This window comes from Convolutriloba macropyga, chromosome 10 (assembly GCF_964194025.1).
Source record: "Convolutriloba macropyga chromosome 10, txConMacr16.3, whole genome shotgun sequence".
NCBI classification, from domain to species: Eukaryota; Metazoa; Xenacoelomorpha; order Acoela; family Convolutidae; genus Convolutriloba; species Convolutriloba macropyga.
The window spans coordinates 26,353,931-26,642,288 of NC_134477.1; the positions used below are offsets into that span (position 1 = coordinate 26,353,931).

At 36.5% G+C, this 288,358-nt stretch overlaps 2 protein-coding genes across 4 annotated transcripts; both read left to right on the forward strand.

The window, feature by feature from the left end:
• The first annotated feature begins 21,569 nt into the window (after positions 1–21,569).
• Positions 21,570–196,711, forward strand: LOC142348847 (intraflagellar transport protein 140 homolog). Of its 3 annotated transcripts, XM_075400388.1 has the most exons (29): positions 21,570–21,776; positions 23,632–23,874; positions 24,233–24,360; positions 43,672–43,996; positions 48,335–48,614; positions 56,492–56,781; positions 57,051–57,164; positions 57,386–57,412; positions 80,310–80,480; positions 80,690–80,941; positions 81,218–81,409; positions 85,568–85,753; positions 86,096–86,305; positions 93,161–93,178; positions 121,481–121,650; positions 121,914–122,094; positions 132,685–132,833; positions 133,098–133,226; positions 140,402–140,497; positions 140,784–140,916; positions 146,036–146,260; positions 152,503–152,736; positions 170,634–170,801; positions 171,150–171,416; positions 171,584–171,760; positions 183,177–183,334; positions 195,431–195,572; positions 195,815–195,998; positions 196,372–196,711. In XM_075400388.1, exons 1-29 carry the CDS (start codon positions 21,609–21,611, stop codon positions 196,491–196,493), a joined length of 5,139 nt encoding a protein of 1,712 aa, XP_075256503.1. In that variant the 5' UTR covers positions 21,570–21,608; the 3' UTR covers positions 196,494–196,711. The 3 variants fall into 3 exon arrangements, with proteins under 3 accessions (XP_075256503.1, XP_075256504.1, XP_075256505.1); XM_075400389.1 differs by lacking the exon at positions 93,161–93,178; XM_075400390.1 differs by lacking the exon at positions 57,386–57,412.
• Positions 196,712–207,716: 11,005 nt separating this feature from the next.
• On the forward strand, positions 207,717–242,158 carry LOC142348848 (uncharacterized). The gene is made up of 14 exons (XM_075400391.1): positions 207,717–208,226; positions 213,214–213,347; positions 213,690–213,795; positions 215,412–215,508; positions 216,161–216,354; positions 216,721–216,906; positions 222,249–226,227; positions 227,092–227,382; positions 228,170–228,354; positions 231,102–231,281; positions 233,532–233,706; positions 238,621–238,881; positions 240,523–240,717; positions 241,786–242,158. Exons 1-14 carry the CDS (start codon positions 207,807–207,809, stop codon positions 242,094–242,096), a joined length of 6,714 nt encoding a protein of 2,237 aa, XP_075256506.1. The 5' UTR covers positions 207,717–207,806; the 3' UTR covers positions 242,097–242,158.
• The last annotated feature ends 46,200 nt before the right edge of the window (positions 242,159–288,358 follow it).

Consider the following 288,358-nt stretch of genomic DNA (forward strand, 5'->3'; position numbering starts at 1 on the left):
GCCTCCTCGTGTTGGCTTTTGCGGAAAACTACAGTTTTCTCATTACAATTTTATCTTAAAGTTTTTGTAGTCTCATCATAGATGTTCCTAGTGCCCTCCAATAGTGTATGATATAAATCAATAACCGACTTTGTAGCCTTTTTGCAAATCATCAACTTCGGTTTTGGGGCCGTTTTCTGTTTCTTTTCTGTGCCACTTTTGAGGTCGTGACAAGAGCTGCAAGTGCTAACATAACTTTCGAAATCTTTTGTTATCGTAAAAGACTCTGGTAACAGCGTTTTTGAAGAGTGCCGCGTCATCGGTGTTAATGTAAAAGTTATTATTCAAATCACTTCAATAAATCTCTTCGAAACCATTGCTGATTTTTTAACACACTAGCTCAACAGCTTTTAAACAATATTTGACACTGTGTTTCTTTGTTAAAAGAATTAATAATAAATCGATGTTTAATTGTATATTTGAAGTCAGATTATGTCAAATTCTTATATGGATGAGTTTGAAAGTTTTTTCACTCTCGAAAAAACATTTACAGTCCAATATAAATAATTCGAAATATTAGGTAGTACTCACTTGGAAGTTCGAAGATGGCAATTTTTCTTATCGAATCTTAACACCATTTTGCAAATCTTTTTGTGGGTAGCGATGTTAAGACGTCAAACTTGAGTTAAAGATCGGTGTGTGAACAAAAAATTGATTTCTTGTGCGCAATACTGCAGATCTTCAGTTAACTGAGCATGGTACTTGCTTAAAAAACAAAATTAGAATTTAGATTAGCAAAAAAGTTTAAATAGAAGAAAATTTTGCTTATATTAATGAAGGTTCAACGGAGTGGTTAGCTTTGATGGCAATTTTGGTGTGCAATGAATGAATTTAATCCTCACTTTGGTCTGTACCCAATATCGGTTCTATCATCGTGGTAAACTAAACAACTCAAAAATGACATGTCAATTTTCTTGCTTTTGCTCGAAGCCCGAGTTTTTTCGAATCAATTATCTTTTTTTCCGACACCTCTAACTTTGTGTCAGCCATAAATCAGGCAATAAATTAACTTTCAAACAAAATATTTGACCTTGAAACCCAAGGTCTTTTTAACATACGTGTGATGCTCACACTGCCCCCTCCTAATAAGAGTAAAGTGTACCACTCAGTAAAAATTCAAACAAAAAATTCATTCACAGTTCTTGTTATTCGAACCGGTCATTATACGAAAGTTTTCGTTTGCAACGATTTGGACGAGTTTTCGTTTGCAACGTTTGCTTATTCAAAACAATTCTTGCATGCCATAGATGCATGATTCAGCTGACAGCAACGGTGTCATTTTTCTTTCAGAAACTCACCGCTGTTTTTGACTGCTGGGCACAAATTTGGTGCGACAGACCTGGGCTTCTTATCTCGCCTCCTCGTGTTGGCGATTGCATTCCACTATCCTAATTGATTCGTCTTTATCAGCTCCGCTTATGGTATAGCTATTATATTTTGTATTTCTATCTCATACTTCTCTCGAAACTTGCTCAGTTCGGCGCAAAAAATTTTTGGACCCTGCTTCCTATAATAAAAAATTCTTATTATTCTGCCTGCTGTTAGATTGAATAGTCTGCAATGTTTCCACTAATTCATTGGTGGAATTATCTTGTTGAGAATATTCATTCGACTGGATGGCAAAAAAAGACGCGACTCATTGTCCTGCTCCTCAATTCTTGTGACTATTTCAAATTGTAGTGCTCTTTATAAAGCTTTGTCTAAAATTATATCCGTGTCATCCAAATTCTTTCTGAGGTCAAGTCGCACATAATTTTTTCTATGAGATCAAAGAATACGCTCAAAATCAGATGATCTCATCTCAGTAGGCAATTGGGGGTAAGATTACAGGGCTAAAGTTTGCAAATCACCGACAAAATTTGTTTAATTTTTACCCGGCTGTTGAACTCTCCTGGCTAGCCTACCCGGAAAACTACAGTTTTTTCATAATAATGTTGTCTACAAGTTTCTGCAGTCTCATCATAGATGTTTCTAGTTTACTCCAAAAATGTTTAATAGGAATCAATAGCCCACTTTTGTAGCTTTTTTTACAAATCATTAAATTCGGTTTTGGGGCCGTTTTCTGCTACTTTTTTTGCAACTTTCGAAGTCGTGACAACAGTTGAAAGTGTGTAACATAACTTTCAAAGTTATTTGGTTCGCTAAAAGTCTCCAGTAACAGCATTTTTGAGGAATGCCGCGCCCTCCGTGTTTAATATAAATGTTATCTTATTCAGTTCATTTCAATAAACCTTTTCGAAACCCGAGCTGATTTTTAACACTCTACAGCTTTTAAATATTATCACAGCTGATTTTAACACTCTAGTTCAACAGCTTTTAAATATTATTTAACACTGTCTTTCTTTGTTGAAAAATTAAAAATAAGGTGATGTTTAATGGTATATTAGAAGTCAGATCATGTCAAATTCATATATGGATGAGTTTGAAAGCTTTTTTATTCTCGAAAAAAGATGTACGCCCCAAAATAAACAATTCGAAATATGAGGTAGTACTCACTTGGAAAATCGAAGTTGGCAACTTTTCTTACGAATCTCAACACCATTTCGCAAATCTTCTTGCGGGTAGTGATGTTAAGAATTCAAACTTGAGTAAAAGATTGGTCTTTGAACAGAAAATAGATTTCTTGTGCGCAATATTTTAGATTTTCATTTAATTGAGCATGATACTTTTTTAAAGAACAAAATTAGAGACTAAATTAACAAATATATTTATATACAGTAAAATTTGTTTTATATAAATAAAAAATCAATAGAGTGGTTTGCTTTGATGGCAGGTTCTGTGTGCAATGAATGAAAATAATCCTCAATTTTGTCTGTACCCAATATCAGCTCTATCATCGTGGATAGTTAACCAACTCAAAGATGACATGTCAATTTTATTGATTTTGCTCAACACCCGGGCTTTGTCTAATCAAATGTCTCTTTTTTCCGACACCTGTAAGTTTTGTATTAGCCAAAAATCAGGTAATAAGTTAACTTTCAAACAAAATATTTGACCGTGAAAGCCAAGGTCATTTTAACATACGTGTGGAGCTCACACTGCCCCCTCTTAATAAGAGTAGAGTGCACCACTCACTCAAACGGCAAACAGAGTTTTCATTGACAACTCTTGTTATTTGAACTGATCAATAGACGAAAGTTTTCGTTTGCAATGATTCGGTCTGGCACATTCAAGACAATTCTTGCATTCCATAGATGCATTTTTTAGTAGATCGCAACGGCGTCATTTTTCTTTCAGAAACTCACTGACCGTTGTTTTTGACTGCTTGGCACAACTTTGGTGGGGCAGACCTGGGCTTCTGTTCTCGCCTCCTCGTGTTGGCGATTGCGCTCTACTATTGCATTTGGTTCGTCTTTTATCAGCTCCGCTCACGGTTTAGCTTTTATATTTTGTAGTTCTATCTCCAATTTTTCTTGAAATTTGCTCAATTTTGTGCAAAAAATTTTTGAGAGTTGCTTCCTATAATAAAGAGTTATGATTATCTTGCCTGCTGTTAGATTGATTAGTTTGTGATGTTTGCACTAAATCATTAGTTGAATTATCTTGTTGAAAATATTCATTCGACTGGATGGCAAAAACACGCGATTCATTGTCCTGCTCCTCGATTCTTGCGACTGCTTCAATTTGTAGTGCTCTTTCTCAAGCTTTGTCTAAAATTGTATCCGTGTCACCCAAATTTTTTCTGGGGTCAAGTCGCACATAATCTTTTCTGTTATTTTGAGGAGTACGCCCGAAATCAGATGATCTCATCTCAGTAGGCAATTGGGGGTAAGATTACAGGGCTAAAGTTTGCAAATCACCGACAAAATTTGTTTAATGTTTACCCGGCTGTTGAACTCTCCTAGCTAGCCTACCAGGAAAACTACAGTTTTTTTCATAATAATGTTTTCTACAAATTTTTGCAATCTCATCATAGCTGTTTCTAGTTTTCTCCAAAAATGTTTAATAGGAATCAATAGTTCACTTTTGTAGCTTTTTTACAAATCATCAATTTCGGTTTTGGGGCCGTTTTCTGCTTCTTTTTTTGTAACTTTCGAAGTCGTGACAACAGCTGAAAGTGTGTAACATAACTTTCAAAGTCATTTGATTCGGTAAAAGTCTCCAGTAACAGCATTTTTGAGGAATGCCGCGCCCTCCGTGTTAAATATAAATGTTATCTTATTCAGTTCATTTCAATAAATCTTTTCGAAACCCGAGCTGATTTTTAACACTCTACAGCTTTTAAATATTATCACAGCTGATTTTAACACTCTAGTTCAACAGCTTTTAAATATGATTTGACACTGTCTTTCTTTGTTGAAAAATCTAAAAATAATGAGATGTTTAATGGTATATTTGAAGTCAGATCATGTCAAATTCATTTATGGATGAGTTTGAAAGATTTTTATTCTCGAAAAACTTGTACGACCCAATATAAACAATTCGAAATATTAGGTAGTACTCACTTGGAATTTTGAAGCTGGCAACTTTTCTTATCGAATCCCAACACCATTTTGCAAATCTTCTTACGGGTAGTGATGTTAAGAACTCAAACTTGAGTTAAAGATTAGTCTTTGAACAAAAAATAGATTTCTTGTGCGGAATATTTTAAATCTTCATTTAATTGAGCATGATACTTGTTTAAAGAACAAAATTAGAGACTAAATTAACAAATATATTTATATACAGTAAAATTTGTTTTATATAAATAAAAAGTCAATAGAGTGGTTAGCTTTGATGGCAGGTTCTGTGTGCAATGAATGAAAATAATCCTCAATTGTGTCTGTACCCAATATCGGCTCTATCATCGTGGATAGTTAACCAACTCAAAGATGACATGTCAATTTTATTGATTTTGCTCAACGCCCGGGCTTTGTCTAATCAAATGTCTCTTTTTTCCGACACCTTTAAGTTTTGTATCAGCCATAAATCAGGTAATAAATTAACTTTCAATTAAAATAGTTGACCTTGAAAGCCAAGGTCATTTTAACATACGTGTGAAGCTCACACTGCCCCCTCTTAATAAGAGTAGAGTGCACCACTCACTCAAACGGCAAACAGAGTTTTCATTCACAACTCTTGTTATTTGAACTGATCAATAGACGAAAGTTTTCGTTTGCAATGATTTGGTCTGGCACATTCAAGACAATTCTTGCATTCCATAGATGCATTATTTAGTAGATCGCAACGGCGTTATTTTTATTTCAGAAACTCACCGACCGTTGTTTTTGACTGCTTGGCACAACTTTGGTGGGCAGACCTGGGCTTCTGTTCTCGCCTCCTCATGTTGGCAATTGCGCTCTACTATTGTATTTGGTTCGTCTTTTATCAGCTCCGCTCACGGTATAGCTTTTATACTTCGTAGTTCTATCTTCAATTTTTCTTGAAATTTGCTCAATTCTGTGCAAAAAATTTTTGAGAGTTGCTTCCTATAATAAAGAGTTATGATTATCTTGCCTGCTGTTAGATTGATTAGTCTGTGATGTTTCCACTAAATCATTAGTTGAATTATCTTGTTGAGAATATTCATTCAACTGGATGGCAAAAACACGGGATTCATTGTCCTGCTCCTCGATTCTTACGACTGCTTCAATTTGTAGTGCTCTTTCTCAAGCTTTGTCTAAAATTGTATCCGTGTCACCCAAATTCTTTCTGGGGTCAAGTCGCACATAATTTTTTCTATAATTTTGAGGAGTACGCCCGAAATCAGATGATCTCATCTCAGTAGGCAATTGGGGGTAAGATTACAGGGCTAAAGTTTGCAAATCACCAACAAAATTTGTTTAATTTTTACCCGGCTGTTGAACTCTCCTCGCTAGCCTACCCGGAAAACTACAGTTTTTTCATAATAATGTTGTCTACAAATTTTTGCAATCTCATCATAGTTGTTTCTAGTTTATTCCAAAAATGTTTAAAAGGAATCAATAGTCCAATTTTGTAGCTTTTTTAAAAATCATCAATTTCGGTTTTGGGGCCGTTTTCTGCTTCTTTTTTTGCAACTTTCGAAGTCGTGACAACAGCTGAAAGTGTGTAACATAACTTTCAAAGTCATTTGATTCGGTAAAAGTCTCCAGTAACAGCATTTTTGAGGAATGCCGCGCCCTCCGTGTTTAATATAAATGTTATCTTATTCAGTTCATTTCATTAAATCTTTTCGAAACCCGAGCTGATTTTTAACACTCTACAGCTTTTAAAGATTATCACAGCTGATTTTAACACTCTAGTTCAACAGCTTTTAAAAATTATTTGACACTGTCTTTCTTTGTTGAAAAATTTAAAAATAATGAGATGTTTAATGGTATATTTGAAGTCAGATCATGTCAAATTCATATAGGGATGAGTTTGAGAGCTTTTTTATTCTCGAAAAAACATGTACGCCCCAATATAAACAATTCGAAATACTAGGTAGTACTCACTTGGAAGTTCGAAGCTGACAACTTTTCTTATTGAATCCCAACACCCTTTCGCAAACCTTCTTGCGGGTAGTGATGTTAAGAAGTCAAACTTGAGTTAAAGATTGGTCTTTGAACAAAAAATAGATTTCTTGTGAGCAATATTTTACATCTTCATTTAATTGAGCATGATACTTGTTTGAAGAACAAAATTAGAAGTTAAATTAACAAATATATTTATATACAGTAAAATTAGCTTTGATGACAGTTTTGATGACAGTTTCTGAAGAGTGGTTAGCTTTGATGACAGTTTCTGTGTGCAATGAATGAAATCAATCCTCAATTTGGTCTGTACCCAATATTGGCTCTATCATCGTGGTAAGTTAACCAAGTCAAATATGACATGTCAATTTTATTGTTTTTGCTCAACGCCCGGGCTTTGTCTAATCAAATGTCTCTTTTTTCCGACACCTGTAAATTTTGTATCAGCCATAAATCAAGTAATAAATTAACTTTCAAACAAAATATTTGACCGTGAAAGCCAAGGTCATTTTAACATACGTGTGGAGCTCACACTGCCCCCTCTTAATAAGAGTAGAGTGCACCACTCACTCAAACGGCAAACAGAGTTTCCATTCACAACTCTTGTTATTTGAACGGATCAATAGACGAATGTTTTCGTTTGCAATGATTTGGTCTGGCACATTCAAGTCAATTCTTGCATTCCATAGATGCATTATTTAGTAGGTCGCAGCGGTGTCAATTTTCTTTCAGAAACTCACCGACCGTTGCTTTCGACTGCTTGGCACAACTTTGCTGGGACAGACCTGGGCTTCCGTTCTCGCTTCCTCGTGTTGGCGATTGCGCTCTACCATTGTATTTGGTTCGTTTTTTATCAGCTCCGCTTACGGTATAGCTTATATACTTTGTAGTTCTATCTCCAATTTTTCTTGAAATTTGCGGAATTCTGTGCAAAAAAATTTTGAGAGTTGCTTCCTATAATAAAGAGTTATGATTATCTTGCCTGCTGTTAGATTGATTAGTCTGCGATGTTTGCACTAAATCATTAGTTGAATTATCTTGTTGAGAATATTCATTCGACTGGATGGCAAAAAGACACGATTTATTGTCCTGCTCCTCAATTCTTGTGACTGCTTCAATTTGTAGTGCTCTTTATAAAGCTTTGTCTAAAATTATATCCGTGTCACCCAATTCTTTCTGAGGTCAAGTCGCACATAATTTTTTCTATAATTTTGAGGAGTACGCCCGAAATCAGATGATCTCATCTCAGTAGGCAATTGGGGGTAAGATTACAGGGCTAAAGTTTGCAAATCACCGACAAAATTTGTTTAATTTTTACCCGGCTGTTGAACTCTCCTGGCTAGCCTACCCGGAAAACTACAGTTTTTTCATAATAATGTTGTCTACAAGTTTCAGCAGTCTCGTCATAGCTGTTTCTAGTTTACTCCAAAAATGTTTGATAGAAATCAATAGCCCACTTTTGTAGCTTTTTTTTGCAATTCATCAGTTTCGGTTTTGAGGCCGTTTTCTGTTTCTTTTCTTGCAAGTTTTGAAGTTGTGACAAGAGTTGAAAGTGTGTAACATAACGTTCAAAGTCAAGTGATTCGATAAGAGTCTCCAGTAACAGCATTTTAGAGGAAAGCCACGCCATCCGTGTTTAATATACAGTTTATCTTATTCAATTCATTTCTATAAATCTTTTTGAAACCCGAGCGAAAAACAGATGTCTTGTGCGCAATATTTTAAATCTTCATTTAATTGAGCGTGGTACTTGTTTAGAGAACAAAATTAGAAATTAAATTAACAAATATAATTATATAGAAAAAAAATTGCTTTCTAAAAGGTTCAATAGAGTGGTTAGCTTTGATGGCAGGTTCGGTGTGCAATAAATGAAACTAATCCTCAATTTGGTCTGTATTAATATTGCTTCTATCATCGTTGTAAATTAACCAAGTCAAAAATGACAGGTCAATTCTTTGTTTTTTCTCAACGCCCGAGCTTTGTCTAATCAAATGTCTTTTTTTCGACACCTGTAAGGTTTTTGTCAGCCATAAATCGGGTAATAAACTAACTTTTCAACTAAATATTAGATCTTGAAACCCAAGGACTTTCTTACATACGTTTGACGCTCACACTGCCCCCTCTTATTAAGAGCAGAGTGTACCACTCACAAACATCTGAAACAATGTTTTCGTTTAAAGCTCTTGTTGTTTGAATGGATAACTATACAAAAAGTTTGTACTTCCATATGAAAAGTTAAATATCAGTTTTAATCATTCGTTTTTGTCTTTGCCTCGTCAAGCCCACATTTTTCAGATTTTTGTATGCCCGAGGGTTGGTCTTAAAGAACTCTTTGTCTCCACGATCGTGTATTTCAATAAATATCTTGGGCAGCGTCCAACCCAAGATTCCAATGCGTTCAACATTGCTCCTCTTTTAGAACCAAACTCAAAATTTTTGGCTCTGTTAATGAAATTATAACATATGTTTACGTAATGGACCTGAGTTTGTCAATGAATGAATATGATTAAAACATTACTATTACGTTGAGATTAATCCTGATCAATAGCTGTGGACAGATATCATTAGATTGTTTTTCGTAAATATGCTGGCTTTTTCTTCACCTGCCATTCCTCATCCTCATTTTTTTCTGAATTACTCAAAATCGTTATTTCTCAGAGCCGTTTGAGGCCACCCGAATTCATATTAGTGGGCCATTCAAACCTTGTATAAAACTTTTCTCCTTGTCACTAGCCTCAGCAGGCCCCATTTTACTTTAAAGGATTTTTAGGTTGGTTATTTGAAAGTTATTATTCCAAAATAATGCCTTTATTAGGTAATCAGCAACCTGCATGAGAGCAAGAAGTCGGGTTACACTAATGATAGAATACTGAGACGGTTTATTTATCTTGGCAACAAATCTGCTTTTTATCTGCTTCCTTTAGTTTTATCGAATGTCGGTTCCTTCATTATGATTAATTAATCAATTCAACAATGATATGTCATTTTTTTTATTTTGCTAGAAGCCCGAGCTTTGTATAATCAAATGTCTATTTTCTTTTCTGACACCTGTCAACCTTGAGTCAGACATAAATCAGGTAATGAAATAACTTTAACAACATAACTTTGACGTTAAAACCCAAAGTTTTCAGTACATATCTTGTTTATATTCGTTTGAAAGTCACATATTCCTCCTACAATGACAAATATTGTAAGTTTTCTATCTTCCCGCTAAACGTGACCCATGCATTCTTCCAACTGAAGACATGGTAAACGAATATGAAAGATCTATTTGGAAATGAGAGCCGTTACAGAATCATAACGCTTTGGATGGGGACTTATATCAGGAAAAATAATAATGGAAAAAAAACCAATTCTCTAGATTTGACAAGGAAAAATGAGCATCGTGATGGGTAACCGTAATTCCATTGCAAAGATTTTGTTTTGATTTAACCAAAAGGGGAGTTTAAAACTGGAATTGGCCTTAGATATGAATGGGATACCGTAATACTGCCATCAACAAGGGTTTGTGAAGAAATTTTCAATTTAACATATGCTCTTTGTTGACCAAAGTTGGCTATACGCACATCAGACACAGTAACATTCGTGATTCTTTTGCCAACCTGTTAAATGGGTCTGCGATGATGTCGAAGTAGAGCCCTGTCTTCTGACTTTGCAAGGTAAAACCTTCGCAAAAAGAAGCACCACCACTGATGACGATGCTCGACTAGATATCAAGGCTAATGGCCTCTCCGATTCACGTTTCAGCAGAATGTTGTTTGATGTGAAAGTATTTAACCCATATGCTGAAAATTGCCCAGGAAGCATACCGTTTTCTACAAGTGCATCAAGAAGCTGGAATACGAGCAAAGGCTAAAAGAAATCAAGAAATCAAGAAAACCACCCTCTGTTAATCTCCCATCTGCAAGAGGAGCTCGAGGGTCAGCATCAGAAGCCATATAGAGGTTGGCATCCAAGATCAGTGGTAGGAAAAAAATTCTTATTCGGATGTGATCACGTACATGAGGACAAAATTAAGTTGCGAGCATTTGCCTAGCTCCGTTCTGCGCCTCCGTGGCGCGCGCTTCATGCGCCTGCGCTTTGCAGTAGAAGCAACAGTAGGAACCATTGTAGAGGAAAGGAGGTTGTTGTCCTAAAGATTTCCATCTTTTTCTGATCCTGATTCGAAGTCTTTATACACTACTGTTGCTACTTTTCATATGCATCTTGATTAATTGCTCTCAAACGAAGTAGATATAATAATCCTGTCGGTCTTTTTCTAATGTTGGTTTTTCGCTTGACCAATTTTTTGTCAGACGATTTTGATTTTTCGTCCCGAAAAACGGGAAAAAAGGGATTGCCCATTGCCCATTAACTGGCTCATGGAGCTTTTCAGCTCTATTTAAGCTCAAGCTGTTTTGAAGACAAACTTATTGTGTGAAGGGCGGTTCTTAGAGGTTGAAGACCCCTCGACTGTTGACCATTTATACTGATTTGCACAGTTTTTCCCAATTTTTTTGATAACTTTTGAAATATTTTGATTTTTTAGCCTTACCTGTCAAGGAACCTCCTCTAGGTTATAATAATAGGTTACTACAAATTTCCTAGTGGTAATGGAATGGTTTTAACACATTAACGTCACGAATTTTAGTGTTTTTTGGACAAAGTTTTTGACATTCATTTCTCTTATTCAGGGAACAGAAAACCTCCTAAGTGCTGAAAACTTAATTTTTTAAAATTTTGTGTCAGTTTTTGGGTTTTCAGCCTCAAGAGACAAGGAGCCTGCTGTACGGTTCAAAAATAGTTTACTGTAAAAATTATAGATGTAATTGAATGTCTTACCTGATTTTAACGTTAAAATTTTAGCTTTTTTATACCATATTTGCTATTTTTTTTAAATATTAGAACTTTAGTCCTTTTTCAGGTTTTTTGAGCATCAAGGTTCAGAAAACGTCCGTTAGGGTTTGATATTAAGATACCGGAAAACTTTAGTTGGCCATGCATTCATTTTCAACTTTTTATTATCACAAATTTTAGCAATTTTTTTAAGGTTTATCTAGCCTCAAGAGCCACGGAACTTCCTATAGGGTTTCACAATATGTTACTGCATAGTTTAAAGATGTAATGGAATGTTTTCCATCATTTTAATATCACGAAGTTAAGCAATTTACTTTTTTTCAAGTTTTTGAAATTTTTCCGGCACCAGGGGCCCTTGGACCTCCTCCAATGTTTGATAATAAGCTGCTGCATTGTTTCATGAGTTATTGGAATGGTGTTCAATGTTTTTTAAGACTCCCTTTTGTTTTTTTTGGATGAAATTTAAACTTTTTTTGCAATTTTCTGTCATGTTCTTTCAAAATGTTTTGTCATGTTTCAAGTGTATGGATCTTTATGAGCTAGTAAATTTTTTTCAACTTTGAAGCAGGGATGCTCGATAGTCTCTTGAGACAATGAAAAGGTTCTTGAGATAATAATATTTTCAATTTTAGTAAAATTTTGTTTAAATTTGCATTTGTTTCTAAAACTTTTAATAATATTTTTTGACTCTTTCTGAGTTAAACGACCCTTACTGGCCAGCGAAACTTTTTAGGTCTTGCAGATGGGTTACTTGACAGAACATTCGAGACAAAAAATATTTTTGAACTTTTTTTACTGCAAAGTCTGAAACTCTTGCTTTTAATTTTGCTTTTTCCAGTTTTTTAGATGATTTATTCATTAACAAGGCTAGAAAACTAGAAGTTCCAGGGTCAAAGTCCATCAAAGAAAGTATTCCTATCTCTTTTTCACTCTCTCTTGGTTGGGGTTTCTTTCCTTCTTATTCTCGTTCACGTTTCAGCTCTCTTTCTCTCTCACTCTGTCTCTCTCTCTTTTTGTTGATGCCTCACTTCAGCTGCTGTTTTGTGGCGCAATGTCATCTCTGCTCCTCATTAACAATGAATTACAATAGAAATGTTTCAAATTATAAATGACTTTTAACATGCTTTTTGGAAAATCATTGTTTATTGTGTTGTAACCCTTAAGAACAGAAAGTGTGGCATGCTTGTAAATTACAAATTGCAGACATCATTTGAAATTTTAACAATTGATATTAAGCAACAGAAACATATTGTAATCAAGAATCCAGCGGATTTTAACAGAAAAATCAAAAGCGTCATTGACGGCAATAATAACGGATACGTCAGGTATTGTTTGTTCTTGACGGCATTTGTCAAGTAGGTAAACCTGTTATCGGTTAGTTTACATAACAGGGACACATACGGATAAAAATAACCATAAGAAAATCCCAAAACGTTTAGAGGAAATAATAAAAAATAAAACATGATAAATTAACCGTTGATATGGCCACAACAAACCACCATAAGTGAAACCTCAACTCATTTAATCAATTGCTTTTCTCCAGGAAATAAAACTTGTTATTCGTCTGTGTGACAACATTTCTCATAAATTTTTTTCTCGAAAACTTTAACTGTGTAACTTTATTTCTGTATCTTTTCAATTTGTAACATTTTTTCCATTTTTCTAATTCTTAAATTAGTTAAAATCTTTGTATTTAAACTTTTTCCTTACACCAGAGAAGTAAATTTCTTTAGAAACCCCCCAACCAAAACAGTAATCGACCTAATGTGCACGGATATTGTACTGGAGACAGAGGTTTAAAATAACTAACAATTATAAAATTTTTAACAAATTTTTGGTAGAAAGACAAACACAAAAAAGGGCTCAGATATTGTAATTGCTCTCAAAAACAATTTGTAGCAAACATATTAATCCTGTATTGCCTTCGTGAAATTTTTCGCTCGGCCGATTTTTCGCCTGAACCATTTGACTTTCATCCTCAGAAATGAGAAAAAGAGGTAGCGCCCAGTTTGCACAAAGTTAGAGCCGTTCAACCCACTTGTCTTCAAGTATGCAATTAACAGGAACTTTTTTGGATACTTATACTCATGGTGTGAAGGACGGTTCTTGGAAACTGATCCCAAAACCCCAGCCACCTAGCGTCCACACATGAGTCCCACAAGTCAGCTTTTGAAACCCCGCTGCGGTGCCACTCCGCTGCATTCACCTTACGCCTTCCCTTCAATTACTCTAAATCTAGCCTCACTAAACCGTTGCAGCTACTGACAAAGCCAACCACTCGGCGGTCGTTTGAGAGCCATTCGCTTGAAGTTAGCCGGTTTTGTTTACATTGTTCATACTTTACTTTCTCCATCTTTTACATTTGACTAATGTGAGGATTTGTAATATACACAGGAGTTGACTTGCTGCGGTAATCACAATAGGCATTTGGAGTAATTGTTGTGATAAATTTATTAAAAAGATGTGCTACGATTTACACGAGGAGGTTTCCCAACACTTGACAATCACACCTGGATCTGTGAACATGAGCATTGCAAAACCCTGCTTATCGTTGAGAAGTTGTATTGTTGATGACTTTCATGAAAAACTAAATTGAATTGGTATTTTCAATCAAAGCCGAAATTGATTACTTATGGTTAAAAATTTTAATTTGTTGTTTCGTTCTGCCACTTTTCTCTGCTTAGTTGGATGCCAAGTTGCTCTGAGAGTAGTGTCCGGGGGCCGACACGAACAAGGTACTTTGATACCAGAATCGTGCAGTCTAGTGTTCACTCCTACAGAGGTGCCACAGTAAAAAAATTGTTTAAACTCATCTCGCAATAACTCTCAAAAAAATCAAAAGAGTTGTTATCAATGCCGGGTTTAATGATGATCGAAGTACTTCCCAATAGTTCGCTAATGATTGGCAGTGTCCTTTAGATATAGTATGTATAAAATTCAATTCCTCAATTGCAATGGAGCCGAAAACCATTGTTTCGGTTAATATACCCCATATCAGTAAGAAATTATTTGCTCTAATAAATGCTCTGCAAATTGTGCTTTTAATTTATTTCCGTGTGTAGTCATCGTTTGTTTTGCTAACGCAGTTGTAAATTTGTAAACCTTTTTGAGGAGTGCAAGCGTTTGCTGTAATGTTTGCGGTTCGCTTCACGTAAGGTGATGTTGTTTGAAACGTTTCGCTGACCGCCTTCCAGGGTTACATATGCACAACGTGTTTCAAAAGCATTTCATGATTATAGCAACGTCCCCATTACAGCCCTGTCCACTAAACTCCATACCAGATACCAAAACCATATCACCTCTTTTGCGTCAACAGAAGACCATGTTGTTGCTGTTGATGCCAATGATGGACCATAGTCGCAACGGGTTCCCAAAACGTAGTGGAAAAGAAAAAAATAATTACGAAACGTTCTGGCATACACTACCAGGGAAACTCCGATAAGATTGACGGAATTCGTAAAGAGATCTACCACTGGCGGGCAAGGTACATAACAATGAACGAAAACAAAGCAGGGCAAAAATTCGTTGAATGCCTGATTGAAATGTTGAAAGAGTTAGCAAAAATGAAGCGTCTATGAAGAGCTTTCATTAAAGGTTACCGCTATCTTCCCACCTGGTTCTCCCTAGCGTAAAATCAATCAACGACGGGTCAGTTACCAAGAACATCGACGGACGCCTACAGTTAGGTTGCCAAGCACGCCTCAACGAGCTTCTACTGGATGCTAGAGCTCTGCAATATAATTTTTGTAAGACTAAGAAAATCGGCAAAATTGATGAAGTGAAACAATTCAACAAATTGATGGCAACCGGAAAATATTTCATTTGTTTCAAAAAAAGTTTCTGCAAACATAGCAACCATTGGCTGTCAATTGAAAAATTATATGAAAAGTGTCTCGAAGCGTACAGCTCATGCAGACTAACCCACTTAAACAATGAAGCCGGTGTTCGACCTATTGGCATGGGAGAATTTCTTTGTCTCATCAGAAGCAAATGCACTATCAAGCGTATCGAAAACAAGCTACACTTGTTGGGTGCTAACAAACACCTTTGCCTAGGCTACAAATGCGGAATTGAGCACGTAATTCACTCTCGGCGCTCCCAATATGAAAAACTTGAAAATGAAGCTGTTCTACTATTAGACGCAAAGAACGCCTTCAACTGCCTCAACTGTAACATGGCAGTTGAAAACGTCAAAAGAATTTACACCGCCCTGAGTTTTGTTGTTCGGCTCGGTCGGTTTTATATGTGGCATGTAAAACCATGCAATCTTTAGAGAACACATTTCAAGGGGACACCATTGCTATGATTGTGTAAGGAGTAGCCACCCTCCCTTGTTCTGTCTGGTCCAGAATACGCTGGTGTCGCAAAAAAGGTACGCAGATGAAGGCAGCTCAGAATGACGTTTGGAGGACCTGATTTTCTTCTTCAATTAACTCACTGAACATGATAGCATCTTTGGCTACAGCGTGAACGCCCGGAAGTTTTAATTAATTGTAAAAGAAGCGCCATAGATCAAAGCTCATTATTTTGGTTTTTTTGAGGCGAAGGCAACTGAAATTGTTGACGGCTGCCGCTTTCCAGGATCTGTATCAGGCAATGAGAATGCCCATGAGAACTTTATTGTAACCACAGCTAAAAAGTATTCCAATTTATTGGAAAAAAATGGGGCAGGTAGCAAAAACATCCCATCAGAACGCTTACGCATGCTTGATGAGAGACGTGCCATAAAAATCAAATTTAGTGTCCCGGACACAGCCATATTCTTGGAATATCTTCACAGACGCAGAAGACAACAACCAAACACATGTCCTACCGTCGTTCTTCGGCTCTTCGGTGTCTCAATCCGCACCGTGATTGTATTCGCTATCAACCCGGGAGGGCAGATCTAACATCAAGAAGCCAACAGATTACGAAACTGAGAAAACTGCTTCGCTGACTACATGCGATCTTCTTGAAGACGAGGATCGAGCAAATGCTCTTCTGACCCAAGAAGGCATAACGCACGACCAATAAGCCGCTTCCCTAAATATTTTTCGATCGCGTTAGGAGGATCTTATGGAAAGCCTTCAGACCGAGCAAGGCTACGTAAAGAAACCGATCTGGAAAAAAGAGCCTCGAGCTGGCTCACAGCTCTATCGCTTAAACGTCACAATTTTACACTAACAAAGTCAAAATTTAGAGATGGGCTGTGCATTAGATGTAACATCGAGGCCAAAAAGACGCCCATTTATTGTCCATCCGTTGAAAAGTTTACCCTATCACATGCTCTCCACTGTGCGAAGCGGGGTATGCGCAAATGAGGCACAACGAGATGAAAGACTCCTTTGCTGAAGTCATGCATGATTTTTGCTATGATGGCGAAGTTGAGCCGACTCTTCAGTTGCATCAAAGCGAGTCCCTTATGCACATAACAACTAGCACTGATGGAATCGCACGCTAGACATTAAAGCGAATGGCCTATGGGGGTTCAGGTTCAGCCGTTATTTCTTCGACTTAAAGATCTTTAACCCATTTGCCAAGGCATGTCCAAAAAACTCCGTGGAAGCAAACAATTATCATGAGTCGTTGAAGTGGCTGAAGTTTGCGCAATGATTACTTAACGTCGCAGAAAATTATTTCGTTCCGCTCATGTTTTCCTGCATGGGGGCAAAGGAACGTCCGCAACGCGCACTAAAACAACTAGCTAGCATTTGCTGGAAAAAAAGACGAATCAAAGTCCGACGCAATAACGTACATACACTCGGGAATGAGTTTTGCACTTCTGTGCAGTGTCATCTAGATAATAATAACAAAAACACAAGATTTAGGGAATAACCAAGGGAAGTTTTTAAGTTCCTAAATCAAATTTAACAGTCCTTCAGTTCAAAATTTTTTATGTTTCTACAATCAGCGCAATTTTATATTAATTGCTAGGAACACATGTCCATCCGGTTGAAACTGCGGTGGAAATAGCTCAGATACACCGTTGAAAGTTTCATCCTGTAATTTTAAAGGTCGGCAACATCCACACCGAAATATTGTCCAAAGAGGTTAGCCAAAGTCGTGGCTCGCAGCCAAAAGTCACCTTTTTGCTTGCTCCTCTTAATTTTAATCTCGAGCACTTGTATTGTACTGATGATCTTCTGTTATCAATCTTTAGAACTTCAACTTTGGATTTACACTCTAGCCAAAACTTGTCGTTGACCAATGGAAGAAAGGTTAATAGAACATGTAGCTCTTGAGAGGGCGAAACAGGAAGTAGTTTCAATTTCTGGAGTCTTTTTTTATAGCCAATGGGACATTATCTTAAATTCCATTTCGAGGTTTCCTTTTCTACACTCGTAAAAGTTTTCAGGCCGTTTTTCGAAGCTTTCCTCAAAATTGCTCCATAGGACAAAATCGGTACGATGTAGCCCTTGTAGAGATTCAAACTTGCCTCAGTGGGTGCCGTGGTTGCAAACGGCCGACCGACATTGAGAGTTCTTGCAGTGCCATTGGCGCAGTTCTAAAAGAGTTGTAGTGCCTTTTCTTCAAAACTATGTACGATGCAGTGATGTTTATGTTTATATTTCTTATGACGCAGCTCTAAAGAGCTATAGTGCCTTGTCTTTGAAATTATACACAATGCAGTGATCACTACTCATCTATTGGATTGTCCTACCCGGCTTAAGAGCAAACCCCCTTTTCTTTTTGTATCTTTGGCTGGTGATTTTTGTACTTCCGCACAAAGAATGGAGTCTTATACTGTTACCCCGCAACTCCCCAATGCAGTGAGTTGTAAAATAATTGTGCGATAATTTGAAGCATTGTTGCACTGTTTCATTTTAAGTCAAACATGAGGGGAAGCAGCTCAATTTACTTCGACTGCCCCATTTGTTCTACACATAGTGGTAAAATAGAAGCTTTTGAGTTTCACCCCAGTCTCCAATACTGGCCATATCGCTTACAAAAGAAAGTGCAGGGGAAGAATCAAAAGGAATTATCTCAATTTACAATCATAGCGTGAGTTGTTTTATTATGCTTGCGAAACAAAAGTTAACAACCCGCCCCTATGAATGCCAAGAACTTTTGAAAAGAATCAAAGCTGATAGACTTTTAATTGTTTTTTTTGTTTTCACGACACGAAATAAGCTGGAAGTACTATTTGTTCAGGCCGTGTGCTGCTGAACACGACTGAACACAAAGAAAAGATAAAAACTCAAATGAAAAGGGAGAAATTTGACAATTTGAACAATTTTTTTTGAGAAAAAACGTTGATTGGCCCTTAAATTCTGTATCATCATTTTGCTGGTTATAAAAATATTTTAGTTGTTCAAAAAAACTCAAAAAACTTTTCACGAATTCACAAAAAACAGGGAATGTAGAGCCCTCAAGAAGTCATTTACACTCGCCGGTTTTTCTGTGTCTGCATTTGTTTAAGAAAAAAGGCTGCACGGTTCATAATTCACTCGCCTATAATTCTATGTTTTCCTATTTTACTTGTCTAACTCCAATTCGTTTAACCAATTTTTCTAGACAATGCTAAAAGCAGCTATTTGATTCAGCTTAGGTCAATGACCTTCGTTATAAATCCATCGTGTTTACCTTCTGTTTGATAATGCAATCACCAAATACTTGAATTCTTAAATCTTCTGATGCTTCATTGTTTCTAAATTCATTTTTCTACTAAAAAAACATTTCTTTTAGCCAGGGCTCCTAAAAGATTTACCTACCGACGCTTGACCTTAGAAAAAAGACACCTACTAATTTTCAAACCAAACTTTTCTAATGGTGTGATTGCAATCATTAATGATCTGCAAGGCTGCAGTTGAGGCCTCTAATATTCAGCTCTAACTTGTTATGCTGCTTGTTCCTGGCGTAGTAGTACGTTTGGAGGACTTACTCTTGTTCTTCAATTAACTCACTGAACATTGTAGCTATTTTGGCTACAACGTTAACGCCCTGAAGTTATAAATAATTGTAAAAGAGGCGTAAAACATCAAAGCTCTTAATTATAGGTTGTTTGAGGGGAAGGCAATTGAAAAGGTTAACGGCTGGCGCTTTCTAGGACCTGTAGTAGGCAATGAGAAGGTCTATGAGAACTTTAATGTAAAACAATTGAAAATAATTCCAATTTTTTGATAAAATTGGGGCAGACAGCAAAAACATTCCCTCAGAACGCTTACGCATGCCTCATGAGAGTTGTGCAACAAAAAGTTTCTCGGAAAACGTCAAATTCACAAAATATCTTGACAGACGCAGAAGACAACGTCCAAACACATGTCCTACCGTCGTTCTTCGACTCTCCGGTGTCTCAATCCGCACTGTGATTGTATTCGCTAGCAACCCGGGAGGGCAGACCTAACATCAAGAAGCCAACAGATTACGAAACGGAGAAAACTGCTTCGCTGACCACATGCGATTGTCTTGAAGATGAGGATCTAGCAAATGCTCTTCTGTCCCAAGAAGGCATAACGCACGACCAACAAACCGCTTGCGTAAATATTTTTCGATCGCGTTAGGAGGATCTTATAGAAAGCCTTCAGACCGAGCAATGCTACGTAAAGAAACCGATCCGGAAAAAAGAGCTTCGAGCTGGCTCACAGCTCTATCGCTTAAACTTCACGGTTTTACACTAACGAAGTCAAAATTTAGAGACGGCCTGTGCATTAGATGTAACATCGAGGCCAAAAAAACGCCCATTTATTTTCCATCTGTTGAAAAGTTTACCCTATCTTATGCTCTCCACTGTGCGAAGCGGGGTATGCACAAATGAGACACAACGAGATCCAAGACTTTTTTTGCTGAAATCATGCATGATGTTTGCTTTAATGGCGAAGTTGAGGCGACTCTTCAGTTGCTTCAAAGCGAGTCCCTTATACACAAAACTACTAGCGCTGATGGAATTGCGCGTTAGACATTAAAGCGAATGGCCTATGGGGGTTCAGTTTCAGCCGTTATTTCTTCGAGTTGAAGATTTTTAACCCATTTGCCAAGGCATGTCCGAAAAACTCCGTGAAAGCGCACAAGTATCATGAGTTGTTGAAGTGGCTGAAGTATGAGCCATGATTACTTAACGTCGAGAAGAGTAACTTCGTTCCTCTCATGTTTTCCTGCATGGGGGCGCAGGATAAACCGCAACGCGCACTAAAACAACTAGCTAGCATTTGCTGAAAAGAAAGACGAATCATCCTCCGACGCAATAACGTACATACACTCGAGAATAAGTTTTGCTCTTCTGCGCAGCGCCATCATATATAATAATAAACATAATAACAAGATTTAGGGAATGACCAAGGGAAGTTTTTAGATTCCTAAATCAAATTTAACAGTCATTCAGTTCGAGTTTTTTTTGTTTCTACAATCAGCGCAGTTGCATGTCAATCGCTAGGAACACATATCCATACCGTTGAAACTGCGGTTGAAATAGCTCAGATACGCCGTCGAAAGTTTGGTCTTGTAATCGCAAAGCTTGGCAACATCCACACCGAATTACTGTCCAAAGAGTTTAGCCAAAGTCGTGGCTCGCAGCCAAAAGTCTCCTTCTGGCTTGTTCCTCTTAATTTTTATTTCGTGCGTTTGTATTGTACTGATGACCTTCTCTTATCAATCTTTACAATTTCAACTTTGGATTTACTGTCTAGCCAAAACCTGTCGTTGACAAATGGAATAAAGGTTAGTAGAACATGTAGCTCTTGAGAGAGCGACTTTGGAAGTAGCTTCAATTTCTGGGGAGTCTTTATAGCCAATGGGACAGTATCTTAAATTCCATTTCGAGGTTTTCTTTTGTATACTCTCAATAGTTTTCAGGTCGTTTTTCGAAGCTTTCCACAATATTGCTCCATAGGACAAAATCGGTACGATGTAGCCCTTGTAGAGATTCAAACTTGCCTCAGTGGGTGCCGTGGTTGCAAACGGCCGACCGACATTGATAGTTCTTGAAGTGCCATTGTGCGGGAGGGGAGACCGGATTCATAACAAATTAGCTTATTTAGAGATTCAATTCTTTTGGCGCAGTTCTAAAAGAGTTGTAGTGCCTTTTCTTTAAAATTATATACGATGCAGTGATGTTTATGTTTATATTTCTATGTTTATATATCATGACGCAGCTCTTAAAAGAGCTATAGTGCCTTGTCTTTGAAATTATATACGATGCAGTGATCACTACTCATCCATTGGATTGTCCTACCCGGCTTAAGAGCAAACCCCCTTTATTTTTGTATCTTTGGCTGGTGATTTTTGTACTTCCGCACAAAGAACGGAGTCTTATACTGCTACCATGCAACTCCCCAATGCAGTGATTTGTGAAATAATTGTGCGATAAATTGAAGCATTGTTGCACTGTTTCATTTTCAGTCGAACATGAGTGGAAGCAGCTCAATTTACTTCGACTGCCCAGTTCGTTCTACACATAGTGGTACAATAGAAGCTTTTGAGTTTCACCCCCAGTTTCCATTACTGGCCATATCGCTTACAAAAGAAAGTGCAGGGGAGGAACCAAAAGGAATTATCTCAATTTACGATCAAAGCGTGAGTTGTTTTATTATGCTTGCGAAACAAAAGTAAACACCCCCCCCCCCCCCCCCCTCCCCATGGATGATATGAAATTTAAAAAGAATCAAAGGTTATAAGGATTTTAAATTGTTTTTTTGTTTCTACGACACGAAATAGGCTATGGTTGCACGAGGTTCAGGCGGTGTGCTGCTGAACCCAACTGAACACAAAGAAAAGATCAAAACTCAAAAGAAAAGGGAGAAATTTGACGATCTGAAGCAAATTTTATTGAGAAACCACATTGATCGGCCCTAAAGTTCTGTATCATCAATTCGTTAGTATTTTAGGTGTTCAAAAAAGTTCACAAAAAAACATTTCACGAATTCACAAAAAAACAGGGAATGTAGAGCCCTCAAGAAGTCATTTACACTCGCCGGTTTTTCTGTGTCTGCATTTGTTGAAGAAGAAAGGCTCCACGGTTCATAATTCACTCGCCTCTAATTCTTTGTTTTCCTATTTTACTTGTCTACCTCCGATTCGTTTAACTGATTCTACTAGAGAATGCTAAAAGCAGCTATTTGATTCAGCTTAGGTCAATGACCTTCGCTATAATTCCATTGTGTTTACTTTCTGTTTGACGATGCTATGAGCAAATACTTGATTTCTTAAATCTTCTGATGCTTCATTGTTTCTTAATTTACTTTTTCTACTTAAAAAAAACATTTCTTTTAGCCAGGGCTCCTAAAGGATTTTCCTACCTGCGCTTGACCTTAGAAATAGGGCACCTACTAATTATTATACCACACTTTTTTAATAGTGTGATTGCAATTGTTAATGATCTGCAAGGGTGCAGTTGTGGCCTCTAAAATTTCGCTGTAATCTGTTATGGTATTTTTTCCTGGAGCTTTGGCAATAACATTATTGCGGTCCCGGGCCTCAAGCTACATTCGGAAGCCGAGCGAAACTCAATGTGGTACAGCATCGTCTAGGTGAAGTCCCGATTGTTGAAACAGTTATTTTGTGGCACGATGTTATTAACAACTTGATCTCTCTGCTCTCGCCTCAAAGTTTTTGTCGATTGACCTAGATGTAAAAATCAGTAATCACTATCCTGATATTGTTGTGCCTCAAAAAGCTGTTTCCAATTGCTCTCATCTTCAATATAACTTCTACAGCAAGCGAGCTTTTGATAGCTTCCGCGACTATTGGGGACTCTTCTATTTTTCCAATCATCCTGTTAGTACTGTGGATGAATTTTGTTCTCACCTTCGTAATGCAATTGTCTCTTCCCTTTTAGAAGGAGCAATCAAAACGTGTCCTGCTTCCGTACTACTACACTTCACACAATGTGCATCCTGTTAATAGGCTTGGAACGCTCAAACGTGTCTGCACGCGAAATCCAAATAACAATAACCTTACCTTTTTATAGGAAAGAACAATTAAACTTCGATGAATCCGTAGAATTGGGCAGAATAACTCTACTCAATGGTGCCTCAACTAGTTTGATCTCAGAAAGCTTCAAATTATCTCACTCCCTCTCTAATCAAACTCCCCTCCTAAAAATTTTTGTCAGGGCAACACGTTCAGCACAATATCCGACATTGCAACTCAATTCAATAAATTCTTTGTCAAAAATTTCAATCAACATATGTATGCTGAAATATCCTCCTCGACCGACTTAACTCTCCATCTTGATGCAGTACTTGATACCAGTTCTGGGCTAGAAATTTCAAAACTCATCTGTAATCTGAGTACTGCAACCTACCTGGCTCATGATAATTTTCCCACACCTTTATTGAAGCTTCTCTATTCTATTTTGAAATTCGTGTTACAATTTCGTTGATTTTTCAATTTCACCATTGTAAACATACAATAATCTATGTTGTTATAGGGCTACCCTCTACCTGGATCAGATGTGACTCTAGAAGAAACAACATGTGATGTATTAGCCTGGCATCCGAGTAAGCGCTTCGTGGCCATCGGATGGAAGAATGGAAGCATTTCAGTGAGAAGTGAAGATCAGCAATCGGCAACGCACACAGTGGATAAGCAGCACACCACAGCCATAACGGCACTGATCTGGGTTGAAGTTGCCCCGGGTGCTGTCATTTCAAGACTGATCACTGCTGATAAAGTAATTGAACTATTTGGATCTCTTCCGTTTGTGCCCCCCCCCCCCCCCCCCCAGTACGTTATGCACGCCCAGCTACAGAGCACGTGCCATTACATGCTAAAAACATGGCATGCTAAAATTACGAGCTAAAAACATGGCACGTGCGTCTGGGGGTTGCAAATAATATGCACCCATTAAGCGGGGGGGGGGGAACAAACGGAAAAGATCCAAAAATATTTTGGGGACAAATGAGTGCGTTTCAAATATTTGGAAGATGTTCGTGGTGTCATTTTTGTTGGATGGTTGCTTTAATTTGCTAAATACCGATATTAAATCAACTTTTAACTCAGTTTATACAAGATTAAAATTTTCGTTTTAGAATGGACAAGTGATGATTTGGAAGTATGATATCCGATCCAAAACTCCTCCCTCTGTTATGTGTCATTGCAATGCCAAAGATTTTGGAGCCATCAATTGCTCTATTCTACGAACTATCCAGCAACCTGTGTAAGTGAAGTCTGTCATTTCAGCCTTTTATGAGAGATCAGTTCAGTTGCATGAATTCCATCTTGCACATGAAGAATGGTTCTCATGTCTGTAAAGCATCTTTTTGCGCCTTTTTTTCATCCAATTTGTGTTTGCACTTCGTTTACACCATACTGTTCTTCTATTGCGGGGCCATATGAGTGATCCTCTGACTTTTCGATCTTTTGCGTGATCTGAATTTTCCTATTGGTCAGAATTTAGAGCATCCAATTCCCGATAGTTCAACTGTTTCGCCCAAGTCGCTGTTGCTTTTTAAATCTTAGTTGGGGTCTATAAGAGTATCTGGTAACATCATTTCAAGTACTTTTTGGCATGTGTACTGAAGTGGGCTACACTCAGTAACACTGTTTGATAATCTTAGTGCTATTTTGAGAATTTACGTTATAGTGCGTGAAGCACAAACTTGATTTGGACATGGTCCAATTTAACATGCGAACAAATTGCTAAGTAGTTTTAAATAAACTACTTCATTAATGTTGCAAAAACTGACTGAGTCTTTGCAAACACACTTTGTCCACAACCTGGAAAATTTTTACCCATATTCATGGTGAATCAAAAGAATCACCCAATACAGATAGTTAGAGGAATAATAGGTTATGCTATGTGTGACATAAGACAAAACCATACAAAAATACAATATCAACAACTGCGCTGAATTCACAAGCTCAATACTAAACGAAAGTGAGGACTATAACAGTTGCTTTATTCTGAATACAGTAGTAAATAATTCACAAGAAGGACAGCAAATCCAGAGTAAATCTTGTATTAGATACGTCGATATCCGTACCCAATCTATCTCTGATTCTAATATGCCTATAGCACACACAATATCAGATGCATAGATGAGAAAGGGCTTTGCCAATACAATATCAAAACGAATAACTTTATTAAGGGATTACTGTAAAAGTAGAAACTGCAATACAGGTGACATGATAACTTACATAGCAGATAATAACTTATTATATAATCTGATCACTAAAGCTAATCACTATGAGAAGCCAACAACTGATACAATCAAAACAACGCTACTTGCTATGAGAGATCACGCACTAGGACTAAATCTGCGCTGTATAGCAGTGCCAAAAATAACTTGTTCTAGACCGAATGGACTGGAGAGAGATATCTTCCCTAATTGAACAAACATTCAAAATTCAGGAATAACTATATATGTGTATACAAGCAAAGATTATATTGACACGCTACAAAAAGTCGAAACTAATACACTAGAACAGGTAGACGTACTCGAAATTCTTGAAAGTTAGTTAATAGAAAAATGCAAAGAAGATGAAAGAGAATTAGGCATAGACTTCTCAATCAACCGAAGCCAAAGAATTATGTAGACCTAAAGGCAATGACCAGGATCCTAACTTTAGAGATAAACTACAAAGCAACTGAATCATAAATAAAGAAATTAGTGACTTTGCAATAGAGCAAAGTGGAAATTTAGTTCAAGACATAGAGTATCTAGAAAAGTTGTTGGTTAATTTTGGTTTCACACAAAGCGATTTGACAGACGATGAATTGTTTGAGTTCATAGAAATTTTACTTGAGAATACTGATGTTTATTAACATATTACGTATGATATTGGCAGAACTAAACATAAGTTTCATTTACCCTTAAAGAAAGACGCTACCTTTAAAAAGCAACGACCTAGCAAAATACCCATTCATCTCAGAGATAAATTAGAAAAGCTAATGGATTAACTAATCCAAACAGGAATAATAGAATTCAATGAAAACGACGATATGAATAGTTGGTTTGTTTATCACGTTTTCATATTACCTGAGAAGGACTAATTAAAACTAGTCATTGATGCTAGATACCTAAACTCTATAACTGATACAAGTACCTCTAGTTGGCCACTTGAACCCTTAAACGTTTCAATGCCAAGAATATCCGGAACTATTTTTACAAGTAGTGATTTATCATCAGCTTATAATCAGTTACCACTAACTGAAGATGCACAAAAAGTTGTAGGTCTTATTGTAGGATGTAGACAGTACACTTATTAAGTAGGATTTTATGGTCTTCAGCCATTACCCGTTTTCTTCAGCAAATTTATGCGTTATGCATTTGGACCCCTAATGAAACGGAAACAAGCCATAACATGCATAGACGACACTCTATAACAAGCCAAAAAATAAACGAGAAATGTTCACAATAGTAAGAGAGTATCACTCATTGCTTCGAAAGGCAAACCTAAAAGCAGCCCCTGATAAAACAATGTTTCGTTTTTCTTACAAAAAGTGAAATTTCTAAGACATGTTATATCTAAAGACGGATTCTCTCCTATTGCGCCACGCATAGATGATATTAGAAGTATGAAAACGCCAGAATTTAAAACAGAAGTTTTAAGAGTTTTAGGAATGATGGGTTTCTAGCGCACCTATATTTTAAACTTTCACATAGATGCAAAACCTTAATATGAACTAACTTAAGATACAACACTATTCAAGTTGTCGCAGCGCACGAAAAAGTTTTCACGGACCTTAAAGAAAGATTCTGTCACGACATTTCTAAAGCATTTCATTCTACTGACTAACCTTTTCATATACATGCTGATTCATCTAACTTAGGAAAGGGTTTTGTTCTTATAAAAGATTTCCCTGATAGAAAATGTATGGTTTCAGCAAACTTGAGGGTATTTGATGAGAGGACATAGAGAACTATGCGGAATAATAACTCTATTTCAAACATATGAATTTTGTTATTGGCTCCACATTTCCAATCTATCTCTATTTTGATCACAGACTAATTCTATTTCTTTGGGCACGACGAGGACAAATGTGACACCGTTTCTTTAAGTATCAATTTGTTATAACTAAATTTCGAAACTTACAAATTATATAACTTATGGGAAAAACTTAGCGTTCCCTGATATTCTTAGCCGAAATATTTCCTTAGCAGATGCTAAACTCTACCAACTAGAACACAGAGTATACCTAAAGATATAAAGTTTCATATTAACGGAAAAGAAGTTAAGTACTCTGTATTACATCAAGACGATAAGGATGCAACAGCTAACGACTGTAATCCGATTATTGCTCAAGTCAACGGCGAAAGAAGGAAGCTCATGAAAATAAATGATGAAGGTGACTTTAGCGTAGATGGTGCACCAGACTACATAGATGAGCACTGTAATGCTATACACAATTTTTCTGATTGTTTTCGCTACGACACAAAAATAAATCAAATAAAGAAATTAACTTCAGAACTAACTAGTTAGTATGATAATCACTACTACTCCGAGATAGAAATAGCTGAAATAAGTGATGACCGAGAAGTTTATGATGACCAAGATTAGTTAGACCTTGTAGAAGGTAAAATCGAAAACTCACTCATAGAACATTAGAATCTGCTAAAGCCGATTATATTAGAAGTACAAAAATTAAAATTATAGAACCAGACGCCTTTAGAAACATCTGAGAAAAGGACGCCCACACAGAGACATTAGATTTAAAAGCTAAAATTAGATTTTGCAAAAAATGCTAATTTTTACTTTGATACTATTCTTGAAGAACAAGTAAACGACTACATGATAGATAAAGTTAGAGAGTGGTTGAAAGTAGCAAAGCTCCAGAAAAGGACTACACAATTAAACAATGTAAAGAATTGCAAGCTAATAGAAATAATTTCAGCTTGTTATTATTAGGGAGTCAATATGATCTACTTTGTTATTCCGAACCTTGTGAAGATGGCTTATTTGATGTTAGGATATGTGCAGCAGTCTCACTATTTTTAAAGATATTTGAGGTTGCACATACGCATGAACTTAGTGGTCACAGAGCAGAAAGCACAAATTATAATTGAGTTAAGCGATATTTCTATTGGCTCGGTATGTTTAAATGGATTGAAATATTAATATTTGATTTCTCGAATTGCCAAACTAATAAATCAGCACCGAAAGACTTAAACGAAGCACCCTTAGAACCATGGGGACAATTAGGAGCTATACCCCTACATACACTACATATTGATCATAAAGGTCCACTAAGACCACTTAGTAAAGGAAATAGATTTTGTCTTGTAATAGTTGATGCTTTTTCTAGATTTATACATGTATATCCCAGCAAGAATGCGGAAACCCACGAAACAGTGAACCAGTTAGAGAAATTTATGACTACCTTGGTATACCGCAACAAATAGTACATCATAACGGCAAAGCCTTTATCATGTACTATTTGTGTAGTGAACGATAAAGCCTTTATCGTTCACTACACAAACGAAATGGGAATAACACTATGCCCCCGAACTGCATATTCAACGTGGACTAACGGTAAAATAGAAGTACAAAATCAACATTTGACTAATTACCCAAGACATTTTATTAGCCAAAGTAGATCTAATTGGTCCGACTACACTAGTAAGTTTGCATTTTCACAGAATACTGCAGTAAACTACTGTACTAGGTATACCCCTTAGGAAATATTATTCGGAACATAAACTCAAATACCTTTATCACCAAAGTTAGGACTACTACGAGATATTCAAAAGAATTGCACATCTGAATATTGTAGTAATTTACCAGCACACTCACATAGTGAAGAAACTTGTAATTACAAAAAGGTAGAGAAATTTTTACAAAACAGGCTATCTAACGAAATACTAAAGCGAGAGGATACATTTGAAACTATATACTCGAATACCTACACTAAATGTAGACAAACTACTATTAAAGCACACAAATATAGAAATAGATTCAAACTCGGAAAGCCTATGCCTGAAGGAAGAAAAGTACTATTAGAGAATCACTCTAAAGGACTGTTAAAATCTAAGAATCTAGAAGAGCTACGCTCAGGACCTTATGCAGTGCTGCGAATGTTAACTAATACTACATATGAAATACAGCATGATAAAACAAATGAAAAGAAAACCGCGCATAGAAACCCTATAGTACCTTATTTACCGAAAGATAGGGAGAATACAAGAACCAGAAAGAGAAAATACAGTCAGTTGAGAACTATGTAATTCCGGACGACACTGATGATTATTTTACTCATTACAATAAGCATGATATAGCCAAATCTAACGTTCATAGCGGCGCAAAACACATTGTTATTTCACAGTGGCCCTTAGTTGGAACACAACACACTTCAAATCCTAATATTACACTGCAGCCAGCTTATAACGTTGAGACTACACCTACAAAAGACTCAGGCTCAGAATTGCTACAAACACGAATAGATAGTAATAGTACACATATACAGGGGACAAGCTCTTTTTATTTTCTCCCCCCATGTATTTCAACCCCTACCCTATACAAAATATGTATTCATATAATAGCCGGCAGCGAGAAAATTTCTCTACCCCACGAGATAATGCTGGTAAATTTAAAGCTACACGTAATTTATTCCCACAAGCAACACATAATAGTCCTATATCATAACCTTATAATTCTACACCTCAGCATCACCTAATTTATCTAATTTACCAGACGCAAATGAAGTATTGAGCAGTGCTCAGCGTAATAAAAAACCACCTAAATACTTTGGTGAACCTCTTTCTTCTGACTTGATACATAAACTCAATAAGAAATAAGAGAAATAAAATCTCTTAAATAATATCCTTTATAAAAGCGTCCCCACGCACAAAAACTGCTATAAAAATGATAAAATCGACTATTTACAATATAAAAAAACGAAATGAAAATATAAATATTCGAGTCCCTCTAGTAAAATAAGCCAATACTTTTTTATTACGCTACCTTCAGCACCAGTTCCCTCATCACTGTTCACATTAGACTCGAGTTTTTGAAAATAAGGCAGCCCCGATGATTCCACGCAATAAGCTGTATCATTCTTGGAACACTGGCCCCTTTTTTGGGGTCCCACCATGTCTCCACAAGATTGTAGAGCTCGTCCTCCACATCAATTAACATCTTCCAATATTCATCATTCCTGTCCTCTGGTTTTTGTAAAGTTTCTCGAAAAACTGAAACATTTTATTAATCAATAATAAGATATGACCCTTACCCAGCACCCTCTGCCACCTTCACTTTATAAAAATTCATGTCCTTCTCATGCTATTTCCCGGTTGGAAGCCTTAACATAGCCAGAAATTGTTACTCACATCTCTCCCTAGAAAATTTGATCATATCAACGGTCTCTTCAAAGACACACTGGGTTTTCCGCCGTTCGCACGGGCGATTGCTCCCTATGGCTCTGATAATACCCTCAAACTCGTCGTCAGATAAGACGAGGTGAGGAAACTTGTGGCTCGCAGAAAAGAAATTTACAAACTGCGTCGCAGATAAACCTGCGGTGTCCTGGTAGATAAAGTGCAAATACTGGGTTCTCCGCTTTCGATTCTGGAGTAAGCTCAGAGGTTTTAAACTGACCCCTTCTGTCTCTAGCCGCCACCTAGCATAACCCAAGTGCTCGCTAGCCAACTCCGATTCTCGTAATTAAATAATTGTATACCAGTTCATGATTAGAATGTAGAAACGAAAATTAGAAACGGAAATTCTATGTTAAAATAGGGATTGAAGGGATTGAGATTAAGAAGGAAAGTTAAGAAGGTAAAATTGGAAAAACTAAAGATGGAAATTAAAGGTCGAAGGAGAAATGAAGTTTGAAGTTAACTAGGCAAAGGGTCAACTTTAGTGAACAAACGTTAAAGGCAAAAAGCAAATAGTCCCGTCAACACATCTAACACAAGTACACGATTAATCACAACTGCAGGCTGTTTCACACATGTAACTTCTCTACATGTTCAACCATTATACAATTTCAATATTTACGCATACCTTTTATTGCAAACTAACGCTGAAAACACTTTTTAACCAAACCAAAGCAAAATAGAAACTAGTCCCCATGAGCAAATACCCTATCTAAGTTAAATATCTAACGTACAAAAATTTGTCCCTTACAAACTGTTTAATCACAATAATTCGCAATTCGTCAGGAAACGCACATATAAGCAAAATTTGTAGTCAACAAATAGAGCTAACTTTTTGAGCATAAGGACCCAAGGAATGTTTAAAATAAACGTTAGAACACTTATGAACAAATATCTAACCGCTTTTTTTAAATTCTCCACGCAAGAATTATGTCACCTAGGTGCAAACCCTTAACAACTGTCAGAAGGAGCTATAACTTGATAAATATATCCGCCCAACAACCCATACCACATCTAGTTCAAATGCATGCTTGAAGAATATAAGCTTGGAACGGATATATATATATATTTATTTTCAAATTTTACACTAAAAGTACAACTTTTGCAGTTTCTAAGCGTTCTTGCAATATCCACACAAAAGTAATTGACAAAAATTATAGTTCGTGAAGACTGTATCAATTTACAACCAAATATCTTAAAAACAATTTTGAGTTTTGCTCCACACAAAGAGAATTAAACAGATTTCGTGAGAAATATACGTCTAAATAAAATTATCATTCTTTGTCTGTATGATTTATTCTCTACAACTTATCACAGACGCACAAATTTTCAGCCAAATATGTTTAGCCCAAAACAAAAACCCAATGTTTAAAATGGCGGAAACATAATTTTAATATTGCCAATCAGTAGTTAATTATAGTCCCTACAACACCTCAGAGAATTAAAAATGCAAATTAGGTTCCGTTGGTCTAAGACTGAATTAGGAAGCCAAAACAGATACTCCTATACACAACATCATCGTTTAGCCAAGAGCCACACCAAGAGACTTTTGGTTCAAGTTTTTTGAATGTTCTACTTCGTAGTTTTTATCGAAAAACTTCCGATTTTGAGCTGATAAGATTTTTTTGTTTGCTCCCAAAAATTTAGCTAACTTTGTCATGAAAATTTATTTATTCTTGTCTGACTAATTACAATTGAAATAACTCTGTAATTTTTTGCTACCCATGAAATTGGAGAAATGCAACGAAAGACATTATCTTTGCCCATGGTCTCATATAGTGATATAATTATATAAATAGAAAACTTGACGTGACATTTTAGTCATATCACCAGTTTAGCACCATGATACATGGCACCAGTCAAGGCTAGTGATCAGCCAATCAGATTTGAGCATACAATTTTTGGTAACTTAACCCTGAGAACCACTGTAGGTAAGAGCTTTACCAAAATGCAAAATCACTTTTCTCAGTTATCTTCTGAAATCACGCACTTCTTTCGCTCTCCAACTCAGCTCTAACCTTACCATTTCTCTTTCTTTCTCTCTGTCCCATTTTTTCTATCATATTTTGCCCCTCGCAACAAATAACTAAGAAAGTTTAGAAAAGTTTTCAAACATTACAAATTGTGACCACTTGCAAATAATTGTCACAACACGTCTTCACAACACATATACCAGGTGTTTTAGTTCACTACTAATTTAACCTTCACTTCTCAGTTATCAACTATAGAATGAGTATATAACTCTTGAGACTGAACATAGTACAAGACTGACAATTCAGAAAGTTTCTAGTTCATTAAATCCCAACCAACACAAGTCATATTGAAAACCTTCATCACCAGTTAACCTCTCAGACAACAAAATTAGAACCCCCTTCAGATTGATCAACCCTAATTTCTGACCTAAGTCTCATTTGACAAAAGCAGAATGCTTAATTATATTAACTTAACAGTCTATTAATTCAAACTCATTCTTCTAGCTTAGTTGACTGAGACATTTTAAATGTCCCGTGTTTGGTTTTAAAAACCACCAACTGATCAATGAATTTTCCTCTAAACGATAATTGGATTATAGCGTCAAGAACCACTTCCTCAATTTTTTTTTACGAGACTCGAATGAATTCAAACAGCACATACAATCATAAAAAAGAGATCTATATACAATTACCACAAGTCAAGGATTAAAATACTATAAGTGGTATTTGAGCACAGAGTTGAGTTCAGAATTTTCACCGCGGTCAATATGAGTCATCCGCGAGGGTTCTGAGCCACACGTCATGTATCGCCAAGGGTAATTCTACTGTATGTGCTTCGTCGCCACTGCTGCCAGGTGTGAACACTTCCTTCCAGGCATCTGACCACAGGGAATTTGATCCCGCCAACAGGGACGCCCAGATCCCTCAACACTTTGGCGGTCTTCGGTGCCAGTGCTCCCCGCCTGTTGAGAATCACTCCAGTGTATCTCACATCATGCGCCCCTGTCAGTGCCATGATCCCTGTCGTCACCTCAGGGTCGTCAGAGTAGTTGGCCTTGGCATCGACCTGAGCATCCAGATCTGCCACATCACTTGTCACCATGCCGTCTATGACCCAGGAGACCCCGTCTTTGGTTGCGACTAGATCAGGCTTACTGACTCCCTTCTTCGTCTTGATGATGGGTTCTGTCAGTGTTGTGTGGCCCTTCTTCTCCAGCTGTTTCCTGACCAGATCCACAACCCTGTCATGCCTCTTGATCCTTGCGCCCCAGCTCCTAGGGCACACTTGCAGGATGTGTCCCAATGTCTCACGTCTGCCACACGCGTCACAAGTGGTGTCTTGCATCTTGTGTCATCTAGCTTCCCCCGCCTTTGTCGTCATGAGGTTCCCCCTGATCCGCATCGCCTGTATGTACATTCCACCCGTCATGAGTGTGGTGCCATTCATCAACACGTCTTGCCTCCACACTGCCCCATGGATGCCAGTCCTCTTCCGTCTACCGTCTGATGGAGTGCCTCTGTATTCTCCTCACTCTGTCCTACCGCATCTGAGGATGCAGCTTTCGTCATCTGAGATTTGGTTGCCAGTATCGGATACTCCAGGGGGAGGCTGCAAACCTATTCCCAGAGGCACCACACCTTCACAGGTTTGGTGCGGCTCGTTAGACCCATAGTGTTCGCTACCACACCCGACCCGCGCCCAGAGACATTCGGCCGTAGCTAAGTCCCTGGGAACTGACCAGTTGTGATAGTGCTTTGTTTCTTATGGTTCCTATAACATCCCGCATAAAATCCTGAAATATAACAAGTCAGCCACAATTGATCGATCATATATTTCATACAAATAAAACGTTGTTATTGTCTTTGTTAAAGACCAATTTGTAAACTTAAAAAAATTGTTTGTTGGACCACTAATAAACCGGAATATATTGAACGCTTCCACTTTCACTTCAACAATAGAGAGGAATTAAACCTCGATATCATTGGAGCTCCCTTTACTGTAGACCCCTAATCTATGTTACCACTTTCCCTTGAAACACAAGTTCTTACTGCTCTTGCATACGACCCACTATCTTATATTAGAGTATTCCTTCTACAGAAGGCATTGAAATTCGGATATAAAGCTAACACTTGATAAGTGCTTTGTTTCTAATCAATAGAAAAAAGTTGCATTCTCTGTAACATCAGAAAACAAAGCGAAGTTTGCCATATTTTGGGCACTGTATAATCCCTTTCACGTTTACGAGCTAAAATATCGGATTACTTTCACTGATAATATTAACTTGAATTTGTTAGAGGCACCTTCAGTCTTCGTTTATTAAATGGAGGACGGAGAAATCAAAAAGTCACCAGCTATAGACGAAGTAATAAACGTAAGTTACAAGATGTCTCTAATCATGTTCCTTTGTTTAGCCATGTTCCCAACTGTTGCAACTGATACTGAATATGAAATTGCTCAATGTATTGCAAGATTAGAATTGTTCTTTGAATATCACGATTTTTACCCACACTTCAAAGAATATGTCAAATATAAAAACAATTTTTACCTGAAGAAATTCGTACCTTGAGTTTTTACAGCCTCCTGAAAAGCTATCAATTTCCGAAATATGGTCAATACTCAACAATCATTCAACACTCTCACGCAATATAGACCGCTTCCTTGAAGAAAAAATCAACAGATAAGTAAGCTCTTCCTTCAAAAGTATACTTTATGACCTACCTAGGAAACCAGTTTCTTAAACTCATTGCTATAATACCTCTTGCTCTTCTCTGTGTAATAACTGCTTGCTATGCAAAATGTTTGATATTTATTTTATTCCTTGCATTACTACTCTTAACGTCTCTCACTGACGACAGACATATTAAAAAGCTGAGTTTTTATAAAAATACAGCTCCTAATCTTCATGTTAACCACTTTGTTTGCTCAAAATGGTCTCAAATTAGATTAATTCTCTAAACAAAGTGGCACCCTGCAAAATTTGCCCTAATAAAATTAGCACTAATCAAGCACGAGTCACTCTCTAACCAAAGAAATAAGGTTATGTTAGAAGCAACTATGTGTGAAGCAACCCAACAACAATTACGTTGGTTTTCCGACTCTTTTGACTCCAGTGGCATAGATGCCAGACAGAATACTATTACTACTTCAGTGAAACTAGATGCTCAAAAATGCAAACTTGCAAAGGAAAGAAAAAAGATAAAGCTTTATCCTTCCAGTTCAGTAGATTTTGATTTTGACAAATCCTTGTTCACAAACTTTAACTCAGTCGATGTTGGAACTGGCAACAATGAATGAAACCCCGAGGATGGTATACGCACTACACATATGAAACTTATATGCAAAATGTTAGCCTGAATGTGAACCTTAGAGATGGCACAGTTAATAACTGGCAAAATATATCTCTAAATTGTCCTTTATCGATCAGAGACTGCGATTCTACATCTACTGATCCATTTGCATACACTTGGGTTGAACACAATATTTGTCTTTTTACTACGATTTGTACCTTTGACGCTCAATTGATTAAAGGTAATGACAAAAACTATGTAAATAGAGGATCCTAAACTTAACTCAGATCAGTCAGATTTTGATTTACAAAGCTTTTTGTTACAAGTTTATAATAAACCACAGTCTTTATAAACCATAGTCATCAACAAATAGTGTACCCTACGCCATGTGATTCTCTATACATTAGTCTTCGTGACGGTTTCGATATGAACACTGGAAAACCTATTCACAAATTTAAATCTGATACCGGTGCTATCACTTTAAAAATCAAATACTATTCTGGTGACACAACGGTTGATAAGAACATTTTCAAATTTATGAAAATATCGACTTCGAAGCACTTGCTGGAACAAAATTTGACAACTTGCACTTTAATAATCTTCGGCAACTTCAAACTTCTACTCTAGAACTATTAAGAAATGACTGTGAATTAGAGCGCTCAACTGTTCTCAACACTTTAATGATTTCTAATGAAAATCTGCGTTTAGCTGGATATACCTTAACCAGAAACATATCAATGCTTCTCAAAACAAACGGCAATGTTGCCTGGCTATATAATTGACCTGAATTTCATTCACCCTTACAACTTCTTAAGTTCTATAACTGAATACCAATTCTTTATGAAGATGAAATAAGTTTCGTTGATCCTATTTCTAGACAAACTTTCACTGAAGCCGAAGAACAATTGTGCTCTGAAAAACATTCAAGCTTGTTTCAACTAGATGTTGATGATGATAATTCATGAGTTGAATTAACCCCGCAGATACAAAAAATTCGAGAACCTGCACTCTTTAAACCACGCATAGTCATTCAGCAAATTGCAAACATAATCACTGCAAGCATTCATGCTTCTATCCACACATAAAGAAATGATGGCTTGCTGGAATTCAATAAATTTCAACTCCAAGATCAAAGGAGTTCTCAAACACTTTAAGTCATTATTAGGTAACAGAGAATCTTTTTCAAATACTTCAGGAACAAATTATTATAATTCTAGAACAATTCATCTCTAATCATTCATTTCACCGGACTTCTGTAATAATCAGTTTGTTGAAACTTTTGGAAATGTACAATATGTAAGTGAGCGATGCGGAATATTCTGTGCCACTTTCTTATTTATTAAGCTACTCATCGACATAAATCTATGCCTACTTCGAGCAATGCAAATTATTAAGATTAAAGATGCATCTATGAACTTTGGTAAAGCACTCTTTGCTGGCGCATTTGATTTAATGTCAGTTCCAATTTTGTCTTCTATCTATCAAATAACTAATTCGGAGAATAATAACACTGATGAAATTAGAAAACGAACAAGACAAAGTCCAAAATCTGAGAATTCTACTATCAGAGAACGAGTTATCCAAATTCCACCTTATAAAGAGAATATTTGTTCACAAGCTATGAACTTTGAGAATAGAAGTGTCTGTCCAAATCTAAATGATGAGAATAATAGAGACGAAAACAGAAACGATAATAACGTTCCTATGTCTCCAGTATAGGATTAACTCCTATCACTTTTAATATCATCAAACTATATGATGATACAGACTGACTTCATATGTACTACTGATTGACTTTTAAACAGATTACAAAAAAATGAGAAAAGAATACTTGCAAAATGAACTTCAAAGATTATACTCTTAGAATAGAATAGAGATAGAATAGAATAGAGTAGGGAGTACTTGTTATTTCAGGAACTTTCTTCAATCCCTAACGAACTGATCCCAGTCTTTCAGTGGGAACCTTCAAGTGGTTGGCCCAATTACAATACACAATCCACTTCTAAACCTGAATCTGGAGTTGAAGCACTTGACGGACTAGTACAGCCCACAACCCACATTACCCCATCTACAACTTCCCCTCAGCTATCAAGATTTCAGCAGCAAAAACTCAAACAACTAGTGCAAATTCATCAACAACAGTTAAATCATTTGAAAGGAGAACTAAAACCGCAAAGAAACAACCACGTAAAAAATTCACTAAAGAAGAGACTTTCAGCCCAGTGACACCATTAGAAATAAATAAACCCAAAACAAACAGTACAGTACCTAACGTCTTAGTAACCACTACAACTACTCAGTCATCACGACCAATTTTTATCCTCAACATTACACAACTACCCCCCTGCAAGACCGCCCACAGAAACAACATCAAGCTGAGATACAAGCAAAAACACCCGGTTTTAGTGGACACCCGAACTACGATTCGAATTTAATCTACCAGTTGCAACCCAACAACAATAGATTCAATCTCATTGGTTACTTGTCAAAGAAGAAACCCTATCTACTAACTAATCACACTGAAAAAGAAAAAAACGTTTAAAGTCCAATTTAACAATATTACAGCACATGTCACTCCTCAGCTCGATACATTTACTTATCAGATACAGCAAAACTTTCTAACAGATCAAGGGATTACTGAGCTGCAACTAGAGATCGCAAATCTGAAGCATCAACTCCGCATCCTCCGCTCATCACGTTGAGCTCTCACGGAACGGAATAGATAATTTTGTGGTTGTTGATGTTCAGTACTTCCTTCATTACTTTTTTCTCCGGCAGTAAGGAACATTATTCGTTTTACTGCCTAATTTTTAGAGTCAATTCGATTAATTCTCCGATCACTTCGCCAGTTCCTTTACCTGCAATTTACAGTGAACAATGAGTCCATTCTTATCATCAATTTACTGATTTCGTTCTCAATGAATTTACTATTTTATCTTCGCCGATTGCCCTGCTTATAACTTAGAGTTAACAAGAAGTTGGTTTTTGTTCAACTGTTCCATCGAATTCCATCTCAATCTATTTACTGTCTTACAATTTCAGTAGACGTTAAGTACTTTAAAACCTATTCTGATCTTGCTGATTTTTTGCAAGATAAATCTAATGATATTAGTTTACTTTCATCGGATTCCTGAGTACGATTTATTCGAAATGCTCAAGCCTATTCATACAGAAGAAATTCTTAATATCAATAATTTAAACTTTCGACCGCTCTTATTTCAATTAAGTAATTTCGTTATTCGCCTTATTAGATCTTGTTATGTTCCCTTCTGAATTATTCAGCGCCAAATTCTTCGACACCTATTGAAACACTTCTTATCACATCTTATTAGGCAAATTTGCCAGATTTAAGCTAACTCGTTTCAACGACTCCAATAAACTTAGCACTGATTTATAGTTCTCTCTACAAGAACTCGAAATAATTATATTCGCTAGAGATAATCAAACTAATGAAATTGTTATTCATATTAACGTCCCAACTATTAATGATGTTAATATACTTCTTCAACATTTTGCTGATGACCGAAGTACGGATCTAGAAATCTTTACATACACTGCTAAAACATTTCTTGATCTCCATCCGCTATATATAGTTTTAGTACTGTTTGATTTTTCCTATCAATTCCCTTCAAGGATTAATTTGTCTTCATTCTCCCCATTGCATTGACACAAAATTTGAATTACTTCATTCTCCTAAAATGAACACATACTTTGAAGGAGGTGTTGATATCGAATGTTTTAGAGAATATTGCCAACTTTCTGAACATATTGAATCTTTGCGGATAAACTTATCTAAACAGGTTATTTTCAACATTCAAGTTTACAAAATCTCTAGGCTATATTACTCCGAATTCCAAGGCGAAGTTATTCTATTCCTTTAAGATTTTGAACAAAAAGATATTGTTATCTATTTTGAGTGAATGACAAAAGGCAAAATAAATCACTTCATGAAGACAATTCAAAGCGATCAACAAAGTTTGAACATTAATTCTCTTATCTATAGCTTTAAAGCTTACTTCGATGAATTCATTATTTAGCAGGACTCAAATTAAGGTGAATTACGAAACCGAATTCTCTATTTGCGGAGTTTTTTCCTCAAGACTAACCCTTATGGTGTTGTGCGCCTTCATTTTAATTTCATTATTCATTTACATTGCTTGTCATAATAGACAATTAAGTTAATAAGTATATTCTTCAATCTACATTATCTTCTTTACTCGCCTTCAGATGTATTAACAGCACGAACTTTTTTAGAAAAACTACAAACGGTCTACTATAACGGCCACCCAAAAAATTGGACATACTATTTTGTACAGCTATATATCTCACATCATCATCAACCCTTCTTCAAGAGAAAAACTCAGTAACAAGAAATTACGATGAATTTTAACCAAGTAATCAACCTCACAAACATTTAATGCTTTATTATTATAAAGATGAGCTAAATAATTTATTCATCAATGTAAAATTTGATGTTCTGATTTAATTCCTATGGACCGGTATGGGATGTCTGAAGTGTGCTACACTCAGTAACACTGCTTGATAATCTTAGTGCTATTTTGAGAATTTACGTTATAGTGCGTGAAGGACGAACTTGATTTGGACATGGTCCAATTTAACATGTGAACAAATTGCTAAGTAGTTTTGAATAAACTACTATTTTAAGATCACTAACTCAAACAGAATACCATGACGTGATATTGTCGCGCCACTTTGAGAACACCAACTTAACCTTGATAATTCTGTCGACACTGCTATCTCTATCCAATAGGATACTAGAAAGACACGTGTCCACAAATATTAAAAGAGCTTGCACGCTCAACCATCACGCACTATCGCACAATTTGGTCCCCGATAACTTCAGATTTAAATCATACTGCCGTATTGCTCCCTTGCTTAAATCTGAACTTATTTGAGATAATGTTTCAACTTAGAATGTTTTGTGACTATTTCTTAACTAAAAACTCTCTAAGTCAGAAGATATCAACTTATTACAATTTTGGAAATCAGATAAGTTCAACTTAACTTCTCTAAGTTACAAGTTAACATCTCTTGAATTCTATCTAAGTTAAAAGTTTACCATAGAATAAATCAACCTGTGCTAACCAGTGCTATCTAAATCTAAATAAGCTATTCTATCCCTTCTTGCTCGGTACATATCTGATGCTGCTTATCATTACTTATTAAGTCATATTTGCATTTAACTTTCTTTAATACTTAACTATATACCAAGAGAAGAACTAGGGGTTGAACTCTCAAGTTATACATGAAGTCCCGCGATTAACCCCGTCGTTTAAGTATCTTATGTACGGACCAGCAATATACATGGTTTCCCGTTGTGTAATTTAGTGTAGAATTGATCCCTGCTGTTGTTTCATAAGCATTTGTCTGATCTCAGATTGTTCTGTTTACACTCGTTATTGTTAGTTTAAATGGCGTTTGCCTGATTTTTTTTTAAAGAAGACTACCTGAGACTCCTATGACTTTCTCAATCTCCCGCTTAATTCTGAGCAGAGAGTTCAATCCTGTTCATGAATTTTACGATTTAAGCTAGGCCACAGTTTCACATTCTTTGGAGATATTATTTTTTCCTTAAAAATCTTTGCATTTTAACAAGATTATTTTTGGTGAGTGTGTGGGGCATGGTTTTGAAAATGTCGTTTAGTCTGTATTAGTTTCAGTATTAATTGCTTTCAAACGTAGATTGTGGCAATTATATTAGTAACTTTTTCCTAACCATTTGACTTCTCGTCCGCAAAAACGGAATTAAGACGCTAAGCAGTTTGGGTCGTGCGCTTTCTTTAAGTACGATTCAACAAAACTGTTGAGGTGATATTAACTTGTGGTGTGAAGGGTAGATCACCCCCGATACATACACTCCACCCTTACTCCCACTTGGCTGCTCCCTCCCCCGAAGCCCCACACGCTCGACCACATCTCCCCTCTCAATTAGCTAGTTTCCCAAAGCCGCAGGAAGCTACTGATGAAGCGAATTGCTCGTCGGTTGTTTGAGAGCAATTCACAGTTTTCATTGGCATTTTGAAACTATAAGTTTTCGCAACTATTTTCTGGCAATCTGCTATTTTTATTTCTGGTTTTTAGGTAAATGAAACTTCGAAGTTAAGTTTGAACGATAGTTCTTGCCATAAGTTTACATCCCTTTTAAGATCTCGAATTTTTTTAGCTCAGCAATGTCTCAGGGATTGATTAATAGCTCTCAAACAATGTTTGAAGCAATTATTTTAGTTATGCTGTTGTCTTTTTATGCGATTTTATTCTTGCGCTTTATACTTCATTAAAATGGAATTAACAAATAACGCCTGGTGTGCATTAAGTCAGCGAGCTGCTCTCTTAGAGTTCTAGTGGTTGCGAGGTGCAGAATTCACCGAAGGTGCTGAGAAGACGAAATCATGGTGCAAAGTTCTCTAACTCACCTCCAATTCATTTCCCCGCATCAGACCCATCCTAATGCACCCCCTGCTGTTAGCATTCCTATGATCACGCTGTTTCGCCGGAGCCAAAACTTGTCGGTCGTTTGAGAGCAATTCGCCTGACGTTAGCTAGTTATTAATTGCTCTCGTAGAGAAGCAATTATTGTAAACGTGTGTCTTTTTATGCAAAATTTTCGCTTGACCGTTTTGACTTTTCGAGTGACTTTTAAGCCCTTGACTTTTTGCGTTTTGCGTGATCTAAAAGTCTCTCTCAATCACAGTTTCAAGCATCTGAACTCAATTGGCGGCAATTTAATACTAAAAGTCAAATGAAAAGTGCGCCGAAACTGGTGCCGTTTTTCACTTTAATCTTAGTGGTATATATTAACTAACCTCAAATGTGGTTAATTGAAGCCGACTATTGAATTTTTTAGTCCCATTTAGGCTCACCCCCCCCCCCCCGACTCAAGCAGGCTGCAATTGATTAGAGCTCCCACTAGTCGTACGAGAGCATTTCCTCCGACGTTTAGTCCGTTATGTTTAATAGCCGCCCTCATCTTCTCAGCCGGCTATTATAGCGCTCCTATTTTTTTTTACTTCGTCGAACTTTTTTTTCGCTTTACCCATTTTGCCGCTTTTTCGACATTTTGGGTGAAATCTATTTGACTTCTGTAGGCTAGTTTCACTCTTTTGTCATTCTTCTCAAAGTCCTTTTAAACAGCAGCTGCTCAGCAAAGCAATTCAAAATGAAGAGAGTCAGTATAAAAAATCAAAGTCAGAAATAGAAACGGGATAAACTCATAAAGCCCATTTTTAGATGCCTGGTACTTGAACTTCGTTCTCATAAGTTTTAATTACCATCTATAATGCTTATTGGTATTGATACTAGACCCTGTAGCCTCACTGAGAGACAGGAGTATGTTCAATTACGAAATGACATCAAACTAAATCGCACTTGAAAATGTTTTTATACAAAAATCAATTTTTGTTGATATTTTCTTCAACTCTATTGCTTGTGATTCTAAGAATATGCAGGAGATTACGCTTGTACTTCAAGCCGTCGAAATTTTTTAAACCTCAGCTCCCTTTAGAATCCCGGACAAATAATTTCAACCAGTCTTGACATGTTTCAATTGACATATTCCGCTTATTTTTCTATTCCGCTAATTTTGCTCTATGGAAATACAATTGATAGCAAATTTTAATAGGCAGTGGAGATCGCTTTCAGAAATGTATTTAGGACTGAGATAATTATAGTTGACAAAGTTGACATAATTGACCAAGTAAATTTGTAAAATTTTAAGACGCTTTGAATTGGTTTTTAACAACTTAGAAATACGCTTTGTTTTATATTCCGTTATTTGCCATGTAACGCTTTTTAGAAGAGCGCCTCTTTATGTAGTTTTTATGTATATATACGAATTAATCATGGTAATTATTCTTTAGTCTTGATGCTGTTTAGGCACGATATGGCTACACTTGCAAGGGCAGCAGCGGAAGGCGATGAAAGAGCACTGGAACTGCTAGTCTCAGGTCGAATCAAAAACCAGCGTGGCAACACTCCAGATGCTATCAGCTGTTTCCTGGGAAGCGAGAATGGCCAGGTGTTCCACTTGGATGAAAAAGGCAACTATGTAGTGCTCTTCGACTCGAATCATTACGGAGCAGGGGGTGTTAGGCGGCTGTTAATTGGACCAACACAGAAGGTTCTTGTGGCAGTTACGTCTTCTTTGACCATTTATGCATTTGCTTTGGAATCTCAGACGTCCATGAAAGAACTGGGATCGGTGAGTGAGGCATGAAGAGTCCCCCCATGTGTGATTACTTAGCTTTAGCTTAGAGTTTGTGCGAATTTAGGTTGATTTTTCATGTGAGCGATTGTCATCATTTTGATAACTTATGAACCGATACAATACGGTGTGCTGTGTTGATGTTGAATGATTATAGCTGCAAAGCTGTAAGCTGAGCGAAGCTATATTGCGGTGCTCTTGGTTTTTTACAATTCAAAGAATTTGAATTGTATTGGGGCGCTGTCTTTTTACGACTCGAAGAGGAGTATTGGAGAAAACCTTTTTTTAATCAATTTTATTGGAGTGATGTTTGAAGCGGGAAATGAAACGCGTGAAAAAATTTGGAGTGATTTTGAGACTGAACAAAAGTTAAGAGCGGAGCGAAAAGAGAGTGCTTTTTGTTCATACCGCTGATTTTGAGAGAGCGAGAAAATGAAGTGTAAAAAAATTTTCTCTAAGCGAGCGAAATTTTTTTTGTTCACGTGCGGCTTTTAAAAGCAGTTTTTTGCAACTTTTGATGGTTATGAGGTTTGATTATGATATTGTATTAGTTTTGGCTTGTTTTGATAGGAATTGAAAGTAGTTAATTCTGAGTTTAATGCTAATTTGGAGGGTTTTGATCAGTTTTGCTGATTTTTAGACGAAATTTAAATTTTTTGCCTGTTTTTTTTTGTATTGATGCTTTAAGTTGGGTTTGAATACAAGCTTGTTACTTAAGGAATATTCAGCTACCAATTGACTAAAGTTTTATTGGTGTAAATCATTCTTTTCTTCGGAAAATTGACAGAAAAATTGAGAAATTTTAAACCATTTTTCTTTTGCAGTTTTTCTTTTCTAGTCTTAGACAATTTTCTTAGCCTATTATGACTTGTCCATTGTTTTGCGAGCTTTCCATTGCCCTAATTTGAAAGGAATTTTACTCGGCTTTAAGTTTTCTTGTACTAGTTTTTTTATTCAATTTGTTTTTGAATGCCGTTTCTATTCTTCCTTCAATTTTTTATGGCGTTTTTGGAGATTCGGGGTTTACAATAGTATTTCTAGTTGTGTAGTCAAAAGTATGGGCATTTTTCTCCTTCGAGTCGTTTCCGTAATTCTTCCGGCTATGTTTTTATTTTATCATTTTTATGATTTTTGAAGTCAAATTGGAGTAGTGATTTTGGTCACGCAGAAACAGGAAATGGAGGGAAAAAGCGAGTGGTTTTGCGGCGTGAAATTTTTTCGCTCTAGTTTTAAAGTAGAGTGAGAAAACGGTGTTTAAACAGAAATTCGCTTTCTCGCTAGTGGTTTTTTTGTTCACATGCGGCAATTTCACTTTGGTTTTTAATGTTTTTTCGATTTTTTGGATCGGATTTTTTTCAAAATGGTTTTCCCAATCCATTCATAGTCCGTTCTAGGTCTAGTTTTCTGTTTAGTCAATGAAAATTCTTTGAATTGTACGTCAGGACTTGTCCTGCTATGTTTTTTGCTTCGTCGTCTGACGCTCTTTTTTCGTTTTACATTTGTTCACACAGCAAAGCTGAAAAAGTCAAATTTTCTGAATGACTTCTTCCTCTCACTAACGGCATTTGCGCGCGTGACGTCATTTCTCACTCGCTTTAGCGAAAGTTTTTAGGTTATTTGCGTGATTAGGTTTTGATCATACGTGACTTACCTCACTCAATAAAATGACTTTTGCACTTTAAAACTTAAGTTTAATTTGAATTTGCTTAAGGTCAAAGGAACGAACTCATTTGTGAAGTAAAGGTCCCTAATAGGAGGCTTCTGCGGAATGAATTTTAACAAGCTTTATTATTTTATCGCAGAATGTTTTTTACCTAGTTTTTTTGAGCGGCGTCGATTTTTTTTTCAATTTAGATCTGTATCTGTTTCTATCTCTATTATATGGCACGCAGGTCTGTTCTTTCGCAGCTATTCCGGCAATCTGCCGGCTTTGTTTTTTTGAACAAATGAATTCAGTTCAACACTGGATGTGAGCCTTGATATGAGTTTTGGAGAAGCCGAAGAAGATTAGTGAATTGGTTATTAATAGCCGCGAAGCAATAGCGGCTATTATTGGGGACATCTTGCTTTTTTACAATCCAAAGAATTCGGAATGTGTTGGTGTGCTGTTTTTTAAGATGTTTTCACATATTTTTCAATGACTTTGATTTTTCAAAACGGGATAAACAGGTAAAGCCCCGTGGAGCCTCAATGGCCAGGGAATCTCCTGTAAGGTTTGATAGTAGAGCACTGCATAATTTCTAATAACAATGGAATGGTTCAACATTTTAATGTCTCGAGTTTTAGCATTTTTTAAGTTTTCCTAAAATTTTTGTCAGTTTTTGATTTTGTCCATTCTCAAGGGCCAGAAAACCTATTCCACGGTCTGATATAAAGTTACTTCATGGTTGTTAGTGTCAATGGAATTGTTTCCAACAATTCAACATTTCGAATATAGAAATTTTCTGATAAAAGTTGCATTTTTTAAAATTTTTAATAGCCGCACAGCAATAGCTGGGGCTATTATTGGCTTTCTCTTGGTTTTTTTTATTATTTCGTCCTGATTTTTGTTACGACCATATGACGTCACAATTACTTCAAATCTGCTTTTTGTTCATTCATTCATGCAATTTCAACTGAAGTGCGTGTGTGACGTCATTTTTTGCTCTTAGTGGAGCAAGTTTTTTTTGTTCATTCGCTTGGTTAAATTTTTGGTCACGCTTGACTTACCTCACTCTCAAAAATGACTTCCTCACTTTGAAGTTGACTTTTATTTACTTCAATTCAAAGAAATAAGGTCAAATGGGTGCGTGCCACTCTATATGATGGTTATTTGAGAGCAGCTAATGGAGGCAGCAAAAACTTATACAGGTTTTAAATAAAAGTATAACATATCGGACTTCAATGAAAAGACGAATTTTTTTGGTCTTTTTTTTCTGTTTTTTGAGACTGCAGATCTACAAAGCTATTGCGGCTATTTTCTGGCAATCTGCCATCTATGTTGTTTTTCTTGCCTCATTAGCCAGGTAACCTCCTCCAAGTTTTGATAGTATGTTATTACATAGCTTCTAGGGGCAATGGAATGGTTTTCAGCATTTTACTAAAACGAAATTCTACTTTCTGTTCAAATTTGAAATTTATTGTTTTTTTAGTTTAGTGATCTTAATTAGCCAATGACTTTTTAAAGGCTTGGAATTGGGTTGCTGGATATCCTCTAGAGACACAGAAATGGTTGTGAAGATATTGATATCACAATTTTCAGCAACTCTTCATTGAAATTTGCAATTGATTTCAATTTGAATTTTTCTCTCATTTGCTGAGTTAGCCGATCTTCAAAGACCAATAAATTTTCTTCATGTCTTGCAGATATAATAATGGACCGATTTATGAGACAAAAATTTGGGGTTGAACGTCTTTTTGAAATAGGTATATTTAAAGTGATCAAATTTTGCCTTCAGGGTAAAGGCTTCAAGAGTTTTAGCAATGAGTATATTTTTGTTTAAGTTGTTTGATTGTTTATTTCTAAACTTTTTGAGATGGTTTTGTTTGTGCTTTGCCTGGCATTGTTCAATTGATCTGCTGGTCAGGTGGAGTACTTCTAAGTTTTTCGTTCAATTTTTAGGATTGTATTTCGGGACTTTGTCCTGCTATGTTTTTTTAATTCGTCCCCATCGATGATTCTTGCGTCCATTGACTTTTTCAATTTCATTGACTTCTACTGCTTTGCAGTTGAAATTTTGTGCGTGACGTCATTTTTTATTTTAAGTCAATTGCGTGACTCACCTCACTAAAAAAATGACTTCTGAGCTCGCTTAATGAACTTTAAATTTTATGAACACTTACTAGTTGAAGAGCAATAGTGTGCATCTATGTAGTGCCAAACATATTTGCCCTAATTCTTGAGTACTAGAGTCTTGAGTTTTTGATTTCGAATAATAATTTTGCAAAAGCTCAATTAGGGCTCTTTCCTTACAAAGCGTGTGTCTCATAAAGATGACATTCCGAATCTAACCCAAAAAGTCTAGTGGTCTATTAAAAGACTGGTGGTCAATCTGTCTTTCTTATGTCTTTAGTTTTTTCAATTCCATGGAAGGCCACAAGCGTCGATCGCGGCTATTTTCCGGCAATCTGTCGGCTATGTTAATTTAAACACGGTAGAATGACCTTTCCACTCCCCAATGCAGTCAAATATTCATTATGAACGTTTCAGTTGCAGTGGTCAGATATAGCCGTTTAATTTATTTCTTTGATTCATAAAGGACATAATTTGAAATCTAAGTACTCATGCTTTTTAGCTGCCTAACTTAGTCTTAAATCATGGTGACCGAAGTCAATAAATGGGAGAATCTTGTTCAGGTTCGTCTTCCTGGCATAAAAATTGAAGTGAACGTCATTTGGGCTGGTGATTCAGCAGTCGCAATCCCAACCGGTCAGAACGTAATTCGGATGTTCTCAACATCAACATTCGATAACTTCTCGTTAGAACTTCCGGAACAGAGCGAGAGTGCAGCTAAAGGAGCAGGCTCTATGTTTGATGCTAGTAGTGGAAAAGGCAATGAGAAATTTTCAGTTGGTATTGGAGGGGGAGGTGGTGTTGGTGACGGTGTGCTGTCGGTGGCATATTCCAGCCATACGAGTAAGCTAGTGATTTCTCATGAATATAATTGAACAACGGTGAACATTATAAATGCAGTTATTTGTCGTTCCAAACTCCTGTTAATCATGATTAAAAGCCGCGCAGCTATAGCTGGGGCTATTATTGGCCTTCTCTTGGTTTTACGACCGAAGAGGAGTATTGGTTTTCTTAAGATTTTTTTTTACCGAAGTACTATTTGTTCAGACGGCGTTTTGACCTAAAAGTGAAAGTGTAAAATTGCCATGTGAGCTAATTTTTTCTGAGCGAGAAAAGTTTTTTTGATCATGCGCTTCGATCAGTGAATGACTTTTCGACTTTGTGTTTTTTTGACAAAATTCCGCATATAGATAACCATTTTAGCCGTTTTTTTTGTCCAATTGGTCCAATTTTTTTGCGTATAATTTACTGTTTTAAAATAGTTTTTAATAGAAGCTGTAATAATATTTGAACCTCTGAAATTGATACCAGTGTTTTTGTGAGTCTGATAATGTGTTTTAAATTCTAAATGAGCACATATCTCCCAATTTTTAATTCATTTCTGGCTTTTTAAAATTCATTTCAATTTTGGATCTGAAAGTGGATTTTCTTCAAAAATCAGTGCATCTGGCAATTTAAGTTTAATATTTCATCATTGAATGCATCTTTATAAGTTGAAGTATTTTTCTATTTATAGATTTGTACACATGCTTGCCCGATTTTGGCAGTATTTTGTCCAATTTTTTCCATTTTTGCCTTTTGGATTTAATTACTAGAAAGTCTTTTTATAGCTGCGAAGCTGTAAGTCGAGTGGAGCTATATTGCGTTGCTCTTGGTTTTTTGTTTCTTCGTCTGAGGCTCTTTATCGTTTTACATTTTGTTCGAGAACATGCTGTCGCTTCACGTTTTCAGTCACTTTTTCGCACTTGATTTCTTGCTTTTCGCGTGACCCAAATTGCTCGCATTCAGAAATTGTCTGTTGCTAAAACAAAGTTGTTTGTAATATAAGCCAGCATAATTTTCGGGCTGTTCTTACGCCGGGGGTTGGGGATTCGATCCTCTGGGTCGTCAAAAGTTGTTGCCCCCAAAAATGTTCACAAATGTATACCACCTTTGAATAAAAGTTGGCCGCGACTATGTTTCCAAATCTGTTACTATATGTATTTTCGGCACGCAAGTCTATTCGCAGCTGTTCCGGCAATCTGCTGGCTAGGTTTCTGCACTGTTATGGATCCTAATTTACTTATAATCAAATAATTTGTGGGGTTAGTAATTCAAGTTCTGCAAGAAATTGTGCAAGATTTTTGAAAAATTTTGACAATTTTAATGCAAAATTATGTTTAATTGCTCTCAAACGAGGTTTGTAGCAATTATATTAGTCCTGTCGGTCTTTTTTTATTCGATTTTTCGCTTGACCGATTTTTCGTCTGAAGCTTTTGACTTCCGTCCTCAAAAAAGGGATAAACAGCTAGCGCCCAGCGGGCATTAAGTGCTCTCAGAGCCTTTCAGCTCTGATTCAGCTCACACTGTTTTGGAGACTTATACTTATACTTTTGGTGTGAAGATACTTATGGTGTGAAGGGCGGTTCTTAGAGGTTGAAGACACCCCCACTGTTGAACCCCCCCCTATTGCCCCCCAACCGCGCTGTTGCCCCCCACCCCAGCGTTGCCCCCCAATAAGCCTCCGATGCACCCCCCTCCCGTGGCTAGCTACTGACGAACAACCGCTTGCTTAAAAACGCGAATTTATATTATTTTGCAATTTTTTTCAAGCCTTTTCAACATTTTTGACTTTTTTTATCAGCGCTAGGTGTCAAGGCAAGGAACCTCCTCTAGGGTTTGATATTAGGTTACTGCATTGTTTCTAGTGTTAATGGAATGGCTTTAACATTTTAACAACACGAATTTTAGCAATTTTTTGACGAAACGTGCAATTTTCAAGTTTTTTAACATTTTTTCCTTATTCAGGTATTTTCCAGATCCAGGGGCCAGAAAACATCCTAAGGGGTTTGATAATAAGTTACTGACAAATTTTAAGTGGCCATGAAATATTTTTTCAACTTTTTGTGACAAATTTTTGCAATTTTTTGATTAAAACTTGCTTTTTCCAGGTTTTTTGAAAATTTTTTTTGGCGTTTTAGATTTTTCTGCCTTAGGAGCCAAGGAACCTTCTCTAGAGTTTGAAAATTGGTTTCTGAATAATTTCTAGATTAAATGAAATTTCTTGCAAGATTTTAACATCACGAATTTTAGCATTTTTTTTATGTTTTTGCTATTTTTTCCAATTTTTTTGACGTTGATAGTCATTATTCAGATTTTTTGAGCCTGAAGGATCAAAAAGCCTGCGATAGGATTTGATAATGAGTTAATGGAAAAATTGTGTTGGTCATGGATTAATTTTCAACTTTTTAATATCACGAATTTTAGCAATTTTTAAAATTTTTTTGAAATGTCATTTTTTAGGTTTCTCTAGCCGCAAAGGCAATGAAACTCCTCTAGGATTTGATAATATGTTACTGCATAGTTTTTAGATGTGATGGATTATTCTTCAAGATTTAAATCTCACGAATTTAAGCAATTTTAAAAATGTTTGCAATTTTTTATGTTTTCGATTTTTTTCCTGCAACAGAGGCCCTGGGTCCTCCTCCAAGGTTTGATAATAAGCTGATGCATAGTTTCTAGAGTTATTGGGATGGTGATCAACATTTTTTGACTCCAGTTTTAATAATATTTGGATAAAATTTTAACTTTTCAAATTTTTGGAAAATGTTTGTGTTCTAAGTGTATGGGTCTTTGAGCCTGTGAAAGTATTTCAGGTTTCAAACAGGGATACCGGATTGTCTCTTGAGACAATAAAATGGTTCTTAAGATATTAGTGTCTTGATTTTAAGCAAGATTTTGTTAAAATATGCAGTTTTCAAATTTTTTCAATATTTTGTCCTTTTTTAGTTTAACGACCATTACTGGCCAACGAAACTTGAAACTTTTCAAGTCTCGGCGATGGGTTACTTGACAGAAATTTTGAGACAAAAAAGTGTTATGAACCTTTTTTTATTGCGAAGTTGAAAACTTTTTTAATTTTGCTTTTTTCATTTTTTTTCTATACGATTTATTTATTAACAAGGTTAGAAAACTAGAAGTTGCAGTGTCGAATCCAATCATGGAAGATATTCCTGTCTCTTTCTCTCTCTCTCTCTCTTTCGGTTAGGGTTCCTTTCCTTCTTTTTCTCGTTCACGTTTTATATATATATCTCTTGTTGATGCCGCACTTCAGCTGCTGTTATGTGCCTTAATGTCATCATCTCTGATCCTCATTATCAATGAGTTTTAAGTGAAATGTTATCATAAATGATATAACAGGCACTTTTTAAGAAACCATTGTTAATAACTCTTAAAAGCAATTGTTGCAAATATATTAGTTCTGTTTGTCTTTTATGCGATAGTTCGCTCGGCCGATTTTTCTTCTGACCCATTTGACTTTCGTCTTCAGAAACGGGATAGAGGTAGCGCCCTGAGGTCACTAAACCGTGGCTAGCTGTTGACGAAGCCAACCGCTCGCCGGTCGTTTGAGAGCAATTCGCCCGGCGCTAGTCGGTTATGTTTCCAATCTTTGAACTTTGTTTCCACATTTTAAACCATACAGGAGGATGGCTGCATAATGCTTAATGAGGAAATGTAATTGTTTTTCTACTCATATTTTTTCAATTTGTTTTTTAACTTTCAAAAATCAAGAACAAGTCTTCTTTTTTTGTGTGTTTTTGTTTCTGTGCCTATTCTCCGAACTCTAGCATGTATCAATCTATCTGTTTCCTGAGACCTATAGTTCTTATCAGACCTGCTTTTTTTAGTTGTTGATTATTATTGATTTTCTTAGACTTGTTGGCAATTGATTTTATTTGACAGTGCGGCACTGAGGGTGTGCTTGAAATTCTTTGACTGATAATTACTTTCTACGATTAGTATTAGTGTCTTAGTTTCTATTGTTTGTCTGTATTTCCTGTTTCTTTTGTCTTTGGTAATTTGTAAATTTTTCAACTATTTGCTGATTTTCATTTCTTTTTGAGATTTTTTGGCCCATTGTATCGTTTTATTGAATTTTTTGGTAATTGAATTAAAACCTCATGAGTGTAGGTTTTTTTTTACTACAAAGGATACTAGTTTCTTCGGCTAAATTTAACTCTTTCTTTGCAATTTGACGAAAAACTGAGAAATTTTACACAATTTTGTTTCTAATATTTTCTCCTTTTCTTCAAATATAGAGATGTTTGTGAGCTCATTAATGCTTGGCTGATGTTTTGTGGTTGTATAACTATATATCTTTGCATGAATCAACGGTTTTTGTTTTTATGTGTACTTGTACTACATGAAAAATTTTTCTCCGAAATTTTCTTTCGTTTTTGACTTAAGATTTTTCTTTGCTCTGCATTGATGCGGTCTGCATGGAGACATTAGATATTTGAAAAACCAGTTCTTTCTGTGGATACGACTTCGAGTCGTTACCGGAATTTTGCCGGCAAGATTTTTCTCGTCAAGATTTTTGTTAGACCATATGACGTCATAATCACTTCAAACCTGCTTTTTGTTCATTCGTTCATCAAATTTCAATTGAATTGCGTTTGTGAAGGAATTTTTCAATCTAAGTGGAGCGAATATTTTGTTCATTCACGTGAGGAAGTTTTTGTTCCCACGTGACTTACCTTGCTCTCAAAAATGACTTCCTGACTCTGAAACTGACTTTTCCTTACATTAATTCAAAGAGATAAGGTCAACTGATTGCGTGTCATTCTAAATGAAGGATATTGGAGAGCAGCCGATAGAAGCAACAATACTTTATACAGATTCGTAATCAAAATATAACATCTCGGAATTTAACAAAAAGATATTTCCCTTAGGTCTGTTTCTGTTATTTTTTGAGACTGCAGATCGAAGCTATTGTGGCTATTTTCTGGCAATCTGCCAGCTATGTTTTTTGTTTTTCAGAAGCGATAGCAGTGCAGCAAAACACCAACAATCCAAAGAATTGGGACCGTGTTTCTCTATTTTCAAATCAAGAGATGTTGCGGAAAATCAAGAGATCTAGTTTCATTACTTGAAGAGTATTAGTGGGGCGTCTTTTTTTGATCAATATCTTTTTGGAGTATATTTAAAACGGGATATGAAAGTCAATGCCCAGCGTAAAAATTAATTGTTTAGGTCGAGCCGTTGAACGAATTGATAAGCAGAGAGAGAAGAGGTACGGTTTTCTCGAATCTGTTTTCTAGGTTTTTTTACGTTTTTAGTTAAAGTGGTTTTCTTTGACCATTCTAACTAGTAACTTTACGATTGGGAGCTTTTTTGACCTTCTCAATCCTATTTTTTAGTTTTATTTGCAATCTTGAGTTATTTTTTCGACGTTTTAGATCCCTTTTTAGAGGTTTTTGGTCTTTTTGTTATGTTTACATTTTTGCAGTAATGTTTTTTGTGTTGAAAATAGTTTTTTTTTTGGTTTTTGTGACCTTTTGATTTTGTTGATATTGTTTTAGGTTCGTTATGTTAAAAAAGTTTAAACATTTTCTTTGCTTAATTCTGTTTTGAAGATTTTTGCCTTGTTCTGTTTTCTTTCTGGCTTTCTGATTATTTTAATGTGATTTTCATCAAATAGTCAAATAGGTTTGTTTGTAGGGTTGTTAGTAACATTTAAAGGTTTTATAGCACATAACTTTATAAAGTCAGTTCTTAAGTTGTTTTGTTTTTAGCTCTTGCGCACGTTTTATGTTTTCCAGCGCATTTATGTGTCTCGTGGTTGGTCAATGAATAGACAGGAACTATTATGTTTTCTATGTTTCAAAAGCAGCTATTGAAACTTCGCAATTTTTAGGGATTATTATAAAAAAAAGTCAGGAGGTTTTTGATTTCTTTTTTTGCTCGGTTTTTGCTCGGAATAAAAAAATTCAACAGGTTTTTTGATTTCCTTTCTTTTTTGCTCGGTTTTGTGCATTTTCCGAGATGTATCGGTTATTATGTTATGCCATCATCTGATTTCTTGTTCTTGACAATTAAGTCTTACCGGACAAGCTATAACAAAACATGCTTTCGGAGTTGCAACTTATGAAAGGTTTCAATTAAAATATTCTTGTAGTTTTTCCCCGATGATTTGTTTCCTATTTTTTTGTTTCAAATGGAGTGTAAGCAATTGAAAAATTTATCAGATAGTGGTTAGCCACATATTTTAATGTTACTTGTATGTTAAATTTTACTTCCAGATAACTTTGCAGCCTTCTGTCTGTTTTTTTTTTCAATTGCTATACAATTTGAAACACGTTTGTTTTTTATGTAAGCCACATTTCACCTTTTACTCCTGAGGTGCCGTACTGACTGTTTCAATAAATTGTTTTTGAATTCTTTCACGCATTGAATTACGTAATGTAGTGAATACGGTCAATGTCAAAAAAGCGAAATCAAAGAAACAGGATGAACCGATTAAGCCCGGTCATTAAGTCATAGTGTATTAAGTTATCAAAGTTCATTAGAGCATTTGTTTGCTGGAGTTAGTATTAGGGTTTATAGAGTTCCGTTTATAACCTCAATTAAGTATAACTGAAGTTTTTTTGCCTATTTCTGATTTTTGTGCCTATCGCTACTTTTCTTTTTGGATCTCTAATTTAGAGCAATGCTTTAGTTTTGTTCATAAAAGGTGCCCGTAAGTCGACAGAGCACTTTTCGCTTTAGTAATTTAGAAGATTTTCTCTCCTTTTTCGGTCTTTTTTTCATTCTTTGCATTTTGTTTTTTTTATGCCTGGCGTTTATTCGGTGGTTGCTCAACAGAAACGTTAATGAATTTGTTTTAAGCTTTGCGGATAATTTTAATCAAGGGTTCTGTAGTAAATGATTTCAATTTGTTGTTCTTTACCTTTCCTCGATTTTCTCGGTATAACCGTGTTTCAAGTTCTTGGCAATAGTTGTTTTGGAGTGGCTAACTTTTTTTATCAGTTTTGTTGTCAGACACTTATCCATTGTTAGTTTTCCTGTTAGTTTCAAAATGTATGTTAAGTATATTTAAGTTTAAGTTTCAATGAGTATATTTAATTAGAAGGTTTATTGTATCAGTTAGAGTTGTCAATATTGTACTTTGCTTTTATTCCGGAACTTGCGTGTAAAGCGTGTAATTTCGCGTGTAATTTCGCGGCGTGTAATTTTTCGCGGCGTCAAATTTTTCAGTATACTTCATAAAAAATTTATAGATTTTTGAAACCGGTTCTTGAATGTTTGAACAAAAAAATTGTTTTCTCGATTATGGTTTTTGTTCACGTGCGGCAATTTGACGTCGATTTTCTTTTTTTTTCAGACTTCTTCTAACTTGTTTTTTAAATTAAATGCTATTCATTTCTAGTTCTAGTTTTTCGTTCAGATATTAAGAATTCTTTGAATTGTAGTTCAGGACTTGCTTTAATCGTTTATGTTTATGTGTTCAGGACTTGCTTTATGTTTTTTAATCGTCAATCAAAAGTTTTTTTTGGGGGGGGGGGGGCTTTACCTTGCTACATTTTTTTAAACCGTCAAGCAAAGTTTTTTTGGCTTGACCTTGTCACTCCTCTACAATTCTGCTCAGTACTTTCCAACTTAATGTGCTCAAGCAGAGCTATTTAAAAGGAGCACTGTCAAAGAAATGGGATCGACCCTTAAAGAGCAGTTTTAGAACCTCTGGTATTTGAACTTTGTTATAATAAGTCTAATGTTCATTGGTATCGATACTTATTCCTGTATCATATCTTTAAGAAACAGGAGTATGTCTTATTACAAAATCCAATCAAAACAGCTCGCACTTTAACCAAGGTTGTTTTTGTATAACAATCAAATTTTTTCATTGTACGGTGGGCAGTTTGAGTTTTTCCTTCTTTTAAATCTGTCTATTATTTTTTCAGAACTTCTGGTTGCTGGGTGCAAGAGTGGAAAATTATATTTCTGGAAGTATCAGCCTAACAGTAAACACACAACACTTACAACAGCCGACGAGTACGATCTCAAATCTGATTGGCTGCTTGAGAAGACAGTTGATTCGTCGTCTCACTCACCCAATGATGAGGACGGGGAGAGACCCGTGAATGTGAAAAGTGTTCATTGGTGTGAAAACCATTCATACCTGGCTGCGTTAGCCTCTTCAGGAGTGACTATTTATGAACAAGCTGAAGCTGCTACAGCTTATCACAGTGAGGTTGGTAGATTCAAGCTGTTTGGTTTCTCGGGTAGTTCTAAATGCAGATATCTTGTGGTAGGTTGGTTAGAAATTACGTAATAGACTACTATATTTAAATACACAATTAAAAAATAAATACAGTAGAGTGAGCTTGTGAAATTTGAATGGTAAAAGAACTCGGGAACAAATGTTGAACATGAGGTAGAACAAAAAATGGTTCAGCCATAGTTGAAAGAAACAACATTTTGAAGACCCAATTAAGATGTTGCAATAACTTGATGTTTCAGATGAGCTGTGTTCAACTGAGTTCCAAAGAGCTGGCAATTCGCTCCTACAGATTCGATCTCAAGACAAAACTTATTCAGTCCACGTTGCAACTAAGAGGGGTCGCCGTCTCACAGGTAAGAGGTGAAATTTCGTACTAAAATAACGCGTGATAATTAATAACTGAGCCAACTGCGTGAATGCTTTCTGACTTTTGTCGTTTGAAAAACGAAATTGTGAATTATAACCGAAAGCTCGGAGCTAAGATATGATGAAGATAAACTTTTACATGGAGTGTTTGTAGTGAATGTAAATATTGCTTTTCCTTGAATGGAGTTGTTGCATTGTTTCATTTTAGCCGGTTATTAATGATGGAGTCACAAGTGTAAGAAAAACAATTTCTGCCTTCCTGACACATAAACTAACATTACGGGGCATTTAAGCCCAACTGCCTTGCTGGGAATACTTTGCTTTTAATTAACCCAATTGTTGACCTTAAGAATTGTTGTTCAGCGGTGGTCGTTTCTATGATGTCAAAAGTGCCTCATTTTAGTTTGAGTTGAGGTGCTAGGCAGTGAAACAAGTATATACTGTAGTATATTTTTTATGTTCTGTCAAAACTCTCTCTTGTCTCATCAATCTGAAAAAGTTTTTTATTATAGCTGCGAAGCTGTAAGTTGAGCGTAGCTATATTGCGGTGCTCTTAGTTTTTTTTACGACTCGAAGAGGAGTATTGGTTTTCTTAAGGTTTTTTTTTTTTACCGGAAGTACTATTCGTTCAGACGATGTTTTGACCTAAAAGCGAAAGCGAGTAAAATTGCAGTGTGAACTAATTTTTTCTGAGCGAGAGAAGTTTTTTGATCATGCGCTGTGTTTAGTGAATGACTTTTTGACATTGAAAAGTAGTTTTTGACTGAATGGCACATATAGATAACCGTTTTTAGCCGTTTTTTCGTCTAAGTGGCCTAGTTTTTTTTTGCTTGTAATTTGATTTTTTGTGGAAATAGTTTTTAATCGATGCTATGTTGAAATGTAAACCCCGGAAATTGATAGCACAGTATTTTTCATAGCCTGAAATTGCGTTTCAAATGCGAAATTGACACATATTTCTTGATTTTTTAGTTAATTTTTGGTTTTTTTTTCTATTAATTTCATCATTTTTGGATCTTTTAGCTGTTTTTTTGTCAAAAATTAGTTAATATGGCAACTTCCCTTTGATAATTCATATACTCAATGCCTCTTTCTACCTCGATGTAATTTTGTTTCATACAATTGTACATTTGCTAATCCGATTTTCGTAGTTTTTTGCCAATTTTTTTCAGTTTTTTGTTTGTATTTTGCTTTTAATTACTAGAAATAGTATTTTGGGGAACATGAGGGACTTTATTTTTGTTTCAATAAAAATTCAATCTTTTTTTGGTGTTAAGTTTTTGAAAAAACAGATAAATTTTCATAAATGTTTTTATGTCTTAAATATTTTTTGACCACTTTTTTGCAAAATGTTTCATTGTTTCGTATGTCTGAATTCTGCTTTTTTTGTTTTATTCTGTTCAACAAGTTGGATTTTTGTCTCGAGTGACTCGTTGTCTTTTCTATATCTCGAATGCTGATCAATGATATGTACTCGTTTTTCTTGATTTTTTAAATTTGGTTTTTAACTTTCAAAAATCAAGAATTGGTCTTTTTGTTACGGTGTTCGTAACATTGTGTCCATATTCTTCTCATCCTCGTTTCATTCTATTTTCGTCCTGGCACCTACTTTTGTATTCGTTATATTGATTTTTTCAGTTGTTAAAAAATTGAATGAATTCAGCTTTTTCTTAGATCTTGGTTTCTTCGGTTTGCAATTGATTTAATTCAAAATAAGGCAGTACTGGGAGTTTGCTAGAAAGTCTTTTCCAACATTTCGACTTATTACTTTTCATTGCAATTTTCTTCCGGGCTTGGTATTGTTTTTAGACGAATGTTTGCTTTTGAATATTATTCTGTTGCTTTTGTTTTTCTATGATTAATTTAATTTTTGAATTAGTATGAAATCATGTTGTCTAGCATATATTCAACAAGAAAAAATCATTTATTATTTTTGTCTTAATTGCCGTGATTAGAAATCTAATTGTAGTGTTTCTCTGATTCTTAAGTTTGAGCACTCTTTTTTGAATAATTTTGACTTTCCTGTCTTTTTTGAAAAGTTTTCATCTGCCCTTTGCTTTCGCGATCTTTTTGAGATTAGAATCATTAATTATCTGAGGGCAATTGATGTCCATGTCAGTTTTGTCTGGCTATCAGTTTTTTGACCATTCTAAAAATTTCAGACTTTTTTAACGTTACCAAACGTTTTCAATAATAAAATTTTGCTGCATTTTCTTTCTCTTGCTGACAGTGGTTTAAATTTCACCGATTTTTAGATCAGACCCGCGGAGGTAATGAGGTAATGGTTAAATACAAAATGTAATGGCTTCAGCTTTTTGTGAAGTTTTGGTGCTTCGAGTCGCTTCCGGAATTCTTCCGGCTATATTTTTTGTTTCGTCGTCTGACGCTTCATTTTCGTTTTACATTTGTTCTAGAACATTCTGTCTCGTCACTGCTTAAATGGCTTTTTTGCGCTTGATTTCACGCTTTCTGCGTGACCTAAATTGCGGTTATTCAGAAACAGAATCTGTTCCTAAAACAAAATTGATTGTAAGAAAACAGATTGTATGGTCCGACAGCCGAGTGGTTAAGGCGACTGGCTGTTAATCCGGAGATCGCCGGTTCGAGACGCGACAGGGAAAATTTTTTTTGCACCCAAAAACAACCTCCTTTGAAATAAACTTGTAAGTTTTATAGGCGGCGGCGATAACTATTATCAACTCACTTCTGTATCTTTTTCCATCTGTATTTTACGGCACGCAAGTCTATTTCGCAGCTATTCCGGCAATCTGCCGGCTATGTTTCTAGTTTTTTTTAAGTTTTCTAGGATTTTTTCTAGTTTTAAGCCGAATTCACTCTCATCCCTGTCTTAAATTGCGCTGTAAACGGAGGCAATTGCTAGCAAATGTACAAAAAAAGCTATGTGGTCAAAACTGACTTTGCATAACTGAAAGTTTTTAACTCGTCAGTTTAATTGCTCTCAAACAGTTTGTAGTAATTATTAATAGCCACCCTAAGCTGTGCTCCTAATTTTTTTCGATTCGAAGAGGAGTGTTGGAGATATCAGGGTGTTGGAGATAAAATTTTCTATTCACGCGCCGCTTTTTCATGCAGTTTTTATTCGCTCTCAAACGCAGTTTGTAGCAATTGTATTAGTCCTGCTTTCTTTTTTATGCAATTTTTTGCTGGACCGATTTTCGCCTGCCGCTTTTAACTTTTCGTCGTCAAAAACGTGGTAAACAGATAAAGCCCGGAGGGCTGTAAGTGGTTGAGCAGTGCTTTTCTAGAGTCTTACTAGTCTCAAAGTATGCAATTCATTGAAATGTAGAGGAGATATAAAATTTTTTGTAAAGGGAGGTTCTTAGAATCTGAACCCGGCTCTTCGTCCAGCACTCACAACCCCACATCGCCAGTCTGATTTCATCCCTCATCCCTAGCCCTGAACGGTTGCACCCCCCCCCCCCCCCAAGCCCACACTCTGCTCATCCCCACTACTTAATTGCTAGCATCCCTAAGCCACAGCTGGCTACTACTGAAAGCAATCTCTCGCCGGTGATTTGAGACCAATTCAACTGACGTTTGTCGATAATGTTTTCAATAGCCGTTTTTGATAGCTGGGCTATTAATGGCCTCTTCTCGGTCCTGGTTTTTATTCTGTCGTTTTTGTAACGGCCATATGACTTCACGAGCGTCATTGAAATGCGTTCGTAACGTCATTTTTCTTTTTTTATTTGTTCTTATTTGTCACACATGATTTTCACTATTAAAAAATGCTGCTTCGAATAGAGGCAGCAATAAGTTATACATACTTCTTTTCTAAATATAATGTCTTGAAATTGCATATCTACAAAGCTATCGTGGCTACTTTTTTGAAAATGGCCAGCTTTATTAAATATTTTTTTTGGATATCCTGCACCTTTTTTAGGCCAGCTTTACTAGTGCCTTGCAGATTTGTGGTTATTTTCCTTCAATGCCGTTTGAGATCTTTTCGAGGCTAATGAGTATGATGCGAATTTTGGTAACGATATCGAGTTTGAGGTTTTTCAGCTATTTTGCTTAATTTGAAGCTATTTTCCCCATTGTTTTATCGCTTCATTAATAGCCGACGTCAGCCTCTCAGCGGCTATTGTTTAGGCGTTCTCCTTTTTTAAAATTCGCTTTATCTTTTGATCGCGTTTATTGTTTTACATAAGTCACGATTTTCACGCTTGACTTCTAACTTACCTCTTTCACTGTTTCAACTGAATGGATTTTTAACTCTTTCACGCATTGAATTACGCAATGTAGTGAATATAATCAAAGTCGGAAAAGCAAATCAAAAGAAAAGGGATAAACCGATAAAGCACTGTCATTAGGTCCTAGTGCTTTAAGTTATCAAAGTTCATTACAGCGATTTCTAGCTGACATTATTATTCAGCTTAGTCGCTTTCATTTTAGCAGTTGAATTAAGTATAGTTTTAGAATCTAACTGAAACTGCACATCGAATACGAACACTTTTTGGAAACTTAGGAAAAAGTCTCAATTTTTATCTCTGCTTTTTTCTTTTTCTATTCAGCCAACTCCTCGCCGGTCCTTTGAGAGCAATTCGCTCTACGTTGGTCATGTTTAGTAATAGCAGCCGTCAGCCTCTCAACGGTTATTATTTAGGCGCTCTCGTTTTTGCAATTCAAAGAATTTGATTTGCATTGGGACGCTGTCTTTTTTGAGATCCGTTCACACATTTTCATGATTTTTGAAGTCAAATTGGAGTAGTGATTTTGGTCACGCCGAAATAGGAAATGGAGCGAAAAAGCGAGTGGTTTTGCAGCATGAATTTTGTTCGCTCTAATTTTAAAGTAGAGTGAGAAAACGGTGATTAAACAAAAATTCGTTTTCTGGCTGGTAGTTTTTTTGTTCACATGCAGCGATTTCACTTTGATTTTTTAAACTGTTTTTTCAATTTTTTGGCTTGGATTTTTTAAAAATGATTTTCCAATCCATTCAGATTTTATTCTAGTTTTTTTGAACCAGATTTCCACTTGTCGCTAGTGGTTTTTCTTGTTTACATGCGGCATTTTGACATTGTTTTTTCCGGGTTTTTTGATCTGAATTTTTTTGATCTGATTTTTTAAAAATGAATTCACTCATAGACCGTTCGCGGTGTAATTTATTGTGCAGTGAATGAAAATTCTTTGAATTGTACGGCAGGACTTGTCCTGCTTTCTTTTTCTTATTTCGCTTTATCTTTTGATCACGTCTTTCGTTTTACACAAGTCAAATTTTCAGGTTTGACTTCTGACTTACTTCACTCGCTGTTTCAACTAAATAGATTTTAAGTTCCTTCACATATTCAATTACACTTTTTGGTGAATACTGTCATTGTCAAAAGATCAAAATCAAAAGAGACGGGATAAATCCCGGTCAATTATTCACTGAGAATTAGGTTATCCAAAGTTCATTTGAGAGTTTGCTAGCTGACATTGGTATTAAGCTTATTAGCTTTAAGTTAAGAAACTGAGTTAATTATACTTTTAGACTCCAACTGAAACTGCATGCCAAATTAGAACACTTGTTGGGACTGAAAAAAAATCGATCAATTTATCTCTTGCTTTTTTCTTTTTAATTGCTCTCAAACGAACTTTGTAGCAATTATATCAATACTGTTGTCTTTTATATTACAATCTAGTCGCTTGACCGATTTTTCGTCTGACCCTCTTGGACTGTTGTCCCTAAGAACGGGGTTAAGAGTTAAAGCCTGGAACGGATGTGGAGCTCTCATCGCCATACGGCGTACTTGTCTAAGTAAAAATGTCACCGACTTTTTTGAGGACCCATCTGTTGACTCTCCCTCCACCCAAAGGATTCCCCCCCAAAGCTTAACCAGCCCATCTCCGCAGCTCATCACCCTGATGCTAGCATCCCTAAACCCCAATTGGCTACTACAAAAGCCAACTCCTCGCCGGTCGTTTGAGAGCAATTCGTTCGACGTTGGTCATGTTTAGTAATAGTCGCCGTCAGCCTCTCAACGGTTGTTTTTTAGGCGCTCTCCTTTTTGCAATTCAAAGAATTTTTTTTGTATTGGGACGCTGTCTTTTTTGAGATCCGTTCACCCATTTTCATGATTTTTGAAGTCAAATTAGAGTAGTGATTTTGGTTACGCCGAAATAGTAAATGGTGCGAAAGAGCGAGTGGTTTTTCGGCGTGAGTTTTGTTCGCTCTAATTTTAAAGTAGAATGAGAAAACGGTGTTTGAACAAAAATTCGTTTTCTGGCTGGTAGTTTTTTTGCTCACATGCAGCATTTGAGTTGTACGGCAGGACTTGTCTTTGAGTTGTACGGCAGGACTTGTCCTGCTTTATTTTTTTAATTCGCTTTACTTTTGATCACTTTTTTCGTTTTACACAAGTCACAATTTTCACGTTTGACTTCTGAATTACTTCACTCGCTGTTTCAACTAAATAGATTTTAAGTTCCTTCACATATTCAATTAAACTTTTTGGTGAATACTGTCATTGTCAAAAGATCAAAATCAAAAGAGACGGGATAAACCGATAAATCCCGGTCATTAATTCACTGAGAATTAGGTTATCCAAAGTTCATTTGAGAGTTTGCTAGCTGACATTGGTATTAAGCTTATTAGCTTTAAGTTAAGAAACTGAGTTAATTATACTTTTAGACTCCAACTGAAACTGCATGCCAAATTAGAACACTTGTTGGGACTGAAAAAAAATCGATCAATTTATCTCTTGCTTTTTTCTTTTTAATTGCTCTCAAACGAAGTTTGTAGCAATTATATCAATACTGTTGTCTTTTATATTACAATCTAGTCGCTTGGCCGATTTTTTGTCTGACCTTCTTGGACTGTTGTCCCTAAGAACGGGGTTAACAGTTAAAGCCTGGAACGGATGTGGAGCTCTCATCGCCATACGGCGTACTTGTCGAAGTAAAAATTTCACCTACTTTTTTGAGGACCCATCTGTTGACTCTCCCTCCACCCAAAGGATTCCCCCCAAAGCTTAACCAGCCCGTCTCCGCAGCTCATCACCCTGCTAGCATCCCTAAACCCCAATTGGCTACTACAAAAGCCAACTCCTCGCAGGTCGTTTGAGAGCAATTCGTTCGACGTTGGTCATGTTTAGTAATAGTCGCCGTCAGCCTCTCAACGGTTGTTTTTTAGGCGCTCTCCTTTTTGCAATTCAAAGAATTTTTTTTTGTATTGGGACGCTGTCTTTTTTGAGATTCGTTCACCCATTTTCATGATTTTTGAAGTCAAATTAGAGTAGTGATTTTGGTCACGCCGAAATAGTAAATGGTGCGAAAAAGCGAGTGGTTTTTGGCGTGAGTTTTGTTCGCTCTAATTTTAAAGTAGAGTGAGAAAACGGTGTTTGAACAAAAATTCGTTTTCTGGCTGGTAGTTTTTTTGCTCACATGCAGCAATTTCACTTTGATTTTTTTTACTGTTTTTTTTTCAATTTTTTGGCTTGGATTTTTTAAATGATTTTCCCAATCCATTCAGATTTCGTTCTAGTTTTTTTTTAACCAGATTTCCACTTGTCGCTAGTGGGTTTTTTTTGTTCACGTGCGGCATTTTGACATTGATTTTTCCGGGTTTTTTAAATTTTTTGAACTGATTTTTTAGAAATGGTTTTCCTAATTCACTCATAGACCGTTCTCGGTGTAATTTGTTGTGCAGTCAATGAAAATTCTTTGAGTTGTACGGCAGGACTTGTCCTGTTTTCTTTTTTTAATTCGCTCTACTTTTGATCACTTTTTTTGTTTTACACAAGTCACAATTTTCACGTTTGACTTCTGAATTACTTCACTCGCTGTTTCAACTAAATAGATTTTTTGAGTTCCTTCACATATTCAATTACACTTTTTGGTGAATACTGTCATTGTCAAAAGATCAAAATCAAAAGGGACGGGATAAACCGATAAATCCCGGTCATTAATTCACTGAGAATTAGGTTATCCAAAGTTCATTTGAGAGTTTGCTAGCTGACATTGGTATTAAGCTTATTAGCTTTAAGTTAAGAAACTGAGTTAATTATACTTTTAGACTCCAACTGAAACTGCATGCCAAATTAGAACACTTGTTGGGACTGAAAAAAAATCGATCAATTTATCTCTTGCTTTTTTCTTTTTAATTGCTCCCAAACGAAGTTTGTAGCAATTATATCAATACTGTTGTCTTTTATATTACAATCTAGTTGCTTGGCCGATTTTTTGTCTGACCCTCTTGGACTGTTGTCCCTAAGAACGGGGTTAACAGTTAAAGCCTGGAACGGATGTGGAGCTCTCATCGCCATACGGCGTACTTGTCTAAGTAAAAATTTCACCGACTTTTTTGAGGACCCATCTGTTGACTCTCACTCCACCCAAAGGATTCCCCCCCCCCAAAGCTTAACCAGCCCATCTCCGCAGCTCATCACCCTGATGCTAGCATCCCTAAACCCCAATTGGCTACTACAAAAGCCAACTCCTCGCCGGTCGTTTGAGAGCAATTCGTTCGACGTTGGTCAGGTTTAGTAATAGTCGCCGTCAGCCTCTCAACGGTTGTTTTTTAGGCGCTCTCCTTTTTGCAATTCAAAGAATTTTAATTGTATTGGGACGCTGTCTTTTTTGAGATCCGTTTACCCATTTTCATGATTTTTGAAGTCAAATTAGAGTAGTGATTTTGGTCACGCCGAAATAGTAAATGGTGCGAAAAAGCGAGTGGTTTTTCGGCGTGAGTTTTGTTCGCTCTAATTTTAAAGTAAAGTGAGAAAACGGTGTTTGAACAAAAATTCGTTTTCTGGCTGGTAGTTTTTTTGCTCACTTGCAGCAATTTCACTTTGATTTTTTTTTACTGTTTTTTTCAATTTTTTGGCTTGGATTTTTTTGAAATGATTTTCCCAATCCATTCAGATTTCGTTCTAATTTTTTTGAACCAGATTTCCACTTGTCGCTAGTGGTTTTTTTTGTTCACGTGCGGCATTTTGACATTGATTTTTCCGGGTTTTTTAAATTTTTTGAACTGATTTTTTAGAAATGGTTTTCCTAATTCACTCATAGACCGTTCTCGGTGTAATTTGTTGTGCAGTCAATGAAAATTCTTTGAGTTGTACGGCAGGACTTGTCCTGCTTTCTTTTTTTAATTCGCTTTACTTGTGATCACTTTTTTCGTTTTACACAAGTCACAATTTTCACGTTTGACCTCTGAATTACTTCACTCGCTGTTTCAACTAAATAGATTTTAAGTTCTTTCACATATTCATTTACGCTTTTTGGTGAATACTGTCAGTGTCAAAAGATCAAAATCAAAAGAGACGGGATAAGCCGATAAAGCCCGGTCATTAATTCACTGAGAATTAGGTTATCCAAAGTTCATTTGAGAGTTTGCTAGCTGACATTGGTATTAAGCTTATTAGCTTTAAGTTAAGAAACTGAGTTAATTATAGTTTTAGACTCCAACTGAAACTGCATGCCAAATTAGATCACTTGTTGACACTGAAAAAATCGATCAATTTATCTCTTGCTTTTTCTTTTTAGTTGCTCTCAAACGAAGTTTGTAGCAATTATATCAATACTGTTGTCTTTTATATTACAATCTAGTCGCTTGACCGATTTTTCGTCTGAACCTCTTGGACTGTTGTCCCTAAGAACGGGGTTAACAGTTGAAGCCTGGAACGGATGTGGAGCTCTCATCGCCATACGGCGTACTTGTCTAAGTAAAAAGTTCACCGACTTTTTTGAGGACCCATCTGTTGACTCTCCCTCCACCCAAAGGATTCCCCCCCCCCCAAAGCTTAACCAGCCCATCTCCGCAGCTCATCGCCCTGATGCTAGCATCCCTAAACCCCAGTTGGCTACTACAAAAGCCAACTCCTCGCCGGTCGTTTGAGAGCAATTCGTTCGACGTTTGTCATGTTTAGTAATAGTCGCCGTCAGCCTCTCAACGGTTATTATTTAGGCGCTCTCCTTTTTGCAATTCAAAGAATTTTAATTGTATTGGGACGCTGTCTTTTTTGAGATCCGTTCACCCATTTTCATGATATTTGAAGTCAAATTAGAGTAGAGATTTTGGTCACGCCGAAATAGTAAATGGAGCGAAAAAGCGAGTGGTTTTTCGGCGTGAGTTTTGTTCGCTCTAATTTTAAAGCAGAGTGAAAAAACGGTGTTTGAACAAAAATTCGTTTTCTGGCTGGTAGTTTTTTTGTTCACATGCAGCAATTTCACTTTGATTTTTTTTACTGTGTTTAAAATTTTTTTGGCTTGGATTTTTTTAAAATGATTTTTCCAATCCATTCAGATTTCGTTCTAATTTTTTTGAACCAGAATTCCACTTGTCGCTAGTGGTTTTTTTGTTCACGTGCGTCATTTTGACATTGATTTTTCCGGGTTTTTTAAATTTTTTGAACTGATTTTTTAGAAATGGTTTTCCTAATTCACTCATAGACCGTTCTCGGTGTAATTTGTTGTTCAGTCAATGAAAATTCTTTGAACTGTACGGCAGGAGTTGTCCTGCTTTCTTTTTTTTAATTCGCTTTACTTTTGATCACGTTTTTCGTTTTACACAAGTCACAATTTTCACGTTTGACTTCTGACTTACTTCACTCGCTGTTTCAACTAAATAGATTTTAAGTTATTTCACATATTCAATTACGCTTTTTGGTGAATACTGTCAATGTCAAAAGATGAAAATCAAAAGAGACGGGATAAACCGATAAAGCCCGGTCATTAATTCACTGAGAATTAGGTTATCCAAAGTTCATTTGAGAGTTTGCTAGCTGACATTGGTAATAAGCTTATTAGCTTTAAGTTAAGAAACTGAGTTAATTATAGTTTTAGACTCCAACTGAAACTGCATGCCAAATTAGAACACTTGTTGGCACTGAAAAAATCGATCAATTTATCGCTTGCTTTTTTCTTTTTAGTTGCTCTCAAACGAAGTTTGTAGCAATTATATCAATACTGTTGTCTTTTATATTACAATCTAGTCGTTTGACCGATTTTTCGTCTGAACCTCTTGGACTGTTGTCCCTAAGAACGGGGTTAACAGTTAAAGCCTGGAACGGATGTGGAGCTCTCATCGCCATACGGCGTACTTGTCTAAGTAAAAAGTTCACCGACTTTTTTGAGGACCCATCTGTTGACTCTCCCTCCACCCAAAGGATTCCCCCCCCCCAAATCTTAACCAGCCCATCTCCGCAGCTCATCGCCCTGATGCTAGCATCCCTAAACCCCAATTGGCTACTACAAAAGCCAATTCCTCGCCGGTCGTTTGAGAGCAATTCGTTCGACGTTTGTCATGTTTAGTAATAGTCGCCGTCAGCCTCTCAACGGTTATTATTTAGGCGCTCTCCTTTTTGCAATTCAAAGAATTTTAATTGTATTGGGACGCTGTCTTTTCTGAGATCCGTTCACCCATTTTCATGATTTTTGAAGTCAAATTAGAGTAGGGATTTTCGTCACGCCGAAATAGTAAATGGAGCGAAAAAGCGAGTGGTTTTTCGGCGTGAGTTTTGTTTGCTCTAATTTTAAAGCAGAGTGAGAAAACGGTGTTTGAACAAAAATTCGTTTTCTGTCTGGTAGTTTTTTTGTTCACATGCAGCAATTTCACTTTGATTTTTTTACTGTGTTTAAAATTTTTTGGCTTGGATTTTTTAAAATGATTTTTCCAATCCATTCAGATTTCGTTCTAGTTTTTTTGAACCAGAATTCCACTTGTCGTTAGTGGTTTTTTTTGTTCACGTGCGTCATTTTGGCATTGATTTTTCCGGGTTTTTTAAATTTTTTGAACTGATTTTTTAGAAATGGTTTTCCTAATTCACTCATAGACCGTTCTCGGTGTAATTTGTTGTGCAGTCAATGAAAATTCTTTGAATTGTACGGCAGGGCTTGTCGTGCTTTCTTTTTTTAATTCGCTTTACTTTTGATCACGTTTTTCGTTTTACACAAGTCACAATTTTCACGTTTGACTTCTGACTTACTTCACTCGCTGTTTCAACTAAATAGATTTTAAGTTCTTTCACATATTCAATTACGCTTTTTGGTGAATACTGTCAATGTCAAAAGATGAAAATCAAAAGAGACGGGATAAACCGATAAAGCCCGGTCATTATTTCACTGAGAATTAGGTTATCCAAAGTTCATTTGAGAGTTTGCTAGCTGACATTGGTAATAAGCTTATTAGCAAGAAACTGAGTTAATTATAGTTTTAGACTCCAACTGAAACTGCATGCCAAATTAGAACACTTGTTGGCACTGAAAAAAATCGATCAATTTATCTCTTGTGTTTTTCTTTTCAATTGCTCTCAAACGAAGTTTGTAGCAATTATATCAATACTGTTGTCTTTTATAATACAATCTAATCGCTTGACCGATTTTTCGTCTGACCCTCTTTGATTGTTGTCCCTAAAAACGGGCTTAACAGTTGAAGCCTGGAATGGATGTGGAGCTCTCATCGCCATACGACGTACTAGTCTAAGTATAAAGTTCTTTGAAACTGTTTTGAGGACCCATCTGTTGACCCTCCCTCCACCCAAAGGATCCCCCAAAGCTTAACCACCCCATCTCCGCAGCTCATCATCCTGATGCTAGCATCCCTAAACCCCAATTGGCTACTATCAAAGCCAACTCCTCGCCGGTCGTTTGAGAGCAATTCGCTCGACGTTGGTCATGCTTAGTAATAGCCGCCGTCAGCCTCTCAACGGTTTTTATTTAGGCGCTCTCCTTTTTGCAATTCAAAGAATATGAATTGTATTGGGACGCTGTCTTTTTTGAGATCCGTTCACACATTTTCATGATTTTTGAAGTCAAATTGTAGTAGTGATTTTGGTCACGCCGAAACAGAAAGCGGAGCGAAAAAGCGAGTGGTTTTGTGACGTGGATTTTTTGGCTCCAGTTTTAATTTAGAGTGAGCAAACGGTGTTAGAACAGAAATTCGTTTTCTGGCTGGTAGTTTTTGGTTCACATGCAGCAATTTCACTTTAATTTTTGCTTACTGTTTTTTCAATTTTTTGGCTTGGATTTTGTTTAAAATGGTTTTCCCAATCCATTCAGATTCCGTTCTATTTTTTTTTGTTTGAACCAGATTTCTACTTGTCGCTAGTGTTTTTTTTGTTCACGTGCGGCATTTTGCCATTGATTTTTCCGGGTTTTCTAAATTTTTTGAACTAATTTTTTAGAAATTGTTTTCCTAATTCACTCATAGAGCGTTCTCGGTGTAATTTATTGTGCAGTCAATGAAAATTCTTTGAGTTATACGGCAGGACTTGTCCTGCTTTCTTTTTTTTAGTAATAGTAAGTGGAGCGAAAAAGCGAGTGGTTTTTCGGCGTGAGTTTTGTTCGCTCTAATTTTAAAGCAGAGTGAAAAAACGGTGTTTGAACAAAAATTCGTTTTCTGGCTGGTAGTTTTTTTGTTCACATGCAGCAATTTCACTTTGATTTTTTTTTACTGTTTTCAATTTTTTGGCTTGGATTTTTTTGAAATGATTTTTCCAATCCATTCAGATTTCGTTCTCGTTTTTTTTTCTAGAATTCCACTTGTCGCTAGTGGTTTTTTTGTTCACGTGCGTCATTTTGACATTGATTTTTCCGGGTTTTTCAAATTTTTTGAACTGATTTTTTAGAAATGGTTTTCCTAATTCACTCATAGACCGTTCTCGGTGTAATTTGTTGTGCAGTCAATGAAAATTCTTTGAATTGTACGGCAGGACTTGTCCTGCTTTCTTTTTTTAATTCGCTTTACTTTTGATCACGTTTTTCGTTTTACACAAGTCACAATTTTCACATTTGACTTCTGACTTACTTCACTCGCTGTTTCAACTAAATAGATTTTAAGTTCTTTCACATATTCAATTACGCTTTTTGGTGAATACTGTCAATGTCAACAGATCAAAATCAAAAGAGACGGGATAAACCGATAAAGCCCGGTCATTAATTCACAGAGAATTAGGTTATCCAAAGTTCATTTGAGATTTTGCTAGCTGACATTGGTATTAAGCTTATTAGCTTTAAGTTAAGAAACTGAGTTAATTATAGTTTTAGACTCCAACTGAAACTGCATGCCAAATTAGAACACTTGTTGGCACTGAAAAAAATCGATCAATTTATCTCTTGTTTTTTTCTTTTCAATTGCTCTCAAACGAAGTTTGTAGCTATTATATCAATACTGTTGTCTTTTCTAATACAATCTAGTCGCTTGACCGATTTTTCGTCTGACCCTCTTGGATTGTTGTCCCTAAAAACGGGCTTAACAGTTGAAGCCTGGAATGCATGTGGAGTTCTCATCGCCATACGAGGTACTAGTCTAAGTATAAAGTTCTTTGAAACTGTTTTGAGGACCCATCTGTTGACCCTCCCTCCACCCAAAGGATCCACCCAAAGCTTAACCACCCCATCTCCGCAGCTCATCATCCTGATGCTAGCATCCCTAAACCCCAATTGGCTACCAAAGCCAACTCCTCGCCGGTCGTTTGAGAGCAATTCGCTCGAAGTTGGTCATGTTTAGTAATAGCCGCCGTCAGCCTCTCAACGGTTATTATTTAGGCGCTCTCCTTTTTGCAATTCAAAGAATATGAATTGTATTGGGACGCTGTCTTTTTTGAGATCCGTTCACACATTTTCTTGATTTTTGAAGTCAAATTGTAGTAGTGATTTTGGTCACGCCGAAACAGGAAGCGGAGCGAATAAGCCAGTGGTTTTGTGACATGAATTTTTTGGCTCCAGTTTTAATTTAGAGTGAACAAACAGTGTTAGAACAAAAATTCGTTTTCTGGCTGGTAGTTTTTTGTTCACACGCAGCAATTTCACTTTAATTTTTTCTGTTTTTTCAATTGTTTGGCTTGGATTTTGTTTAAAATGGTTTTCCCAATCCTTTCAGATTTCGTTCTATTTTTTTTGTTTGAACCAGATTTCTACTTGTCGCTAGTGTTTTTTTGTTCACGTTCGGCATTTTGACATTGATTTTTCCGGGTGTTTTAAGTTTTTTGAACTGATTTTTTAGAAATGGTTTTCCTAATTCACTCATAGACCGTTCTCGATGTAATTTATTGTGCAGTCAATGAAAATTCTTTGAATTGTACGGCAGGACTTGTCCTGCTTTCTTTTTTTATTTCGCTTTACCTTTTGCTCACGTTTTTCGTTTCACACAAGTCACAATTTTCACGTTTGACTTCTGACTTACTTCACTCGCTGTTTCAACTAAATAGATTTTAAGTTCTTTCACGTATTCAATGACGCTTTTTGTGAATACTGTCAATGTCAAAAGATCAAAATCAAAAGAGACGGGATAAGCCGATAAAGCCTAGTCATTAATTCATGAGAATTAGGTTATCCAAAGTTCATATGAGAGATTTTGCTAGCTGACATTGGTATTAAGCTTATTAGCTTTAAGTTTAGAAACTGAGTTAATTTTAGTTTTAGACTCCAACTGAAACTGCATGCCAAATTAGAACACTTGTTGGCACTGAAAAAAAATCGATCAATTTATCTCTTCATTTTTTCTTTTTAATTGCTTTTGAACGAAGTTCATAGCAGTTATTGTAGACCTGTTGGTCTTTTTTATATGCAAGTTTTCGCTTGACCATTTTGCGTTTTTCTGCTGGAACAATCTTTGACTTCTCAAATGACTTTTTCACGCTTTCGTTCTTCATTTTTGAGTGATCTCCATTGCCCTCACTCCGAAGTAAGGATTGTTGCTAACATGAAGTCGCTTGCAGCATAGCAAAATTAAGTGCGGGTTAGCACAGTCGGCAGAGCATATGGAAATGAAGCGGGAGGTTAATGGTTCGAGTACCGGTGGGGTCAAATGTTTTTTCACCCGCCTGTTGTTCGAGATCAATTGTTCTGACATTAGTCGGTTAATGTTTCTGTTTCAATCCCGATGTGCATCAAGCGCGTTAACGGCGGCTGTTTTCCGTCAATCAGTTGACCTCCGCTATATTTTTGTATGTTCACCATTTGTTCCGGCTTTCTTAGGCCCTAATATGCTAGAGCTATTTTTTAGACGTGACTCCGAGGTCAACTAAATCCCATCTCAAAAATTGTTTCTGCATCTGCTTTTTTTGAATAGCAGACTTCTATCAGGATGATACAGAAACTGGTTGCCAAAGCTAAAATTGCGTCATGATTTCGAATGTGCATTTGATAGTTTACTGAGATTTCATTTCTACATTTCAAAAAAAGGGTTGCTTTTGAGCGCTTTATATACGACTTCTAGATCAGGAATGAGGTGAACTGTAGTTTAGTTTTTGAGGCATGTGGAATCATGTTTCTTGGTTTTGATCAGGCCAAAACATGTAGTTGCACAGAAAACCGCATATATGAGGTGCAAATTTTCAATTCGTGACACAACAATTGCTCTCTAGCGAAGTTTGAAGCAATTATTGTAAACGTGTGTATCTATATGCGAAACTTTGTTCGACCATTTTTGCGCTTTTGTTCTAGAACACTAACTTCTCAAGTGACTTTACGCTTCTCCCATTATTTTTAAGCGATCTCAATTCCTCTGGCTCCGAAGTAAGGCTTGTTGTAAAAGTAAGAGCGATTGTTTATTCATACAGGGGTTGATAGATCAGTGTTGAAAGCTGTAAGGATAAGACTGCAGGGGTCGCGGTTTTGAGTGGCATCCTAGATGAATGTTTTTCCTTAAACAAAAACTTAAGCTATATTGAAAATGTAATATTAATTGTTTTAAGTATGGAGTTATACGTACCTCAACCCACGTGCTGATTTACATCTTAGTTGTTTATGAAATGAGTGAATGCAACAAGCTAACACGTGCTATTTATACCAACTTTGTCCTTAACTTTCCATATTGCTAGGTGATCTATTTACCCTTAATCTTTTAAAGATATAAATTATCTGATAAATGATAGTTAGTAAATTGATAGTAAAGATCGGATGTCATGAGAAGTCAAGGAAGTTGTAAATTAAAGGTGATCATCATGAATGTAAAAGTGCGGTAATTTGGGGTAATAAATAAGGTTTGTCTCTTCGTTCCCATTTGCCGAAAGGTTACGGGCCCATAGTTTTTCCAAGTTAAGTAATCAACCCTCCTGCGTAAATAAAAACTTTGTTGCTTTTCCTTTCTGCTACATTAGCGGGTAGTTGAAATTACTGTGGGAGGAAGACAGAGAGAGAGAGAGAGAGAGAGAGAGAGAGAGAGAGAGAGAGGACAAGGAGCGACAAGCCTTGTAGTCAAGAAGTGGCCAAGTGAGAAGAGTTCGCAGCTAGTGAAGGATCAAGAGTTGGAAGCTTATGTAGCTGGTTGGTGAACTTCATCTGTAGACTCAAGAGCTCGTGTACCCGGTTGCGGGGCGTTCAATTGTGGCGTGTTAAGTTTGTTTAGCTTAGCAGTGGATTCTGGTTGTGGAGTCAAGAGTAAGTGGAGCTGTTGTGGGGGATCAGTAAAGAGCGCGGAGGTTCCGTTGTGTAACAGCTGCCGGGGAACCCGGATTGCTTAGTATAGCTGAGAACAGCTCAGCTTAGACAAGTTTAATTTCCAATTGTGTGTGCTGTGCTTCTAAGATACAATTTCGTTCGAAGGAAACAAGTTGGTGGTAAAACGTTTCCAAAACAGGACTAAGATAAGGGGTCGAGTACACTATCCGCCGTGGGTATTTGTCTCCTCGTGCTTAATCGCGCCAGAATAACCCTGACTCAATGTCATTACCCTGCTTTCGAATTTTTCATGGATACTACAGGACTCGAACAGAACACAGACATATATTAGCTTAGTGGACTAAACTCTTTTGCTTTGTGTTCTGTTTCTCTAACAGAACTGCTACCATATACAACAAGTGCTCACCTTGATTTTTTGATACACAAGCATAACGACTCAGCGCTTCGTCGTGCTATAACACAGCCACCAACAGGCAACAGATTCAGAAACGCTGTATAAAGGAAAGAGTTCTGGTCTAAGTCGGAACAAGATTTTCCCCAGCCCGACTCTTTTTTCAAAATGTTTATCTAGTGCAATACTAGCTTAGAAAAACGACGTGCAGAGTAGTTGGGAGAGAATAAGTCTTTGATTCAGTATGGAACAATTAGTGTTAAGATTTAGTTTGAGTCAGAAGGAAATTGAAAGTAAAGAGAAAGCAGACCTAACAAAGGGAACAAAAACAGTAAGATAAGTATTCAGCAGGTGTGAGGATGATTTCTTGCGTTTTGCTGATCAGTTTGAGGCTCGTATGCAATCGTTTAAACTCGGCAAAGTTCTTAGTGGAGAAGCCACGTATCTAGATTATATGCAAGCTGTAGAAATAATCCTTTGGAGCAACGCAGGTAAGCTATAGGGAAATTGAGGGAAGATTTAGGAGAGAAAAGGGCTCTGTGGCACGAGTTAGTACAGGCTTTAGACAAAACATCAGTTTTCTTTCTAAGACCACATAAGCGTGATGGCACTAGAGCTTAGGACGTAATGAGTAAAGGCTTCCAGAGACCTCAGCTACCTAAATTGATAACGCAATTAACGAGCCTTTGAAAGATTTCAGGTGAGAGGATAGTACACTATCTCTTCAGAGCAGATGATTTGCAATATAACTTAGCACTTGTGAATGAAGGAATCAGCGAAAAATGTTTGTCTCAATATTTCGAAAAGGGCTTCCAAAGGAATGTGGTACAGCAAAGACGAGAAAACTCTTGAGGAAATTAAACGAGACCTGATATACTTCGATAATGAAAATGTAAAACGAAAAGAGAGAGCGTATTCTGTAATAAGGGAGGGAGATGTTTCAACTACCAGAAAATGGGACATCTCGCAAGACTATAGGCTTAAGAAAACTATTAGTGAAAAAACAAAAACCTGAGAAAAATTTAGTAAGTCAAAGGAGGAGAGTCACTGAGGGGCTCTCAAAATTTAGTTGAGTAGTTGAATTTAGAAAAAGAGTTCTTTCCCTTCTTCCAAACTTCGGAAAACAACCATGCTAATGAGCTAGTTTTGGACACAGGTGCTACCAGTCATATGATTAACGGCGAAAGTTTATTCATAGATATAGACAAGGAATTTTTTTGTTACCATGACTTATGCAAATGGCATTAAATGTTTAGTTAGTGGGAAAGGCACAGTTAAAATCTGCGTTTTGAATTCCAATGGTTCAGATCGAAAAATAAGATTAAGTAATGCGTTGCTTGTGCCCAACAATACAAGGAATCTGGTATCAGTGTCAAAACTTTGAGCAACCGGCAATGAGGTTTTCTTTGGTAGGACCTAAGAAATACGAACTAAAAACGGAACAATTTTTCCTTTTGAGGAAAGAGATAGTTTGTCTGGAACTTTGACTACGGAGAAACCGCAGAGCAGTGCAAAATTAGCTACTTTAGATCCCCTTAGTTTGTGGCATAAGCCTTTTGGCCATATTATTGTTGAGGACATTTACAAACTAACAGTTCACGCAGTGGGACTGAAACTAAGCGAGCACTATTTAATAAGTTGCGATACATGTCAGCTAAACAAATCAGAAACTTCCAGTGCTAAAAGACTCAGGAACAAGAGCAAGTTAAATTTTATATATTGTCCATGACGACAAATTAGGGCCCATCGACCAGGAAGCAGTCGATGAGCACAGGTATGGAATAGGGTTTGTGAATAGTTTTAGCAGGTATCAAAGTTTTTTTGAGGTCAAGGGATGAGGCTATCGAAACAGTTGAATAGTTTGCCAATATAGGACAACCAGGAACATTTTTTTTTTGCGATGGGGCAGGGGAATATGTCCCAAATAACCTAAAGTCAATATGTAGACAAAAAGGTGTTGGAGCAGATTTCTCGGCACCGTATACACGAAGAAAAAGGCAAGATTGATTGGAATTGGGGAATAACCCCAATGGCTATTGTTCCCCAATTTAGAGCAGTCAGGATTAGAAAAAAGTATCGGCCTTATGTACTCAATGTGTCAAGTGAGATCAAAATTTTTGTTTCCATTCAGGTATTTAGAAGACACCTTTTGTGGCAATATACAAGAAGAAACCTAACTTAGTATATCAAAGTGTTGGGTTGTCCAGCTTTTGTTCATGTTGAAAACAGTTGATGAGGCAAGATTGATAAAAGTTCTCAAAAAGGACTTTTTCTGGGATCTTCCGACAATAGTAAGGCTTATCTCGTAGGCATTCCAAAAGACATGGATCTCTAAAGTTAGAAAATCTCTTGAGTGTAACCTTCAACTAAAAAGAACCGTTTATTGAAGTCAAAGAAAAGGAGGGGATAGTCAACAAGCATCCTTTCTTGAGGAATTGTGAATAAAGAGGTACTACCTAATCCATGTATGAAGCCATTAGGGTTGAAAATTGGTGTGTTGCAATGAAATTGGAATACAACTCATGGAATACAACTCATTATTTGAAATTGAAGTTGGAGAACTGTTAGAGAACAGAGGAATTAAACCCAGTGGTAGCCACTGGTACTTCGCGCTTAAGTTTATTCCTAGTGGAGAGATAACAAGGTATAAGGCAAGATTCGTGGCAAAAGGGTTTAGCCAAGCGCCAGGTCGGGATTGCAACAAAACGTACTCACCAAGACCACGCCTCTAAATAATTAGAGTACGGATAAGCTCTGCCGTATGTAGACACAGAGTTGAAACAAATTGATTGACATCAGAACAGCATACTTAAGTGCTGAGATTGAGGAAAAAATTTTAAGCAACAGTCCGGAGGCTTCAAAAAATTTGACAAACAAGGAAATCCGGTAATTTGTAAGCTGAGAAAAATTTTATATGGATTGAAACAGTCAGGTAGAAATGGGTACCTAACAATCAAAACTTTCCTTGGCCAATTTGGTTTCGCGCGTACTATTCAAGATGGATTTTTATTAAAAATTTGAAAATGATATAGCGGAAATGTTGCGTCTTTGGGCAGATAACATGGTTATATCAGGATTGCAGAAAGATTTTTGTGATAACTTAAAAATGTTAGTGAGCATTTCCAAATTAGCAGTTAGGGAGGTCTTAGTTAGATTCTTAAATATTAAAATTCAGCGAACAGAAGACGAAATAATGCTAAGCCAAAAAAGGCTATGTAGTAAAATTGTTAGAGAAGTTTAACATGAGCGAATCAAAGACACTGGAAACAACATTTGATTTTAACCTGAAACTCAAAGTTAGATTCGACAGAATTATGCAGCAATGAGTATTGAGAAAAGCAATCATGTGATTATAGGGATAGAGTGGGATGCTTGAACTCTATGGCATTGACAAGTACAACAGAAATTGCGCATGCAGCTAATTTTTTTAGTTCTTTCGTTCAAAATCCTAGAAAGTCACATTGGAATGCGGCAGAGGGTGTTTACGTAACCTAAAAGGGACAAAGTCAGATGATTTTAAGAAAGTGAGAAACCGAAATTGACGGGGTTTTCAGACAATAGAAAAAGTATGAGTGGTTATTGTTTTAAATTTAACAATAGTTCAAGGCGCAATCAGTTGGGCTCGTAAGTTACGAAAGTGTGTATCGCTGAGCTTAACGCTGTAGTCGAGGCAAGTAAAGAAGCCGTACCTTTAGCAAACCTATTAAGAGAAGTAGGTGTAGATCTCGAGCAGTCAGTAAACGTCTTTGTAGACAAACAAGCTTGTATTGCTCTTTGTAAGAATTCTGAATCACGGAAAGAGAAAGCACTTCGCTTTAAAAGTGCACTTCTTTCGGAATTTAGTCAAAGGTTGACTATTAGAGCTAAACTACCCACCAATCACATGCCAGCAGACACTCTTACAAAAGCATTGGGGAGGACCAAATTAGCATTTTCTTGTGATTCCCCTCTTGGAACGAACACAACATGATAGAGAAGGAGTATTGCAAGTATAATTTTAATCGTTTAAAGTATGGAAAATTCAACATCCCCATATCCGTATGCTGATTTACATCTTGGTTATTTATGAAATGAGTGAATGCAACAAGCTATTACGTGCTATTTATACCAACTTTGTCCCCAACTTTTCATATGTGTTATCTGTTGACCCTTGATCTTTAAAAGATGTAAGTTAGCAGAGTAAAATGCTAGTAAAGATCAGATGTCATGAGAAGTCAAGGGAGTTGTAAAATAAAGAGTATCACCATGAATGTAAATGTGCGATAATTTGGGTTATTAAATAGGGGTTGAAATTTGTGCTTATCGCTACTGTTGTCAACTATTTAATCTTATTTATTTATTCGATTACACTATGTCTCTGCGTTCCCATTATCCGAAAGGCTTCAGCCCTTGCACTTAATTGCTCTGCATGATGTTCCAGAGCAATTTATCTGAGGTTGGTCGGTTTATGTTTTCGAAGTCAGATTGAGTGGTTATTTCGATCTAGCCGAAATAATTAAGGGAGCCAGAAAGGACATTATTGTAATAATTAGATTTTTTCATTCTTTTATTTTTTTTCATCTCTTTTCAAGTATAGTGGGAATCAGATGTTTTTGCGCGCGATGGTGATTTGATTTCTTTTTTAGTGGCTTTCAAACAAACACTTTTTTGTAGCAATTATGTTAATCCTGTGGTCTTTTTTATGCGGTTTTTGCTTAACCTATTTTTTTTTACTCTTCTAACTTTTCGTCTTCAAAAAACGAGATAAACAGTAAACAGCTTAAAGCCCGGATGGAGTTAAGTGGCTGATCGGCTCGTTTAGAGCCTTACGCCCTACAAGTCTTTAAGTATGCAATTCACCGAAACTGAGGAGAAAATATCATGGTGTGAACGGCAGTTCTTAACCTTAAAAGATTGAACCCATTCACCCAGCACCCCCGTCCACTCTCCTCCACCTAGCGATTTGGATTCACTCTCCTGTCCAGTCCTCCCAAACCCCCCGCTTGACCCCACTCCGCTCACCACCCCGTAATTCTAGCATCGCTGAGCCCCAGCTGTCTAATTTTGAAGACAACAGCTGGCCGGTCGTTTGAGAGCAGTTCGAACGATGTTAATAGGTTGTGTTCTACTATTTAATCAGATTTTCTTCAAATAGCTTTCCTTTATACATCGTAATCTAATTTTCGGTTTTTGATGAAATTATTTGAATTGTAATTTACAAGTTCGTTTTTGTGGCATTATTGTGTATTTTGCCGAAAATGTCTTCATGATCTCAAAGATTACTAACATCGTAGCTTCTTTCTGAAATCAATTTGATTGTTTGCTTTTTGAATATAAAGGTAATACAGTAGCTTTTTGGTTGAATCTGGGAGATTTGGAACGCGTAGACTTAAGATAATGTTTTTTATCTTTTCAGCAAGCAATGGTGGTGTGGGATGGTGAGAACGCGTGTGTTTATGAAGTGAACATGGAATCGAAGACTGTCAACAAAACTGCGGAATTCCAGTGTGCCTCCTCTATCATGTGTATATATGAACAGTCCATATTCAGCGTAGAACCAACTAAACTGCAAGTCAGGAATCTGCAGGTTAGAGTGCGTCTTAGCATAGCAGCGCCCAGGTTAAATTGGATAGCTTTTTAGTATATGATGATCATCGTGCCAATGGTCGGTAAATTCCGCTCTTAATGCAGGAATGCCATATCTACCAAGCTACTTTTCAGAAATTTTCTTTGATACAGTAATGTGGGTTTAGGAAGGTTTTAATTAGCAACGCATAAATTGTGCAAACCTTTCAGGGCGTTGTGAAGCAGCTTCTGAGCCATCCAAGTACAGATAAGTCAGTAGTAGTAACTAGTATGAACATCAATGGCAGCAACCTCGTCCTCTCTACCATATCCGGACAAATCATGCTCTACAACTTGTCCAAGAGAGAAGCCAAAATTGACAGGCCAGCCAGGAATATTAAGGAACTGATATCAAAGCTGACCATTATTAAATCATGCAAAGTGAACACAAACGGGAAGCTCATATCTCTGATTGTGGAGGAGGTTAGTTGGACAAATCGTAGACTGAGCATGTAGCGTATTTTTCATAAATTGATCACTACGTTTATGTGTAAACGCTGGCCGTTTGTTCTTTTTGAATTATATCCAAAAAGTGCATATTGTCACATAGGAATGAGTAAATATCAATTGCCACAATATCATTACGAGTAGTGTGTTCAAAGTGGACTTTAGCTGTGTGCATTGAAGGCATTGGAAAATGTTAATATCGAGAACCAGTTCAAATACAGTATATTTAGTTTGGGACTTGATTTTGTTTAGGACTTGATCCAAGGTCCAAACACATCTGAGCCCAGCTCTAGACTGTACGTGTGGGATACAGAAAGTGACTCGATTGTGTTTCACGATTTCTCAACTGATAGGGTTGCCTCGGCCTCTAGACCCTTTGCCGCTGACACCGCTGGAGTGGGCGGTGGAGGTCAGCAACCTGATGATGATGATCTAATGTCTCAGGTTAGTTGCGACTTCAAGAATGAAACATGAAAGTCATTTGTCCAAAATTAATCGCTATCTTATTAAGGTCCATTGTGGCATCTCTCCGAATACATCAAAACGTATGCGTAGCTGCTATTGTCGCGTTTTAGCAATTGCACCTTGTTTACGACGGATAAAAATTGAATCTAAAAAAGTTGCGTTGTTTTTGCATTATTGACTGCATGGCTCGACGTCGCCGTAGCTGTTTTAAGAATAATTCTTTGTCAAATTATCCATATCCATAATATTTGGAACAATTACGTGCTCCTAATGGACGAACAACAATATCAAGGCTAGTTTTGTTCTAATCGTTGTTTTTTTTACAGTCCAAGGATAATTCTGATTGTAATCAGCTGCTGTCTTTTTGAAAAAAATGTTTTCGTATTTTTGCTTTGTCATGTTAATTACAGAACGGATCAATTCAAATCAGGGCTTACTAATGACAAGTACAATTGGCTTCCTAAAGAGTTTCGTGGAAACCTCTCTATATTTTTAGTCGGAAGCTGATGGTCGTTATGACTTCTAAATATTTTTGTTTTCAAAATAAATAATGGATTTTTGAGCTTTGCCACTTCTTTTTTTTTGGTTAACTTGTAGCTTATAGCCTTATTTCTAATGGACTAAATTTCAATGTTTTTTGAGGATTTACGTTTTACTGAATGGTTTTTCGGCTGTGATGCTACAAGTTTTCACGGAAAATTTTTGGACATTTTTTCATCTTTGAGGTTCTTTTGTCTGGTCATATTATTGACCGGTCAGATGTCACATTATTGGTGTTCAAAATGAAGGCACAAATAGGCATGCCAATTTTTCAGCGAATAGATTATGGTTTTAAGGGATTCAACACCGTCTTATAGTATAATTCAAGGGATAATTGCAGGTTTTAGCGGCTTCCTATGGATGAACAAAGGAACCTATTATTTGATTTCAGTTGATAGCTAAAATTGTTCATGACACGCATTTGTTAACTTCGCACTTTTTGTCTATCTAGTCTCATTATTCAGATGTCAAAAATTACTTTTTTGGTGTTCAAAGAAGCCGCAATTGATTATCTTATTTTCTACGGAATAGATTTTGGTTTTATCGGCTTCGATAGCGTTTTCTTGCAAAAATGTAAAGGAACTTGTTTTTCGTCTGTATTTGTTTTTTTGTTGTTTGTTTTTGTAGACATGCGACATTTTCTGGATAATGACGGGTCCCAATGTTTTTATATGGAGGTATGAATGACCATAAGCTTATTTAATGATTTCAGTTGAGATCTCGATTTGTTTTCCAGAAAGTATGTACGCGTTTTTTAAACTTTGCATTTTTTTGTATACTTTTACCGATTCCCGTTAAGGACTGGTCCCATTATTTTTCTAGTGAAATGCAATTTAATCTAGCATTTTTTCTAGCATTTATATAAGTCTTGTTGGTCTTTTTATGAGATTTTTTGCTTGACGGATTTTTCGTCCGACTCATTTGACTTTTCGTCCTCGGGATAAAATAGCGCCCAATGGGCATTAAGTTCTCTCAGAGCCTTTCAGTGAGCTCTTGGATCTCATACTCTCTGAGTGTGCGATTCACACGAGTGTGCGATTCACAGAAACTATTTTGGAGACTTATGGTGTGCAGGGCGGTTCTAAGAAATTGACCCCCTTCCCATTTCAGCTCCCCAATCCCCAACCCTGCAAGTCGTTCAGGCCGTAAAGGCCCCGTGCAGCCAAAGATTCCCCTCCCACCAGGCCACCAACTCCGGTGCACTCTCTGCTGCGCTCACCTCACGTCCCTTCAATTAAGCTTAAGCTAGCCTCACTAAACCGTGCTAGCTACTGACGAAGGCAACCGCTCGCCAATTTTTCGTCTGACGCTTTTGGCATTTCGTCCGTGAAAATGGGATAAACAGGTTGCGCCCAGCGGGCATTAAATTGGAGGCCCTTCGCCGCTTTTAATAATTCTTGGAATGCTTATTGTAATGAAGCGACTGGGAAGGCCGTTGTTTAAGGTTAAAAGACTTTTTGAGCGCAAATTGTTGCAGTTTTTTCGTAATTTTTCAAGTTTTTTTGCTGTTCCATTCTTAAATTGAAGGTTTAAGTTGATAAAGGTGTTCTGCAAGACATAAATATTTTTTGTGACCATTTTAAGAGCTATATGTTTTGCTACTTCAAACAGAAACACGTAAATTTCTACTAATTTTCGCAATTTTTTTAAAAGTTTTTTTGAATACTTTTTTCAGTAATTTGAGTTCCTTTCCTCTTTTGAGTTCTTTTCCGTTTTTTGAGTTTCTTTAGCCTTGGGTGTTGCTAGGTTTTAATAATAGGTTACTACATAGGTTCTTGTAATGGAATGGTTTTCAACATTTTAACATCACGAATTTTAGCTTTTTTTCACAAAACTTCACTTCGCAAATTTCAATTTTTCAAGTTTTTCCTGACCCAGGGCCAAAAAACCTACTCAATGGTGTGATAATAAGTTACTGAAATAGTTTTACGGACCATGGAATAGTTCAACTTTTTAATATCAAAAATTTTAGCAATTTTTTCATAAAACTTGCAGTTTTCAAGTTTTTGATTTTTTTTTTAAATTTTAGTTTCTCCAGCCTCAAGAGCCACGAAATCTCCTCTATAGTTTTATATTATGTTAGTACATTTTTTAAGATGTAATGGAATATTTTTCGATGACTTAATGTCACCATTTTAAGCAATTTTGGAAAATAATTCGCAAAATTTTCAAGTTTTTTTTTTAATTTTTTTTAAACTTTAATTTTATTTCCTGCACCAAGGGCGTCGTCCAAGGTAGAGCTGAAAAGCTGCATCATAGTTTTTAGAGTTAATGGAATGGATATCAATGTTTTAATAACCCAAGTTTTTGCAATACTTTGATAAAATTTAAATTTTCAAATCTTCGGAAAGTTTTATCAGGTTCCAAGTTTATGGATCTTTATTAGCCAGTGAAACTATTTAAGGCTTTAAATAGGGATACTAGATAGTCTCTTGAGACAATGAAATGTTCTGAAATTTTTATCACGCATTTTAGCAAGATTTAGTTAAAGTTTGCAATTGTTTTCGAAAATTTTGAATATTATTGTCCTGAGTTTAACGATCATTACTGGCGAACGATTTTTTTCTAGTCTTGCAGATGGGTTACGTGACAGAATTCCAGAGACAAAAATTGATTTTGAGCTTTTTCACGGCGAGATCTTTAAACTTCTATTAAATTTTGCTCTGTTTTTTTTACATATGGTTTAATTACTAACAAGGCTAGAAAACTAGGAAGTTGCAGAGTCGAATCTCATCATTTTTAAAATATTCCTTGCTCTCTCTCTCTCTCTACCGGTTGGGATTTTTTCTATCTCTTTCTGGTTCTGGTTTTGTCTCTGACTCTATCTCTCTCTCTCTCTCTCTCTCTCTCTCTCTCTCTCTTTAACTGTTTTGTTGATGCTGTACTTCAGCTGCTGTTATGTGGCGTGTTGTCATCATCTATTACCCTCATTAACGCTGAATTATAGTAAAAATGTATGAATGTATTTTATATTAGATGGCTTAACTACTACTTTCCAGGAAGTCATTTTTAAGTGCTCTCAATTGTTTCTAGCATTTATATAAGTCCTGTTGGTCTTTTTTTGCGATTTTTCGCTTGACCGATTTTTCGTCTGACCATTTGAGTTTTTGTCCTCGGGATAAAGAAGTAGCGCCAAATGGGCATTAAGGTCTCTCAGAGCCTTTCAGTTCACTAGTCTCCAAGTATGCGATACAGAAACTATTTTGGAGACTTGTACTTATGGTGTGAAGGGCGGTTCTAAGAAACTGCCCCCCCCCCCCAGTTCAGCACCCCAATCCCCACTCCTGCAAATCTCTCAGGCCGTACGGGCACCGTGCAGTCAAAGATTCCCCTCCCCCTGTTGCCCGACCCCCACATCCGGGGCACCCCCCGCTGCGCTCACCTCACGCCCCTTCAATTAAGCTAAAGCTAGCCTCACTAAACCGTACTAGCTACTGACGAAGCCAACCGCTCGCCGGTCGTTTGAGAGCAATTCGCCCGACGTTAGTCGGTTGCCTTACATCTCCTGCTCATTTGGTAGACAATTAAATCAAAAATGCGGGTGAGCGGTGTCGGAATATTATTTGCTAACGCACATTACCGAGCCTTCTTGTATAGGATTCCAATGACCCCTTCGTGTCCTCTGCTAACAACGATGTCAAAAGAGACACCCACTCTGCAGGTGCCTTGGCAAACAAGGGTCTGGGTGGTCGAGTGCCCATTTCCCACTTCTGGAGTTCAGATGATCCCAGACTGTTGACGTGTGAGGCAATGAAAATGGAAAGCAAATCTATGTCCACTTCGGTAAACAATTAACTGGGACTGAATTTTAGAAAATTATATTGAAATGTCCAAGTTGTGAAATTGATATACAATGGGTCATAGGAGGAATTATCTCATATATCGATAAAAATTTCATCATTTTTTGGATATTTCATTTTACGAAAAGACGCGATGGTTGCACAAAATGGGCAATAAAGTACAACAAATGGCTATCAAGGATTACTTTTTGCGCTGCAGACAACAACTTTTATTAATTTTTCATTGTCTCATTTAGTCTGAGACCATAAAATAGGCATCGGGTGGGTCTTCCACTTAACCTTGCGCTATTTTATAGAGCAATTATACTGAAGGATTCTTTTTTAGGAACAACTTGGTCTCAGTACGACAAGTAACTTGGAATCGAGTCTGAACCTTGGGTCAAATACGACCACAGCAACTCCGATAGTGATAGCAGTCTTCTTTGTGGATATCCCAACTGCACCCCTTCTCATGCTCAAAGACTCCTTCCCAATGCCTCCTCATTGCACAAAGCTGATTGGATTTGATGTGCCTTTTCACTATTGTCTGTCAAAGGTAAAGGATCAATCAGGTTCCTCGGACCTTAAACAGATCAGAAAGTATCGTTTCTGCAATTTAGAAGCTAATAATTTTGTCATTATTAATAGCCGCAAAGCGATAGCTGAGAATATTTTTGTTGGCCTTCTCTTGGTTTTTAATAGCCGCCCTCATCTTCTCAGCCGGCTATTATTGCGCTCGTATATTTTTTTTACTTCGTCAAACTTTTTTTCGCTTTACCATTTCGCAGCTTTTTAATAGCCGCCCTCATCTTCTCAGCCGGCTATTATTGCGCTCGTATTTTTTTTTTACTTCGTCAAACTTTTTTGCTTTACCATTTTGCCGCTTTTTCGACATTTTGCGTGAAATCTTTTTGACTTATTGATGTTTATTGATGTTGATAGTAGCCCCTGTAGCCTCTCTCTAAGAAACGGAAGTATGTTCAACTACGAAATGCCATCAAAATAAATCGGACTTTAAAAATATTTTTGTACAAAAGTCTTTTTTTTTTCAATATATTCTGTTCGTTCAATCCCAATCATGCTTATTGGAATCAACGGCGGCTATTTTCCGGCTATCTGTCGGGTATGTTTCGACATTTTGCGTGAAATCTTTTTGACTTCTCTAGGCTAGTTTCTCTCTTCTCTCATTCTGCTAAAAGTGAATTTGAACATCAGTTGCTAAGCAAAGCAATTCAAAATGAACAGAGTCGGTATAAAAAATTGAAGTCAGAAATAGAAACGGGATAAACCCATAAAGCCCAATTTTAGATGCCCGCTTTTTGAACGTCGTTCCTGTAAGTCTTAGTTACCACCTCTAATGCTTATTGGTGTTGATAGTAGCCCCTGTAGCCTCTCTCTAAGAAACAGAAGTATGTTCAACTACGAAATGCCATCAAAATAAATCGGACTTAAAAAATATTTTTGTACAAAAGTCTTTTTTTTTCAATATATTCTATTCGTTCAATCCCAATCATGCTTATTGGAATCAATGGTGGCTATTTTCCGGCAATCTGCCGGGTATGTTTCGACATTTCGCGTGAAATCTTTTGACTTCTCTAGGCTAGTTTCTCTCTTCTCTCTTTCTGCTAAAAGTGAATTTGAACATCAGTTGCTAAGCAAAGCAATTCAAAATGAACGGAGTTGGTATAAAAAATTGAAGTCAGAAATGGAAACGGGATAAACCTATAAAGCCCAATTTTAGATGCCCGCTATTTGAACGTCGTTCCTATAAGTCTTAGTTACCACCTCTAATGCTTATTGATGTTGATAGTAGCCCCTGTAGCCTCTCTCTAAGAAACGGAAGTATGTTCAACTACGAAATGCCATCAAAATAAATCGGACTTTAAAAATATTTTTGTACAAAAGTCTTTTTTTTTTCAATATATTCTGTTCGTTCAATCCCAATCATGCTTATTGGAATCAACGGCGGCTATTTTCCGGCTATCTGCCGGGTATGTTGCGACATTTTGCGTGAAATCTTTTTGACTTCTCTAAGCTAGTTTCTCTCTTCTCTCATTCTGCTAAAAGTGAATTTGAACATCAGTTGCTAAGCAAAGCAATTCAAAATGAACAGAGTCGGTATAAAAAATTGAAGTCAGAAATAGAAACGGGATAAACCCTTAAAGCCCAATTTTAGATGCCCGCTTTTTGAACGTCGTTCCTGTAAGTCTTAGTTACCACCTCTAATGCTTATTGATGTTGATAGTAGCCCCTGTAGCCTCTCTCTAAGAAACGGAAGTATGTTCAACTACGAAATGCCATCAAAATAAATCGGACTTTAAAAATATTTTTGTACAAAAATCTTTCTTTTTCAATATATTCTATTCGTTCAATCCCAATCATGCTTATTGGAATCAACGGCGGCTATTTTCCGGCAATCTGCCGGGTATGTTTTACAATTCAAAGAATTTGGATTGTTTTGGTGCGCTGTCTTTTTATTGCGACTCGAGGAGTATTGGAGAAATCCTTTTTTAATCAACTTTGTAGTGAATTTTGAAGTGGAAAATGAAACTCGTGAAAAAAATTGGAGTGATTTTGTTGCTGAATAAAATGAAGAGCGAAAAGAGTGGTTTTTTGTTCATATCGTTGCGAGAAATTGAGGTGTGAAAAAAAATTCTGTAAGCGAGCAAAATTTTTTGTTCCCGTGCGGCCTTTTAAAGATTTTTTTGTCTTCAATTTTTTGGTTAAGAGGTTTGGTTATGATTTTGTTTTAATTTTAGGCTGGCTTTGATTGTGGTTTAAAGGTTTCCGGAAATTCTTATGAATTTTATGCTAATTCTTTCTTGTGAGAGGTTTTTCTTGTATTTTGCTGATTTTCGGGCTAATTTTTGCGTTTTTTGATTGTTTTGTTTTACTGGCTCAAGTGGGTATTGAAAAGACTCCTTCTACTTTAGCAAATTTTAGATATCAATTGGCTAGTTTTGTGGATATGATCATTTTTTTGTTGAATAATATGACAAAAAATGGCAAAAATTGGAACTATTTTTCTTAATTTTTTGTAGTTTTCGTTTTTTCGAAGTTTTTTTAAGCTTATTATGACTTGCTCATTGTTTTGCGAGCATCTGGATACCCTATTGGATGAAAAGAATTTTTCTTTGGTTTTATATGCTTTAATATTAAAAAAATAACTTTTTCCAGTTTTTCAGTTTTTCAAGTTGTCTTTAAGCTCTTTTTTTATAATTTGGCCTCAAGTTTTTAAAAAAAATTCAGATAAGTAGTTTTAGTAAGTAAGAGTTGTTTTGAGGAAGTAGTTTTAGCAGTTTTGTTGAGATCTCAAGTTATAACAAAATTTTATCCGATTTTTTAATCATATTTTAAGATGTGACTTATTATTTTTGCTTCTTTGTTTTATGGTTTTGCTTCAAGATAATTATATATTAGTGGAGGCACGTTTTGTCTGATGAGTGGTTGGATTGTGTTTAAATGGATTTCCACCTCGAGTCGTTTCCGGAATTCTTCTGGCTATGTTTTTTTTAGATCTGTTCTCGCTTTTTTCGGCTTTTTCTCGTCAGTGACACGTCAAACTAGAACGATGTTTTTGATCATAGTGAAATAGTAAAGGGAGCAAAAATCGAGTAGGTTTGAGGCGTGAATTTTTTCAAAATACCTTGAAAGTGGATTGAGAAATTGGTGTTTGAACAATATGGCGGTTTTTCAGATGTGTTTTTGAGGTGCGTCAATTTGACCTCTGTTTTCAGAGTTTCCTCTCCTTCATTGATTTTAAGACGGTACAAATATTTTTTAATTTAGCGTGTTTGCCTTTGCTTGAATTCATTGAGGGGCAGCTAAAACTTTTTATGACTTTGCCACTATTTGTTGTCCTAGAACTTTACTGAATTTTGGATTTTGCCCCCTTTTTTGAAATTATCTGTTATCTTATCACTTAGTAGTATCTGAGTGATGACAGGTCTGGTTGGTTGCTAATGAGGCATAAAATAACCTAATTAGTGGCTAGAATTAATAGCTAGTGGTTTTCATGACTTCGACACTACTTTTTCTCAAAAATTTTGAGTGAATTTTTGAGTTCTAAGTTCTTATTTCTTTTCAGGTCTTATTATTTAATCTCATTGGGGACAGTTCGCTGGTGCTTCTAATAGCAATTAACATTATCGATTTAATTGTTTTTGTTCAAAGCTAGTGCTTTCTATGACTTTGACACTAATTGTTTTCAATAATAATTATCGATTTTTTGAGTTTTGCGAGTTTTTCTTAACTTTGTCCTCTTAACTCTTAGTCTCAGTTTTGACAGGTCTCCTTTGTTGCTGAAAAGGCTTCTATAAAGCAAGTCATTTAACTCGTAGGTCCTGCGTTTTCTGAACTATACGCTTGTTCTTTTTTTCAATCTTTGTGATTTTTTTGGTCTTGCTGGTATCTGTTGTACTTATTGCTGTCATATCAACTAATCTCATTGATGACAGGTCTCAACGGTGGTCATTGAGGACTCAATTAATTGACGTAATTGTATCCTTCAGTAGCTGTTGCGTACTGGGACTTTTTTACTAAGTGTTTTCAAAAAGTTTCAGCAAGTTTTGTTGCGATTTTCTGGTTATTTTTAATCATTTAATATTATTAGTGAGAGTACTCATCGACATATAATGACAGTTTGATAATGAGAAAAATAGTTGGCAGTTTGATTCCATAGTAGTTGTTTTTTGATGTTGATGCTCTCTTTTCAAAAAATAAGTTGAATTTTTAGTCTTGCTTGTTTTTGTTGTGTTATTGCTTAGTCTCATTATTAACAGCTCTCATTTGCCATTTAAAGTCAATTAAATGATTTTCAGGTCATAATTTGTTGCAATTATTTGAATTTTATTTCAGGACTTGTTTTTTACTTCGTCGTCAAGCTTTTTGTTAGAACCATATGACGTCACATTCACTTCAAATCTGCTTTTTGTGCAATCGTTCATGCAATTTCAACTGAATTGCGTGTTTGACATCCTTTTTCATTCTCAGTTGGGCGAGTTTTTTGTTTATCCGCGTGATTACGTTTTGTTCACATGTGACTTACCTCACTCTCAAAAAATGACTTCCTCGCTTTGAAATTGACTTTTGTTTATTTTATTTCAAAGAGATAAGGTCAAGCGAATGTGTGTCACTCTAAATGAAGGTTATTTGAGAGAAGCTAATAGAGGCAGCAATAATTTATACAGATTCTTAGTCAAAATATAACGACTCAGCCGTTAACGAAAAGAACAGTATTCTTTTTTGGTCTGTCTTTTTTACTTTTTTTGAGACCGCAGATCTACGAAGCTATTGCGACTGTTTTCTGGCAATCTGCCAGCTATGTTGAAAGTTTAAATGGTAGATTCTCTGAGGTGATCAATATTTTAGTGAACATAACGACAACCTAAATATTGACAAGCAAGTATTTATTTTAGATTTATAAACGTCGTCGAGTAAGTTCTTTTTAAACTTCAAACTCTTATTGAAATCAAAAATTTATTCGCAACGGGCAAAATTAAGGAGTGTGCTTCAAATTTATCTGCGTTGAAACTGGTTTCATGACTTCGGTTACTATTGGGCAATTAGATTGAACTGCTGTATCTCTCACATTTTAAAATCAAATAACGTTTTCCGTAATTAGATAATCATTTGTCTTAACTTTTTATTGTAGCATTCAATTGAAATCTTCTCTGCTCTTTCTTACTGCGTGTCTTTGACCTGAATGGATTTCTACTTCGAGTCGTTTCCGGAATTCTTCTGGCTATGTTTTTTGTAAGATCTGTTCTCGCTTTTTTCGGCTTTTTCTCGTCAGTCACACGTCAAATTAGAACGATGTTTTTGATCATAGTGAAATAGTAAAGAGAGCAAAAATCGAGTAGGTTTGAGGCGTGAATTTTTTCAAAATACCTTGAAAGTGGATTGAGAAATTGGTGTTCGAACAATATGGCGGTTTTTCAGATGTGTTTTTGAGGTGCGTCAATTTGACCTCTGTTTTCAGAGTTTCCTCTCCTTCATTGATTTTAAGACGGTACAAATATTTTTTAATTTAGCGTTTTTGGCTTTGCTTGAATTCATTGAGGGGCAGCTAAAACTTTTTATGACTTTGCCACTATTTGTTGTCCTAAAACATTACTGAATTTTGGATTTTGCCCCCTTTTTTGAAATTATCAGTTATCTTATCACTTAGTAGTATCTGAGTAATGACAGGTCTGATTGGTTGCCAATGAGGCATAAAATAACCTAATTAGTTGCTAGAGTTAATAGCTAGTGGTTTTCATGACTTTGACACTACTTTTTCTCAACAATTTTGAGTGAATTTTTGAGTTCTGTAAGTTCTTATTTCTGCTTTTCAGGTCTTATCATTTAATCTCATTGAGGACAGTTCTCTGTTGCTTCTAATAGCAGTTAACATTATCGATTTAATTGTTTTTGTTCAAAGCTAGTGCTTTCTATGACTTTGACACTAATTGTTTTCAATAATAATTATCGATTTTTTTGTTTTGCGAGTTTTTCTAAACTTTGTTGTCTTAACTCTTAGTCTCAGTTTTGACAGGTCTCCTTTGTTGCTAAAAAGGCTTCTATAAAGCAAGTCATTTAACTCGTAGGTCCTGCGTTTTCTGAATTATACGCTTGTTCTTTTTTTTAATCTTTGTGATTTGTTTGGTCTTGCTGGTATCTGTTGTACTTATTGCTGTCATATCAACTAATCTCATTGATGACAGGTCTCAACGGTGGTCATTGAGGACTCAATTAATTGACGTAATTGTATCCTTCAGTAGCTGTTGCATACTGGAACTTTTTTACTAAGTGTTTTCAAAAATTTTCAGCGAGTTTTATTGCGATTTTTTGGTTATTTTTTATCATCAGGACTTGTTTTTTACTTCGTCGTCAAGCTTTTTGTTAGAACCATATGACGTCACAATCAATTCAAATCTGCTTTTTGTGCAATCGTTCATGCAATTTCAACTGAATTGCGTGTGTGACATCCTTTTTCATTCTCAGTTGGGCGAGTTTTTTGTTTATCCGCGTGATTACGTTTTGTTCACATGTGACTTACCTCACTCTCAAAAAATGACTTCCTCGCTTTGAAATTGACTTTTGTTTACTTTATTTCAAAGAGATAAGGTCAAGCGAATGTGTGTCACTCTAAATGAAGGTTATTTGAGAGAAGCTAATAGAGGCAGCAATAATTTATACAGATTCTTAGTCAAAATATAACGACTCAGCCGTTAACGAAAAGAACAGTATTCTTTTTTGGTCTGTCTTTTTTTACTTTTTTTTGAAACCGCAGATCTACGAAGCTATTGCGACTGTTTTCTGGCAATCTGCCAGCTATGTTGAAAGTTTATATGGTAGATTCTCTGAGGTGATCAATCGTTTAGTGAACATAACGACAACTTAAATATTGACAAGCAAGTATTTATTTTAGATTTATAAACGTCGTCGAGTAAGTTTTTTTTAAACTTGAAAGTCTTATTGAAATCAAAAATTTATTCGCAACGGGCAAAATTAAGGAGTGTGCTTCAAATTTATCTGCGTTGAAACTGGTTTCATGACTTCGGTTACTATTGGGCAATTAGATTGAACTGCTGTATCTCTCACATTTTAAAATCAAATAACGTTTTCCGTAATTAGATAATATCATTTGTCTTAACTTTTTATTGTAGCATTCAATTGAAATCTTCTCTGCTCATTCTTACTGCGTGTCTTTGTCCTGATTCGATTGTAACATGGAAATAAAAAGTACAGGAAATCACAGAAATGGTCAGATTTGAACAACTAAATTCTGAAGAACCCTGGTACGCCACTTGCTTATTTTTTGCTCTCAAATAAAAGTTGATGTTCTCGTTAGTTTTTAATTCCTGTCAGCAAACTTTGAAGCAGTTACGGTAGTCAATTTTGGCGGCTTTTTTGTTAAAAATTTTTGCTTAAACGAATATTAGGGACATTTTATCACTCTTGATTTCTGCTTGAATATTTCAATCTCATTAGAAATTTTACGCGGCTGAACTCAATTGGCGGTAGTTTACTGTAAAAGTCAAATGGAACAAAGGATAGTTTCCATTTGTGCCCCCCCCCCCCCGCAGTACGTTATGCACCCCCAGTTACATAGGACGTGTCATTGCGTAGTAAATCATTGTGAAAATATGTCACGTGCGTCTGTGGGATACAAATGAAATGCACCCACCAAGCTGTGGGGCACAGACGAAAACGTTCCGAAAATTATAACAGCCTTGAACACTACTGGGATCTTTTCCGTTTCTGCCCCCAGCTTAAAGGGTGCATACTATTTGCATCCCCCCAGACGAACTTGCCATAATTTTAAATCATTAATAGCCGCCCTCATCTTCTCAGCTGGCTATAATAGCGCTCCTAATTTTTGTTACTTCGTCGAACAAAAAAATGTTTCACTTTAACTCAATTTGCCGCTTTTTCAAAATCTTGCGTGAAATCTATTTGACTTCTATAGGCTAGTTTCTCTCTTCTCTCATTCTGCTAAAAGTGATTTTGAACATAGTTGCTCAGCAAAGCAATTCAAAATGAACAGAGTCAGTATAAAAATTGAAGTCAGAAATAGAAACGGGATAAACCCGTAAAGCCCAATTTAAGATGCCCGCTATTTGAACGTCGTTCCTATAAGCCTTAGTTACCATCTCTAACGCTTATTGGTATTGGGGGCAGGGGTGCAAACGGAGAAAATCCCGTTATCGAAAAAATGAAATGATCAATCCACCCTGAGAAATAATACATCCAGCGAGAAAGTTAATGCGTCATTTCCCCAACCATGCGAGCCTTTTGAAAAAGAATAGCCCATCAGAATCGAGTATTCTAAAATGCATTCAAATCTTTGCCAAATGCGTGCAAAACGCCAAAAAAGTTCAATAACCTAATTGTCATTAAACATACTAAAGAATAAAATCGATTGCGCTCTTTTTAGGCTTTAAGTTTGCAGGTTTCGTAAATGTATTGGTGAAACCTGACGAAAAAGAAGGATAGATTTGCCTTATGCTGTGCGTGTTTCCCCTTGATGTTATCTGATGCTGTTGCTTTTTGTTCTACCGAAAAAGAATACAGCTATACGGTAAAAGTTAAGAAAGATTGACGCGACACCTTATGAAAGTTATTAATATTATGGCTTCGTGGGTGAGCCCACTGGGAAGGTATTCCCGAGGTTACTACACTGCATGAAGGGATTGGCACGACAGTTATGGCATAGACAGATGAAAGTCAATGTACATGGGTTGTTAGGGGACCAACGTTTTTCAAAGTAGCTCCACATAAGTTTGATTAGCGGAGGTTTTACTAGTTTACATTCAAAGAAATTAAATGGTTGTGGCAGTATAATGACTCTGAGTGCTGTCCTGTAACAGAAGTTTTGTCTTCGGTATTCTTATTAAGTGTCGGGGAGATCAATTCTTCTTCGTCGGTCAGATCCGATTGTCTTCAGGTGCTTTGAAAAGTCGATGTTGTATTGACCATTAAAAATATCGGTGAAGAGAACATGATCCTTAAGAACTATAAAGTAAGGAGGTGGGAGTAGGTTCGTCCGTGGAATCAATTTTCTGTAGTCTTCGTTACCACAAATCCACTTAAGCATGCGTTTGTTGAACAACTCGAGTTTATAGCGGTCTGTCCTTTTAAGGTCCCAGCTCTCCGAAGCAAAAAATAATGATAATTGCTCAAAACAGATGCACTTTGCCTTCGATCGACAAAACTGATGTATTTCGTCTCAGGAGAAACAAAGCATTCAGTGATTTTCCGATTTATTCCTTCATCTTTCACAGAGGATTTGATCAACACCTACGTTACAGAGATAGCGTTCAACAGAGTGACTGGCCGGTAATTAGAAACTTCTCATCGATCGTCGTGTGAAACTTAGGTGAAACCTTGCGTAGCTTCCACTTGCTTGGAAACTTCTTAAGTCTTCTGATGGTTAACAGGCACGTTATCGATTTCGAGAGTTCTTTCCATTGCCTTTTAAGTACAACTGGTGGTATTGCATCGGGTCCACAAATTATGGTCGCGTTAAGTAGTTTTAGCTCGTTCTGGACTTCATCTTCGTTTATTTTATGTCTGACTTCCCATAGCATTGATTTTCTGGTGGTTCAAAGAAAATAGTTTCCGTCTGTTTCTACCGATGCGAAGTACTTGTTGAACAGGGCTGATTTTTCATGGTCTGTCCGGCTTCTCTTTTGGTGGCTGTTTGTCAGTTTTGTGGGTAGAATATTTCTCTGCAAGCTGATCAAGTATTTGAAGTTTCTATTCCTTTTTCGAGTTGCAAATAGTTTGTGCTCGTACTCCTACAATCCGCTTCTTGTAGTTCAAGGCAGTGACTTTCTTGGGCAATCAGGTTCGCATTTTTTGATGCTGTTCCGGTATTAGCTGCTTTTCGTCTAAGTATTGAGTTTGTTAAGCTCGTGAAAAGTCTCTTGGGTAGTCCAGGGAGGCAAGTTTTGCCGTCGTTTTGTTCTCTTGGGAGTAAAAATTCCAATCAGCTCAACCAGTCAAGAATACCACAACTCAGTATTAACATCTACGTTGCTGTAGCAGTAAGTTTTGAAATTCTGCTGTCTTACGGCAATTGCTAGGCCTTCGAAGTCGCATTTGCAGTAACTTAAGAAAGCACAGCAGTTCTTCTTTGGACTCCGATTGTTCATCGCAATTTATCGGTAGATGATTAGAAAAATTTGTCATATAAGTATTCGGCTCCGCATGAGTTATCAGTGTTTCTTTGTTGGTCAATATAACATCCAGGCATTGGTTTTTTGTAGCGTTGAACTTTATTATCTGCTTAAGGTTTAACTCAACCGACTTTCCGAGAATGCGTTCATCATAGTTATCCGTAGACTCGTAGGTCGCCCAGTTTGCGTTTGGCATGTTGAGATCACCAGCTAGAATTAAGTTGGCCGCTCGAAACGTTTCTACAAAGTTCAGCATTGCATCCATTTCCTCTTTGGCTAGGCGGTAGGGGCTACCACTGAGCGGGTTGTAGAGCAAGATGACGGAGGTAGGGTCTTGGCTTTGCAGTACAATTTTTCAGCTGTTTCGTTGTTGACTGCAATCATCACTCCTCCTGACACGATGTTGTCTCTTGTTGTTGGTCTGTCAGCTCTCATAATGTTCCATAAGTTTAGAAGGTAAAGCTCTCCACTCATAATGTTGGTGGTTAGCCACGTTTCGGAAATGAAGAGAATTGTATAACATTCACTTTACCAGATCTGCTAGTTTTAGTCTTTGCTGCAAGTCAATCAAGCTTCTTGCATTAAATGACAGGGCTCTGTACTTATTGGGTAGTGAGGGTTGCTTCTCATTCCGAGCTTTGATAGCTTTTCTTTCTACGTACTAATTGCAGTTCGCTTCCAGTTCTTTTAACTGAGTTGTTGTACTTTACAGCATTTGCGTAATCTGTTGACCTCGCATCCGCTATCATCTGTTCTATTCAATATCTCGTTTGCTTTGAGTAGTCGTCAGACACACTGAGTTGTAGGGCATCTCTGCTCCTCTTAGGTTTCAAAGGTCTTGGCCTAGGCAGGTTCTTTCCATCGGGTTTGTCCTTCACATTTGGCTCACCGCCTGTTGGCTTCCTTTCAAGTCTGATCGCGCTTTCAATTTCAAAGTCAAAGTACGATTTCAATCCTTTTCTGCAAAATGTTTTGAAATTGATATCGTAGTCAATTCGTTCTTCTGCCGAGCTCTCGCTGCTTTCTGTGACATTGAAGAGCACTACATTAGTTTCCCTAGTTATGAGATCAATTTTGTCTCCTTCCTGCTGGATCAGCGTGTCCTTCATTATGTTTTCCAAATTATTTGGTGGTACGGTGGGTTGGGTTTGCAAAGGATCCATCTTTGCATTCGCCGCAGGTGTGTTTGGTGGATTGACTGCGTAACTTATTGTTCATTGCTTCAGAAGTTGAAGGTGAAGTAGATTATAATATAGAAATAGAATCTAGAGTAGATGAAACTGCTTTTCACTAAGTCCCTTCCAACCAGTAAAGGTCTTGAAGGCACTAAGCTGGAGCGGTTTCCAATGAAAGGAACTGTCGCTACACTTATTTCTCAGCCCCTTCCAGCTAAAGAAGGCCTTGAAGGCACAAAGAAATGGTTGCACCTGAGGGGAAGGGGATCCTACAGTGAGCCTAGCCTCTTCCGACCAAAGAAGGTCTTGAAGGCTTTAAGCTCAGAGAAAGAAGAGCGAAGCAAAGACTAACTCACTTATTGCTGCTGTTGTTTCTTTTGTGTTTCTTGCGTCTCTCCTTCTGGGAGGGCTTGTTTTTCTTCTGTTTTTTCTTTTTCACGACTTGAGCAAGTAGGTCTCTCTTCCTCCACACTGTTTTCAACAGTCGCGCCTGAAGCCCAAAAGATGGGTGGACTTGAGCGAGGTCCTGCAGGATCTTTAGGTCTTTCTGGTTTCTGTGCGACAGCAGCTTCTTAACGTCAGCGATTGGAATTTTCGTTACTTATCCCAGATATCGATAGTTCCCTTCCTTCTGCATTGTATTATCGCTTCTATTCTATGACTGAAAGTTTTTAGGATCTCTTTCAGTTCTTCGGTTGAACAAACCGTGTTTCTGTTGCTTCTAAGTAGTATGGTAATCCGCCATATGACTGTAGGGGGGGGGGGTCCGACCCCCCCCCCCTACAAGACTTTCTACCTTTGAAAAACGGAATTTTGCGTCAAAGTTTTTTGTTCTAGTGAAAAGGCGGATTACCATACTTGTTTTTTTTAGGAAAGTTTCATGTGGGTATTCATATATGGGAAGTTTTGGAATAATTCTTCCACCGCGCGCATGAAGGGTATTCATTTTGTAAGTTGAACTTTTATTCCATTTTGGAGAGTTGGAATTGTTTAAACTTGTCAAGTTTTGTTTGGTCTATATAGGGTTAGGTCTGAGCTGAGTGTTAGACTTTCACTAAATCTTTTTGGTGAAAACATAAAAAACCTAATATAAGACACCAGAAGCCTAAAATTTTTCAAAAAAATTTCAAAAATTTTTTCGAAAATTTTTCAAAGATTTTCAAAGTCCTAAAATGGTCTGGAATGGATTTTGCACTATGAAAGAGCACTCAAAAATGATTTTTTGTTGACTTCACTTTTTTCACCTATGCAGTATGGGGGTCGAAACATAGAAAAATTTCAATTTTTTGAGAAAAAAATTCCAAACTTTTTTGAAGTCCTAAAATGGTCTGAAATGGATTCTGCTCTATGAAAGAGCATTCAAAACTGATTTTTTGTTGACTTGAAAATATTCTCAGATAAGGTCTCTATTATAAAAGATAGAAAAAATTTCTTGAAAAAAAGTCAATTTTTGTTGACTTGATTATTTTGATACATAAAAGCAACTTTTGTTCATTTATTTATTTCTCTGTTTGAGAATCAGCATGACAACCATTGCGACCATAGATTTGAAAAACATTCATGAAATTTACAAACAAATAAAAGTTGACTATCCGGATTATAGTGAACGATTTGTATACTTTTTGGCAGCAAGTCTCTATTTGGACCCAGACATTAACTTAGAAATAGTTCTCAAGCTGAGACCATATGGTGGCCTTATTGGTATAGACAACTCCTCGTTAGACACTTACCTGAAGTCTTATAAATTCCTTCGATTACATGCAATACTTCATGACGCTTCAGGGTTTATTGCAGAGCATAGTCAGAAAGGCCCTGGATATTCCTACGTTTTACCTTGTCCAATCACAAACGCTTATATTGGTCACATGACTGGTCTAACGTTTTGCCTTTTCGTGAAAACGTTTAAAAGGAATTTGTTTAATTTGCTGGAATGTTGAATTCTGAAGTTGTTGTCTTAGATTTTGAAGGTTTTCGTCACAAAAAGACCGGTTTTATAATTAAAGAGTTGTCGATTTGCTCAAACAATTATTCAGATACAATCTTATTTCTACCGCCACTGCCATACAATTCACTTTCCGCTAGTGAGAGGAAATCTCATCAGTGGGTTAGTAGGTTCTTACACGGTTTATCTTGGAGCACTGGCAGTTATCCTTACTGGTTTCTATCCCAAATCTTTATCGCAATTAAACTTCGTTTTCCATCCGGAAAGTTTTATGCAAAAGGAAAAGAGAAATCGGAATCACTGCAAACCCTATTACAGAAGGAAGTGGTAGATTTGGACACTCTTTTATGCCCCAAAGTTGACGAAATTTTTCATCCGATTAAACATTTTTCTTGTACTTTACACGCTTTCAACTTACCTGAGAAACAAAAGAAAAAACATTGTGCTAAAAGAAAAGCACATTTTTATTTCTATTGGCTAACACTGCCCACCAATGAGCCGTCGAGTGGAGAAGGTAGCTCCTTCAGTTCTTCAAGTGAATTTATCTCCAAGTTTGACAGTATGCAGTTGCGTAACGAATGATAATCAAATAACTCTATCTTTGGTCAGAGAGGAAAAAACAGAATCACGAGGGCAATCTATTCTGAGGAAACAACAAATTCGTTGCAACGTAGCTGAGGTTGAGACGCTGAAAAAATATCTCTCACTGCTTGAATATTTTCAAATGTACCGTGTCTTTACAAGAGAAAATGAAAAGACTGAAACTAACCCCTTTACCTATTCACAAGTCGCCAGCACCGGTTCAAGTGACCCTGGACGACGAAAGTCTCCCTGATGAAATCAAGCAGGTTGTCAACAAAGGAAACGTGGAGTCAATTGTCTACTACGCAAAGGATTATGGCATGCAATCGAACTACAAAGTGACTTACAAGAAAGAAGACAAAGACTCTCGATATACTACATATGAATTTTTTATGGTTGAGAGAGTTACTAACAAAATAATGAGCTAACCCAAAAAACTGATGTTTTAATTCATTTTTGATCAAAACGTCTTTTAAAATGAGTGATAAAGAAGACCAGATAGATTCGCCTGCTGGAATAGGTTTGAATGATTTAGTTTTCAATGAAGAAAATCAAGAGAGACGCTCATGGAAATTTTGTAACTCTAGACTGCCACGGTCAGAAGTAGTTTATTTTACTCAAATCGTAATAATACTGTTTCTTATTGGTGTGTCCTTGATTAAACTTGTGTTTTTCCATCTTGATTGTGAAGAGTCAACATTTTGGTTTTCATTGCTTTCATGCACAGTTGGCTACGCGTTTCCTAATCCAAAGCTATGAACAAGATAATTTCAACAAGCGATAGACTATTCATGGCTGTTTGTGGGCCATCTTGCTGTGGTAAAACTGAGCTCATATTCCAAATGCTACTGACAAACACCTTTTACCCAAAATTTAAATCTATTTACTACTTCTATCAACATGAGCAACCAAAGTTCAGCTCTATAGAGTGTAACTTGAATATTTTTTTCACAAAGTTTTCTGGATTTGATTTCATTTCACAGCTGGAAAACTGTCTGCTTGTTTTTGACGATTCTTGTGAGGAAATTTTTAATGACAAAGAGTTTTCTAAACTCGCAACTGCTGGACGTCATAGAAATATTAGCGTCATTTACGTTAAACATAACTTATTCCAACAGAGTAAATGGTCAAGAACAATTGATCTCAACACAACCCACATCATTTTGTTCAAATCACCTAGAGACATACAGCAGATCACCTATATTGGCAAACAGTTAAACAACACAAGTTTTTTAAAAGAAAGCTATGAGTTAGCAACAAAATTACCCTTTGGACATTTACTCATCGACTTGGATCCAAAAACTTCAGACTCCTTGCGTTATTGTTCAAATATTGTACAACCAGGTCCAACAATTTTTTATCTACCTTCCTCCAAAGCAGTTATAACTAACTTGACAGATGAGAGAGAAAGAGTTATGTATGCTAAAGCAGATGCTCGAGCTGTCTGAGAGTAATTTCAGAAAGTTCGTCAAAGAAGCACCAAAGTTTTATAAACTTTCTATGTGAATGTTTGCTCAATGTAATCAATGGCAATGTTCCAGTCAAAAAGCAGTTACTTAAAAATCAAGAGGATTCATTTCAGCAGTTACTATCAAAGGAAACAAGTCTGAAGAAAAAGCGATTTATTTTAGCGAAAAAACCAGAACTTATCAAGGCAATAGGATTCTCGTGCTATCTTTACTTGAAAGTCAAATAATGCATGCAGAAGAATTTGTTTTGATCCCCAAGAGAATGTTCATATCAAAAAATCCAACCAAGGAAGAAATTTTTGATAATCCAATATATCAACAAAAAGCCACTCAGTTATCACTCCTACAAAGATCTAATCCAAATTTTGAGCAAAGCAGTGGAAAAAAATCAAAAGATGCTGACACAAGCACTGATAGATTGATCACGAGAACGAAGAGTACCGGTGATGCAACAAGTGATCCAGATGACGTAAAATCAGAATTATTTGTTAGTGATGACAGTGAAATCGAACCCGTATTGAAAAAACGGAAGGATTCAGCGTTTGACTCAATAATGCTAGAACTAAAATTAATGGATGAAAATAAAACAAAAAGAGCTGCAATTATCCTGAAAAAAATTTTTGATTCCGATACTGTTTCTATTAGTGAAGAGAATAACGTCCTCCATATTGAAGATGAACCTCAAGGAGTGAAGGTGACAAATTTCTTGTTCAATTTACAACAACCTACCAAAAAAAATTGACGTGCAAAAGTATTCAAAAATATTGAGTGAACTTGATATAGCAGCCCATTTGTTTTACAATACTCATGCAAAAAAAGTTCTCGATGAGTTTTACAGCGAAGAAGAGGAAGAGCAACCGACTCGAAAACAAAAGAAACAGCAGCAGCAACAAAAACAACCAAGAGGAAGATCTGAAACAAAAGAAAAAGTGCAAAGCCAAAAGTCGAAGAGAGCAAAAAGAAGACAGACGAAGACACGAGTAGAAAAGACTGGGCTTTCTATAGATGATGTGAAGAAACTTGACAACCTCTATTTAAAAGGACCTGCGTCATTTGGAAACGCAAAAAGACTGCAAAATTTGAGTAAATTATCAATGAAAAAAGTAAAAATGTATTTGGAAACAAAACCATCTTTCACCAAATATCGTTCACGTCGCCTCAGATTTCCAAGGCTTAAAGTAATTGTTAACGACCTAAATGAGATCTGGTCCGTAGATCTAGCATTTGTTGATAACCTTGCAAAGTACAACCGTGGTGTAAAATACCTTCTTGTTGCAGTTGACTGTCTCTCAAGATATCTCAGGGTTGAACCACTAAAAACAAAATGTGCTACAGAAACTGCAGAGGCTTTCAAAAAGATGATCAAACATAAGCAACCTAAAAAAGTTTGGGTCGATGATGGCACAGAGTTCCTCGGTGCTTTCAAAGACCTTTGCAACAAACGCGGAATTCATTTATACAGTACGTTTAGTGAGAAAAAGTCTGCTTTTGCTGGAAGAAATATACGTTCCCTCAAAAATATAATATACAGATACTTAGAAGAAAAGTGGACCTATTCATATCTAGATAAACTGGATTCATTTGTTAAAACTATCAATTCTAGAGTTAATCGAACAATCAAAACTGCTCCAAACAAAGTCACAAAAAAAGACGTTCCGCGGCTTTTATCGTTGATTGCTAATACAACATTTTCTCAAAAACCAAAATTTTTTGTTGGTGATCTTGTACGAATACTGAAAAAAGAGGAGACGTTTGGAAAGGGTTACAAACAGTCTTTTACAGACGAGATTTTTCAGATTTCGTCCATCCCAACATTGAACCCTCCAACGTACTCTCTTATTGATACCGATAAAGAAATTATTCAGGGTAAATTCTATCAGCCCGAACTCCAATTAGTACGAGAATCTCCTTTGCAAAATGGCAAGTAAACTTTTTGAAGATGAATTTACGGTACATGTAATCTCCTCCGCTTCGATGGAGATCTTTGATCAAAAAACATTGGCTTCATTCAGAAACTTTTTCAATGATGAAATACAACTGTCGGGAGACTGGAGAGTAGCTTTGAGTGAAATTATTTTTCCAAAAAAAATAGAACACATCACAAACGGGGTCCTAACTTCTTACAGTTTGGATGGTTTAGAAGATCACCAACGGAATAGCTCTGGAGCCAACGTCATATCACGTCCATACAACGGTGAGCGATTAGCTTTCATGCCAGGAACTTTTGATACTGTGCCACAGTTGTTAGCTACCATTAAAAGAACTGTTGGTTTACCAAATTTTTCTTTCAGAGAAATTAAAAGTTCCGGTAAATTTGAAATTGTCTTTGGAAAATACGAGGGAATTACGTTTCCAAGCGACGAAATTCCTAGCTTTATTGGTTTCAAGGGTGTCCCTGATGGACGAGGAACACACATTGGGACACAACTGCAAATAAACTGATGAAAAAAGATGATACCAAGGCTTTTATGGGTGACTTTCCAGCTGATCTGTGCGCCGGGAAACACTTGATATTCATTTATACAAACATTATTGAGTATCAATACGTGGGCGATGCGAAAGCACCTTTATTACGAGTCATTGATTCAAAACAACGGTTGAAAAACGGTAGCATCTGCGAGCTTGAACCAACACACAGAATAGTTTTTTCGAATTTGGATTACAAAAAACTTCTTTCAAATACGATTCAATCAATTTCTATAGAACTACGCACCGAGACAGGTCAGTTACTCCCCTTTCAGGGACCGGTAAAGTCATTCTGACGTTACAATTCAAAAAATTTGGTGAGTAAAAGCAATAGAATCATACTATGCCAATCAAGCATCTGCATTGCCTTATTTTTCGGGGGCACTATTGACAAAGAGGTAGCGGCTTTGGAGCTTTAGCAAGTGGCATCGGAAGAATCGCTCTACCTCTTGCAAGAAAATTTATTATACCAGCAGCAAAACGTGTTGGAAAAGAACTTCTGTTACAGAGCGTACCAGAGTTAATGGACGTTGTCAATAGAAAAAATTCTCCAAAACAAGCGCTGAAAAACACGATATCAAATACAGTCAAAAAGCAAACAGGAGGCTCATTGGCACTGCGAATGAGACAAAAACGAATGAATCGTAGACGATCTAAACGTTCAGGTTCAAAAGCGAGAAAAGGTAGCAAAAAAAGAAAGGTAGTCATTTCAAAACACAAACAGCCAAAGAGAAGTCGGTCGGATTTCTTTGCTAAAGTTAAAGATGATCGGTAATATGTTACCAACAGAGGCAACACATAGTTCCTTGGATTTATTTGAAAAACCAGCGCTTCTTGTAACTTTTGATGGCAGCTTTTGTCAAAAAGTAGGACCAGTTTACAGTCCTAACGGACCCATGCTTGAGTTTGAGGTTGCTGGAGACAGAAATAATTTTATTGATCTGCAAAAAATTTTCCTTGAAATAAAATGCAAGATAGTTCAGGCATCTGAAGCTGATTTAAAATATGATGCTGGAGCTGCTGCAGATGTAACCAAAACAGACGCTCCTTACTTTTGTAATAATGTATTACATTCACTCTTTTCTGACTGTACAGTATCAGCCAACGGATTAAAAATTTCAAATGCGAATGGAAATTATGCTCACAAAAGTTTTATTGAAACTGAATTTTCTCACAACAAAGACGCAAAAGCTACTTGGTTGGCTTGCCATGGTTATTCGTATGAGGATAATCCTGGAGCGATAGCAACAGCTGAAGTTAACAGACGAAAAGCTTTGGTTAGACAATCTGCTGAATGTACTTTTTATGGGAAAGTGGCAGTAGATTTTTTTTACATGTGATCGTCATCTTTTGAGTGGAGTCACTCTGCGAATTTCGTTTCGACGATCAATAGATGATTTTCTAATAATTTCTGACGATGCTGGAAAATCATACAAAGTGAAAATTATTGAAGCTAATTTGTATGTGAGAAAAATGACGCTGAACGATGACGTGGTCTCTGCAATTGAAAAAACTTTACTATCAAGCCCAGCGTCATATCCTTACTTGGAAACTGTAACAAAAACGTTTTTGGCTTCCACTGGTTTGCAAAGTTGGAAACAAGAAGATGTTTTTAGCAGGGAGCCTGTTCGACGTATTGCCATTTGTCTTAACAGAAATGAAGCCTTCTTAGGAAGGAAACAACTCAATCCTTTTCACTTTCGTAAATTTAATCTGGAGCAAATTTGTATTTACCGAAATGGACTCCCCGTTGCCGACAGCCCCATAAATACAGCTGACGTAAAACGCTTGTACCTCAACACAATGTCAGATTTAGCCTATATCGATAATGGGCATGGAATTAGTTTGTCTGAATACCCCCAACCATTTTATTATGGTGTTTGATCTCACCAGCACTCAGCAGGCTTCACATGATTTTATTCACCCTGAACTTACAAATTGTTCAATTTCAATTGAACTTAGATTTTCAGCGGCATTACCCAACAATATAGAAATTTTTATTTTTGGGGAAAAAGCAAGCACTATCTTCATTGATTCTGCCCGAAGAGTTTCAAAAAATCATATTCCTACAAACTGATGGATGAAGATGAAATAAACTACCTTGTTCAAGCATGTAAACTTTTGAAATACAAGTTCCGAGGTGTGTTTGATGCTGACAACTTCCCTGTTAATCTATCTCACAACAGTTTCATCATAGTGAATGTTTCAACCTCTCAGTCAATTGGAACACATTGGACACTTTTTTGTCGGAGAAATGGAAAATATATTTTTGCTGATCCGCTTGGACAAAACTTAGCTTCATACAAAAATTTACATAATAGACTTGCTTCCTCTGCTGATAATATTCAAACTGTGTTTGAATTGCTTAGAAACCAACCAATTCAAAAACCAAACTCAATATTGTGTGGCTTATTTTGCATTTATATTGCTCATTACCTCTTTGATGAAAAAGAATTTGTAAAGATGAGTGATGTTGATTTGATACGTTTTGCGCTTCATATGATGCTCTAACATTACTAACTTTTGTATCGAAATAATTTTTTTTTCAAAATTTTATTTTTTCTTCAAAAACTAAGCGTACACACAAAACATCATTATCAATATCTAATTTCCCATAACCACTTACAAAAATATCCATTATTTGACAGAAAGCACCTGCATGAGGACCATACAAAAGGTTTTCAAATCTCTTTAGAGTTTCAGTTGATAAACAGTCAGTTTGCATTTGCTGATTCAATGTTTTCTCAGCATTTTCCACAGATTTGTAGGCATCAAATCCTTTTTGACGGTGAGTTTTGCTCGGGACATTGCTCAAGTTTGGTAACCGCTTCTGAATTGCGGTTGCGTCTCCTTTTGTTAGCGGTGCTGAACCGTTGTATTCCACAGCTAGTTTGAGTTTTTCAATAACCTCTCCAGTTGCCTCCACTGTGGCTCCGTTTGAAAAAAAAGTTTTGAAGGTTGTGTACAAACAGGGAACAGCATAAAGCTTATTACGTTTCAATATTTCCGTAGAAACGTCAGACACATCAAACAACACATGATAATGGTTAGAGGGTAACACTTCACAAAAGCCGTTTTCAAAATGCATGCACACAGCGTAATTCTTGGCAAATAATGAAGATGGTTTCTCATCTGAAACGAGAAATCTGAAATTTTTTTGAAATTGTTTAAAGTAAGCAGGTAAGCGCTCATACATAGCTTCCACCATTTTGTCAAAGCGGTTCTTTTATTCAGATATTTCGTGGTCGTCGTCTTTTTGCTTCAACTTTTGTTTCTTTGCTGGCGTTGCTTTAGCTGTTATATCAGTATCATTAGAATTGTTAGCAGTGGATCGAATCTTTGGAGATTTTTTCATCAGCTTTTCAAATTCTTCGAGTGTTAGTGTAATTCTTTGTTGAAATTCATAATCATGTTCAGCTTTTTTGAATAATTTTAAAAAGATTTAACTTCCAGTCTTTTCATAAGACTTAATCGTTGCTCTAACCAAACGTTTTTCACTTTTAGAAACGTCGAAATGAGCGTCTCCAAACTTGGTGTCTTTCTCAGCTGTAAATGGCATTGTACAAATCTTTTCTCGACTTAGTGAAACAAACTGTTTTACTTTGAAAATGAAATATCAATGAATCCTCTGGAAATGAATTTTGAAAACAAACACACACACGCACACACACACGTGCAAGCTAAATATAGAATTCTTCAACTGATAAGAATAATATGTAAAATATAACATTTAACTATATGTTAGCTGTATGTTTAGCTACACGGTTAGCTAACAGAAACAGTAATTGTACACTACCATGTGTCAAACACTTGTATGTCTACAGTATTTCCAACAAACAACGAGATTGAGTAGAACACACACACACACACACACACACACACACATTCTTCAACTGATAAGAACAAAGTGTAAAATTCATATTTGACATACATGGTAGGTGCGTGTTTAGCTACATATTTAGCAACCAGGAACAGTAATTGCAAACTGTAATGTGTCAAACATATATCTCTATAGTATTTCCTACAAAACAACGAGATTGTCAGTGCATTCCGTGTTATCTTCTAGCTTGAAAATAACACCTAAAACCCATAGTTTTACGATTGCTGAATACATAAAAGTTAATTAGAATGTAGAATTATTTGTGACCCTGGGTGTGTTGATAGACATTTGTTTATAAAAGTGTGCTAAACTGTGAGCCAAACCCCTTCCAGTTTAATATTTTGAACAACGTACCTACTTGCTGAAATACAGTTTTATATTCAAGATCATGCTTGAAACACTCTAAATAATTACCTCTTTGTAAATTCAATGTACGTTCTTTGACGGCTTCAAGTTTTATTTCAAAATTATTCAAGTTTACAAAACAAATTATTCAGCTTCAATTTTTAAACAAAAATTCCTTTTTGTTTTCGTTTGAACTTAAACAATCTCATTTTATCTTCTTTTTTCTTTAGTTTCCCTCAATGTCTTACCATATTTTATCAGAAACAGAAAACTCATTCGAACGCACAATCGTTTACCAAACAATTGATGAAAACTTTGTTGTGATCGTACAACAAAATCGTTTAAACGAAAAAGAGGAGTGGACAACGAAAAATCATTGTATGATACCAAAAATTTTTGTGAATTTCATTGCTCAGTTGTCAGACAAACCTCAATCAACCAGTGGGGGTTTCATTACATCAGGGGGTATTATACCACCTTCAACACTCTCTGACCCTCTGCATACTTACGATATATCAAATCTACCAGTGGGAACAAAGAAAATTATTTATAAATACGATTGCGACTGTGTTCCTTTCTATGAAAACCAGCTCGGTGTTTTGCAAGAGTGTGACAACTTAGCAGATCTTTGGGGGCTTCCCAAATCTCCAGAATCACCCATCAATCCGTCTCCATTCCGTACTCCTACTGCAGATCCCAGCCCTACGTTGAGCCCAGACAGCACACAGCCAAGCCCATCTCTTTTCTCAAGTTTGAAAAACAACAATTTGTGGATCAACTTTGACAGCTCACAAAATGTAAGCGATACTCTACTGCGCAACCTATCTGGTGACAATTTTGAAACTCCTCCACAGGACGCTGAAAACCAAGGGCATGAAGTCACTTCGACCAAAAATTTCTCAAAAACGCCTGAGAACACAGAAACCCCTTGTGTTGTCAATGCTCCGAAAAAGAGGAAACTTTCAGCAATGCGAGAACTCTTTGACAAATCTGAGTAACTACTTTTTCTTGAAGTGAATATAAAAAGTTTGTAAAAAACAGTCCGTTAACAGTGTTCTTTATCTTTCACTGCATGTTTCTAACATTTGAATTTCTAAAATAAATTTCATTTCTTCATAATTTAAACTTTATTAGATAGTCTTTTCGACAAAAACATAAATATAACAAAAAAACGAATTTTGCCTTAGAAACACTGAGAAATTTGGTACCACTTTTTGAGATGAAACCTATATGGAGGGGGAGCACTGCTTAAAGGTAAACATGAGAAAGTCACATTGCAATTTTTCAATGTCTAATAAACCTAAATTTCAAGGATTATTTTTTCTTGAAAAACACATTTGTGAATAATTTTCTAATATCATCTCAACTTTTGAAGCATACTATGGAAGCAGTCGAACCAAAAGTAAGGGTTCATCCAAAAAATTCGAAGACACCGCTAAAATCATTTTGAAGTTATAATAATTTTTTGAACAAAATTTCCAAAAAATTTTTAAAAAATTTTTTTTGAGCAGATTTTTCTTCTAAACTCTGAAAACTGATTAACTATTTTGGATTCTCCAACCTGAATAGAAAAAAGAATGTGCAGCAAGCGCAAATAAGGTTTTCTTATGATTCGACAGAAATGTTTTTTCTGTACAAAATTTTCACGTTCAAGAATTTTACATGTATTCCTATTTTTACAAAAAATTCTGATTTGAATTTTTCAAAAATTTTTTCTCATTTTTTTAAGCATAATTTGAAAGCCGTTGAACTGATTGGTAGAATTTGACCGAAAAAAGTTTAGTATATTTTATATATTTTTCAAGAATTCTAAAATTTTCTATCAAAAAACTTAGAAAAAACCGAAATTTCATGATATTTTTGCCGTTTACTCAAAAACTGGACATGCGATTTTTGATTTTGTACCCTATACCAAAAGAAGAGTGTGTAGCAATTGCAAAAAAACTTTTTTCAGTTTCCAAAGCAAAAATTTTTTCTTAATAAAATTTTATAAATTTTTTACATGTAATCTTAAATTATCCAATTTTCAATGGAAAAATTCATTCGTTTATAAAAAACTGAAATTTGGTTTGGTTTTTTTTTTTCATTTCAACTGAGCCTGCCTCCAATTGACGGGAGGTGGTCTGAAACTGTGTTTAACATGGTGAGTAAAGAAAGCGTAAGTGGTTCTTATTTCATTGCTCTTCAGGCTAGAGGGGAGTATTAGGAACAATTTTGACCACTTTCTGTTATAGAGTTATCTGGGAACATATTTCTCATGAATCGTAAAATCATTCGTGGCGTGTTTCATTTTGAACTTAGATAGGTTCAATTGTATATCAATACTGTGGAAGTTAAACGTTAAAGCAAAATTTTGTTTAGTAAAATTGAAGTTTTAAATATAGAATAAATCGATTTAAGTGAAACCCCCAGGTTGAATTTACGGTTTGTTCAGTTACGTTAGTACATAGACCTGTTATCAGTTTTCTACTATAACTCATTCACAATGCTTTTACCATGTTTTGGCTTTTGAAATATAAATGCCCGTGTTTACTAGGTCACAAGGGTAAAAGTTATCAGCTCAAAATACTTGTTATAAAATAAAGCAAACGCTTTACAGAATACACACCCAAACTTTGATAATAACTGAGAGTTTGAATTGGGAACCGGTACCAATTTACACAGTTTCACTCAACGGTTTTCAACGTTTTCACTTAAATTCAGACCAAGTTTCTCAGGCTTGTTAGTTTTCTTTTAAAGTTATTTCAGTCCAAGCAAAACTATTTCACCCAAATTATTCCAACTTTCTTATTCAATTTGTAATTAACTCTTTCCCAAGAATTATCTTTTGTATCATTTTGAGCGTTTTTCTATTTTTAAATTTTTTTGGAATTTTATATAGAAAAGGTTAAAATGGGCCTACAATGCACAGAATGCTCTATTCAGCTCAGCGATAGACGATCCCTAAAAAAACACATGAAAAGGAAACACAATATCTTTCCTGATGTGTTAACATTCAGTTGCTCACAATGTTCGGCAAATGAAAACAGCTTACTTTTGTTACGCAAGCATTCCATCACTAACCACCAGAAGCCAGTGGTTAAAATTTGTTATTCATGTCGAATCGGATTCCAATCAAAAACTGATTATGCAAACCATGTCAACAATGAACATGGTTTACCTATTTACGACATGGCTCCTGAAGACATAAACCCTGTAAAACCAACAGTTACTTCGATCAATGGTAGCATCAACTATTATGAGATCACTCCTGAGTCAACTAGTTTGGACATTATGGAGTACCTTTTCGCAAAACGCAAGGAAATTTCAGACATTGTGAGAAAACACACAAACCAGTATCCCCAAAAAATGCAATTGACCGTCGAATTGGGCCTCACAAAACCTGTAGCAGAAGAAACCGAGAGGGTTACAGTTTATTTCAATACTGAGACAGTATCACTGTATCACACTGGACTTTCAGATGAAACGTACACAGAGCTAGTGGATTCTATCGTTACAAAACTAGTTTCCTTCTCTAGCCATGGAAGCGGTTGGCAGCTGTCGTCTATCGATAAAGTTACACTAAAGCTGGTACGGTTTGTACCTGTCCGTGGCAGCTGTTTCATACCTTTTCCAGAAGGGCATTTGTTAAGGAGAGATTCAAACCTGCTCAACATCCATAACGGAAACGATGAAAATTGTTTCTTGTATTGTTACACTGCAGGATACCATCTGGTGTTTAAAAAGGAAACTCTGGAACCACCCCGCAATTGTTTTAGACCAAGAACGAACGTCCTTACCTACAGCAATCAAAACCCAGCAGCAAAGCAACCTGTGGGTGACTTCGATATGCCCATGAGCTTGATGGACATTTCAAAATTCGAGGACATGAACGAAGTTCAGGTGAATGTTTTCAGGTAAGAAGGTTTTAAAAGTTCCAATGGTGTCTAATAGTTGAAAGTAAAACCCAAAACTAAAAACGAAACATAAAAAATGAAAACAGAATAGCTGAAATTCATCTCTCAGAACCAAAAAAAATGGAGCCATGGAAAAATCTCACATTTATTAAAATTTTTTGTTAAGGTATCACGACAAACAACTCCTACCGCTTCGATTATCAACTGGAAAAACCTTTCCCTTCATACTGGATTTACTTCTTCTCAGCGACGGTGAAAAGTATCACTGTATTAATCATCGACTTACTCAAGCTTGTTTCAAAGATCAGTGGTAAAGAATATCGTGATAGAAACTTTCTTTGCCGAAAATGCTTCCACGTCAGTGCATCTGAAAAATCGTTTCAAAATCATCAAAAAACTGGTTACAATAATGACGCAGTAGAAATCAGAATGCCTGAGCCAGGAAAAAACAAACTAGTGTTCGACAGTTACGCAGCTAGATGGTTTTCACCATTTATGGTTTACCTTGACTTAGAGTCATTGATTGTACCTGTGTCCACAGTCAAGAACAGACCAGAAATTTCCAGCACAAGTATTATTGAACAACATCAACCCTGCAGTTACTGTATTATGGTGATTGAGCGAAATAACCCTACGCCGATACATATATACAGGACCTGACTGCATGAAAAGGCTTCTGGCTAAACTGGAAAAACTAGCACGCTTTTTCTACAACCAGAAGCGTAAGTTTCCTGTATTCAATGGGGTGGCACCGTCCAAAAAAGCGCACAACTGCTGCTGGATTTGTAATAATGAATTCGTGAACGATGCTGAAAAAGTTTTAGACCATTGTCATTTTACTGGAAGTTTCATTGGATTTGCTCACAGTGAATGTAACCTGAAGCGGAGAACCATCAATTTTACACCAATTGTTGCGCATAATATGATGAATTATGATATGCATCATATCGTCAAAGCACTTCACTCAGCTTCACAGGATACAAAAATTAACGTTATTCCTACTAATGACGAAAAATTTATCGCCTTGAGCTTTGGTGTACATATTGAAACGAAAAAACGCAAAACAAATGAAGTCACTGTTTACGAGTATCTAAGATTTATAGACAGCTTCCAATTTATGCCAGGTAGCTTAGATAAGCTAATCCAAACCTTACCTGCTGACAAATTTACGATCTTAGACAACTTCTACAGAGGATACTCAGCCGATCAACGAAAGCTGTTGAAAAAAAAGGTAGTTTTCCCTACTCATATGTTGATTCCTTTAAAAAGCTGTCTGAAACATCACTGCCTAACATTCAGAACTGGAAAAACAGTCTCAGAGATAATAAAGTTATCACGCAAGAACAACTTGAACAAGTCTGGAAACTGTTCAGAGAGTTCGACTGTGTCAATCTCAAAGACTTTCTCGAGCTCTATTTAACAGGAGATGTGCTCCAACTAGCTTGCTGGTTTGAGGAACTAAGAACAGTGTGCTATGAGACTTACGGGCTCGATTGCGTTCAGTTTTATACCGCTTCGAATTTGTCAGGGAGCGCCTGCCTCAAATTTTGCAAGCCCGATCTTGAATTGTTAACAGATCGCAACATCTTAGATCTAACGGAAAGAATGATCCGAGGTTTTTTGGCATCAGTGTACAGTTCTCGATTGGAAATTGCCAACAATTCACTCCTCAGCAATTTTGACGAATCAAAAGAACCATCGTCCATACTGTACATTGATGCCAATAACCTTTACGGTGGAGTCATGCTACATTATCCTCTCCCCCTCAAGGACTTTGAAATTGTAGAGGAAATCAGTTTGGAAGACATTCTGAACACAGACGATGAGGGGGATATAGGATATATTGTAGAAGTGGACCTTAACTACCCAGATGATTTACATGATAAAGACAGTGACTTTCCTCTCATATCAGATAAAGAACCTGTTGATCCTATAGAGTTGAGCGAATATCAGTCTGAACTGAAAACTGCTCTAAACGTTTCAAACTGTAAAACTAAAAAACTGAGACAGACGTATCACTCAAAAATGAACTATGTCACTCATTATCGGAACCTAAAGTTTTTCATATCGAATGGAATAAAAGTCAACAAGTTGCATCGCGCAGTCAAATTCTGTCAGTCGAAATGGCTCTCAACCTACATTCAACTGAACACCAACAAACGTCAGCAAGCAGAGTCAAAACTGAATCAAGACTTTTATAAATTAATGTCTAACTCCGCATTCGGCAAACTGTGTGAAAGCCTAAGAAATAGAGTAACCGTAACTTTCGTTAGGAATGATGTTGAATTACTCAACGCCACCTCACAAGGAACCATCTCTTCAATCAAAATTGTGGATCAAGACCTTTCCCTAATTACTAAGAAGAAACAGTCAATTAGTTGGACAAAACCCACAATAGTAGGCGCTAGCATATTGGAACTTTCTAAGCTCTTCATGATGGATTTCCATTATAATGTTATGAAGATCGAAACCGAGTGTACTCTTTTATATTCTGACACAGACTCATTTATTTACAAAATAAAAAGTCCGAACTTCTATGAAGATTTAGCCAAAAATTCAAGGTTGAGAAGCCATTTCGATCTGTCGAACTTCCCAGAAAATCATCAACTACATGATCGATCCAATGAAAAAACTGTCCTCAAGTTTAAGGACGAACTTGCGGGCATGCCAATTGAAGAATTCTGCGCCTTAAAACCTAAATTATACTCAATAATTGCAGGGCAGAATGCTAAAATTTCTGCCAAGGGGACCAAGAAGTATGCACAGACCAAACTAACACACGAAATGTTCAAAAAAACATTACAGAAAGGCGATCTTTTGAGACTCGAAAACATAAAATTTAGCTCTGAAAAGCATCAAATTCATACTGTTTGTGTCAATAAGACTGCTTTAAGTGCCTACGATGATAAGCGATACATCAACACAGACCGTAAAACGACAATACCGTTCGGACATTACAGTCTGAGAGAAGAAATATTCGCTAAAAAAATTTGTGAGGACGTTGACTGGGGAGTAGAACCCCCCGAAATGTACACTGTTTTTGACTTACCTGAAGGAGGGGAAGCGTCTGGTTGGGAGACACCTGATCCTGGTTTCAATCAACCCTCATACTCAAATGAACAATTGAATGATGTTGTTGATTTCAATTTGATATCCGATCAAGAGGATGAAACCAATCAGGAGACCCCCAATCCTTTTATTTTACTTGAAGCGGAAGAGAGCCCTACCACTTCAACGAGTACTGAAAACTTCTTATTGGAAAAAATCAGAAAAAGAAAGGCTATCAGTCCAAAAACGGATGATGAAGCAGACAGCAGCGAGACTTTATTATCACCAATAATTTCTCGAGGACAAGAATCTACTTTGCAAAGCAGTGAAGAGTCTCCACTATTGCTCAAAAAGCGCACCCGTGCTTATATAGATGACTCTGAGAGTGATTGAATTGGTATTCATTCTGTATTTTGAATTAGTACATCTTTAATAAGAAAGGAAAGTTTCAAATTACAAAGAATAAAATACTGTTAATCAAATGGTCTTTTTAATAAATCAGGCTAATAATATACTAAAAACGCTTACTTTAGCTGAATTTTCCCGTTCTCCTAGCAAAAAGCTTGCCCACTTTGTCTCCCTGACAAAGGTTAGATAAGTGATGCAAATATAACTCTTTTTTTGTAGAAAAAGCTGTTTTACAGAAAGGACAAATTTGGTCTTTAATGTTACCAGAACAAAGGGACTTGAAACAATAAAGGGGATTTGATATGAGGAAGTACTTATGGCGACGGTGATGGGACAATTGGGATAAGAAAAAAATTGGCTGATCACACTTTTTGCCGTACTTTAAATATCGATTTTTATGAAACTTGGAAAAGTGATTCAATTTTTCTTCCGAATCTGTAAAAGTAAGCTCACACGTAGTGCAAACCGGTTGTGTCATGACTTGTTTCTTTCATTCATAACGCTTCGTTCATAGTAAAACGTTTCTAGCTCTATTCATACAAGAAATAAGGTGCTATTTCTAACAAAATTAACAATTTAAGACCCATTCCAATGCCCTGGAAACCATAAGTTTTATCAAAGTTGCAGACACTCATAAAACTACTCTGAGCATTCCACCACTCTCAAACTTGACAGTCCAATTTACCCAACCACAATTGCACACCCATTCCAATTTTAATTTACCCTCCACTTTTGCCTCTCGCCGTAAAACCAATTTTGTAAAAATCCCCCAAACACTGACAATTAATTTACTTTAACTTTGAAAAACAAAGTTCCCAGGCAGACCGCAGCTTTGATTTAATTCCCCCTAAATTCAATAACCATAAACAAAACTTGACAAGTTTAAACAATTCCAACTCTCCAAAATGGAATAAAAGTTCAACTTACAAAATGAATACCCTTCATGCGCGCGGTGGAAGAATTATTCCAAAACTTCCCATATATGAATACCCACATGAAACTTTCCTAAAAAACACAAGTATGGTAATCCGCCTTTTCACTAGAACAAAAAACTTTGACGCAAAATTCCATTTTTCAAAGGTAGAAAGTCTTGTAGGGGGGGGGGGGGTCGGATTATGGCGGATTACCATACTACTCTTCTATGTTTGGAGATCGTATTATTGATTACGTCGTGTCAGATGATGGTCTTCTGCTTCTTGGCAAGTACACCTCTTCCTGTCAAAAGATTCTGCAAGATCTTCAATTTGTTGACTGCGTTGGGGTTGAAGCTCAATCCAGGAATTGAATAACTTCTACCAAACAGCTGTCGTTGGTCGTATGAGATGCACTTGATGGTGTGGTTCAGAGAGCTGAGTTAAGAATATCTGAGTTAAGAAGCAGAAGTATGCGTTCAAACGAAGCGCAGTTCGGTACGACGTGCTTCGAACTGATGCTATTGTTGGGAAATCAAATGTGCTTCAACATCAGTGCTGCTGTTGTATTCCTCTAGTTTATTCAATCCTTTATCATGGGACCCATTTTGCAACAAGGGAGATCCCAAAATATCAGCAGAAGAGCTCAATGGCTTCAAAGGATTGCAGGAGGATACAATGAACTATATTCAACAATACAAAGACTGAGATGAAGGAAAATGGTCACACCGAAGAACATGTTACTTTCGATTGTTTCAAACAGTTCTTTGACGCTCAAAATGACGTGGAAACCTTAGACCTGGTCTTGAGAATTACAATGGATTTGCCTTGCGTGCTGAGGTTTATACAACATCTGACAAAGAAACAAATCTGAGTGCGGATTCAAGCAAAACGGTACTCGTGCAATCTCCATTCTGAGCCTGATAACTGTAAAACTTTTAGAAGTTATTTAAATTATTGGATGATTCATGCAACGCCCCTTAAATTGGCTCAGCTGTATATTTAAATTTTATACTGTATTTGAAACTTGGCAGTTGCCTTTCACATAAGTACGGTCACCGATAACCCATATCTTTAATTTTTTGGTAGAAAACATGGATTTTGAAAGTTTTTGGCAAAACTAATTATTGAGCAAATCCAGGTAAATCTTTATTAATAGCCGCCCTCATCTTCTCAGCCGGCTATTATAGCGCTCCTATTTTTACAATTAAAAGAATTTGAATTGTATTGGGGCGCTGTCTTTTTTTTTAAGATCTGTTCACACATTTTCATGATTTTTGAAGTCAAATTGGAGTAGTTATTTTGGTCACGCCGAAACAGGAAATGGAGCGAAAAAGCGAGTGGTTTTGCGGCGTAAATTTTTTTGCTCTATTTTTAAAGTAGAGTGAGAAAACGGTGTTTGAACAAAAATTCGGTATCTCGGTAGTGGTTTTTTGTTCACATGCGCAGTTTCACTCTGATTTTTACTGTTTTTTCGAGTTTTTGGATTGGATTTTTGTCTACATGGTTTTCCCTATCAATTCACAGCTCATTCTAGGCCTAGTTTTTTGTTTGAATTAAATTTTCATTTCTCGCTAGTGGTTTTTTTGTTCACATGCGGAATTTTGACATTGATTTTTTGTTTTTTTTTCTTATTTATTGATCTGATTTTTTACAATGGTTTTCTCAATTCACTCATAGTCCATTCTAGGTCTAGTTTTTCTGTTTAGTCAATGAAAATTCTTTGAATTGTACGTCAGGACTTGTCCTGCTGTGTTTTTTTACTTCGTCGAACTTTTTTCGCTTTACCATTTTGCCGCTTTTTCGACATTTTGCGTGAAATCTTTGTGACTTCTCTAGGCTAGTTTCTCTCTTTTCTCATTCTGCTAGAAGTGAATTTGAACATCAGTTGTTTAGCAAAGCAATTCAAATTGAACAGAGTCAGTATATAAAATTGAAGTCAAATAGAAACGGGATAAACCCATAAAGCCCAATTTTATATGCCCGCTATCTGAACGTCGTTCCTATAAGTCTTAGTTACCAGCTCTTATGCTTATTGGTATTGATAGTAGCCCCTGTGGCCTCTCTCTAAGAAACAGAAGTATGTTCATTTACGAAATAACATCAAAATAAATCGGACTTAAAAAATGTTTTTGTACAAAAATCTTTCTTTTTCAATATCTTCTATTCTTTCAATCCCAATCATGCTTATTGGAATCAACGGCGGCTATTTTCCGGTAATGTGCCGGGTATGTTTGTTTTTTGTTAACTTCACGTTGGTCTCAATTTCATCTCGCAAAAAATTGTTAAAAGTTGATCAAATTTGATGAATTGGGTAATGATTCATAGAAAGCACTTTATAGATTGCGCACCTAAAGTTTGCATAAAAAGCGTCGAATTGAGAAAAGATTTTCAACTTCAAGTTTTTTTGAATTTTACAAAAAAACAGCTAACAGTGATTTTCTCCTAATTGCAATCATACTAGGGAAAGTTTTTTAACAACCAGACAAAACACTCATCGTAGTTCGGAGTTTGTCAAGCTCAATTATGTTAGTCGTGAAAATCATCAAGGTTTTTTATTGTAGCTGCAAGTTCAGTGCACCACGCCATAAAAATTGAGCCTCAAGTAACACTAAGTCTTTACAAAACATAATGCGTACGGGTTAATGGGTTTTAGCTCCAACCCTAGTGCTGTGACAGTCCAAACTCCACAGTTTAAAATGAGTAACTTTTTTGTGGTTCAAATAGCAAAGAATTCGTCCCACCAACAAAGATCCACACCAGCACAGCTCATTTCAACGGCGAAAGATATCAGGAGCGTATAGAAGCTATAGTTGTTTGTCGCAGAGAAGGAACAGCAGCCATCTCTCCACAGCTAGAGCGTAGTACTCTATTTACCATTCATGTAGTGAAAGACATTGTCTCTAGACGTATACAGAGATCCTAGTTTAGTTAAAAAGAATAGAGCCCTACATAAGAAGACTACGTTGGTGCTGAAGACTGACTATTTTTCAGCTCATTAGAACAACCTCCTGTCCATAATTACACGTTCCCGATAAAAAAAAGTAAGTGTTTGTCGCAAACCGCTTCGTACCCGCCGTGCTCTCGAGGTGCGCGGAACTAGTTGAAGCTTCTCTTTTGACAACTTGAATGTTTATTAGTTCTCCGTTGGTGTTAGAGTCCACTGATCACTGGCCGTGTGACTTCGTTCACTCAGAGTTAGTTTTGGGTTGGTTTTCTGCAATATTTTTTCCAAGACGTATTTTTTCCAAAATGTTTCGCTCTCACTTTCGCGAATTATTTACCCCCGTCCGTTTCAGCATGTCATCTGTTTTCATTTTTTTCCATTTTTTAGTTATCGCTTTGCTGTTTTGCTTCCTTTCGCGCTTTTAGTTGTTGTATGATTAATAGCCACCGTCAGCCTCTCAACAGCTATTTCTTAGGCACTCTCTTGTTTTCCAATTGGCTTTTCCATCACGTTTTTCGTTTAACGTTAGTCACGATTTTCACGTTTGACTTCCGACTTACCTCACTCGCTGTTTTAATCGAATAGATTTTAAATTCTTTCACGTATTGAAATACGCAATATAGTGAATGCGGTCAAAGTTAAAAGAGCAAAATCAAAAGAAAAAGGAGAAACATATAAAGCGAGGTCATTATGTCATAGTTCATTAGGTTGTCAAACTTCTTTAAAGCGATTGCTAACTGTTGTTAGTTTTATGCTCAGTTTAGAAGCTGAGTTAAGTCTAATTTTAGAAGCTCGCCGAATATGCAGAATTTCCGTACCAAATAAACAATTTTTGAAATCCAGAAAAATTTTTTTATTCTGTTTTATTGTTTTTTGTCTCTTTGTTATAATCCCAATGTGCGTCAAGCGGGTCAACGGCAGCTCCTTTCTGGCAATTAGCTGGCTACGTTTTAGCACTTAGCTGGCTACTACGTTTTGCTGTAGTTTCATTTATTTTCTGCCAGTCTACTGGTTGGTTGCTTAGTTTTGTTGCTAGCTAAGGTGTGACTTAAGTTTGTTCTAGAGTTACATCTAGTAGGTTACTGATTGTCCATTATAACGAACGTCTGATTGTCCATTATAAAGACGCTTTCACCAGAGTAGTCGACAAGAATGAGGAGCTCTTTGATCTTGCACGAATTACTGAAGATCCAGATACCGCCTCTAAGAACCTTGAATAATGGTTAGAGACTGTAAACAAGAAAACGACTAATTTGCTCTGTTTCTTTGAAGGGCATTTTTTGTAAATTTTCACAAGAATTGGATCTCTTTTGTGTTTAATAAGCAAAATAAGCCGCAGATCCTAATTCAATCAAAATGACTTGTTTTTAATTGTTCTAAGTACAAAAATTTTTCCAATTCTGTTGGCTTTCTTCTACCACTTTTCGTGCGACATATTTTTCGTCCAAGTGTTGTTCCGTCTGAACTCAAGTTTTTTTGAAAGCTTGAATTTTGGGGTTTTAATTGCTCTTGTTCAGAATTAAAGAGGCTTTAACTTATTGGCGGCGTTTTTGTACTAAAAGTTGATGGAAAGAGAGCCAAACTATGTTCAATCCCTTCTTTTAAGCAAGACCCCGCGCTTAAGAAGACTAATAGAAGAATCGAGCACCCGTGAGTTGTTTGATAGCAATTCGCGCTTTTTTAGTATAATGTTCTGTGGCTTAATTTCAGTTATCTGCGAAGAACAATAGTCCACATAGTATTCATAAGTGTTCAGTTATCGGCCATATGCTGGTTGTTCCAGTCAACGTCGAAAGTTCAAATATTACTCTTTCTATATTCTGGCGTGCTGCTGATTAAGATAATGTATATCACCTGCTTTTGAGACTTTTATTGCTTCTATAACTAACTGCTTTCGAATCATCGCTTTTCTGTCTTAAGATACGAATTTAATTCACGAGAAAGCGTATTGACGTGGATGAAAAAATTTCTTTTGAGCTAAGGCTGTACTTGTTTCAGAAGAATAGCAACAAGGCCAACACCTCCCCTGTGGTACGTCTGCCGATGCGTGACTTCGCCGGGTTCAGTGACTGTGACTCGACTACGAAGAAGGCCATGATTGATTTCAGTTTCCACATTGCTTATGGCAACATGGACGAGGCATTTAGGGCTATCAAACTGATCAAAAAGTACGATTTGAATATAGTCGACATGCTGAAATATCGTTTTGGTTTAAACTGGTCTGTTGAACAAATAATGGAATGCAAATAAGCTTCTCAACTCCCCTTTTGTTATGGGTAGATTACAACGCGCTGTTTATAGTAGATTCCGTTTTCAATGATATATTCATGCATTTATTCTCCATGCCAAAGCACAGGAAACGCGAAAATTGAATCTAGTATTATTGTATAGTATCTAACGCACAATATTGAGTAGTTAACTTGTATTGTAGTGAGTCGGTGTGGGAGAACATGTGTCGGATGTGTGTGAAGAACCAGAACTTGTCAGTGGCTAAGATGTGTCTGGGTAATATGCGCAATCTCAGAGCCACCCATGCCCTGCGCAAAGCCGAGCAGGCGGACATGGAAGTACCCGCTCAGACTGCTATGCTCGCTATTGCACTTGGAATGAGGGTTTGTTGTCTTAAATTGCTCTGAAACGAACCCTCTCCCATCCCCTCCCATTTCCGCTGTGTAGATGTAAAAGGAATTTTAGTTGAGTGAACCACCTCTCCACATATGCACAACCTTCTTCCTTTTGCCCTCTTCTCTCTGCGCCCTACTCACCCAGTCAGCTTAACCTGTGGCTAAGCTTATGGTAGCGGCAACAACAAAAGAGAGCAATTCGTCCGCACGTTGTAAGCTGTACGCCTTACTAGTCTCTTATTATATGAATCACTCAAACTGTTTCGAGTAGAAAATTCCATGACGTCAATGGCTGTTCTTAATCTTAAAAGATTGACCCCCTCAATCACACCCATCGCTTGACCTCACCATCTTCACTCCGCTCGCACCAGCCTAATGCTAGCTAGCATCACTATGCCCTCGCGAAGTTGAAAAAGGAAAAAAAATCCCCCAAGAATAAACTCATTAGTCTTAGATACAGATGCCCTTAATTTACAAAATTACTTCTGTTTTATTTTTGACCAGGTCTAATTAAAACTGATATTTGTTCCATTTAATCTATCCTCCCACTAAGAAGACTATAGAAGTCATTCATTATAGCTGCGAAGCTGTAAGCTGAGCGATGCTATATTGCGGTGCTCTTGATTTTTACGACTCGAAGAGGAGTATTGGTTTTTCTCTCGGTTTTTTTTTACAGGAAGTAGATTTGTTCACGCGGCATTTTGACCTAAAAGCAAAAGTGAGAAAAGCTGTCTTGGTGAACAGATTTTCGCTAAGCGAGAGAAGTTTTTTGATCATGCGCTGCGTTTAGTGAATGACTTTTTGACTTTGAAAAGTAGTTTTTGACTGAATTGCACATATAGATAACCGCTTTTAGCCGTTTTTTCGTCTAAGTGGCCCAATTTTTTTGCTTTTAATTGGGTTCCTTGTAGAAATAATTTTTATTCGATACTATACTGAAATGTCAACCTCGGAAATTGATGCCACAGTGTTGTGCAGAGCCTGAAAATGCGTTTCAAGTTGAAAATTGGCACATAATTCTTGATTTTTTAAATTTTTGGCTTCTTTTCTTTTAATTTCTTCTTTTTTGGATCTTTTAACCGTCTTTTTGTCAAAAATCAGTTAATATGGCAACTTCTCTTTGATAATTCCTATAATCAACGCCTATTTCTACCTCGATGTAATTTTGTTCCATAAAATTGTACATATGCTAATCCGATTTTGTTAGTTTTTTCCGATTTTCGTCAGTTTTTCGTATGTATTTTGGTTGTAATTGCTAGAAATAGTTTTTTTGTGCAACATGAGGGACTTTAATTTCGTTTCAATAAAAATTCAACATTTTTGGCGTTAAGTTTTGAGTAAACAGTTAAGACTTTTTCATAAATGCAGTCTTAACTTAAAAGTTCTTTGACCATTTTCTTGCAAAATGTTTCAATGTTTCTTATTTATGAATTCTGCTTTTCCCCTTTTTTTGTCTCTTCAGGAGGATAGATCTTTGTATCGGATGACTAGTTATATTTTCTCTGTCTTGAATGCTGAACAATGAAATGTATTAGTTTTTCTTGAATTTTTTAAATTGATTTTTAACTTTCAAAAATGAAGAAAGTCTTTTTGTTACGGTGTTCCTTACTTTGTGCCCATATTCTTCACATTCTAGTGAGTTTCATTCTAGCTTTGTCCTGGAACCTTTATTTATTTTCGGTATATTGATTTTTTCAGTTGTAAGGAATGAACGATTTCAGCTTTTTCTTAGATTTTCGTCATTTCTTTGGTGTGCAATTGATTTCATTCAACAAAAGGCAGTACTGAGAGTTTGATAGCAAGCTTCTTCCAAAATTCTCACTTATGACTATTTACTGCAGCTTTTTTCCGGCCTTGGTATTAATTTAAACGATTTTTTGCCTTTTGAATATTCTTCTGCTGTTTATGTCTTTTCTATGATCAGTTTTATTTCTGATTTAGTATGAAATCATGTTGTCTAGCTGATGTACAAAACGGAACAGTATGTGTGTGTGTTGTTTCTTGTCTTAATTGCAGTGATTAGAAGAGTAATTATAGGTGTTTTCTGATTCTTAAATTTGAGCTTTCTTTTTTGAAAAGATTTAACTTTTCGCGATCTTTTTCAGATTAGATTCATGAATTATTTGAGGGCTATTGATAACCTTGCCAGTTTTTTTGGACTATCAGGTTTTTGACCACCCTAATTTTTTGGATTTTTTATCGTTACCAAACGTTTTTAATTATATAAAATTTTGCTGCATTTTGTTTCTCTTGTTGACAGTGGTTTAAGTTTCACCAATTTTTAGAGCAGACCTGGAGAGGTAATGAGTTAATGATTTGAAACAAAAGGTACTGGCTTCCGCTGGAATTACGGTTTTGTTAGCTTTGTTTTGACGCTTCGAGTCGCTTCCGGAATTCTTCCGGCTATGTTTTTTTTGTTTCGTGGTCTGACGCCCTTTTTTCGTTTTACATTTGTTCACACAGCAAACCTGAAAAAATCAAATTTTCTGATTGACTTCTTCCTCTCACTAACGGAATTTGCGCGCGTGACGTCATTTCTCACTCGCTTTACCAAAAGTTTTTAGGTTATTTGCGTGATTAGATTTTGATAATACTTGACTTACCTCACTCAATAAAATGACTTTTGCACTTTAAAACTTAAGTTTAATTTGAATTTGTTCAAGGTCAAAGGAACTCATATGTGCAGTGAAGGTCCCTAATAAGAGGCTTCTGCGGAATGAATTTTAACAAGCTTTATTAATTTATCGCTGAATGTTTTTTACCTAGTTTTTTGAGCGGCGTCAATTTTTTTTTCAATTTAGATCTGTATCTGTTCCTATCTCTATTATATGACTCGCAGGTCTATTCTTTCGCAGCTATTCCGGCAATCTGCCGGCTGTGTTCCATTTTTGTTTCTTGTTTTGTTTCAAGTACCATCTAAATTGTGGGAAGCAACTTTTGTTAATACAATCTGCGATGCTTAATGTAAGAGGCTGGCTCTCGTTAGTTGCAGAAATCAGAAGTTAAGGTTAAAGAGGCAGGTTTTGATGTTTTGATTAGGATGGTTCTTAATCTCTCTGATTTTTTTTAGTTTGGTTGTACTTGCTTGAAGCTGTTCAAGTCATATAGGTATTTGCTATCTAATGTTTTGTTGTGTTGTCGATGAAATGACCTTTAAACCAAAATTTTTCGATCAAAATGAAACTGCTTGAGCAAATTTTTTGTTCATTTTGCTCGTTCATTTTGTGTTTTCTTCGTTATTTTTGTTTTCTTTTCTTTTCAACAAATTATTTTTCATTCCAGAAGTTTTTGACGTATAGATTTCGGATTGCATTTTTAATTCGCTTTGCACCTTGCTCATGTTTCACGTTGTACACAATTCACCTATCGCAAGTTACTCAACTTTTCTCCACTCTTAGTTCTAACTGAATGGTCTACGGATGGGATATTAGGCCAAAACTCGATTAGGCGAACAAATTTTTTGTTGCAGTTAGGCAAACATCTTCAGCTAAAGTTTTGTGAAAATTAGGCAAATAGCAATTAAAACAATTAAAGGATGTAATTCAAAATCCACTCGATGCCATAAAGTTGTCAAGTATCCCTAATAGTCGTCTTTACATGCGAATGATTTATTGAAAGTACTTAAATTGCATCACTGTTTTGCATCTGTTTAATAGCCGCCCTCATCTTCTCAGCCGGCTATTATAGCGCTCCTATTTTTTTTACAATTCAAAGAATTTGAATTGTATTGGGGCGCTGTCTTTTTTTTTAAGATCTGTTCACACATTTTCATGATTTTTGAAGTCAAATTGGAGTGGTGATTTTGGTCACGACGAAACAGGTAATGGAGCGAAAAAGCGAGTGGTTTTGCGGCGTGAAATTTTTTTGCTCTAAATTTAAAGTAGAGTGAGAAAATGGTGTTTGAACAAAAATTCGCTTTCTCGCTAGTGGTTTTTTGTTCACATGCGGAAATTTCACTTCGATTTTTACTCTTTTTTCGATTTTTTGGATCGGATTTTTTTCTAAATGGTTTTTCCAATCCATTCATAGTCCGTTTTAGGTCTAGTTTTTTTAGTCAATGAAAATTCTTTGAATTGTACGTCAGGAATTGTCCTGCTATGTTTTTTAAGATCTGTTCACACATTTTCATGATTTTTGAAGTCAAATTAGAGTAGTGATTTCGATCACGCCGAAACAGGAAGTGGAGCGGAAAAGCGAGTGGTTTTGCGGCGTGAAATTTTTTCGCTCTAAATTTAAAGTGGAGTGAGAAAACGGTGTTGAACAAAAATTCGCTTTCTCGCTAGTGGTTTTTTGTTCACATGCGGCAATTTCACTCTGATTTTTACTGTTTTTTCGATTTTTTGGATCGGTTTTTTTTCTAAATAGTTTTCCCAATCCGTTCACAGCTTATTCTGGACCCAGTTTTTTTGTTAGAATCAAAATTACATACCTCACTAGTGGTTTTTTGTTCTCCCTAGCAGCATTTTGACATTGATTTTCTGTTTTTTTGCTTTTTTTTCATCTGATTTTTTTAAGAAATCGTTTTCCCAATTCACTCATTGTCCGTTCTAGGTCTAGTTGTTTGTTAAGTCAATGAAAATTCTTTGAATTGTACGTCAGGACTTGTCCTGCTATGTTTTTTTACTTCGTCGAATAAAAAAATGTTTCGCTTTACCTCATTTTGCCGCCTTTTCAACATTTTGCGTGAAATTTTTTTGACTTCTCTAGGCTAGTTTCTCTCTTCTCTCATTCTGCTAAAAGTGATTTTGAACATCAGTTGCTCAGCAAAGCAATTCAAAATGAACAGAGTTAGTACAAAAATGGATGTCAGAAATAGAAACGGGATAAACCCATAAAGCCCAATTTTAGATGCCCGCTAATTGAACGTCGTTCCTATAAGTCTTATTTACCATCTCTAATGCTTATTGTTATTGATAGTAGCACCTGTAGCCTCTCTAAGAAACAGAAGTATGTTCAACTACGAAATGCCATCAAAATAAATCGGACTTAGAAAAATGTTTTTGTATAAAAATCTTTTTTCAATATCTTCTGTTATTTCAATCCCAATCATGCTTATTGGAATCAAAGGCGGCTATTTTCCGGCAATCTGCCGGGTATGTTTTAGTCTACTCGGGTTCTTCCCGGGCACTGATTTTTGTTTTTAAAAATTACAGGGAAAGAATATCGATTATTCTTATTAATATTAATGTATTAATATCTTTAATGTAAATCATTTAGAACAACATGTTAAAAAACTCACAAAAGATTGTGGGGTGGGGGGGGGGGGGTAGTTGGGGTTAAACTACTCCGTGAAAATATTAAAAATTCGAGAATTCTGGTCGATTTTTCATTGTTTTAAGGCTATTTTTCTAGCAGTCAATTGTTATCTTCACTTAATTATATTATAATATCCAGCGGATTTTTTGGTACCGCCCTAAAGCGTTTTAATTCATAATCGCCTTAGTTCACGAGAACTTCAGTTCAGAATATGCGCCTATTGGCAAAAAAATTCTTGTGGCCTAATCGAGTTTTCATGTGTCCTACGCCCTGAATAAACGGTCAAAAACAAAAACGCGCTGTATTGTGAATACTGGCAGTCTCAAAAGCGCAGTTTTAAGTTTTAAATTATTGTTGTGGCAATAAATATTGAAGTTGCTGTCCTGCAACGGTATTTTAAGACCGTTATCTGATTTTTAAAAAAGAAACACTGAATTACCTGAGTATTTACAGACTAGTTTAGACTTCCAGGCAGTGTTTTTTACAGGTTTTATGTTAGATGAGTAATTGTTCCAATTTTACAAATTATATTCAAAAGAGATAATGTTTCAGATCATTAAGGATAGTGAGAAAGTACACTTACATTAAGTGCAAATGGGAATAAATGCACAAATTATTGCTTTAAAGAGGTCACGAAAATTTGAAGTTACGCCTTGAAAGTTCACCAAAACTATGATTTTACTAGTTTGCAACAAGCTGTTCGAAGATTTCTTTTAAATGTTGCTTAATTACATGGGCAGAATAAAAGATTACAGGTAACTTGTTCAAAACTTCAATACCTCTTCGGATTACGCTTTTATCTAGTGTTTGATGTACTAACTTTCCAGTTGTTTGATGTTTATAGCAGTCAAAAGTTTGTATTGAGAGCCCATTTGGACTACTAAGTACTGGTTTTCGATTAGTAATTAAGAGAAAGAGGTTGCAGGTTAATCTGTAGTCAAGCCGGGGTGAACAGGCATTATTTTCGAACGATGATAATAGGCTTTTACTGCTCAGCTTAATTTTTTAAGGTAACGGTTGATTTGATACCAATTGTGCTCAATAGTACGGCAGGATATTGAAAATGGCTAATTACTAAAGATTTAATCATAACTGGAAGTAGCTTTTATTGCTAGGTAGTCCCAAGTTGTATAAGCGTTTAATACTTTGGGCCATTTTCGAGAGTAGTTTCTTAACCTCTTTTTTATAGTTGAGTTCATTATCTATAAGTACACCGAGATATTTCGCTTGAGGTTGTTCTTCGATTTTTTGTTCTCGAATTTGAAGCCATTGTGGTTGATTCTTTTTGCCAAGTACAGTAAATTCAGTTTTATCTGCATTTATTTTAAGTGCCATTGACGTAAAGTAGTCCAGTATAACTTCTGAGTGTTCAGGTGACTTTTTACCAATATCAGGGTCGCAATCTGATGTAAAATGAACAGTATCGTCAGCATATTAGATGATTTCGCAAGTTTTTAGTTCTAAATCATTCACATAATGATTGAGTAGAAGCGGTCCCGGTCCCAGAACTGTACCCTCGGGGACCGCATGATATAATTGAAACCAGTCTGAAATTTCATCATTCACAATTACTCTGCCTCTTACCGCTTAAGAATCTTGATAAAATTTTTACTGATGAATCATTGAATCCAAGATTTTCTCCTTTTTTTAATAGTATAGTATGATTTATTGAGTCGAAGGTTTTCGAGCGATCAAGAAGGCCACATGTAAATTTATTTTCATTCAATTCGTCTACTCTAGAATAATTTCCGAAACCAAATTGTCTGTTTTTTAACATGCAAATAGTTTTCCACCTGCGCTTTGCATTGTTGCTCAATTTTTTTTTTGAGAAGCAGGTGTAATAGAAATTTGTGTATAATTGGTTGGTTTATCTGTCTCACCTTTCTTTGTGAAAGGGAATCACATTGGTTAATTTTACTTCTGAGGGAAATTTCTATTCCTTAAGGTAAGCATTGAATAATTCTGTGAGTGGTCTTGCTAATACTGCCGAAGCATCACTGGCAATGCTGGAGCCATGCTGGCAATGTCGGTCCTAAAAGTTTAGATGGGTCAAGCATCCTGACTAATAAATATTAATGTTTTGTTATGAAACGGAATAAAGTCATCATTTTTTACAACTTGATCGAAACTCTGCTCTAAGGGAGGGGGTTGTTGAAAACGTCACCTAGTTTGCTGAATTTTAAAATTCAAGAATTTTTCTGTTTTTTATGCTCTGATGAAATTTAACCGAATGAGTTTGTTAAACCTTCAATAGATATGGCTGTTTTACTGCAATTTCTAACTTCATTTATTGAATTCAATTTTAAACGCACGTATTTGGGTGTTTAAATATGCTGTTTTTTAAAGGAGCAGAAGTCATTATAAAAATTCGAAATTAGTGTTTTTGTTTTACCCAAAATTAATGAATTGACATTTAGTTAACAGCTTGTCACGTTTTTTCTCGTGGAGATAAGAATTTCTCGTTACTGAAAGATTTTGTGTTTGGAAGCATGCTTTTGTTTAGCTTTTAAGAGGAGTTTTCAATTTCAAAAAGCTTTTTTTGCATCTTGGTGTGAGTAAAGTTTACGCCAGTTTGAGCATTTTATCGTTTTCCGAAATTCAGATTTTTCATAAATCCTCTTGTCTAAAATATGTTTGATCCGGGCTCTTTTTTGTACCAATAACATTATTGAAGATATTTGATTTAGCCAGATGATCACTATTGATCGATGAGTAGATAGTAGCAATTATTAATGTCTCAAGATATATATCGGTTATGAGAAAATATTGAGCGCTTCATTGTGGGATATAGTTCTTGTGGGGTTCTCAACATTTATTGGATTTCTATCGTATGGTCTTAACATGGTGTTCAATTTTTGTTTTTCAGAAATAGTTCAAGTTATAGTCACCCATTAAAAATATTGGCTTGTTTTCATTAATTGCTTTACCAATGTTTAGAGCCAATTAGTCCAAAAATTCATCAGGTTTTCTTTTTTGGGGACAGTACGCAATGTTAACCAATGCGTTCTGATCATCCTTATTTTTATTTCTACCCACAGTCTCTCAAAACTTTTGAGTTTTTTACTTTACCTTGGAATTAAAGGCAGTAATCCTCCCCCTTTGACTGTTTCTCGATCTTTTCTGAAACAATGGAATGAATTTTTTTAAGGATTTACTGAAAGATCAGAATCCTTGAACTTTGTCACTCATTGAACTTTGTTATTCCGTATATACAATGAGTCCCAATACCATTAAATTTTTATATTATTAACTACAGCCTTAATTTGTACTATATTTTTATTTATGCTATGAGCATTTAAGTGGAATGTTTTGAAGCTGTCTTGTTGTTTTTTTTGAGATTTTAAACACGTCTTTGTAATTAAAGAGCGGCTCAGAATTGAGTTGATGTCTCCACTTCTTAAAAATAAAAATAAGGCAATTATTGCTTGTAGTAGGAGACTGGATACTAACTGGAAAAGCGTTAGATGTAAAATTTTCATCGGGAATTGTTTGTTTCCTGTGTTTATTATTAATTGTTTTTGCTGATCTGATCAATGTAGCCGTGGCAATAGGATGAGCAACATATTCGCAGACCAGCAAAAATACGAGGAGTGACTTTAAGTTGTGAGTTGAGTACTTAGACTTTAAACAAATATTTGGCCCAGCAATGAGATCAAAAGAAACCGCAAGTTAATAAGAGCTATAAAAGTTAGTAGACCGAGGTTGATAGTAATTACAAACGTACAAATTTGATGAATAGAGGGCTTGCTTGTAATAGGATTTTCATGCGATTGGTAATGAGCATTAGATGACATAGATTTAACTGCTCCATTGGATGCTTTCAGAGGTTGTTGTAGCGAAATATTTGTCACGTAAGGTATGCCTTTACCATAGTTCAGATAAACATTGTAATGATTTATATGGTTGTAGCGCAACGCTTTCTTTCGCCCTTGGTAATTTGAGAATGCGTTTAATCGAGTGATAACAAATTTACCATAAGCATGATCGTTGTAATTGATTGACAATAAACCATTAAACTCGTCAATCGCATTTTTGAAACATTTTAGAGTTTGTATTTGAGCGTTAGCACTTCGCAAAGAACAAAATTGTCGGGTTTAAACTTATCCATACATCTGTAAATTAATTATTCAAACTCTTGGACGATCTCGTCAACAATCTTGTGTTCAGTTTTTTTTTCGTTTTATTTTTCCCGAACTTTTTGTTCTTCCTTTGTTGTTGATCTTTTATATGCGTAAACACAACAGTCACAAGGAATAGTTTCTTCGCTTTCTAATTGGACGATAATGCTACTACCAAAAACCATATTGACTTGCTCATTTTTATGTTCAATCGTGTTGAACTCTCTTACCTTCTCAGCAAAAGAGAACTTTGCTTTTGCAACCGTAACCTGTTCAAGGTTGGCGTCGGATGCTTCGTCAGCCCATGATGAAAAACCCCCTGGTTGTAGGTTTCCCTCTAATAATTCTTTCTTTTTTTTGATAACTTGATATAACTTTTTCTATAAAGCGTTCTTTGCTTTCAAGTTTTTGATATAAATCTAAATATAGTTTGTACAAAACTTTTTCTCAAGGATTGGCAATCTTCAAGGAAGAGTGGTACAGAGGGAGGGCGAATGAGACGGGTGTTCTGATATATCAACCGACATTTTCAAGGATTCAGGTTGAAGAATTTTAAAAGTTTTTGGATGTACAGTTTCAAAGATTTGCTCAAAATTTTAGGACAAATTCACGGTTTCTTTTGATAAGAAAGAAAGCATTTGAAGGTCAATGTTTTTTGAGGACTTAATAATTGAGGACTTAATCGGAAAACTTTTTGACACTTGGAAAATTTGTATCTCGTTTTCTGTATCGCTTCCTATCTCAATTGACGTCAGGGTGGTCAACAGCGGCTATTTGACGACTAAGTGCTCTATTATACTTTTTGCTTCGAACTTTTTTGTTCATAGTCTCAAAACGAATTTCATCATGATGTATTTGGCTGATCCATAGTATCCATTTTGATTTCAGTTGTTTAGAGGTGACTTCACTCCTTCATATACCTCTCCAGGCTTGCATTCGAGATAATTATTACTGTAAGATAGTTACAATCTGTTGAAAGTTTAATTGCTGGTTGATTAAGGAGAGGAACTGTTAACAAACAAGTTAAAATGGTTCCCGGTACCTGTTCTAAGCAGTTGTTCCTCGATGATTGTTTCAGTCAACAAAGTGATTAAGAACAGTGTAAAATTGTTTTTTAATCTACCAAGAGCTGTCAGTACCTTCAAGCAATGTGATGTTTGTCCCAATTTTTTTATAACCAAATTTAAAGTGAGGTTCTATCTAGGAGGAAGCAGAGAAGCTGTTGAAGTCTTGTGGAAGACATGATCTGTTGAACGAGATCCATCAATCACAGTGCGAATGGGGCAGAGCCATCTCAGTGGCTGAGAAACACGACAGAATACACCTGACCACTACACAGTACAACTATGCTAGGTAACAAACAAATGGGTACAGCCAAAATGGGTACTGAACTTGCAGCGCATTAATATTCACTTTCAAATATAAATATTTTACTCACTTTTACGGTTTCGATTAAGTTAATTGGTAACTAACTATGTAAATGTGTTAATGCCAAAAATTGCGTTGGAAAAGCTTAAGAATTTCAAAATAAAGTGATTAAATACAAAGGTGGAAATCGTATTTAGCCAAATTTATAAATTCTTTGTCCTACTAATTGAAATTACTTAGTTATTTCAGGTACCTGGAGTCTCAATCTGCTTCCGGCACGGCTGATCAGTTGAACTTAAGTGAAGACTCCGCTCAATCAACTGATGACAATGGGAAAGAATCATTTGGTACGCCAGCTGTAGAAAAAGCCATCCAATTGTGAGTTCTACTCTGTTCTACTCTATACTTCTAACTCAAAGTCATACTCGATATTTGAGTTTCCCCGCTGTATTAATGAACCAAATGCTTGGAAAATGATTTGTCTATTAATTTCTCATATACTGATGTGATTATTATATGAGGAATATATATTAATCTTTGACATTATTTGTCTGTTTGTTATTTCCTTAGTTGTCACTATGTATTTCATCAGTGCTGGCTGTACTGACTGAGAATTTTCTGATTAATAGCCGCCCTCATCTCAGCCGGCTATTATAGTGCTCCTATTTTTTTTACAATTCAAAGAATTTGAATTGTATTGGGGCGCTGTCTTTTTTACGACTCGAAGAGGAGTATTGGAGAAGTCCTTTTTGTTTAATCAATTTTATTGGAGTGATTTTTGAAGCGGGAAATGAAACGCGTGAAAAAATTTGGAGTGATTTTGGCGCTGAACAAAAGTGAAGAGCGGAGCGAAAAGAGAGTGGTTTTTGTTCGTACCGCAGTTTTTGAGAGAGCGAGAATTTGATGTGTGAAAAAATTTTCTCTAAGCGAGCGAAATTTTTTTGTTCACGTGCGGCATTTTAAAGCAGTCTTTCATTTATTTTGGTTAAGAGGTTTGGTTATGATTTTGTTTTAATTTTAGGCTGGTTTCGGTAGTGGTTTGAAGGTTTCTGGAAATTAATATGAATTTTATGATAATTCGGAGGTTTTTTATGTATTTTGATGATTTTCGGGCTAATTTTTGCGTTTTTTTGACGATTAATTCGTTTTACTGGCTCAAATGGGTATTGAAGAAACCCCTTCTACTTGAGCAATTTTATGGTAACAATTGGTTTCAGTTTTGTGGGTAAGAATCATTTTTTTGTTGAGAAATATGACAAAAAAATGGCAAAAATTGGAACTGTTTTTCTTAATTTTTTGCAGTTTTTCGTTTTTTTGTTTTTAGCTAAATTTCTTTGCCTATTATGACTTGCCTATTGTTTTGCGAGCATCTGGATACCCTATTAGCTGAAGGGAATTTTTCTTTTGATTTATATGTTTTTTGAAATACTAAAAGTATTAGTAACTTTTCCAAGTTTTTCAGTAAAAGTTGTTTTTAAGAGCTTTTTTCATAATTTAGCCTAAAGTTTTTTTTTCAAAATTCACATAAGTGGTTTTTGTAAGTACTAGTTGTTTTGATAAAGTTATTTTGGCAGAGATAGTTTTTTCGGGATCTCAAGTTATAACAAAATTTGATCCGATTTTTTATCATATTTTAACAAATTTGATTTTATTGTTTTTACCTTTTCGTTTCATGACTTTCTTTCACGATAATCATCAATTAGTGAAGCACGTTTTGTTTGATGAGTAGTTGGATGACGTTTAAATGGATTTTCACTTCCAGTCGTTTCCGGAATTCATCCGGCTATGTTTTTTTTTAGATCTGTTCACACATTTTCATGATTTTTGCAGCAAATTGGAGTAGTGATTTTGGTCACGCCGAAACAGGAAATGGAGCGAAAAGGCGAGTGGTTTTGCGGCGTGAATTTTTTTGCTCTAATTTTAAAGTAGAGTGAGAAAACGGTGTTTGAACAAAAATTCGGTTTCTCGGTAGTGGTTTTTTGTTCACATGCGGCAATTTCACTCTGATTTTTACTGTTTTTTCGATTTTTCTAATCCGATTTTTTTTCTAAATGGTTTTCCCAATCCATTCACAGCCATTCTAGGCCTCGTTTTTTGTTTTAATTAAATTTTCATTTCTCACTAGTGGTTTTGTGTTCACATGCTGCATTTTGACATTGATTTTTTGTGTTTTTTCTTAATTTTTATCTGACGTTTTTTTAAAATTATTTTCTCAATTAATTCATAGTCCATTCTAGGTCTAGTCTCTTCGTTTTAGTCAATCAAATTTCTTTCAATTGTACGTCAGGACTTGTCCTGCTGTTCTTTTAAATCAATTTTATTGGAGTGAATTTTGAAGCGGGAAATGAAACACGTGAAAAAATTGGAGTGATTTTGTTGCTGAACAAAATGAAGAGTGGAGCGAAAAGAGAGTGGTTTTTGTTCATATCGCTTTTTTCTAGAGAGCGAGAAATTGAGGTGTGAAAAAAATTTCTAAGCGAGTGAAATTTTTTGTTCACGTGCGGAATTTTAAAGCAATTTTTTCCAATTTTTTGGTTAAGAGGTTTTGTTATGATTTTCTTTAAACTTTAGGCTGGTGTTGGTAGTGGTGTGAAGGTTTCTTGTAAGTTATATGAATTTTATGTTAATTCGGCGGTTTTTCATGTATTTTGCTGATTTTTGGGCTAATTTTTGCTATTTTATTTACTTTTGTTTTATTTTACTGCCTCAAATGGCTATTGAAAAGATCCCTATTACTTGAGAAGTTTTTAGTTAACAAATAGTTGCAGTTTTGTGGATATGAAACAGTTTTTCGCTGAGAAATATGACGAAAAATAGCGAAAATTGGAACTATTTTTCTCAATTTTTTGCAGTTTTTCGTTTTTTTTCTGTTCTTTATCTAAATTTCTTAGCCTATTATGACTTGCCTACTGCTTTAGGATCATCTGGATACCTTATTGGCTGAAAAAAATTTTCCTTTGGGTTTATGTGCTTTTGTAATATTAAAAAAATATGAAATTTTCAGGTTATTTTTCAGGTTTTTTCTCATAAGTGGTTTTAGTAGGTACTTGTTGTGTTGAAGTAATTTTGACAAAGATAGTTACTTCGGGGTCTCGATTGATGAAAAATTTTGATCAGATTTATCATATTTTAATAGATTTGATTTGAAGTTATTTTGGCAGAGATAGTTTTTTCGGGATCTCAATTTATAACAAAATTCGATCCGGTTTTTTATCATATTTTAACAAATTTGATTTTATTGTTTTTTACCTTTTCGTTTCATTACTTTTTTCACGATAATCATCAACTACAGAAGAACGTTTTGTTTGATGAGTAGTTGGATGACGTTTAATTGGATTTTCACTTCCAGTCGTTTCCGGAATTCTTCCGGCTATGTTTTTTTTAGATCTGTTCACACATTGTCATGATTTTTGCAGTCAAATTGGAGTAGTGATTTTGGTTATGCCGAAACAGGAAATGGAGCGAGAAGGCGAGTGGTTTTGCGGCGTGAGTTTTTTCGCTCTAATTTTCTAGTAGAGTGAGAAAACCGTGTTTGAACAAAAATTCGGTTTCTCTGTAGTGGTTTTTTGTTCACATGCGGCAATTTCACTTTGATTTTTACTGTTTTTTCGATTTTTCGAATCGGATTTTTTTCTAAATGGTTTTCCCAATCCATTCACAGCCATTCTAGGCCTCGTTTTTTTGTTTTGATTAAATTTTCATTTCTCGCTAGTGGTTTTTTGTGTTCACATGCTGCATTTTGACATTGATTTTTTTGTTTTTTTCTTATTTTTTATCTGATGTTTTTTAAAAATTATTTTCTGAATTAATTCATAGTCCATTCTAGGTCTAGTTTTTTCCTTTTAGTCAATGAAAATTCTTTGAATTGTACGTCAGGACTTGTCCTGCTATGTTTTTTTTTAATCAATTTTATTGGAGTGAATTTTGAAGCGGGAAATGAAACACGTGAAAAAATTGGAGTGGTTTTGTTGCTGAACAAAATGAAGAGTAGAGCGAAAAGAGAGTGGTTTTTTGTTCATATCGCTGTTTTCTAGAGAGCGAGAAATTGAGGTTTGAAAAAAATTTTTAAGCGAGTGAAATTTTTTGTTCACGTGCGGAATTTTAAAGCAATTTTTTCCAATTTTTTTTGGTTAAGAGGTTTTCCTATGTTTATCTTTAAATTTTAGGCTTGTGTTGGTAGTGGTGTGAAGGTTTCTTGTAAGTTATATGAATTTTATGTTAATTCGGCGGTTTTTCATGTATTTTGCTGATGTTTGGGCTAATTTTAGCGATTTTTTTTTACTTTTGTTGTTTTACTGCCTGAAATGGCTATTGAAAAGACCCCTATTACTTGAGAAGTTTTAAGTTAACAAATAGTTGCAGTTTTGTGGATATGAAGCAGTTTTTTGCTGAGAAATATGACGAAAAATAGCGAAAATTGGAACTATTTCTTAATTTTTTGCAGTTTTTCGTTTTTTTTCTGTTCTTTAGATAAATTTCTTAGCCTATTATGAATTGCCTACTGCTTTAGGATCATCTGGATACCCTATTGGCTGAAAAAAAATTTCCTTTGGATTTATGTGCTTTTGTAATATTAAAAAAATATGAAATTTTTCAGGTTTTTTAGTCAGTTGTTTGTAAGGCTTGGCATCAAGTTATTTTTTCATGGTTTGGCATCAAGTTTGTGTTGATGAAGTAATTTTGACAAAGATAGTTATTTCGGGGTCTCGATTGATGACAAATTTTGATCAGATTTATCATATTTTAATAGATCTGATTTGAAGTTATTTTGGCAGAGATAGTTTTTTCGGGATCTCAATTTATAACAAAATTTGATCCCATTTTTTATCATATTTTAACAAATTTGATTTTATTGTTTTTACCTTTTCGTTTCATGACTTTTTTTCACGATAATCATCAATTAGTGAAGCACGTTTTGTTTGATGAGTAGTTGGATGACGTTTAATTGGATTTTCACTTCCAGTCGTTTCCGGAATTCTTCCGGCTATATTTTTTTTAGATCTGTTCACACATTGTCATGATTTTTGCAGTCAAATTGGAGTAGTTATTTTGGTCACGCCGAAACAGGAAATAGAGCGAAAAGGCGAGTGGTTTTGCGGCGTGAATTTTTTCGCTCTATTTTTCTAGTAGAGTGAGAAAACGGTGTTTGAACAAAAATTCGGTTTCGCGGTAGTAGTTTTTTGTTCGCATTCTGCAATTTCACTCTGATTTTTACTTTTTTCAATTTTTCGAATCGGATTTGTTTTCTAAATGGTTTTCCCAATCCATTCACAGCCATTCTAGGCCTCGTTTTTTTTGTTTTAATTAAATTTTCATTTCTCGCTAGTGGTTTTTTGTGTTCACATGCTGCAATTTGACATTGATTTTTTTGTTTTTTCTTATTTTTTATCTGATGTTTTTTTAAAATTATTTTAATTAGTTCATAGTCCATTCTAGGTCTAGTTTTTTCCTTTTATTCAATGAAAATTCTTTGAATTGTACGTCAGGACTTGTCCTCTTTTTTTTTAATCAATTTCATTGGAGTGAATTTTGAAGCGGGAAATGAAACACGTGAAAAAATTGGAGTGATTTGGTTGCTGAACAAAATGAAGAGTGGAGCGAAAAGAGAGTGGTTTTTTGTTCATATCGCTGTTTTCTAGAGAGCGAGAAATTGAGGTGTGAAAAAAATTTCTGTAAGCGAGTGAAATTTTTTGTTCACGTGCGGAATTTAAAGCAATTTTTTCCATTTTTTTTGGTTAAGAGGTTTTCTTGTGTTTTTCTTTGAATTTTAGGCTGGTGTTGGTAGTGGTGTGAAGGTTTCTTGTAAGTTATATGAATTTTATGTTAATTCGGCGGTTTTTCATGTATTTTGCTGATTTTTGGTCTAATTTTAGCGATTTTTTTACTTTTGTTTTGTTTTACTGCCTCAAATGGGGGTTGAAGTTTTTAACAAATAGTTGCAGTTTTGTGGATATGAAGCAGTTTTTTGCTGAAAAATATGAAGAAAAATAGCGAAAATTGGAACTATTTTTCCTAATTTTTTGCAGTTTTTCGTTTTTTTTCTGTTCTTTAGATAAATTTCTTAGCCTATTATGACTTGCCTACAGCTTTAGGATCATCTGGATACCCTATTGGCTAAAAAAAAATTTCCTTTGGATTTATGTGCTTTTGTAATATTAAAAAAAATTTGAATATTTTCAGGTTTTTTATTCAGTTGTTTGTAAGAGCTTATTTTTTCATGGTTTGGCATCAAGTTTTTTAAAGTTTCTCATAAGTGGTTTGAGTAGGTACTTGTTGTGTTGATGAAGTAATTTTGAGAAAGACAGTTGTTTCGGGGTCTCGATTGATGACAAATTTTTATCAGATTTATCATATTTTAATAGATTTGATTTTTTTTTATTTTTTGTTCTATGGTTTTGTTTCAAGACAATCCTAAATTAGTGGAGGCACGTTTTGTCTGATGAGTAGTTGAATGGCATTTAAGTGGATTTCCGCTTCGAGTCGTTTCCGGATTTCTTCCGGCTATGTTTTTTTAAATTTCTGTTCACATATTTCATGAGTTTTGAACTCAAATTGGAGTAGTGATTTTGGTCACGCCGAAACTGGAAATGGAGCGAAAAAGCGAGTGGTTTTGCGGCGTGAATTTTTTTCGCTCTAAATTTAAAATAGAGTGAGAAAACGGTGATTGAACAAAAATTCGGTTTCTCGGTAGCGATTTTTTGATCACATGCGGCAATTTCACTCTGATTTTTAATGTTTTTTCCGATTTTTCTAAAAGGTTTTCTAAATGGTTTTCCCAATCCATTCACAGCTCATTCTTGGCCTAGTTTTTTGTGTGAATTAAATTTTCCTTTCTGGCTAGTGGTTTTTTCGTTCGCATGCGGTATTTTGACATTGATTTTCTGTTTTTTTTTCTTATTTTTTTATCTGATTTTTTTAAAAATGGTTTTCTCAATTCACTCATTGTCCATTATAGGTCTAGTTTTTCTGTTTAGTCAATGAAAATTCTTTGAATTGTACGTCAGGACTTGTCCGGCTATGTTTTTTTACTTCGTCGAACTTTTTTTTGCTTTACCATTTTGCCGCTTTTTCGACATTTCGCATGAAATCTTTTTGACTTCTCTAGGCTAGTTTCTCTCTTCTCTCATTCTGCTAGAAGTGAATTTGAACATCAGTTGCTCAGCAACGCAATTCAAAATGAACAGAGTCAGTATACAAAATTGAAGTCAGAAATAGAACCGGGATAAACCTATAAAGCCCAATTTTAGATGCCCGCTATTTGTACGTCGCTATAAGTCTTAGTTACCATCTCTTATGCTTATTGGTTTTGATAGTACCCACTGTGGCCTCTCTCTAAGAAATAGAAGTATGTTCAACTACGAAATGTCATCAAAATAAATCGGACTTAAAAAATGTTTTTGTACAAAAATCTTTTTTTTTTCAATATCTTCTATTCTTTCAATCCCAATCATGATTATTGGAATCAACGGCGGCTATTTTCCGGCAATCTGCCGGGTATGTTTTGTTGATTTGGACTTTTTTTTAAAAAAGTTATGAACTATTATGATTTCCAGATACGAAAAGGCAAGTACACACCACTTTGACGTGCCGAGAATGTTGTCAGATAACTACTCCAATTTACTCAGCTACGTCAACCACAAAAACGAACCGTAAGTTTTAAAATGCTGCATTGACTGTGCTGAATGGTGCCTCATATACCATAAGTAGTAGCGTTAGCCAATCGTTGATAGGCTGTTTTTTGCATATATTTACAAATTGTGTTGCGGCGTTTACAGACATTTTGTTTCTACCTGGATTTTCAGTAGAAGAAAGTGTTACTTTGATTGCAAAGAGAAAGCTGTCATGAATGGTTTTCTATACTGTTAATTTATAAGTATTATTTTAGTCTACCGATTCGTGTAAACTGAATATTTTCTTTAAGTCTAATGTGTTTAGAGCACTGTACAAGTGGTGGGCACAGTTTTGTGAGTCTACAGGTAGTATTGAGTTGGCCCTTGAGTACTACGAAAAGGCCAATGATATCCTGTCAATGGTCAGGGTGCTCTGCTACTTGGAGAAGTATGATGAGGTAAATGCAATATCAATTATTTTCCTGAAACTGCGTTATACATTACCCTACGAATTAAACTTTTTAATACAATGTCGTGCAACTGTCGTGCTCTCTTGTTTCAAGACAAGAATTGCCTTGCTTCTCTGGCACCTATCTTTGTTCCGAAGTCATGGGAATTTTTTAGTCTACTTTAGGTTCTCTTGAATGTATTTATCGAACTATCTGTTAGTGGTTTTGTGGTGCATTTTTTATCTCCTGATTTTAAAAAGCGCAATACAATGGAGTTTGGACAAAAATTCCTTTTCTCATTAATGGTTTTTTGTTCACGAGTAATTACTTTTTAAGTTTTTTTAATCGCTTTCTTCTATCTGGGCTTCAAAGTTTTTTCCTGGTCATTTACAGCAGTTGCTTAGCAAAGCAATCTAAAATGAGCAGAGTCAGTATCGAAAAAAAGGAATTCAAAATTAAACGGGATAAACCCATAAAGCCAATTTCTGGATGTCCAGTATTTTGAATTTTGTCCAGTTTTGAATCAGGGTGTGCATCATTGAATTTTGTTCTAAATAGTCCGAGTTACCAGTTCTAATGATAATTGTTATTGATACTAACCCCTGTATTCTCTCATTAAGGGAGGCGTGTGTATGATTACAAAATCCAATCCAAATAGAAACCACTTCAAAAACATTTTTTTTGTAAAACAATCAACGTTTTTAATTGCTCTCAAACGAAGTTTGTAGCAGTTATATTAGAGAGAGAGAGAGAGAGAGTTAATTCCTCTGAGCATAAATAAACGTCAAAATATAACACATGACAAAATTTCCTACTTCTAGAGTTCAAGATCAGAAAGCGTCAAGTTATCATTGCATTATACATAACCATTGTACTTTCAGAGAGGACAGTTTACGGATCCGACTGGATCACTGAGCACTGCCCTTAAATCTTTTTTACAATTGGGTTTGACTATTCAAAAAGAAAAAAAATTCACTATTGAAAGATAATAGATGAAATTCTCAATTTATTTGACGGATTGTAATTGTCTCTAATCTTGTGCACCAGACTGACGAACGAAAAACTAGAAAGCTCATTATAGTTTGATGTTAACACATTGTCTTCAATAAAAGATTAAGTAACTTGGCACCTCGGTATCTCAATGAATTCTTTTCGAGCTTTCGTTTACACTTTGATTCTTTCAAAAACCGTTTCAATGATCTTCTTGTGGAATTGTTTGATCGGAATTCGAAAGAAATAACTCATTAAGATATGTATCTGTGTGCATTTCATTGACTGATTTTATTACAAATTTAAGAAGTTTGTAAATATGCAATTTGTGAGCAGTTAAGACCTTGTGTTTCTCAAAAAACTTACATTTTCTGTGTATCTCTGCAACAAAATGAGTCAGAGAATTTTTTTGCAATAGAACTATGGGTTGAAGAGAAGTAAAGCTTACACATCAATATATCAGCACACCATATTGAATGATTGGTTTGATATTTGATGATTAAAACTGAAGTAAAACACTTTTTGGTACATAATGCCTTAATTTTGACTATTCCGTACTGCATTGCTAACTTTTTCTTCACATCCTCAATGTGCTCTGTGAATTTCATTTCTTATCCAAACGCACTACGAGATACTTGAAGTTTTCTGACTCAGGTATACTAACAGAATTTAATTTAAATACGGAAAACCTATTGACATTAGAGGCACTGTTTCCTATTTTAATATTCATTGGACTTTAGAAACTTTTTTCAGGTTTAAGAGACAGCTTGTTGGCGTTGAGCCATTTCTCTTTATTGACCAAATCCTTTTGCATTGATTCAAAATCACTATTGTCGGCTGTTAAATTGGTATCATCTGCGAAGAGAAAAGTTCCGAAGACTTGGCACTCGTCTGAAAGGTCATTTATGTATATTAAAAAAAGTAGTGGGCCAAGAATCGAGCCTTGTGGAACACCACAGTTTAACTTCAGCCAGCTGGAGTTGCAATTATTGACTGAAACACATTGCCGTGTTTCCGATGAATAATCACCTATCCATCTTAGGCAAACTCCTCTTATACCTTATAGTTCAAGCTTTTATAATAGGATTTGGTGGTCTATCGTGTCAAAAGCCTTTCTTAAGTCAATAAATAATGTGGCTACCTGACAGTTGCGGCTCTCACAAACTGTTTCTGTTAATTTTGCAATGGCATCAATAGTGCTATGTTTTCGAAAACCAAATTGATTAGGATGGAACAAACCGAAAGTTTCAAAGTAAGTGTAAATTCGATTATACATAACGCATTCAAAACGCACTTTACTCCACATAATGAAAAGCGGAATTGGTTGGTAGTTATTTATCTCGTCTTTCGCCCCTGCCTTGTGCAGAGGTACAATTTTAGCTTTTTTAGAATACTTGGAAATTGACTGTCTTTAAAAACTTATATTGAGATGAACAAGATGCTTGCAAATTAAGAAACCTGTTTTCTAATCAAAATCGTACTAATATCATCAACTCCCGAAGATAATTTTTCTGTGAGATCCTCAATTCTTTGCAAGATTTCGTTGCAATCTGTTTCATAAAGCCACATACTCTGCAAAATATTAACCTCAGGACCAACAAAAATCTCATTTTGGGATGTCGGCTTTTAGTCTTTGTCCTATACCAACAAAAAAGTGTTGAGCTCGTTTGCAACATCTAGATTATCATCAATTCCTCTACCATTTTTATTGGGTAATGGACGTTAGAATTTTTAATAGTAACTCCCTTAAGCTCATTTAAAAATTTATAAACTTGTTTTGAGTCTCCGATGCAATTTGAGAACTTTTGCTCATAGTAAGAATTCTTTTTGGCTTTGGTTGTTTTCTCCACTTTAGTTCGTAGTGCTTTAAATTTCTCTAATTTTTGGTCGTTCTGACGGTCCATTTTCCATGACTTGTGTGATTGGTTTCTTTTGCAAATCAAATTTTTCTTATTTTTTATCAAACCAATTAGGTTTTTTAATTGTATTCCTGCTTGAACTCCGATTTGGTGCAAACATTGCTAATGCGTCTTTAAAAGTATTTTCAAATCTGTCAAATTTTATACTTTCCGTTTCCTGGTAGCTTATTGTAGCTAGTGATTTCGAAAGGTTCCAAGAAAAGAAGACATTCTACTCAACTGGTGTCACGAAAACCAATTTCTGATGAACAACTTTTGCTAATCTTCTCAAATTCCAACACACTAGGAAAGTGATCGCAATAATTGTAATCCTCCATTACAAAAGTTTTCTGAATCCTTAATTTTTTGTTTACGAAAAAGTGATCCAAACAATTCGAGGTATTTCGGCCGATGCGAGTTGGCTCAGGACATAGCTGAAAACCGTTTGATTGGATAATCGATAGATATGATGAGGTCATCAGATTTTTTTCTAGCACGTTGATGATGAAGTCCCCAAAAATAATTATTCTGTCATAACTTTCATTGATGTTTTGCAATGTTTTATTGAGCTCAAAAATGAAATTCGGCATGTTAATTCTGGGGGGATTATGAGCCACTAACAGAGCAATCTTTAACTCTCCGAATTTCAAGTGAACCAAAAGACTTTCATTCAGTTTGCAATTCAGCTCTTCAATCAAGTTCACCTCATCACTTATTTGGATCATAATACCTCCAACCCAACCACTTCTTGATTTTGACATGCAATTATTGTAATTTGTTACCTTGAATAAATTCGGATCATTAACTGTTAGCCAAGATTCTGTTAAACATACGACGGAAGGCGGAGACTCAAAACAAGATATCAGTGCCTCTAATTCTTCATGATGTTTTTTATTGGAACTAGTATTTAAAAGTAAAATTTTGAAGTGATTTGATGAAGATTTTGGTCGCTTTATTTAATCTAAGGGGTGAACTCTTATGTCCCAGACTTTTCACAGCACTCTTCGCTCCGAAACCGCTGTTCCTCAATATCAGCAAGAATTGTTTCCTTGGCATTCGGCGAACCACTTATGAGACCCATAACAAAATCAAGCAATTCGTCTTTATCAGCTCTCCTGCTTTTTAGTTCCTCCATTAGATTGGTATTGTCGCTGTTCTCAAAATTGTCACGCATACGCTTTAGGGAAGGCATTTTGGTCGATAAAGGTGTACCAGGCGCAAAATTTGGCTGTTTTGTTAGCTTTGGAACAGACGTGTTATAAATAATTTCATGGACTTCCATCGAACCCGCTGTTGTCGTGTATACTTGGTTTTGCTGAACCTCTGTTCACAACTTCTGTTCATTTTTACTAGCGACTGGTTGCAATTCAATAATATCTTGAATAGAATTCAGTTCAAGATATCGCTTCACATCTGACTCGATCTGAACAAGTGGTGCCGAATTCTTAGTAGTAACCTTTAACTGTTTTGATTGAGCCTCCTCTTTCAATGACTTGTTGTACTTGCTCAATCGCTCGAGAATAAAAACCGGTTTTCCATTTTTTGGATTCCTATAATTCCGTAGCAAACCCTTCATGGTCCAGATTCTTTCCTTTTGGTCAAAATAGAGGAACTTCGCGATAACTGGTGGGGGGTTGAATGGCGAGCCTCTGCCCAACGCATGGCACGCTTTTAAATTGCGCGGTTCAATGTTGACATTCAATACATTTTGAATAAGATCAATAACATCTGAGAGGTAGGTTCCATTTGAACTAAACGGTAGATTGCGAATTTAGGGCTGATATTAGTCCTGTCGGTCTATATTTTTATGCGATTTTTTTCTTGACCGATTTTTCGTCTGACGCTTTTGACTTTTCGTCCTCAAAAACGGGATGAACAGGTAGCGCCCAGCGGGCATTACGTGCTCTTAGAGCTTTTCAGCTCTGTTTCAACTCAAACTGTTTTGGAGACTTAAACTTATGGTGTGAAGGGTGGTTCTTAGCGGTTGACACCCCCCCCCCCCCCCTGTTGACCCCCACCCCCACCGCGCTGTTGCCCCCAACCCAGTGTTGCCCCCTTCAGCCCCCGGTGCACCCTCCTCCCCCCCCCCCCGTGGCTAGCTACTGACGAAGCCAACCGCTCGCCGGTCGTTTGAGAGCAATTCGCCCGATGTTAGTCGGTTTTTTTTTAAATTTTTTTGATTTTTCAATCCCAATTGGTGTTATGGATGTTATTCAAAGGAAGATGGAGTTAACATTTAGGCAATGCAATTGTGCAATCGTGAAGGTAGCTTGGAGGATGATGACGACCCAATGGGTCCGTACGGAGATCCTTTAGCCACCAGCCGCAGCTCAGCTGGATTCCTAGGATCCTCTTCGGAACCAACTAGTACTAGCAGTCAGGGTAGTGCTGTTTCCCTTGCCAGTGCAACCAAAGCCGCTTGTTACTATTTGGCACAGCAGTTCGAGTCACAATACAGCTCAGATGTGAGTTGCAGTTTGAGTTGTTTGAGAAACCAAAATTAGCAATTTGATTGGATTGAGTGATAGATGCGAGAGCTAATAAACAAGATTTGATGTTAAGATATAAAATTTTTAATTAATAGCCGCGAAGCGATAGCGGCTATTATTGGGGACATCGTGGTTTTTTTACAATTCAAAGAATTTGAATTGTATTGGGGCGCTGTCTTTTTTTTAAGATCTGTTCACACATTTTCATGATTTTTGAAGTCAAATTGGAGTAGTGATTTTTTGTTGGCATGGAGAATCCGTATACGCCGGGCCAACAGAAGCAGCGGAGGAAACGACGTTGCGACAGAATTTCTCCGAAACAGGCCCCCGCCAGTTTATGGCCACCTCGAGGTCGCTGGACGAAGCAAAAGAGGCCCTTCAACCAGCCCTAACAGCGACGGAACGTTGGTGCAGGAAATGGAAAGTGCTCATGAGTGCAGAGAAATGCAACTACACCATCATAACCCTCGACCCAGCGGAGAATAATGCAAAAAAGAAATTAAAGCTGCTGATCGGAGAAAATGAGATTCCATATTGCAAAAACCCTGTCTTCCTAGGCATCAAGCTTGACCCACAACTGACATTCCGAGAACATGCCAAGGACGTGGCAAGGAAGATGGCAACGAGGCGAAAAGCACTACAAGCAATCGCAAACAAGAACACAGGAGCAACACAGCGCAACCTACGTACGGCATATATAGCAACCACAAGAGCGGTGGCGGACTATGCTAGCAGTACGTGGATGAACATGGCACAACCATCGACAAGGGATTTTATGGAGAGCCAGCAAAACAAATGTGCTAGAGTTGTTTCCGGTTGTCTACATCCTACTAGCCAACAAGAACTCCTTGCGTGCGCCGAACTGGAGCCCTTAAGAATCATCGCCAAAAAGCGAGCAGGATGCCTACGTGAGAAGATGCTAAGATTGGACGAGGGAGTACCGGCACACGGCACAGCGAGCAGAAACACAATACCAAGACTGAGGAGCAAAACACACGAAGCATGGAAGAAGACCGGGAAGAGGAAGTCTGCCGACGACCAGCGAGAATTCCGTGGGAGCTTCAGGAGGATTGCACTGGAACCCGAGAGTGCAACGAAGCTCGACACAATGGACCGAGAGCCTCTTGTTGTAGCAGACAGCCCGCCCTGGGAACAGCGCCCCCACCAGGCCTCCTTTCACACCGACCTTACGAGGAGACTGAAAAGAAACGATGAGGATACAGAGAAAAGAAAGATAACCGAAGAGTTTCTTGCGTCACTCCCTCCCTGTGACACACAGGTTTGGACAGATGGATCAGTGGACAAAGGACACGGTGGGGCTGGAGCAGTTGTCATCAGAGAATCGGGAAGAGAGGAATTGAAGACAAGCGCAGGATTATTCTGCTCCTCCTTCACGGCCGAGATGACAGCAATCAACATGACCCTAGAACATCTTCAGCGCAACTGGACACCACAAACGGTCAGGATACTCACCGACTCACTATCAGCAGTGGAACGTTTGGAAGAAGGACCGGAAAAACAAAGGTGCAGTTTAGGTAGACAAATCTGGAGCAAGTTAGCCGTATGCCCTGGAACCCAGATAGTTTGGATCCCTTCGCACTGTGGAGTACAAGGCAACGAAGAGGCCGACCGAGTAGCAAATGCCGCCACAACACTGGAACCAGAAAAGAGGCCAATCACTCTTCAAACGGCGACGACCGCTATCAAATTGGACGCAAGGAGGGAAACTCTGAAGTTCTACGCAGGTGCAGCCAGGATCTTCAAAGCGAGGAAGCTTGACAGGAGAAGAGACCAAACCATATGGAACCAACTCATGTCAGGCCACAGCCTGCTAGACAGGGCAACCCTCAGAAGATTTGGGGCGACAGAATCGGACCGTTGCCCTGACTGCGACGAACCCCACACTGCTGAACACGTCATGAAGGTTTGTCAACGAGGGGCGAGCCTACGACATCGGATGATGGGAAACGAGGAGCCAAAAGACCACTTTATCAATAACCCAAGGAACCTAATCAAATTGGTGAAACACGCGGGGATTTATCCATATTAGCCCGGGAGGGGCTACACGGATCCTGAAGAAGAAGAAGTAGTGATTTTGGTCACGCCGAAACTGGAAATGGAGCGAAAAAGCGAGTGGTTTTGCGGCGTGAATTTTTTCGCTCTAAATTTAAAATAGAGTGAGAAAGCGGTGTTTGAACAAAAATTCGGTTTCTCGGTAGCGGTTTTTTGTTCACATGCGGCAATTTCACACTGATTTTTAATGTTTTTTCGATTTTTCTAAATGGTTTTCTAAATGGTTTTCCCAATCCATTCACAGCTCATTCTAGGCCTAGTTTTTTGTTTGAATTAAATTTTCATTTCTCGCTTGGGGTTTTTTGTTCACATGCAGCATTTTGATATCGATTTTCTCTTTTTTTTTCTTATTTTTTTGTTCTGATTTTTTTTAAAATGGTTTTCTGAATTCACTCATAGTCCATTCTAGGTCTAGTTTTTCTGTTTAGTCAATGAAAATTCTTTGAATTGTACGTCAGGACTTGTCCTGCTATGTTTTTTTTAAGATCTGTTCACACATTTTCATGGTTTTTGAAGTGAAATTGGAGTAGTGATTTTGGTCACGCCGAAACAGGAAGTGGAGCGAAAAAGCGAGTGGTTTTGCGGCGTGAAATTTTTTCGCTCTAAATTTAAGGTAGAGTGAGAAAACGGTGTTTGAACAAAAATTCGCTTTCTCGCTAGTGGTTTTTTGTTCACCTGCGGCAATTTCGCTGTGATTTTTTCTGTTTTTTTTTTCGATTTTTTTGACCGGTTTTTTTTCTAAATGGCTTTCCCAATCCATTCATAGTCCTTTCTAGGTCTAGTTTTTTGTTTAGTCAATGAAAATTCTTCGAATTGTACGTAGGACTTGTCCTGCTATGTTTTTTACAATTCAAAGAATTTGAATTGTTTGGGGCGCTGTCTTTTTTTTTAAGATTTGTTCACACATTTTCATGATTTTTGAAGTCAAATTGGAGTGGTGATTTTGGTCACGCCGAAACAGGAAATGGAGCGAAAAAGCAAGTGGTTTTGCGGCGTGAATTTTTTTCGCTCTAACTTTAAAGTAGAGTGCGAAAACGGTGTTTGAACAAAAATTCGGTTTCTCGGTAGTGGTTTTTTGTTCACATGCGGCAATTTCACTCTGATTTTTACTGTTTTTTCGATTTTTTGGATCGGATTTTTTTTGTAAATGGTTTTCCCAATCCATTTATAGTCTGTTCTCGGTCTAGTTTTCTGTTTAGTCAATGAAAATTCTTTGAATTGTACGTCAGGACTTGTCCTGCTATGTTTTTACAATTCAAAGAATTTGAATTGTATTGGTGCGCTGTGTTTTTTTTTAAGATGTGTTCACACATTTTTAAATGACTTTGATCTTTCAAAACGGGATAAACAGGTAAAGCCCAGCGGGCATTAAGTTTCATTAGAGGCCCAAAGTGGGCCTTAGCAGTCCTTCAAGTGCATATAGTAGTGCAGCTGCTGGGATGGCCTTTATTTAAGGTTAAAAGGTCATTTTTAGTTTTTCGGCTCAAAATGGTGCAAATTTTTATGTTTTTTGTGATTTTTTTGAGATTTTTGTTTGATTAGTCTTAGGTTAAAGTTTTTAAAAGTTGTTGAAGGCCATTTGCAAGACAAATATGCCGGTTATGGCCATTTTATGAGCTATATGTTGTGGTACTACAAACACAAACACACAAATTGATGCTAATTTTTTGCAATTTTTTCAGGTTTTCTGACAATTTTTCTCATTTTTAATAGCCGCACAGCGATAGTTGAGGCTATTATTGGCCTTCTCTTGGTTTTTTTTTATTTCGTCGTCATGATTTTTGTTACGACCATATGACGTCACAGCCATTTTTTGTTCATTCGTTCATGCAATTTCAACCGAATTGCATGTGTGACGTCATTTTTCGCTCTTAGTGGAGCGAGTTTTTTTGTTCATGCGCGTGATTAAATTTTTGGTCACACTTGACTTACCTCACTTTCAAAAATGACTTCCTCACTTTGAAATTGACTTTTATTTACTTTAATTCAAACAGATAAGGTCAAATGGGTGTGTATCACTCTAAATGAAGGTTATTTGAGATCCGCTAATAGAGGCAGCAATAACTTATACAGATTTTTAATCAAAATATAACAGATCAGCCTTCAATGAAAAGACGAATTTTTTTGGTCTGTCTTTTTTACTGTTTTTTTAGACTGCCGATCTACGAATCTATTGCGGCTATTTTCTGGCAATCTGCCAGCTATGTTTTGAGTTTTTTTAGTCCTAGGTGTCACGAAACCTTCTCTAAGGTTTGATTAAGGGTTTGATGATTGATTGCTGCACAGTTTCTAGTGGTAATGGATCGGTTTTCAACTTTTTGACATCATGAATTTTAGCATTTTTTGACAAAAGTTGCAATTTTTTCATGTTTTTTGACATATTTATTGTCATCATTCAAGTTGTTTGAGTCCGGGGCAAGAAAACCTCATTATGGGCTTGATAATCAGTTACTGAGAAATTTTTAGTTGCCATGGAATAGGTTTCAACTTTTGAATATCACAAATTTTAGCAATTTTTTTGAACAATTTCGCATTTTTTTCAGGATTTTGAAAATTTTCATCATTTTTTTCAGTTTTTCCAGTTTCAGGGACCAGGCAATCTCTTTTGGGCTTTGATAATAGGGCACTGCATAGTTTCTGGTAACAATGGAATGCTTTTTAACTTTTAAATGTCTCGAATTTTAGCATTTTTTTGATAAGATCTGCAATTTTTTTTAATGTTTCCTAAAGTTTTTGTCAGTTTTTGATATTCGTCCATTCTCAAGTGGAAGAAAACCTATTCCACGTTCTGATAAAAAAGTTTTTGCATGGTTTTTAGTTTCAATGGATTTGTTTTCAACAATTTAACGTTTCAACTTTTAGAAGTTTTTTGATAGAATTTGCAATTTTTTAGAGTTTTTTTTAAAAAAAATATTTCTATTTTATTTATTTTTTCTTGCCTCAGTAGCCAGGTAACCGTATCCAGGGTTTGACAGTATGCTATTAAATAGTTGCTGGAGGGCAATTGAATGACTTTCAACATTTTAATAGAACGAATTTCTATTTTTTGAAGTTTGAAATTTTTTCTAAAAGTTATTGCCTATCGATCTATGAGCCAATGAGTATTTTAAAGCTTGGAATTGGGTTACTGGATAGCCTCGAGAGACACAGAAAAAATTCTGAAGATATTCATATCACGATTTTCAGCAACATTTCCTTATAATTTGCAATTGATTTCTTTTTTTTTCTTAATTTTTTTGGTCATTTTCGAGTTAATCGATCTTCAAGGGCCAATTAACATTTTTCAGGTCTTGCAGATATAATACTGGACCGATTTCAGAAACAGAAATTTTCTTTGAACATATTTTTGTAATACATGTTTTTAAAGGGAAAATGTTTTTAAAGGCTTCAAGAGTTTTAGCAATGAGTTTGTTTTTGTTTAGTTTTGATTCTTTTAGTTTCTCAATTCTTTGATGATTTTTGTGTGCTGGCTGACATTGTTCAATTGATCTGCTGGTCAGGTAGAGTATGTCTGAGATTTTCTTTCAATTCTTTGAATTGTATTTCAGGACTTGTCCTGCTATGTTTTTTTAATTCGTCATCTCCATCGATGATTCTTACGACCTGACTTCTTGGAATTGACTTCTTGGAATTGACTTCAGTGACTTCTATTGCTTTGCAGTTAAAATTTATGTACGTGACGTCGTTTCTGCTTTTAGGTCAATTGCGTGACTTACCTCACTCAAAAAAAAATGACTTTGAACTCACTTATGGAACTTTAATTTTTTATGAAGATTTACTAGTTAATAGTGTGCATCTAAGTAGTGCCAATCTTATATGCCCTAATTCGTGATTATTAGTCTTGAGTTTTTGATTTCGAATATCAGTTTTGAAATAGCTCTTTAAGGGATTTTTCCTTATAGAACGTATGTGTCAAAAAATTGACAGTCCGAAGCTAACCCAAAAAGTCTAGTGGTCTATTAAAGGACTGGTGGTCGATCTGTCTATCTTATTTCTTTAGGTGTTTCAATTCATGGAAGGCCACGAGCGTCTATCGCGGCTATTTTCCGGCAATCTGCCGGCTATGTTTTACTGAATTAGATAATTGTCCTCCTGACTCTTTGTTTTTTCTTCTTTTAAGTATTTTGACGAGAGATCTTTTTCAGCAAAACCCCAAAACTTTCCAGCAAGCAATAACATACTTTATGAGAGCTGAAGCGTACACTAATGCGTGCAGGCTCTGCAAGGATGCAGGGGACTTTGACCAGTTGAAAAACGTGGCCTCACTGGGTTCAATGACCGATAAGTTAGATGCAGCCAAGTTCCTTGAAGCCCAGGATACGCAGGATTGTAGAGACAAGGCGTTGCAGTTGTACTCGATGGCCGGGCAAGGAATGAAGGTAGGCGCTGTCGTCTAAACTTCGAATAAATTTCTATCGAACGAAGTTCAAGCAATTATTCTAATTGTGTCGCTTAGGTAATTTTTTTTTTGACTGCTAGAAGAATCTTCTATATATTAATTCGGTGTCGACATAAAAGGCACTATTTTTAAGCGCCTATCTCTGCATGTTTTAGCCCCTAAACATGCTCTTCGGCAAAAGCGACTGGAAACAGTCGGATTCCAACCGGCGTCTGTGAGTTAAGAGGCAGAAGGGCAATGAGTTGAGCTAAGGAGCAGATGAGCCGCGTATTTATTAGGATTTTGTCCATTAATGTCGGATCCGTTTCTATTTTCTCCAATTTCCTAATTTTTACACTTTTTCGTGCTCCATACCTTTCCTCCTGTCACTATCTATCTTCTATCTATTTATATATTGAACGTAATTCGAATACCTATACCACCATGTTTATCTTAACATGTTTTAAGGCATCTCAAGTGTGCAAAGCCTGTTGACTGTATTGTGAAAAAGGTCAAAAAATTACCATTACCAAAAAGTCAATAAACGAAAAGTTGTCTCTGCCGTAAAGGTCAATGACTGAATAGCCGCGGATGTAAAAATAGGTCATTGACCGCAAAGCTTCCTATGACTCAAAAATTGCCTGTGGCAAAAGGGTCAACGACTGAAAAACTGCAGTTCCAAAAACTGTTCAATGACGGAAAAACTGCTGATAAAAAGACCGAAACGTTTGTTACACAAAAATAGCCCTTCGAATGACATGTACTTATTCATCACAGATATTGACAGATTAAAGAATACTTGAGTTAAGCTCAATTGCCGAAAGGAAATTGAAGATGCAAAATTGTCCACTATTTGTTTATTCAGTGTCGACTTAAGCGGCTGCTTGTTTAAGCGCCTATCTCTACATGAAGATGCCAAATTGTCCATATGAATGGATTTAAATTAGCTGGATAGTAAAGTGTTGGGTTTGAACCTTGGTCCAAGGGCTGAGGAGCGAAAGCGCAATTGGTTGATCCAAGGAGCAGGTGAGGCGCGTAAGCAATCGGGATTATTTTTATTAACTTCGCACCCGTTTCTCTCCAATTCGCTCCTTTAACACTTTCTCGCTCCGTGTCTTTCTTCCTATCTATCTATCTATATCTATATCTTTTTTTATATTAAGCGTAACTCGAGTCCTTTAGGCACCATGTTTGAGCTCCTAATTTTCACATCTTGAGGGCTCTTAGCGCTTTGCGTGCATTTTGAAAAAGGTCAATGACCGAAAACTTGCCATTGCCTTAGAGTCAATTACCGAAAAGCTACCTATACCATATCTTTCAATGACTGAAAAGCCCAGGATACAACACTAGGTAGGTCATTGACCGAGAAGCTGCCAATGACCAAAAAGCTGCCGATGTCCGAAAAGTTGTCTGTGCTAAAAGGGTGAACGACTGAAAAACTGTGGTTTCAAAAATTGACCAATGACGAAAAACCTAATAAAAAAGGCCGAAACGTTTGTTACATAAAAATAGTTCTTGAATGACATCTACTTAGTCATCACAGATATTGACAGAATGAAGAATACCTAAGTAACGCTCAATGGCCGAAATGAAATTGAAGATGCAAAATTTTCCACTGTTTATTTATTCAGTGTCGACTTAAACGGCAGCTTGTTTAAGCGCCTATCTCTTCATGAAGATGCAAAATTGTCCATAAAACTGGATTTAAATTAGCTACATAGTAAAAAGTTGGGTTTGAACCTGTGTCTAAGGGAAGGGCTGAGGAGCGAAAGCGCAATTGATTGATCCAAGGAGCAGGTGAGGCGCGTAAGTAATCGGGATTATTTTTATTAACTTCGCACCCGTTTCTCTCCAATTCGCTCCTTCTTTCACACTTTCTTGCTCCGTGTCTTTCTTCCTTTCTATCTATATCTATATCTTTTTTATATTAAGCATAACTCGATTACCTTAAGCACCATGTTTGAGCTCCTAATTTTCACATCTTTTAAGGCCTCTTAGCGCTTTGCATGCATTTTGAAAAAGGTCAATGACGAAAACTTGCCATTGCCTTAGAGTCAATTACCGAAAAGCTACCTATGCCATATCTTTCAATGACTGAAAAGCCCAGGATGCAACGCTGCCGATGTCCGAAAAGTTGTCTGTGTTAAAAGGGTGAACGACTGAAAAACTGTGGTTTCAAAAATTGGTCAATGACGAAAAACCTAATAGAAAAGGCCGCAACGTTTGTTACACAAAAATAGTCCTTGAATGACATGTACTTAGTCATCACAGATATTGACAGAATTAAGAATACCTAAGTAACGCTCAATTGCCGAAATGAAATTGAAGATGCATAATTTTCCACTATTTATTCAGTGTCGACTTAAACGGCAGCTTGTTTAAGCGCCTATCTCCACATGAAGATCCAAAATTGTCCATGTAAATAGATTTAATTTAGCTCGGTAAAGTGTTGGGTTTGAACCTGGGTCTAAGGGCTGCGGAGCGGAAACCCGATTAGTTAATCCAAGGAGCAGTGGAGGCGCGTAAGTAATCTGGATTTTGTCATTAACGTCGCACCCATTTCTCTATCCAATTCTCTCCTTCTTTCACACTTTCTTGATCCGTGTCCTTCTTCCTTTCTATCTATATCTATATCTTTTTTATATTAAGCGTAACTCGATTACCTTAAGCACCATGTTTGAGCTCCTAATTTTCACATCTTTTAAGGCCTCTTAGCGCTTTGCGTGCATTTTGAAAAAGGTCAATGACCAAAAACTTGCCATTGTCTTGGAGTCAATTACCGAAAAGCTACCTATACCATATCTTTCAATGACTGAAAAGCCCAGGATACAACAATAGGTCCTTGACCGAAAGCTGACTATGACCGAAAAGCTACCTATATCATATCCTTCAATGACTGAAAAGCCGAGGATACAATAATAGGTCATTGAACGAGAAGCTGCCAATGACCGAAAAGCTGTCGGTGTCGAAATGTCAAAGGTTTGTTTCTCTTTAATTTCTCGTTCTTTTCTTTTCTTCTGTTTCTTGTGTCTCCGTTTCTTTCTTTTCCGCTTTTTTTTCTATCTTGCTTTCTTCCTTTTTTCTCGTTTTCTTTTCTGTCTCTCGTTTCTGTCTACATTTAAATTTTTTCTGCACTTTTCTGCTTTTCTTATCTTTTGTTTGTTTTCTTTTCCTTCTCATTTTTCTTTTTCACCTTTTTCTCTCTTGCTTTCTTCCTTTCTTTTCTTTCTGTTTCTTTGCTCTCTTTCCTTTCTGTCTCTCGTTTTTGTCTATCCTCTTAATTTGTTCTGCACTTTTCTGCCTTTCTTTTCTTTTGTTTCTTTTTTTGTCATTTCTTTCATTTCTCACTTTGTTTTTTCTTCTGCTTTTCTTTTCTCTTTATTGTCTCATTCAATTCCTTCTCCGTTGTGTCCCATCTCTTTTGCCTTATGTTTCTTTTTTTTCTGTTTCGTTTCTTGTTTTTTGTCTTTTTTTTACTCCTTTCTTGATTTCCACTTTCGGCTTTCTTTTCTTTTTTTTTGGCTGTTCCCTTTTTTCTCTTTATTCGTTTCTCGATTTCTTTTCTATCTTTCATTGGTCTTTTTTTGTCTTTTCTCTCTGCCGTTTCTGTTGCTTTTCTCTCCCTCCTTTCGGTCTTTCTTTTCTCGGCGCCATTTTTAAGTGCCTATCTCTGCATGTTTTAACAGCCCCTAAAACTGCTCCTCGGCAAAAGCGACTGAAAAGTCGGATTCCACCTGGCGTCTAAGAGTTAAGAGGCAGAAGCGCAATGAGATAAGCCAAGGAGCAGAGAAGCCGCGTATTTAACGGAATTTTTGTCCATTAACGTTGCATTCGTTTCTACTTTCTTCAAGTTCCTCATTTTTTCTCTTTTTCGTGCTCCATGCTTTTCCTCCTGTCACAATCTATCTTCTATCGATCTCTATATTGAACGTAATTAGGATACCTATACCACCATGTTCATCTCCTTATCTCCACATGTTTTAAGGCATCTTAAATCTGCAGAGCGTTTTGCATATTTTGTGAAAAAGGTGTTTGACCGAAAAACTGCCATTGCCAAAAAGTCAATGATCGAAAAATTATCTCTGCCGTAAAGGTAAATGACTCAATAGCCGCGGATGTAAAAATGGATCATTGACCGAAAAGCTGGCATTGTCAAAAAGTCAATGACCGAAAAGTTACCTATGCAATAAAGGTCAATGACTGAATAGCCGTGGATGTAAAAATGAGTCATTGACCGAAAAGCTGCCGATGTCCGAAAAGTTGTCTGTGGTAAAAGGTTGAACGACTGAAAAACTGTGGTTTCAAAAATTGGTCAATGAAGAAAAACCTAATAAAAAAGGCCGAAATGTTTGTTACACAAAAATAGTCCTTGAATGACATGTACTCATTCATCACAGATATTGACAGAGTAAGGAATACCTAAATAAAGCTCAATTGCCGAAATGAACTTGAAGATGCAAAATTGTCTACTATTTATTTATTGTCATTTTAAAGGGCAGCTTGTTTAAGCGCCTATCTCTTCATGAAGATGCAAAATTGTCTATAAAACTGGATTTAAATTAGCTACATAGTAAAAAGTTGGGTTTGAACCTGTGTCTAAGGGCTGACGAGCGAAAGCGCAATTGGTTGATCCAAGGAGCAGGTGAGGCGCATAAGTAAGCCTGATTATTTTTATTAACTTCGCACCCGTTTCTCTCTCCAATTCGGTCCTTCTTTCACACTTTCTTGCTCCGTGTCTTTCTTCCTTTCAATCTATATCTATATCCTTTTTTATATTAAGCCTAACTCGAATCCCTTAAGCACCATGTTTGAGCTCCTAATTTTAACATCCTTTAAGGTCTCTGAGGGCTTTGAATGCATTTTGAAAAAGGTCAATGACCGAAAATTTGCCATTGCCTTAGAGTCAATGACAGAAAAGCTACCTATGCCATAACCTCCAATCACGGAAAAGCCGAGGTAATAAAATGATTGAAAAGTCGACAATAATAGGTCATTGACCGAAAAGCTGCCAATGGCCGAAAAGCTGCGGGTGCCGAAAGTTCAAAGGTTCGTTTATCTTTAATTTCTCGTTCTTTTCTTTCCTTCTGTTTCTTTTCTCTGCTTTTCTTTGTTTTCAGCCTTGCTTTCCTCTCTTGTTTTCTCCCTTTCTTTTCTCTTTTTCTTTTCTCTCTTCCTTTTATTTCTCTCGTTTTTGTCTATCCTCTTTAAATGTTTTGCACTTTTCTGCCTTTCTTTTCTTTTGTTCCTTTTCTCTGTCATTTCTTTCTTTTCCCTCTGTTTTTTCTGCCTTTCCGTTCTCTTTCTATTTTTTCCATTCTCTCGCATCGCTTCGATTTAGTTCCTTTTTTCTGTTTTCTTTCGTTTTTTGTTTTCTCTCTTTTTTCACTCCTTTTCTTTCTGCTTTTCTCTCTCGGCTTTTTCTTTTTTTTTTTGGTTTTCTCTTTTCTTTATTCCTTTCTTGATTTCTTTTGTCTTTTTCATTGGTCTTTTTATTGTCTTTTCCCTCTGTTATTTGTCAGTCTTTTTTCTCTTTTCTGTCGTTTTTCTGTCTTCTTCTTTTCTCTAGCTGTTTTCTCTCCTTTCTGTCTTTCTTCTCTCTTTCTTTTCTGTTCTGTTTTCTGCTTTTCTGTCTTTTTTAATTTTTCACTTTAATTTTTTAACTTTCTTTTCTCTCTTTTGTTTCTTTCATCATTCTTTTATAACATTGTTTTATCTCTTTATTTTTGCTTTCCTTTATTTTCGTTTTGTTTTCCTTTCTGTCCTGTTTTCTGCGTTTGTTCTCTGTCTTTCTTTCTTCTTTTCTCTTTCTTTTCTACTTTTTTTCTGTAGTTTTTCTGCCGTTTTTTTCTTTTATTCTCCCTTTCTTTTTTCTCCTTCTTTTCTCTCTTTCAGCTCTTTCCTGTTGTTTGCCTTTGTATTCTCTTTCTTTGTTCTTTTCTTTTTTCATCTTTTTCGTTTCTTTCCTCGTACTTTTCTGTCTTTGTTTTATCTCCTGCTCTTTGGTTTCTGTCCCGTCTATCTTTACTTTCTTTTTCCCCGTTCTTTTGAGCCGTTGTGTTATCTCTTGATTTTCTGTTTTCTCTTTCTTTTCTCTCCTTTCTGTTCTGTTTTTCTGCCTTTCTTTTCTCTTTCTTTCTTTTCTTTATATTTTGTCTTTTTTTCGTTTCTTTCCTCGTTCTTTTCTGTCTTCATTTCATTTCTTGCTGTTCTTTTCCTTCTTTCGTTTCTGCTCTTTTTTCTTTTATTTTTTTTCTCTGTTTCTTTTCTCTCGATCTTTTTTGTTTTTTTCTCTCCTTTAATGAATTGTTTCTCTCTTCTACGTTTCTTTTTATGTCTTTTTCTGTTTTTTTTTCTTTTTAATAGCCGCTGTAAGCTTCTCAACGGCTATTATACAGGCTCTCTTTCTTCTTAACTCGCTTTTCTTTTCTATAACGTTTTTTCGTTTGACACAAGTCAAGATTTTGAAGCTTGACTTCTCATTTTCTTCGCTCAATGTTTCAACTGAAGGGTTTTCAAAATCTCCCGCCTATTGAATTTTGTAATGTATTGGATACGATCAAAGTCAAAAGATCAAAATCAAAAAGAAAGGGGACAACATTAAGTCATAGTTCCTAGGTTATCGTAAGTTATCATATTTAATCTTAGTTAACTTAAGTGATTGCTAGCTAGCATTAGTACTATGCTTTATAGTCTTCTGTTTAGAGGCTGAATTAAGCGTAATTTAAGAATCCAACAGAATATATATTATTTACAAACCAAATAAGACACTTTGACACTTTAATTTTTTGCTGCTTCAATGACAATGTGCGTCAAGTGGGTCAACGGCGGCTATTTGCGGGCTGTTTCTGCTTTTCGTTTTTCTGTCTGTTATTTTTGTTTCTTTCTTTTCTCTTATTTCTCGCATTTTCAAGTTGTTGCTCAACGCAAGTTCTAACACTCCTTAAAATTGCAGCTTAACGAAGCACATGCGTAACGCCATGCCACTAATGTAGAAGTTCGTTATCTGTACAAGAGTTAGCTTTCGTTGAATTTGCAAGATAGCAAAACCAAAAAAAGTTGTTGAACAAAAAATTGCTGCTACTTTGAATACTTTACTCAAGCTAAATAGATTGGTAACATAACGTAATACATATGGCTGTTGAACGAGGAGTTCCAGCACAAAAAAAATCTGAATTTTAAAAAATATTTGAAATGATTTCTTGTAATGCTTTTGCGGGCCTGTTAGTATTTTTTAAAAGAACCTCAAAATTAGTTACCCTAAACTGAGTAACTGCTCAATCAATGTAAGTTTGAGAAAACTATGCAGCTGCTAGCTAACATTGGACCCTGCTTTTAAAAAACGGAATTAAAAACTATATTTTTGACTAATTGGGGCCATCAAATTTTTAAGCTGTCTACTGCCATTTAATTCCAAAGAATTGTGTTCTTGGGTTTTATGTGAAGTTTTTTAGGCACATAGTAGTTCTTTTTCTCTGCTTTAAACTAAAAAATGTGTTTGTTTGTTTTCCTCACAAAGGCGCCTGAAAAAGATCCATAGGAGTCAATGGTGTCTTTTCGGAGCGCATGTGACATTTGAATTTAAATAAATTATGTAAATGGCCATTTGTGTTATGCATAATCCGTAAACAATTTATTATTATATAGTAGCCGCCTCATCTTCTCAGCCGGCTATTATTGCGCTCCTTTTTTAGTTCGTCGAATTTTTTTTCGCTCTACCCATTTTGCCGCTTTTTCGACATTTTGCGTGAAATCTTTTTGACTTCTCTAGGCTAGTTTCTCTCCTCTGTCATTCTGCTCAAAATCCTTTTAAACAGCAGCTGCTCTAGCAAAGCAATTCAAATTGAAGAGAGGCAGTATTAAAAAAAATCAAAATCAGAAATAGAAACGGGATAAACCCATAAAGCCCATACTTAGATGCCCGGTACTTAAACTTTGTTCTCATAAGTTTTAATTACTATCTATAATGCTTATTGGTTTTGATACTAGACCTTGTGGCCTCTCACTGAGAGACAGGAGTATGTTCAATTACGAAATAACATCAAAATAAATCGCACTTAAAAATGTTTTTATACAAAAATCGTTTTTTGTTAATATTTACTTTTCTTTCAATCCCAATAGTTATGGGAATCAACGGCGGCTATTTTCCGGCAATCTACCGGGAATGTTTTTTGTTTCACAGTATAAAAATTTTTGGCTTTACCTTAGTTCACACCTTTTTCATCTTTTTGCGTGAAATTTTTTCGAGTTCTCTGGGCTATTTTCACTCTTCTCTCATTCTGCTCAAAGTCCTTTTAAACAGCAGCTGCTCTGCAAAGCAGTTCAAAATGAAGAGAGTCGGTATTAAAAAATCAAAGTCAGAAATAGAAACGGGATAAAACCATACAGCCCATTTTTAGATGCCCGGTACTTGAACTTTGTTTTCATAAGTTTTAGTTACTATCTATAATGCGTATTGGTATTATTACTAGACCCTGTATCCTCTCACTGAGAGACAGGAATATATTCAATTACGAAATCACATCAAAATAAATCGCACTTAAAAATGTTTTTATACAAAAATTAATTATTGTTGGTATTTTCTTCAATCCCAATAGAGTTCTGGGAATCAACGGTGGCTATTTTCCGGCAATCTGCGGGGTTTGTTTTTTTTATTTCGCTGAATAAAATTTTTTGGCTTCATTTTAGTTCACAGCTCGAAATCAGTTCATCAGCTTGCTTTATAAACAATTTATTTTTATATAGTAGCCGCCTCAGACTCTCAGCGGGCTATTATAGCGCTCCTAATTTTTTTTTACTTCGCTGAATAAAAATTTTTTGCTTTACCTTAGTTCACAACTTGTTCAACATTTTGCTTGAAATCTTTTTGACTTCTCTTGGCTATTTTCACTCTTCTCTCATTCTGCTAAAAGTGTTTTTAGCCAGCTGTTGCTCAGCGAAGCAATTCAAAATGAACAGAGTCAGTATCAAAAAATGAAATCAGAGATAGAAACTTTGTTCTTAGTTACCATCTCTATTTCTTTTTGTATTGAATCTAGCCCATGTGTGGTCCCATTGTGACGCAGGAGCATGTTCAGCTCAAAATTGACATCAAAATAGTTCGCACTTTGAAGTTTTTTGTATAAAAATAATTTTTTATTAGGTTTTTCTCTTTCAGTCCCAATCTTGGTTATGGGAACCAACGGCGGCTACTTTTCGGCAATCTGCCGGGTATCTGTTTTATTTTTTGTTCCTTCGAGCGATTTGACTTTTCGAGTGATTTTAACGCTTGACTTAATTGTTGCTTAATTGTTGCGTGATCCTAATTGCGCTCAAGCCGCTAATTTTATTCGCGGCGGTGAAATTATAAAAAATTGATCAAAATGCCGAAACTAGTTTTCTTTTTTACTTCTATATCACAACTTTTTCTTGTTGACGCCCAGCTTAGTGTGTTTTTATTGGGCAGAATGTCTTGTTTTTACATAATGGCTAATTGCTCGTGAACGAATTTCATAGCAATTATTGTATACCTATCGGTCTTTTTATGCAAGTTTTTCGCTTGACCATTGTGCGCTTTTTTAGAACATTCTTCGACTTCTCAAGCGACTTTTCCACGCTATCGTTCTTCATTTTTGAGTGATCTCTATTACTCCTACTGCGGGCTGTGTTTCTGCCTTTCTTTTTTTTCTGTGTTTTCTTTCGTTTTTTCTTTCTTTTTATTTTTTTCTCGAATGTTCAAGTTCCTCATCTTTGCAAGTTTTAACACTCCTTGAACTTGCAACCTAACGAAGCGCATGCGTTACGCCATGCCACCATGCAGAAGTTTGTTATCTGTACAAGACTAAACGTTCTTTGAATATGCAAGATAGCAAAGCCAAAAAAGTTGAACTAAAAATTGCTGCTACTTTGAATATTTTACTGAAACTAATTACATCAGTAGCATAGCGTAATACCAATGGCTGTTGAGGGAGGCGCGTGGGTTCCAGTTGGGGTTCCAGCACAAAAATTTAAAATTTTGAAAAATTTAGTTGAATTGATTTCTCGTAATGCTTTTGCGCTCCTGCTAGTACTTTTTAAAAGAACCTCAAAGTTAGTTTACCTAAACTAAGTAACTGCTCAATCATTGTAAGGTTAAAAAAACTATGCAGTTGCTTGTTGACATTGGACCCTACTTTTTTCGAACTATGTTTTTGGTTCTTTAGACATAAAAAACAGTTTTTTACTCATTGGGGCCATCAAATTATTAAGCGGTGTACTGCCGTTTAATTCTAAAGAGTTGTGTTTTGGTTTTATTTGAAGTTTGTTAGACATAGTAAGTCCTTTTTTCTGCTTTAAACTAAAAAACTGTTTGTTTTTTTCCTCACAAAGGCGCCTGAAAAAAATCCATAGGAGTCAATGGTGTCTTTTCGGAGCGCATGTGACATTTGAAATTAATTAAATTATGTAAATGGCCATTTGTGTTATGCGTAATCCGTAAACAAATTGTTACATTGTAGCCGCCTCAGCTTTTCAGCGGGCTATAATAGCGCTCCTAATTTTTTATAGCCGCCCTCGTCTTCTCAGTTGGCTATTATTGCGCTCCTTTTTTTAGTTCGTCGAATTTTTTTTTTCGCTCTACTCATTTTGCCGCTTTTTCGACATTTTGCGTGAAATCTTTTTGACTTCTCAAGGCTAGTTTCTCTCCTCTGTCATTCTGCTCAAAGTCCTTTTAAACAGCAGCTGCTCAGCAAAGAAATTCAAATTGAAGAGTCAGTATTAAAAAAAATCAAAGTCTGAAATAGAAACGGGATAAACCCATAAAGCCCATTTTTAGATGCCCGGTACTTGAACTTTGTTCTCATAAGTTTTAATTACTATCTAAAATGCTTATTGGTTTTGATACTAGACCAAGTAGCCTCTCACTGAGAGACAGGAGTATGTTCAATTACGAAATGACATCAAAATAAATCGCACTTAAAAATGTTTTTATACAAAAATCATTTTTTGTTGATATTTACTTTTCTACCAATCCCAATAGTTATGGGAATCAACGGCGGCTATTTTCCGGCAATCTACCGGGAATGTTTTTTGTTTCACAGTACAAAAATTTTTGGCTTTACCTTAGTTCACAGCTTTTTCATCTTTTTGCGTGAAATCTTTCCGAGTTCTCTGGGCTATTTTCACTCTTCTCTCATTCTTCTCAAAGTCCTTGAAGGAGGCGCGTGGGTTCCAGTTGGGGTTCAGCACAAAAATTCAAAATTTTGAAGAATTTAGTTGAATTGTTTTCCTGTAATGCTTTTGCGCTCCTGCTACTACTTTTTAAAAGAACCTCAAAGTTAGTTACCCTAAACTAAGTAACTGCTCAATCAATGTAAGTTTGAGAAAACTATGCAGCTGCTTGTTAAAATTGGATTCTGTTTTTTTCAAAGATCTAAGAAAAGTGAAAGAAAAACACGGAAAATTTTTGCCAAATTTTTCCTTAAAAACTTTGTTATTGGTTCTTTAGACATAAAAAACGATATTTTTGACTAATTGGCGCCATCAAATTTTTAAGTTGTGTACTGCCGTTTAATTCCAAAGAATTGTGTTTTGGTTTTGAAGTTTTTTCAGACACACAGTAAGTCCTTTTCTCTCTGCATTAAACTAATATACTCTGTTTTTAATCTTCCTCGCAAAGCCGCCTGAAAAAGATCCATAGTTGTCAATGGTGTCCTTTTGGAGCGCGTGTGACATCTGAAAATGAATAAAATATGTAAATGCCAATTTTTATTATGCGTAATCCGTAAACATTTTATTAATATTATATTATTATTAGCCGCCTCAGCTTCTCAGAGGGCTATTATAGCGCTCCTATTTTTTCTACTTCGCCGAATGAGAATTTTTTACTTTACTCAAGTTCACAGCTTGTTCGGCATTTTGCGTGAAATCTTTTCGACTTCTCTAGGCTAGTTTAAATCTTCTCCCATTCGGCTAGAAGTGTTTTTAGAAAGCAGTTGCTCAGCGAAGCCAGTTACTCGAACTTTGGTCTTAGTTACCATCTCTATTATTTTATTTTACTGTATTGAGTCTAGCCCCTATGTGGTCTCAGTACGAAACAGGAGCTCAAAATTGACCTCAAAACAGTTTGCACTTTAATTTTTTTGTACATTTATTATTTTTCACTAAGTTTTTTTCAATCCCTATCTCGTTATGGGAATCAACTGCGGCTATTTTCCGGCAATCTACCGGATATTTATATATTTTGCTCACTCGAGCGATTTGACAATTCGAGTGATTTTAACGCTTCACTTCGTAATTGCTGAGTGATCCTAATTGCTCTTAAGCCGCTAATTTAATTCGCGGCGGTGTAATTATAAAAGTGTGGTCAAAATGCCGAAACTGGTTACCTTTTTTTACTTCTAAATCGGATCTTCTCCTTTTTGACCTCCAGCTTAGTGGGCGGCGCTTAATGGGAAGCACTTGTCATGTTTCTACATAATGGCTAATTGCTCGTGAACGAGGTTTTTAGCAATTACTGTATACGTGTCGCTCTTTTTATGCAAGTTTTTCGCTTGACCATTTTGCGCTTTTTTAGAATATTTTTTGACTTCTCAAGTGAATTTTTCATGCTTTAGTTCTTCATTTTTGAGTGATTTCTATTACTCTCACTGCGGGCTGTGTTTCTGCCTTTCTTTTTTCCCGACTTTTCTTTCGTTTTTTCTTTCTTTTTTCTCGGATGTTCAAGTTCCTCATCTTCGCAAATTATAACACTCATTGAACTTGCTACTTTGATCACTTTACTCATTGAGTAATTCATTGATCACTGCTACTTTCAATATTTTACTCAAACTAAATACATCGGTAACATAACGTAATACTTATGGCTGTTTAACGAAGGGCGAGGGTTCCAGTAAGGGTTTTAGCAAAAAAATTGAATATTTTAAAATTTTATTCTTTGAGATAATTTCTTGTAATGCTTTTGCGCGCCTGCTAACCTAAACTAAGTAACTATTCAATTATTGTAAGGTTGAAAAAACTATGCAGCTGCTTGTTAACATTGGACCCTACATTTTTCAAAAGTCTAAGAGAATTGAAAGAAAAACAGGGTAAAGTTTTCGCCAAAAATTTCCTTAAAATCTATGTTATTGGTTCTTTAGACATAAAAAACTATATTCTTGACTAATTGGGGCCATCAAATTTTTGAGCTGTGTAATGCCGTTTAATTCCAAAGAATTGTGTTTTGTTTTTGTTTGAAGTTTTTTAGAGATGGTAAGTCCTTTTCTCTGCATTGAACTAAGAAACTGTGTTCCTTTATCTTCCTCACAAAGGCGCCTGAAAAAGATCCATAGTTGTCAATGGTGTCCAAAGAAAAAGATCTATAGTTGTCAAATAAATTATGTAATTGCCCAATTTGTATTATGCGTAATCCGTGAACATTTTATTATTTTATTGTTAGCCACCCCAGCTTCTAAGCGGGCTATAATAGCGTTCCTATTTTTATTTCGTCGAATAAAATTTTTTGCGTTACCTTAGTTCACAGCTTGTTCAACCTTGTGCGTGAAATTTTGTCGATTTCTCTAGGCTTTTTCACTCTTCTCTCATTCTGCTGAAAGTTTATTTACACAGCATTTGCTCAGTGAAGCAATTCAAAATGAACAGAGTCAATATCAGAAAATGAAATCCAGAAATAAAATGGGATAAACCCATAAAGCCCGATTTTAGATGCCCGTTACTCGAACTTTGTTCTTAGTTACCTTCTCTATTGTTTATTGTTTTGAATCTAGCCCCTGTGTGGTCTCACTACGAAATAGAAGCATGTTCAGCTCAAAAATGACATCAAAATAGTTCGCACTTTGAAGTTTTTTTGTATAAAAATCCTTTTTTCATTAGGTTTTTCTCTTTCAATCCCAATCTTGGTTACGGGAATCAACGGCGGCTACTTTCCGGCAATCTGCCGCGTATTTTTTTTATTTTTTTGCTCGAGTGATTTTTTGAGTGATTTTATTTCTTGACTTTTTAATTGTTGCGTGATCTTAATTGCTCTCAAGCCGCTAATTTAGTTCGCGGCGCTGTAATTATAACTGTGAAATGCCGAAACTGGTTTCCTTTCCCACTTCTAAGTCGTATTTTGTCCATTTTGACCCTCAACTTTGTGCGCGCTTAATGGGAAGCACGTGTCATGTTTTTACATAATGGCTAACTGCTCTTGAACGAATTCATAGCAACTATTGTATACGTGTCGGACTTTTTGATGCAATTTTTCCCTCGACCATTTTGCGCTTTTCTAGAACATTCTTTGACTTCTCAGGTGACTTTTTCACGTTGTCTTTCTTCATTTTTGAGTAACCTCTATTACTCTCGGTGCGGGCTGTGTTTCTGTCTTTCCTTTTTTCTGTCTTTCGTTTCTTCTTTCTTTTCACTTCTCGCATGTTCAAGTTCCTCGTCTTCACAAGTTTTAAAACTCATTGAACTTGCAGCCAAACGGAGCACATGCGTTACGCCATGTCACTATGTAGACGTTCGTTGTCTGTACAAGACTTAGCTTTCTCTTAATATGCAAGATAGCAAAGCCGAAAAAGTTGAACATAAAATTGATGCTACTTAGAATATTTTCCCCACATTAAATAAACCGGTAACATAACTTAATACCTAAGGCCGTTGAACGAGGGGCTTGGGTGTCATTAAGGGTTCTAGCACAAAAAATCTGAATTTAAAAATCTTTAGTCTTTGGAATGATTTGTAATGCTTTTGCACCCCTGCTAGTATTTTTAAGAACCTCACCTAACCTAACCTAAGTAACTTCTCAATCATTTTAAGGTTGAAAAAACTATGCAGCTGCTTGTTAGCATTGGACCCTGCTGTTTTTCAAAGGTCTAATAAAAGTGAATGAAAAGCAAGATAAAATTTTTGCCAAAAATTTCCTTAAAAACTTTGTTATTGGTTCTTTAGACATAAAAAACCCTATTTTTGACTAATTGGGGCCATCAAATTTTTAAGTTGTGTACTGCCGTTTAATTCCAAAGAATTGTGTTTTGGTTTTTATGTTTTTTCAGACACACAGTAAGTCCTTTTCTCTGCTTTAAACTAATATACTGTGTTTTTTATCTTCCTCTCAAAGGGGTCTGAAAAAGATCCATAGTTGTCAATGGTGTCCAAAGAAAAAGATCCATAGTTGTCAAATAAATTATGTAATTGCCCAATTTGTATTTTGCGTAATCCGTAAACATTTTATTATTTTATTGTTAGCCACCCCAGCTTCTCAGCGGGCTCTAATAGCGTTCCTATTTTTTATTTCGTGGAATAAAGTTTTTTGCGTTACCTTAGTTCACAGCTTGTTCAACCTTGTGCGTGAAATTTTTTCGACTTCTCTAGGCTATTTTCACTCTTCTCTCATTCTGCTGAAATTTTATTTACATAGCATTTGCTCAGTGAAGCAATTCAAAATGAACAGAGTCAATATCAGAAAATGAAATCAGAAATAAAAATGGGATATCCCCATAAAGCCCAATTTTAGATGCCCGTTACTCGAACTTTGTTCTTAGTTACCATCTCTATTGTTTATTATTTTGAATCTAGCCCCTGTGTGGTCTCACTACGAAACTGGAGCATATTCAGCTCAAAAATGACCTCAAATAGTTTGCACTTTAAAATTTTTTGAACAAAAATCTTTTTTTCACTAGGTTTTTTTCTTTTAATCCCATTCCTGGTGATGGGATTCAACGGCGGCTATTTTCCGGCAATCTACCGGGTAGCTTTTTTTGTATTTTGCTCTATTCGAGCGATTTGGCATTTCAAGTGATTTTAACGCTTGACTTCTTAATTGTTGCGTGATCTTAATTGCTCTCAAGCCGCTAATTTAATTTGCGGCGGTGTAATTATAAAAGTCTGATCAAAATGCCGAAACTGGTTTCCTTTTTTTACTTCTAAATCGGATCTTTTCCTTTTTGTTCCCCAGCTTAGTGGTCGGCGCTTAATGGGAAGCACGTGTCATGTTTTTACATAATAGCTAATTGCTCTTGAACGAATTTCATAGCAATTATTTACACAGCATTTGCTCAGTGAAGCAATTCAAAATGAACAGAGTCAATATCAGAAAATGAAATCAGAAATAAAAATGGGATAAACCCATAAAGCCCGATTTTAGATGCCCGTTACTCGAACTTTGTTCTTAGTTACCATCTCTATTGTTTATTGTTTTGAATCTAGCCCATGTGTGGTCTCACTACGAAACTGGAGCATGTTCAGCTCAAAAATGACCACAAATAATTTGCACTTTAAAATTTTTTGAACAAAAATCTTTTTTTCACTATGTTTTTCTCTTTTAATCCCATTCTTGGTGATGGGAAACAACGGCGGCTATTTTCCGGCAATCTACCGGGTAGCTTCTTTTGTATTTTGCTCTATTCGAGCGATTTGGCATTTCGAGTGATTTTAACGCTTGACTTCTTAATTATTGCGTGATCTTAATTGCTCTCAAGCCGCTAATTTAATTCGCGGCGGTGTAATTATAAAAGTCTGATCAAAATGCCGAGACTGTTTTCCTTTTTTTTACTTCTAAATCGGATCTTTTCCTTTTTTTGACCAACTTAGTGGTCGGCGCTTAATGGGAAGCACGTGTCATGTTTTTATATAATGGCTAATTGCTCTTGAACGAATTTCATAGCAATTATTGTATACGTGTCGGTATTTTATGCAAATTTTGTGTGACAATTTTGCGTTTTTCTAGAACATATTTTTACCTCTCATTCTTTCGTTCTTCATTTTTTAGTGATCTCTATTACTCTCACTCCAACGGAAAGCTTGTTGCTAAAATAAAATTGATTAGCCTGATAGCCAAGTGGGCAGTGCTGCTGGTCAGGGAGCGGGAGGTCGAATTCTGGAGTTGTAATTTTTTTGAACCCTTAAAAAAATTGATCGAGGCTTCAGTCCCTGAATTAAATTGCCTCGCCTGTCGTTCGAGAGCAATTCCTCCGACGTTAGTCGGTTTGTTTTTTTGTTATGGTATGAAGTATATCTGTAACTTTTGCAATTATATTAGTTATGTGGTATTTTTAATGCGATTTTTTGCTTGATAAATTTTTCCTCTGATGCTTTTGACTTTGTCCTCAAAAACGGAATGAACAGGCAACTTCCGGGGGGGGGGGGGTATAGGTTGCTGAGCAGCTCTCTTAGAGCCTTACTAGTCTCTAAATATTTGATGTATGATTTTCACCGAAACTGTCGAGGAGACAAACTCCTTGTCCTCCACCTGGCGACTTTCCTGCGTCCACCATTCCCCACCCCGCCCCTTGCTGGCTTTTACCAAAGCATTTTGCCCAAATTTAGTCGGTTGCGTTTTTACTTTCTACCTGAATATCGCATCGCGATCTTTTTAATAGGAGCTTCGTGAGGCATTTTTTTCTGTTTCAATCCCGATGTGCGTCAACGGCGACTATTTTCAAGCAATCTGCCGGCCCTGTTTGTTATTTATACCTATTTTTATGCCAAAATCAAAGTTCTGTGCTAATTTTTCAATTTAAAAAGAGCAAAATCAAAAGAAATGGAATAAAGCCCGGTCATTAAGTCATAGTGCATTAGGTTATCAAAGTTCATTAGAGTGATTGCTAGCTGACATTAATATTAAGGTTATTAACTTTCAGTTTAGAAGCTCTTTTTTCTTCGGTTTCAATCCCGATGTGCATCAAGCACATCGGCGGCTATTTTCCGCGCAGTTTGCCAGCTATGTTTCACTTCAAATTCTGTTAGTGGTGATAGTGTTATATAATAACATGTATTGACATTATTGGAAGCCTCCCTTGGTGAAGTCCCCCCCCCCCCCCCGGACTGAAGCAGGCTGCAATAAATTTCAGAGCAATTCTTCCGACGTCAGTCGGTTATGTTTGGAACTGTAGATCTACGCGGCTTTTTTCTGGCAATCTAACAGCTATGTTTTTCATTAAGCGACAGATCAAAGTGTCTTTCCAGGTTGCGGAATTGACACGTGGGGAGCAGAAGGCGGCTGTTATGGACAGTATAGTGGCCCACCTGGACGAAAGCTCCAGTAGTCCAGAACAGCTGAGAGAATTTGCAAAATTCTTCAGAGACACTGGTCTCTACGAGAAGGCGATCAATCTATACATACAAGCCAAAGACGTAAGATAATGTGCATGCCATGTAAACTATTGGAACTTAGTGGCACAGAAAATTCAGGCTCAATATAATGAGAAACGTCCATGATCAGAACCAAAGATGTTCCTAGATATGGTTGTCAATACAGATCAAACTAGTCATTACTATCTCTCACTAACTAATTTTTGAGTGTTTTCAAAATTTCATTTCAACATGCGACAGCGGAGCATTTCTTATGATCGAGATAGCGAGATTGAATATTCTTTTTTTCTTATTGCTTAAGTGTTCTGGGAATTATCTCAGACTTGTTTTAGACAGTTGAATTTTCAAATTTTGATCAAATGAGTTATTAAAGAAACGAGATTATTTCAGTACGACGCAGCGTTGACGCTTCTTGAAGAGGCAGCAGCAGTTGACATAACAGACGAAATGGCTGAAAAGCTGTGTCCAGACAAAAGTGACAAATCTATAGATACACGCCAGAGAAATCAACTCCTTACCCGGTTGGCATATATATGCCAGTCTCAACAAAAGTACACTCTGGCTTACAAGAAGTTTCAACAAGCTGGCGACATCAATCAAGGATTCAAAGCACTGTTGAAATCAGGAGACGTGGAGTTGATTTTCAAAACGGCAAAAGTAAGTTCTACGTACCATGTCACATAGAACACTTGAGAACCACAAATTCGATGATTTCTCAGTTTGTCTTTTAGTTGTAGTCTTGAGAAGATTCAGCAGAGTGCTTTGATCATCCAGGCTGAACAGATTCATCAAAATTTGGGTAATACGATTATTCGACATTTCAGGTATCGAGGAAGCCAGATCTGATGATAGATGCAGCCAACTACTTCAAGACACTGCAGTGGGTACAAGCAGAAGATGTAGTTATGAAGATCATTGAGCTCTATCAGAAGGCGAAGGCATACGAACTGTTGGCTCTCTTCTACATATCATGTGCAGAGTTGGAAATGGACCAGTACCAGGTGCAACAAATTTTATCGAGCCTTTTGTATCCACAAGACCTATCGTATCTTCGCCTGGTATTGTAGTATTGTTAAAAGCCGCCATCATTGTCTCAGTCAGCTATTGTAGCGGCCCTATTTTTTATAGCTGCGAAGCTGTAAACTGAGCATAGCTATATTGCGGTGCTCTTGGTTTTTTTACAATCCAAGAATTGGATTGTATTGGTGCTCTGTCATTTTTTTATTTTTGTAAGATGTTTTCACACCTGTTTTCATGACTTTGAGCTTTCAAAACGGGATAAACTGGTTAAGCTCAGCGTTCATCAATTTTCATCAGAGGCCCGCGTTTAGTAGTCCCTCAAGCACTCAGAGTGGTGAAGCTACTGGGAAGGCCGTAATTCAAGGTTAAAAGGTCATTTTTGGGAGTTTTTGAGCCTAAAATAACGAATTTTTTAGCACTTTTTCGTCATTTTTTTAGATTTTTTGTTAGACCAGTCTGAAATTGAGGTTTATTAAAGTTGATAAAGGTCCTTTGCAAGACGTAATTGCTTTTTACGGCCACTTTAAGCGCTATATCTATTGCTACTCCAAACATAAACACGGTAATTTATACTGATTTTTTCAAATTGTTTGAAAAGTGTTGTCATTTTTTGAGTTGTCTGAGACTTTGATGTCAAAAAAGCTCCTCTGGGGTTTATTAATAGGTTATTGCATATTTTCTAGTGGTAATGAAGTGGTTTTAAACATTTTAACTTCATGAATTTTACCAATTTTTTAATCAAACTTGGTTTTTTTCAAATTTTCTGACATTTATTGTCATTATTGAAGTTTTCCAGCCCCAGGGGGCAAGAAGCCTCATCTAGGGTTTGCTAACAGTTTACTGAAAACTTTTTTTGGCCATGGAATGGTATTCAACATTTTAATATCTTTTACCAATTTTTTGATAAGGTTGCAATTTTTTAAATTTTTGAAATTTTTATTCAGTGGCCAGGGAACCTCCTATAGGCTTTGCTAGTATGTTACTACATAGTTTCTAGGGGCAATTAAAATAGCTTCCAATTTTTTAATTTTGCAATTGTAGGGAATTTTTTAAATAAAGCTTGCAATTTAAAAATTTCGATTGTTTTCAAATTTTTCGATTTTTTTGTCATTCTCTGAGTTTAACTATCTTTACTGGCCAACGAAACTTTTGAAATGTTGTAGGCGGTTCACAAAACAGAACTCCAGAAACAAAAAAATGTCTTGATCTTTTTATAACCCTATTTTTGGAAACTTTCTTTAAATTTTCTCTTCTCAGTTTCTTGATGCATTTGTCATATTTGTCCAGTTTATCTACTTTTAGTGGCAGATTCATCTCTTTCAAGGTTTCTGCGTGAATTAATGAGTATTTTGAAATGAGTTATATATGGCCTTCAAGTTAAAAGCTTCAAGGGTTTTAGCAATGATAGTTTTTTTTTGGTTAGTTTGTTTGATTCTTTTAGTTTCTCAACTTTTGAGATTTTGTCTTGTTGGCTGGGATTGTTCAATTGATATGCTGGTTGGGTTCATTGAGTCTGTCTCATTCAATTACTTGGATTGTATTTCAGGACTTGTCCTGCTATGTTTTTTTGTTTCGTCGTCTGACGCTCTTTTTTCGTTTTACATTTGTTCTCACAGCAAAGCTGAAAAAATCAAATTTTCTGATTGACTTCTTCCTCTCACTAACGGAATTTGCGCGCGTGACGTCATTTCTCACTCGCTTTACCAAAAGTTTTTGGGTTATTTGCGTGATTAGATTTTGATCATACTTGACTTACCTCACTCAATAAAATGACTTTTGCACTTTAAAACTTAAGTTTAATTTGAATTTGTTTAAGGTCAAAGGAACTCATATGTGCAGTGAAGGTCCCTAATGAGAGGCTTCTGTGGAATCAATTTTAACAAGCTTTATTAATTTATCGCTGAATGTTTTGTAGCCTAGTTTTTTGAGCGGCGTCGAATATTTTTTCAATTTAGATCTGTATCAGTTTCTATCTCTATATATGGCACGCAGGTCTATCCTTTCGCAGCTATTCCGGCAATCTGCCGGCTATGTTTATTACGACTCGAAGAGGAGTATTGGAGAAGTCCTTTTTTAATCACTTTTATTACGACTCGAAGAGGAGTATTGGAGAAGTCCTTTTTTAATCACTTTTATTGGAGTGATTTTTGAAGTGGGAAATGAAACTCGTGAAAAAATTTGGAGTGATTTTGTTGCTGAATAAAATGAAGATTGGAGCAAAAGAGTGGTTTTTTGTTCACTCCGCTGTTTTCGAGAGAGCGAGAAATTGAGGTGTGAAAAAAATTCTGTAAGCGAGCAAAATTTTTTGTTCACATGCGGCCTTTTAAAGCATTTTTTTTTCATTTTTTGGTTAAGAGGATTGGTTATGATTTTGTTTTAATTTTAGGCTGGTTTTGATAGTGGTTTGAAGGTTTTACGGAAATTCATATGAATTTTATGCTATTTCGGAGGTTTTTCTTGTATTTTGCTGATTTTCGGGCTAATTTTTGTGTTTTTTGACGATTGTTTTGGTTTATTGGCTCAAGTGGGCATTGAAAAGACTCGTTCTACTTGAGCAAATTTTAGATAACAATTGGTTACTGTTTTGTGGATATGGATCATTTTTTTGTTGAAAGATATGACAAAAAATGGTGAAAATTGGAACTATTTTTCTTAAATTTTTTGTTTTCGTTTTTTTTTGGTTTTTTGACAAGTTTTTTAGCCTATTGTGACTTGCTCATTGTTTTGCGAACATCTGGTACCCTATTAGATAAAAAGATTTTTTCTTTGGATTTATATGCTTTTGTAATATTAAAAAAATAACTTTTTCCAGTTTTTTGGTGCACGTTGTTTTTAGAGCTTTTTTTATAATTTTCCCTTTCATAGTCCAATATAGGTGTAGATTTCTTTTAGTTAACAAAAATTCGTTTGACTGTATGACTTCTCCCCATATGCTGTTTTCCTCGTGTAACAAAAATTGCTTTCGCTTAACAGCTTACTCATAGTTTCGCGTGAACCTTTTTTTACTTCTCTCTTCTCTCTCTATTTACTCTTCTCTCTTTTCTTGGAATACTTTTAAGCAACAGCTGCTATGCAGAATAATATAGAATAGACAGAGTCAGTATTGAAAAACGAACGCGAAAAGAAACGGGATAATCCCATATTGGTATTGAAGCACGAAAATTTTTAAGAAGCTGGAATATGTTCAAATACGAAATGAGATCAAAAGTGTTTTTGTTCAAAGTTGGCACTTTCTGTTTTTTGCTAATTCAATCACAATCGGTGTTATGGGAATCAATGGAGTCTTTTTTTCGGGCAATGCCGGTTATGTATTCAATTTTTCTCGATGTTTCTTTTCTAAATGGTTTTCCCAATCCTTTCATAGTCCAATATAGGTGTAGAATTCTTTTAGTTAACAAAAATTTGTTTGACTGTGCGACTTGTCCTCATATGTTTTTCCTCGTGTAACAAAAATTGCTGTCGCTTAACTGCTTCCTCGTAATTTTGCGTGAACCTTTTTTTACTTCTCTAGGCTAGTTTTACTCTTCTCTCAATTTTCTTGGAGTACATTTAAGCAGCAGCTGCTATGCAGAATAATACAGAAGACAGAGTCAGTATTGAAAGACGAAAACGAAAATAGAATTAGAATTTGGATAATCCCATAAAGCCCAGTTTTCGATGTTCATTACCTGAACTTACAATTCTCAGCTATCATCTATAATGATTTTTGGTATTGAAGCAGAAAAAATTTTAAGAAGCTGGAATATGTTAAATACGAAATGACATCAAAATAGTTTGCTTCAGAATTGTTTATGTTCAAAGTTGGTACTTTCTGTTTTTTGCTAATTCACTCCCAATCGGGGTTATGACAATCAATGGTTGTCTTTTTTCGGGCAATGCCTGTTACGTTTTCAGTTTTTTTCGATGTTTCTTTTTTAAATGGTTTTCTCAATCTTTTCACAGTCCAATATAGGTGTAGAATTCTTTTTGTCACTAAAATTTCTTTTAGCTGTAGGACTTGTCCTTATATGTTCTTTTCTCGTGTAACAAAAATTGCTTTCGCTTAACAGCTCGTTCATAATTTTGCGTGAACCATTTTTACTTCTCTAGGCTAGTTATACTCTTCTCTCTATTTTTTGGAATAGTTTTAGGCAGCAACTGCTATGCAGAATAATATAGAATAGTCAGATTCAGTATTTGCAAACGAAAGCGAAAATAGAATTGTGATATTCCCGTAAAGCCCAGTTTTCGATGTTCGTTACCTGAACTCACAATTCTCAGCTTCAGCTGTCATCTATAATGATTTTTGGTATTGAACCAGAAAAATCTTTAAGAAGCTGGAATATGTTTAAATACGAAATGACATAAAAATAGTTTGCTTCAGAATTGTTTTTGTTCAAAGTTGGTACTTTCTGTTTTTTGCTAATTCAATCCCAATCGGGGTTATGAGAATCAATAGTTGTCTTTTTTCGGGCAATGCCTGTTACGTTTTCAGTTTTTTTTTTCGATGTTTCTTTTCTAAATGGTTTTCTCAATCTTTTCACAGTCCAATATAGGTGTAGAATTTTTTTTGTCAATAAAATTTCTTTTAGTTCTAGGACTTGTCCTCATATGATTTTTTCCTCGTGTAACGAAAATTTTTTTTGCTTAGTTCACAGCTTGTTAGTAATTTTTTTAATAGCCACCCTCATCTTCTCAGCCGGCTATTATAGCGCTCCTATTTTTTTTACTTCTTCGAATAAAAAAATGTTTCGCTTTACCTCATTTTGCCGCCTTTTCAACATTTTGCGTGAAATCTTTTTGACTTCTCTAGGCTAGTTTCTCTCTTCTCTCATTCTGCTGAAAGTGATTTTGAACATCAGTTGCTCAGCAAAGCAATTCAAAATAAACAGTCAGTATAAAAAATTGAAGTCAGAAATAGAAACGGGATAAACTCATAAAGCCCAATTTTAGATGCCCGCTATTTGAACGTCGGTCCTATAAGTATTAGTTACCTCTCTCTAATGCTGATTGTTATTGATAGTAGCCCCTGTAGCCTCTCTCTAAGAAACAGAAGTATGTTCAACTACGAAATGCCATCAAAATAAATCGGACTTAAAAAAATGTTTTTGTACGAAAATCTTTTTTTTTTCAATATCTTATGTTATTTCAATCCCAGTCATGCTTATTGGAATCAACGGCGGCTATTTTCCGGCAATCTGCCGGGTATGTTTGACTTTTCTAGGCTATTTTTACTCTTAATTCATTTTGCTTGGAGCGCTTTTTAACAGCAGCTGTTCAGCAGAATAATCTAGTATCGGCAGGGTCAGTATTGAAAATCAAAAGCAAAAATAGAAATGGGATAATCCATTAATGCCCAGTTTTCGATGTTCGTTGCTTGAGCTTACAATTCTCAGCTATCATCTATAGTGATTCTTGGTATTGAAGCCGGAAAATCTTTAAGAAGCTGGAATAGTTTCAACTAAGAAATGTCATCAAAATAGTGTGCTTCAGAAATGTTTTTATTCAAAGTTGCTTTTTTCCGTATTTGCTGTTTCAATCCCAATCGGGGTTATGGGAATCAGTGGCGTCTGTTTTTGGGCAATGCCGGTTATGTTTTTATTTTTTCTATGTTTGTTTTCTAATTGGTTTTCCCTTTCATAGTCCAATATAGGTGTAGATTTCTTTTAGTCTATAAAATTTCTTTTAGTTGTTGCACTTATCTCCTCATATGTTTTTTTCCTCGTGAAACAAATTGCTTTCGCTTAGTTCACAGCTTGTTCATAATTTTGCGTTATTTTTAGTGGCTTTCGGCTTTTCTAGGCCGGTTTTACTCTTCGCTCAACGGAGTTGGTATCGAAAAAGAACTCAATATTAAAATAGGAGTAAACCCATAGATAGCGCTTTTTGAGGCCCGCAATTTGGATTTTGTTTTTATTAGTCTCAGGTAACAACTGCGATGCTTAATGGGGTTGATACTAGCCATTGTATCCTCACATTAAGAAACAGTAATGTATCAGATAACGTAATAAATTGATTTTTAAAACAGCCGTCAGCCTCTCCACGGCTATTGTTTAGGCGCTCTCTTTTAATTCGCTTTACCTTTTGGTCACGTTTTTAGTTTTACATGAGTCATGATTTTCACGTTTGACTTCTGACTTACTTCACTCACTGTTTCAACTGAATGGATCTTCAGTTCTTTCGCTCATTGATTTACGCTTTTTGGTGAATACTGTCAATGGTAAAAAATTAAAATCAAAAGAGACGAGATAAACCGATAAAGCCCGGTCATTAAGTCATTGAGAATTAGGTTATCAAAGTTCATTAGTGTTTGCTAGCATACATTGATATAAAGCTTAGTAGCTTTCAGTTTAGAAGCTGAATTTAGTATAGTTTTGGAGTACAACTGAAACTGCACGCAAATTAGAACACTTTTGACACTGAAAAAAAAACAAACAATTCGGTCGCTTTATCTCTTCATTTCTTTTTTTGTATCATTCACGATGTGCATGAAGCGCGTCAACGGCGGATGTTTTCTGGCAGCCTGCCGGCTATGTTTCTACAAATCGCTTTTTGTTTCCCTTATTGGGCTAATAGGAATCAATGGCGGTTATTTTCCGGCAGTCTGCGTGGTCTGTTTAATAGTTCTCAAATAAGGTTTTTAACATTTATTTTTATTCATGTTGGTGTTTTTTGGGCATTTTTCTCCCTATCGTTGTTTTTTTCTTGTTAACGCTTTTGTGATCCTCGAGTAGAGCGAGGATGAATTGGTAAAGCCTGATGGCTTCAAGTCGCAAAGTAGCACCGTTAGAGCTTTACTAGTCTCTTTAGCGGCTCGGCCAAACTGCCAAAGAGGCGTATGTTTGCGGTGCATCTTACTAGCCGCCTTCAGCCTCTCAAAGGCTCTCTTTGAGGCGCTTTTCTTTTTGCGTTGCAAAAGATTTGGTTTGTATTGGTGCGCTGTCTCTTTAAGATCTGATTACCTTTTTGCGGTTTTTTTTATGGCAATGAGAAGTCAATTTAATGATTTTAATCACGCTGGAGTAGTAAAAGGAGCCAAATGTGAGCTGTTTTCAAGCGTACTTTTGTTTTAAATTACCTTTAAAAAGAATGAGAAATATGTGCGTACTTATTTAATGTTTTTCAAAGCGTTTTTATCACCTCTATTTTTGTTGTTTTTCTCCTGATTTTTTAAACTCAAGGTTGGAAAAGGTTATACACGTGTTCCAATAAAGCATTGTTGTAGCGTACTCGAAACCCAGCGCTCGACTCCTCCCCCGCCACCCCTCCCCGCCACCGTTTTCTTTGAAATGACTCAATTTTCTCTGCGTCTGAACAAGAACAGTATCGAAATCCCCTTTGATAGTAGTTCTCTGGATATAGAAACCTCTACAGGTTTTATTTTATTTTTGCTATTTGTTTCTCTTTTTCTGTGGTTATTATTAGTATGTATTGTTTTCATCAATCTGTCATTAATGTGATGAACATTTGAGTGAAAACATTAGAGCTGAACACTTTGAGAAGAATCTTCGGGATAACGCACCTTTTTGAGATCTTTTTTGGAAAGTAGCCAGATTTTTTATTTAGTTTTGTTTATTAATTGCTCTCCAACGAAGTTTGTAGCAATTATTTTAGTCATGTCGGTCTTTTTTATGCGATTTTTCGCTTGACCGATTTTTTGTCTGACGCTTTTGACTTTTCGTCCTCAAAAACGGGATAAACAGGTAGCGCCCAGCGGGCATTAAGTGCTCTTAGAGCCTTTCAGCTCTGTTTCAGCTCAAACTGTTTTGGAGACTTATACTTATACTTATGGTGTGAAGGGCGGTTCTTAGAGGTTGAGACACCTCTCCCTTGTTGACCCCCCACCCCCTACCGCGCTGTTGCCCCCCCCCAACCCAGTGTTGCCCCCCATCAGCCCCCGGTGCACCTCCCCGTGGCTAGCTACTGACGAAGCCAACCGCTCGCCGGTCGTTTGAGAGCAATTCGCCCGACGTTAGTCGGTTGTGTTTTTTGCGTTGTATCGTCCTCATTGATATAATCGGATCTTTTTTAAGTTGAAGTAGTATTTCACTGTCTGTTGCGATTTAGTTTTTTGAAGTCCAAAATATTGGATTTTCACCTTTTTCACATAGCGCTTTTCATTAATTTGATTTTTTTTGTTTTTGAATTTAAATTGAAATTAAGTTCTTCTTTGAAGCTAATTTTTCTGTAGTCTAAATCAAGTTGTGCTTTGAGTCAGTGACAATTATTATTGCTATTAATTTCATTTCAGCATCTTTCATGATGAATTTAAGAGCTGGTTTCAGTTGCGCCAATTTTCGGACAAGGTTTTTAGACTCACACTGAAAATATGTGCATGCTTTTTCTGTTTGGTTTTTAGATTTTTCCTAAAATATTTGTTTCGAAATATCTTGAGTGTTTTTTTTAGATTTAACCTTTGAGTTTTGTTACTTAAGAGTTATCTGAATGTTTGAGCCGCTTGTTTTCAATTAAATTGAATGAACTATGTATTGGATTTTTGCGTCTTTTGCCTTTCAAGTATTTATTTTTTGTTTTGTCTTCTATATTGATAGTTAAGGAGTGATTAAGACCGTATCACATCATCATTGATAATAGTTCCATGGATATAGCAGTTTGTAAAGACTTAAGTTAGCTTTTTATATCTTTTTCTATGGTTTCGATCGGTAGGTATCATTATCATTGATCTGATTTTTATGTGATGAAAATTTATCGAACGGACTTTAAGAAGAAATTTAAGAAGAAATATCTTCGGAAATTTGAGAAGAAGGACGTCGCAACTTGTAGATTTCTATAGGATGCTGTCAGATTCTTTTTTTCTCTATTCTTTTTGTGGTTCGCAACTATTTTGAACATAGGCAGTATGGCACTGCCTGTTTAGAATTTTTTTAAAAAAAATTCTAAAATCTGTTTCAACGAAAATTTAAACTATGATTTTCAGGAAAGATTTTTTTGCGCTTCTTATTGATTTCATTGTTTTTGTTTTAATTTCAAAATTATTCTTTTCGCAGTTTATTTTATTAAATCACTGAAGGAAATTCAATTTTCAGGCCTGCAGTAGCTTTGGTCTAGATCAAAAATTAATCTGAGTCTTTTCCAAGCTTCGTTTATTTTATTTGTTATTATTACTATTATTATTATTATTTTTATTATTATTTCTGAGTTTTATGTTACTCGTTTTGTTTTTTAGTTTGTGTTGCCCAAAAAATGCAGTTGTTTAAATTAAACTGGTACCTGATATCATCTATTTTTTTGCAAATGTGTGTATACTTTTTTGTTCGTGTTTTTTGTTTCAAAATATTTGTGTATTTGTGTTTATTATAGATGTAGTCTACGAGTTTTTTTTTAGTTACAGTAGTTATCTGAATGCTTAACCCGATATTTTTGTAATTGAATTTAATGAATTATGTTTTGAATATTTGCCTCTTTTGTCTTTTCGGTTCTTTCTTGTATTGTGTTGTCTTTTTTCTGACAGTCACGGACTGAACATGAACGGCATCACAATCTCTTTTGATAATAGTTCTAGGGATATAGCAAATTCTAGTCTATATTTTTTAAATCAGATTTAATTTTTTGTTCTCCGTTTGCTTTGTTGATCTGACTTTAACTAGACGAACATTTTTTTGAATAGATACCCTAGCGCATTTTTCGGACGTCTCAACTTGAAAAATTTTTTAGAGAACTTGTCGGATAGTCTTTCTCGGCTATTCGCGGTGTCTTATGATTTCAATAGTATTTGGTTGACAGTATTGTTTGGGAGTCGAAACTAATGGATTTTTTAAAAAGTTAGCTGATTTGTCATTGAACTTTTTAATTGCTCTTGAGCTTAGTTCATAGCAATTTTTGTAAACGTGTGTGTATTTTTTATGCAAAATTGTCGCTTGACAATTTTGACTTTTCGAGTGACTTTTAAGCCCTTGACTTTTTGCATTTCGCGTGATCTAAAATTCCCTCTCGATCAGAATTTCAAGCAGCTGAACTCAATTGGCGGCAATTTAATACTAAATGTCAAATGAAAAGTGCGCCGAAACTCTTGTCATTTTTTACTTTAAATCTTAATAGTGGTATATAGTAACTTCTAATGTGGTCATTTGAAGCCCACTTTAGAACTTCTTAGTCCCATTTAGCCCCCCGACTGAAGGAGGCTGCAAATTATTAGAGCTCCCACTAGTCGTTCAAGAGCAATTCTTCAACGTTTATTCGGTTATGTTTCCTTATTAATAGCCGCACAGCGATAGCTGGGGCTATTATTGGCCTTCTCTTGGTTTTTTTTTATTTCGTCGTCACGATTTTGGTTACGACCATATGACGTCACAACCACTTCAAATCTGCTTTTTGTTCATTCGTTCATGCAATTTCAACTGAAGTGCGTGCGTGACGCCATTTTTGGCTCTTAGTGGAGCTAATTTTTTTGTTCATTTTTGTGATTAAATTTTTGGTCACACTTGACTTACCTCACTCACAAAAATGACTTCCTCACTTTGAAATTGACTTTTATTTACTTTAATTCAAAGAGATAAGGTCAAATGGGCGTGTGTCACTCTAAATGAAGGCTATTAGAGAGCAGCTAATAAAGGCAGCAAAATTTTATACAGATAATCAAAATATAACATATCAGCCTTCAATGAAAAGACGAGTTTTTTGGTCTGTCTTTTTTACTGTTTTGAGACTGCAGATCTACGAAGCTATTGCGGCTATTTTCTGGCAATCTGCCAGCTATGTTTTGATTTTTCCGCTTTCGTTTCAAATTAAGTACCTCCTTGAATTAAATTTGTTCTTAAGCGTGCAGTTGGCTTTTTTGTCTTACCTCATTCAATGAAAAATGTACAAAATATATAAAAATAGAAAGAGTTGAGCAAAGCAGTACCCACCAGGATTCAGTCGTAACTCATAAAATGGAAGTACCTTCGGCTCTCATTTCTTAATTGAAAATATAAACTATAATTTTAATTGAATAGAGGGTAGCCAAATTAGATAATTATAAGGATTAGATAATTATAAGGCTACATTGCTTAACAGATGGTAGTCTTTGAAATTGGATTCAAAAATAAGTATATAATTCGAAATCAAATCTCATTTTTTGAATCGCATGTTTCCCGGTTATTGTCCGTCAATCAACCATCTATTTAACTTCCTAACTTTAAGCGTTTTGATGTCTCTCGGAAATGAAAGCTGCGGCGAATATGTCGCTGCTCAAATCTAATCGATAAATGGTCAGTGATGAACTGTAATAATATTTTTGGCTCCTTTATTGAAGGCACTAATCCTATCAGTTAAATATAGTTTAAGTTAAATTTATTTCGTTGGAGCTTAATCAACCAGCTCTCAATTGGTCCCTGCCTCTTCGATTCTATAGAATAATTAGCCTGATTTAAGCCATTGTTCCGTTAATATGCTTAATTGATCATCGAGTATTTTCAGGCTTACGACAAGGCGATTGATGCTCTGAACGAGGCCGAGAAAGAGTTGAGCAAGGCAGTACCCAATAGCAAAGACCCCGCCAGGATTCAGTCTGCCCTCACTCAGATCAAGCACAGAATACAGCTCATATCCACCTTCCTAGAAAATGATGTCACCACGTTAGTTGATGGCTTCATAGCAATTACTTTAGTAGCATTTTTAATAGCCGCCTCAGCCGGCTATTATAGCGCTCCTATTTTTTGTACAATTCAAAGAATTTAAATTGTATTGGTGCGCTGTCTTTTTATTACGACTCGAAGAGAAGTATTGGAGAAGTCCTTTTTGAAATCAATTTTATTGGAGTAAATTTTGAAGCATGAAATGAAACACGTGAAAAAATTTTGATGATTTTGAGTGATTTTGTTGCTGATCAAATTGAAGAGTGGAGCGAAAAGAGAGTGGTTTTTTGTTCACATCGCTGTTTTCTATAGAGCAAGAAATTGAGGTGTGAGAAAAATTTTGTAAGCGAGCAAAATTTTTTGTTCACATGCGGCTTTTTAAAGCAGTTTTTTAAATTTTTTTTTGGTTAAGAGGTTTGGTTATGATTCTGTTCTGTTTTTAGGCGGGTTTTGTTAGTGGTTTCAAGGTTTCTGGAAATTCATAAGAATTTTATGCTAATTCGGAGGTTTTCCATTTTTTTGCTGATTTTTGGGCTTTTTTTCAATTTTGTGACGATTGTTTTATAGCCGCGTCCTCAATTCAAGGCGGCTATTGTAGCGCTCCTAATTTTTTTTACTTCGTCTAACAGATTTTTGTTTCGTCTTACCCTGACTTCTTGGAATTGACTTTTTCAATAACTTGCCTCACTCAAGAAAATGACTTCTGAACTCACTTATGGAACTTTAAATTTTATGAACATTTACTTGTTAAAGGTCAATAGTGTGCATCTAAGTAGTGCCAAACATATATGCCCTAATTCTTGATTATTAGAGTCTTGAATTTTTGATTTCGAATATTAATTTTGGGATCTTCTCCATTTGTGCCCCCAGTACGTTATGCTCCCCCAGTTAGAGAGCACGTGCCATTACATAGTAAGTCATTATATAAAAATTATTGCTAGTGCATCTGAGGGGCGCAAATAATATGCGCCCACTAAGCTGAGGGGGCACAAACGGAAAAGATCCTAATTTTGAAAAGCCCTATTAGGGCTTTCTCCTTAGAGCTTATGTGTCTCATAAAAATGACAGTCCAAAGCTAACCCAAAAAGTCTAGTGCTAGTGGTCTATTAAAGGACTGGTGGTCGATCTGTCTATCTAATCTCTTTAGTTGTTTCAATTCATGGAAGGCCCCAAGCGTCTACCGCGGCTTTTGTTGGGCAATCTCTCGGCTATGTTTTGTTTTACTGTCTCGAGAGGGTATTGAAATGACCCGTATTACTTGAGTAATTGTTAGATAACAAGTGGTTACAGTTTTATGGATATCAAGCATTTTTTGTTGAGACATATGACAAAAAATGGCAGAAATTGGAACTCATTTTCTCAATTTTTTTGGAGTTTTCTTTTTTTTCTGTTTTTTGACAAGTTTCTTAACCTATTATGACTTTCTATTGTTTTGAGAGAATTTGGATACCCTATCGGCTGAAAGGACTTTTTCTTTGGAAATATGATCTTTTGTAATATTAAAAAATTCATTAACTTTTTCCATTTTTTAAGTCCAAGTTGTTTGTAAGAGCTAATTTTTTCATGATTTCGCTTCAAGTGTTTTTAGTAGGTACTAGTCGTTTTGAGGAAGTAATTTTGGCAGAGATAGTGATTTCGGGATCCCAATTTGTGAAAAAATTTGATCAGATTTTTTAATCATATTTTAACAGGTTTGATTTTCTTGTTTTTACTTTTTTTTGTTTTATGGTTTTGTTTCAATATAACCATAAATTAGTGGAAGCACGTTTTGTCTGATAAGTAGGTGGATAACAATTAAGTGGATTTCCACTTCGAGTCGTTTCTGGCTTGTTCGTTTTTTGTAGCTTTGCTAATGTGTTTTGTACCTTTGCTGTCTTATCACTTAATCTCATTTATGCCAGGTCTCAACGGTGGTCATTGAGGACTCAATTAATTGATGTATATGTATCCTTCAGTAGCTATTGCGTTCTGAGACTTTTATACTAAGTGTTTTCAAAAAGATTCAGCGAGTTATATTGCAATTTTTGGTTATTTTTGCTTTAGTATTTAATATTATTAGTTAGAGGACTCATCGACATTTAATGGCAGGTTGCTAATGAGAAGTAGAGGAATATTGGCAGTTTGACTTCATAGCAGTTGTTTTTTGACACTGATGCTCTCTTTTCACAAAATAAGTTGAATTTTTAGTCTTGCGTGTTTTTTGTTGGTCTTGGGTTGTTTTATTGCTTAGTATCATTACTAACGGCACTCATTTGCCATTCATAGCGGAGTAAATGATTTTCAGGTCATAAGTTAATTCAATTCTTTGAATTGTGTTTCAGGACTTGTCCTGCTGTTTTTTATTTCGTCAAGATTTTTGTGAGACCATATGACGTCACAATCACTCCAAATCTGCTTTTTGTTCATTCATTTAAGCTCAATTCATTTCAGCTCATCGCTATCGCTTTTTGTGACTTATACGCTTGTTTGTTTTTTTGTTGTACTTATTGTTGTCTTATCACTTAATCTCATTGATGACAGGTCTCAACGGTGGTCATTAAAAATTGTAATTGTAATGACAGATTGCTAATGAGAAATAGGAATTTAGTTGGCAGTTTTTGTTTATAGCAGTTGTTTTTTGATGTTGATCCTGTCTTTTCAAAAATTAAAAATGGATTTTTCGCCTATTTTTGTTGTTCTTGTTTTGTTTTACTGCTTAGTCTCTTTGGTAACAGCTCTCATTTGCCTGTTAAAGCGGACTAAATTAGTGTCAGGCCACAAATTGCTACGTTTCTTTTAATTGTATTTCAGGACTTGTCCTGCTATGTTTTTTTCTGTTCACACATTCTCATGATTTTTGAAGTCAAATTGGAGTAGTGATTTAGGTCACCGCGAAACAGGAAGTGGAGCGAAACAGCGTGGAGTGCTTTTGTGGCTTGAAATTTTTCGCTGTAATTTAATGTAGAGTGAGAAAACGGTGTTTGAACAGGAATTCGCTTTCTCGCTAGTCGTTTTTTGTTCACATGCGGCAATTTCACTTTATTTTTTTCTGTTTTTTCGATTTTTTGGATCGTATTTTTTCCCATCCATTTATAGTTCATTCTAGGCCTAGTTTTTTGTTTGAAGTAAATATCCATTTCTCGTTGGGGCTTTCTGTTCACATGCGGCATTTTGACATTGATTTTCTTTTTTTTGTCTGATTTTTTTAGAAATGGTTTTTCCATTTCAATCACACTCCGTTCTAGGTCTAGTTGTTTCTTTAGTCAATGAAAATTCTTCGAAACGCGCGTCATGATTTGTCTTGCTACGTTTTTTACTTCGTCGGATAAATTTTTTTCGCTTTACCTTAGTTCACAGCTTTTTCAACATTTGGCGTGAAATCTTTGACTTCTCTAGGCTAGTTTCACTCTTCTCTCATTCTGCTAAAAAGTGTTTTTAGACAGCAGTTGCTCAGCGAAGCAATTCAAAATGAACAGAGTCAATATCAAAAATGAAATCAGAAATAGAAACCGAATAAACCCTTAAAGCCCAATTTTAGATGCCCGATACTCGAACCTTGTACTTAGTTACCATCTCTAATGTTTATTGGTATTGGTACTAGCGCCTGTGGTGTCTCCCTACGAAAAAAGAGTATATTCAGCTTCGAAAGGGTCATAAAAATAGTTCGCACTTCAAAATTGTTTGTACAGAAATCATTTTTCAATAGTTTTTCTATTCTTTCAATCCCAATCTTGGTTATGGGAATCAATGGCGGCTATTTTCCTGCGATCAGCCGGGAATGTTTTTAATTGCTATCTTAAATTCCAAGCAAATATTTTAAACGTGTGCGTCTTTGTTGCAACTCGAAGAGGGGAATTGATTTTCTTTCTTAACGAAAATACTGTGTTAAGGAGGCGTTTTCACCTAAACGTGCGAGACGTTTGTTGCTCCGTTGAATGAATTTCTTGTCGACTTTTAGTTTTTAGACCGGAAAGTGCATAGATCTAACCAACCATTTTTTGTCCATTTGACTAATTTTTACGATTAAATTCTCTCAATCGAAGTTTGAAGCAATTATTATAAACGTGTGTGTTCTTTTTATGCAAAATGTTTGCTTGACTTTTTACATTCTTTCGATTTGATTTCTCGATTGATTTTTTCACTCGTAAATTTTTATAGCAGTAAGATGAGTGAAGCTATATTGCGGTGCTCTTGGTTTTGTTTCGTCTGACGCTCTTTTTTAGTAGTCGCGAAGCGATAGCGGCTATTATTGGGGACATCGTGGTTTTTTTTTACAATTCAAAGAATTTGAATTCTATTGGGTTGCTGTCTTTTTTTAAGATCTGGTCACACATTTTCATGATTTTTGAAATCAAATTAGAGTAGTGATTTTGCTCACGCCGAAACAGGAAGTAGCGCGAAAGAGCGAGTGGTTTTGTGGCGTGAATTTTTTGCTCTAATTTTTAGGTAGAGTGAGAAAACGGTGTTTGAACAAAATTTTGTTTGCTCGCTTGTGGTTTTTTGTTCACATGAGGCAATTTCACTTTACTTTTCGATTTTTTGATCGGATTTTTTAAAAATGGTTTTTCAAATCTTTTCATAGTTCATTCTAGGCATAGTTTTTTGTTGGAACCAAATTTCCATTTCTCGCTATTTTTTTTGTTCACATGCCGCATTTTGAAATTCATTCTGATTTTTTAAAATATTTTTGATCTTTTTTTTGGAAACGGTTTTCCCAATTCACTCGTAGTCCGTTCTAGGTCTAGTTTTTTGTTAAGTCAATGAGAATTCTTTGAATTGTACGTCAGGACTCGTCCTGCTATGATTTTTTTTAATTCGTCGTCTCTATCGACGATCCTATGACCTGACTTATTGGAATTGACTTTTTCAATGACTTCAGTGACTTCTACTGCTTTGCAGTTAAATTTTGTGTGCGTGACGTCATTTCTGCTTTTAGGTCAATTGCATGACTTACCTCAATAAAAATTGACTTCTGAACTCACTTATGGAACTTTAAATTTTCTGAACATTTACTAGTTAAAGATCAATAGTGTCCATCCAAGTAGTGCCAATCTTTTATGCCCTAGTTGTTGAGTATTAGTCTTGAGTTTTTGATTTGCAATATCAATTTTGAAAAACTCTTCAAGGGTTTTTTTCCTTAAAGACCGTATGTGTCATAAAATTGACAGTCCGAATATATCCCCAAAAGTCTAGTTGTCTATAAAAGGACTGGTGGTCGATCCATCTATCCTATTTCTTTAGTTGTTTCAATTCAGGGAAGGCCAAAATGGTCTCACGCAGCTATTTTCCGGCAATCTGCCGGCTATGTTCGTTATACATTTTTTTCTAGAACATTCTGTCGCTTCACGTTTTTAGTCACTTTTTCACGCTTGATTTCTTGCTTTTCGCGTGACCTAAATTGCTCTCATTCGAACTTTTGGTCTGTTGCTAAAACAAATTTGTTTGTTAATGTAAGAGAACATAAGGGACGTGTAGCCGAGTTGTTAATGCAGGCGGTTCTTACGCCGGGGATTGGTGGTTCGAATCTCTGCTTCGTCAAAAGTTTTTGCGCCCAAAATTGTATTATACGGTACGCAAGTCTATTCTTTCGCAAGTCTGTTGCGGCAATCTGCTGGCTATGTTTGATTTTAAGTAATTTGAATTGCTCGTGTTCAGAAATTAAGTATGTGGCTCAATTAAGTGCGATTGTGAGCGTCAAGCATATCGTATTGGTAAATGTCCACGACTTTTATCCGGGAGGTCGCTGCTGCAAAACCCTTCCCAGTCAGAGAAATTTTTTGCACTATAAAATGTTTGTATTTTTGATTATATTTTTGTAGAAATATGTTGATCGTAGCTACAGTATTATCTAGCCCTCCGCAGTTGATGAGAGTGTTTCCGAGAGCCCAATAATGCCCTGAGATATCAAAATTGGCTTATATTTCGCTATTTTTTGTAAATTTTCTGCGTTTTTCATATTTTATTTCTGCAGCTTGGGGTGGATTTTATGTGATCAGTGTTTATGGTAACGGACTATTTCCCATTGCTCTCAAACAAATTATATTAGTCTTATGGTTTTTTATGCGATTTTTTGCTTCACTGATTTTTCGTCTGACCCATTTGAGTCTTCAAAACGGGATAAACTGGTAACATTTTGAGGGCATTAAGTTTTCCTCGTAGAGCCTTACGCCCAACCAGTCTCTAAGAATGCGATTCACCAAAACTGCGTGGAGGCAACAATTTCGTGGTTTGAATAGCGGATCTAAATCTTGAGAGTTTGACCCCGCTCCCACTCAATCACCCCCACCCCTACTCAACCCCCAGTCAACATCCTTCAGCTGGCGGTTTGGAACCCTTTCTCATCCAGCCCTGCCCCCATCATTTGACCCCCTCCCAATGTTTGTATCTCTAAGCTCCGGGAAGTCCATTATGCGCCGGTTGTTTGAGAGCTATTCGCCCGACTTTAGTCGGTTTTGTTTAACTCATAGCTCTGTCTCTTTCTTTTTGACGTCATGTTTTTCTTCTCTATCAAGTTGTAATATTTTTGGAGATTGGTTTTTGTCCAGTTTTTATTTTCTCATTTTTATTATCGTCTGTTTCCTTTTAATAAAATTCTCGTGCACCTTGGTTTCGTAATTGTAATATTGTAACGTAATTGTATTATTGTTGCATATTTTCAATTTTTTTAAGCAAAGATTTCATATGTGTTTCTTTTTCAATTTTAATTTTCAGCATTGATAGATTTGCAAAACCAAGAAATGGATTGTGTTGGTGCTGTCTTTTTTACAATTCGAAGATTTGTATTGTATTGGTGCTCTGTCTTTTCACGTGTCGAAGAGGAGTAATGGTGATCTATATGAGGAGTAATGGTGATCTATTTTTTGAGTAATGGTGATCTATCATAAGTGTTCGCGTCAATCTGTTGAACGAAATTCAAAAGCAGAGAGAGAATTTAGAGTAGTTTTTGTTCTTGCATTATTCTGAGAGAGAGAGAGAGAGCGAGAAAAGTAAGCGTAAAAAAGTTTTCTCTAATCAAACGAATTTTGATCACTTGCGGCTTTTTGGAAAGTTTTAACTTCACTTTATCGGATAATGGTGTTTGTCTCAATCAAATATTTGTGCGTTTTGAGGCCTTTTTGATCATCTGATAAAAATTACTAGACTTTTAGGCGCAATTTTAAGCTATTTTTGTCATTTTACCCTGTTGGATTTTTTTGTAGTTTTTGTAATCTTTATCCATTTTTATTGCTTCTGGGCAGTTGTTGGTTGATCTAATTTAATTTAGTGTTTTTTTCCCGTCTTTCCATTTAATAAATTTCAATTATGAGTTGTGTTTGCTAAGAAAATGGGCTAATTTTTATCAAATTTTTGCTTATTTTCGTCTTTTTTCTAAGTTGTTTTGCTTATTTCTTCTGAGCTAATTATTTGGCAATAGCTTTTTTGTTCATTTTATAAACTTGAACTTTTATATAAGTAGTTCTATTAAGAGTTGAAAGTTCAGGATTTTATAAATAGTAATTTTATAAATAGCAATTTTTATTAAAAGTGTAGAGAAATTTTGTTTTCCGATTATTCGTTTTTTTGCCATTTTTTAATTGTTTCCCTGACTGGAGATAAGTAGTGCACTCATTGAGCAGAAAAATTCATGGAATTGTTCTCAGAATATCGATCGAGTGATTGCATTTCAATTTTTTTGGAGTTGCGTGTTTAACAGTTTAAATTTTTAACTTTTATTTTGCTTTTCTTCACCTTTCCGCGGTTTTCTGTATGAAGCGTTTCTTTGATTTTTAAATTCAAAGGGCGATCAGTTATTGAATTAGGATTATTTATTTTACGAGTGGTTTTGACAATAGTGGTTTGGTTGGCGCAACTTGGGATAGAATTTTATCAGATATTTTTGGCCTTGCTCGTGTTATCTTTCCTCTGTTATTGTTTCAAAATGTTTCGTTAATTTAATTAGCTCATTTTATTCAATGAGTGGTTAGGTGGGGCCTAAGGGAAGGTGTACTTAGATTCGGATCCGGAGTCGACCGGCTTTTGTTTTTTGAAAGACGTTTTTGCACATTTTTCCATGACTTGAACCGGGATAAACAGGTGAAGTTCTGCGGGCATTAAGTTGCAATAGATTCCCTTAGCTGGCTCTAGTAGGTGAATAATGTGCTGAGACTGCTGTAAGGCCTGATATTGGCGCCTTTTAAAAATTTGAATGTTTTTGGATCCGTTTCTGCCCTCTGTTTGGCTTAAATGTAACCCGAATTTTTATCTAGCCTGCAGGCTTGCCATTTTTGTTCTTTTTGCTAGAAATTGTTGGTTATGATGAAATTTGTGTCCTTGAATGTAACTAAGGTATTGAATAAATTCCTGTGTTCCAAATTTTCATACTTTTTGTTTTTTTAACTGCAATTTTTAGTGAAAACTGCCAGTTAATTAGCAGCCTATTTTGGTGTTGGTTGCTCAAATAATTTTCAACAAAACAAAAGAAGTTTTTGAAGACAATAATACTAATAATATTAACAGATTTTAAAGACTTGCTTTTTACAAAAAAATATTTTTTGGTTTTGGCGTCTGCTTGTCATTTGCATCCAGAACGATATCTATGAAATTGCAATTTGTGTTTTGCTGTTTATTGGTTTTCGTTACCTTAACAACCAGAGACTCTACAATACAAATTCTGTTTTGATAATTCTAAAGTTGTGTAATTTTCAGTTTGGCGTGTGCTATCCAATTATTCTGATAGTCAATTGAGGGGTTTTCTAAGTTCCATTCAATTCGTTTGATTGCAATTCAAGATTTGTCCTGCCGTTTGTTAAGATTTTTGAAATTTTCAATTTTCCAGGTTTATTGATCTTTATGGGCCAGTGAAACGTTTTTGGCTCGAAATTGCGTTATTGGATAGTCTTTTTGGAGACAATGGAGAGGTCTTGAAGTTATTAATAACTAGTTTGCTATTGTTTTCAGATTTTTTGAAAATTTGTTAGGTTTTCGATTTTTAAGAGCCAATCAATCTTTTTTAGATCTTGCAGATGTGTTGATGGACAGATTCAACAGACAATGGATTGGTTTTTTGTGTAGTAATATTGCAAATTTAAGAAATTTCCCATAAATTTTGCAGTTTTCAATTTCGTCAAAGTCGTGTTTTTCTATCTGCAGTGGCCAATAAACAATTTTCATTTTTTGTGCGTGGTTTAATGGGTTTTTTTAAATTGTTCATTTATGGCCTTCAGGGTAAAATTTCAAGATAATTAGCAATAATTTTTTGTTTAGTTTGTTTAAATATTTTAGTTTCTGTAAACTTTTAGGACTGTCTTTTTGGCTGGCATTGTTGAATTGATGCGCTGTTCCGATACAGTAGTTCTAACTTTTTCATTCGTTTCTTTGGATTGTATTTCAGAACTTGTCCTGGTATGTTCTCTTACTTCAAACAAAAATTCGCTTTACCTTAGTTCTCAGCTTGATCAGCATTTTGCATGAAATATTTTGACTTCTCTAGGCTAGTTTCATTCTCAAATGCTCATTCTGCTCAAATTGCTTTTAAGCAGCAGTTCAGCAAAGATATCTGAAATGAACAGAATTGGTATCAAAACACGGAATTCAAAATAGAAACGAGATAAACCCATAAAGCCCAATTTTAGGTGCTAGGTACTTGAACTTTGCTGTTGTAAGTCTTGGTTAACTTTTCTGCTGCGTTTTTGCATGGATACTTGCGCCTGCCTCCTCTAATTAAGAAACAGGAGTATGCATAGCTACAAAATGTAATCAAAATAGTTTTCACTTCAAGAATGTTCTTCTGTTCCAATCCCAATTGGTGTTATGGCAGTCAATGGCGGCTATTTCCGGCAATCTGCCGGTTTTTTTGCTCTGTATGCCTGGGATTTGAGTTTTTAAGATTGAGAGTCAGTTATTTTCTAAGGGCTCTGAATTTTTATAGTGCTTAAAATTTCCTCTCTACTTTGTTGCACTAAGTTGGCTTTTCGGCTATAGAGCTCATTTTCATCCACTCGTTTGGTCTTAGACTTGTGCATTTTTTTTCGTCCTGTGTTACTTAAGTCGTTCTGTGTTTTTACGACTCGAAGAGGAGTATTGATTTTCTTAAGGTTTTTTTTTACCGGAAGTACTATTCGTTCAGACGGTGTTTTGACCTAAAAGCGAAAGTGAGTAAAATTGCCGTGTGAACTAATTTTTTCTGAGCGAGACAAGTTTTTTGATCATGCGCTGCGTTTTGTGAATGACTTTTTGACTTTGAACAGTGGTTTTTGATTGAATGGCACATATAGATAACCGTTTTTAGACGTTTTTTCGTCTAAGTGGCCCAGTTTTTTATTGTAATTTAGTTTTTTGTAGATATAATTTTTATTCGATGCTATATTGAAATGTAAACCTCGGGGATTGATACCACAGTTTTTTTGCATAGCCTGAAATTACGTTTCAAGTTGAAAATTGGCACATATTTCTTGATTTTTTAGGTAATTTTTGGCTTTTTTTCTATTAATTTCTTTATTTTTGGATCGTTTAGCTGTCTTTTTGTCATCAATCAGTTAATATGGCAACTTCCCTTCCATAATTCATATACTCAATGCCTCTTTCTACCTCAATGTAATTTTGTTGTATAAAATTGTACATAAGCTAATCCGATTTTGGTAGTTTTTTTTGAGAATTTTTCTGTTTTTTGTTTGTATTTTGCTATTAACTACTCGAAATAGTCTTTGTGTGCAACATGAGTGGCTTTAATTTCGTTTGAATAAAAATGCAATTGTTTTTTGGCGTTAAGTTTTTGAAAATCAGTTAAAATTTTTCCCAAAAATACGGTCTTAAAAATATTTTGACAATTTTATTGCTAAATGTTTCATTGTTTTTTATGTTTAAATTCCGCTTTTCTTTTTTCGTTCTGTTCAGGAGGATGGATTTTTATCTTGGAAGACTCGTTGTCTTTTCTATGTCTCGAATGTTGAAAAATGAAATGTATTCGTTTTTCTTAATTTTTTTAATTTGATTTTTAACTTTCAAAAATTAGTCTTTTTGTTTCGGTTTTTTTATACATTGTGACCATATTCTTCACATTCTAGTTTGTATCAATTTAGTTTTGTTCTAGCACCTACTTTTGTATTCGTTATTTTGATTTTTTTTAGTTGCTAAAGAGTTGAATGATTTCGCGTTTTCTTAGATGTTCGTCCTTTCGTTGGTTTGATTTAATTCAACATAAGGCAGTTCTGGGAGTTTGCTAGAAAGCCTCTTCCTACATTTCTACTTATTACTATGCATTGCATTTTTTTGGGCATCGGTAGTGTTTTTAAACAATTTTTTGCCTTTGAATATTATTCTTTTGCTTGTCTTTTCTATAATCCATTGAATTTTTGAATTCTTATGAATCATATTGTCTAGCGTATATACAACAAGGAAGAAGTATGTGTTTTTCTGTCTGTTTGCATTGATTAGAAATATAATTGTAGCAGGTTCTCTGATTCCTAAATGTGAGCATTCTTTTTTTGAAAAATTTAACTTAGTTTAAGCTTTTTATCTGCGGTTTGCTTTCGCAATCTTTTTGAGGTTAGAATCATGAATTATCTGAGGACAATTGATAGGTTTTTCAGCCTATCGGTTTTTTGATCATCTTAGATTTGGAGTTTGTTTTGTTACGAAACTTTTTCAATGATAGAAATTTTTGCTGCATTTCGTTTCTCTTGGTGACAATGGTTTAAATTTCACCAATTTTTAGATCAGACCCGGTGAGTTAATGGTTTAATACAAAAGGAAATGGCTTCAGCTTCTTTGTAATTTTTTGAAACTTCGAGTCGCTTCCGGAATTCTTCCGGCTATGTTTTTTTCTTGTCATTTTTTGTTGATTTCTGCGGCTATCTGTTTTCTTCTCTGTTTTTTTTCTTTTCATGACTGATGTTGCTTGGCAACTGCTTTTTGTTGAAACATGTTTTGCACGGAAAGATTTTGCATTTTTTATTTGCTCACAAGATTTCAGAATACAAGTTAGCTTTTCGTATCTGTGGAAAGAAAATACGATTTAAATTCTTTTTGTGATATTTTTTTCTTACCAATGTCTTTTGATGCAACGGTCTTACTATTTAGTTGTGAAACCAATCACTTTGCTCAGATTCTTTGCGGATGCTTATTTGTAAAGTATTTCAGAACTGACAAGGAGCAAGTGGCTAGAATGAACGGTGCTCTCAGGACAATTCTGGAAGATGACAGCTACCAGAGGTTCCCCAGAGAGAGGGACATATACACTCGCATGCTAGCAAACTTCCTGGCCACAGAGCAGAACCAAAAGGTTGAGAAAATCTTCCATGCTCACAAATACAATTTGTTGCACTTAGATGAGCCATGTTCTTAGCTGTTTTTTTGTCATGCCGATTTTACTCGTGTCTGGTACATTAGTTTCTAAATGGGAAAAATTCTGCCTGGAAAACAGTTCAGGTAATTTGTATCAACTAATTAGGAAAATTAACGCTTCTAGAATGTGGAGCAAAAATAGCTGTCCACAAAATCTACTCAAAACGTGGGTGTTTTTAGGCTTTTCACTGTTTGGAAACTTTGCATGGGTTAGAGGAGGGAGTTCGGGCTCTGAGGAGGCTGTTCCCTGGAGGGAGCGACAGTGGGCCCAACAACGAACAGATCATGATGAAGGTCAACATGCTTGTGGACAAAGTTTGTGAACGAGTGGAGAGACCGGAACTGGCTGACAAGTTCAAAATTGGTAAGTCATACTTTTTAAGCATAGAAAACGTATCAGATATCGGCTGGTTAATTTTGGGATGTACGGAAATCTTTTGTGCAGATTTATTTAAATCTGGCTCGGTAGAATTCATTTAGTCATCTTATAGTCACATCACTAGGTAAAGCTAGTGATCAATTGTTGATTCACATTTTGAGAACTTGAGCGGAAAATTGAACTCTGACACTGGTTATTAATGGTTCCACTCAGCTTTCGGCTTTGTTTCAATCCACAAATAACTCGATACGTCAAAAAGTAGGAGTCTAATATGCATTTCCCTAACAATTATCCTTAGTTATGAAGAACATTGTATGCTTGCGCTAGATGGATGAAATACACTGTGATAATGCTGTAGGGGTGAGCTATGGGAAGAAGGGAAACAAAAGCCTGAACGAGACAGACGAGGAAATTGGAGGAGGTGACGAGAGTGGGGAAGAGGGAATAGAACGGGAATTGGACGAGGATCTAGACGACTAAAAACACCAGTCTCACATTGTAGATACACTACTCAAAACATTACGAGGCAGTGCCCCTATCATTCAGTAATATTGCCCTAATTTGTGGACATTGGCGACCACGGATAAAGGCATTATATAATAACCGATTAGTATAATCATTCCTTTGTCGCCATATCCCACACTATAAGGCCCTTTTACATGTATCATGATACGGTTTTTTGGAATTAAAGCGGGAAAATGGAGCACTTTATTTTTTGGGGGCGCTGACTTGTAATGAAGCTAATAGATTTTGAAGAAAAAATCATGAGTAAGCAAATTAAAACTAGATACCTTATAGGGCGTCTGTTGAACTGTTCTAGTAGTTAGGTGCTTATCCTCCCTTTCCATGGAATAATTAACAAATCTGCTGTTCGATTAAAGAAAAGAACTAGCTTCAGATCCGTGTGAGTATTTCTCAAACTGATTTAGCTGAAATTGTTCGCAGTAGATTATTCTACAATTTCACGCGTACAGAACACTTGGAAATAGTTAACTCGGTGAACAGAATAGTTTGTATGTTCTGATGCTAATTTTTATGTTCGCTAAGCTTGGAAGCGTGTTTATTGTAAAATTTTTGCTAACCATTTGCCACCGACTGAGCTTTTCCTTTGAAAATTTCTTTAGAGCAGTGTTGATAGTTTCACATTTAATTGAGTTTAAAGATGAACATTTTGTGGATAGAAATTAATGTAAATAAATAGAGTTGATGTAACTTAAGGTATGATATGTAAATAAACTCCCAATGTATTCTAATGTCCAGTGTTAATAAATTCATTTTGTCAAGTTTTTTTTGTTGAGGTTTGTTTTTCAGCAGCATAGCCTTTTTCATTAATTTAGTAGTTACAGAAGTCCTGATGATCTTTTCAGTAGCCTTGTTAACTGAAGTTCATGTTACACATAACGTTATTATAGCTGCGAAGCTGTAAGCTGAGCGGAGCTATATTGCGGTGCTCTTAGTTTTTTTACGACCCGAAGAGGAGTATTGAGATTCTACAGGTTTTTACGACTCGAAGAGTATTGAGATTCTACAGGTTTTTAGCAGAAAGCAAGTTTGTTCATGACTTGAATTTTGACTTCTTTCTGTTCGAGCATTTACCTCCGTTTTTTATTGTTGACTTCTGTTTTCGAACATTGGACTTTAACAGTAGCTTCGTTTGTAATGTAAAGGAATTAGGAACTGCTGGTAATTTTCAAGGTGAAGGTCATTTTGAGATTGTTTGTTTCTATATAAGTCTATATACGTTTCTATATAATTATCTAAACTACCCCCGCACCTAAAAAGTTGTCGGCATTTTTAAAACATTTTAATGTGGTTTGTTGGGCTAATTTTGCTTTTTTTCTCTGGTCTATTTTGATGTTCTGATTGTGGTAAGGTTAGGTTAGAGATTATAATGCACAACGATTGGAGTCGTTTCCGGTATGCTACGGGCTAAGTTTTTGTTTCGTCGTCTGACGCTCTTTTTTCGTTTTACATTTGTTGACACCTCAAAGTTGAAAAGTCAAATTTTCTGAATGACTTCTGCCTCTCACTAACTGCTTTTGCGCGCGTGACGTCATTTCTCACTCTCTCTAGCAAACGTTTTTTTGCGTGATTACATTTTGATCATAACTGACTTATCTCACTCAATAAAATGACTTTTGCACTTTAAAATTTAAGTTTATTTTGAATCAGTTTAAGGTCAACGGAACATAAGTAATAAGGGTCCCTAACGGAAAGGCCTCTGTGCAATGCATTTTAACAAGCTTTATTAATCGTTTATTTTTTTACATAGCTTTTTGAGCGACGTCGAAAACTTTTTCAACTTATATCTGTATCTGTTTCTATCTCTATCATACGGCACGCAAGTCTATTCTTTCGCAGCTATTCCGGCAATCTGCCGGCTATGTTACTTTAAAATTTAGTTGAACTCACTTTAACTTGCTTTATCTAATTGTTTCAAACAAATTTAGTACCGGGCCCAAAGTTTGGTCACGTTGGTTTGGTCGTGTAATTCTTCTATGGTTAGTCTTTTTAGCCTAGGAAGTGCAAGTTGCACCAGAATTGACGAGAACGCGTAAGTTACTATTATTAATTGCGCTCGAACGTTTGAAGCAATTATTGTGTACACATGTCTTTTTACGACTCAAAGAGTATCGATATAACAGGTTTTTATTTAGCTGAAGCAAGGTTTTTAGTTAGCATGAATGGAACCTTTAACTTCCGTTTTAGAGCGTTCACTTGTTTTCGAATATTGGACTTTAACAGTAGCTTGAATACTAATACTTAGTAATCAGTAATTGGTGGTAATAATCAATGTCAGTTTGACCAGTTTTTTTCATAACTCCCTCCTCCCTATTCAAACAAACTATAGACACCTCCTTCCACTTCACCGCCAGCTCCCAACCCCACCTACTCCGCGAGCCCAACCTATACCCCTAAATTAAGTTATTACTCCCCCCAAACATACATAGCACGTGCCATTACAGAGTAATTCAATGTAAAAAAAATGCCATGTGCGTCTGGGGAGTGCAAATAGTATGCACCCACTAAGCTGGTCGGGGATCGCAAACGGAAACGATCTAAATTTTTAGTTATATTAGGCATTTTTTTGCTTCTCCTATCTTTTCGGATTTTTCTGATTTAGGTTATGCTTGTTCAGAGATCGTATAAGTAAGTTTGTTGGTAATTATGTAACCCGTGTTTTTTTGCAAAATTGTCGCTTAACTTGTTTCTGGAAAATTCTTTCAATTTCATTTCTTGTGTAACTTTCTCATGTTTGACTTCTTAATTTTTACTTGACCTAAATTTCTCCTGATCAGAAATTAGGTCGATTCCGCCGTTGGTTGGGGGACCGAACCCCTGGGTCAGAGTTTTTCACGCGCTTAGATTGTAAAATTTATGTGGGCGCTGAGTGGTTACGATGTCACATGGCCAACCTCATTCTGTGTCTCGCAGCCCTGTAGGTGTATTTTCTGGCATCCTTAAAACATTTCTAAACTAAATCCCCTCTAAATTAAATTGCCCCGCCAGTCGTTCGAGAGCAAGTCATTTGACGTTAATCGGTTTATGTTTAATAATAGTACTTGGGAGCTGCTGGTTTTATTCAAGGTGAAAACAACACTTTGATCGATTTTTTCACCAAACCAGTCCTTAATACCTATCAAAACTGCAAAAACCTCCTTCGGCCTCACCGCCATCCACCACACACACACACATTCGCCCAACTAATCTTCATCCTATACAAGCAGACCTAAGCCCTCGCGCAAGGTATCCTTTTTTCTCATCAACTACCCCCACCCCACCTAACTCCCCAGCACCACAACCACCTACTACCGCCTCACAGCTTGAAATTAAGTGACCTGTTTCCAATGGGACAGCGAGCTGTTACTCGGTGTCTTATTTTTTATTTACAATTGATTTTTGACTCGTTGACGGAAAATGTAGCCTACAAGCCTCATTTTAGCACCAAGAATGTGATCAAATTGAAAGTCAAATGGCAGAGTCAATCAATCCAACGTGATAATCTACTTATTTAAGTTTTTTTTTCGATCGGTGTTCTTTCATTATTGATAAAAAGGATCTATGATCATTGATAACCGTAAATATTTTTTCCGAAAAGATTTTTCTTGAAATGCACAATATATCAAACTTCATTAATGCTGTAACGTTCCTCAATTGAGTTAAGTAAACCCGATGCAAATCATACAGCTTTCCAACCATCGAAAGTTCGCTATTTTAATGCAGCAATAAGGCCTCTACTTGATGCATCTCATTTGACAAGCGTTTCTAAACTTGGGTTATAGTGTGAATTTTCAGTTGTGTTTGTTATATTTGGTTTATTCAAATTGAATATCATGTTCAGGGTTCCAAACGAATTCTTTTCTTTCTTTAATAAGGGTCGAAATGGGTTGCAAATAGATGCTAGATTAAAACGAGTTTTCCTGAATGATGTACAGATCGTAGGAAGGAACATAATTACTTTAAAATGTTTGGTGGGTTCATAGTTAAAATTGTAGCAGTTTTTGGAATCGAGGAGCTAAGTTCTCTTTTCACTAATACGATATCTGAGCCACTCGATCTCCGTTTTCGCGAAGTGACTTTTTGCTCATTTGGTTTCAAGATTACAGTGTTTTCAGATCATTATGAACTAGATCCATATGATCCTCAATAGAGTCGCGACTTACAAAATTATTGTCTTTTTGAGTCCAAGTAGAGTGTAATCCACGGCTTTTTGAAACTCTTCAGGCATGTGGGTGAGACCATAGAAGCCAGTTTTAAATCTGTATGTACCTGTCGGATCCCCACTATAGTAAAGTTGCAATGGCGTGAAGTCTCCTGGTGTAATTTTAATTGGCTCTAGACTTGATGCCAACCCAGTGTAGTGAAATATGCTAAGAGTGACTCAAGTTCATTTAATTGTTGAGTGATTGATTCTATTAAATTGTCAATTTTGGGCATTTGATACTTATTTTTGTCTAGATTAATTAGAATTTTTAAGAGTTCAAAGCAAATTTTACTGATCACGTTTTATAACAATCGGTGGTATACGGTTTTGACCTAGACAGCTCTCAAATTTCTAAATGATCTTCAGTGATTAGTTTTTGTATTTCTAGGTTGAATTTTTTTGTAAATTAGTTGGTAATCTTCTTCCTTTTTGTTCATAGGGCGTGCATTGTTTGTGGAATTTTGAACGAACGGTAAAGGTTTTAGAATTACGAGGTACGAGATCGGAAAAGTCTTTATGAAGCTGCTTTTTTAAAGGAATAATTGACAACTTGTTCGTTAATCACATTCACAGCAGTTTGTTGTATTGAAATTCGCAGTCTACCGAAATCATTCCTGCCAAGTAGTAGTTTTTTCCATCTTCAACTAGGATTATGTCGTGATTCGTTATTAGTGTAGATTCGCAAATCTTTTATTTTTGCATCGCCAATCTTGAATGGAATTTTATCTGTAGCACTCACTTTATAATGGCACTCACGCTTGTCGAGTCCGCCATTACAACAGTGCCCACATTTTCAATTGTCAGCTTTCGATTCAACGGTTCTATGAGCTTCGTTTTATTGGAGATTATGGCAACACAGTTGTTGTCCGAAAGGGATTAATTCGAATAATTCTCAAGGATGTAAAGGAGGTTCGTTAGTTTGACCTTCACTTATGGTGTGAATATCTTAAAGTTTCAGTATTGTTTACTTTTTGTTGCTTCCGTTTTGAGATTGAACTTATGGCTTCCTGCAAGCTTTCGCAATGTGATTTTGATACCGAAGTTTGAAAATGTTCTGCCTTGAGATGGGCATATGTCTTATGCTGAAAATTCCAGTTTTGGACTGGTTTCCGATTGTCAATTTTCAGGCTATTAAAATTTTGTGTATTGGTGGCGAGAATGGATAAATGAAATTTGTGTTTGATTGGCTCTGCAATTGGTTTTTGGCTGTTGTTTGATTAGTTCAAATATTGATTTGATTTTGTTAGCACATTTCGTTCTTAATAGCCAGTTCTAGTGGCTTGGATGGTTCCACAGTTTCACAAAATAATTGGCTCTAAGCTTCCCCATCCGAAATGTTTTCAATAAAAACATCTTCCTTTTCCCCAAGGTCGCAATTACCTGCAAGTTTTTTTAGTCTACCAAAAATTTTTTCTTATTCACCTTTTAACCGTTTTCTCATTGAAAATTGGTAGCGGTCGTATGCGATGTTCCCGTTTTTTGTCAATGCCTCATCCATTGCATCCCAAAGTTGTTATGTAATGATTTCATTAACTTATGAAGTTTCATACTGATGAAAATGCGCCCCCTATCACATCTAAACTGAGAAAAGATAATGCAGCACCTTCCTGGTTGCAGAGTTTCCATGACTTATCATCATACAATATGCCCTGCGCGTGCACATTTGCATGTGCATTGCGTAGTTGAAGTTCACGTTCGGCTTGAGCATTCATTTGTTCAATTTCCTTTTCGTTTGCTGGTTGGTTAGTTAAGGTTAGTTCGGTTGGTGGTGTTGCAAGTGGTGTGTCAATCTGAATTCCTTCTCTAGCCAAAATGGCCATTCTATCGCTCCGATCGCAAAATTGGTTCCACTATATGCTTTTCCAGAAAGGTTCTATTCCACGTTGTGAGTTGATTGAATCACGAACTGCCGGTTCCGCCATGTGATGAGATCAAATTCGCGATGTCAAAAGTATTCACGATGTGAATACTTGTCAAAGTACAAAAGTGGATCCGCTGCAAGAGTTATGTCAATTTTACTGTATACTGCGTCTGCGTAGAAGTCCCGAGATCAAAAGATTCAATTGTGCTACCTGTCTCGGGGAAGCAAAATGAAAAGAGTGAATACATGATAAAAAAACAGGCATGAACAAATAAACATTAGTTATTTTCAGACAGCGGAAGAATCCTTTATATGTACACAATGGAGTTTACATCAAAGTTCAGTAGTTTTTTGATGTTTATACGAGTATTTCTGTACCACAATCTGTTACGATTTTACGCAAATAACTCAAGAGAACTTTTTGTTCCGAAAAGTCGGGTAATAAGTTTAAAGAAAGATCTTCTAATTCCAGATGACAGTAACTACGGAGAGAACAAGTTGCGCTTTCTCGTCAAAATGAAATATTTACATAATTGGTTCTAATTAACGTTAAAATCAATCCATTGTTGAAACATTTGTTTTTCTTAATCCAAATTATTTTCTATAATTGGCACGACTCTCTTGAGTGAGCAAGTTCATTTATTTAGTTAGGAAATTTCGTGGCAGAGGTTTTATTTTTTTGAGCCAATCTTGATTTATTAGTTTTAAGATTACTAAATTAAAATTATTAGATTGAATTCTTATTACTAGAACTTTTACACAGCTACTGACATTGCTTCAAAGTAAATTTCTTACCACTCAGGCCCTGTTAAACTAAAGTTGAAAAGAATCATTTATGTAACAAAATACATACCATATAGTAGTTAATTAGATCAGCGTGAAACAATGGATCGAAATGTTTAACGCATAAACGTTATAAGCCCTCAAATTGGAATTTTGTGGTAACAGTAGTTTTAATAGCTCGTTTAAGTTTTGTGTCAAATACGGTCTACTTTAGTTTATTTTTAGACAATTCTCTTCTCTAGATGCCAAAGTAACTCAATGTTTTACTCTCACACCTTTATTCTTCAAATGAAGTTAATAAGATGTATGTTTGACCTAACACTCTTTTCTTGTGGAAGCCCCGAAATCAAAAATACCCCTATATTGACAGAAAGTTACAATGATAGTTATTGCGAGACCATCTTTTGCAGATATATTTGATTTTAAATTAGTAGTCCAGGAGATTAAAACCAGGATGCATCTTGACTTAACCGCATTGAAAATCCAGTCCTGTTTTGAAAGTGGACTAATTAAAACAAGAAAGTTTCATAGTTTATTCCAATTTGCTGTCTCTCTGGGATTGTTGTCTCAAATTCAGAATTGCGTTTCGTATCATTATTGTTCTTATAGTTTCGTTGCTTTTCTGTAATATCTGAAGCCTTATGATAGACACCGCCATCAAGTGTTTGTTCCGTTTGTCAATTGTAATTCCAACAGAACGCAAAATTTGACGCCAAAAAAGTAAGTTTTATTGACACACTCTACTACATTTAAGTTTACAAGTGTTTCGATGTTTACACAAGTACTTCTGTACCACAGAATCTGTTATAGTTTTAAGAGAACTCAACAAGAGTAACTCCACAGAAAACAAGTTGTGCTTTCTCATCAAAATGGCGAATCTACAAAATTGGACTCAATTAACATTAAATTTGAACTATTGTCCACACATTTGTTTTTCATAATCCAAATTACTTTATAATTGACACGACTGTCTTAAGTAATCAAGCTGATTGATTTAATTAGGAAATTCCGTGCTAAAATTAAAATTCATAGAGTGAAGTCTTGTAACTAGAACTTTTACACACCTGTAGGCCCTCCTTCTAAGTAAACTTTTGACCACTCAGGCCCTGTTCAACGAAACATGAAAGGAATAGTTCATGTGGCGAAAGACATACAATATAGTAGTGAATTAGGTAAGCGTGAATCATTGGCTCGAAAAGTTTCAATCTACAATTTTTGGAAAAGTTCCACAAAGGTTCAAAAAGTTCACCAAAATACAATTTTTGTGAAAGCAGTGTTAACAGGTGGTTAATGTGTTTTTTCGAGTCAAATACTGTCGGCTTCAGTTTAATTTTAGACAATTCTCTATATTCGAAAGTAACTCAAGTTTTTACTCTCGCACTTTTATTCCTGAAATGAAGTTAAAAGTTTGCTTGAGTTTGATCTAAAACTGTTTTTTATGGAAGACCCGATATCAAAATGACATTTTTTCCTTTGGATTGACAGAAGGTTACAAGGATAGTTTTTGCCAGACCATCTTTCACAGATAAATCAGATTCTAAATTAAAAGTCAAGGAAATTAAAACCAGGATGTATCTTGACATAGCCGCATTGAAAATCCAGTTATTTTTTGAAAGTGAAGACTGTAATTGAACCAAGAAATTTTCATAACTCATTCCGATTTACTAGGTCTTTCTGAGATTGTTGCCTCGAATTCGAAATTGTACTTCTCATTATTGTTCTTAAATTTTTGTTAATTTCCTGTAAATTTGTCTAACTCTTTATGGCAGACACCACCACCAGGTCTTCATTCCTTGTGTCAATCGTAAAACCAGCAGAATACAGAGTTTGAAGCGAAAAATAAAGTGAACTCTTGTGACACAATCTCACTACTGCACACATACAGAAAGGTAAATACACACGCACACACATACACACACGCACGCACACACACAACCACACGCACACACACGCATGCGCGCACAGGCGCACGCGCGCACACACATACGCACACACATGCTGGCGCACACACACACAGAGAGAAGGAGCGAGAGAGAGAGAGGGAAGAGAAACGAAATTATCGGCAAACCAATCAGCAGAAAACTGAGTGTCACAAATTAGACAATAACAACCCAGTGCTAAAAATTTTCCCCTCACGTTACTCAAATAAACCCAAGTGCTCCCAGTAATCAAAATCTCCCGCTATTCTGGAAACTTTGATGAATACGCAGAATAAGTCTGTATTCAACTCGTTAGCCCCCAAACCCCAAACAAACAAACTCAATATTTCAACAGTAATAAGCGTTGTCACGGCTTAACAAACGAAAGCAAATATTTTCTTGACTCAAATAATTTCTTGACTCAAATTTTCTTGCTATAGTTATATAAGCACCTTAAACATTGAGACAAAAGGCTTCAAGTACTCATAAAATTTGATACCTTGTGATACAAGGCTATAATAAAAATAACTTGAACAGTTTTGAAGCGACTATCAGAATAGTTTCAGTACAATAGCTCTCAAGATTAAATCAAGTGCTCCTGAGCTTTTTTTATCTTTCCCTTCAATTTTTCTGTAAATTTTTGAATTTACAAGTGACTGAGACGGCCTCTTATGCTTAAATAACAGTAGAAACCTACAGAATAGCCAAAAATCCGATTTTCCGGGAAGCTCTTTCGAAAATTCTTTCGTGCGGAGGCAATCCCCGTAAGTCATCAACCGAATTTTTTCCAACTCTATCTTCGAGATGCCACGCCGCTGCACATTGAGACGTTGCGTGAAGCAATTATAAAAGATTTTGAACTAAACTTCACATCACCTGTAGGCCATTTTGCAAACCTAGATCTTCAAGATTCTCGCATTCTCAAGCTGAAACAAGGTTTGATCCGACAATAGGCAGCCGCTAGTTTCCTATTGAATCTCAAAGAAAGCTCAGCGTGCTCACAGAACCCATATTTGTCAGAAGTTTGCATTAGCGCTTCCGGGCGACCGAGGAGCTTGTGATTGAACGAAGCAGGCTCCTTTTGTGGACAAACAGCCGCACCATCAGCCAGACTACAAGCTGCAGGATATAACAAGAATAAACAGGCGAAGAATACTTTCCTTATAGCCATTCATGGTTGACTTAGATAAAAGCTACTTGGCGCCCTAATTAACGGTCTCTGCACGTTTGTTGGACAATAGATGACAATTAGAGACATGTGCAGAAAAGGCTATTATCCGGAGGATGTATTTAATGAAATTAGCCACAGAGTGTCTGAAAATTTGATCAACGCGCTCTCCAGATTAAATCAGACACAGGACTTGCTTGATAAAGAGCTACAAACAATTGACGACCGCATTACAGCCGTACAGATGGAAGCAAAATACAAGCCCTATCTATGCTTGTGTTGTCGCTCGATACAACCTATGCCTCTGATTTCTTTTCAGTGATCAATGTCCATAGTAGTAATAGGATGAACTATCTGAAAAATAATTTTTCAATTAAACACTTCCATTGTTGTTATCATCGCATCTTGTGAATTGCTTCATCTTATGACGGAGAGTTACACACACTTAAAATTACAAAATTGAGATGAAGACGATTTTCTCTCCTCCCCTCAATGGCATTGCTCTGCTTGTGTGGTTTTTCAAGCTCAGTTGATTTTGTTTCTAATATTCTCATTCATTGTTGAAAATATTTGAGGCTATTTTTTATCATTATTCTTTGCCCGCCATATTGCCATGAAAGATCCTCATATTAAGAACAACCTCCCCAGCTGTTACTGAGTTTTCAGTAAGGGGCTAAACTGTTCAATGCGAGGGCACTTGGTTCAGATGCAGTATTCTTAGAGCATTATCAGACTGTGGTTTTACGTATCACGAAAACCACTGAGGGGGCCAACATTGTGATACTGTAACAATTATATTCTGGAGCATTGGAACCTGCGCCCAATTTTTTACGCTCGCTAAATTTTCAAAATCAATTTTTTAGTTTTTAGTTAATCCACGTACCTCTGCCACCATGCCTGTATCATTCATTGACTAAAGTTGATGTTTTGCAATTGTGTCCCACAAATAAAACTTTCTTGTACATATCGAAGATTGAAATGGTTCGATCAGATTAAAATACATTTGTAAGGTCATCAATCACGTTGTTTACCACACAAGTTTGCTTGTTTGGTAAACAACGAAATAAATCTTATATTTTATACAATCAGAAAAATAGTTGAATATGCTGATATGTATTTGTCTGCTTAAAATTCATTTTTCCACAGGACAATTTATGGCTTGGTTTCATCTGCTTACTGCAACCAAACACATATTTTGCTTCCGTATTTGTCCGGAAGTTTGTGTTATTCATGACTACAATAAAAATGATTTTACTTATATTCTTACTAGCGATATAGTAACAATGATAACACTATACGAAGACATCTTCTAAATTTCAAAAGCTCTAAATCAAAAATTCATTTTTTTTGCGTAAAAATGAGAATTATTGTGCCTGCTCGGGCTTTTTTGTGTTTTCTGTTTTTGCCTATTTTAACCAGGGGTCAGACCTCATATGACATCCTGTCTCGCCTTGCCACTATTTTTGACCCCGATGAATTAATTTGGAGTTGGTCTGTTACGCAATCAGATTTGATCACGCTCAGTCCTATTTACGTCACACAGCCAACAATATTTGGTTGCAATGTTGTGGAATTTTCCGAATACCCAATTACTTATTCGGAGAACATGCTGTTTGTATGGAAAATTCCGAAAAGTGATTTTGACAATACAACCTTCCTGCAAGCTGATCTGAAACTGGTGCATTATGTAACAGGTGTAAATGTTCACTTACCACGACCGACTTTCGACTTGGGAGTGAACTACGAGTACTCCACTTTTGAAGTAGCCTTCTCGCTGGTGAGTTGAAAATATAGTTGTTCACGGTTGAGAGAAAGCTTAAACTTTGATGCTTAAGTTCCAAAAAGTAAGTGCACATGAGTTATATTTGATAGCGTCCTTATGGGCGGCCTTCAACAAGCCTCTAGCTGGCTTTCTAGTCGGCCCAGTCTTGTAGGAGTTTGTGCATTTTATTGATTAGATGTAATTTTTCCTTTTTTCCCTGTATACTTTGCAAGATGAATTCAATTATTATAATTGATACCGCATGCATTCCAAACAATCGTTATAGCATGAACAGTTGTGGTAACGCGGAACTCTACAACACGAAATCAATAATGTGTATAGTAATAGATTGAGTCTCGCCAGTGCTGCTTAAAATTGTGTAACCTGCTCATCATACATACACATACACACACATAAACATACACACAGACACACGCACGCACACACACTCACAAAAACACAAACACACACTCAGACACACACCTGCAGATACACATTCACAGCCTCCCACACACACACGCACACACACACACAAGCACGCAAACACTCAACCACACTCACGCACACACACACACACTCACGCAAACACACACACTCACGCACACACACACACAAGCACACACGCAAACACACACACACGCACACACTCCACACACACACACACAAAAACACAAACAAACACTCAGCCACACACCTGCAGATACACATTCACATCCTCCCACAGAAACACACACAAAGAGACACGCAGAAACAAAAACACACCCATAGATACACATTCACACCCACCCGCCCACCGACCCACACAGTTCCCACACACACAAAGCACACACACACCCAGACACACCCACAGATACACATTCACATCCTCCCACACACACACATATCACACACGCAAACACACGCACACACACACAAACACACACCCACAGATACACATTCACACCCAACAAAACACACAAAAACACGCACACAAACGGACACATATACACACACCCACAGATACACTTTAACACCCACCCACCCACATACTCACACAAAATACACACCACACACACACACTCACAAACGCACAAGACAAACACACACAAAAAAAACAAACACCCGCACACACACAAACACACACACACAGATACACATTGACACCCACCCACACACACACACACACAAACAAACACGCACACACACACACACACAAACATGCTCAGACACACACCCACAGATACACATTCACACCCTCCAGCAGACACACACAAATCACACACACACAAATACACACAGAAACAAACACACACAAACACTCAATGATACACATTCACACCCAACCACCCACCGACCCACACACAAAAGCACACAGACCCACTCCCTCAGATACACATTCACACCCTGCCACTAACACACACAAACACTCAAACACACACACATTTAGACACACACCCACAGATAACATTATCACCCAACCACGCACACACACAAAAACAAAAACAAGTAAACAAACGGACGCACATACACACACCCACAGATACACATTTACACCCACACACACACACACAAACGCACACAAAAGAAAAGACACACCACACACACACACCTACAAACACACACATAAAAACACATACACAAACACACACACACCACACATTTACGTTAACATCCGCACACACACACAGATACACAGGCACAACCACCCACCCACACACACACACTCACTCAGAGATACACATTCACACCCACCCACCCACACGCACACAAAAACAAACACACATACACGCAAACAAACACGCGCACACTCAAAAACATACTCACACACAAACACACACTCAGACACACACCCCCAGATACACATTCACACCCTCCAGCAGACACACACAAATAGCACACACAAACACACAAACAAACACACACAAACACTCAATGATACACATTCACATCCAACCACCCACCGACCCACACACAAAAGCACATAGACCCACTCCCTCAGATACAATCACACCCTGCCACTAACACACATAAACACTCAAAGACACACAATTAGACACACACCCACACAGATAACATTATCACCCAACCACGCACACACACACAAACAAAAACAAGTAAACAAACGGACACACATACACGCACCCACAGATACACATTTACACCCACCCACACACACGCACACAAAAGACAAACCACACACACACCCACAAACACACACATAAAAACACATACACAAATACACACACACCACACATACACGCAAACAGACACAATTATCCACAGATACACATTCACACTCTCCCACAGACACACACACAAACACGCACGCAAACACACCCATAGATACACATTCACACCCACCCACACACTGACCCTTACACCACCAACACAAAAAAAACACGCAGACACACCCACAGATAGACATTCACAACCTCTCTCGCACACACATCACACACACAGACACACACACACTCAATTAGACACACATACACACACACCCACAAATACACGTTCACACCCAACCACTCACACACAAACGCACACAAAAACAAAATTACGCACACAAACGGACACACATACACACACCCACAGATGCAAATTAGCACCCACCCAACCACACACACACACTCAAAATTACACACATTACCCAAAAACACACATACACAAACATCCGCCCACGCACACACCACACACACACAAAGACGCACACACACATAAACTGACACAAACACAAAAACACACACACACCCACAGTTACAGATTCACACCCTTCCACACAAACACACAGAAACACTTACTTACGAACACACACACACATACAAAAACAAAAACGCACATAAACACACACACACAGACTGACACAAACACCGCAAACACGCTCACACACAAACACACTTACACACAAACTTACATACACCCACAGTTACACATTCATACTCTCCCTCACACACACACATCACACACACAAACACACACACACAAACTGAGAAACACACCCACAGATACACATTCACACCCACCCACCGACCCATACACACATACCCCACACACACAAAACACACACCACAGACACACACACGCAAACTCACAAACAAACACACATATCCAAAGATACACTTTCACAGCCGACCAGCCACACAAACAAACACATTCGAAAGCACGCACACAAATTGTCACATGCACACCCACAAACACACAAAAAAACTCAAACACCCGCACACACAAACACGCTTACACACACACCCACAGTTACACAGTCACGCTCTCACACACATACACACTTCCTACATACACAAACACACACACACACACACACAAACACACCACATACACTCACACCCACAAACACACAAACAAACACATACACGCACACACACACAAACACACACGCACACTCTGACAGATACACATTCACACCCACCCACCCGCCCACACACACACAAAACGCACACGACACACGCACTCAAACACACACTCACTCACACACAGACTAACATAAACACACAAACATACACAACCACCCACACCCAACCACAATCACGCCCACCCACACACACACATACACACGCCTTGTCCATCCACAGACACACACCTCTCTTGGCACAGACTACGAAATTTCGACCTTTTCACAGCATAGTGAACTAGCTTTGAGACCGAATCTCTCCATAGTGTATGCAGCTAATTATACATTATACTACCTGGACCAGTATGAGTACTTTGAATTCGACATCATGAATGTGTGTGTGTGTGCGTATGTGTGTGTGTGTGTGTGTGTGTGTGTGTGTGTGTGTGTGTGTGTAGGTGTGTGCGTGTGTGTGTGTGTGTGTGTGTGTGTGTGTGTGTGTGTGTGTGTGTGTGTGTGTGTGTGTGCGTGCGTGCGTGCGTGCGTGGGTGTGCGTGCGTGCGTGGGTGTGTGTGTGTGTGTGTGTGTGTGTGTGGGGGGGGGGGACTATGAAATTGTGTCCCTGTCCCAAAAAAGTGAAATAGCTTCGAGACCAATTCCCTCCTTAGTTTATGCAACTAGTGATGCTGCATTAATCAGTAAAAGTGAATTCTTCCATTTCGATATCATGTACAGGAGTGTTCTCCGTACCGAGAAATAAGGTTTCGTTGGTCTGAATTTGGACAGTATTACACCAAAAGCGCTGGAAACTAAGATGACTATAATGTATCGTGATATTCATTCCGGCAGTATGCTAAAGTCTTAACGAGCATGAGCATCTAGACATGAGTAAAACTGCAAGATTTACTTGTTGGTAAAAACAAATGCTCGCAATAATGTTTCTCGGTGCAGATATTCAATGTCAATATATTTTTTGTTGGCTGTGTTGTTTTAATTTATGATAAGTGCACATAAGCAACAATTAAATAAGTCGTAAATAATTCAGACCTACGCTCAAAAGATCAAAAAAGGCGCCATCCAGAAGCTACTGCAGAAGGACAGCAAACTACTAAATAATCCGCTACTAAAATCAACAAAGCGGAAGGAGACGTTGACTTGCTTTGCATATACATATGCACCTATGACAACAGAGAATCAGATACTTCCTTTTGTTATCCTCATTGCTGAGTCCTCACTTCCTTTACGTTATTAACTCTTTTCCTATAAGTGAGCACATCTTCAGCAGTTGCAAAGAAGTGGGAATAGTATGTTTAGCAAATTGACTGAGCATATTCTATATTCTATCAGTTTAAAACTGCCCCCCCCCCCCCCCAGAGAAACCAGTCGCCGTTGCCACGAGAAACACTTTGCCCTTCTTGGTCTTTCTAACCCGGGGCCGTTTAGTCACTCATTGTTGGGTTTATGCGCACTTCATGCCGAACGAAAATTAACAAATCGAATGGGAAACTGCTTCGAAGAGCTATCCGAACTCCGCTAAGATTTCACCATAAAAATTACGAAATTGCACTGAAAAGACCTCTGTTTGGGAGTAACAACAAGTGTCCCTCCTTCATTTTTAGCCAGCTGTGTGTCTAAGTTTCTTCATTTGTGAGTCTGTGGAATTTGAGGGTTATGTTTCAGGATGGGCTGATGTGGGGTGATCGACTGCAACTGGACTGCAAGTGGCAGAGTGTGAGCTACCCTCCGGAGTTCACCGCCAGATACATGCGCTTCTATCGCACTGGCTTCAAAAACATCACTGCAATACCCGAAGGGTTTGTGTCAATCAGTTGTGATTGCAAACTTCTCTACAAATACATTTTCTTATTATAATACAGTTGCTATTCGTTAAGAAACGTGTTACTTATTACAGGATTGGAAAAACTTCTACAATAACAGAATATAAATATATTTTCGAGTTTCAGAATTATGTCATATTTTGTCAATTTTTCTCCCTTTCAGTAAAAATATTGAGTTATTCCTGTGAACTGTTAAAAACTAACAATTTCTGATAAATTTGATATTGTTTTGATCTTTTTTGATATACACTTCTTACTTGAACCTTCTTTTTATATCCGATGCTAAATCCTCAGATGCGTATTGTTTCCTTTTGGCAGTGATGTTGAGGCAACACTGGCTACCTTTGCAATATTTGGCTACCATGCTGAGCAGTATGACACTGTGGCTGACTACTACTGGACAAAAACATGCCCTGGATTCCAGGTTTGATACATTAGCTGTTTTGTTGTATTTTTGGCTTATACCGTCAGTATTTGTCGCTACTTTCCATTTTGCATTACTGTTTTTGGTGTTGGAAGTAACTTTCATTCTTACCGGATAATCGTGGCAACATTTTGACAAAAAAAGTAGCAATTCTCGCAAAATGGTTCAATTAAATTTCGTGTTGTATTTATTGGAAAAAGCAGAAGAATTGGAAGAAACAGAAGAGTGTCAACAGGAAACTTTACAGACTGAACAACAACAACTACACTAATAAGCGTTTGTTGTCAGCCATAACAGCACTGGGGTGTTCTTGCGATATTAATCTGAATTGGTTAGAAGAGTCAAGACTGAAACCGATTAAAAGCCAACAATGATAAATTTTATTTCAGAAATTAGGGAAAGAATTATGTACACTAAGGACAAGTTTCAACAATTCGAAGATTTCTGAAGAGTTCAAGACAAATTGAAGTTGGGCAAAAACCTAATTTTTTGACATATATATTTGAGTTTGATTTCTGTCTTAAATATTTAGTTGCATACTTGCTATTAATGATGGTTATAGGCAGATTGAGATTCGTATTGCAGCAAGCAGTGCTCGGAAACTAGTTACTTTGAGCATCAAACCTCTATTTAAGAGTCACAAGATGCAATTGGGGATATTTCCAGCTCGATGATGGCGTTTTTATTTCTTGAAGAATGACTGCTGATTTCAGCATAAGCTGCCTTGATCATTTACCATCCAAGAGATGGCGATAGCGCGCAACATTTATAATAGCTCGTCAGAAAAGCGGGGAGATCTATACGGGTCGAACAAATTTAGCGATAACATTGCAGACTGATTGCCTGGTATTAAGATCTGAAACAATATGTAACCCAATGAGAGGGGACTATATTTAGTAATTGATTTTTCTCGACTCATCTAATGGGAAGGGAACTGAACAATTTGTTTGAGTTGACGGCAAATATGAAGCAATTGATGAAATTAGCGAAAAAGAGGGCAATCCTAAACCCAATTAGTAGACTGTTAGTTTAAATTAGATCCCTGTCAGCAATGAACAAAGTAATGTAATTGGTTAATTGTTACTTTGATGCTGAAGGGGAGAAATTAGTGACAATAACCGCAAAAATAGTTACCTGATCTGGTCACCAGTGTTTGCATTGTTACAAAATATGTGCACGGACGTAGTGAAGATTTAATCCATTTTTGAGGCAACTGAGCAAACTGCGACTAACTTTTGTCTCCGCTGAACACCCAAAACTTAAAAATGTGACTAAAACAGTTAAAAGTGTATAAAATGTATTAATGTACACTTGGTAGCAATAGTTATTTGTCATGTGATGTGATGTCAGATGTATGTTTTTTGAATGTTGCAGTTTTCACCTTTCATATCTCATAAGGAAGTTCTTTTCACTCCTGTTGCAACATTTATCAGGCTGTACCAAGCGATCCTTAAACATTTTTGGATAATTACATGAGAAGTTCACGTTAAATTTTAAAAAGTAATCTAATCATAAAAGTTAGCCAATTTGCTAATTTAAACGTCCATTGTTGAACTCAGGTAGAACGTTTACAGAAATCAGGTTTTAAACCTATTGTGCTTTTTTGCATTTTACAGACTCGGATTGACATTGACTTTGTGAGTTCTGAGCTTACTCCAGGCGACTGCAACGATCAGTCAATCGACTCCTACAAGAAGAAATACCCCCAGCAAGGTAGTCATTCAAATTATCAGCAAATGCATGCTAGAGAGCTGTATAAACGGGAACTGAATCCTTAACGAGCGGTTCAATTAATGTTTGTCGTTGATTAAATCAAATTTGAATCAAATTATATCTACTCTGTCAGAGTTGAGATATCTCAACATGCTATAGCCAGGCCTAAGCCATAGGTAAGATTATACCTCACTTTAAATTTAGCACTTTGATCGTACTGTTTGATTATGATCATTTCTGTAAGCCGATAAAAGATACACTAAATAATTTTGTGTATTTGTAAGAGAAGTTGGTTTTATTACCGTCCGTAAATGAATGCTTTGCATTCTGGTCCTTAAATGATTTAATAACCTGTGTTGCCAATGTTATGACAACCTCCAAGACTATCACGATGATTGAAAAAACTGCCAAAAGTGCAACATGGACTTTGACTCTTTTGTCCAGTAACTTCAAACTTAGACGTACTCTTTTAGCAAATGAATAGACTAGAGACATGTTTTGAAACAACCGCATTATCCTGGCAAACCATATCTATGAACCATATATGTATCCCTAAAGACAATTAAAAATGTCGGGCGCGATCTTGCAATGGGTGGCAAGAAGTGTATGTGATGTTCATTGGAGAAATTAAACCTATTCCTAATTCCTTCAGGCTACACTCCTCTGCGAATTGGGAGGCAGGACCTGATCCAACAGAATGCATTCCACTCCTTGGCTGAATACTTCCCATCCTACCAGAAGTGCTCCGTTGCTCTCTTCTACGACGTCTTCCAGTCCGACTGGAATGGCTTCTACGAAGTGTCTGGTGGTCCACAGGGCAAAATATCACGCAATGCATACTTTGGGGTAATAAAATCAACTATGGCAGCTGGTTGAACCCATTATGCCCAATTTAAGATGCCCGTAACTAATATTGCTATTTATTATTTGTTAATTATTGTTTGCAATCCCTCTATCATCTCATTAAGAAGCAGGGATAGGCGTAAATCACTAAAATCAATTAAAACAGCATGCATTTTTGCTATTTCTATAAGAAAAAAGTTAGTTTCATTTCATATTTTTTGTACTCCAATACAATAGTCTTGAAAGATCTTTACAGATTAACAACCTTTGCCAGAATCATGCAAGATCTTGCAGTATTAACGAGCAATCTCGGTCAGGTCATTGTTCAGATTTTGACTGATTAGTATTTGGAGCAAATGTTGTGCATAGGTTTTGGATGACGGTGAAGATGATGAGCAGTTGTATATTTCGACATCTGAGCAGAGTTTGTTTGTGTCAGCTGTGCCTTACACTGTGAGAGACGAGTTGCCAGTGTTGGATCAGGTGGATCACATGCGCAACACGTGCAAACTACTCATGGATGCAGAGTTTTTCAGACATGAAGATCTCGACTGGGTTCGTGAACCGAGTATCTTCCATAAGTCAAGTCTGCAATTATCTATCTGTAAAGGATATCCATCGGGGGTTGTACCTAGGGGTAGATGTGTACAGATGACAAGACATATTGTATACTGAAAAAGAGGGTATAAAAAGACTCGGGTTTCTGGTTTGTCGTAAGTGGAGGCTAGACGGTATTTCTGAAATGCTATGTTACGAAATAGTAAAATTGATTGTGTCGTAATTTACAATTGATCACAATGATCAGCATATAGCCTGTTCTTTCGCACAGGTACTTTCGCAAAACAGCAACCCATTGGTCTTAAAATTTTGAGCATTAAAACAATAATGAATTATATCAAATGAAGTTGATTTGGGTAAGTTAATCTGTTTTAATCACTTACAAGAAAAATTGTGTTGATGGTGTAACTTGGATAAACGTTTTGATGCTTTTTAGCAACCGCTTTTTGACGCAATTACCTTGATCTCAACATAAGTTGACAAAGCGGTTCTCGCAATTACCATATTCCCACTTCTACTTTAAAAAACAGAACAAAAACACTTAATGCTGAAATAATTAGCAAACCATTATCAAAAATGAACTTTTTGTTCACAATATTCTCATGATTTTTGAAGCCAAATTGAAGTGATGATTTCTTCGGTCACGCCGAAACTGGAAAAAAAGAAGGGGAGCGAAAACGTGAGTGGCGTCGCGGCGTGGAATTTTTTACTTCAATTTACGAGTAAGAAAACGATGTTTGAATAAAATTCGCTTTCTCGCGAGTGGTTATCTGATCACATTTGCCAACTTGCTTTGATTTTTACTGTTTTTTCGAGTATTTTGATCAAATTTTTTTGGACTTTTCAATTCATAATCCATTATAGGTCTAGTTTTTTTGTATTCAATGAAGATACTTTGAAGGAACTGTAGGTCAGGACGTGTCCTGTTGTATTTTATTTTTCGTCGCACAAAAATTCTTTCGCTTTATCTTAGTTCAAAACTTGTTCAAAATTTTGCTTGAAATCTTTTTGACTTATTTAGGTTTGTTTCACTCTTCTCTCATTCTGCTGTATCATATCATTAAAATACAGGAGTATGTCCGACTATAAAACGACATCAAAATAGTTTGCACTTTGAAAACTTTTTTTTAACTATAGTCTTTTCCCCCATTTTTTGTTCTTCCTAGCGCATTTCGTGTTAATGTAAAATTGATATTTTAAGTTATAAATTGTATTTTTGAAAGAATTGTTTTCCAGTACCTTTTTGATTTTTGTCTGCTGCTAATTTTGGATGAATCAAATGATAATTGATTGAATCCTGAATGCTGTAAGTTTAAAAAAAAATTAGGGCGCTTGCGCAAAAAAAAATTTGTTTGCCAGAAACTTTGGGAAATAATTTCTGACCCAATCTTCCGCGGTAAGAACTTTAATGATTTCTCAGAACTTTAATCACCCAGACTTGCTCTGATTTTCAGTCGATTTATGTAAAATTTACAGCAACCGGAAACCGAAATGATACTGAAAGTGCTCTTGAAAAAGAAGCTTATTACCCTGTAATTTTTGTTATTTGAACGTTTGCTTCTTTTACTGGGTGTATGCAGAACGTTTGGTTTGTTATTTGGTTTGATTTATTTGAAAGTAAAGCAGTTTATTTGTTTTCCAGTTAAGTTTTTGTAAGTTTTCAAAGATTTATAATATACGCAACTTCGCTGAAGACTGTGGTTGCAGCGACTTTTCTACAGTATTTTTTGAACAATTTAACTAGTTGTGAAACAAACAGAAATTCAAGTAAAATTTACTGTTTACAGATTGAGCATTTAAGGCCACGTTGTAGGAAGAAGCTTGTAAATGTTCATAGTTTGATTGTGTTACTTCTTATAGAATTCTTCAAAATAAAACTTTTACGGGAAAAATTTTACACTTATACAGTTAATAAATAAAATGTGTATTCCATCATTAATTTGTGCACTGAAAGTTAACTAATTGAAGCTGTTTGAATGACTCTTCAAACATTTAAATTAGTGTTCAGTCATCATAGCGAACAAAGATTTGTGAAAGACGTTAACGTGATCACAACCAGTTAAGTTTTTGTAAATTTTCAAAGATTTATAATGTACGCGACCTCGCTGAACAGTGTGGTTACAGCAACTTTTCTACAAATTTTATTGAACAATTTAACTAGTTGAAAGAAAAAAACAAAAGTTAAATTTTCTTACCGATAGATTTGGGAGCCTTTAGGACCACTTTGTAAGAAGCTTCTAAATTTTCATAGTTTGTTTGTAATTGTTTAATAATTGTTCCGACCCTCTTGAGGGGGGAGGAACTATATACTCAAATGGGTTTTTTTTGTTCCGTGAATTTTCGCCGATCGATATATTCATCGTAGAGAGTTGAGACTTGTATCATTAGAAAGCTCGTCCAGCGTAGAATATGGAATTAAAAAGATTTTTTAAATTTTCGTTTTCTACAGGGAGTTATCGAGGTTTAAACTTATAAGAAAAGTAGAGTGAATTCACGTTGTTTTTATTCACTTTTTCCGGAATTTTCGCCTAAACTTTCGTCAATTTTGCTAAAATTTAATAAAATTTTTGAGAATAGTGTCGTTGACTATATTTTTAAAGACAACCAAGCATTATTGATTGTTTTGATTTATTTTTTTGGAAAAAAATTCTGGATAAATATTACAAAATTCAGCCTTTTTCATCAAAAAACGGCACGAAATAAGCTACTTTAGTCCACTTTGATTAAATTTGCCTGCAGTACAGCCCCAAACAATACTCATACAATCTTTGCAGACTCAGAAAGGGGCTATTCCTACTTCGGCGTCCGTTGAGGGTGCTCTGTAATTAAAACTTCGCCGTTTTTTGCTAACTTTACTCGTTGGTTTTCAGAAATGCAGAATTTATTTTTGAGTTTTCAACGAACAAATTATCTATATCTACAACATTCGAAAAATCAATTGTTCCTAACGGACAATAAGCATTAGCAGGGCTAGTTTTGGGCCAATCTTGGACTGTTACAATCCAAAAAGAAGTCGGATTGCAATCAGTCGGTCTTTTTTTTCAAAAAAAGACGTTTTTTTAAATAAAAAGGAACAGAACATATCAAATCAAAGCGTAGGAGTGGTAGGTCTATTTGGCTTTCTAAGGATTTCCAAGCTAATGCATTTAAATTTTTACTTGAAAGTTCATGGTCATTTCGACCTTTAAAAATAATTGATTTTCAAATAAATAATGGCTTAATTAACTTTTCCTATTTTTTTTCTTAATTTGTTCAATTTCTAGCTTAGTGTCAGCAAAGAAAGAATACTTCTTCATTCTACTGATTTGAAGTTTATTCTCGGTTGTGGTTCTAAGCCTGAAGTTATTCTTTTCTGGATTTGATACTACTAGATTTCAGTTTTTTTGTTTTAAGATATTTGCCAGTTTTTCACGTTTTCTAGTTTTGTCACCTTATCACATTATTGACAGTTCTCATATCACATTATAAGCGTTCAAAATATATCGTAATTGCACTTATTAAAATCCTGAACAACATAGATTACCGTTTTGACAGCACCGATACCTCTTGAAGAAATTAATTGAATTTTTGTCTTTAACTGTCATTTTTACTTTGTCGTTTGGGTCGTATGAAATTTTCTGTAAATGGATAGGTTTCATCGGTTTTTCATGGACAAATTGATGAGCAGATCTTCTGATATTAGTACGTAGCTGATGGCTTCCATGACTTAGAAAAAAAATTGTTTAACAAAACTAAAAAAAAACTTTTTAACTTCGCAATTTTGTTCTTTTTAAATTTCTTTTTGTTACCTGGTCTTGTTGGTTAAATACATGTCAAATATGACATTATGGGGGACAAGGGAAGGTGTCAAAGGGGATTGATGTCCCAAAATCTATTTTTTTCGTATTCGTTATGACCTTACTGGCTTCGACACCGGTTTTTCACAAAAAAAGAACTAAATTAATTTAGTTTTTGTCATACTTGACGTTGTTTTTGTACACGCAAGAAAAAATCTGGATATTTGCAGATCTCGTGGCTTCCTGTGGATGAATAAGTGACCCTATTTAAATAGTTCTTTTTGTAATTAATGTCTTTCATGACTTTGGATGTAATTTTGCTTCGAAAAAAAAATCAAAACTATTACATACTTTTACGTTTCGCTTTTTTGTCAACTTGTTACCTAGACTTACTAATGAATGGCCATATACTCTTTTGTCGCTGTTTGAAGAAGGCGCAATCGAAAAATTTTTGAGGGCCAAAATATGGCTTGACGGTTTGGAGAGCGTTTTCTGTTAAGTTTCAATTGAATTTTTGTTTGTTGTTCTTTTTAGCCGCTGAAAAAAGAGGAATAAGGACAGTTCCTAATGCCTCTAATTCCTCTATAGTAGAATTGGTAATCGTAAACCTTTGGGATATTTTTTTTGTTTACTAATGTTTTTCATTAATTTGAATTTAATTGTTTAAAAAAAGCGAATTTTTTAGCTTTTTTGTTTTTGTTCTTTTTTGTCTAATTGTTACCAAAACTTTTTATGGACTGGTCCCATATATCTTCTGGTGATTTATAAGTTTTTTTGTTTAGTTTTAGCTTTATCTGATGGTTCATACACAATTTTTTTTTGAAAAATACTTGTGCTTTTTTGAGTTTTTTGGGATTCCCAAAAAAATAATTTTTGTGTTTTTCTATCTGTTCATCATTTGGTAGACAATTATGCCAAAATTGTGGATGGGCGGGGTCGGAACCTTATGTGCCATCGCACATTACCGAGCCGCCTTGTTGTGTATTATATAATTGTTTTATAATTTATTAATGTATAAATTATACGGAAAAAATGGTGCATTTATACAGCTGATAGACGAACTGTGTATTATTCCATCAGTTATTTATCCACTAAAAAACGACTAATTGTAGCTGTTTGAACGACTCCTCAAACATTTAAACAGGTGTTCATTGATCATAGCTAACAATTTTTTGTTAAAAGGTTAATGTGATGACAACTGATAGCTCAACTATCAGCTTTTATTTTATACAAAAGCCATCAGTCTTTACATGCATTTTTAGCTCAGCACGGTAACGACGAAAAACGATTTTTCAACTGTACTTTGCTTATGAAAGATAGTCTAAAATTCCGTATTATCCAGCAAAAGGCTACAGGAAGCCTACTACATACATTTTTGTCTTCGAAATGCAATAAAAATTTTGGACCGAAGACATTCCAACGCAGCTCAAACATTGATTGCATTGAGGCAATTCGGACTGTTTCTTGTTGTCTCAGGCTTAATTTATAGTATTTGGCAAGTCTCGCATTTGTTTGCAATTAATCCGCAATTTTGGTCCTAAAAATTTGCTGTTATTGTCGTAGGTTCAAATGGGTGATACGAACAATTTCATGCAATCTGTGATTCACTTGCAGCTGAAGAAAAGACTGCACTTAGATGTATCAGAGCACAAATTTTTAACCATCTACCAAGCTATCAACTTACGCTGTAATTGGGTCAACCCTGAAACAAAACTTCTAGAAACTTCTGTTTGCACGCAAGACATGACTATATCAGGGCTTATTTGTTTCTCAACCGAAGGCGAAATTCGATCCCTTCGTTTGACGTACCTGGGCTGTGACGAAATACAACCACCTTCCTTATATGGAAGTAAATCGGAAGTCAACTTAACGTTAGTTTTGGAGTCGGAAATTGTCGGGTGTATAACTGAGCGAGTCGTTCGGTGTGCAGGTGTGAACGAATTAGGCCGAGAAATTAATTCAACAGTTGCGCATTATGTTATAAACTGTTATAACTCAACTCAGATTTCGGTTATAAGTCACGTTGATAATCCGATTATAATTTACGAATGCACTGCGCCGAAGATGCCAAATGACGAATCGAGTTCGATAATCGCATTTACTGTTAGCGAAATGCCAAGAATAAAACAAAATATTACTGCTGACCCAAACCCTTTAGTTGACGCAGGATTTATTCGGCTAAATGACGCACTTTTCGGTGAGCCTCTTGAAATTCTCCTTACGACTAGAGGTTTTCCACTAAACGACACGAGTTTGAAGTTTCGTGAAATATTGGCCGCAACAGAAATTAAACCAAAAAACGCGAATCTGTCTTGGACTGAAGAGTTTTTGTGTACTGACGATCCAATTGCAACGCCAATTATGCAACATAAAGTTAAGATGGCTATAGCTGAAGTTCATTCCTCTAACACTGGTCGATATGATTTTCACATTGACGGTAACAGCTCGTTGAATTCTGTAAATTACTCCATTGAAATTATCCACCCTTTCAAACTGGAATGCTCGCACGTGTGCGGCGAGAAACTTGTTTTGGGTCAGAACTTAACCATAACCTGTGTCTTAGAGCATCACTTAATAACAGAACATGCAAGCTTTGATGATATAAATTTGACTCCTTTACTGCTGAAAATTGACAAAATTGATTTGAGAAATGATTTCAAATTCTGCGAATACAGTGTTCCTGTTCGTAGATATCTAACATCAAATGATTTCGAGCAAGGAATGTTTGAAATTGATTACAAAAAACGACAAATCACTTTTGATTTTCAAGTTTTCTCAATTCAAAGCTGGAATGCTGGCAAGTTTGCAATAACGGTCAAACCTTCAGATCCAGATCACTGTATCTACCAATCAGAATCAGGCCCGTGCTCTGACGTGATTGGTCCAATTCCTTCTTGTTCAAGTACATCAAAATCTGGAGTTTTGGTTTTTGAACTCGAAATTCAGGACGAAGTTGATTATCCAGAACTTTCTGGCAATCGTTGTGGCGACGCTGACAATTTTCCGTTGTATTTCCATAATTGGGAAATATGGGAAGGCTCCATTGATGAAAAATACAAATATTATTACAGATTTTGTCGCGGAGTTTCGAATGGAATCTTAGCCGAAGCTGTTTGTTCAGAAGATGGTGGCGAATATGTATTTCACACTGCTGACATGATCTCAAAATTCTCGAGTGGTGTGAAAATATTTGAAGGTCTGCACCGTGAAAACGTTTTCAAAGCTTTGACCTGCAGATCATACCGAGCTGTTGACTTGAGTTCTGACAGAAATCCGTATGAGCTTCAATATCAGACAAATAAGGAAAACGTTGTGGAGAATTATCAACTTTCACCCGATGACATTGAGAGGATTGACCTTGTAGGCGAAAGGGAGTCTATAATTTGCAGATATAGACGAGGTAAAGTTTGGAACATGTTCAGTGAAACTGCAGAGCAAGGTTGTGTATATGCGGAAATGAACCCAGAAATTGGTCCAATTCAAAACGTTGGAATAAGAGTTACCGGAAACATGACCGCAAATGTCACTTGTGTTGCTTGGCCGGACGGAGCTGCCCCAGTTCGTAACTTCTCTATGGTTGAACAGGGCGTCGGGTTTGGGTACTACCTCTTGTACCCTGAAGATGTGGATACTGAACGTTTCACTTGTTGCCAGATTTATCCGACTGAAATGAAGGGAGAGGTTAACGGTACTGGGTGTTTCGAGTTTCCAATTACAAGTAGATACTATGCTTTGGAGGTTAACAAGTATATTGAACCCAGGAACTTACTCTGCAATTCAGGAGGCATGGAGTTTTCAGAACAACCTTGTTACAACGAAACTGTCCAATTGCAGTGCTGCATGCGTGCTAACCCGGTTCTCGATTGTGATTGGCTACTTCGTTTAGGAGAGGTTGATGTTCTGCTAAATGGTGAACGGAATATTTCCTGGGAACTAAAAGGAATGGAGGATCCACAATGTCACCGACCTGAGCATTGCTCCATATTGACCTTTGACCCTTTAACCCCTAATCACAAAGGATACTATTCATGTGTTTGTTATAATGGTATGGAGGGGACAGTCTTAGAAACAACTCGCAGAATTCAGTCTCAGTTCATCGAAATAACTGAACATCAGTCGCAACCCGTTGGGAAAATTGAAAATATAATGCAATACCACACAACCTGTGCAAATCCGCCCGAGTTTTATGGCACCGCCGAAATTCCGGGTCTTCCGGTAACCGCGGATGTCAAATGTCGCCGAAACTCAGACTCGCCTTACTTTTACCTCCCGGATGAAACGGTTACGGTCGCATATGCTGAAGATACCGGTAATATGGTCACATTTGACCTTTATGGATCGGATAGAGATCGAGAATGCCAAATTGAAGTTCGAAACTCTAAAGCGTTGACCAAACTTCCGTATAAAATTGACGCTCCTTTGAAAAGGGTGGTCGGGTTTGGAAGTTTGAACGTCTACCAGGACACCTCAAACCCTAATTACAAAAGCGAGCCCGCTAAAGTCTGTTGCGACGTTTGTGCTTTTCAGATCCGAAACAAAAAAAGCATCAAGATTGAATGTCGAACAGAAACTGCGAATGAGCTTCTGGATTTAGCAAATCTAACCAATAATTATAACTTCAATTCTGAGAGAAACCTTGGCCGAAAATGCGAACAGCTTCTAACTGTGAAGCGAGAAACCGTCGGATGCACGTGTTCATTGGTTACAGAACCCAAACATGCGAAGACGTTGTTCTTCCGGGCAAATGGCGACGTTGATGTTCAGGACATGGAGACAACTCTTTCGACTTCAACTTCTACGATGCCAAATCAAGGAGGCGATTCTCAACAAAACCCGGACAGAATTGCTCAAAATTCAACTACGGTAGACCAGGCTCAACCATCAAATCCAGCTCCAGAAACAACCACGACTTCAATCTCGAGCACCAAATCCACGACAGAACCCAAAAAGTCGCCCGAACAGATCCGCGAAGAATTTCAGAGGTACATCGACTCAATTGACAACCGAAAGCAAGTTTCAAAGCATGGCGAACAATCTTTAAATTATGAAGACACGGCGATGTATTTCAACGACTTAAGTTACTTCGTGAAGGAAGTTCAAGATGGTAAATTGACCACAGAGCAAGTTGATACTGGCTTCGGGTTCGTGGACAAATTGAAACAGTATCCCTTGAAAATAAAACTGATGAACGAAATTGAAGAGGAACGATTTGAAAATGAGGAAGACTTTGCTCGTGAAAAAATTTCGACGGCAATTAAACTAGCTTTAAAACCTGCACTGTCGTATGTTGAGTTGCTTGTTTCAGCCAACCAGAATGCTCCAAAGAAACTACCATATATGGTGACAAAGCTGCAGAATTTACAAGATCTACATTTCCATTTTGGTTCTCAATTGAGATCGGGCATGGAAGTTGAAGTGAAAAGTGAGCACTCGCATGTAAAAGTAATGAAGATGCCTGAGTCTGCAGAAGAATTAGAAAGTTCAGGAGACTTGACATTCAGTCATGTTGACGAAAAAGGCGTTACAAGAGGGGCTACACAAGGTAATATATAAACTATTCAAATCCTACAATATTTAATTCTGGGCTAAGAAATTCGCTAATTATCGTCTTTGATCAGCCAGTTCCTTGTGGTGAATATCGTCGGAAAACCCTCAAAAAATTTTGTATCTGACTGTTGTGAACTTCCTTCTAGTGGAGGTTGCAAATAATAAATTGAATTTTTTTCTGTTAAGTTTAACTCGCTTCGTTGCGTTAGTTCTGCCGGAAACCTTTAAATACGTGTAACTGATGAAGTCACTGAAAAAATCTGGCCTTAATCGGGAACCGCACGGATCTCTACCAGATACAAATCAGAACTTCGAAGGCACTTTAACAGAGTCACATGAACATGCTTGAAACACTCATTTCTAGTTTCAAAATTCCGACAGTTTTAAAACCTGGCATCGTATATAGGACATTCTGGCATTCTAGAATCTGAAACTGCAGAGATGGGGCATTTTTAAGTTTGCCTGTGCGTTTCAAGTTGAAACCAGGCTCATATCTATGATATTTGTGCTCTTGGCACTGTGAAGCACCTGTTACTATTTCGGACATTAACTTTGCCGGAGCTTTCTCTACGCTATCTCGTTATTATAGAATTGATAATGGATTCCGTAACAGTAACTGTTTAAGTTATCCCATAAATCAATCTGTTCACTCAGTTGAGTAATATAAATTCAGGTTGAATTAATTGGTAATAAAAATTATCTTTGTTATTCATAATTAAATCAGTTAACAGAATCACCCAACATTCCAGTTCAGCACCCGATACATCAAGTCAATCGTGTCTTCAATTTGAGCTCATTGACGCACACAATCGGGTTTACAATTAACGGTAGACGAAGTGTAGTTTATATTATTATTTAGGTGCCAAAATTTCCAAAAGTGAGCTGGACAAAAGTCCTCCGGGAAGTACAATTGTGATAAGTTCATACGACAAAACGGTAGACAAGCCGATCGAAAAGCGAGTGAGCGCTGAATCCAAATTGAAAAGAAACGGTCGAAATATCGATGAGATACAACTGAAACTGCGAACTCAGAAAAGAGTCTCCGATCAGTTTTACGTGGACATTCGGGATCCGAGTGGTGCGAAGGTATCGGTGGGAGCTGTGACGTCATTCAATTTCCACAAATCCAGCCCTGAAGTTGAACTTACAGGTATCCAAAAGATTAATTATTTAAATTTTTTAATCCGTTTTATTTATGTTCGGAAAAACTATGGGGTGTTAAATTACAACAATAAATACATTTGGTCCACACAGAATTTTTTACGCCTCCAATTATTTAAAACGATATCATTAGATGCGCAGTTGGTCCTGAAACGTTTAATTGTTTTTTAACAAACAATGATTGCACAATTCAATATTCACTTGGTTTGAGTTGGCCAGTTGAGTTGAAATAAAGTACGTGCCCGGGATGAACACCATAAATGTTTCTTGGAAACCATACGTAAGACATGTATCGTCGTATGGCTTCTTTGATACCACACATAAGACCATAAAAAAAACTTAAACGTGATCTCAAATGACGTCTTTTGGATCACGTAGTGCAACGAATATATCGTAATTGCCATTGGCCTTCAACAATTTTTTTTCTATGGTGTCTTGGATACCATATCCAAGACCATAGACTTTTATGGCCCATTCAAGATCATGGTTAAGGCTGTAGGCCACAAGGAAAAGTCCCTGACTAAGAGCAGAGCAATCCCGCAAGCACTCTACTCCCACTTGAGTGTAAAGTAAAAGGCGGCGGGGGGGGGGGGGGTAAAGGGCGACTGACTTGATATACGACCATTGGAGCCATATAAATTTAATAGAATAGTGCTCAAGACCAGAGCCAACCGAGGGAATAAACAGTTTTGAGCAAAATTTTTGGCACTCAGCAATTTAGTGAAATATTGCGTAATTTGTGGTTAATGTTGTGTGATTGTATTTTTCTACCTCAGATACGTGTTTGGTGGAAGTGTCGCATGGATGTGTCTATTGGGACTCCAAGCAGTCAAATTTCTCCTCTGAAGGAATGGAACCAGTGTTCTTGGAACCTTCGAGGGCCACCTGCAAGTCCAACCACTTGACACCATTTGCAGCCATGGCTTACGTCACGCAAACTAAAATTGGACACCCGGAAAAGGTATGCAGTTTTCATTTCCAAGCTTTTAGTAGCCCTCGATTTCGTATTTAACTCGTCAAACTTGTGCCTATCAAATTTTGAAGAGATCATTGATCACGCTTTCGAAACTAAAATCGGATTTTTGTTCAATGACTTCTAACATTCAAGATCTGAAAATGTGAAATGTGGGGGGGGGGTAACTTTGTTTCTCTCATCGTCATTCTCTTGAATGTAAGTTTTGTGACTATCAAAACAGATTTTTCTTAAAAAAAACTTCGGAGCGTTGAACTGCGCTTAGTTATATCGATGTTGTGTAAGTTTTTTTTACAAGAACTTGCATATGTGTAAGTTATGTATAATATATTTTAGAACTGCCAGTTATTTCTTGAAACGTGATCATATTAGCAATTCAAGCTCGAGGGGTAATTTTAATCACACCAAAGCAGTTAAGAGAGATAACAGGCGTTTTACACACGTTTTTTTTATTGACTCGAAGAGGAGTATTGGTATTCTACAGGTTTTTTTTAGCTGAAACAAGTTTGTTCATGACATGAACATTTGACTTCTGTTTTTGAACATTTTCTCAAATTACAATTCTTTCTTTGCATTCACACTAAAACATCCACACCTAGCCGCACTACATACCCCTATATCCTCCCTCCCAACCACACGCCACTCCGTCCCGACAACGAGCCGCGCCCACCAACTACAGACACCCTCGTTGTCCCCCCACCTGCCTGCCCCCATCCAACCCTACTACCTTACCTACCCCACCCCAATTGCTAACCTATTACCTACTACCACCTCCTATTATTCCAACAACCACAACTACATCCAAATTGTAAATAATTCTCAAATGCCCCCATCCGCACTTATCAAGACCCCAAAATGAATCTGCATTTTCTAAGACAATGTCTATTTACATTAGACTATTAATTTCTTCGCAATCTCTTTTCTTTAATATTTCTTCTTTCAGGTAAGGTTACTTTAGTATTTATATTGCACAACTGTTCAAGCCGTTTCCGGTTTTCTACCAGCTATCTTTTTTCTACGCAAAATTTTTGCTCGACCATTTTTGCGTGTTTGTTTTAGAACATTTGTTGGTCTCTCAAGTGACATTTTCACGATTCTTTTTTTCAGTCTTCAGTGGTCTCACTCCGGTTCAATTGCTCTCACTCCGAAGTAAAGTTTGTTGCTAAAGTAAAACCGATTGTTGCGGAGGAAAGAACAAGGGCTTGATAGCCGAGGGACGAATATTTTTGTCGAGGACTCAGGAGTTCGTGGGTTCGTATACCACCCGATCGGTTATTTTTGCACCCATAAATAAACTTCCCCACCTGTCGTTCGAGAGAAATTTGTCTGACGTTAGTCGGTTTGTGCTTATCTATTTTATTCCAGGCGCAAAAGTTAATTCAGAGAATTAAAAAATACAAAATGGTTGAAAAGCATTACTAACCAACTCTTGTTTTTTTTTACTCGTGAAAACAGAATTTTATTGTTAAAAAGAATAATAACGAGGGTTTTCTCGGCTAAACGTTTTCTTCTGCTGCCAGACTTTCTTTGTTAGAGGATTTAAGTTGAAATGCTTGAACAAATCGTTGGATTTCCTTGAAAGTAAGGATGGATGGTTTGAAGTTTCAAAATTCTGCTCATTTTTTGTTCTCTTGTTTTTTTCTAACTACATTTTGAGATCATGTTGTTTGACAATAGAACGGAATACACTACCTGCAAAATCTCATAGGACACTGCGAGCTAATTTGCATATTAAATCCGTTTCAACCAGTAAAGCAGTCATCGCATGTCTTGTTTATTACACCTCTCTTGACCTAGGAGTTGTGTTTCGTATACTGATTGAAGATTCGTTCCTAACCAGACATTTTGATGGAGCCCCCAATAGTCATTAACCCTAACCGAGCTTAGATTTTCGATACGGTTTCCTAACTATATTTTTGCTTTCAAAGATTTTTTTTGAAATCATCGGCCCTGAAATACAGTCGCATATTGTTGAAATATAGTTGTATCTAGTTGATATATCGTCTATGCTGCGTGCCTCTTCAGTTTGATACCTGATCAAAATAAACGTTCTTTCAATTATAATTTTATTTTTGCAGAACTTGTTTCCTTCAATAAATAGTTGGACAGCTGGTTCAGTGATTTTAAGCAACTTTAGTAGTGAATGATTTGGAAGCAAAAGATAATATGGCTCTTGGTACTTCCATTATAATTAGCAGTTGACGATGATGTATGGGGAGTTTTGTAGACAAGGGTTTGTGTATAACAGTAAGAACTTAAAATAGAATTTGTTTGTAGCTGAAGCTCGTTTAAGCGTCCAACCGAGCAAGGAGAGTAAAAATATCATAGAAATTTGCGATATTGCTAGTGAAATTTAGTCATTTTTATCCATCGTCTCGTTCAACATTATTAAACAAAAAAAACAGCTGGATTCAGTGAAATTATATTTCACTACTGAAATTCCCAACTTATATCATAAGTCCAGGTGCTCATATTGTCACCTTTTTTCTATAAAATTTCAAGCAAAGATATGCTAGAAGTAGGAAGAAATAAACTTGAAAACTATTTTTAAAAGCTTAAGAGAAATTGAACTTCAATCGGACGACAGTTCTCGGAAATCATGAAAATTAAAGCTATGGTTGAAAAAAGTTAAGCGATTTTTGACAGCACAATTAATAATATAATAAGTTGCTGACTCATGTAATACAAAATTTGTTGAAAAATAAGACATTTTCAAAGCTGCTTGTTTATTTCAGACGGACTATCATTGGACAGCCAAGTTTGGCTTGATAGTAGGTGTAGTGGTGCTTGTGGTGATATTCGAGGCCATTCTCTATCTCTATACACATTTGGACGAGGATGAAGCATTCATTCAAATGGTTCTCATTGTATGTCTCACTATCTTCATAGGGGCATACTTGGTCGGTGCAGAGAAGGTAGGATAAAATAAGTGTTCTGACTTGATTGGGGTTTCGTTGATCCTCAAAATAAAAGAAGTAATCCTTTTTTACATGTATTTCATACAAATAAGCAAGTCGCCGTTTTAATGTTTTGGTTGTGCAATAAATAGGTCAAATATGAAAATTAAAATTTTTTTTGTGAAATGCGAACAAATGTGATATAATAGAGACGATGAATAGTTAAAAGCTGGTAATTGTGGAATTTGTAATATAAAGTCATTGAGACTACATGACATTGAAACTTCGATATTGAGTAGTTAATTAGTTTGCAGAGTTTAGGAGATAGTCTTGAGCCTATTGACTGTGTAAACAAAAACAACGAACTTGAACGATGTAAGTTGGAGTGGAATAGAGCTTTATTTGTTATGTAAACAAAAGAGAGACTAGCTTCGCAAAGTGATCAAGTTGTCAGAAATAGTAAGAACGAAACTCAGAGGTCAGTAAACGAAATGAACCAATTGTGATAAAAGCAAAAAAAGAATGGAAAAGCTTGGTAAAAGCAATGATATTTTTTATGAATTCCCCTCAAACCCCAAAATTCCACCCCTAAAACCCATTTTGTTATGATAAAAGTGAGTATGTTTTCCCTATAAGCAGCTACAAGTTTGGAGTTACTGTTAAGTGTTTTCAGGAAGGATTTATTGGGTATTTTAACGAAAAATTACTGTAGAAGAAAAGAAAAAAACAATTGTGCTTTAACGGTTTTGTCGGCCATTTTTGGCACTTTTTAAGAAGAAGAATATTTGTTTGCCCCTAACAATTGCCCACAGCAAGGGAATTAAAAAACAAAGACCAAGACAAAATTTTTGTCACAAACCTTAATGTGTGAAAAAACAAAGCCAATTGTATGCAAAAAGAAAGATTTACCAATCGTTTTATTTTGCGCATGGTCGGAGCAAAGACTTTCAATCATTAAGAATTGATACTTTTGTGCTGTAATTCAGCAACTGCTGGGTATTAATTCACAACACCTAAATGAGATTGGTTCCACGACAAAATTAAGCAGAACAAAAGGATGGCTGAAGGAACATGCATTAAGAAATGAAACGAAACTTGCGAGTAAACGCACGTAATTGTTGTCGTATGCAAATTTTGTCAGTCCGGTCAAAATTATCAGGGAAAATTTTGGAAAAATTAAGGGGTCTAATTGAAACGTAAGCTAGGAAATGGTAAATGTTTATTGTACGGTGGAGGGAGTCGAAATTGCCATACAAGTAGAATTATTACGCAGCGGACATTCAAAAGAGCAAAATTTTTGAAAGAAGAGTTTAGGGTGGAAATAAAGAGTTAGGAAAGGAGTTCGATGTTTGATATAGGACTAATTACTGTTTGAAAGTCTTCTTGAGAATAGATTGATAAGTAAAAAAAGAGCGCACGAATATTTTGACGAATATTCTACGAAGAAAACGGCTGAAAGATCTAAGTTTTTCCTGAATTTTCTATCATTGTGATTATGAGAAAACTGCTAAAAAATGGTTAAAACAAACATGGCTAGATCCACAGGGGATCAAAAGTCTTCGTAGGCTAAAGCAGAGAAGTATCGGTAACAGGGAAAGGATAAAAGCAGAATCCAGGCACTTGTACAAGATCTCTTTAACATGAAACAACTTTTGTTAAGTCCTGAAATTAGCAAGCCAAATAAACCACGGAATTCCGGTCAACTTGATTAAACTTTAACATAAGTTGCATCTATTGACTGATTTTCTTTGCCCACTGTTGCATTTATACGTTAGATCAAAAAGTTATAAATGAAAAGAGATCCTACTTATTGCTGATAAAAATTGATAAGGTTGAGTACCCTTGAGTACAAGAAAAACTCTCAGAGAGAGGCCTACGAGGCTAAAGAACAGCGGTTGTTAGACAATTTTGAAAGAAAGACAACGGTTAAGTGAAGCACTTGGTTCTCAGTGAGAGAAAACTGTGGTTATTCAGTGAATTCTATTTGAAAGAACTTAGATGCCTAGTTGCTTAGTTGAAGTGAGTGAAACTGGAAAGTTGTTCAAAATCGTTGGTTGCGAAGTTTATAGATTTTGGCTACTAGGAGACAGAATTTATTATAGTTGTTTGATTAGGAAGTGAATTGCATGCGTTCCGGATTCTTGAGGATAGTTTGATTTGGTTGAACTGGTGTGAATTAGTGTGAACCATTAGTTAGATTTGATAGACAAAATAAGTGATTTGTATGACTGTTTGTGTTATGTGAAGACTGTTTGTATGTTATTTCAGCACGAGGATCCAGCGTTCTGTGCTGTGATCTCCATGATTCTACAGTCTTCCCTTCTGGCCTTTCTGGGTGCAGTTTGCTGCGTGGGCTGGCACGTGGCCCTCGACTACTCTCCCCACTTTCACCACCACAATAAAGTCCCTTTGGCTCACTTGATAGTTGTATTTGTCATACCAGGTACGTCCAACAAACAAACTCTCATCTCAATCCGGAACAAAATTTTTCTATGATATTTTGTTGTGGAAAAACTTATGCGTTTGTAATAACCCAAGATTCTGGTGAGTGAACCGCTATTGTCTTTTTTTTAAAGTCTGAAACATGTAAATTAAACTAACCACTTGGTTAATGTTACATGTTCATTAGTTAGTTCATTGGTAACTAAGAATTAGTTGGTCGTTCTTAGAGTTTTGCTCTGTATTAGATTCCTTAAGACACTTAAAGTGGAGAAACTCTCAATAAAATCATTGATGCGATATCATATCTTGAATCGAGCCGGAGCTCATCAATTTAGTATATAAGTTACAGAGATAAAAAAAAGGAACACTGTATTTCTCCTAATATCTGTAAATTTTTCAGTCGTAGTAAAATTTACAGAGATAGGCAGTGTAAAATATTGATAATTACGAAAGAGAAACTAATAATTTACAATAACTAAAATATTGATCCAATAGAGAAGTCACTTGTATTGGAGGGGAGGGACGACAGTAACACAAATTTAATGTAAAACAGAAAGAAATTTAATTGAATTTAAAAAAGTAATTGATCTATGTTGGGTTTTATTTGGGTCCTTCTGGTATTCATTAAGAAAAAACAGCTTATATTTCTTCTTTGCAAGACTGTATGACATTGACAAATAATTTCTTGGGAAAGAATTGTGCTGTAGAATACCTCTTTTAATAATACTTTTTTCATGCAAATTGCATTTTGAAATTGTCTGGGTAATATGTCTTTGAAATAGGTAGTATACCAAGGTTCATTTTAAGATCTGAGGATGAGTCAAATTTCTGTCTGTGAAAACAAGCTTTGATGGCCCAATTTAACTGCTTTTCTAATGTCGTTTTAAGATTTTGATTGATGGTTGCAAGTAAAACAGAAGAATATTGAACATGACTGAGAACAAAAGCGTTCAAAATAATTTTTTTGTAACCAGTGGGTATTATATTCCTGAGGGCATATATGCATTTAATGCCCTGGGCTATTTTTGACAAAAGAATTTTTACTTGTTTTTGATATTTGAGGTCTTTGTCAATATTAACACCGAGATATTTGATTTCCGCTTTCGAACTTATTAATTTGTCTCCCACTTTTAATGTCGTTTCGTCATGAGGATTAGAGCTACCAAAAATAATAAACTCTGTTTTATCCGGATTGATCTTGAGGTGATGTAGTTTAAAAAATTGTATGCATTTTTCTATGGCCTTCTCAAGCTCGTCTTTGCATTTGAGAACTTCATCATGAGAGCTCAATAGTACTGTGTCATCTGCGTATTGTATTGTTTCACATGACAAAAATTTGCTAAGATCGTTAACATATAGACTGAGATCGTTAACATATAGATTGAAGATCGTTAACATATAGATTGAGATCGTTAACATATAGATTGAGATCGTTAACATATAGATTGTGAGATATTGAATTTGATATTTTAGATCGAATAATGCGAGGGAATTTTTTGTGCTGCTAAAGTTTTTTGGAACTCTTACCAATAAAAACAGCAAACTCTGTATGTTTTAATATTATTTTCCATTAAACAACAAAAAGAACATAACTTGACAACTTCACCAAAACAGAAGTTTTTCGAGTTCGAAGTCAACTGCAGATATAAGATACATACGTTCCACATGAACTGAGATAAGCTAAACTAAACATTTTAACAATTTGTGCTTGCAGTTGGAATTCAACAGACAAGTTTTTGGAATTAGAGTTACCAAGAGCTTCAAAGTATTATTTTGCTCCTCATTTTTCCTTTCAATATTTTTTTTGGTAATTGATGTATATATTATTGATTTTTTAAGACGTCGGTGTTCGCAAATAGTTTTTGAGAAACAACGAGGCTTGGTTGATCTGCGTTTGCACATAAATCTCCGCCCTGCTCATCCACATTTTTGACATAGATTTCTACCAAATGAGAAAACCCCCAAATAGAAACCAGATAGAAGAATCCCAAAAATTGAAGTAGTTTTCAAAAAAATTGTATGAACAAAGAGATCGCGTCCACCTCAAACCATTCAGTGGAGCGAAAGAAGCCGCATTAGATTGATGAGATTAGCCATTATTAGGAAAGCAAGTCAAAACGAACAACAAAATCAAACAACAATGACAACAACCATTAATTTCACCAAAAATTTTATCTTCATTTAAAAAAAATTCAATAACAAGGTCAAAATAGCGTCAGATAAGACTGAAATTAAACAAAATAACTTTTACTTCACTAGAAAACATATGGGACCGCTCAATAAAAAGGCTCGGTAACAATTAGACAAAAAGAACAAAGAAACAGCGAAGTTAAAAAAAATTGCTCATATTTTTTAAAAACAATTAATTGCAAAGTAATGAAAACCATTAGATAGCAATTCAAAACATCCAACAAGTTGATGATCTCCAACATCTACAGGAAGGCTTTAAGACCTGTCATCATTCATTTTGTATGCGGTTACAAAACAACAACTAATAGAGACAACAAACAAAATTCCAATTAAAATTTTTCGAGAAAGCGCTGTCGAAGTCGTAAAGCCATATTTGGCCCCTCAGAACTTCTTTAATTGAGCCTTTTTGAACGCGAATAAGGTAATATAGGACCTCTCATTAATGAGAATAGGTAACATAAGTACAAAAAACGAGAAAAATGGCAAAATTTTGTAATTCTTTGATTGTATTTGTCGAAAACAATTATTTTCAAAATCATGAAGGTCAATAGCAACAAAAGAAATGATTAAATAGGTTCGTCTATTCGTCTAAAAGAAGCGCTTGAGATCTGTAATTGTTCCGAATATGTCTTACGTCTACAAGAAGAATGTCAAATATAGACAAAACTAAAAAAAAATTCTTATTTTTCGAAAAACCCGCTATCTACTCAAATCAGAATATAGTCTCATTTAATCCTCCATAAAAACCAATGAGATCTTCCACTATCCAGTAAATTTTATACGACTAAAAAGACATTGTAAAAATCACAGTTAAAGACAAATTTAAAAAAGTCAATTAAATTATTAGAGAATGGGGAGTCGAAGCCGCTGAAACCATAATCTATGCCTTTCAAGACTTTTATATATTCAATTGTGTTGTAAATTGAATGCCAAGAAAGTAATTTGTGAACTATCCTTAATTCGATAATGTGGCAAAACGAGAAAAAACGTGAAAATGGGCTAATGAAAAAGTAAAATACAAATTTGTAAAATCTGGTAGTATCAAAGCCAGAAAACCATAAATGAAGGCGTAAAACCAAAAACAATTCAAAAATTATTTTTTCGCTGCGTAGAACAAGCTACAAATTGACCAAATTAAGAGAAAAATAGCGGCAGAGTTCAAGTAGCCACTGTTCGTGTAAAATCAAACGTTTTCAAAAGTCAGAACAAACGCAATATTTCAAGTAAAGAAACTGGATAAATCGTTTCGGAGCTGCATGGGAAGCCATTTGAATTTATCGACAGTGAGTTTTGGTTTAAATTGTTCTGTTTTTTAATTAACATAATAAAAGATTGAATTTTTTTTAGAAAAGACCTACTGAATACGAATCCAAACTTTTTCTGGATTGTAACAGCCCAAGATTGAAATAAAACAAGCCTTGCTATTGCTTTTTGTCCATTAGGAACACTCATTGGTTTCGAATGTTATAGATCTAGATAAATTGTTAGTCAAAAGATTTTTAAGAAAATGGTAAGTTTTTAATAATCGTAGAGTAATGTCAGCAATAAACGGCAAAATTTTAAATGCAGCCTACTCTCAATGGAAGTGGAAGCAGGACTAGCTCTATTTTGTAGTTTATCAAGATTTTGTTAATTGTTTTTGGTTGTGTACTTCCGGCAAATTTAGTCAAAGTGGACTAAAGAAGCTTACTCGGGCATTTTTTTGATGAAAAAGGCTGAATTTTTGAAATTTTTAGACAAATTTTTAGCCAGAAAAATTGAGTCAAAATAGTCGCCAATTTTTTTGTCTTTAAAAATAAAATCATTATTTTAATTGCTCAAAATTGTTTTATATTTTAGCAAAATTGACGAAGTTTTAGGCAAAACTTCCAGAAAATGTGAATAAAAATTATGCAAATAGGTCTGATATTCACGAAAATTTAAACCACGATAACTCGCTCTAACGAAATTCATTACGAAATTCAAAAAAAAATTTAAGTTCCATATTCTATGATGGACGGGCTTTTTATTGATACTACTCACATCTCTCTACGATTAATATATCGATCGGTCAAAATAGTCTGAACAAAAAAAACCAGTTGAGTATATAGTTCCTCCCCCCTCAAGAGGGGTCGGAACAATTAACTGTTTCACACGAGAAGCTGTTTTTTTTGTGTTCACCCAAAAGTAAAATAAGACAGGGCACCAATGAGAGCGAAAAGATCGACCGGAGTGAACTCTAGCAAAATTTACAAGTTAAACAACCGACTTGTAACTTTATGTAAAATGAACATTTGTTTGATAATTTCTTGAATTCTTACAAAATAATACTTTAATTCCAATTTTTAGATTGTTACAAGATTAGTTTCCAACTTATTCATAGGTTAATAAGTAAACCTCCCGTTGTATGAAACTTACACCCTCTCACAAGTTTACTCTCCAGTTCGCCCCGGATTAACTCTTACTCAGTGATTCAAAGCTTCGCTCATTGAAATTTCTATGAAACAAGAGCCTGTTAATACTGGTCGAGGATCATTCTTTCCGAAGTCTGGCGGATTTTTCAAATAGTTTCAGCAATCATTATGATGGCTGCTTTAAGGAAATGTTGCTAAGTAAATGCCCATAAATATTAGTACGCACCGTTACATAGCAAAATAATATGTGATAGTACAGCATGTGCACTTGGGTGGTGCCAATAATATGCAACATAGATCCCATCATTTTAGACTTTTCGGTTATATTTTAGTTGGCTTGGCCATTTTCTTCTTCACTCGGAACATTAATCGTGTAAAAGACAGCCCACCCTACACCTGCTTTGCACCCTCTAACGACCGAATTTGGAATTGGACTTTTGTCTCAGTGGCTGTAGTGTATTACCTGAGCACCCTGGTAGCCTACATACAAGCGGCCAGGAATTTGAGGATGTTCTGTCGAGAAGTGAGCGATGAGAAATATCTGGACACCCTGCTGTGGCCAAAAGTGTGGTATAACCTGACTAATGCAATTTGTTAGTTTTTAAAATTCATCTCTCCATTCATACTCAATTTGATCACATAATTGTATTTTCCTGTCCATAACGGGAAATTATGAAAGTGCTGGGAGGATCTGAGATGCCAACGGTAAAAACATAGCTGGAAAAACCCAAAACTTTATTCCGTTTAGTCCAAAGTTTTCAGATCTCAACATTATAGCTCAAAAAATCTTAAATTTACGAAATATAAATTCAAATTTTATACTCATAACAAAAAAATTTGTTATAACTCAAAAAAAATTGGTTAAACAATTGCATTTTCAGAATCACTTATTAAACATAAGATCAGTTTGTTTCTTATAATGCTAGTAATTACTTCTAAAATCTTGCAGTCAATGTGATACCTGCAAAGCTGCCAAAACTTTGTTACCATTAGATGGATCTCTCAACAACTTTTCTACGAAATAAAAAAAATCCAATATTTCTGAAACCTCTTTCGCAATTTTCTCATGGAAACTCTGAAAACCAAATTTTCAACAGTGAGCTCAAAAATACAAGTAAAAACAATGCCCAACAATTAGTAATATAGCCTAATAACCAGCAAAATGGTTTTAAAAATAAATGTGTGTCATTCAATTGAGGCCAATAAATTACTAACATAAAACTAAAGAAACTATAATTAGCTCACAACCCTCATAAACTTGAGAAGAAATTTTATGAAACGTACAAAAAGTTAGATTTTTCCCATTTTTTCCTCAGATTTCTCAGCAGAAGCTGCCATGAACCAACAAAAAATTCGAGCTACTGTTAATTGAAAATGCTTACGAGCAAAAGTTTTATCTCAGTTCCGCATAAATGCTATAAAAACAAAAGAATGTACCAAAAATGATAAAATGGCCTTAAACAAGCTAAGTAGCTGGAAAACATTTTAATTTGCATGACGCTTTCTGCACAAAACTTCGGAACGCTATCAAAAGACGAAAAAACATGAAACAGTTTTCAAACTTTTCCTCAATTTTGTTTACAAAGAAACTTTGGAGCACGAAAACTGAAATGAATGCATAATAATGCTGACCCTAGTTGAGCTGCTTTTGCAGCCTTACAGGATATAGAACTAGGGCCAATTGTGCGCGCCGATAGGTTTACCTAAATGTATCTGACTAACTGACAAAGGAAAACTCTGAAGGGGAACTTCAATTATTACGGCGGTAAGTATACCCAATACCAGAGTCAATAATATGCACATATACATTTTTATCTATCTATCTGACTGACTAGAATAATTAAGCATGTGCTATTAAAAAGTGAATAGAGTCTTCTCACTCTGTGATTGATTGGAGAATATAGAGAGTACACATTCTGCATTTTCATCTGCTGCAATAAAAGCGTTAGGTTTCAATGAAACATTAGGTCAAAATTCCTATAATAGCATGAAAGTCTTAGCGTGAAACACTTGCCAATTACCAAAAACGTCGGAACGCTAGCAAGCTTTCAAAACAACAATAAAGTTAATTAAATTTAAAAAGCCTAAAAAACCGCATATGAACAAAATTTTTTGTTCGCTTAGAGAATTTTTCCATATCTCAATTTCTTCCACTTACGAACATCGGCGTTGACCATTTCGACCTTTTATTTTTCTATTCCATGATTATCCCATGCTCAGTTGGCATTTTTTAGTGATGAACGCTTTTGGAGGATTCGCTGGCTACGCAATGAAGTTCTCTGAAGGACCAAGTGCTCACATAATGATGGGGTTGATTGGTGCTGTAACTGCCATAATTTATGCATTGTTGTTCTTCAAGCGACCGGAGAGTAAAACTGCCTTTTTGAACCTGAAAGCGGACAAGGTCATGCCAAAGAAAAAGAAGAAAGGTGCGTTAATAGTATCAATTTGTTTAAAGTCGTTAATTTAATTTATGCGATTAGCGATGGGCCTGCTTGAGAAGATTTGATGTCAAATGAAAAGATGCGTGAGTTTAAAGTTTGTCGATATTTTGATGGAATTCTTTGAATAACAGCTATACCAACTAGACGCTGGTTGACTTGAACGTATTGCTTTTCCAAGTTTTTGGTATGAAATAATTAGACTCAATCAACGAGGTTCTCAAATGTACCAGACCAGATGCGACGTCAATATCACGGCTAGTCTTGTATCAGTACCTAGTTCAGAACTCTCTTAAAATGATTATTTGCAATAACCAGTCTTATACTTGTGTAAATTCAACTCGTTGCTGAGTAAAAGTCTCAAGATTAGACAGTTGTCTGTTGAGCTGGGAATTAACACAGGCGAAGTTCATTCCAATAGTTATGCACAAAATGAGCTCAGTTCTGCTGAAAAAAAAAGTTTTGAGCGAATAAATCTTACGAAATTATCTGCCTAATGTGTCGAAATTCTAATCAATTTTTCAACATCAGGCGAGCACTTGTCAGCACATTAAGCGGACAGTTAGTATTGATTTTAACGATAGAAAAAGATTTTTCAGTTTTTGTCAACACAATTTTTACATTTGTGAGCATATATCTTCCTATCGTTGTAATGAGTGAAAAAGATAGGGTTTGTTTTTAATTTTGGAAATGACTCAATCATCCTCAATTGGCTACAAAAAGATTGAGGCTCGATCCTTAATAGCTATGAGTGACATAAATGCCGTAAGTGCTGAAATTATGCAAGGGAAGCGCTGAAAGTATATAAGTGCTAAAATGTTTTTGATGTGGAAAAATTGCGGATAATTCAGCACATTAAGCGGATAATTATGCAAAATTTGTCTGCTGAAAAATATTTTTCAGCGGCTGTCAGTGCGGCAATTTTTTAAAATAATTTTCAACAAAAGCCTCGAAGACCGGGAGGGTCGTCCACCATTTATTTAAGGTTGTTTAATCCCCCTTCGTTTTTGGACAAAGTCGGCACCTCTGTCTGGGAATAAAGTGTTTGAGTTTCAGCGCACAAGGCGAAGAAAAATGGAATGCAGAGGTACATAATGAACTCACACCAGGGCGACACTGTTTCCGTCTTGCAAAATATGGAAACAAACGAGCGTGTGGCTCAGGTGGGATCACCAGAGAGTACAAATGACGGTTCCTCAACAAGCCAAAGCATAAACGAAGACTATTTCACTCTGCGTCGAGGTAGAACCGGGAGTTCATATTCTCAACGGGGGTTCAACCCAGACTTGTATTTCAGTGAAGATATTGAACACGCTCATATGAGCAGACAAAACACAACTGGGAGTGAAATAATCTTCGCCACATGAATAACTCTTTTCGGATTTTTTTTTTTCTGTTTGTAACGCACCTCACCCCCCCCCCCCCCACCCCTCCCACCCACAGCTTAGTGACTGCATCTCACTTGAAACCCAAGACGCATGTGCCATAATTTTACATAATGATTTGCTATGTAGTTGCACGTGCCTTGTAATGGGGGCGAGGGTGTGGTTGCATTATGTACTGGGTGGGGGCACAAATGGAAAAGATCCTTTCTTCCTTTTCTGTTTTAGCTGAATGCACTTCATAAACCCTAGTCAACATTTCTGTTGTATTTTATATATAGCCCAGATGAAAATAGAACGTGCAATGAGTTCTATGGCAGTAAAGCTGGAGCAGAATAGATCCCAAATTTTTGGCATATCAGATTCTGGGGCTGATAACTTAGGGTATCATGTGTTGAATGCAATTCTGTTCACTATTCTGTTGAACTTCTGCTGTATTTCTGTTGTCTAGAAATTCGAAGTAAAGGCAGCCCAACTAAGAGCTAAATTGCAGTTGCTTCATTGGTAACAATTAATCGCTCCGCCCCAAATATTTGGAAATTTTAATTTCATTGTTGAATATCTTTCATGCACAATCATTTCCCCGATATCATTGTTGAAATTAATTTTGCTCACGAGTATAATCGTTTATCAAAAAAATTTAGATCGTAGGGTAAATGTAGACCTTGGTGCAAAAATGATGCGTGGATTTAAATCTTGTAATATTCTTGCAAGACAGTTGAAAACCTACAAAATTCCTGAAATAATATCGTAAGCTATGAATCTAAACAAAAATGTGAATCAATGTACTAATGCTCTAAAAAGAGCGTTTGGAACTTAGATTCACCAGACTAGTACCGAATTGCCCTTTTCTTCATTAAGCACGCACAGTTCCAATCCAAAAGAATGAAGAAAACATCGACCTGTGCAAAGTTTACGTAACTTTTCTACTGGCTTCATAATAGAACTCTATTTGCATTTTAAAAGTACTCAAAAAAGAAGCTACTTATTTAATTTATTTTTCCAAGATGCAAGTTAAAGACTGTTGTCACATTCTGTAATTTCAGGGTTCTTTAAAGACTGCCTGATCTGGAACTCTGTAATTGTGCTACTGAAAAGAAACAAACAACATTGAAAGCCTTCATTTGGTTGGTTTTCCCAAAATACAAATGAAGCTGTTAAACAATGTTAGCAGAATTATGAACACTGTAGCGCGGCAATCCCGATGAGGCGGGACGAGTTTTGGCACGTTAGAGATTGAAGCTGTTTAAGCTCAAAAGATATTTGAGAGAATAAGAATTAATTTTAGGAGATTCAAAAGAGAAGAAAATTGTGAAGATTTTAGCAAAAATCAGTCGTATATAAAGTCTATAAGATAAATATAACATTTACAGTGTACATTTGTTAAAAGGTTAATGTATCAAAAATCAGGCGATTTTGGGGCGTATGAGTGGGCGTCATTTCATTATTACAGGCAAAATTTACTTCACTTGAGATGGTTCAAAAAGTTGCTTTTCCTATTCAATATTAGTAGATAAATATCAATATTTTACAAACATACAGATCTAAACTGATTTACATTCATTTTCTAAATTGTGAGCTGCAGTTGTCGTTATAAATCTGGTAAGTTTGTTTTCTTTCTGAGTTTATCAACATAAGTTAAGTTTCTAATCTCTAAGGTATTTTCTAAGTTCTTTTCTGTGCTCCAATACCCCCACTCAGATTGTTGCCGCTAGGTAAGAATCTGGACTCGCCCAATAGTTGTTCTCGATGTTGTTCTACTTTCTGCTGTGGCAAAAATTTTGTCAGAAGATCTGCTGCCATTTCTTCTGTTGGCGTGTAGATCAATTTGGTTGAGTTGTCATCAACTCGTTCTCGGATGAAATGATATTTCGTGTCGATGTGCTTTGATCGTTTGTGAAGCACTGGGTTAGTTGCAAGCTTTATGCAACTCTGGTTGTCCTCTCCAATGTTTGTGGGCTCAAACTGTTCGTACCCCAGTTCTCTGAGAAGACCATGCAAGAAGATGGCTTCTTGCACCGCGGCAGCTAAACCCTGGTATTCTGCCTCACAAGATGAGAGTGACACTGTCGGTTGCTTCTTGACTTGCCAACTGACAGATCCCCCACTGTTTCCCAGCTTGAAATAATATCCTGTGGTCGACCGTCTATCATTCACGTCTCCACTCCAGTCTGCATCTGTTTCGCCTACTAGAGTGCTCTTGTTGGTTGATGGGAAAAAGAGTCTAAAGATTTGGTATGTAATAGGTATCTCAACACACGCTTGCCAGCATTGACACGCTCAACAGTTGGGTCATTCATGAAGCGTGATAAGACATTTGTGATCCACATGATAACTGGTCTAGTTTGCTTAGCTAGGTAAAGTAATGAACCTACTAGACTTCTAAACTCATGTGAATCTACTCTTACCGAATCTTCTTGAGCTACTTCAAGTTTTAGGTTTTTTTCTGCTGGCGTTTTGCTTGGTTTGCAGTCTTGCATATTGAACTGTTCTAAAATGTGTTGAGTGTACTTTTCTTGATCTAAATTTATTCCTTTTTCTGTTTTCAGAATTCGCATTCCGAGAAACCATTCAAGATCTCTTCTGTCGTCCATTTCAAACTTTGATTCTAGTGAACTTTTCAATTTGTCGATCTCGCTTTGACTATTTCCTGCTATGACTAAGTCATCATCCCAGGTTAGAACATAAAGTTTGTCATTTTCTTTGTTTTTTAGAAAAAGACAGTAATCGTGTTTACTTCTCTCAAAACCTTGCTGAAATAGTAAAGTTGAAAGCTCCTGATACCAATTTTTGGCTGCTTGCTTCAGTCCACATATTGATTTTTTAAGCTTACAAACTAACTTGTTGCCATTGTTGTCTAACTTTTCAAAACCTTTTGGTTGCTCTAGATAGACTTCTTCGTCTATTTTAGGATTCAAATAAGCTGCTTTTACATCCATTTGTTTTAAAAAGAAGTTTTCGATAGCTGATAAAGCTAGTAGAATTTTAAAGGTTTCAGGTTTGCTTGTGGGAGCAAAGGTATCTGAATTTTCAATTCCCTCAATTTGTTTAAAACCTTTTGCTACATAACGAGCTTTAAACTTATCGATAATTCCGTTTGAATCATGTTTAATTTTTGTACACCCATCGGCCAGGAATAATATTTGTCCTTTTTCCTTTGGAACTAAGTCCCAAGTTTCCGTTTCATTTAAACTTTCTATCTCTGTTTTCATTGCTTCAAGCCATTTGTCTTTTTGTTCCGAATTGATAGCTTTTTCAAAATTTTCAGGCTCGATGAAATTTTTTTGTTAATATGCTTTGATCAGCATGAGAATAGCTTTTACCAAAACGTTCCGCAGGCGCTCTAGACCTATTACATCGCTTAAGTTCTCTATCTTGAGCTGCTTCCTTTCTCAATCTTTTCATTTCATCGTACTCTGACCAAAATTGGAAAGTCTTTTGGTCTCCTGAAGGAACTGCTATTTGACCTAGTTTACCTATCATTTGCGGCCTTGTGGGTGGTTTTACTTTTTTCTGTTGCGAAATTTTGACAGGTACTGGAATTTTTGAAGGCTTTCTTTCTATGTTTTTTACTGCGACATTTGGATTAAACTGTACATTAGTTTTGGATTTTAGTTTGACGCTAGGACTGGGTTTTTCTTCTTTAATTTCTTGATCAACTTCAGTTTCTGTACTGTTTTCACTTTCTTGAACGCTCTTTGTTTCAGTTATCTCAACCTCTGAACTTAATTTACTTGAGGTGCTTGTATCCTGAAGTTCTTCTCTTACTTCGTCTAAGTCTAGATATAGAAAGCTGTCTTCTATATCTTTCGTTTCATTATGAAAACCTGGTAGATTGTTTTCATTAAACCTAACGTTTCTAGAAGTGAAAATTTGTCTAGTTTTTATTTTTTGCAACAAATAAGCTGTTGTGTTATCAGAGTAACCAATGAACAGGCACTTTGTTGCTTTTGGATCAAACTTTGATTTCTTACTGGCATCACGATTTTTTGAATAGGCTACACAACCAAATACCTTTAGATGGTCGCTTCTCGGTTTTCTGCCAAAAAAATTTTCCAAAAGCTGATTTTGTTTTTTTGTCTTTGAGAACTAATTTTCTAGCATAACATGCTGTATCTACTGCTCGAACCCAATAGCTTTTTGGCAATTTTCAATCTATTAGAAGGCATCTTGCAGCCTCTACTGCTGTTCTATTAAAACGTTCTGCAACACCATTTTGATCGGGTTTTTCAGGAACTGTAAACTCACGAGTTATTTCTTTGCTTTTGCAAAATTTTTTAAAGGTTTTGTTTTTGTATTCTGTTCCATTATCAGTTCTCAAAATTTTTGGTCGGCCATATTGTGCAATATACTCTTTGAAAGCTTGCAATGCCTGCATTTCGTATTTCATAAATTTTACTACTGCGTAGCCACTGAATTCGTCTATGAAACTAATTGCATATCGTGTGCCACCTATACTTGATGGACTAACTGGTCCAATAACGTCAGAGTAAATTCTTTCTAGTCTTTGAGTTGCTTTGTTATCGCTCACTTTTGGAACAGGCTTTTTCCAAATTTTTCCCAAAGCACAAGTTTCACAAAAACTTGAAGCTTGGGAAGCTTCGTCTGTTGTATTTGCTGCATCTCTAAAGTTCAAATGTCCAAGTCTTTTGTGCCAAATTTTGCTTGACACGTGTTTTGTTCAACTTTTGTTTTCTCTCCATCTGGATTGTTAACTGTGGTTTCTAGTTTTTGGTAATTTTTAAACCAAGTTTTATCTATCATCATGTGATCAGTACTGCCTGAATCTACTATTAAATCAGTTATTGAAACTTCAAATGAGCTGTCAGCGCTTAAACTAGATGCTAAGCTTTTATGAGCACTTTTTTTGCTGATGTTTACATGCACTTTCTAGGTGGCCTTTAGCCTTGCATACAGCGTTTTTTGTAACAACTAGCTGCTAAATTTCCAGGTTTGTTACATACAAAACACAATATAGGGCCTTTGGAACTACTAGGCTTAGAAAAAGTCTTCCTAGGATGTGATTTGAATGAGGGGTGTATACCAATTTGATGAGAAGCATTCTTTGCTGACATGGCAACGTGCTTATCCTCCTCCATATCATCTCTCTGTCTGCGGCTCTCCTCAAAGTTAGTGAGACGCTTCCTCAGTTCCACAAAATTCTCTGCAGGATTGAAGCTCTCCTGCACCACAAAATGCTCGTATTGTTGTGGAAGTCCGTTCAATACCATTGCATTAAACAGCGTCTCAGAAACTTCCTCACCAGCATGATGCAATCGGGTAACCAGTTCTTGCGCTCTGATGAAGTACTGTTGGATGGCTTCGCCCTCTCGAAGTTGTAGTCTGGGCAACTGCCTCATCAGACTGATGACTGTGGTTGTCTCGTCGCTTCTGAAGCGTTGCTGGAGAAGTTGCCACGCTTTCTGGCCATCTCCGAGACCCTTGCTGTTTACAAAGTAATGTCGGATGAGCATAAGGCTGCTGGCATGTAGCGTCATTGCCAGGTAGCACAAAATCTGGTTTTTGCGGCTCTCATCTTCCTGTACAGCTGTAGCTCTAGCTTGAGTCGTGCCTCGTGTTCTCGCGTTTGCGCATCAATGGCATCTTCCCTCAGTGGTGCTGGCCTGTCAGTCAGCTCAACTGTGTCTGTGAGCGTTTCGAAGAGCCCCTTGGTTTGTGCAAAGGCAGAGAAACGAGTGCTCCATGTTGGGTAGTCCTCAGCCAACCCGCTAAACGTCATCCACTTCATAACCTGTTAGCAGGACTACGAACACTGTAGCGCAACAACCCCGATGACGCGGGACGAGTTTTGGCACGTTAGAGATTGAAGCTGTTTAAGCTCAAAAGATATTTGAGAATCAAAAGAAAAGAAAATTGTGAAGATTTTAGCAAAAATCAGTCGTATATATAGTCTAAAAGATAAATATAACATTTACAGTGTATATTTGTTAAAAAGTTAATGTATCAAAAATCAGGCGATTTGTGGGGCGTATGAGTGGGCGTCATTTCATTTTTACAGCCAAAATTTACTTCACTTGAGATGGTTCACAAAGTTGACAAACATTTGACAAACATACAGATCTAAACTGATTTACATTCATTTTCTAAATTGTGAGCTGCAGTTGTCGTTATAAATCTGGTAAGTTTGTTTTTTTTTCTGAGTTTATCAACATAAGTTAAGTTTCTAAGCTCTAAGATATTTTCTAAGTTCTTTTCTGTGCTCCAATAAATAAAACTAAGTCAATATACAACGCTCCTTTTGCTATCTACCTGAGTACCTCTTACTACTATCAAAAGTAAAAAAAAATGATCAGCTATATAGACTCTCACACATTTACTTTTTAATCTCAAATGACATCGCCACTTAACAATCCACCTCAAAATTTGTGAACAAATTGGCCAAATCACACCCCTGGCAATTTAAGGGAGCCAAATTCACCTTCGAGAGAAAATTATGTTCTAGTTGGTATTTTTTTGCATTTCGTGCTTTTAGGTGTTTCTTGCACAACTTTTGTTAGATTCACTCTACACTATTGAAAATTTAATAGTGCAAGATCTATTGATATATACAAAAATGATCTTTTTTCTTATAAGACTTTTAAAATTAGCTTCATGACACATATGCTATCTGAATCAGCGTACAATTTTCGTCCTTCTTGCTGCCCAAGCTAGTTTTGCATACAGGCAGGACTTCTATAATGGTATAGTTCAGCTTATAGTCACAGACAATTTTTTTGAGTTGGCCTATGATTATGATATGAAACATGAACGTAGCTGCTAACATATTAACACACAATATTACATGTTTGACTATGCTATCTTTTGAGGTCGCTCTGCTTTTTTAAATGCTTTTAATTTCTTGGAGAATCATAGTTTTTTTTGCGTGGGCGTTGAACACAACACAGTAGCTGTCAACGGAAAGCAACTTGTTTTTCTCTATGATGATTCAGAAAAACTTCAACAATGTTATTGTAGCTATTTCTTACTTTTTGCTGTAGTATTTGATAAAACGCAATTGCCGAATTACGTACACGGAGCGTGAAATAGTGCCGCCTCTCATCTGCTTCTCGGGCTGTTCCTCCAGAACTTGTAGGTTCTGGCCATTTCGATTTCTGCACTTCCGCCAAATGCTCAAAATGTCTAAGGCAGGTCTCAAAATCATCCCGCAATTTGTGCGTACTATTTTTTTGCTACAATACTATTTTCCAGTTGATCTTATGTTTTTTCTCTGATTCACCCAAAAGTTTCACTTAAAAAACTATGGTTTCACTAAATGAGGTACAAGTGCAAGACAATCAATAACTCACCGAGTCAAAAACTGTATAACTTACTCAGCTCTTTATTAATTTAAACTAGAAATTGTTCTATTCCTTGATATCTTCCTTTTTTTTCTGGAAGACTTCAAAATTCCGCCTGAGCTTCCTGAGTCTACATAAAAATAAACAACAGTGACACAAATAACACCGTTGCTCTGAACCTACCTTTTATTTGCTGTCCGTGTACACGGCACAACTCTCCTCAAATGTACACTTATCTCCAATTAGTTTTTTGTAAAGACGCACACCCAAAGAAATATCTCTTTTTTTTCTATTTTTTTTCTCTCCTCTGATCTCCGCTTCCTAACGAATTCTGGTATCTGTCCCTATGGCACTCCAGCAAACAAAGTTGCTGTATTCGATCTCCTATGTTGCCCGGGTTGAGGTTTTTGGGTAAATTTTTGTAAGAAATGCGATGAATTTTTATAAGAAAGGCGGTGAATGCGGTGAAAATAAATATTTCACCGCATTTCTTACAAAAATTCACCCCATTTGCTTTCCAACGTTTACTCAATCTGATTTAAATTCTCAAGAAATATCAAAGAAGAACATGACAGTTGGCGTAGTGGACTAAGCAGTTGAAGTCATGCAGGAGTTCAGAGGTTCGAACCCATGTGAGGGAGAATCTTTTTTGTAAGAATACTGAGAAGGCGGTGAAAATAAATAATTCACCGCAAAAAGATGTAAGAAGTACACGGTGAACATTTTTTGTCACCGCATTTCACCGCATTTCTTACGAAAATGCACCGCCAAACCTCGACCCGGGTGTCTGCATCTGCACCAGAATTCCTAGGTCCTGTCTTCTTGGGCAGTTTGCTGAGTGTTCTGGCATTGTGAGCACACCTATTCCCGGAACCAGTGTCCAGGAGCAGATAACCACCAGATTTCCTCTGTTATCTGCTCCTACGCACGACTTCCGGGGTTCTGCCTCACTTGCAGTGTTCTGATTAATTTGCATCTCCCGACACAACTGATGTTTTTGCTCTGCAGTGTTCAGTACTTTTTCCAACATTCATAAAAAGGGATTTTCGTCGCCAATAAAAAATATATTTAGTGAATGTGGTTTGTACTTACCTCTGATTTCTTCTTGAGAAATTCCTAAATTGAATTTTAGGAACACTTTGAAATTAAGAAATGTTTAAATATCAGCTCGTTGTTTAATTACAAAATAATCCCATTGAGTAAGCGAAGTAGAGAAGGCAGTGTTTGAATTCGTTTTAAAAATTTTTGAATGTCCCTGAACTTCTGATTTTGTGGAGTTTGCCACTATCTGCTCTTACCATGAAAATTGGCCCAAGAGTTGTTCTATATTTGTTTGTCCCAAACAGTGCTTTGTCCTGACACAGTTCTTTGTCCCAACCATTGCAATGAAAGTTCAAACTAATTCTCTGACATCACTGCGGTTTCGCTGTTTGAACATTCAAATCATAAGTCAGTTTGTTAAATAAACTGTAAAAGTTTATAAAGATCAGCTTATTGAGCCGTCACTTTGAAGTGCTTTTTTGATAAAAAGCCATTTAAAAAGTAACTACTTAATACTTCCGCTTTAAACAATTGATGAGCATGATAGTTCGAACTTTAGAGCTATTACAAGTCCTGTTTCCTGAAATCGTTTTACACGGTAGATCATACCTTCGTTCCAGTTAATACACAAATGAAGGTGACATTAGTCAGCAAACAGTTTTCGTATTAAAAAGCGTGGAGACAATTTTGCCTTGTTTGTAAACTTTTTATGCGGATTTATGAAAAATTTATGGCTGCCAGTAAAGGTTTCTAGGGAAAATCTGATTGAATACAAGTCGTGTTAAAAACATATGACCGCTTTTCCAACGGCTTGATTTTTGGGTTTACGTTTGATGATTAAGATGGAACATAGTAGCATTATAATAGTTCTCGGTTATTGAAATCTCTGATATTTTTTGTTCCTCCTCAGTGCTTTTTCTTTCTATCCCCAATTTTATATTTTATTGTACAGCACCTATCTAAGTATAAAGAGCCCGTAGACCTGACAGACGTAAAATTTTTTAACCCTAATAACAGTGGGTGGGAGAAGAAATTGCCAATACCTTGAAAAACGCCAATACCTTTCGTAACTGCTATATAAGCTCAGTATAGACTTCTTCAAAAATCTTCATATTATCAAGCAAGATAAATTCTTTTTTGGAAAACAATTTTATCGATAATTGATTGGATATTCTACTTGGCATCTGAAAACGTTACTGGAGCTATCTTGACTTATTTTATTTCGCCAGCCGGTGAGATCAAACCAGTTTATTTTTTTCTTTCTTTCCAGGTCAACATCTTTTTTTGCTATGTTTAACTAAGACTTTGTCATAAAAACCCAAAGTATCCGACAACTGCACTAGCAAAATGGAATAAGTAAAAGTTGATACAAGAAGTTTTGCAACTAAGAGAAAGTAAAAGAACATCACTTGGTAGTAGTTTGCAAAAATGTGAAATATATGAGCTCAGGAAAGATGTAAAATTATATAAAGAAAAAGCTGCGTTAATTGAACAAGAAAACAAAGAACTTCGAGCAGCTTTAGACAACGAAAAAAGATTATATGATCAGTCAACGTCGGAAATCATTCACTTGAGAGCTCAAAATGACAAAATGCTGACACAAATTACTGATGGTATCGATGACAATGAACGTAAAGCGTCTGAGAGTGCTAGCAAAAAAGTTTTTCCCCAAATTTGTACCTAGGTTTGCCAATAAATTAGTTATTTCGGACAACACGTTCAAATTTCTAAAATAAAGCGATATCAGTAGCGAAACAGCTATAGACTCCTACTCATCTGCAACCATTAATGACGTCAACAGTACCATTGATTCGTATTCAACAGGAAAAAAGTCGGAAAACCTTATTTTTCACCTTGGGCATAACACTCTTGATCAGGGTACTGACGTAAAAAAAGCAGCAGAGCAAATTGGTGCATGGTTGGCAAATGTATAACAAATTTCAAACCACATAATGTTGCCATTTGTAAAATACCGAATGTAAAGAATGGTCTGTATGGAAGAGATGTGAATAACAAAGAAATTAATGAATACGACAAGGAAGTCAATAATATTGCTGATCAACTTAATGGTGAATTTTAGTCGTGTAAAATAAATGTCCTGAGTTACGATTTTGAAAACACAGATATAAGGCAAGATAGTGTCCACCTTAATTTACATGGAATTAATAAAAAGGTTGCAACTCTGAGAAATCACTTGAAAAGGACTGGATACAATTGTTCCACAAACGATGTCTCTTTGAGACAAATTCCACCAGAGCGCAAAGATCTTTTCGTACCCATGAGAGATGGATGGAATAATTTCAACAATCGTATTGAATTCGGATACACTTGGGTGACCTCTTAGAAATCATTAAAAATGATTTATTTGAGATGTAGGTGGATTTTTATCTTGGTTTTAATTTTGATTAAAGGTGCATTTCTTCTAGAAAAGATCGAGGTTGTCAAAAGTCACTCAAATTTATGTAAAATTAAAAAACATAACTGCCGTCATATCGATCAGATCAAAATTTTATTTACTATGGTTCGGAATTTTTAACATAAAATATCTACTTATAATCATCGTAGTTATTCGACAAGAATGTGGTGACATTGAAAGAAACCCAGGTCCATCAAATTCGGATAATATAACAACAATTGAAAATTACATTGGTGGGTGTTGGAGAAAATCGGAGTTTCCCAAGTTTTGTTACATGAATTGTAGAAGCTTCAATAATAAACGTGAGCAACTGTCCCGTTTTCTAAAAAATCTTGATGAAAGTTCATTCCTAGTTGTTACCGAAACATGGATAAATGAAAAAACTGACATTCCCGAGTTTTATCTGTGCAATAGTCTTCACTTCGTTCACCAACCAAGATCATCATTAAGTAATGTACAGAGAGTCAGAGGGGAAGGTATTTGGGCTCCCAAACAGTTCACAGTGAAAATGAGAAATGATTTGAACACAATCAAAAGAAGTTTTTTTGAGTCATTGTGGATTGAATTTGGTAAGCCTTTATCACAAAAACTACTCATTAATGTAGCTTAGTGCCTCAATGTAAATCTTTCTAACTTTTTTCTGGAGGAAATGACTGTAGAAATCTCAAATGTTTATTCGTATACAGATAATCTGATTTTATTGCAGCAAACAATGATATTTTTGCAGCAAACAATGGGCTATGTTACGTTAATGAAACAGAGGCAGCATGGACAAATGGTGAAAATATTTGTTAATTGATCACTGTTTTATCTCGAAGAACCAAATTTTTGAAGCCATTGCTCTAGAGTCGACTCATGGAGTTGATCACTTCACAATAGTGTATCAGTCATCATTAAAGATAGATCACAGTGATCAGAAGAGAAAGTTTTTGATACGTAATACCGAGAAATATTCAAGATGAAGTTTCAATCGTGACATTGCGCTCCAAGATTGTTCGCCTATGTACCAGATAAATGAACCTAACGAAATGTTTGTGAAGTTTATCGACATTTTTGAAAATATACTGAGTTGTCATGCACCCGTGAAGTTGGTAGAAAAAAGTACCGAGAAACAACAAAAACAATGGTTGACAAAAGAATTACGTGGTCTCATAAATGAAAAACACCGTCTCTTTAAAGCGTGGAGGAAAAACCCAAAACCAGCGATTTATAATATTTACAAATCTTTACCCAATTCAGCGAAAAGAAAGCAGAAAAAGGCTGCAGATGATATACAAAAAATTTTGTCCAGCAGCTACCAACTTCAAGAGAACATTGGAAGTTCATCAAAAACAGGATCAACTCCAACATTCAAATAGAAACAAATTGAAAAATTAAGGTAAGGTAGTCACTTTGTTGAGGATGACAAAGATTGCCAATATTCTTATAAACCGTTTTGCGAGGCTCGGATTTTACAAAGGCAAAGACTTTTCTCCAAATCATTCTTCCCTATTATTTGGGGGACGAGAATTTAGCTTCCGAGCAGTCACCAGAAAGGAATTGTATAATGTTATTAATAATCTACCCGAGCATAAATCGCCCGGTCCGGGCTATATTCCAGCATGCGCGCTATAAGATAGTAAATTGTCTATTGGAACTCACTTACAATTTGTCGGCAATGAATGTTTAAACAAAAACACGTTTCATAATATTTTGAAAACAGCCCATGTTACACCTGTTTACAAGAAAGGAGACCGACTAGAACCAGAAAACTATCGACCCATATCAGTCACATCAACTCTAGTCACAATTTTTGCGCGAGTACTACTTGAACAACTAACTCACCACCTTGCTCTCAAAGGTCTGATAAACAAGAGTCAATTCAGATTTCAAAAGGAAAATTCCTGTCTTGATACTATAGTTTCATTAAGTGAAAAAATAAAATAATGCGTTGACAAAAACGAAATTGTCACACTTTTTTTGAAGTACCAAAGGCTTTCAATTCAATATCTATAGATGCTTTTATGAACAAAATAAAAAGCATGGAATTGAAGAGAATGCAAGAATCTTATTAAGCTCCTTCTTTTGTGATAGAAAACAGTGTGTAAAAAATGAGATAGCAAAATCAGATTGGGTTGTCATAAATCACCGTGTTCCTCAGGGAACTGTCTTAGCGCCTTTAACTTTTATACTTTATGTCAACGACTTTAGTGAAGCTGTATCAACGAATTGTGATGTTTTACAGTTTGCCGATGATAAAGCAATTGTCTGTCATGCAAAGAATGAAGCAATTTTGCAGCTAACAGCTGAAGATACATTAAACAAGACAGATCAATATATAAAACAAAACAGGTTAACCTTGAATGAGGAAAAACCGAGTTAATGGTGTTCAGGAATGAAATATTGCCCATCATTGAAGCTGTCGATTTCAAGTGACACCGATTGGAAGCATCTAAAAAATGTAGATATTTAGGTGCAACAAGGCGGCTCGTTAATGTGCGTTCGCACATGATGTTCCGACCCGAGCTCATCTACATTTTTGACTAAAATGTCAACCAAATCAAGAGATAACAAAAATAGATGTTTGAGTTTAAAACAATCGTTACACATTCTATCTACTAATTGAATTACTAATGCCATGCTTCATTACAGCACCAACGTGACCTGACATTGAAGAGACTAGAAAAAAAATAGCACCAACAAAATTTTGGCGGCAAAAAATGAATATCTAAATTTAAAAGCACCTGGTAACAACGTCAAAATGCAGTCAGATAAAACCTTAACTACACAAGTTTACCTTTTACTAACTATACAGCAGATGAAAAGTTTTCTTAACGAGACTAGGTAACAAGCCGACAAAAAGAACGAACAGTGAGGCGAAACTTAAAAATTAATCAACATTTTTTGCACCAAGAAAATTCAAAAATCTTAAAAAACATTGATTTTTAATAAAAAAATCCTTGATAAATTACTAAAAAGTCATTACAAAACCAAAAGCACCCGTCTGTGGTCAGACTATGCCATAGAAACTCAAAAAATTACAAACGATTTGCGAAAACACAAACCTTTGCTACCATTAAAATCAATAGCTATCATCTGAATATGTATTTTTAATTCAGTTGTTATTTCTGCTATTTCAGTTGAAGGATTTATACTGAAAGATTAAATAAGTTTACTTGGGCCACATTTAAAAACCATTGGGATCTGTTATTACGCGATTGTTCTGAAGGAAGAGAAAAAGAAACGCAAAAAATGGCCATTCAATAAACGTTCAGAAAAACGAAACAACAGTGGCACATAATATCGATATATATGTTATTTCTTGAAATACACGAAATTCGATGGGACATCTGATTGATGAATAGAAGTTAAATTTGACGAAAGGAACCTATTCGCTATATACTGAATGTTTCGAGCAACATCATTCATTCAGTCCTCAATTACAAGCCTATGAGATCTGTGAGCAATTTACGGCTACCTAAAGAACAAAAACAGCGAATTCAGGAAAAAAAATTGAGCGACAAAAGGGTCGAAGGCATTAAAAAAATGAACTTTTCACTAAACACTCTTCAATTTTAAATTAATTTTTCAGGAGCAATGGGAAAACCTTTTTTATCAATATAATTTCAAAAAATCAACAAATATAAACAAATACATTAGACGCACGAACTTCTTCCCTAAACCAATAGGGACTCTCAGCAGTAAGATGATGTGATAAGATTTCAAAAGGATCGAAAAACAAAATAAAGTACCCAAAAAAAATATGAATTCTCGTGGCATTGATGTTTTAAAACTAATAGGTAGAAGATAAAACCGCTAACCAGATTAATTTTGGCTATAGTAGAACGGAAATGGATTCTGTTAGAACCAACAATGACCAAGAGTATTCACGAAAAAAATTAGGAATGGTTGAATTTCAAAAAAGTTTCGAAAAATTATTTTTAAACCCTTAACAGCCAGTAAACTCAATCTTTCATCGGAGCTCAATGACGATGCTCAGATATAACCCATAGGGAGGAAAATGATGTCTGTCATGCATAGATAGTTAAAAAGACATCACAATAAGTCTTATGACAGAAAACAATAACAAAAACAGCAAAAACTAAAATTCAGTAGAAAAATGCGAGAAGAAAGTGTCGAAGACAATTAAACCATTAGCTATTCTCTGAAAACTTTCTCTGTGATCCACTGAACGTCCTCTCTAAGCCAATTGGATTACAATAATCTTTGGATAATGTGATAAAGAGTTCAAAAGTGACCAATAATTCAAAAAATCCAAAAAAAAAATTTAAAAAAATTGAAATCTTTGTCATTGAAGTCATATAACCAATAGCTAGAAGATAAAACAGCTAAACAGAATATTTTTAGTCGCAGTAAAAAGCAAGTGGGTCCAGTCAATACTGAAACTCACTAACAGTTCAAGAAAAATTTAGGAATTGTTATTGTTCAAATAAAATTTTCGAAAAATGATTTTTATTTTAACAGACATTAAATTCAATAGCTTTCAACGGAAGTCAATAAAAACGCTCAAAGATGCCCCGGTGGCAGTACATTTATGTTTGTCATGCATAGGTATTCATTATGAGATCACAGTAAGTATAATGACTATTAAAACAACAAAAAAAAACAGGAGAAAACCAAAAAATCAGTAGAAAAGTGCAAGAAGAACGTGTCGAAGCCATTTAAACCATAAATTTTTGTTTAAAATTTTTATTGGTCATCCACAGAACATCGTTTTTAAGCTAATGGGAACTGTCAATATTTGGATAATGTGATAAGATTTCAAAAGTAACCAATAATACGTAGAAATCCAAAAAAAATTTTAAAAAATTGAAATTTTTTGTCATTGAAGTCATATAACCAATAGATAGAAGATAAAACCGCTAACCAGTTTAATTTTGGTTGCAGTAGGAAGGAAGAGGGTGCTCTCACCCCTGGACTGACTTACAATTCACTATAATAAGATTATGATTCTTTAATATTCAAAAAAAAATTTGAAAAATTATTTTTTAAGTCTTAACAGCCATTAGCCGCCCCCTCAATGAAATAGACATGTTCACTTAATGCTCATTATGGAACATATTGCACTGTTAGTCAATGAATCCCTACCATAGGACTCCAAAAAAAAATAGTAAAACTTCAAAAAGAAATTCAAAATTTCATTCAAAATTACGAAAACTCAGAATCGAAGCCAAAAAAAAACATGAGCAATTCCTTGAAAACGACGTTTTTTGTTCATTGCGCTTCATTCGACTATAAAGGAGTTTTGTCATTAATAGAACGTCGATATAAAATGTGACTTGTCTCTAGGTGACTTAAAAAAGCAAAAAAGAGAAAAGTTTTATTAAAAAAAGGGCTCTCAATTAGAGTTCGATTTTTTTTTGATAGTGAACTTCCCTATGAGACCAGAACTAGTCTTTCTATCGCCTTGCATTCAACTTTTACGAACTCAAAATTTATTCTTTTTATAGAAATTTGAATTAATGTTTTCGTAAAAAAGATCTTAGTTTGAAGAAAATTGTACTAAAAGTGAACAATCATGCTAAAGATCCCATTGTTCACACAAAACTTCAATCCTCGATAACTCCTCGAAAAAAACGAAATTCAAAAAAATCTTTTTACTTTTGAATTCTACGCTGGACCAGCTTTTTAATGATACCACTCACATTTCTCTACGACGAATATATCGATCGGCCAAAATTCACTGAACAAAAAAAAAAAAACCCATTTGAGTATATAGTTCTTTCCCCCACAAGTGGGGTCGGAACAATAATTGATAGAGAACTGACATACCAAAATCAACTAAATAAGGTTATCAGTATTCAACAATCAGATCATTATATTTGGTTCGTTATCAGGTACCGTTAAAAACAAGAATAAATATATTTAAATCACTAGTATTGTCTCATTTAGATTTTAGTGCGATTTATTTTCAAAGTTTATCATCCTACTCTATTGACAGAATTAACAAGCAGATAAACTGGTGCTTAAAAGTGTGCTTTACGAAAATCAAATACGATACTGCCAAAGATCTACTTCTGGAGACTAAAATTCTTCCAGCAGAGCTCCAAATAATATGGGTGTCATTAAATAGGTTTTTCAATATTCTCCAACAAACAAGAAATCGTTCCAATAAACATTTGAAATTTTTAGAAATAGTGCCAATTATTGCAAACGAACGAACCAATAGCCTTTTCTTAGAACAAAAATGTAAGTCAAAATTGAGTAATGGTTCAATTGTTGGTAACTTTATTCGAAACTGGAACAAACTTCCAATTGCAATTAGAAAAGAAACGGAGACCAAATTTAAACAAAAAGTTGCAGCGGAAATGCTTAAAGGACACGAAAGCGTTCCAATAGACAGAAGGGTTGCAGGATTCAAACATTTTTTTTATTAAGCTATTTTAAGAAAACCGAACATTTGTTTGTTATGAATTAGAAAATAATAATGTTTGATTAATAAATTTCTAGCATGTAACATTAACCAAGTGGTGAGTTTAATTTACATGTTTCAGATTTAATTGTAGAAAAAAATTTACGGCTAGCTAAGAGCTCATTCCAAAATGAAAGTTACTGGCATTTTTGCTTCCTCTGTGAACTCAATTATTTTTCCGCTTGCTTGTTACAAACTTAAGCAAAATAGTTTCCGGATTTTGGCAACAGCGCAATAAGGAAGGCTACTTACTGCTCCACAAATATTTTTGCAATGGATATTCAGAAATGAGAATAAAATATGTATGGTTTCAATGGCAAATAAAAGAATATTCTGAGCAACACAGACCACAAAACTCTCAATTAATTGAAGTCCTTTTGTTTATAGGGTAGTCGGTAAACTCGGGTTAGAAAGTCAACTCCTATATACATGTATAGACTTTGACAGCATTCAGGCATAAAAGCATCATAAAAAATTAAAATAGCTTAAAAAGGAAGAAAAATGGTATACATGATCAATTTAAATCAGAATTTGAATAATTCGTAAGGTGATCTAAGACAAAAACTGCTTCCTCTTTCGCTATGCCTCCAAAAGACGCTTTAGCAAAATGATCAGAGCGCATTGATTTGCCTCTTGGATGCAGATTTTCTCGCTGTTTCTTGCAGCCAGCCTGTGTATTGCTTTCGAAGATGACGGGCAAACTCCCCGGTGTAGGAGCAGACTTATGGGAAGAATGTCCACTTCTTGACCTCAGTTCTTTTCCGTTCATAATTCGGTCCTTTGATGACCTCATGGCATTAGAGCAACTCTTAAGAAACAAATTAAACACTTTTATAACAAACATGTTCTACTGAGGCGTGAACTAAACAGCTTAATTGTTTTGAAATCTGATCACAGGTAGATGTTATTTTTAAAGGTTACCAGCCGTATCTGAGGGTAATGTCATCTCTAATTTCTCCCTTGGTTAGATCAGATTTAGTTTTTTTTCTGCGGAGGCCCATTCAATCGGCTCCTTTATCTTTTGAGATATTGAGAGATTCAGCCTCAGTTCCATCTAAGATATCTCTCATTGGGATATTTCTGGCCAGATTGTAACTGTTTTACATTTCCGATTTTCTCAAAGAGATTTTCTTGTAGACACCAACGGCTACCAGCGCTAGATTTGTAAAAGATTTCACAAAATTGACAAAAATTTTTATACTCCTTTGCATTGTCTTCAGGTAAAAACAAACTGAAGCTGCCTGCTCTCACTGGACGAGAAAAGATGTTTCTATATTTTGCGTTGCAGCATGGATCGCTCAGTATTAAAGAGAATACGTTGTTTTTAACAAAATTTTCTGAGCCTTGTAGTAGCTTTGCGAACATCGTTCTTCCGAAAAATTAAGGATATGTTGAGCTCCATTTGTGGAAGTCTTAGGGACATTCTGAGGAGATACATTACCAGGATGAATAACTTTTCGGAGTAGGGCAGATTAGGCTCTTTTCTGTTATTGCCCCCCAGCCTTATATAGCTCGTCTATTTGCACCCCCAAATATGTTCTTTTTGGTCCTTAGAGATCCGTTATTTTAGTCATAATAAATTGCCGGTACCGGTGGACGAATGGATGAATTTTTGTTTCCAGTTGTCAAAAAATCAGTGCCATCAAGCTATTCCTGTGAAAGAAAAGCGCAAACACGCATTATTCTTTGTCTGTTTACATTATAAGCAAAAGTGAATTACCGTATGCGTCTTATTTTCAAAACTTCGCTGCATAATTAAATTGTAAATGCCGTTTGTATATAATTGTATATGTAAGTGTATGAAATGCAACCAATAATATGCTATAACTTGTTATTTTTGCTTTTATATAACCTTTAGTCACATTACCATCTATACCCCGAAAAGCTTGTCAGCTCTCCCTAAGTTTTTGATTTTGCAAATTGATGACACTTTATTGCGTTGCATCTGAAACAATTTCAATGTTTTCGAGCGGTTTTAGTAGAGTTTTCAGCAATTGCAAGTAACGGCGGCATTGCCGTACCATAAGGGTGATATTCTGATTTTTGAGTGGAAGAAAAGCTATACTATAGGTGAAACACACTATCGAGTACGTTCAATTCTCAAGCAAGATAAAGGCAACTGTGTATAAAGTAGCATCAAGGCAAAACTGCATCAAACTTGCAGATCTAGTAACATTTTTTGGCAGGTCTTAGTCTAAGATTGATCATCGAGAAGTTTTTGATACAAAAAATTATTAAGCCTTAAAGGAGCGCAGTCGACTTAGTATATAAGTAGGCTGAACGAAAATTATGTTAAACGAACTTTTTCCGACCTTTCTACGTAAATTAGAAGAGATTTTGTGTGCATTCTCTTTTATTAAGGTTTTCATAGTTAAGAGATTACGTAATATACTTTTCTCGCTTTGTTTTTCGTTGCTCTTTTATTTACTCGCTTTGCTTAAATAGCGTTGCTCATTTACGCGGTAACATCCTCCGGCCCGGAAGTAAATGTTGGGAGGATCGGTACAAGCTTAACGAGAGGGCGGACGAGCGATCCGAACGACGTGCGTACGACGGCGGAGCGGGCGAAGCTGTCGGAGCCGTAACCGAGTTCTTCAATCCGAGCAGTTGGATAGTAACCCCTAGGGTTGCTTTCTTCAACAATCCAAACTAAGTCTCCAAACTTGAGGTGATGCTCGGCAGGCGTCTGCCACTTAGCTCTACGGTTCAGCGCAGGTACATACTCCTTAAGCCAACGTGCTCAAATCGCAATAGCGTAGGACTGTGCACGGGCGTACCGCTTACGATGATCGAACTCGTCAACGCCAACAATAGACGGCATTCTGGTTGCTTGGTTACCGAGTAGAAAATGGTTAGGTGTTATTGCGCCTAGGTCGGACGGGTCGGCGCTTACAGGCAATAAGGGACGTGAGTTTAGTGCGTGTTTGATCAAAGTAGCGTTCAAAACCTCATCTGTGAGGCGACGCGTACCGAGGATAGTGTACAGTACTCTTTTAAAACTACGAACTAACCTCTCCCAGATGCCACCTTGGTGTGGCGCACTGGGTGGATTGAACCTCCACTTAATGCCCTTATTGGCAAGTTCGGCAGCGATGTTTAGCGTATTCCATTTTTCCACACATTCACGGAGCTCTTTCTCCGCTCCAATGAAGTTCGTACCGTTATCCGACCAAATCATAGCAGGAGTACCCGACGGGAGACGAACCGCTCAACTCCCATTACACAGGAACTAGTGTCCATGGACGGGACAACTTCAACATGGACAGCACGAGTAGTGAGACAAGTGAAGAAAAATCCCCACCTCTTCTCGGTAGTCCGACGAACTGTGACGTAGAATGGGCCGAAGTAATCAACCCCGGTGCTGGTAAAGGGAGGAGACTGGTATGCGAGTCTCTCCTTTGGGAGGTCTGCCATGATAGGTTGAATGGTTGCTGCACGGAACTTTCTACAGAAGACGCAGTTTGAATTGATCGAACGCAGTGTGGAACGTAGTTTTGGGATGGCATAACGTTCTTGTACCTTTGACCTTAAGTAATCGATGCCCTGATGATGGTTCTTCAATTGGGTATGCCGCAGAAACAGTTTAACAAAGGTATGACGCGCATCCAACACGATAGGATGCTTAGTGTCGAAGTCAATTTCCACTAGCCGTCAGAGTCGACCAGAGGAACGGATGAGACCATGAGGTCCAATAAACGGAGTAAACTGAGGAATGCGGCTGCTCTTCTTAACGGAGTTGTTGTCAAGAAGATCCTTCCTTTCAGTATTAAAGGACTCTCCTTGAACCAAGTACTGGAGATGACGCTCGGCTTCGTCAAGCTCAACAGGGTCGGCTATGCTGCCGTCTACGGTACGGTAACTTTCATGAGATGGTAAAAGACGGAGCACATATGCGGTGACATGAAGTAATTTTTGATAAGAACTGAACTTATCAAACGGGATTAGATTAATGCTTTGAACCTTAGGGGGCTTGGTTACGGATGCGGCTAGAGATGAGATTGAGTCATCTTCTTGTTCTTTAGTTACAACGCTGAGCTTGATGTTATCAACGACGTCAGTATTTGGTACAAAAGGAAATTGCTTAGTTCTCAAGAAGTCAGGACCCCTCACCCAGCTACTTAATTGCAAAATTTCAGCGGACATACCACGCGTGCCAGCATCTGCCGGATTATCACAAGTGGCCACGTGGTTCCATTGGTCAACGCTGGTGTTCTCCAGGATTTCACTAACACGATTTGCAATGAAGAAGGTGTGTTTGTTTGTTGAGTTTACCCACTGCAAGACAATTGTACTATCTGTCCACATAAAGACTTTGTCCACAGTAACCGTTAATGCTCGACAGATTTTCCTTTTTAAACGGGCAGCGAGGAGAGTGGCTTGTAATTCCAACTTAGGAACTGTCATTACCTTCATAGGTGCAACACGGGCCTTGCCCAAGACAAACGCCAGCTCTGTTATAATCTCCCCGGAGGTGCAAGTTACTTGAGCCCTAAGAAAACCTACTGCACTGAATACGTCTTGAGAGCTATCACCAAACATGTGGAGTTCAAGATGCTGGAATGGTCCTGAAAAGTAACTTCTCGGTATAGTGATCTCAGCTAACCGCGGCAGTTCAATACACCAGGCAAGGAATCTGTCAACTGCGTCTTTAGGTAACTCGTCATCCAAACTTTGTCCATTGACACGCCAAATGTCTTTCAATATTAACCGAGCACCAACAGTGAACGGTGCGACAAGACCAATTGGGTCGTAGACCTTTGACACAAGGCATATGACTAAGCGCTGTGTTAAACTTTTCGTGATGGTGCTGTTAGTACCCCTACTCACAACCAGAGTATCGTTGTTGTGATCCCACTTAAGCCCAAGCACGTGCACTGATTCCTCTTTTGATGAAATGATGACCTTCGGTCAGCCAGATCTGGTACATTGCTCACAAACTTAGTAAGCCTGTACCCACCTAGATGGAGAAGATGTACCAATTCCTTCGACCTAATGAGGGCCCTCTCGGGGGATTCCACTGAGTCCAAGTAATCGGCCATGTAGAAGTTCTCAAGGACGGCTTTCGCAGCTTCTGGGTACTCCTTAGTATTATCGCGTGCCGTGCGCTGAAGTGCTTAGTTGGCGCAGGTGGGCAAATCTTTTGCCGCAAAGATATGGCGCGTATACTGGTGTACCACAACATTTGATGTGGGGTCCTCCCGCCACAAAAAGCGCAATGATGGTTGATCACATGGTAACACTCCAACCTGGAGGAACATTCCCTCAATGTCGGCGGATACGGCAAATGGATGTTGTCTGAACCGCAGGAGTACATAGATTAGGTTTTGCAGTAAGTCAGGTCCGGTGAGTAATGACTTATTAAGAGATGCGCCATGGAATTTAGCTGCTCCGTTTAGTACCCTACGGACCTTGCCCGGCTTGTTCGGGTTAACAACCGGATGGTGTGGTAGGTACCACTCTCGTTCCGAGCGACTTTCCACCTTATGAGCATCTTTGACCCTTACTACGTAGCCTTTGTTTAAGTCCTCTTTGATGGTATTCGAGTACTTTTCCCTTAAAGTCTGGTCTTTCGCAAGCCGCTTTTCCAAAAATTTTAATTGAACAAGCGCTGAGAAATAATTGTTGGGCAGTTCGATGTTACCTTCAGCCCATAGCATTCCGACATTGTACCTTTTTCCATTATGCACGGTGGTGTTTTCAAGACTTTCATGCGCACGTGAATCCGAGGAGGATCGGGGGTCTACTTGCTTAAGTGCGCCGTACGACTCCATGTCGTACCAAGATTTTACCTGACTACCGAGTTCAAAATCCTGCTCCATATTTGCTTGAAAACAAGTCGAGACTAGACCTGAAGACGACGGTAGAGGGCCGCTTAGAACCCAACCTATGGGTAAGCGAACAGCGAAGGGCGAGCACTTCTTGTCGGCAGCGAAGTACTCTATCGGTCGGATGGCTTGATACACATCCTGTCCAAATATCTTCTCAATGTTTCCATAGCAATATGTAACTGGGTCTAGAACTGCTAGGTGCGGGTATGTTTCCTGAAGTGCTTTAAAGTTGATGATATCGGCGCCTACATTCAAATCTTCCTTTACGTAAGGGCTTACTTTGAATTGTTCAAATGCTTGGTTGTCGCGTGGTGTTACAATTAGTTCAACTAACTTAGTGTCTACAACCTCCTCTCCTCAGTATTTATACCCTTGACTGTTAGTTTCAATGCTGTACCGTGCAAACCAAGTCTATTTGCGAAATCATTGGACACCCAAGAGTTACTGCAAGCGGTATCGCACCAAACTAAAGCCGTGGTATCTTTACCAGAAGAGCTCTTCAACTGTAATTCAGTCACCTGAAGGAAGCCTTTTACACTACTCACAGATGACAAAGTAGTGGTCTTACTCGATGATTGGACACTAGAAAGTTTACTTTGATTTGCTCCAGCATTAGAATTACTATTGTTGTTGTTTGAACGGGATTTTGATGGATTAACCCTCTCAGCTCCATGAAGAAGTGTATTATGGGAGCTGTTGCAAGCGTCCTTCCTGCATTTTCTATGATTTGGCCATTGCCTGAACGTATGCTTTTCTCTCAAACATGACAAACACAGTTTTGCTTCCGCCACTACCTTTGCTCGCTGAGTGGGAGACTTTTCTTTAAATACCCTACACTCCCAGATGCGGTGGTTACCTTTACACACAATGCAGCGAGGGGTTGGAGGCGTTGCCGTTGTTGAGGCTTGTCTTTGAGTGCCCTTGGTTTGCGTGTTAGCAGCGAATGTTTTTGAGGCTACTTTGGTCTTTACAACTGAGTTGTTGTTATCCTCAGTTCTTGCCTTCGATGTAGTTTGTTTCAATAAATCATGTGCCTCGGCCTACTCCTTCAACCAATTGTTGAAGTCAAGGAGTGTTGGCTTAACCCAATGCTTCTTCACTGTGAAGAGTGACCAAGACTCTTTCAGATTGGGCGGCAATTTTTTGCTCAGCCGTGTTGAGAAGTGAGGCGCTCTTAAGGTCTGAGTCATATGAAAGTGATTTAAAGACCCCAACAAGACGTGAAATTGTTGCAGAATAGTTTATGATGTTATCACTATTGTTTATCCTTAACGGAGGAAAAGAATTGAGTTTGTCTAACTGTGCACTGACTACTGCCTGTGGTTGGCCAAATTTACGTTCGAGTGTCTTAAGTGCGTCCTTATACATTAAACCACAGTATGCGAACTCAGCGATGGCGGTTTTAGCTTTTCCAGTTACAAGAGTTGTTAAGCATGTTAACTTGACATCATCAGTCTAGGACTGTGCGTCTATGGCGCTTTTAAATTGTCCGAACCATTTGTGCCACTGCAGTGGATCACCATTGTACTGTGACAACTTCCACTCGGTCAGTGGATCGTTCTTCTTACAAGTAATTGCCTCCGCCAACTGCTTTATCAAATCCGCAGAGTCCAAAGAAGGAGCCGAAGCTGGGGGATGCGGCGGGCCACCCCAACACAACGGGTTCGGAACGGTAGCTCCATACGTTGGCGGAATGATCGGAGTGACAAAGGTGGGGGCGATACCTGTAGAAGAACTAAATGGATTCGCTTGCATGAAGTCTGATGTTACGTAATTTTGAGTGCCTGCAGCTGCTTGTACATGAGAGGAGCGGAGCGATGTAGTCATATGAGGGTTGATTAACAGGGCCGGGTGTGCGGTGTATAAGTTTGCAGATGTACGTACAGGTGGTACTGCACTAGATGGGACTGCTGCCGGAAAACGCCAGACATTTGGATCCGGAGGAGCAGGAGGTGCGTGGGTTATAGGGACAAAATTTTGGGGCTGAAAACTCTTTTGTGGGGGTGGTGGATGAAATAATTGAGGTACAAAAACGTTTGCTGAGGAAATGAATGGTGCAGGCGGAGAATGGGGTAAAAGATTGACATTATTTGCCACGGGGTTAGTGGCGTGTGATGGGAGTGCTTGTGGCGGCGAAGGAGGAAAACGGAATGCTGGTGGGATTAACGGGAAATGCGGTGGTGCAGGGTTTAGAACGGGGGATGGGGGCTGGTACATTTATTTGTGCTTGTTGCGGATTAAGTGCTAGCGGAGCATTAACGAGTGTATTTAAAGGTGGTGAACACGGAGGGCTGACTAAATTCAACTGTCCCGGTATGCTCGACCTGCGCGGGAATTGATGCTCTAACTGTAAACCATCGAAGTGCATTGTTGCTTGAGACAGTTGTCGGGCTGGGTTTGGGGCGTTTAGTTGAGTTGGCATACCAAAGTTTACTGGGGGTGATGGAGGCGTATATTGAGGCTGTTGCTGCTCTTGCATGATGTTGTTTGCAACATGTGCATCATTGGTTACATTGGTTCTAATACTTGGTTATTGCGTCTCATGGACAGGGAGGTTGATGTTGGCCTCAACTTGACCATGTGTATTGAAATTGGAGTGTGAGTTGGAAGTTGAGTTGAAAAAGGCCAGTTGCTTGGTTGGATTGGACGATGGAACCAGAAAAGTGCAAACATGGTTCGTTTTCAACATCTGCCATGTTCCCGGCCGGTGACGAATTAACCCAATCTTGAACGAGTTTCTTGCTCTTGACTGAACTTCTTTCCGTAAAGAGCCCACTCATTTTGCCTGTACCAGACCCGTCTGCTGATGATTTTTTCATCAACTCAATTTCCTCAAGGGCTGCAGCAGCTACTTCCTTGCGATGATCCTCCTCAAGCTGCTCAATTTCCAATTCCCGCAATTTTTTTTTGTTTTTCAATTTCAAGACGCTGTCTAGCAATGCCAAGCTTTGCCTCATGTTGTTTCTCAAGTTCCTCCCTTTTGAGTCTTGATATTTCTAAGTCTCGTTGACGCTGATTTGATCTTTTTGAGGAAGTCATATGTTAACCTGATCTTGAATGGTGAGATGTATACAGCTCTGTTGTCTCTTTGTCATTGACCGTATTGATAAACCCTCGAGCAGCAGCAATGAACTCATCAGTTTTCTTTGTTACAGTATCTAACCACTTTTCAAGGTTCTTACAGGCAGCATCTGGATTTTCGGTCTTTTGTGCCATATCAAAGAGCTCTTCATTCTTATCAACTACTCTAGTAAAAGCATCCTTGCACTTCACAATCAGACGTTCGATCTTAACTTTCCTGTCTTGCTTATCCACAGCACTGTTAATTTCACCATAGATGTTATTAAGTTCAGCCTCTAATTTTGCTCTAGAACTATAAAGTTTGTTGAGTTTGTCCTGCAATATTGTCAAGATCTTAAGAAAAACAGGAACCACAAGTTTAATTTGGTACTAATATAAAGTACATACGCATACAACAGCACAACACAAATGGGTTATACCGAACCCTAGTGTGACGGTTTGCCTAGCAAACCGCCAAAGAGCAAAGATGTTCGTCGAGTACAATAGTACCTGGCGAAAGAAAGAAAGAACGGTGCGCAGGAAGCGCGAAACGGGACAAGACGGGAGACCAGACGGACGGGAAGAGACGCCGAACGAGTAACGCACGACGCAACGGGAAACCGGACAAACGGGGGCGTCGGGCGAAAAGCGCGCGACGAAGCGCGAAAATGGCACAGGCGGGGCGAAAGCGTCGGGCGGATAGCGCGCGACGAAACGGGAAAACGGCATGGTCGGGGTGGAAACGTCGGGCGGATAGCGCGCGACGAAACGGGAAGCCGGGATAGCACGGGAGGGAGACGGTAAACCACACGCGAGGAGGCGGGAAGATCAATGCCAGCAGACCACAGCAACCAACTCAACCAAACAAACTAGCCGTAACTCCAGAATAAACTTAAGTCACACCCTAGAAAGACGGGGAGAAGCTACTGTCAGGTAACCTAGCACAAAACATTATGGGGCTTTATCAACGGCATCAAAACATCGGAACATCAAACAATTTACGGCAACGTAGTAGTATAATCAAAAAGTCGAAAAGGTCAGGAAATTTACTAGCCGTAACTCCAGAACAAACTTGAGTCACACCCTAGCAAATCACCATACCCAGACAACAAAAGTGCATACCACCAAAATTAATAAAGCTACAACAAATTGCTAGCAAACAAGTGTGATGAAAGTCACGAAACAAACCAGCCGTAACTCCAGAATGAACTTAAGTCACACCCTAGCAAGGAACGAGACTAAACAACCAACCAGCACACTAGCAGAAAAAAAAATTACTACAGCAAAAATTCAACATACTACATTATACAACAGATAAATGGGGGATAGAAGGAAACAAAGTGACACGGAAACAAAAGGACGGAAGCGGAAAATGAAACCAGATAACCTGCGGAAAACGGACGGTAGTGAAAAACTCGAAGAATGGGGAGAGCGAAACGTTTAGACCCATAACTCGTGAGTAAAGTAAGTCAAATCGCCAGTCAGCGGGTAGACTACCACAACAACGCAAGACTAATAGACATTAAGGTTATCAAAGGCTTGTGTGAGTTCCGCCTCCTCGAACGCATGACGGGTTCGAAGCGTTTTACGACGGCGCTTTGAAAGTTTCTTCGGTCGGGAGCGTGTTATCAAAGATCGGAGGTTGTTCTTATGAGCTAAGACTATAGTGAGTGTTTTCAGCTCAAGTGCAGGCCTTTGGTGTAATGCTCTGTACTCTTTAAGTAAACTAGGATCTTTCTGTTTACGTCTAGACACAATGTCTTTCACTAAATGGATGGTAACTAGAGTACTACGCTTGAGCTGAGCGTAGATATCAGGAGTTCCCTAACTGGGGCAATACACTATAGCTACCATGCGCTTCTGATAGTTTTCAAGCACTGAAATAAGCTGCGAAGGTGTTAAAGGCTTATTTTTGTTGCTTCGATGACGTGAAAGCGAATTGTTCACTACATCATGCCATATAACTAGGCGCTTCTTATCATGAAATAAATGACTCAACTGGAACTGCGCTGTTTTTTTTCGGACTTTCAAAGCGTTAGGGTTGAAACTTAAACCTGGTAGTGCGTAAACGTTATGTTTGTAACGATTTTGTGTTGCTTGAGGCGCAGTTTTTATGGCGTGATGAAGTGAACTTGCAGCTAATATGAAAACCATATAATGTTTTTACAACATGATTGATTTGAGCTTTGCTCAAACTCCGAACCTTGGTGTTAAACGCACAAATTTATACGACTTTCCAAGAATGAGCGCTTATTTGGAGGAAAAACCAGATTTTTTTCTCTAAATTTCAAAAACTTGACCAAACTACCAAATTCTTTTTTTTTGAATTGACAACTTTATGCAATTATTGCATCTCGGATTAATAACTTTTTTCTATAAATTTCTAAGCAATTCTTTCATAATTGGTCAATTTTTTCAAACTTTTTTTTGTTTCTCTTAATTTAACACGTTTATAGCCTTCTTAAACCAAATTCAGCGAGATAGAACGCAACAATACAATTATCGCGTTTTTTTGCCGAAATTTTTTAAAATTGGTGTTTTTTAAACAAAAAATGTGTATGGGTTGAGTTATCGGTGACCGTTATTCAAAAAATCAGCTTTCTGGGGCAATGGGCGGCACTAGATTTGCCTGATAATTAATCAATTTAAAGCATCACAATTTCTTTTTTGGATGAGTCTTAAATTTTTTTTGCGATTTGTGTTACGCTCCGTATCTTGCAACTGTTGGATTGCTTCCAACTTGGTATGGGATTCAAGTTCACGGCAAGAATGCTGGATCCACGGTTGGGACGTTATTTGGGCACTCAAGAGGCAAATAAGTGTGTATCCTGGTTCCGGAATTCCTTGATCTAATACATAGACGTCCAACTCGCAGTTTACCATTAACAGATGAGATAGGCACTAACAGCCTTGCAAATACAGCGCCCTTTTGAACGTCATTCGGCCGCCAACCAGCTAATAGTTGATAAACAGTCGCATTCAGACGCATTAAACGGTCTATGTTTGATCAAGTTATCAATACAACCGGGAGGGATAAATAGTCATGTCGCTCTGTAATAACATACAATAACATTTGATTGAATTAGCAATTAGCTAACAAAATTTTCAACTGATAAAATATCCGGTTTGTTCCAATTAGATCTTTGTAAAATACTGGAACATGAAATATTCCACAGCGAATTATTCAATGTTTCCTTTCAAACGTGCAAGAAGAGAATCAGCACATTTCGTTCACTATTTAATAAGTTTATCACAACCGTTAGGCTAAAGCCCGTCGCGGCATCAAAAATATAGCTGAAACACACTATCGAGTACGTTCAATTCTCAAGCAAGATAAAGGCAACTGTGTATAAAGTAGCATCAAGGCAAAACTGCATCAAACTGGCAGATCTAGTAACATTTTTTGGCAGGTCTTATTCTAGGATTGATCACCGAGAAGTTTTTGAAACATAAAATTATTAAGCCTAAAAGGAGCGCAATCGGCTTAGTATATAAGTAGGCTGAACGAAAATTATGTTAGACGAACTTTTTCCGACCTTTCTACGTAAATTAGAAGAGATTTTGTGTGCATTATCTTTTGTAAGGCTTACATGGTTAAGAGATTACGTAATATACTTTTCTCGCTTTGTTTCTCGCTGCTCTTTTAATTACTCGCTTTGTTTAAATAGCGTTGCTCATTTACGCGGTAACATATACCATACATCGGAATTGCTATCAGACCATCTTGAGACTTGATTACTTTTTCTCTATAAAGAGATCTGTTGTTGTCTTACACAAGTTTCATGTTTCTCCTTACCTTCTGAAGATCATTTTCAAAACACATCGCAATTCTTCTGCCTAATGTTGTTCTTAAAACTTCGCCTTCAGAAATAGTTCTAACCACGGGAAGTTATATTGTAGTATCAGACGGCAATTACTGTGTGGAGGCATAAAAGTTTAGATCCTCAGTCGGAATTCTGAAGGCAAGTTTTGACAACGTTTTATACAGAGATCGCTTGATGAGGTCCCAGATGATGATAATATTCGTCACCATTTGGTTGCATCAGGACTTGAGAAAGCACTTGTCATCATTGCTGCCTGTCTTATATCCGATTTATTTGTTTTTTTTTCAAAAAGGGATGGGTGGAAGGGTAAATCACGCTCTTTCAAGCCCGTTGTTACGTACTATGAATCCGCTTTTCAACTGATTACACTCCTTTTGTTCACTAAATCGAGGGCTCGCGGAGCCTTTCTTTCGGCGCATAGAATGTGCAATCTTTTTCATAATCAGACAACCGTCCAAAAACGCTAGATAACTTACGGGTCTTCTTTTGTTTTGTTTGTCAGAGGCCTTGTCATGATTGACTTGCCGTTTTCAATTTGTTTCACGTAAAAGTTCATTAAGTGCCTTCGATTATCTTTACAGATCAGATAAATTGGATCAGATTCATTGGTCCAGATGATTTTTGGAGACTGTTTACAATATGGATTTACCCTTGTCGCTATCTGACATAAAGAGAATTGGTCGAGGCCTTGCCATTCCACGAACCATTGGTCTTTCGTTTTGCGGGTTACCTTTACGGGTGTTAGTAGGGATGATGTTGAGGGTATCCACAATTTTATATGCGGATTTTTACCGATATAAAAAATGACCTAAATGTAAAAGAATTGAGTTTAGAGTTTTCGCAATGTTTTGCTCTTCTTTAGAATTACCAATTTTTTTCAAATTCCCAGAATTCACTGGTTCTCTTGTCACCTCAATATCTATTGACGGCGAGAAAATACCTTTTGAAAGCCCATTTGGTAATAAATTGCAGTGTTTGCACAGGAAAGTGTTTTGAATGTCATTTTTAGATGCTACACCAATAAGTTTGTATGCATGTACGATTAACAGTTTTTAATTTATAACTTGCAAATTGGTCATGTCGCCATCCTCTAGTGCAAGCAAGACACACAGACTCCGAAGACGCCCAACAAATTCACAAATACACAGGAGAACACTCAAAAACAGTGAGCGAAAAATACAAAGATATGAATTGTTTGCACGTATAAGAGCTGTACATTTTTATTCGTTTCTGTCATTTCACCTCCACTGTCTGAACAAGCGAAAGAGAGAGAGAGAGAGAGAGAGAGAGAGAGAGAGAAAGAGACCACATGTCATCCTTGCTGCTAGTCTTATGTCCTTTTTGTTTGTTTTTTCAAAAAGGGATGGGTGGAAGGGTAAATCACGCTTTTTCAAGCCCGTTGTTACGTACTAAGAATCCGGTTTTCAACTGATTAGATTCCTTTTGTTCAATAAATCGAGCGCTCGCGGAGTCTTTCGTTCGGCGCACAGAATATGCAATCTTTTTCATAATCAGACAACCGTCCAAAAGCGCTAGATATCTTACTGGTCTTTTTTGTTTGTCAGAGGCCTTGTCTTGATTGACTTGCCGTTTTCAAATTGTTTCACGTAAACGTTCATTAAGTGCCCTCGATTCTTTTTACAGATCGGCTAAATTGGATCAGATTCATTGGTCCAGACTTTTGGAGACTGTTTACAATATGGATTTACCCTTGTCGCTACCTGACATAGAGAGAATTGGTCGAGGCCTTGCCATTCCACCAACCATTGTTCTTTCGTTTCGCGGGTTACCTTTACGGGTGTTAGTAGGGATGATGTTGAGGGTATCCACAATTTTATATCCGCATTTTTACCGATATAAAAAAGACCTAAAAGTAAAATAATTGAGTTTAGAGTTTTCGCAATGTTTTGCTCTTCTTTAGAATTACCAATTTTTTTTTCAAATTTCCAGAATTCGCTGGTTCTCTTGTCACCTCAATATCTAATGACGGCGAGAAAATACCTCTTGTAAGCCCACATGGTAATAAATTGCAGTGTTTGCACAGGAAAGTGTTTTTTTGAAGGTCATTTTTAGATGCTACACCACTACAATTTGTATGCATGTACGATTAACAGTTTTTAATTTATAACTTGCAAATCGAACATGTCGCTATCCTCTAGTGCAAGCAACATACACACACAGACTCCGAAGACGCCCAACAAATTCACAAATACACAGGAGAACACTCAAAAACAATGAGCGAAAAATACTAAGATATTAATTGAATGCACGTATAAGAGCTGTACATTTTTATTCGTTTCTGTCACTTCACCTCCTCTGTCTGAGCGAGCGAAAGAGATATATATATATATATATATATATATATATAGAGAGAGAGAGAGAGAAAGAGGGAGGCGGTCAGATCCTCAGAAAAAAAACAGAATCAAAGCACTTGGTCGGTAAATAGATTTTGACAAGCTTTTCCTAAAATCCCTCTTCACAGGCGCTCTATCAATAACATTTGTAACTAAAGGTTTACTTAGTCATATAAATAGATTAAACACATTGTTCTACCACACAGTGTGCTACGCTTCTAGTTGAGTCGAGATAATGGTGAAATGAAACTGATGTAAAGAAAACTTAGGAAAACTTGAGAATTGTATCAGAAGAGTTTACTTCCGAGAGAAATTTGTAGATAATAATTCATTTCCCGATTTTCCCAATTTCTCTGTTGGGAATGAGGGCGTTTTCACTTGAGCAGCCAGTGAAACCCTTTCTTAGTTCTTTGAAAGATGAGCTGAAAAAGAAAAGTTTTAAGAAGCGTTCTTTAACTGCGGAACTAGTAGCTCAGGTACTAGAAGCTCCATTAAGGAGATATATTCAGCCTCAGTAGTCTTTTATTTCATACAAGATTCACTCATTTTTGTCCCATGATAAAAAACAATTCACAAAGAGTGATTGAAAAGCTGAAAAAAGTCGCACCATCAAGACAGAATTTTAGGAGAAAACGACGCATTTAAAACTACCTTTTAACCATTTAATTCTACCTTACGGGAAGAGAACACCCCGTCTTCAGCGGTGGAAAACTTTATGAAGCAGAAGCATTTGTCAAAGTGCACGTTAAGAAATGAAACAAAACACCAGCTGATAGAGTATTATAAAAGAGTATTATAAATTATATATCTCTCAAAGAGAATGAGAATGCACTTTTGGATGTAATTTTCGACACAAGAAGTGAAGAAAAAAACATATCAGTCAAAAATGATCAAAAAAGTTGACTGTGCCCAATTTTGACGGGAAGAAAGAACAAATGAGGAGATAAGCCTCATACTAGAAAAAACTAGACGCGGAATTTTAACTGTAAAGGAAAAAACGAGATCTCAACATAACAGAATGAATTTATCAAAAACAACAAACAATGGGCCCACAACTGCGACTTTGCGGGCTGGCAAAGCTTCACAATGAAAACACAGCAATGCCCAACATTCCAAGAAGGTTTAACCAAAATTTGAAAAGTTGTTTTCACCACACTTTTTGAAATTGTGCCGACAGCTAACCTCTAAACTGCGATAGCATACAAAACTTTGAATATCTTATGTTTGAGGCAAATGAGCAAATTGTATCAATAAGTGTTGAAAGTTTACATATTACGTGCATTAAGTGCCCTCGATTCTTTTTACAGATCAGCTAAATTGGATCAGATTCATTGGTCCAGACTTTTGGAGACTGTTTACAATATGGATTTACCCTTGTCGCTACCTGACATAGAGAGAATTGGTCGAGGCCTTGCCATTCCACCAACCATTGTTCTTTCGTTTCGCGGGTTACCTTTACGGGTGTTAGTAGGGATGATGTTGAGGGTATCCACAATTTTATATCCGCATTTTTACCGATATAAAAAAGACCTAAAAGTAAAATAATTGAGTTTAGAGTTTTCGCAATGTTTTGCTCTTCTTTAGAATTACCAATTTTTTGTTCAAATTTCCAGAATTCGCTGGTTCTCTTGTCACCTCAATATCTAATGACGGCGAGAAAATACCTCTTGTAAGCCCACTTGGTAATAAATTGCAGTGTTTGCACAGGAAAGTGTTTTTTTGAAGGTCATTTTTAGATGCTACACCACTACAATTTGTATGCATGTACGATTAACAGTTTTTAATTTATAACTTGCAAATCGAACATGTCGCTATCCTCTAGTGCAAGCAACATACACACACAGACTCCGAAGACGCCCAACAAATTCACAAATACATAGGAGAACACTCAAAAACAATGAGCGAAAAATACTAAGATATTAATTGAATGCACGTATAAGAGCTGTACATTTTTATTCGTTTCTGTCACTTCACCTCCTCTGTCTGAGCGAGCGAAAGAGATATATATATATATATATATATATATATATATATATATATATATATATAGAGAGAGAGAGAGAGAGAGAGAGAGAAAGAGGGAGGCGGTCAGATCCTCAGAAAAAAAACAGAATCAAAGCACTTGGTCGGTAAATAGATTTTGACAAGCTTTTCCTAAAATCCCTCTTCACAGGCGCTCTAGCAATAACATTTGTAACTAAAGGTTTACTTAGTCATATAAATAGATTAAACACATTGTTCTACCACACAGTGTGCTACGCTTCTAGTTGAGTCGAGATAATGGTGAAATGAAACTGATGTAAAGAAAACTTAGGAAAACTTGAGAATTGTATCAGAAGAGTTTACTTCCGAGAGAAATTTGTAGATAATAATTTATTTCCCGATTTTCCCAATTTCTCTGTTGGGAATGAGGGCGTTTTCACTTGAGCAGCCAGTGAAACCCTTTCTTAGTTCTTTGAAAGATGAGCTGAAAAAGAAAAGTTTTAAGAAGCGTTCTTTAACTGCGGAACTAGTAGCTCAGGTACTAGAAGCTCCATTAAGGAGATATATTCAGCCTCAGTAGTCTTTTATTTCATACAAGATTCACTCATTTTTGTCCCATGATAAAAAACAATTCACAAAGAGTGATTGAAAAGCTGAAAAAAGTCGCACCATCAAGACAGAATTTTAGGAGAAAACGACGCATTTAAAACTACCTTTTAACCATTTAATTCTACCTTACGGGAAGAGAACACCCCGTCTTCAGCGGTGGAAAACTTTATGAAGCAGAAGCATTTGTCAAAGTGCACGTTAAGAAATGAAACAAAACACCAGCTGATAGAGTATTATAAAAGAGTATTATAAATTATATATCTCTCAAAGAGAATGAGAATGCACTTTTGGATGTAATTTTCGACACAAGAAGTGAAGAAAAAAACATATCAGTCAAAAATGATCAAAAAAGTTGACTGTGCCCAATTTTGACGGGAAGAAAGAACAAATGAGGAGATAAGCCTCATACTAGAAAAAACTAGACGCGGAATTTTAACTGTAAAGGAAAAAACGAGATCTCAACATAACAGAATGAATTTATCAAAAACAACAAACAATGGGCCCACAACTGCGACTTTGCGGGCTGGCAAAGCTTCACAATGAAAACACAGCAATGCCCAACATTCCAAGAAGGTTTAACCAAAATTTGAAAAGTTGTTTTCACCACACTTTTTGAAATTGTGCCGACAGCTAACCTCTAAACTGCGATAGCATACAAAACTTTGAATATCTTATGTTTGAGGCAAATGAGCAAATTGTATCAATAAGTGTTGAAAGTTTACATATTAATGTTCCCGCCTCGGAACCTGACCTGTACAATAACATCAAAACATCACGAATGGAAACGAATCTTCAAATTTTTTGATGGACCAGAACTAAATGTTAAGATGCCTGGAAAGAGCTCCAACAGATATTGGAAAACAGCAGAATGGAAGATTTCTAGCATGTTCAAGAAATGAGAAAATGAGCATGCTGAATTGCTCAAGACATTTCATTGTCACCTCTCGGATGAAGAGAAGCACGCGGCCTGGAAAGAAATCACTGTCCGCGGAAAGAGCATATTGATGCTTTATCGAGACATCCGAAGTACTTGTTGACAAAAATCTGCAGCAAAGGCAATTTTTAAAGCCGAAGGGGTCGGGAATTTTCGATGCCGATGTTGAACAAGATTTGGGTGATAAGAAGGTACTGCAATGTCTTTTTAAACAAGTACCAAAACATGTAGACATTGAATATTTTTGCAGCGAATTTGTCAAACACGGGGAAAATGATATCAGATTTCGTCAACTGATAGAAAGTTGTAAGTTAAATCCGGTGAAGCGTAAGTTTGGAGGAACAAGTTTACAGCGTAAAAAGTTAAAGAAACTCTCAAACTAAACTTGTATAACAAATTGGAGCAGCTTACAAAGAAAAAGAAGGAAAACACGCAGTTATTTTCACTGTGCTAAACCAGCTATGGGGGTTGAGGCGTTTGCGGTCTTTTAGCAATGGTAGGAGTAACTATCTAGATCAAATAGTATGGGCACACCGTAGTATATTATCAAACTGTATAGGCACACCACGGAGTGTGAAAATGAGACATCTTTAGTTTCAACCTCATCGCCATGTGATAAGCACCCAAACGAGGCAGTAGTTAATACAGGAAAAGCAGTAACAGAAAATGTTGAGGAGAAAGTTGAGGCCTCCTCCAGGTGTTCTGCTAAACGCCAAAGTAAAGAAATCCCAGTGTCGTTACCTCAGGTTCAATGAGAGGGCGAGAGGTTGACAAATTAAAGCTCGTAAACCCAAGAACTAAGAAGGAAAGGGCATTGCCTTGGGAAATGTAACTACGTCCATTACAAAAAGAAATACATCCAAAAGGTCAACTACATAAGGAAGATTTTGTGTGCAACATCATAAGCGAGAATTCAGAAACAAATGAAGGAAAATCATGGCCGACAAATAGGAGAGTCGTCTTAAAACAAAAATCACAAAAGGAAGCTCAAGAGCACCTGGATCAGAAATAGATGACATAAAATTTTTGGATCCAGATGAGAGAAAGAACAATGGCAGGCTGGATGGAATCAGCAGCCAAGAAGTCTGTTCCAACCGGGCCACTATCTTTAAATTGTGTTGTCAACCCTCCCGTTTATGTCACACAAAAATAAGTGACAAACGTTTCAACACCTGCCGCCTAAAATTAAACGCTGTTCCAACCGGGCGTAGGAGAATTGTTTTCAGCGCCATTGAGTATTCCTAGCATTCTCGAGAATTCAGAGATCCCGAAATCAGTTAGGGTGACGGTCCCGACAACGCAGTCACCCATCTTGATGTCTCAGCAGCAAGAAACGTGACCAGTCCGGATTAGACACATAGGTCAAAGTCCAGAGCACAAACAACTCCCGCAATAGATCTTTGGAGAGTCGAAAGCAAACGACTGTGAACTAAACGCTCCCTCAAATTTTTTGTCATCCAGTAATGGGCAGTGGATCCGGAGGATTACCAGAACTCCATGTGGGCAAAATTTCAGGAGAATGTCTGCAGGGCCCTGAGTAGTCTGTACGTTTTGAAATCATTGTTCGCTGAAAGCATTTACATGATGATGAGATAACCAGACTGGGACTCAGCTCAAAATCAAACTATCAACCCTCCGATGTCTTTTGGAAAACGTTTGGCGGACTAAACGTCATAGTTCGAGCTCAACTGCAAACAGATTCAAATAGTCATTTTACAGTTGGTCACAATGATTCCAGTATTATTGTTTGATTTTCAAAATTAGTCACAAATACAGTAATGGTTTTCAATAAAATTTGTATCCAAGACCTACCTGGAGTTTTAAGGAATTCTAAGATCATCGACGAGAAAGTCTCCAACTCAGCTAACAAAAACATTGTCTACGACATCTACAAGATCATCCACTACTGGGAGAGAACTTCATTGCGTTCAAATACTGGTTAAAATCAACAGCTTTTATTTATGAAGATTTGTTACCACAGCAATCTCAAGGCTAAAAAAACGAAAACAAGTACACAAGTACCTTGGCATCAAATGCTGTAGACTTTGCAAAATCTCGTTAAAAGAAACAATCTGAATTGCATGAAATTGAAGTCAAATAAATTAAATGAACGACGAGAACATGTGCCAAAGTTCAGAATGTGGCTCAATTTTACAAGACCAGGTCATCGGACTAGCGGTTGCAAAAATAGCGCTGGCAGTTTACTGAACTGAAGCAAACGATACAAAAAATTTGAACTTCAAAAGGAAGAAAGTCTTGATATGCGTCTCAGATTCTACAGCGATAGTAGCCAACAACATCACACAACCTGAATTACCAGGGGTGCACATTAAACTGACGAACACGGTCTTAAAACTTAATATGCAAGCATTGTGAGGTTCGGAGACTTCAATGTCATTTTGAGACAAATCATTTGTGTGCAAACTTCAAGTTTAAGGCCGAAAAGCGTTCTTGTCAGGAGCAGAAAATCATGGATCCGAAGATGGTAAGACTAAAATAGTACCAATAGCTTTTTCAGTCCATAAGAAGTCGCGACCTCTGAGAACCGTACAAATATATGTTTTCAAGCAACTGACTCTGGATGACCAAAAGGTGGATCTGCCAGAACTGAAAAACCGTTACTCTTATTCCAGGAACTTACCAAATCAGACCCACAACCTAAATGAAGACTTCGTTCAATTTCTTCTTGAAAAAAACTGCTATGAGATACATCACCTTGTACAGTTCAGGAAGTCAGAAGCAGAAGACAAAGCTGCACCCTGTGCGGTGAGATCAAAGATTGGCTGGGTCTTTAGCAGGGAGCAACACTTGCTTCAACAACGACCTCAAGAGCAGGGGAAGAAATGGAAAATCAGTTTTTAGTGGTGGGATAATGAATTCAACGCCTCAAAATTTGATGCACCGGTCGTTCGGAAGGCAAAAAATGAGCAATCAAGACGTTGGAGCAAGCAACTCAATTAAACCGTGAGAGATTCAAGGTGGACTTCGTTGCTCAGAAAACGATATGAAATTGCCGAACTAATTGTAATCAGCAATGGGACAATTCAGATCCCTGGAACGACGCCCACGAAAAGACAGGAAGCTGACAAACGCTTCAAAGAACCCAACGACATTGCAGTCAATATAAGATAGAAAAAAACTCAATGCTCAATGCTATTTGCCACATCATAAATTTGAAAAAGTCAGTGAATGTGCAACGCAACAGCAAAGTATTCAGGCGTAGACCGGAACAGAAAACTTTTATCAGGACTAGACCAGCTAGCGAGCCTGGTTAGAATTGTTTTCCCTTGCGAGAACTGCAATTAGCCCTATCAGCGCTATGGAAGCAAGGTTTTCTTCAAAATAGCTGTCCCAAAATACGGAAACTCACAACTATACATGATACATTTTGGGGTGCAAAGAAGCTCGCTAACTTGTGCAATTTACGCTTTGCATTAATGATGAAAGATGATGCAGTCAGCGACAAAAATCTTTTCCGAATTGTCCAGATAAACTTCTATATGATCCTGGAGTCGATTGAGACACCAAAAGGGCTACTAAAACCTAATGGAGAATTAGCGACATCCTGAGCCAAGGCGGATTAACGTTGGCGAGATGATTGAAAACCAATGGAGCAGTCAGTTCACAGATCCCAGAAGCAAACAAGTCAACAAAAGTTGCCAAAACCCACGAAGCTGAACCACCGTCATCCTTAGTCCATGAATAAATAGAATGCGGACATTTTTAGTCTCATTTTGCGTCCCAGAACTGAGTTGGAGGTTCCAACAAAAAATCAGAAATTTTTCTATCCTTTGTCTAAGCAGTGTTCGTATCACTCGGTTTAGGGAGTTGGCATCAAGAGGCAGAATTTGAGAGACAACGATATCCAATTTGTTGAAACCTTTCATTGGAGAGATTCGTCAACAGACCTGCAGTGACAAGCAACATATGTGAACAGAAAAAGAGAACTGTCTGTTGAGAACCGAGCCGCAGAGTTACTGGAAAAATCATCTAGGGGTCCGCCAAGACACCTAAAATGTGTCGCAAACCCTACCGACATATGAAACCGAGATATGTCCACAGAGGGACTCAACAACTTGCGTGGATAAACGGGCCGGTGTTGATTTGGGAGGTAGAGTGAATTAGACAAAGCCGTGGTTTTTAAGGCACCCAGTTGAAGCTGTGGAGGTTACCAGTACTGTAGCAACAGAAACCCAAATTAAGCAACCAATACTTGAACCACAGCAGCAGCTTCTATTGAACCTTGAACTTTTTTGCGTAATGCATTAGATCAAAGACGAATTAAAAGGGACCTCTATATGCAAAGAGGATGGCTGAAGTTGAACAACTATTACTTCAAATTGTTCGAATTGAAGTGCCAAAGTCAATAGCTAGTAGTAAAGAGATATGAAAAACATTGAATAATTCTAAAGAGTCCCCTTTTCTGGAAGAAGGCGGCACAATTTGAGTGAAAGGCTGACTTAAGCATTTAATCCTCATATAAAAGTCGGAGCATTTAATTTTGCAACATGACAAGCATCAATTTGTACAACTTCTGAGTTATATCGTGACAATCTACACGAGGGCAAAGAGCATGTGAGGATCATTCCCTGACGATAATTGTGGAACCTTCAGTTGCAGATTACTTTACACAAAACCACCCCAACCCACCACCAATGGGCAATTTCCACGAGAGCAACATGAGCAGCATTGGATTCAATGCGAACCCATTGAAATTAAGTTTTTCTGACGTTAAAGGAAAGAGTGATGCTGCTTCATCACTTGTCCTACCATTAGTGCAGAAGACAGCGAAGTAGCACAGTCATTTAAAGCAGAGTCATATTAAGCCGCATAGACAACAATAATCGCACCACGTGGCTTCCAAAGTACAATTATCAACAATAACGGAACCAACTTCGTTGGTCCAGCAAAGGAACTGAAACTAACAATGGACGAACGGGACGAAGCTCTGATTGAACAAAGCTGAAAAAAGTTTTATGGAAATTCAGCCAACCTGAAGCCCTACACTTTTTGTCGGAGTCTAGGAAATACCAGCTCAAAGTAGCCAGAAGGTCATGATTGCAATCTAGAACAGTTGTACTCTCACTAATAAGGTACTCAGCACAACGACGTGTCCTTTAGAGCAAACAATCAAAGCAACACCCCTGTTAGCAGTAGGTAACAACCCAAAAGATCTAACATAGACACAGTCATTTCCTTTTATGGCTGGTAAATGCGGATGTTCCATTCAGGCCATTCGATAAACGGTATCAATATCTTCAAAAATCCTTCGAAACAGCTTATACTGATATGTTCTGGAGAGACTGTACTGGCCAATATTTTGCAAAATGGAATCAGATATCGATGCGGTCAAAAAGGCATGTACGAACACTGGAAGAAGATCAAATTGTTTGTCTAGTGGATGATTCTGCAAAACGTTGTGAATAGAAACTTGACCGACTAATGGAAGTTAGTGCCAGTATTGTATGATGCTGTTTCTGAGATCCAAAAACGCGGGGAAGATGTTGGTGCCTTTCTTCTGCAGCAGCAAAATAATAGAACAGCAGGATAAGACTTTTGAAATTGAAAAAAGTGACAACTTTTGACCAAAAATTTTTCCATCTCCCGTTTTTGGGCAGCGGAATCCTGAGCACTCAAAAGCATTTGGTCAGGGTTACCTCTTATCCAACCATGAACCTAACAAACGTTATTAGTTCATGTCAACAATTGTGGCTATTATATTGCCTATATAATGCAAAAGTGGTTTTTTCATTTTTTTTCCAAATCTTGCTAAACTTCATAAGCTGTTCTTCTGTGAGCTCTTGGTTGTTCTTTCTTGATAAAATGCCATACGTTTGAGGAATTTAGTGTTTTGTATCCATCATGACATAAATTTTCTATTGGATTAACCACACGCAATCGATTAATAATGATGCTATAAAAGATATTTAACTAATTATTTATTTTAAACGATCTTTTTGAATAGTGTACGTAATACAATACAAAACTGTTGAAAAGAGCAGGTAGCCCTCAGATCATTCTTAATCAACTTTAGTCTTTTGTTGAGATTCAAAATATATTAAATTTGGCAAAATTTCTAGATAATTTGAGTATTTTTTATAAGAATTTAGGGTTGGTGCTATCATTGTTTGAAGCGTTACAATTTTCCATACAAGAGTGAACATAGTTTATTGCCAAGGATATTTCAAACTTCAATCAATCTACAAGTTACAGAAAAATTGAACGTCATAGAGTCTAATTGTTTTGAAGCCATATTTAGTCAATTTGGTTCAGTGATAAACCAGGCCGGAGTGAAACACTAGGACCATGTTTTGAACATTTTGTTCCCCAGATTTTTTTGAGCAGCTACAGCAATTTCCTACCGTCGAATAACTAATGCTCTTCCACGCAATTTTCGGTTAACCTGATCATGAACGACAGGTCTGAACCTGAATGACGGCAGCTTTCATCTGTATCAAAAATGTCTGCTGTCGCCAACAAAATTTTAATTTTCCGTAGCTAATCACTCTCACAAAGTAAGGAAGGCGTAATTCAACGGACCATACATAAGACTCTCAATACATTCAGCGATTGTTTTTGGTGCAGCCCTTAATAAAAATCAAGTTATCAGTTTCAAAAAGTGGTCAAAAAATTAAAATCGCAACTGAACACGCTTGATGACGTGGGGGGTTTACCTAGTTTGAATGCATTTCCGATTTCCAAAATCTGAAAAACAACTGTTTTCAAAAATTACTAATTAATTCAATATTTTTTTATTTCAAAACCTCAAAGATAACAAAAGATAGGATCGGGGGCAAAGTTCATAATTTTTTTGGTGTTTTAAGTTTAAATGAATCTTTGTAAACGTAACTTAAACTGTAGATAAGTTGCAAAGTTCGTTGCTATTATATCTCATTTTGTAGAGTTAGATGATCTGTGTCAAAGGCAGGTGTAAAGTACATTGTTTTTTAATCGATTGTGCGTCAATTTTAGGTCAACCTGATAATGAACGCGGTTTTAGAGCATGTTCAATTTTACCATGAAATCTCACTTTTATTTTTAAAAATTTTTCCCCTCAAAGGTTTTTGTTTACAGGTTTCAAAAGTTGATGCATAAAAATTTGATAGCAGAGACCACAGCAGGTCTTATTCAAGAAGCTAGTTCTTGACGTGAGTTCACTTTCAATTAAGTTTTTTCCAGTTAGGCCTAATAAAATATTGTTTGTGTCTGCATAAATCATATAGAGTTATTTTATATATCTCAAAATTTTGGCATGAAAGACGAAACAATATTATGACCCACTAACATGAGGGGGGAGAGAAAGGCAGGGCAAAGCAAAATGAAGTGCTAAATTTTTTCTCGCGCTTTGTACTCACTGTGAAAATCAGACAGCATCATGTACTTTCTCTGAAAATCAGCTAGCATCATAAATAGGTACCTTTCGATCGCAAGCTATCAAATTGACCTGAGAACTGTTGATTTAGTTCTAAGAAGGGCTGAACAAATGAGGCAAAATTCTAAACGTCACTAAAACAAAGAGATAGGGTTTTAAATTGTTTTCGGTTATATTTTATCAATACCTCTTCATCAACTTGACTGTATAAAAAGTAAAGGGGTAATCAAAGGCTCCGTCAAAAATCATGGGAAATGGTCATCTTGCCCCCTCTTAGAACTCATTTCTTCCATCCCAGTTTTTTCTCTGTCAATAGTGTGTCAGACATTTAGGTTAGGTTGTCGATAGTAGTCTCATTCCAGCCGTCAGTTATCTCAGGCATTCGAGAAATGAAAAATGGAGAAAAAGGAGAGCTACTTTTGAAACGTTTTTTTAAAAAAACTCAGACGTGATGCAAAATGTGATGGTAATCTGCCTTCTGGCCCATTGAGCAATTTGACAGCAGACTCTTGGCCTGATAGTTGTAGTTTAAAAACATTGAAACAAAAGCAACAAAAACACCTGCCAATGCGGAGGTCAACTCCGTACAGAAAACTAAAAAGGCCCAAAAACAAAATATTGTCAGGTGTGGTTTTGTCTTTTACGGTTCACAGCACAAACGTTTTGTCTGAAATGTGGATCTCCAACGGGATTTTTTTTAAAAAAAGGGCTGCTCTGGGTTCGTTTTCTGCTTGGCACAACAGTTACGAAAATCAAAAAAAGATGCGGTAGAGCGTCCGCAATGTCCACGGGCCTTAAATTGTCAGGCTGGAGTAAATAGTCGTTGTCGGTGAGTCCTCCATATTTGATTTCTTATATTTCTTCGGTCTGTGCATTCGCTCTGACCCATCGACTCCCAAGGCGACCTAGGGCAAGCGAGTTTAATACTGCAAATGTCCCACAGAATCTGCCTATCAGTCTTTCATAGTACGAGTTCAAGCCGTTACAGTCTGTTCTGTTTGTTCTGTAGAGATAAAAGCGTTCTGTCACGGATCATATACAAACTGAGGGCAATGCTCGTTTTATCAAATGATTGAGGTTAGCGTGACATGAGAATCTCTTAGCTATCCTCGGACAAGAAAGACAGGTAAAACTGTCGCCAATTTATTACATACTTATTTGAGAGGTCCACAGACCCTGGCTCGCAATTCTATTGATATTCTTAGCTTCCGAGTTGACAGTTTCAAATTTGAGATTTTTGCAGGTTGTTAAATTTAACCATTGGAAAACGAACTTGTCTTGCCAGTTGGTTAAACATTTGACTTCAAAAAACAAAAGAGTTTGAAAATCAGATCACCAGTGTGTCATTTGTAGTTCTGCTTCACTCAGTGCTATTGGTGTTCGCGGTTGGGTGCTTCTTCGGGCTGTGGTTTCTAATAGCACCCGTTTAAGCCACACTAAAATGTAGAGTCAGCAAAGTCCTTGACGAAAAATTTATCTAGAGTCCTTGTGTACGCACTGCTCAAGCTGAAAAAGCAAGTACGTTAAATATTTCCGCTGATGAGACACAACAGGTCCACCCATTGAGGAAGGTAGGAATGTCTTGAGCAACGCCTTGAAAAATGTCTTGCCTCATGGTAGTTTCTCGCAGACCAGAATTGCAGTGGCACGAGCTCTTTTTTTAAACTGGACAACGACTACAAAATCCCCCGCAGCTTTTCTCAAAAGTGGCTTAATCATCTTGGTTCAATAAAAAACAAAATTTAGTGCTACTACAAATTTTTCTGCAATAGCATTTCAGATGTGGGGATAAAATAGATTTTCCATCAAATGCAAATTTGGGAAATATAGGCAGTTACGCACAAAACATGCAAACTATGGGATCATAAAGCATTTTCGCAAAGATAAAGCTAGCATTTTTATAAATCCACTGTTAAATTGGAATCTTACTTTGAGAGCATCAATTTCTATATTTCCGAGAACAACTTTTAAACGCCTTCATCTCACTGTCTTTAAGGAATGTTTTTATTCAGAAATGTTTGTTATTTCTCTTATTTAATTTTGAAGTGTTTAATTCGAAAGTGTCGCTGAAAGCCGTAAGAACGTAAAGAACGTAAAAATGTTCAGTAGACATGTAAATGAAGTTTTTTCAGTGGAATTTTTGTCTACAGCTCCGGTCTACAGCTAATGGTTGTCTTTCTGAGAGAAGGAGAGTTTCAGGCTTCTGTGTTGATCACACAAGGATTTGCACCCGTCATTTAAGGATAGAGTGGATCACTTTCTGAACTGTTTTGCAGTTGCCACAGTTGCAGAGCAGGGTCCGGGAACCATAATTTACCTCTGACAAGCAATTTTCGAAGTATTTACAGTAAATTTTTGATAACAACGGTTTATTAAAGCCATATAGTTCAGAATATTTGCAATTCCGAATAAAAACTATTAGTTTGCTAGCTCTCACCCAAAAATTCTCATCGTTTTTACCGATTGCTATGAGCGCAATTTTTTGTTAGGTCAATGCATCTTCATTTAAGTTAATGTGCACTTTGATGTTTTAATTGCTCTGCAATAAGGCTTGAGCGTTGGCAGATCATGGAGTTTGTAGTAGTACGACCAAAGGAGAAGATTGAGTTCTGATAGCTTATTTTTGTAATTTACTTCCTAACTACTTTAAATCAAAACAGAGATCTTCTTTTGGATACGATATACTTCATTGCGTTCAATTTTTTTAAACCAAACCATTGAAGCGTCACTTACTTTGATGTGATATATCACAAATAAGTACTAAGTTTTGTTGATTAAGATAGCTTCTTGTTGTAATTCAGATCCCAACTGTTTAAATCCAAACAGAGATCTTCTTTTGGATACTTTCTTTTTCATTGCATTCAAATTTATTTAAACCAAACCATTTAACTTACACAGTGTCACTTAACTTACAAAATTATGACATATCCCACATAAAATGTAATTTTTGTTCATTGAGTTCGCTCAAACAGAAACGTTACATTTCAGAAAGCAGACCGCCTCTAAAGCTTTTTGTCAACGGTTATTTTTATTTACTTTCTAGAAACTTTGCTAGATATTATGACGCGCAGAAATTTCTGTTCTGGGTCTTTCTGGCTCTTGAAGAATTTTGAAAA

Excerpts from the sequence above, each read along its gene's own strand:
- LOC142348847 (XM_075400388.1), top strand. The coding sequence starts at position 21,609 with ATGAGTGGAAGCAGCTCAATTTACTTCGACTGCCCAGTTCGTTCTACA. Across the intron at positions 21,777-23,631 it reads TCTCAATTTACGATCAAAGC|GGCTACCCTCTACCTGGATC; the intron begins GTGAGTTGTTTT and ends ATGTTGTTATAG. Across the intron at positions 56,782-57,050 it reads CTACAGCTTATCACAGTGAG|ATGAGCTGTGTTCAACTGAG; the intron begins GTTGGTAGATTC and ends TTGATGTTTCAG.
- LOC142348848 (XM_075400391.1), top strand. The coding sequence starts at position 207,807 with ATGAGAATTATTGTGCCTGCTCGGGCTTTTTTGTGTTTTCTGTTTTTG. Across the intron at positions 216,355-216,720 it reads CACGCAATGCATACTTTGGG|GTTTTGGATGACGGTGAAGA; the intron begins GTAATAAAATCA and ends TGTTGTGCATAG. Across the intron at positions 240,718-241,785 it reads GCCAAAGAAAAAGAAGAAAG|CGCACAAGGCGAAGAAAAAT; the intron begins GTGCGTTAATAG and ends TTTGAGTTTCAG.